The 232,500-nt window shown below is 43.7% G+C and overlaps 7 protein-coding genes, 1 non-coding gene and 2 pseudogenes across 18 annotated transcripts; 3 read left to right on the forward strand and 7 right to left on the reverse strand.

Annotated features, from left to right (window-relative positions):
* Positions 1–22,222: 22,222 nt before the first annotated feature.
* Positions 22,223–46,664, forward strand: LOC106610343 (calcium uniporter protein, mitochondrial). 2 transcript variants are annotated; one of them, XM_014209655.2, is made up of 8 exons: positions 22,223–22,563; positions 42,388–42,460; positions 42,766–42,936; positions 43,560–43,664; positions 44,247–44,413; positions 44,645–44,848; positions 46,060–46,176; positions 46,377–46,664. In XM_014209655.2, the coding sequence occupies exons 1-8, from the start codon at positions 22,453–22,455 to the stop codon at positions 46,452–46,454; spliced, it is 1,026 nt and encodes a 341-aa protein (XP_014065130.2). In that variant the 5' UTR covers positions 22,223–22,452; the 3' UTR covers positions 46,455–46,664. The 2 variants fall into 2 exon arrangements, with proteins under 2 accessions (XP_014065130.2, XP_045572443.1); XM_045716487.1 differs by lacking the exon at positions 22,223–22,563 and adding an exon at positions 41,597–41,623.
* A 169-nt stretch (positions 46,665–46,833) lies between these two features.
* On the reverse strand, positions 46,834–52,996 carry LOC106610344 (caspase-6). 3 transcript variants are annotated; one of them, XM_014209658.2, is made up of 8 exons: positions 52,747–52,996; positions 52,195–52,233; positions 51,395–51,437; positions 51,005–51,154; positions 50,799–50,875; positions 50,501–50,676; positions 50,064–50,214; positions 46,834–49,737 (listed from the first exon to the last, which is right to left on the reverse strand). In XM_014209658.2, the coding sequence occupies exons 1-8, from the start codon at positions 52,775–52,777 to the stop codon at positions 49,499–49,501; spliced, it is 906 nt and encodes a 301-aa protein (XP_014065133.1). In that variant the 5' UTR covers positions 52,778–52,996; the 3' UTR covers positions 46,834–49,498. The 3 variants fall into 3 exon arrangements, with proteins under 3 accessions (XP_014065133.1, XP_014065132.1, XP_045572444.1); XM_014209657.2 differs by having other exon boundaries at positions 51,005–51,157; positions 52,747–52,995; XM_045716488.1 differs by having other exon boundaries at positions 51,005–51,157; positions 52,166–52,233; positions 52,747–52,809.
* A 3,548-nt stretch (positions 52,997–56,544) lies between these two features.
* Positions 56,545–63,911, reverse strand: LOC123742418 (uncharacterized; annotated as a pseudogene).
* Positions 63,912–81,145: 17,234 nt separating this feature from the next.
* LOC106602299 (group XIIA secretory phospholipase A2) lies at positions 81,146–83,985 on the reverse strand. Its single transcript, XM_014194843.2, has 4 exons — positions 83,597–83,985; positions 83,223–83,299; positions 82,667–82,832; positions 81,146–81,805 (listed from the first exon to the last, which is right to left on the reverse strand). Exons 1-4 carry the CDS (start codon positions 83,817–83,819, stop codon positions 81,687–81,689), a joined length of 585 nt encoding a protein of 194 aa, XP_014050318.1. The 5' UTR covers positions 83,820–83,985; the 3' UTR covers positions 81,146–81,686.
* Positions 83,986–85,175: 1,190 nt separating this feature from the next.
* Positions 85,176–98,445, reverse strand: djb14 (DnaJ homolog subfamily B member 14). The gene is given in 8 exon segments (NM_001140540.1): positions 85,176–86,124; positions 86,453–86,625; positions 87,051–87,160; positions 87,624–87,709; positions 87,901–88,089; positions 89,072–89,217; positions 93,895–94,078; positions 98,287–98,445. Coding segments are annotated over 8 exon segments (1,146 nt in total). The 5' UTR covers positions 98,420–98,445; the 3' UTR covers positions 85,176–85,999.
* Positions 98,446–101,656: 3,211 nt separating this feature from the next.
* LOC106602306 (tetratricopeptide repeat protein 39B) lies at positions 101,657–115,295 on the reverse strand. 5 transcript variants are annotated; one of them, XM_045716492.1, is made up of 19 exons: positions 115,083–115,102; positions 114,866–114,883; positions 109,708–109,748; positions 108,997–109,101; positions 108,600–108,731; positions 108,086–108,162; positions 106,934–107,063; positions 106,191–106,296; positions 105,876–105,941; positions 105,445–105,568; positions 104,846–104,913; positions 104,705–104,764; positions 104,283–104,444; positions 103,495–103,586; positions 103,156–103,276; positions 102,958–103,069; positions 102,673–102,790; positions 102,410–102,526; positions 101,657–102,322 (listed from the first exon to the last, which is right to left on the reverse strand). In XM_045716492.1, exons 3-19 carry the CDS (start codon positions 109,746–109,748, stop codon positions 102,208–102,210), a joined length of 1,746 nt encoding a protein of 581 aa, XP_045572448.1. In that variant the 5' UTR covers positions 114,866–114,883; positions 115,083–115,102; the 3' UTR covers positions 101,657–102,207. The 5 variants fall into 5 exon arrangements, with proteins under 5 accessions (XP_045572448.1, XP_045572449.1, XP_045572447.1 ...); XM_045716493.1 differs by lacking the exons at positions 114,866–114,883; positions 115,083–115,102 and adding an exon at positions 115,155–115,295; XM_045716491.1 differs by lacking the exon at positions 115,083–115,102 and having other exon boundaries at positions 105,445–105,553; positions 114,866–115,076.
* Positions 115,296–115,733: 438 nt separating this feature from the next.
* LOC106602307 (snRNA-activating protein complex subunit 3) lies at positions 115,734–128,592 on the forward strand. Its single transcript, XM_014194856.2, has 9 exons — positions 115,734–116,094; positions 116,422–116,505; positions 116,640–116,721; positions 117,038–117,142; positions 117,557–117,706; positions 118,461–118,543; positions 119,742–119,900; positions 128,070–128,177; positions 128,345–128,592. The coding sequence occupies exons 1-9, from the start codon at positions 115,865–115,867 to the stop codon at positions 128,490–128,492; spliced, it is 1,149 nt and encodes a 382-aa protein (XP_014050331.2). The 5' UTR covers positions 115,734–115,864; the 3' UTR covers positions 128,493–128,592.
* An 856-nt stretch (positions 128,593–129,448) lies between these two features.
* Positions 129,449–148,277, reverse strand: psip1 (PC4 and SFRS1 interacting protein 1). Of its 4 annotated transcripts, none has more exons than XM_045716216.1 (17): positions 148,126–148,277; positions 147,363–147,456; positions 146,749–146,825; positions 146,434–146,572; positions 145,363–145,458; positions 144,818–144,901; positions 143,416–143,475; positions 142,966–143,029; positions 142,623–142,722; positions 141,985–142,183; positions 141,428–141,531; positions 140,580–140,635; positions 140,378–140,448; positions 136,957–137,058; positions 136,142–136,343; positions 130,621–130,716; positions 129,449–130,297 (listed from the first exon to the last, which is right to left on the reverse strand). In XM_045716216.1, the coding sequence occupies exons 2-17, from the start codon at positions 147,432–147,434 to the stop codon at positions 130,239–130,241; spliced, it is 1,581 nt and encodes a 526-aa protein (XP_045572172.1). In that variant the 5' UTR covers positions 147,435–147,456; positions 148,126–148,277; the 3' UTR covers positions 129,449–130,238.
* An 81,240-nt stretch (positions 148,278–229,517) lies between these two features.
* LOC123742551 (ecdysone-induced protein 74EF-like) overlaps positions 229,518–232,500 on the forward strand; it is a 4,758-nt pseudogene continuing 1,775 nt past the window's right edge.
* LOC123742604 (small nucleolar RNA SNORA76) lies at positions 232,319–232,449 on the reverse strand. Its single transcript, XR_006769757.1, has one exon. It is a non-coding gene; the product is annotated as a small nucleolar RNA SNORA76 (small nucleolar RNA).

Raw genomic sequence — 232,500 nt, forward strand, 5'->3', positions numbered from 1 at the left:
TATGTACGTATGTATGTATGTATGTTTTATGTATGTATGTATGTTTTATGTGTGTATGTGGGTTTTATGTATGTATATATGTATGTATGTATGTATGTATGTATGTATCTATGTATCTATGTATGGATGTATGTTTTATGTATGTATGTTTTATGTATGTATGTATGTATGTATATTTGTATGTTTTATGTATGTATGTATGTATGTATGTATGTATGTATGTATGTATGTATGTATGTATGTATGTATGTATGTATGTATTTATGTATGTTTTATGTATGTATGTATGTATGTATGTATGTATGTATGTATGTATGTATGTATGTATGTGTGTATGTATGTATGTATGTATGTATTATGTATGTATGTAGGTTTTACGTATGTATGTATGTATGTATGTATGTATGTATGTATGTATGTATGTATGTATGTATGTATGTATGTATGTTTTATGTGTGTATGTAGGTTTTATGTATGTATGTTTTATGTATGTATGTATGTATGTATGTATGTATGTATGTATGTATGTATGTTCTATGTATGTATGTATGGTTTATGTATGTATGTATGTATGTATGTATGTATGTATGTATGTATGTATGTATGTATGTATGTATGTATGTATGTATGTATGTATGTTTTATGTATGTATGTAGGTTTTATGTGTGTATGTAGGTTTTATGTGTGTATGTAGGTTTTATGTGTGTATGTAGGTTTCATGTGTGTATGTATGTTTTATGTACATATGTATGTATGTTTTTTTATGTATGTATGTTTTATGTGTGTATGTAGGTTTTATGTATGTATGTATGTATGTATGTATGTATGTATGTATGTATGTATGTATGTATGTATGTATGTATGTATGTATGTATGTATGTATGTATGTTTTATGTATGTATGTATGTATGTATGTATGTATGTATGTATGTATGTATGTATGTATGTATGTATGTATGTATGTATGTATGTATGTAGGTTTTATGTATGTATGTATGTTTTATGTGTGTATGTAGGTTTTATGTATGTATGTATGTTTTATGTATGTATGTTTTATGTATGTATGTAGGTTTTACGTATGTATGTATGTTTTATGTATGTATGTATGTTTTATGTGTGTATGTAGGTTTTATGTATGTATGTATGTATGTATGTATGTATGTATGTATGCATGCATGTATGTATGTTCTATGTATGTATGTATGGTTTATGTATGTATGTATGGTTTATGTATGTATGTATGTTTTATGTATGTATGTATGTTTTATGTGTGTATGTAGGTTTTATGTGTGTATGTAGGTTTCATGTATGTATGTATGTATGTTTTACGTATGTATTTTTATGTATGTATGTTTTATGTGTGTATGTAGGTTTTATGTATGTATGTTTTATGTATGTATGTATGTATGTATGTATGTATGTTTTATGTGTGTATGTAGGTTTTATGTATGTATGTTTTATGTACGTATGTATGTATGTATGTATGTTTTACGTATGTATGTTTTATGTATGTATGTTTTATGTGTGTATGTAGGTTTTATGTATGTATGTATGTATGTATGTATGTATGTATGTATGTTTGTATGTTTGTATGTATGTATGTATGTATGTATGTATGTATGTAGGTTTTATGTATGTATGTTTTTTATGTGTGTATGTAGGTTTTATGTATGTATGTATGTTTTATGTGTGTATGTAGGTTTTATGTATGTATGTATGTTTTATGTATGTATGTTTTATGTATGTATGTAGGTTTTACGTATGTATGTATGTTTTATGTGTGTATGTAGGTTTTATGTATGTATGTATGTATGTATGTATGTATGTATGTATGTATGTATGTATGTATGTATGTATGTATGTATGTATGTATGTATGTATGCATGCATGCATGTATGTATGTTCTATGTATGTATGTATGGTTTATGTATGTATGTATGGTTTATGTATGTATGTATGTTTTATGTATGTATGTATGTTTTGTGTGTGTATGTAGGTTTTATGTGTGTATGTAGGTTTCATGTATGTATGTATGTTTTACGTATGTATGTTTTATGTATGTATGTTTTATGTGTGTATGTAGGGTTTATGTATGTATGTTTTATGTATGTATGTATGTATGTATGTATGTATGTATGTATGTATGTATGTATGTATGTATGTATGTTTTATGTATGTTTTATTTATGTATGTATGTATGTACAGTGCCGTGAAAAAGTATTTGCCCCCTTTCTGATTTTCTCTAGTTTAGCATATTTTTGATACTGAATGTTATCAGATCTTCAACCAAAACCTAATATTAGATAAAGGGAACCTGAGTTAACAATTCCCCTGTGTGAAAAGCAATTGCCCCCTCAATAACTGGTTGTGCCACCTTCAGCTGCAATGACTGCAACCAAGTGCTTCCTGTATTTGTTGGTCAGTCTCCCACATCGCCGTGGAGGAATTTTGGTCCACTCTTGCATGCAGAACTGCTTTAACTCAGCAGCATTTGTGGGTTTTCAAACATGAACTGCTCGTTTCAAGTCGTACCACAACATCTTAATTGGGATTAGGTCTGGACTTTGACTAGGCCATTCCAAAACTTCAAATTTGTTGCTTTTTAGCCATTTTCATGTAGACTTGATTGTGTGTTTTCGATCATTGTCTTGCTGCATGACCCAGCTGCGCCCATGTGTGTATGTATGCGTGTGCTTAATGGTGGTGTGTGTGTGTGCGTGCCTGAGCGTAAGCACGCGTGTGTTTGCGCTTGTGGGGGCAGGTGTGTGTGTGTGTGTGTGTGGGGGGGGGGGGGCACCAGAGAGACCAGACCCCACCTGGACCCAGCCAGAACACGGAGGGGACTGACTGGGGACCAGAAACACAAAGGGCCAACGAGGCGAGACGCACGAACGCCATAACACCACCTCAGTCCCATTGTTCTGCCTCCGTTTCATCTCTCCCCGTTCTCTCCAAATATTTGGACGAATGCTCAGAATAACATGCTGGTACTGAGAATATTGCCCTCTGTATATTGTTGAAAGGAACCCGATGTTTTTCTTCAAAGATCTTTTTCTTTGTTTTGTTTTGAGGGTTGTGTTCTCCTGTACTTGAAATGCAGAACTATGATTTTGTGGATATCTTATTGTTCCAGGAGAGTTTGGTGTTTTTGGACAACGGAGCGCCCCATTGGCTCATTTATTTTCTAAAGATCATGCGATTCATTGTAATTCCAAGATGCTGGGAAGAACCTGAAATTATGCAAAAAATAAGAACTACCGTATTTATGTCCCAGATGGAACCCTATTCACCTCTTAGTGCACTACTTCTGTTCCCTATACTGGGAATATGGGGGCTGTTTGGGATGCATCCTATGTATCAGTTCCTTCCAAGAAGAGGTGCAAAAAACTCTGTGTAACGTTAGTGTTCCTTCATCACTCTAGATTCAGAATGAAGGTTCCCTGGTAATAGATTTCCAGAACGTTTACTACATACAGTGCCTCTCCATAGAAAAGTTAAAAGGAAGCCAATGATTATAAAATCAAAGAACCCTTTGTGAAGTTCAGAAACACCATTGAAGGGGGAGAAGACCGGAGGAGACTGACTGTAAACTATTAATCATGTGATCAATTGAAGAGCCGCTCTGAGCGTGTGTGGAGTGGAGAAACCTAACGGCCCGGCTGCACTGGGGTATGGGTAATGGGCGCCTTCTCTCCTGGTTAGGGCGTTTGATGGCCTGTTCCAGGGGATCCCTGCATTGATTGGGCCCTGAGGGCGCCCTGTGGCACTGCCCCTGTCGCCAGGGCGATGACTGACAACGCTAATGATGCCTGCTATCGCCGGGCAGAGTCAGGCGCCGCGCCAGAGCTGCTGCAGAAACTTCAATCGGCCTGCGTGACTTCCAAAGAGTTTTTGATTTCTCCTCTGGAGCGGCGGTGAGGAGAAGCAGTAAAAGGAAGACCCTAGTGGGAGACAGAAGGCAAGGCCCCTGCCCCAGCCCCAGCCCCATCCCCAGCCCCAGCCCCTGGATGCCTTTGAATATTTCTCAGTTTACCACACATCAGTTCTCAGTGTAGGAGACATAGAAGAGAGAGGGATGAGAGAGGGGGCTGTGGTGAATTTTTCATAAGCTACAGATGAGACGGATGGAGCCGAAAGGGACCTTACCCCCCGTGGGAATAGGTTTTAGACGCTGTCATCCAACCACAGTCATTGTACAGTAGCTGCCACTGAGCCAATTTGCAATGCAGTGTTTTCATGGGAAGCTTTCGGTGGAATCTTGGTGACTATTATGTTGAAATTATACATGAAGAACATGATGCTTTTCCACTTCACTTTTACAAAAAAATATTTGTCTTGTTTATGGAGGATGAATGAGGAAGTTGTGCTCCGTCTCTCTCTCTCTCTCTCTCTCTGCCTTCATCTCTCTCTCTCTTTATCAGTCTCTCTCTCTCTCAGATAGATGAAGATGCCTTGCTCTCTTCTCCTCCTCTCTCTCTCCCCCTTCCTCTTTCCCATAGATGGATGATGAAGAGCAGTGGAACCTCTGAAGGCTACGTCCTCATTTTGTTCTATTATTCACCATCTCTGGCTTCACAGCTCTCCAAGATCTCCATCTCTCTCTCTCTCTCTCTCTCTCTCTCTCTCTCTCTCCTCTCTGAAAGACTCTGCTCCACTCCCCATCGTGCTGGCTATGTTAACTCCCTGGCCTAGCCCCCCTGGCCCACTGGAGTATACAACCAGTCTCTTTTGCTTCCATGTTTCACAACGGAAGTTCCATCAAAAATAAATGTAAACTATCCATTGGCAGTTGTCATTTGTTAAAGGGGTGTTGTTCACTGAGACTTTGCTGACTGCTACTCCCATTGGCTGCATCACTCTCAGCAGCCGCAGCCTCCAAATGCACCCCAAACGCCTCGTCTCTCGTCTGAGTTTGACAATCCATCGAAGTCAATCGGTGTCTGTTTAAGACGACACCATTGGGGAACGAAACGAATAACGGTAGATTTTCGTCTGGAACAGTCTCACTCTAACCACCACCTCAACAATGTTCCCTGTCCTCCTTTTGTCCGACTGATCCCTTACATCTTCTCCTGCTCCGACACAATCTAGAAAGTTCCTCAGCGTGTTCATTTGCATAAAGAGTTATTTGAGCAATAAAAGCAAACATGTTTGTTTTTAGTTTTTTCTTCAGCTAAATCCCCAAAGGCATTTATGAGCACTTTGGTAATAAGTACCAGAGAAGGATGTAGCTGAAGACGGAGCCGAGAGGTGCTTTGATGTGCTCTTAGATGAAGTGAAGTCTACAGCGATGTCTACAAAAATACTGGATATACACTGAGCACAACTCAACCACTCCTCTGTGTTGGTCCTTCCTCTATGGTCCCAAACGTGTGAAGCATGAAAGACCGACTGGGCCGCCTGTGCGCTCCATGGTAGCTGGAGACTAGTACGGACCTTGTCGACTACTTCTGACAAACCAATCCCCAAAGAAAAGCCAAACCGAAGACAGTCTTGTGGAGAGATCTTTTTCTAATTTGTTTTCTCCCTGCAGAAATGCACCCCGACAAACAAGAAGTAAACTTTACAGTAAAAGATGGGCTCAGAGCGATACTTCTCATGTTGCTCTGCTTAAAAGAGATTTATCAACTAGCCAAAGCTCTGAGGAGAAACACTGCAAAGATGTCCTCTTACATTACCAATGTTTTGAGATCCAACCATTACCATCGACACTTACAGAACAGACCTGGGCCCCTAGTCACAGCTGCGTCTCAGAGTAGGAGGGCTGTTCTAGGACCAGTTGTGACTTAATGAATACAATTATATGGACAGATAGTAGATCATTACTCCTGCTCTGAGACACTTTTGTGGACACAGGCTCTGGTCTCAGTCTCCAGGGCGAATAGTTTTATTTAGGAGGATTTTTTTAATGTTTTATTATTCTTCATTTTCACCAGATTTACAAGGGAAGTCAGTTCTGTTCACCCTTTCCTACCTGAACAGGCCTCTAACGGTGCGTGTGTTTACCTGTCATGTAAAGTTTGATAACAAACAGGCTTGTGAGAGCACGATAGGCAGGACTAAACTATTTAGACTGGCTTGAGTAGGAAAAAAACACAGTAGTCTACACGATACTCTATCACATATCACAAGGCAGACATTTTCTGGTGGAAATGTAAGCCTACGCTGGCTGGCACAGACTGTTGCTGCTTTGATTCCCCCAATGCTGTGCATTTTGTATTTGTTTAGAGTGTTAATGAAAGGTTGCATTAATAATTCAACATAAACAAAGCATGTGATTCCAACATAAGCGTAGCAGCACGCACAACACAAGACAGACACCAAGAGAGAGGATAGACTCTGGTCTATTACTGACCTCTAGTGGAGGACTTAGATATAGTATGTCACTCTGCCGTACTCGGCAATAGCGAAGACCTGGGACAAATGAAACACCCTTTTGGATCTTTTTCTCTAACACTGATTGGATGAATTTGTTCCCCTGTCTGTGATTTGACTTGTCTTGACAGAGTGGTTCTTCCTATCAGAGTTGCCCCTCAGAATCCTGCTGAAGATCTCGATTTCATTCTCCCTTCCCTCCATGGAGAATGTCTGAATAGAAAGCAGTGCAGTTCAACCCAGGTCCTGAAGACACATTGGGTTTGCAGGCTTTAGTTCCAGCCCTAAAAAAATCTCTGAATCGCCTTCTAGAGGTCTTGATGAGAATGTGTTAAATGTGATGTGTTCGTGCTGAGCTAGAACAAAACTGTGGAAATCCGCAGGACCAGGATGGAAGAATGAACATTCCCATATACCTGCGGTGTTTACTTCAATGGTGGGCTGTGTTCTATTGGTACTGTAACTGCCTTTTCAACAATGACCCCTTTACAACAACAACAAAAAACGATAAAAAATAAGCCAAAAAACAATCCCAAATCCTTGGCTTCCCCCCACCACACTTCTTCTCTATATCTATCTAAGTTCATCATCTATCTACCCCAGCTCAATTAACAGTAGCTCTACATACCACACACAGACATTCCGCCTGCCTTTCCAGGGTGTGAATTATTTAGCTGTGAATTATTAATAAATAATAACAAAGGACTCGCGGGAGACGCGGACGGTCAATTAGTCGAGGAGCAGAGTGAGCGCGAGCAGCGGGGGGCGGAGGGGGGGGCACCGCGCATTAGGAGCAGAGCAAGGGGATCTTCAACACTGATCTGAACAGCTTCTCTGTGCGCCTCATCATTATCACCACTGCCCGTCAGACACAATTACCTCTGCCGCCCGCGCTCCATCTCAATGTCGCTTTCTCTCGACTTCAAACAACAGCCCGTCCCTCCATCTCGTAGCTCTGTCCTGACTGGCACTGACGCCTTGGCTTTGACATCCCTCCATTTTCTACTCCTCCTTCTTCTCACTCTCTCTCTCTTTTTCTGTGTGTCTCTTTTACTGTCGATTGATTCAGTGTTTGTGTCTTTCAGTTCTTTCTTGCTTTGGGTTGCTTCTCTCTCTCTCTCTCTCTCTCTCTCTCTCTCTCTCTCTCTCTCTCTCTCTCTCTCTCTCTCTCTCTCTCTCTCTCTCTCTCTCTCTCTACTCTCTCTCTCTCTCTCACTCTCTCTCTCTCTCTCTCTCTCTCTCTCCCCTTCTCTGTCTCTCTCTCTTGGACTAATTAATAAGAATTTGACTTATCATAGTTTGTCTGTGATGTTCCTCATACCTTTGATGTCTCCCACCTCAGTCAGTTTCTAGATATAATTAGACATTTCTGTGTTCACCCCTGTGTGTGTGTGTGTGTGCATTTTTTTGTGTGTGTGCATTTGTTTGTGTGTGTGTGTGTGTGTGTGTGTGTGTGTGTGTGTGTGTGTGTGTGTGTGTGTGTGTGTGTGTGTGTGTGTGTGTGTGTGTGTGTGTGTGTGTGCATGCGTCAGTGGGCATTTGTTTGTGTGCATGCGTTAGTGGGCATTGTGTGTGTGTGTGTGTGTGTGTGTGTGTGTGTGTGTGTGTGTGTGTGTGTGTGTGTGTGTGTGTGTGTGTGTGTGTGTGTGTGTGTGTGTGTGTGTGTGTGTGGGTGTGTGCATGCGTCAGTGGGCATTTGTTTGTGTGCATGCGTTAGTGGGCATTTGTGTGTGTGTGGTGTGTGTGTGTGTGTGTGTGTGTGTGTGTGTGTGTGTGTGTGTGTGTGTGTGTGTGTGTGTGTGTGTGTGTGTGTGTGGTGTGTGGTGTGTGTGTGTGTGTGTGTGTGTGTGTGTGTGTGTGTGTGTGTGTGTGTGTGTGTGTGTGTGTGTGTGTGTGTGTGTGTGTGTGTGTGTGTGTGTGTGTGCAGATAACTAATTTCAACCTTTCAAAATATGAACCGTGTCATTTTATTTTAATTGCATATTTGCTGTGAAGCCACAACATTAGTGATATTTCACTGCCACATTTACATCCATTAGAATGACGGAACATAGTTTATTCTTCAATTAATGTTGTCCTTTAATGTCTTGGCTCAAACATATCCAAACTAAGAGAATCGTCCCTCTATAATAGGACTTTAGCATACTTATCTACAGCGTTTTTCTGCTGAAAAGAAGGAGTATTTTATTTCCCACTATCACTCACTTAACTTGTTAGCTATAGTGCTAAGAAATAAGAACACATTGGACACTGATTTTCCACATTTCAGTTGATGCAGTATACATGCCACCTATGATTATGGCAGTGATGAGCTCTACAGCAGAGTCTCACAACTCAATCGCTGGTTGAAAACTGTTTTCTGCCCCTCCCAAAAGATAGAATTTGTAGATAATTGGCCCTCTTTCTGGGACTCACCCACAAACAGGACCAAGCCTGGCCTGCTGAGGAGTGACGGACTCCATCCTAGCTGGAGGGGTGCTCTCATCTTATCTACGAACATAGACAGGGCTCTAACTCCCCTAGCTCCACAATGAAATAGGGTGCAGGCCAGGCAGCAGGCTGTTAGCCAGCCTGCCAGCTTAGAGGAGTCTGCCACTAGTACAGTCAGTGTAGTCAGCTCAGCTATCCCCATTGAGACCGTGTCTGTGCCTCGACCTAGGTTGGGCAAAACTAAACATGGCGGTGTTCGCCTTAGCAATCTCACTAGAATAAAGACCTCCTCCATTCCTGCCATTATTGAAAGAGATCGTGATACCTCACATCTCAAAATAGGGCTACTTAATGTTAGATCCCTCGCTTAAAAGGCAGTTATAGTCAATGAACTAATCACTGATCATAATCTTGATGTGATTGGCCTGACTGAAACATGGCTTAAGCCTGATGAATTTACTGTGTTAAATGAGGCCTCACCTCCTGGTTACACTAGTGACCATATCCCCCGTGCATCCCGCAAAGGCGGAGGTGTTGCTAACATTTACGATAGCAAATTTAAATTTACAAAAAAAAAAATTATGTTTTCGTCTTTTGAGCTTCTAGTCATGAAATCTATGCAGCCTACTCAATCACTTTTTATAGCTACTGTTTACAGGCCTCCTGGGCCATATACAGCGTTACTCACTGAGTTCCCTGAATTCCTATCGGAGATTGTAGTCATAGCAGATAATATTCAAATTTTTGGTGACTTTAATATTCACATGGAAAAGTCCACAGACCCACTCCAAAAGGCTTTCGGAGCCATCATTGACTCAGTGGGTTTTGTCCAACATGTCTCTGGACCTACTCACTGCCACAGTCATACTCTGGACTTAGTTTTGTCCCGTGGAATAAATGTTGTGGATCTTAATGTTTTTCCTCATAATCCTGGACTATCGGACCACCATTTTATTACGTTTGCAGTCGCAACAAATAATCTGCTCAGACCCCAACCAAGGAGCATCAAAAGTCGTGCTATAAATTCTCAGACAACCCAAAGATTCCTTGATGCCCTTCCAGACTCCCTCTGCCTACCCAAGGACATCAGAGGACAAAAATCAGTTAACCACCTAACTGAGGAACTCAATTTAACTTTGCGCAATACCCTAGATGCAGTTGCACCCTTAAAAACTAAAAACATTTGTCATAAGAAACTAGCTCCCTGGTATACAGAAAATACACGAGCTCTGAAGCAAGCTTCCAGAAAATTGGAACGGAAATGGCACCACACCAAACTGGAAGTCTTCCAACTAGTTTGGAAAGACAGTACCGTGCTCGATCATCCTATTTTTTCAACTTAATTGAGGAAAATAAGAACAATCCGAAATGTATTTTTGATACTGTCGCAAAGCTAACTAAAAAGCAGCATTCCCCAAGAGAGGATGGCTTTCACTTCAGCAGTAATAAATTCATGAACTTCTTTGAGGAAAAGATCATGATCATTAGAAAGCAAATTACGGACTCCTCTTTAAATCTGCGTATTCTTCCAAAGCTCCGTTGTCCTGAGTCTGCACAACTCTGCCAGGACCTAGAATCAAGGGAGACACTAAAGTGTTTTAGTACTATATCTCTTGACACTGATGAAAATAATCATGGCCTCTAAACCTTCAAGCTGCATACTGGACCCTATTCCAACTAAACTACTGAAAGAGCTGCTTCCTGTGCTTGGCCCTCCTATGTTGAACATAATAAACGTCTCTCTATCCACCGGATGTGTACCAAACTCACTAAAATTGGCAGTAATAAAGCATCTCTTGAAAAAGCCAAATCTTGACCCAGAAAATATAAAAAACTATCGGCCTATATCGAATCTTCCATTCCTCTCAAAAAAAATTAAAAAGCTGTTGCGCAGCAACTCACTGCCTTCCTGAAGACAAACAATGTACACGAAACGCTTCAGTCTGGTTTTAGACCCCATCAAAGCACTGAGACTGCACTTGTGAAGGTGGTAAATGACCTTTTAATGGCATCAGACCGAGGCTCTGCATCTGTACTCGTGCTCCTAGATTTTAGTGCTGCTTTTGATACCATCGATCACCACATTCTTTTGGAGAGATTGGAAACCCAAATTGGTCTACACGGACAAGTTCTGGCCTGGTTTAGATCTTATCTGTCGGAAAGATATCAGTTTGTCTCTGTGAATGGTTTGTCCTCTGACAAATCAACTGTAAATTTCGGTGTTCCTCAAGGTTCTGTTTTAGGACCACTATTGTTTTCACTATATATTTTACCTCTTGGGGATGTCATTCGAAAACATAATGTTAAATTTCACTGCTATGCGGATGACACACAGCTGTACATTTCGTTGAAACATGGTGAAGCCCCAAAATTGCCCTCGCTAGAAGCCTGTGTTTCAGACATAAGGAAGTGGATGGCTGCAAACGTTCTACTTTTAAACTCGGACAAAACAGAGATGCTTGTTCTAGGTCCCAAGAAACAAAGAGATCTTCTGTTGAATCTGACAATTAATCTTGATTGTTGTACAGCCGTCTCAAATAAAACTGTGAAGGACCTCGGCGTTACTTTGGACCCTGATCTCTCTTTTGAAGAACATATCAAGACTGTTTCAAGGACAGCTTTTTTCCATCTACGTAACATTGCAAAAATCAGAAACTTTCTGTCCAAAAATTATGCTGAAAAATTCATCCATGCTTTTGTTACTTCTAGGTTGGACTACTGCAATGCTCTACTTTCCGGCTACCCGGATAAAGCACCAAATAAACTTCAGTTAGTGCTAAATATGGCTGCTAGAATCCTGACTAGAACCAAAAAATGTGATCATATTACTCCAGTGCTAGCCTCCCTACACTGGCTTCGTGTTAAGGCAAGGGCTGATTTCAAGGTTTTACTGCTAAGCTACAAAGCATTACATGGGCTTGCTCCTACCTATCTTTGCGATTTGCTCCTGCCGTACATACCTACACGTACGCTATGGTCACAAGGCGCAGGCCTCCTAATTGTCCCTAGAATTTCTAAGCAAACAGCTGGAGGCAGGGCTTTCTCCTATAGAGCTCAATTTTTATGGAATGGTCTGCCTACCCATGTGAGAGACGCAGACTCGGTCTCAACATTTAAGTCTTTACTGAAGACTCATCTCTTCAGTAGGTCCTATGATTGAGTGTAGTCTGGCCCAGGAGTGTGAAGGTGAACGGAAAGGCTCTGGAGCAACAAACCGCCCTTGCTGTCTCTGCCTAGCCGGTTCCCCTCTCTCCACTGGGATTCTCTGCCTCTAACCCTATTACAGGGGCTGAGTCACTGGCTTATTGGTGTTCTTCCATGCCGTCCCTAGGAGGGGTGCGCCACTTGAGTGGGTTGAGTCACTGACGTGGTCTTCCTGTCTGGGTTGGCACCCCCTTGGGTTGTACCGTGGCGGAGATCTTTGTGGGCTATACTCGGCCTTGTCTCAGGATGGTAAGTTGGTGTTTGAAGGTATCCCTCTAGTGGTGTGGGGGCTGTGCTTTGGCAAAGTGAGTGGGGTTATATCCTTCTTGTTTGGCCCTGTCCGGGGGTATCATCGGACAGGGCCACAGTGTCTCCTGACCCCTCCTGTCTCAGCCTCCAGTATTTATGCTGCAGTAGTTTATGTGTCGGGGGGCTAGGGTCAGTCTGTTATATCTGGAGTATTTCTCCTGTCTTAACCGGTGTCCTGTGTGAATTTAAGTATGCTCTCTCTAATTCTCTCTTCTCTCTCCCAGTCCACCTGGCCGTGCTGCTGCTCCAGTTTTCAACTGTTCGGCCTGCGGCTATGGAACCCTGACCTGTTCACCGGACGTGCTACCTGTCCCAGACCTGCTGTTTTCAATTCTCTAGAGACAGCAGGAGCGGTAGAGATACTCTCAATGATCGGCTATGAAAAGCCAACTGACATTTACTCTTGAGGTGCTGACTTGTTGCACCCTCGACAACTACTGTGATTATTATTATTTGACCATGCTGGTAATTTATGAACATTTGAACATCTTGGCCATGTGCTGTTATAATCTCCACCCGGCACAGCCAGAAGAGGACTGGCCACCCCTCATAGCCTGGTTCCTCTCTAGGTTTCTTCCTAGGTTTTGGCCTTTCTAGGGAGTTTTTCCTAGCCACCGTGCTTCTACACCTGCATTGCTTGCTGTTTGGGGTTTTAGGCTGGGTTTCTGTGCAGCACTTTGAGATATCAGCTGATGTAAGAAGGGCTATATAAATACATTTGATTTGAGTAAGGAGCAATGAGGAGAAGAAACCACTAGATGGAGCTAAATATACACGTGCAAGTAGGTTTATCAATGTAGATCCTACTTTTCTGGACCTCTCTTCCTGAAGCTTATGTGTTATTCTCTACTTTACGCACAGTCTCTGCTCTACTTGTAGAGAACCGGCTACTCAGTTCAATAAAGTTAGATCAAAGCTGAATCAATGTCTGCAAGATCACATAATGAGGACATTCTATATAGAACCGAATATAGCAGGGTAGTATAACGTTACTTTAAGACAAAAACACCACCTCATTTCTTAAGATTTTAGGAGGATTGTGAAAATGGTCGAATTTTTCTCAAATGTGGCCACAACTCATTAGCACTCGCCATCACACAAAATATGTGCTTTGATTGAAACTAAATACAGGTAGGCTATGCTACAGTTTATCATCGCTGTCTGCTCTAATGATACGTTCATAACCAATTGGGAAGGTGGTATTTACCACATAGGACTGGGCAAAATCCAGCTGGAGATGTCCTACTGGTTTGAAGGAAGCAAGACGGTGGATGCTGGTTGGAAGAGCGCACTTGTTTGAGATGGAAAAGCGTTGCGGTAGCTTTTGATGAAGAAGAACATCAAGACGAAGCAGCTGCTTTATAAGTGGGATGCGCTGTTGAGCGCTACATCCCGAGAGGATCGTGCTGATTGTATGGAGATTGTGACAGCCGGTTAAATGGCGCCCCTTGACAAAGCAAGAACAAGATGTACGTCAGGACAAGTGCAGTATTATCATGAGGAGACGTATACTTGGAATACGGTGGAGGAATGGAGGGGAAATGAGAGGGAGAGGAGGTCTAAGAGAGAGAGGGAAGAAGAGGGTGAGCTCGAGTCGGTTAAAAATGGCTGAAAAAGAGAGATGGTTTGTTAAAGAAGAATGGTAGAAAGTGTAAGCAGAGGGAGCTGAAGACAGGAGGAGAAATGGAAGTGAATGAGGTTGATGTATCAGAGGTGGTAGGTGTGGTGAAGTTCTCGGGGGCCGAGGCTTGTACCGAGGGTCAGGATAAAGATGAGTCTGTGCCTTTTGGCTGATCCATTTGTGGTTTCAGGGTGGGTGAAAACAGAGTTGGGTGCTGTGGAATCGGTGAGGGGAACCAGAAGTGGTCTTGAGATAATTGTTTGTGTTTCTGCTGGTCAGAGGGAGCAGGTGCTCTGTGTTAAATGAATGGGGGAAAGAGATGTGAATTGTTTCGCTCTCAAGAAAAGGGCACCATTGAAAGGAGTGATTACTGGGGTAGCAGTAAATGTAAAAATTGACCAACCGAAGGGGAAGATTCCAGGTGTTTGTGATGCTCGTCGTTTGGTGCAACGCAGACAGAGTGGCATGAGTGGTGAAACAGAAATCATTGTCCGTTCTTTGAGTTTTAATGTTGAGTCTTTGCCCGACAAAGTGATGTTAGGATATATAGGTTATCCTGTATGACCTTTTGTGTCAAATACAGTACATTGTTACAGGTGTCACAGTCTCATACATGGACACTCATATTGACAGTTGTGGCTGCTTCGCCTGATGTATTGTTGTCTCTACCTTCTTGCCCTTTGTGCTGTTGTCTGTGCCCAATAATGTTTGTAACATGATTTATGCTGCTACCATGTTGTTTTCTACCATGTTGTTGTCATGTTGTGTTGCTACCATGTTGTTGTCATGTTGTGTTGCTACCATGTTGTTGTCATGTTGTGTTGCTACCATGCTAAGTTGTTATCTTAGGTCTCTCTTTATGTAGTGTTGTCTCTCTTGTCGTGATGTGTGTTTTGTCCTATATATTTATTATATTTTTAATCCCAGCCCCCGTCCCCGCAGGAGGCCTTTTGCCTTTTGGTAGGCCGTCATTGTAAATAAGAATTTGTTCTTAACTGACTTGCCTAGTTAAATAAAGGTTAAAAAAAAAATTACAAAATAAAAAAAATGGACATGTGGCAGCAGTGTAGAAGGGAGGTCCCTAGGTGTGAGAAGCGTGCAGAAGGGCATGAGACAAAGGAATGTGTAGCATTGGGGAAAGTAGTGGTACGTGTTAATTGTAGGTGTTCCCATGGGGCTGGGGATCAGAAATGTCCCGTGCGAGAGAGGCAGGTTGAGGTTTCCAGGGTTAGAGTAGTGCAGAAGATGTCATATGCTGAGACAGTGAAGAAAGTAGAGGAAGATGGGTCAAGAGGGAGGGATCCTGAGAGGAGTGGTGTAGTAGTAGATCTGTACCAGTACAGAGGGAGGGATCCTGAGAGGAGTGGTGTAGTAGTAGATCTGTACCAGTACAGAGGGAGTGATCCTGAGAGGAGTGGTGTAGTAGTAGATCTGTACCAGTACAGAGGGAGTGATCCTGAGAGGAGTGGTGTAGTAGTAGATCTGTACCAGTACAGAGGGATGGGCTGTCAAGTGATATATGTTTCAGTAAGATTGGATTTATGCGTTTATAGCAATGGTTATCACCTGTACTGTAGGGGTGGAACTTAAGTCGCAGAAAATTGTGGTTGTGGTGGCAGCTGCAGAGAGGTATGTGGGTGTGTGAGACTTGACATCAGAAGAGTTACAGGGTGTGTTAAGTGGTGGTGTCCCATCCCTTCAGGTTGTTGGCCTGAGGGAGGACTAAATACATTTAAATAGTGGAGTAGGGTGGTGGTATTGATTTTATTTTTTGTAAGTGTAGTGTTAGATGGTAAGGTATTTGTTTATTTGATTATTTATTTTTCAAGCAAAGTATAAGGGAGTTGTACTCCAGTCTAGTAGGTGGCGGTAACATTTATTGGAGGCCAACTGCCGTTAAACCTCTTCGAAGAAGAAGAAAAATCCAGCTGAAGGGCCCTCTTACTGGTAATTACTAGTGGGGAACTCATCTAACATCCTTGATCTCCGACTTCTCCCACGTGCTGAACACTGACGTCATATATTAAGAAAATTACCTGGATAACGGGAGTTAAATGCAACAAAACATTATTATTAATATGGTTTTTGAACACTATCATTTGTTTGTGAGCATGATAGCTGTACTTTTAATTGATGGTTGACGCGGCTTGTCTGCCATTAGCCAATCGGCATTTTTCAATGAGTTCAAAGCACGTGAATGCGTCCAACTTGCATTTACGACTTCACAACTGGTAATTACCACCTTTTCCACTTTGTTATGAACGCAGCTTTAAAATTCGCCTAACGTCCATAATTCGAAACAACACTGTATAACACAAGAAGATCTAAATGCATATCCCCATGAAACTGATTGAGATCAAATGGTTGGTATGCAGATGAATTATCCTTCACGATTGACAGTGAGAAATATGAAGGGAGGGAGGGTGACGACAAAAATCTGGGTGTAAAGTCGAGGTAAAGAAACACGTGCACATAACGTGATTCAGATCTCTGGGGGGAAGGGATCCGGGGTCGAGACGAGGCGGGATGGTACAGTTACGCACGGATCCGCAGCCTCGGCCGTGTCAAGAATACATTCATTATATTGTCATGTTTATATGTGTCCACAGGGTGGCAGTGTAGACTTTGAATCTGTTTTAATAATGTTGGCGGGAGCTATCAATAATATATGAATTATACTGTAATGCTTATCTGTAGCCACAAGATGTCACTGTAGGCTTCGAACCGATTTTAATAATGGCGTGGAAGCTATACCACCGTTACTGAGCTACGTATGAGGTGTTCATTTGTTCAAGTCGATGACCAATTGGGCTATACTCATGGTGGCATTGTAATATAACTGTTAAAATGTGTATATGTATCGAATGCACTTTTCAACACTGAATACTGAATAGGCAATGAATTTGTGATTAGGATATTTACTGTAAACTCATTAAATAGAGCAATCTAGGGTATAGACATCTTCTCCTGAATTTGAGGCTCACAAATTGAGGTCACAATAATATCACCGTAAAGAAGAAACAGTTCATGGTCACTCCAGTTATCAAGTCTTTACAATTATCCCCCGGTCTCCTTTTCAAAACATATCCACCAACTGAATAGGAAACCTGATGCCATCTTTCTCTAATATGGAACCTACCAGACTCCTCACCTCAGAGTGCTGAGCATTAAAATAGTTTAAAGCCATGAACCTTTTATTGCAGTGGGCTAAATCAGGTATCAGATTCTTGGTTGTCTTAAACAAACCTACTTGGAAACAGAAGAATGCACTTCACACACATGGTTATGGGCTTAAAAAAGAAGACACCTGTACGGTGTCAGATATAGAGATGAAATGTTTTACATTCTGAGTTTGCGTCCCAATATTACACTTTATCACAGAAGGCTGAAATATAACAAAACGTTTTTGGCATTGAAACACTGTTGTTTTTTAATCTTCTTCATTAATGATGAAATTATGAAAGATATGAATAACATTCCACCCATGACGCAACTAGAGGGTGCTTTTGGTCATTGACTGCAGGAAAGGGCTAGTACAATGTGTTTGATATCAGTCTCGTAGTAAATAACTTCACTGTTTGCTGAGGCTGAGTACATTCTCCCTCTCCCCACTCTCAGCGCATCATGTAAATCTGGCCAGTGGAATAGCTGGCAGACAACGTACAGTAGGCGGCCACGGTGCTCTGGCCTCAATTTCATTACTTTCTGTCTGTGTCCCAAATGGCACCATACTCCCTATGTAAGTGAACTGTTTTTGACCAGGGCCCTGGAATAGTAGTGCACTATATAGAGGGAATGGGGTGCCATTTCAGATGTACTTCTCTCTCTCTCTCAAGGCAAAGTAATGAATGATGGTTTAGAGCTGAAGTGCCGTTAATATTGCCTGTGTATCCTGATACTCTTCCTTTCACTTTCTTCTTTCATCAGTGACCCCTGATTGCTGTTAACCCATCGTGTCAGTTCAGTTCAGTGATTGTAAAGGGATAGATTATAGATCAGGGGTCACTGATGAAATAAGTTAGTGAAAGGAAGAGTAATGTGATTTCTGTTAACCCATCGTGTCAGTTCAGTTCAGTGATTGTAAAGGGACAGATTATAGAGGGAGCTTCTTGTACTTTGTGTATGACATGTTTTCTTTTTGCCTCTTTTCTAAGCCTTTCTAGTTTACGATCTGGGAGAGTAGCCTATCTCCAGAGTTGTCTCTGGCCCTGTTAAGCTCGGGCACCACCCGACCTTCTCCATTTTTATAATAAGGTGATAGACTGAATGTCATTTGTCCTGCTGCTTGTCCCACTGCTCCCTCACTTACATACAATTCAATTCATTTAGCAGTCCCTTTCCATAGCATCAACTGCTGCTGGCCTTGAAGGTCAGTATCTGTCTGATAAATGACATCACAAAATACCCTGTATTAGGCCTACATTCTAGGGTATAGACATTCTAGGGTATAGACATTCTAGGGTATAGACATTCTAAGATATAGACATTCTTGGGTATAGACATTCTAAGATATAGACATTCTAGGATATAGACATTCTAAGATATAGACATTCTAGGATATAGACATTCTAGGATATAGACATTCTAGGATATAGACATTCTAGGGTATAGACATTCTAAGATGTAGACATTCTAGGGTATAGACATTCTAAGATATAGACATTCTAGGGTATAGACATTCTAAGATATAGACATTCTTGGGTATAGACATTCTAAGATATAGACATTCTAGGATATAGACATTCTAAGATATAGACATTCTAGGATATAGACATTCTAGGGTATAGACATTCTAAGATATAGACATTCTAGTGTATAGACATTCTAAGATATAGACATTCTTGGGTATAGACATTCTAAGATATAGACATTCTAGGCTATAGACATTCTAGGATATAGACATTCAAGGGTATAGACATTCTAGGGTATAGACATTCTAAGATATAGACATTCTTGGGTATAGACATTCTAGGATATAGACATTCTAGGGTATAGACATTCTAGGGTATAGACATTCTAGGGTATAGACATTCTAGGCTATAGACATTCTAGGATATAGACATTCTAAGATATAGACATTGTCATGACGTTGGCCTGTGGGTAAGGTTTATGACCCCCCCCCCCATAAATACCTTTTACCACTTCCCCTCCCTGAATCTACTGAAGGACTTGAATAGCCTGTGTTAAATATAGAGAGTCTGGGAACATCAAACAAATGGGGAAAGGTACCACATATTTTGTTAATAAAACCAGTTGGAAATATGCTTGGGAACGTAATGAGTATGTATGTCAGTTCGGTTGTCATCTGAGACATTATGACTGATGACATTACGACATAAACTGTATCTGAGAAAGTATACGCCCTCTAGTTATCAGAGTCACATGGAATTGTTATGCAATTGAAATGTTTGATATTGAAAATGTTTGTTAGGAGATGAAATGTAATTTTAGCTTCCGAATGAGAGATTTGGGTTTTCATAAGGAAAGTGCCCTGCTCGATCAGTGGCCCAACCCTGTGAAGAGACAGGGGTTATAAACGATGAAACACCTCCCTCCCCCTCTCCACTATATAATCCTTTGACGAAAAGATAACCAGGTTGGTTCCAGTACGGGAGGTCTGCAGCCTCTACGTTAGAAGGACACACATGTCAAGTACAGAACTAAGCCAACCTCGGCGTGAGCTCTGGTATGAACTGGTATGAACTTTGAGCTTATTCACTACAGAAGTGCTACTTCCTTTCCGTTGAGTTAGCAGCGGCCGCTGCTAACGTGGGTTTGGAAAGGACGGACGACGGATCCAGTCTAACAACCAGACGAAGATACCATCACGTATCCAATGGACCACCATTGACATTCTTCCGAAAACAGGGAGATCTGTTGGCCAACCCGGCCAGCATCTACGACCAATCTACCGAAGCGCAGCTCAGAGTAAATATTTATTGCATTTTCCTTTTCCAAATGGGCGGTAATTTAGAATGCATAAGATAATGTATTTACGATAGCATAGCTGCTGTTTCTGTGTTCCTAAATCTTCCCACTCTTTCATTCAAGCCCAACCCCCTTTCCTTTGTGTAACTAGCTTTCATACAGGTTCCGTCCACCAGGACGTTTTCTGTATGACATCATTGTATTCTGTGTATTTGTAATTCTGTGTGATTAGTTAGGTATTTAGTAAATAAATAATTAAACCCAATTTTGTATTGCTGATTCAACTTGTTAGCCAGGGTTCGTGAAGATAGCCAAGAATTTACAACTTTCATTATGAGACTGAAAATAAGACAAGGGTTAATATTGACTGCTATCGAGGTAAAATATTACAAAGTATTTTAAGAGTTTATTCGGAAGATAACAGCTCTATAAACGTTCTTCCGTGGTGCCCCGACTTTCTAGTTAATTACATTTACATGATTAGCTTAATCAGGTAATATTAATTACAGAGAAATCATTTTATAAGTTAGCATGTCATATCATTTAATCCGGCATAGCCAAAGACACGACAACATTCTAGGGTATAGACATTCTAGGATATAGACATTCTAGGGTATAGTCATTCTAACATATAGACATTCTAGGGTATAGACATTCTAGGATATAGACATTCTAGGATATAGACATTTTAGGATATAGACATTCTAAGATATAGACATTCTAGGGTATAGACATTCTAAGATATAGACATTCTAAGATATAGACATTCTAGGATATAGACATTCTAGGATATAGACATTCTAGGGTATAGACATTCTAGGATATAGACATTCTAGGATATAGACATTCTAGGGTATAGGCATTCTAGGATATAGACATTCTAGGATATAGACATTTTAGGGTATAGACATTCTAAGATATAGACATTCTAGGGTATAGACATTCTAAGATATAGACATTCTTGGGTATAGACATTCTAGGATATAGACATTCTAGGGTATAGACATTCTAAGATATAGACATTCTAGGGTATAGACATTCTAGGATATAGACATTCTAAGATATAGACATTCTAGGGTATAGACATTCTAAGATATAAACATTCTAGGGTATAGACATTCTAAGATATAAACATTCTAGGGTATAGACATTCTAAGATATAAACATTCTAGGGTATAGACATTCTAAGATATAGACATTCTAGGGTATAGACATTCTAAGATATAGACATTCTAGGATATAGACATTCTAGGATATAGACATTCTAGGATATAGACATTCTAGGGTATAGACATTCTTGGGTATAGACATTCTAGGGTATAGACATTCTAGGGTATAGACATTCTAGGGTATAGACATTCTAGGATATAGACATTCTAGGGTATAGAGATTGTACTAGCTACACACACACACACACACACACACACACACACGTACACACACGTACACACAATTACACTCTCTCTCACATACACACACACACACACACACACACACACACACACACACACACACACACACACACACACACACACACACACACACACACACACACACACACACATTACACTCTCTCTCTCCCTCTCTCTCTCTCTCTCTCTCTCTCTCTCTCTCTCTCTCTCTCTCTCTCTCTGTGATGTTAAAATATTAATGAAGCACATGCAGTGGCTGGATCAATAACGTGGGCAACTTTCCCAGTCTGTACAGGTTGGCTGTGCCACAGTAGATTGCCATTTTGTACCACCGACCAGATGGATGACGATATTAATAGTTCAAATAGCTGGGAATGAGGCCCTTGCAAATGACTCTGCTATTGACCACCACACACACACACACACACACAGAGACACACACACACACAGAGACACACACACACACAGACACACACACACACACACACACACAGAGACACACACACAGACACACACACACACACACAGAGACACACACACACACAGAGACACCTTTTTGTTGGGTAGTCTATATTATCCCAGCAGTGGGTTTGAAATATGATGTAATTTTATATGTCATTGTACTTCCTTAACCTCTAACAGAATAGATTGCTTTAATTAAACCTCTACTGGAAGCCCATTCTGTTGATTGAAAACTCTGATATTCTAAAAGGAATCCACTCTTCATGCTATATTATATAAGATACGGTATTATTAAAATCATGTGTGTGTAAAACGATAGGAATGAATGAAATTCATCCAATTTGACATTTATTCTTTTTAGTTTTTATGACATGTCCATGCATTGTATGTTGACATGCCGCCATGCTGCATGGCCCATTCATAACCGACCTCTGCCATTGTGACAGCCACCAAAGCGAAGAGAATAAAGTCTGTCACGCGGGCGCGCTCTGCTTGTCACCACTGACTGCTGCACACGGAGGAAACGGTACGTTGCTCTCTCTCTCGGGCTGTGCTCAGACCCTATCTCTTATCTCATCCGCCCTCGGTCTGTTTACACGCAAAACAGTCCGTTGTCGACTGGAATACGATACGAAGATCCTGCTTCTAGGCAGGTTTTCTACAAGGTTCTTCTGCTCAGTATGCCAGAACGCATGGACTAATTTAACGACGATGGCTTCGTTGCGAATGTTCGCCAAACTCCGGGCTGGAGTTGTCGGATGTACTGAACCGTTCCTCTACGCACTCAAAACAACCCGATCTCCGGTGAAATTACTGCATACGGTAAACTGAAACTACGGTGTGGGAGTAGTACGTTGTAGCAAGAGTTTATAGATGGGACCTCCGCGTCGTTATGTAAACATCCAAACTAGTCTTTTGTGTCTTCACAAGTTTTGAACAGTAGTCTGTTATTGTCGGCCTGCACCGTACATGCTCTGTTGGTTTGGGAAACCGGTTATAGAGTTCCAATGAACTGTCAAATAGTGAGATAGTTGAGCGAGGGTGTTATGCATGTCGTTGTTTCAAATATTTTAGTCGTCGTTTCCATCTTAAACTGCACTGCTTTGAAGTACACTAGATTGTAACAGAATTACGGATCCTTGAAGTAATCAATAGGCCTACCGTGAAAAGGATATAGGCAGTCTAGAGAATACAGTGATGCATTTCAATTAGCAAAGCATTGAATCGAGAGAGGGGTTTCACATCCATTCCGTCACGTCTTGACATGTTGTTAAATGAGGAAGAAATAGCTTTCCTCTCTCTGAATATAGTCATATAATGTAGTGAAACTGAATGCAGAAGACAGGTTGGCGATCACACACACACACACACACACACACACACACACACACACACACACCAACCCTTGAATTGAACGATTCTCTCTCCCTCTGTCTCTTTGTTCTCCTTTTCCCCTCTTGGCGTCACTCTCCTTAGCTTCAGATGACTGCACTAAAGTGTCACCTATCCCATGCATAATGAATAAGTAACTGTAAGAGCTCAGTGATTTCCTAACTAGAATGTCAACACCATGTCACCCAGAGTGTTGGCATGACGTGAATAATAATATGTAGTCCCCTGGGACTACTGGTACGAGACTCTAATGAGGTTCTTCTCCAAGTTCATGAAGATCGCAATGTGAGTTATGTGAGATTAATATAAACATCATGCAACACTGAACAAAGTGTGTGTGTGTGTGTGTGTGTGTGTCTGTGTGTCTGTGTGTGTCTGTGTGTCTGTGTGTGTGTGTGTGTCTGTGTGTCTGTGTGTCTGTGTGTGTGTGTGTGTGTGTGTGTGTGTGTGCGCGCTGTCTAGCCTCCTTAATGAACTGTTTCATTAGAATGGTGGCCGTCTGGCAGACACCTGTCAGCTAAGCACAAGAGTGTTGTTAGGTCTCTCCAAGGAAGGTGCAGCCAGCCCTGCCAATATCACATGGGCTGTCTTGGCCCAGGGCTGTACTTTGATCCCAGTAGACATGTCCCTGTACCACCCATGCCTTACTACTGTCGCTGTACTGTATCTCTGTCTCTCCCCCTGCAGTTGTTGCAAGACAGTTAGGTCATTCTGTGGGGAATTACATTTGTGCAACGTCATCACGTATGGTGAATAAACTAAGTGTACAAAACATTCCATGACACAGACTGAACAGGTGAAAGCTATGATCCCTTATTGATGTCACTTGTTTAATCCACTTCAATCAAGTGTAGACGAAGGGGAGGAGACAGGTTAAAGAAGGATTTTTAAGCCTTGAGACAATTGAGAATGTCTGCCATTCAGAGGGTGAATGGGCAAGACTAAAGATTAAAGTGAGTGGGGTATGGTAGTGGGTGTCATGCGCACTGGTTTCTGTCAAGAACCGCAACGCTGCTGTTTTTTTCACGCTGAACAGTTTCTTCTTTGTCTCAAGAATGGTCCACCACCCAAAAGACATCCAGCCAACTTTACACAACTGTGGGAAGCGTTGGAGTCAACATGGGCCAGCATCCCTGTGGAACATCTTTCGACACCTTGTAGCGTCCACGCCCCGACGAATTGAGACTGTTCTGAGGGCAAAAGGTGGGGGGGGGGTGTAACTGAATATTAGGAAGGTGTTCCTAATGTGGGGGTATACTCAGTGTACAATTACCCCACATTTTCTACACAGCACCACACATCACTGTCAGCCAGAATGGAAGGGGGAGTTTTCATAGTCACACGTCAATGACTATCACCACAGAACATCTGGGTAGATTGATACTCTTGTGAACGCGGCCGCGCTCCGGAGGGGGGGGGGGTCATCAAAGCAACAACATGACACTGATAGAGCATTGTCCCCCCCCCCTCCCAGACGCCGACAGACACACACACACACACACACACAGTGTTTATCTGCTCCTGACAGGCCCTCTTGTCTGATGAGTCAGTGTGTAATAGAGAGGCTTTCATCCATCTAGAGCCGTGATTGGAGGGAATTACAGGAGTCAGTCGTCCAATCACTAGACCCGACTGGCTGCCCATCTATCTGTTTGTCAGGGTCGTGTTCAGCAGGAAACCGTTTGTGTAATTAATGCTCGGATAAGCTTATTTACTATTAGGTATTGATTGATTTTTCCCTCTTTATGCGGTGCGAGCTGAACACAACACCGGAAGAATTATCACTGATTTATCATAGTGAATTATTTTAATGTTTATGTGTCAGTTAATCCCGTAAGGGATGGGATGCCAACTGGTGATTTGACAGGAAAATAAAATGTCACTCATTCATTCATACATGGTCTTCTCAATGGACAAGATGGGCAGTAGCTTATCCCCCGGTCTCCTGTTCAGAACATATCCACCACCAACTGAATAGGAAACCTGATGCCATCTTTCTCTAATATGGAACCTACCAGACTCCTCACCTCAGAGTGCTGAGCATTAAAATAGTTTAAAGCCCAGAAGTGCGTTATTAGCTACTGCAGTAAAAGGATGTTGTGTTTGGAGATGAAAACCCCTGGGGTTATTTTTAACTGTATGTGTTAGTCATTGTAGCTTGCATAATTCCAGACTGTCAGTGCCACTTCCCATCTCTATCTGCCTTTGTGAAACAAGAGCACTTTGGTTCGACCCAGATAAGCTAACATGAAAAATGCTGACTTGGGACGAGTTGGGGAGTAAAGGGGTATATGAATTTTAAACGTTTGAACCATGTATCAAATATGGGCTGTATGTCCTTCAATATGTCCTTACACATGTCCAGGGGGTATAAGCCAAACAGTAACAGCAGGAAGCTAGGAGCTCTCTCTATCTCTATCTCTGTCTCTCGTCTCTCTCTCTGTCCTTCTGTCTCTCTCTCTGTGTCTCTCTCTCTGTGTCTCTCTCTCTGTGTCTCTCTCTCTCTGTGTCTCTCTCTCTCTGTGTCTCTCTCTCTCTGTGTCTCTCTCTCTCTGTGTCTCTCTCTCTCTCTCTGTGTCTCTCTCTCTGTGTGTCTCTCTCTCTCTGTGTGTCTCTCTCTCTGTGTCTCTCTCTCTCTCTGTGTCTCTCTCTCTCTCTGTGTCTCTCTCTCTCTCTGTGTCTCTCTCTCTGTGTGTCTCTCTCTCTCTGTCTCTCTCTCTGTGTCTCTCTCTCTCAAATCAATGATGACGCAGATAGATGATGAGGATAATAATAGGAAAAATAATAATACTCAATGAGTAATAACAATGAACAGGACAAGACAGAAATAAAGGAATGAGGACAATTAAATAGTTAAGAAAGACAGTTAGCGATGTTATTATGGGTGTGGCAGGAGGTTACATATTTTGCAGGTAATATGGCACGAAAGGTCTCTCTCTCGCTCTCTCAGCACACCCCACACTGCAACAGTGTGTGGCGGCTTTAGCAACCCGGGTCATATTTCACTACAGTATGACAGTAATTGGAAGACTGGGGAGCCAGAGCACCATGGTATCCAACCACTCTAACCATCCATCGTTATTCTAGCCATCCATGCTGCCGTTTGCATGGCATTTGCCTGAGGGCTGAAGCTATAGTCACTCCTTTGTCAGATCTCAATTGGATAAAATCAGCTGTTGTATAGTGGGCTGTCATTTTAAAGGTTTATGGCTGCATATTGCTACCACTGCACTCCCATACTCCTGGTTTATAACCAGAGCCTATTGGGGATTTATCCTGATTTTAATGGGAAATGTGGGTTGCCAAATAATATCCTCCAAAAAGCCAGGAGAATGCAGTTGTAATTTCGCTCGCTGCTTAACTGTTGGCCCACACAACAACAAACTATGAGGATGTTAATGATGGATGTTCCTATTAATCTGTAGTGAGAGAGTGAGTGTTAGAGAGTGAGCGAGACCCCCCTCCCCCCAGGAGTGGACAGCTGCAGAGCAAGAACTAGCCAACTCACTGTCACTAACTCACCTCCAGCTAAACCAGACTTGTCAGAACCCATTAGTTGTTGCATCCAGCCTTATTCCACACTCAATGTAACCATCACTGCTTTCTTCAGTTCTACACAGCCTCCTAGTCAAGAGTCCATCCTGCTATTCCATTTGTGTAACCGTAATTGTTTTGCTCAGGTCTGCACCACTAGCTTCAATCACGTAGGCCTTTAAATGCCTTGCAGAACTTGGGCCATTGACAAACCGCTTTCAAACCAGCTAGTAACAAAAATATCCATTGTAGTCCGAGGCCAAATAGGAACTATTAGTCGGTTGAGTCATCACACCCTGGATTTTACAATGCCCAGGGAATCAATGTAATGAATGTGGTATCCGTTTAGAGACTCTTCATTAGTATTCCCATCCCCCAACGGGACCGCACCACTCTCTTTTATTATAGAGTGGGGATGTGTCCCAAATGGCACCCTATTACCTATTTAGTGCACTACTTTTGACCAGGCCCCAACAGTTGGGACCGCAGCCTAGCAGTCAGAAGATGGATGGTGGGACGCCGCTCAGGCAGAGAGGTTTACGTGTCTACTGTGCTCCCATTCTGTGTGTCAATACCATTCTCTGTGACTGCATCACAACTCGTGTTTGTGAGAGGAATTGACGTGTTGAACGCACCGAACTGTCTGTTCAAACAGCTAACACACAGCTCAGACACGTATACATGCCCCACAGGACATGCCACCAGGGGTCTCTTCACAGCCACCAAGTCCAGAATAGACTGGGAACCACACAGTATTACATAGAGCCATGACTACATGGAACTCTCTTCCACATCAAGTAACTCAGTCAAACAGTAAAATCAGATTTAAAAAGCACAACGCGCACTGTGAAGACACACACACACACACACACACACACACACACACACACACACTGTAATATTGTAGTATTGTGGATATTATATTGTAGTATTAGAGTAAGGATGTAATTATGTGTTATAACTGTTTCATCCTGTTTGGAACCTTGGCAGCAGCTGATGGGGAGCATAATGTTTAAATACTAAATGGACATGAATACCTACTATTTCATAAAGGGGTTGTGACAGAAAAACTGACTGTTGATATCCCCTGAGAGGCTATTTGTCGCCAGTTTCCATAGGATTTCAGGTCTGTGGTATCCAGTAGAGGCTCAGTTTCCTACGGATTTCAGTCCTGTGGTATCCAGTAGAGGCTCAGTTTCCTACGGATTTCAGGCCTGTGGTATCCAGTAGAGGCCCAGTTTCCATAGGATTTCAGGCCTGTGGTATCCAGTAGAGGCTCAGTTTCCATAGGATTTCAGTCCTGTGGTATCCAGTAGAGACTCAGTTTCCATAGGATTTCAGTCCTGTGGTATCCAGTAGAGGCCCAGTTTCCATAGGATTTCAGTCCTGTGGTATCCAGTAGAGGCCCAGTTTCCATAGGATTTCAGTCCTGTGGTATCCAGTAGAGGCCCAGTTTCCATAGGATTTCAGTCCTGTGGTATCCAGTAGAGGCTCAGTTTCCATAGGATTTCAGTCCTGTGGTATCCAGTAGAGGCCCAGTTTCCATAGGATTTCAGTCCTGTGGTATCCAGTAGAGGCTCAGTTTATTAGGCTCAGGTTATTCTGAAGTACCGACGGTATGCTTTTCAATACCGCCAATTAAAAACATTTCTATTGTATGTTTACAAATGGCACATAGAGCAAACGTGACAATTCACTGTTGAGCAGCACAAGAGGTGATTCACTACTAATGTTTGCCCACTAAATATCTCAACCCTAAGTTAACTATCTTATTTTCTCCAGCTCAGAGCTCCAGCTATACATTTGGTTTGCTAACTTGCTAGCTGTAGGTGGCTAGCTTGCAAGATCACCCTGTGTTATAGAAGTTCACAAACTCTCTCTTCAAAAGTTGTCTTAACTGTCACCCAACAGAGAAGAATGTCTTATTGCCTCAGTGTCAGATTGCTGTCTGGTTACTCTGTCTGTTGATTGGCTGGTTGGTTGGTTGATTGGCTGGTTGGTTGATTGGCTGGTTGGTTGATGCTCTCCACTGCATACCAGTGGAGGCTGCAGAGGGGAGGATGGCTCATAATAATGGCTGGAATGGTACCAAACGTGGTTGATACCATTCCATTGAATCCATTCCAGACATTACTATGAGCTGTCCTCCCCCCAGCAGCCTCCACTGGTATGCAGGTTGGCGGGTTTGTGGGGTCAACCTGCTATCATTGTTTAGGCCTATAACTAAGGAGTTAAAAAGACATAGCTGGTTCAGTTGCTCTATTAGAATGGAACCTTTTTCTGCCAAGCGTGATAGTGTAATTTGCGTATACATTTTGGAATGAATCTAAAATGTTTTATTGAAGATCTTGGAACGCAGGCAAGATTATGCGACAAGTATGCACACTGTTCTAAAATGGTTATTTATGCTCTCATATGCCATGCTACCAACTGACAGTCTGAATATACCTCCGATTACTCAAGGAAGGAAGCTGAATAGCCAGAAAAGTGCTTGTCATTTTCCGCCTGTAACTGTCATTGTAAGAGGCAAGCCACTGGCCATCCAATATGCAGTTACATATTTTAAGAGGAATCTCCTGAAACAATACCTATTTGTGAAAAACTAAAAGTTTTTTTCAATCTCTTTTGCGAAGCAAATCAAGTTTATTGGTCATATACACATTTAGCAGACGTTATTACAGATGTAGCGAAATGCTTGTGTTCCTAGTTCCAACAGTGCAGTAGTGTCTAACAATTCACAAATCTAAAAGTAAAAGAATGGAATTAAGAAATATATAAATAGCAGGATGAGCAATGTCGGAGTGGCATTGACTAAATACAGTAGAATATAATACTGTATTTACATATGAGATGAGTAACGCAGTATGTAAACATTATTAAAGTGGCCAGTGATTCCATTTCTCTGTATACAGGGCAGTAGCCTCTAAGGTGCAGGGTTGAGTACCCGGGTGGTAGCCAGCTAGCGATTGCTGATGAATATGTTTGTGTGGTTTTGGTAATAAAGGGTGAGTTGTTAGGAAACCCACTTATCTAGGCCTAGCTACCTGCCAGTTATCTAATACCCACTTACCCACTTCTATTCCTGACACACGCTTAATATATTGTTAATCTACTCTGCATTTCAACTAGGACTTGAATACAGCAGCTGACCCTTAGCTACTGCAGTCTGTTGTCTTAACAGTAACCTCCCTGTAAAGAGTCATTCAAAACAATGAACTGCTCCAAACAGTATAAAAACCGAATTCAGACCAATATGTAATATGTCTGTTGCAGTACGTAGAGGAATAAAAACTCAAGTTCCAGCTCTCTATCATTTTTGCTTTATCACCAGGACGTCCTATACTCATCCAACCTGGCTGACTTACATCCGCCTCTCACCAGCCTCTCTCTGCATGCTGCCTTTCCCTTTTTCCTTATGTTTTAGTCTTTCTGCTCTCTCCATGTTCTCACAGCTGCATTTCCAATCGTTGCCCCCTCCCCCCTCTCTCTCTCTCCCACTCTTTCGCTCACCCTCCCTCTTTTCCTCTCTAAGAGAACGTTTTCGAAAGGAAAGAGAGAAGATAAATGCCTTAACTCAAATCACTTTCATGGTACAGTGCAGCCTGAGCTCATGACAGCAGCCGGTAATTTGGTTTCTTCATCCCTCTGTTTTTCATCCCTGGCCCCTAGAACTGTTTATTACATGGGAACCATTCAGAAGGTCAAATAGGGGGTGCTTGTATTTGTCCTGTTTCACACGTGCAAATGTCTAACCTGTACAGTGTAATGAAATTGAAATGTTTTTTGTAAAAGTGCAATATGTGCCATGTAAAAAAGCTAACGTTTAAATTCCTTGCTTAGAACATATGAAAGCTGGTGGTCCAATATTCCCAGTAAAGAAATATTACGTTGCAGTTATTATAGGAATTATGACGCGTCGACTATTTCTCTCTAAACCATTTGTATTTCATATACCTTTGACTATTGGATGTTCTAATAGGCACTTTAGTATTGCCAGCCTAATCTCAGGAGTTGATAGGCTTGAAGTCATAAACAGCGCTGTGATCATGCATTGCTAAGAGCTGCTGGCAAACGGGAGTAAAGTTTGAATGAATGCTTACGAGCCTGCTGCTGCCTACCACCGCTCAGTCAGACTGCTCTATCAAATCAGACTTAATTATAATATAATAAACACAGAAATACGAGCTTTTGGTCATTAATATGGTCAAATCCGGAAACTATCATTTCGAAAACAAAATCTTTGTTCTTTCATTGAAATACGGAACCGTTCCGTATTTTATCTAACGGGTGGCATCCCTAAGTCTAAATATTGCTGTTACATTGCACAACCTTCAATGTTATGTCATAATTATGTCAAATTCTGGCAAATTAGTTTGCAACGAGCCAGGCGGCCCAAACTGTTGCATATACCCTGACTCTGCGTGAAATGAACGCTAGAGATGTGACACAAATTCACCTGGTTAATATTGCCTGTTAACATTCATTTATTTTAGCTAAATATGCAGGTTTAAAAATATATACTTCTGTGTATTGATTTTAAGAAAGGCATTGATGTTTATGGTTAGGTACATTCGTGCAACGATTGTGCTTTTTTTCGCGAATGTGCTTTTGTTAAATCATCACCCGTTTGGCGAAGTAGACTGTGATTCAATGATAAATTAACAGGCACCGCATTGATTATATGCAACACAGGGCAAGCTAGTTAACTACACATAGTTGATGATATTACTAGGTTAACTAGTGGTTATGTGAAGATTGTTTTTTTATAAGATAAGCTAGACACTTACCTTGGCTCCTTACTGCACTCGCGTAACAGGTGGTCAGCCTGCCACGCAGTTTCCTCGTGGAATGCAATGTAATCGGCCATAATCGGCATCCAAAAATGCAGATTACCGATTGTTATGAAAACTTGAAATCGGCCCTAATTAATCGGCCATGCTGATTAATCGGTCGACCTCTATTTGATATTGGTGGGAACTGAAACACGCTGTCGATCCAGACCATCCCAAACATGCTCAATGGGTGACATTTCTGGTGAGTATGCAGGCCATGGAAGAACTGGGACATTTTCAGCTTTCAAGATTTGTGTACAGGTCCTTGCATGCCGTGTATTAGCCTGCTGAAACATGAGGTGATGGCGACGGATGAATGGGACAACAATGGGCCTTATCTCTGCGTTCAAATTGCTTATCCCTGTCCATAACATAACCCCATCGCCACCATGGGGCACTCTATTCACAACGTTGACATCAGCAAACCGCTCGCCCACACGACGCCTTACACATGAGGCTCCCGAGTGGCACAGCGGTGTAAGGTACTGTATTTCGGTACAAGAGGCGTCACTACAGTCCCTGGTTCGAATCCAGGCTGAATCACATCCGGCCGTGATTGGGAGTCCCATCGGGCGGCACACAATTGGCCCAGCATTGTTCGGGTTTGGCCGGGGTAGGCCGTCATTGTAAATAAGATTTTTTTTTTCTTAACTGGCTTACCTAGTTAATTAAAGGTTAAAAAAATAACATGTAGTCTGCGGTTGTGAGGCCGGTTGGACGTACTGCCAAATTCTCTAAAATGACATTGGAGGTGGCTTATGGTAGAGAAATTAACATTAAATTCTCTGGCAACAACTCTGGTTGTTCCTGCAGTCAGCATGCCAATTGCTGCTGTACTGAACCTCAACTTGAGACGTCTGTGGCATTGTGTTGTGTGACAAAACTGCACATTTATTATCCCCAGCACAAGGTGCAGTTTAATCAGCTTCTTGATATGCCATACCTGTCAGGTGGATGGATTATCTTGGCAAAGGAGAAATGCTCACTAACAGAGAAGTAAACACATTTGTGCTCACAATTTGAGAGAAACCTTTCTATTATGCACGTAGCAACATGGTCTAGGAAAAGGCGGCAGTTAAACAGCGCACTATGAACCGTCAACAGCAACCCCTGTCTAACGGAGGAGAAAACGCATTTGTTAAAAAATAATATTTTTATTTGTGTTGCACAAATTGTTCTTAATATAACCATATACAATTTCAGTAGCACGTCTTAGTGATGGACTGCCTCCCCCACGGCCTCCACAATGGATCAGTCCACTCAGACAGGCGCCGATCATATTTTTTTTGTGTGTTACTCCTCTACTAAAGAAATCTTGTTCGACCAACAGCCTAACAACCAAACAATCGACCAGTCGTCCAAATGAGTTCAGCCCCAGAAATAGCAACCTTTTGGTTACTGGCCCAACGCTCTAACCGCTAGGCTACCTGCTGCAAGATAGTCTTTGTTTCCCGGGCCGTGTCCAGCTGCACCCAAAAGGATAACTCCTCCTCTTCTGGTCAGTCAGTCAGGGCTGGGTGGACCCAGGCTGGCCACGCCATTGGTTGGTGCTAAATTCCAGTCCAAATCGCCCCATAGCCCCTCGTACTGTACCACCTAGACACTCTTGTAAATGAGAGAGGATTTGTCAGAGCTGGGTGGGTGTGAGGTGGACCCAGACTGGCCACACTATTGGTCTGTTGGTGCTGAATTCCAACTCAAACACCAAGCCCCTAGTCCTTAGACACTCCTGTAGATCGGAAAGGATTTGATAGGTTTAAGCCAAATGCAATTGCTCAACCATTCCTTCTGATAGGTTGGTATGTTGCTTGCACCCATCAGAGACGTTCAGATCTACACGAAAAGTGGCGAAGAAACCAGGGGCGGAAATCCCGGGGGGGGATTTCCCATCCTGGGAAAAATATGATTTGTCCCCCCCAATATATCACTGAAACATAACATAACTATGTAATTTAAATAATATTAATAATACGCATTGAAAGCAATTGTGCTGATTATAGACACTTAATAGCGCGTTTTTAAGTTTCAAAAGATTGCAACCCCCCCCACGCTTTGCCTCACAATGGTTTGATCCACTGCCAGCTCCTTATCTTGCTAGGTAACAGAGAGGTCGTATCTACTGTCTGAAAGGCACTCAATGCACGTAACTGACGTGAGGTTAATCCAGTCAATCGCGCACACACACTAGCTGAATATGCAGAGCTAGCGCGCAAATATTAACTATTAAGCTAGCTAGTACCTATTCCATTTATGTGGCGTCGTCAAAGATGGAATCAGCATGCAGATGATGTAAGTTAGTGCTTCAAAGTCCCTGTGATAAGGTTAGCGATAAACTGAAATCCAAACTGAACATAACTACACTCTTCTACCATTGTCTTAAATATATTTAATGGTCTCGTTGCAAAAGCTAAATTGTCGCAAGTGAACTTTTATTTATTTATTTTATTTCACCTTTATTTAACCCGGGTAGCAAAGATTATAGAAAACACCACTGAAACTGAATTGGTGCTCGCTAGCTTTGCAAATTCAGCTATTGTTGGAAGCCAGCCAATATGAAACAAACTATTAAAATTACAAAAGGTTGCAGCATATGTTGTGTAAATGGTGAACTCATACAGCTGTCAACTCTTGTCATTTTAATCCGTTTCACATTTGCTAGCTACCTTTTAGATCGAAGCCCAAATAGAATGATTGAAGATGATAGAAGCCCATTTCCTACTGTAAATAACCTACACACTGTGTGTGTAGCCAGCCAACCAGCCAGGTAGAAAAATGGCAGAAAAATAAAAGACGGACATCAGAGTATTTTTCAATACACCAAAACGCATAGTAAGAACCCTAGTAGCCTAATATCTCAAAGACTAGTTGATAAAATGTTCATAAGAAAGAAATTAAATTCTAATGGAAATGTTTCACAATGATGTCATTAGGCAGAGCAGGCAACAGATGGCACACAGACAGCAGAGTTGGGGACAGATATGCAGGGACAGACTGGCAGAGACAGGGAGTCTCAGGTAAGTTTGTTGAGTCTTTGTTTGGCAACATTATGAAAGGTTCTCAATGTTTTTGACTTGTAAAATAGGAACATAATTGGAAAATGCCATGGATACCCCCACTCTCAACTTAAACTGGTGACTGAACTAAGATTTGTTAAAGGCAATGGTATTGCTGTTGTGATTAGTTGTGTAGTTTTGGGTACCGGTAGTTAGGAGTACGGCAAACACCTTATTTCTTTGGTTCCTCAATATACATTTACCATATTACAATGTAGGCTGTGTGTTACAGCACTACTTTTGGTGTCCCCCTCAGGAATTGCTCTTGAGAAAATGTAATGTAATTGTCCCCTCCAAAGTTGATATCAGATTTTCGCCCCTGGAAGAAACCATTCAGCATGAGATGGTGTTGGAACCCTGGGTCGTGGTACAGTGAGTGATGGGTACTGAAACAGGGCCCCCATGCAGGGCCCCCACGAGGGGCCATAGCTCAGCCTGTGACAGGAGCCATAATAACTGGGTCTGGTCCTGCCTGCCTGCCTGCCTGCCTGCCTGCCTGCCTGCCTGCCTGCCTGCCTGCCTGCCTGCCTGGGCTCTAGGCGGCCGGCCACTGGAGAAATTAACCAGCCAGCCTGTGACTGTCACCAATCAATCACCATGATGTCCCCCGATGAACACTACTGGCTATAGCTGCTCCACCTTACTAAGGAGGAAAGGACAGTTTATCACCAAGCTGCTGCTGTACTGACCCTCTGAAAACCAACTTTATTTCTGTCCTGGACTCCAAACTGATAGTGGGGAAACAGAGCATATCACTTTGAACTCCTGGTAACCGTATACAAGTGGAGGAGGAAAGGACAGTTTATCATGATGCCACTGTGCTGTGTCTGGCTCTGAGAACAAACCACTCAAAATGAATATAGTTCCTCTGGGGTGGAATCTGTTCCATCATGCAGTCTATTGTTTTGAGATATGGAAAATGACATTTGGAGATAAGACATGAGATGAAGGAACAGAAGTTGATTAATATCAGCTGTAGCTACTAGCCTCTGTTCCTTGAAGGAGTCACAAAATGTGTGAATGTCACCGAAGGGCCAGGGCGCTGTGGCGGCAGCAGTTACCTCAACACCGTGCATGTTGATTGGAGGGGAGGATGTGGGGAAGAGTGCACGTCTAATTGGAGGCCGCTGGTGATGCTGATGGAGTCGTCCCTCTTGTTTGAATTGCACTTGACTCGGCCCGTGTCTCGCTGAGGGCTACATGAGTGGCTCATCTAAACCCCCAGGTGCTTGGCTGGGAGGTAGGAAACGTGCAGGATTATTCATTCTATAGCTCTTAATGAAGGCCAATACATTCTGTCACCCCATTGATGTATGAAGGGAATACTGTATTATGGTATTCATACTGTAGCTCTTAATGAAGGCCAATACATTCTGTCACCCCATTGATGTATGAAGGGAATACTGTATTATGGTATTCATACTGTAGCTCTTAATGAAGGCCAATACATTCTGTCACCCCATTGATGTATGAAGGGAATACTGTATTATGGTATTCATACTGTAGCTCTTAATGAAGGCCAATACATTCTGTCACCCCATTGATGTATGAAGGGAATACTGTATTATGGTATTCATTCTATAGCTCTGAGTGTGTTCCTGTTTGACCATGAGTCATCTCCCATTTTATGTTTTGTATGATGGGAACGGTACAACATGGCATTGAACCTGACTGCCTACAGATTTCCCGGTGTTGAATTAGCTGTCGTCAGCGCTCTAACCACTACTCCCTATGCACGGCGCATCTTCACCCCAGAGATAAACTACCTCGGCCTCCGAGATTGACGCTCGGCTCCTTATCCGTGCACTTTTTCACATGTATAAAACACACACACAACAGACAAACGCACACATGCATACACACAAACGTAGACAAACAAATGCGCACACACAAACACAAACAAACGTCACAGTGCTCAAATGCCTCTCCTGTCCCCGTCACCACAAAAAGCATTTCACTAACGAGAGCGATAAGAGGGAGGGAATATTTTCCCCCTGAATTGCGGCTGTGGCCACTGTGCATTGTCAAGCACTAATCTGACTGAGTATTTTTAGAACACAATGCCCGCACTTACATTTACGTCATTCAGCAGACGCTCTTATCCAAAGCGACTTACAAATTGTTGCATTCACCTTATCATATCCAGTGGAACAACCACTTTACAATAGTACATCTATATCTTTTTTGGGGGGAGGGTGGGGGGGGGGGTTAGAAGGATTACTTTATCCTATCCCAGGTATTCCTTAAAGAGGTGGGGTTTCAGGGGTCTGGAATAAGTTATGTGCGCATTTACCTATATGCCAACAGATCACAATGGTGCCTAATTTATCATAACCATTACAGATCACTAATTGTTAAATTGCCCCATATACAGTATATTCAGTCATTTAAAAAAACAAGTGCCATTTAATATTAATTTATTCAATCTGTAATATCAACTGGTTATAGTTCATCGTGGAACACAATCTGTAATATCAACTGGTTATAGTTCATCGTGGAACACAATCTGTAATATCAACTGGTTATAGTTCATCGTGGAACACAATCTGTAATATCAACTGGTTATAGTTCATCGTGGAACACAATCTGTAATATCAACTGGTTATAGTTCATCGTGGAACACAATCTGTAATATCAACTGGTTATAGTGGAACACAGTGGAGCTTGCTTGTAGACACCTATGGCTGTGCAATAGCATAGCCTTGTTTTGTTCATTTAGCAGACAAGACGCTCTTATTTCTTGAGCCCTTCTTGAGTCAAGACACCTATTTTATAGTAAAAAAAGATTATGTAAGACAACAGAATAAAATGGAACAGAATATTTTTCCAAATAAAAGTAGTTGTCAGTGTGAATTAAACACATCTTGTGCCTGGTACAGTTATTCTCAGTGATCATTTAAAACGGGGCTCAATTTGGAGAGTTGAAATCTGTCTTTTCCATATACAGATGTTTAATTTAGTTTATTCTGCCTGGGTCTTTGGGATGTTCAAAATGGATGAACAATTCCACATTGAACACTGTGTGGTGATGAGTTACGGCCACAACATCTGTTTGGAGAGAAGGTACAGTGAAGGGAAAAAGTATGTGCTCCTAATCTCAGCTCGTTACCTGTATAAAAGACACCTGGCAGCCAGAAATCTTTCTGATTGAGAGGGGATCAAATATGTATTTCCCTCATTAAAATGCTAATCAATTTATAACATTTTTGACATGCATTCTTCTGGATATTTTTGTTGTTATTCTGTCTCTCACTGTTCAAATAAACCTAAAATTAAAATTATAGACTGATCCTTTCTTTATCAGTGGGCAAACGTACAAAATCAGCAGGGGATCAAAAAAAAAAAAAGTCCCCCACTGTATACGCTTACCCGGGTGTAGGGTGCAGTTTTTTTAGGAATGGGACGTTAAACGGGTGTCCTGAGTCTCTGAGGTCATTAAAGATACCATGGTACTTATCGTAAGAGTCGGGGTGTTAACCCTGGTGTCCTGGCTAAATTCCCAATCTGGTCCTCATACCATCATGGCCACCTAATCATCCCCTGCTTCCAATTGGCTCATTCATCTCCCCTGTAACTATTCTCCAGGTTGTTGCTGTAAATGAGAATGTGTTCTCAGTCAACTTACCTGGTAAAATAATGGTTAAATAAATAATGATTCTGAAGAAAGTATGCTCTTTTTTGTCTTTATCGAACAGTTTTTGTTTTGTGCATATTTTTAGTGTGGAACTAGGTTTAGGGGGTTTATAGCCCAGGCCAGGGATGGCAGCCCATTTTATATCTACCTTTTTACATTTTGGAACTCAGTCTGGGTCTCAATTTACTGTTGAGAGTTAGAATAATAGAATACAGAAGGTGCATTTTGAAATTTGGATGTGCATAAGCAGTCACTTAATTAGCCCATGTCAGCTGTATTTTTTTGGGGGTTTATTTTTTTAAGATTGGTAAATTAGTCTAGTGGCCAGCTATCTAAACTTGTAGTAAGCATATTGGAATTACCGACCGCGGTGGAGCCCATTTGATCATCAGTTGTCATATTAAAAACGGCAAGCATTTGCTTCCACCCTATGGCAGAATTTGTAGAATTGCAGGAAATTAGTTGTAAAATTGCTAGCTCTTCCGTTCAAGGACCCAATTACACATGCCCATCCCTAGACTCAAGATGATGAGTTTCAACTAACAGCCAGTGGAGTTCCTACTGAAACCATTGTTTATTGATTATGAATCCAATTATTGAATTGGATTAAATTACTAGTAGGGCTGGGACTATACCAGTATCGCGATACTCGTTAGTATCACGGCAAGGAAACCGAACACAAAGCGGATTTAACTTATTTAGGGAAAGAGCCCTAATGTTGGAAAGAAACATCACTATGTTGTCATCCAGAGTCACATTTATTTATCTTCAACCAAGCAATAGCACACACTATTTTACATACAGCAGGTTTTTAAAGGACCTTTGCGATATTGGTATCTTCCCGGGCCCTAGTAACGATAACGGGTTACATTTAGAAAGTAACCTACCCTGCTTATTGCTGGAGCCTGCCCCACTCGAGGAATGGATGTCTCTCGTCTCTTATCAGTTTTTCCTGCCTTCTTACTCTTAACCTTAACCACTGATGTGTAAGTCTATAGATCTCCCATCCAGTGGCGATTTTTAGCATGTAAGTCTTGGCTGGGCACACAAATTAAAAGTGGGATGCTCCCAGCAAAGCCACTTCACAACACTAAACAATACATGCGTTACACTATAAGGGTGACCAACAGCCCACAAACTGTTAGGGCCTACATAAAGCTGTCCCAACAGTAGAGTCCCAACAGCAGTCCCAACATCTTACCACTGCTACACCTGGCTATCAGCGGAGCCTTGTCTGGCAGTGAAACAGTTCATTCAGCCTCATTTACTGCCTTTAAAAAAACAAAACATAGCTGATATGGCTGACTTGCTTAAACAAATGTGGTTTCTAATGACAATTGAGATGTACAAACTATGGCATAAGGGGACGACAAGCGGATAAGAGGCAATCTGTAATTTCGATTAAGACATTAATGAGCGAGCTAGGACAGACGTAGTCAATATAACGATTTGTTCAGCACTTTTGAAATGTACAGCGATAGAATTCAGAACATGGGCCGTTCTTAGTGTTCTCCCTGTACACCAAGTCAGAACCATAGGATAAATAAAGGGGCATATAATCAAATAATGAAAGCTCTTAGAATATTCGATGATTACATTTCTGTAAAACAGGTTATAGGCTACATGTGCACCACCAAGTCAGAACAGTAGATGAAATTAAGAGGGGTAAATAGACCAAATGATTACGGTGAGGCACATGGGCTACTAACAGCTTACTAAACAACATTAAAAAGGAATGGCCAGTAGATTGTCGACGTGATTCATGATGATTACTCTTAGCTAAGACTTTGGAAGTATGATGTTGACATGATCAGTCCAATCAAAGCTACTGTACATATAACATGATTTGATGTCATTTTATCTGTAGCAAATGACCTTGAGCCTTCTTGGATGGGCACTTCTAATGTAACTCTATGGCAGCACCCAAGGGGCTAGAATTTTCTAGCTCTACCCTTTGACTTGGTGGTGACGTAGTGACCCCATGAGTGACAGAACACTGAGCCAATCACAGCGCAACGCTCCATATTTTCTGCTGGCTTACCCCACCACCACAGAAAGCGCTGAGCAAGGCTGAAATACCTGCATTGTGGAGCTGCATTACTCTAGAAAACAAAAAAGAGACCATGTTTGTATGGAGACTTTATTAACTCAATGATATATATATATATTGTTTGCAAACTGATATGGAACATGTATTAATGGCAAGCTCTAATGACGGGTCACCACTGCTCCCATCCCTCTGACCATATCCCCTGTCCTTTGTGCGGTGTCTTTGACCTGTAGCTATAGCAGTGTACGGATGGCTCCAGCACTCCGCTTCTTTAACTTGATATTGATTGGCTGACAGCCCAGGCTACAGACTGGAGGGTCGAAGAGGAGTGGCTGTCAGACACGCACGCACACCCACTCTGTCAGGTCCCTGGATGTCACTGCCGCTGGGACAGAGACTCACCGATTCATTCAACCACCCAGACTCCTTTTCTATTAAACTGTTATTCTACAGGAGAAGGAATCCATTTTGAAGAAATACATTTTTTCACTCTTAAGCTCCTAATACTGACCTTTACGTGGGGTCAGAAAGTAGTCTACATTTAGTTGAGTAGATATTGACATTTGATCACTTTTTAAAGTCACAATGTCACACATTAGGCTTCTAATGCCATCAGAAAGGAATGTTTTACATTTTGAATAGTCTTTTGGCATTTGATCACTTTAAAGTCACTCACTGCAGCCACGCGCTTTATAGGCTTCCAATACAAGGGGCCTGACTTGGTGTTGCTGGCCAGAAAGTAGTGTTTACATGTTCATTAGGCATCGTTGGCAAACCCCCCCCGAGTCCTCTTCTTACCAGGTGGAGTCATTTCCATTTTAATGGTGTGGATGGGGGTAATGTTCTGTAGCAAGCACATCATTAATTCAACAGTTATGACCATAAACCCTGATTCATTTCTCACATTTAACACGACCATGTATCTTTACCCACTGTGAGCATGTGTTTTAATAGTGGCAGAATGCATGCCTAAGGCATCACAATACTTATTGGGATTTGTGTTTGGTATAATTGTAGCACTATACAAAATCTCTTTACACACACAGGCGTGTGCGCACATACATATGAGATATATATACACACACACACACACACACACACACACACATTTTCACAGCTATCACTCTACGTTCTTATCTTACCAGCTCCTTTCATTACTTCCAGGTGCAGTGCCAGCAATGTATTCCCAACCATTAAACCTAATACTCCAAATCATTGTATTACTCAGCATGGGTTTAGAAGGGGATGAATCTGTAGTGGGGATGTTGATATGGAAACCTGGAGGCTTTCAGCACCATTTTCTGTCTATTTTCAGGTATTCAAGCATCAGCATTCAGTCTGGTTTAGCCAGGCTAAGTCTCTGTGGCTTCATGTCATGTGGAGATTGGTGAGAGCCAGCCTTTTACCATTTACCTCAGTGAAATTGGATAGTGATGGTTTTCCATCTTCCATCTAGGCCAAGAAGGTATTGAATACAAATGGAGAAATGTTGCATCAGCAGAAACTTTCACATGGTGTAGTCAGCAAAACAAATCTGTCGGCTGTAGGCTATATCTGGGGTTCATGGGGGGTGATGTAGCAAGATATGTTGCGGTAATATAATGATGATACAGTTTCTTGGAAATTAGATTCTGGAAATATTTCCTTATCTCAATGTTTATCACACAGTATCTCCGTAAAATGACTTTTGCAATGACTGGCTACATTTAAAATGTTAATCAAGACATGCCCTGGCAAAACAAAGATGCCACGTAGATTAGAAGCTGACTCTCATTTTTATCATGTAGAACTTCAAATGCTTGTCTTTCTGTCTTTGGCAGCATGACCGTTTGCCAAGGGAGGACTTCTGTTGATACTGATGATATTGAGCTGATAAGCCACTAAGACATTCTGTTTTTAGTTGCTTTGCCGCCCATGTATGGAAAAATCTACAGAGTTCCTTGTAACAGTATGTTCTGGTGCCTCTCAGGCTGTTCATAATGTTGATTGGAGACCTATTTGCTGATTTAATGTTATTTGTGTTTCTTAAATGTACAGTATTTGTGTTTTGTAAATTGTGTACGCATGGTTCCTTCTGAAAGAGACCTTGGTCTGAATGGGACTCCCTGTTTAAAATAAATCCATTCTGTAATGTGCTCTCTCTCATTTCAGATCCATCCCAGACAGCCACAGTGGAGATGTCCTCCCCAAGTGGTCTTCTGCAGTACTGTAGCACCCTCTAGTGGTATGATACTGGCATTACAGTGAACCTTTCTACAATTGAATGTATTACTCTGGCTGCCTTGACTTTACACACAGTGTAGTTCTTTATTCTAAAGTGCCAGCCTATGATGAATGGCTTTAGAATTGTATTCTTTGGTAGACAGTTCATATCACTATTAATAAACGCAGAGACCTGCGACAATCCATATATTGTTGCATGCAATGAGCTCAGTTATTTCAAACAGTGAGAATGAGCTGCACTGTATTTTAAACACAAGGCCATTAACTGCCCATTTAACCCTGTGTTTTTCTCTGTCTGCGGTCTAGATGTGGTGTTGCAGTATAAACATGGACGTCCGGTGCTGGCCGTGCTGCTACCCTCCAGGCAGGAGAGCTGTCTGTTCTTCCTCAGGCCCATGTTAATGACTGTAGGAGACCTCATCCATGACCTGCAGAGAGAAGACCCAGGAGTCACCTCTGTCTCTGTGCTCACCAAGGGTAGGACACACACACACACACAAATATGTTGTACACACACACACAAATATGTTGTGTACACACACACACACAAATATGTTGTGTACACACACACACACAAATATGTTGTATACACACACACAAATATGTTGTATACACACACACAAATATGTTGTACACACACACAAATGCAAACATTTTCCCGTATTCATAAAGCATTTTAGAGTAGGAGTGCCTATCTAGGAGCAGTTCAGCCTTTTAGATAATAATGAATATGATTTAATGGACAGGGCAGAACTGATCCTAGATCAGCACGCCTACTCTGAGATACTTTATGAATATGGGCCACTGTCTGTCGTGTACACAGACACTATATCCGTCTATTATCCTCCTGTCTCCTACAGATGGAGTGCGGGTGGCTAACACCACCCCTGTAGACACTATATCCATCTATTATCCTCCTGTCACCTACAGATGGGGCGCGGGTGGCTAACACCACCCCTGTAGACACCACCCCTGTAGACACTATATCCATCTGTTATCCTCCTGTCTCCTACAGATGGTGCGCGGGTAGCTAACACCACCCCTGTAGACACCACCCCTGTAGACACTATATCCATCTGTTATCCTCCTGTCTCCTACAGATGGTGCGCGGGTGGCTAACAGCACCTCTATAGACAGTCTCCTGAACAAAGACTTCCAGCTCCTCATCAATGATGGTGTATACAACATCCACTCCCCTGAAAGAGGTAAAGATGATGATATAATAATAAATGCCATTTAGCAGCCGCTTTTATTCTGAAACGACTTAGTCATGCATGTTTACATTTTAAGTATGGGTGGTTCCGAGAATCGAACCCACTATCCCTGGTGTAGCAAGCAACATGCTCTACCAACTGAGCTACAGAGGACCACAGTCACGCAGCTACAGAGGACCACAGTCACGCAGCTACAGAGGACCACAGTCACGCAGCTACAGAGGACCACAGTCACGCAGCTACAGAGGACCACAGTCACGCAGCTACAGAGGACCACAGTCACGCAGCTACAGAGGACCACAGTCACGCAGCTACAGAGGACCACAGTCACGCAGCTACAGAGGATGATGATGATGAGATATCAATTGATCTTTATCAGTAATTCTAAAAAGAAACACCATTAGTCACTTGAGTATCAGCATGATCCTCCTTCTCCTCATCCTCCTCCTCATCGTCATTACCAACCTCCAGTCTGGGGTGGAATTGGTGGAATAGTGATGCATGTTTCCAAAGTGTAATACTGAGTTCCAAGAGTGACTGTTGTAATGAATTCCACCCATGTTGTGTGTCCAGAGGCATCCAGTGTGTCCAGTGAGCATGTGGTGGACGTGGAGGACATGAAGCACATGGTGCAGCTGCTCCACACGGCCCTCCACCTGCCTGACCACCACCTGCTGAAGGAGAGACAGCTGCTGGAGAGACTGGATGGACTCAAACAGGACCTCTCACCTCTAGAACAGGTACTGGAGGGATCTCCTTCTGACTCCGTTTCTCTCTTCTCCTTTCTCTGTCCTTCTGTCAGTATCTCCTCTCTTTATTTCTCTCTCGTCTCTGTGTGACTCCTACTACCTATCCCTTTGGTCGACAACCATAAAGCTGTCGCGGTAAACCTTCAAAGATAAGATTGCATGAGTGTGAGAGTTTGTTTTAGCAATCACCAGTAATCTGTGACCCGACGATTCCCTGTACAGGTGAAGGCACAGCTAGCGCGCAGTGCGGAGTTCCACTCCTCCAGGACTCTGTGGACAGGTGTGGCCCTGCTGTCTGTGCAGGGCGGGGCCTTGGCCTGGCTCACCTGGTGGGTGTACTCCTGGGACGTCATGGAGCCCGTCACCTACTTCCTCACCTACTGCACCAGCATCGGAGTCTTCGCCTACTATGTCCTCACCAAGCAGGTACAGTACAGGACCCTAACCCTACTATGTCCTCACCAAGCAGGTACAGTACAGGACCCTAACCCTGCTATGTCCTCACCAAGCAGGTACAGTACAGGACCCTAACCCTGCTATGTCCTCACCAAGCAGGTACAGTACAGGACCCTAACCCTGCTATGTCCTCACCAAGCAGGTACAGTACAGGACCCTAACCCTGCTATGTCCTCACCAAGCAGGTACAGTACAGGACCCTAACCCTGCTATGTCCTCACCAAGCAGGTACAGTACAGGACCCTAACCCTGCTATGTCCTCACCAAGCAGGTACAGTACAGGACCCTAACCCTGCTATGTCCTCACCAAGCAGGTACAGTACAGGACCCTAACCCTGCTATGTCCTCACCAAGAAGGTACAGTACAGGACCCTAACCCTGCTATGTCCTCACCAAGCAGGTACAGTACAGGACCCTAACCCTGCTATGTCCTCACCAAGCAGGACAGGAGGACCCATGTCCAGCACGGTCTCAATACAAGTAGTCAAGACAGTGTCTCCCCCTTGTGTACACAAAGAGTACTGTCACTACAGGGCACTTGAACAAGAGGCTTTCATTTTCATTTGAGTCACACCTGGTCTCCTTTCAACAACTTGGAGCTGTTAGAGTAGTCAAGTTCCCATATGTGACCTACTCCTCCATTGCCATACGCTGTACAGTATGAAGACAGTAATTATCAGGGTTGAATTCTAACTTTAGATAATTGTGTGCAGCTCAAACTTCTGCATTGACATCAATGGTAGATGTAATCAAATGAATGTAACAGAGGAATCTCCACATATGTCTGCCCTCCTGTGGCTGCTATGTGTATAGCATGCACTGTATAGAAGAAGCTCCAGCTAGGTCTTGATGACACGACATGGTCTGACCGGTAAACCTTCCAGTTTGTCCCACAGCACCTGTGTCCTGCGTCCATGTTATTTTGTAAGTTCTATCTTATAAAAGTGCAGTATGAACTGTGTACATCCATGCCACAACAAGGAGGCTGATACATTCCTCTGTTACGCTTCTAGGTGCATCACCTGTATTCTGATCATATCTCCTAATGACATCAGTGCATGATTTACATAGAGGTTCACACAGTTATCTCAAATTAGAATTTAAACCCAGATAACTATGCTCAGAAGTGACACACGTAAGTTAGTCTGCACCAGATGAATCATGGTTGTTTTGGTCTGTAGGACTATGTCTATCCAGACGCCAAAGACAGGCAGTTCCTGTATTACTTCCACAAGGGTGCCAAGAAGGAGCGCTTCAACGTGCAGAAGTACAATGAGCTGAGAGAGGAGTTGGCTTCGGTATGTTGCTATACTTACTTATACAAGGCACTGCAGAATTTCTGCTCACTGCTTATTGGACTTTCCACTGATGTATTCAGTCTATAAGGGGCTTCTGTTGATCGTGTGTGTGTGTGTGTGTGTGTGTGTGTGTGTGTGTGTGTGTGTGTGTGTGTGTGTGTGTGTGTGTGTGTGTGTGTGTGTGTGTGTGTCATCATTAGGTGGAAGAAGATTTGAGACGTCTAAGGAATCCAACCCAACTTCAGCTCCCTGTAGAACAGATCCAGAGCCAGCCATGAAGAGTAACACCACACACACACACACACACACACACACCACGTCAAACTGAAGGACTACTGAGCAGCATTTCTTCCCATTTTATTTTGATAACGATGCCTTTTTCTTACTAACCCTGCAGATCATTTTAGAGTTTTGGTTTACACTGTTTACAATGTTGGAAGTCATTTGTGTTAATAGAAGTATAATAATAAATATCATATGAGAAAGCATCTTCTGAATTCTAATCATATTTTCTCTGCATTCCTGGCCGTTGCAGTAATTCAATATAGTAGCTAGTTTCATTTCTATAGAAGAGCAAAGTTCTGAATAGTGATGACGTGTATATAATGAGATGATCCATTCTGAATGTTTACAAAGATTAAGAGAACTGAGACATTACAATTTCGATATTTTATTGCACCTCAATTCAGACTTTTGTTTCAATCGTCAAAACCACAAACACATTTCAACAGTTTCACAACTTTCATTTTATAAATGAGAGATTCTAATTCTATAGGAGCCCTCCGCACCTCTCCAAATGCTAGTAGCACAAACCCAATCTCCCAAAAGGTCAGAGATAAATTTCCCTGGTGGACCACATAACAAGAAAAGTACATTACTCTTACTAAGCAATGGTTCCTTATATTCACCCATGGAGACTAAAATGGTCCTCATTTTCTTATACACTTCAGAAATAGAAACATGAATTGGTGTCCAGCACTCAGGTTCACATACAAATGAGTAATACCTCGTGCATTGTCATTGCTTTAGTAAATATCTCCACGTGACTAACAATGATTTATTTTTTTGAAACATGAGATGGTCGGTTGATTGGAACCCTGAGTTGTCTTATCTGAGCTATATAATGCACACTTGTGCATCTTTTCTGGCTGAAGAATATGGCTGTAGTCATGTGGTGTACAAAAATGCTATTTTAAAAAGATTGGTACTGATAAAGTTGTTGAATATTGGGGCGGCAGGTATCCTAGAAGTTAGAGATGCGAGCCAGCAACCAGAAGCTTTCGAATCCCGGCCCAGATGGGGGGGAATGTGTAATTGACCAATAAAGTGATCTTATCTTGTGATGAAAACAGTTGTCAAATCCCCTCAAAAAAGAATGGTAAAAAGCTGTTTTTTTAAATAGTTAATTAAAAGGCCATTGATTTGGATTACCAAACAAAGGCACTACCATAGTGGCGGTAAACAATGTATATGACTTTGGTTTTCCTGAGTCAGTAGTAGTACCGTAGATCATGTGACCAAACTTGCAGCGTTTACTTAACGTCTATTGAAACACTAGACACTTGACTCCGAGGTACTTTCCACATTGGAGTTGTTTGTTCACGTTTTAGCCTGCCGCTTTCAAAACATGGAAAACTACATTTGAGTTGTAAAGGCTAAGCACATCCAAGTACAAACAGAAATAACACAAATTCCCTTTTTGACAGAACAAGCGGGGAGGCAACATATTATGAGGCACATCATTGTCTGTCTTTTCATCTTGTCGACGACAGAGGACCAGATGGGGCAGTGGGTAAGGGGTTCGGTCCCTGCCTTCGAGGTTGTGGGTTCAATCCATACATCTTGTGCTTGATTGACAGTTTCTGTAACTGTGGATGTCTAACATACAAAGAGAAGCACTTCAAGTGTGAAGGATTTGGGGTTAAATCTCAGCCCTGCAACCAAGATGTTGTGGGTTCAAATCTCTACTCTTGTGATTTAGTGTATGTTTCCCCAATGTTGATGTCAATCATATGAATGTGTTTTGAAGTGTGAAGCAATCGGTGGCACAGATGTGGATGGAGGACTGATGAGGGTTAATACCTGGGGTTCACATCCCTGTAACCAGCAGTGGTTATGGAGAAAATCCCTGAAACAAGTAGATGCCTGTATTTCAAAAGAGATACTAAGTGTTGATTTTTTTCCCCCAGGGATTTCCCCATAACCAGTTCAGGAACTAACACTTATCTTGGTCATTTTGACATTTGCATAAATGTGCAGTAGACGATAACTGAACCCAAATCCTCTTGGCTGTAAGGCAGGGATTTAACCCCAGAGCCACAGCCTCCTACATATCTCTTCATATGTTTGACATATACAGTTTTGGAAACGTAGATGCACTAAGGTGAGGTTTGAACCGTAATCAACATGTGCAACACTGCCAAAGGTATCACATGGCTCTGGGACTGAGGGAGCGATTCATTAGTAGGGCAAAAGTATTGATGTGGTATGAATCCACATCCTCTTGGTTGCAAGGAAGGCATTCAACCTCAGAGCCACCCATTCTTTAACCCAATCGGCACGTTTCTTCCTATGTCGGACAACGACAGTTGCAGAAACTTGCACAAGAGATAAGGATCAAAGCCACACCTTTTGGATGCAAGGTAGGGATTTAACCCCAGTGCCACTGCCTCCTTCAAACAATGTGCACATTTCTTAGTATATTTGACACAGATAGTTGATGTAAACAAATCAAGCCCAGGGAACCACTACTCAATGCTAAGAATTAGCAGTATTCTCTCGAGAAAGGCCTAAAGGGACTGGTGATGCAAAATCCTTTACTGGCTGAGAATCCCCTCTTAACAAATAGCTATCCACAAACAGACTGAGAATAAAGTCATTTGAAATGTTAATGCTCAATTACCATTCTCATGTCACTCTTTTACCTGCCCTGCAGGTACATTCCATGACCTCAGTCAACACCAACAGGGAGAGCCTGAAGCCGAGCAGCCAAGCAGGTTTCACCAGTATAGTACATGCTTTGTTTTAGGTCAGGTTTGCCACCACAGAATGTGTGTTAAAATAACACAGCATCAACAATCGTCAGCAAATGACATGATCTCCGTTTAGTATCATAGGAAAGAAGATTAGAATAAAGGGAATATGCACAGCTTGATTTTGTGCATTTCATGGTCCTCAAGACAAACATCGAAATAATGTAGACAAATGTTTAACAAAAGTAACCACCAGATATAGTCAAGGACCACCTTTCTCCCAAGAAACATTCAAAACAACTACAGCAGGATTCAGGAATGACGTAGCAGCTGTCCGGTGGATGGAAACCTTACTGCTTCTTGGGTCGGAAGTAGAGCTTCCTGGTGAGCATGGAAGCGAAGCAGGGGACCTGTTTCTTCCCGATGGCGGTCCTGTCGTTACAATTCCCGACACTCCTCATGGACACCTTCCTGTTGACCAGGGTCAGGAGCTCCGTGAACTCCAGGGAATCCCCGAACTTCCGCATGGCCCCACACAGGTCCTGGATGTACCAGGAGCCGTTGATCGTCTCGCGGTGGGAATAGTAGCCTGCACGGGGAGACCGGGAACGAGTATGGCAGTTAGATCTGTATTCCATTAATCCAAGTGAGAAGCAAAGGATAATCAAGTCATCAAACACCATTACTCTAACACAGGGAAACAGTTATTTAGGATATTGTCTAAACAGCATAACTGTATACAAGTCACAGTAAGAAGGAGTTGGCTACAAAATAGTAACTGTGAGTGTTGATAAGGAATTAAAATAATGAATTAGTCTTTATTCTCCATGTATCACTGATCTATGCCTCGATCCTCATTTACGACCACTAGGTGTTTTCTGTAATGGACTACCAGCTGTGCCATGTCTTCCTCACCTTCAGCCACAGAGTAACACATGATGAAGTCAGCGCCAGCAGGGAGGGTGTAGACCACCCCAGCGTCCACCACCACCTCGTTGGTTTTCACTTCGCTGTCCACCACGTCCATGGGGGTCACTGGAACGTCATGCTTGTCCCCACGGCACGCCTGTCGGTGTCAATCAAATCATAAACCGAAAACAGTCAAAACGTCAATATGATGGTGGTGTTATATAGAAAAATATAGATATTTAGCAGTAAATGTTTGTGGTTATGTGGATCAAATGTTTACAAATAGAATTACAAATAATAGTATTGTGTCTGAGGAACATGTGGCTTCACCGGCCCCCAAACATCAGATATGGTCTATAGGTCTATGAGTCAACAGTACTGAATGTCAAAGGTTTCAGCTAAAATGGATCTAGTCAAAGGCATCTCATCATCTGACTGCTTACCTGTAGTATGAAGATCTTGGGCTTGCCCACCAGGCTCTTACACTTGTCTCCTTTGAACAGGGCAGTGATGTCCTGGATAGCGATCTTGTCGTCGTAAGCATAGACGTGGTCGTTCTCTCCGTGGCTCAGAAAGACGCACACGAAGCAGTCTGCATCAGCATGGTTGGCCTCAGCCGCTATAGAGTATCAGACATGAATCATGTATTATTCTGAAGTATAATACTGACTGTGACTGATACAGTATCTGTGTTAAGCGGATTATTTGAGGTGGTATCGAATGACTTGAAGTGCTGCTTACCCTGACTGATTTTATCCAGAACTTCCTCCACCTTCAGATTATCAAAGGCCTGCACTTCAAAGTTCAAGTCCTCAAATCTGAATCAGAAAAATCAAGTGTCAAACATGGTTAGGCATTACATTTTAAACAATTACATCAGCACTACAGTTGACTGAACCGGTCTATAGGGAGTTATGATGCACGGTCACATCTGATGCTATGTCTACCTTTTGACCAGGTTGTAGCGGTCAGCATTGGTCCCGTTGCGGGGGAGCATCCTCAGATGCCAGAAGAAGTGCTCCTGGTTGAAGATGAGAGCCAGGCCTCGCCGCTTGTGGTCCATCTTATACTCCTCCGCAGGGTCCATAGAGAAAGAACTGCTGAAAGAAAAACACATGCTCCCCTGTAAATACCAATACCTTGTTATCTCATAATGGGTGTTGCTGAACGAGAGACATTTGTTAAGAGAAAGTGTAGCTTTCTTATCTGTTACCACAAGAAATTAGAAACTATCTGTTCACTTCAACTGTCAACATACTTGAACGTATTTCAACCACATGTTCATTACATTCAAGTCATTTATAACAATGTAATGACTAATTATTACTAATAGTTACCTGCAGAAATACCCATCTGTCTCTGTAAGGTTCTCACTAGGACCTGATAAAGAGAAAGGAACATACAATCTGAACAGGTATGACAATCTTGCATGTATTTTTCTTTTATGACTTCTCAAAGCCCTTTAACTAATGTGGTTTTACAGCTTTCTGATATGTCAACACTTGGCAGGTTCGATGCAAATTGTCTCCAAAGCTTTTGGGATCAGATTTATTTTGGGGGGGGGGGGGTCTATTGTTAAGCTCTACAACCAGGTTTATGAATTAGTAGCCTAGGCTACAACTCCAGGGTCAAGCAGCCATTGCTCAATAAGCACGCAGTCCTGGTGGTTTTCAATAGGCTGGTTACAGGTGTTAAGACCAGTAGTAAAAAGTGACAACGCTATCTTACATGCTCTTTACTTGTGCTGCTGTTGCAGGTGTGGGGTGAAGCAGGATTTGGACAATTCTTCGAATTGAGGTCAGGGAAAAATGGGAAAAGTCTACTGTTCCATTTCCTCATGTTTCTTGTGTTAAGGGTTATTATTGAGAGCACAAGAGGAGGGTATAACTGCGTTTGATTCAGGTGACTGCTCTGTGCAAACGCCAAACGGAGAAATAAGTACAGGTTTGTGTTAATCATTACATAATTAGCGTGTACTTTGAGTCTCGTAAAAGGACATTTCATGAGAAAAGGTAGTTTCGTTATAACAGAACCTCAAACAGTCTTTCTGTTTTGGTTTTAAATGTACATTGCATCAGTCTCTACAAGCATTGAGCACCTAGACCTACCTAACCTGATATCGCCCGTACATACTCACCTGTCCTCTGTGATGTTTTGCTGTCTTTTTCCAAGCTTCCTGTGAATTGGAAGAGACGAAAATCCCACATGAGATAATACAGTAAGATTTCACAGACCTGTGAAACAAGTCTGTACACTGATACCATTGACTTAACACCTGATATAAAATCTGGGCTGTGCTTATCTGTTAGTAACCTAGTCCCCAGGCTATTGCATAGTGTCTCGGGACGCGATTCATCTGACAGTGAACAACAACCATGGCTACTGTAACAACAGTACAAAGAGACACATAATGCGGTACATACACCTTATAAACGTATTAGAACAGTTGAAGATAAGCGAGGTAAATGGAGGGGAAATTGTGAAATCCATGACATCATTCAGCAAGTGATTTATTATTCTTTTGTTTACTTTCCTTTCCCAGGGAGGGTCCGAAATGTCTTCTGAGAGTTCTTCTTTCATATTTGTCTTATATGATTTCCGTGACCACAACATTACATTCAACTTCAAGACTACTAATACCACTACATACTTTTGTATTGTATAACTTCAAAATATGATTTTTTCTTACCTTTAGTGTCTTTAATCCCTGGACACGACATGGTTGCTGAATACTCTCCTTTCAATGTGTACACCCAAGTGTAAAAAATATCGGCGTTACAAACACTGATAGAGAATGACACTTCCCGCCCCTTTAAGCTGATTGGCGGATCTACTCAAAAACTGGATACAATTGGCAACTGGGCATGGCAGTCAAGCGATGCTCGTTACAACTTCCGTATAATGCCACATTGTAGCCACTGAGAACCGTATAACAGAGTCAAATATATACGAAACAGAAATATAAACTCAACATGCAGCAATTTAAACGATTTTGCTGAGTTACAGTACATATAAGCAAATCAGTGAATTAAAATAAATAAATTAGGCCCTGATCTATGGATTTTATATGACTGGGCAGGGGCATTGAGACTGGGCAGAGCCATTGAGACTGACTTTTTCTCCACAAAAGGGCTTTATTATAGACAGAAATATTCCTCTTGTCCGGGTGGCTGGTCTCAGACGATCCCGCCAAATTCTCTAAAACGACGTTGGAGGTGATTTATGGTATCGACTTATATTTTTGTTCAGTATAATATAAAACATGTTTCAGGGTGTGAAATTATGCAGAGGGATACTGTAAAAACAAAATACATGTTTAAGTATGCCTGTGAATGAGGCAAGCTCAACAAACGTCAAATGTCAGCTACATGTGCACTGCAGGAGTCTCTGGCTGTCAATATAGGGTTTACACCTCATGCACATGACAGCATTAAACAGCGGGGTTGCAGTATTGTCACACTGAAAACACAAGCAGATCATGTTATACAGACACACAGAAAATGAATAGCAATTGAATGTTATTTGTCATGTATACAGTTTACAGCAGGTATTAAAGGTGCAGTGAAATGCTTGTGTGCTGGTGTAACAGTATAGCTTCCGTCCCTCTCCCCGTCCTGGGCTCGAACCAGGGACCCTCTGCACACATCAACAACAGCCACCCTCGAAGCATCATTACCCATCGCTCCACAAAAGCTGCGGCCCTTGTAGAGCAAGGGGAACAACTACTTTCAGAGCGAGTGAAGTCTCCCATTGAAACGCTATTAGCGCGCACCCCGCTATCCATTTCACATCGGTTACACTCACCCCCTTTTCCGCAGGAACCAGTGATCCGGGTCACGGCACCAATGTAACAGTATAGCTTCCGTCCCTCTCCTCGCCCCTTCCTGGGCTTGAACCAGGGACCCTCTGCATACAATGACAACAGCCACCTGCGAAGCATCGTTACCCATCGCTCCACAAAAGCCGCAGTCCTTGCAGAGCAACTACTTCAAGGTCTCAGAGCGAGTGACGTCACCGATTGAAACGCTATTAGTGCGCACCCTGTTAATAACTAGCTAGCCATTTCACGGTTACACTGGCTCCCTCGACATTGCAGTTCTATAATCAATCATAAATTATTTTTTTTTACCTTTACTAGGCAAGTCAGTTAAGAACAAATTCTTATTTTCAATGACGGCCTAGGAACAGTGGGTTAACTGCCTTGTTCAGGTGCAGAACGACAGACTTTTACCTTGTCAGCTCAACGCGCTAACCACTAGATTACCTGCTGCCCCGCCCCGCCCCAGCATCAATATCAACAATAAGAGTCAAATAAAAAAATGACAAGTAATAGAAGAGGTAATACACATAGTAATATGGATGAGTTGTATGATCTTCCCCACCAGCAAGATTGTTATCCTGGTTAAACCAGACTGAATGCTGAACTCACCAGTGAAGTGAAATAATTGACAATGGTGAGTGCAGCGTTCAGTGTGATTTAACAAGGCTACAAGATTGTGGACACATTATTGAATTAACTGTGAGGAATGCTTGACACTGGGAGCATGTCAATACATGAATCAGGGTTGTGTTCATTAGGCACCACACAGAAGAAAACAGACAAGCTACCTGGAGTTCTCCAATAAGATACACTCCTTTTTGTATTCCGTTGTAAAACGTTTTCTGTTGCATGCCCTAATGAACACAATCCAGGTGTCAGGTGTGCGTACTGGTAGCGGAGTCAGGTGCAGGAGAGCAGAGAGTTGTGAACAGGCGCACACTTTATTGAGGCAGGAGAAACCAACGCGCAAAACGCAAAACGCGCAAAACAGTCACAATAAATGTATGTTTAACAATAAACATCTTCGTGAACAACACGGTATAAGCAAACCAGTCTGGCGCGTCAACAATTAACACGTAACACAAACAATTTCACACAAAGACATGAGGGGGAACAGAGGAATAAATACATGCAGTGTGATTAGGGAATGAAAACCAGGTGTGCAGGGAACAAGACAAAACAAATGGATCAATGAAAAATGGAGCGGCGATGGCTAGAAAGCAGGTGACGTCGACCGCCGAACGCCGCCCGAACAAGGAGAGGTGCCGACTTCGGCGGAAGTCATGACACCAGGTGCCATTTTACCTTGGAAACTCTAGGCAAGTCCCAACATCTTCTGTAATCTCCTACAGAAATCTCTCTCCAGGCATTCCTGGAACTCATCGTCACAGTCATCTTTGTCACAGTTACAAGTGGCATAGCAACAGTTGTGCTGGTTACAGAACTTGGTCAAGGATGGGTTGTCGATGTCAACTTGTAGAGTAGACAAAGGAGATGGCCATTAGATCAATGCTCACAAATATTCAATGCAATATGTAATATGACAGGTGTAATCAAATCAAATCAAATTTTATTTCTCACATGCACCGAAAACAACAGGTGTTGTTAACTTACAAGCCCTTAACCAACAATGCAGTCTTAAGAAAATAGAGTTAAGAAAATATTTACTAAAGTAAAAAGAAAAAAAGAAGTAACACAATAAATAACAATAATGAGGCTATATACAAGGGTACTGAATCAATGTGTAGGGGTAAAGTGACTATGCATAGATAATAAACAGTGAGTACCAGCAGTGTAAAAACAAAGGGGGGGGGGGGTGTCAATGCAAATAGTCTGGGTGGCCATTTGATTAATTGTTCAGCAGTTTTATGGCTTAGGGGTAGAAGCTGTTAAGGAGAATTTTGGACCTAGACTTGGCGTACCGGTACTGCTTGCCGTGCGGTAGCAGAGAGAACAGTTTATTACTTGGGTGACTGGAGTCTTTGACAATTTTTAGGGCCTTCCTCTAACACCGCCTAGTACAGTATATAGTTCCTGGATGGCAGGAAGCTTGGCCCCAGTGATGTACTGGGCTGTACACACTACTCTCTGTAGCGCCTTATGGTCGGATGCCAAGCAGTTGCCATACCAGGCGGTGATGCAACCAGTCAGGATGCTCTCGATGGTGCAGCTGTAAAACTTTTTGAGGATCTGGGGACCCATGCCAACTCTTTTCAGTCTCCTGAGAGGGAAAAGGCGTTGTCGTGCCCTCTTCACAACTTTCTTGGTGTGTTTGGACCATGATAGTTTGTTGGTGATGTGGACACCAAGTAACTTGAAACTCTCGATCAGCTCCACTACAGCCCAGTCAATTTGAATGGGGGTGTGTTCGGCCCTCCTTTTCCTGTAGTCTATGATCATCTCCTTTGTCTTGCTCACATTGAGGGAGAAGTTGTGGTCCTGGCACCACACTGCCAGGTCTCTGACTTCCTCCCTATAGGCTGTCTCATCGTTGTCTGTGATCAGGCCTACCACCGTTGTGTCGTCAGCAAACTCAATGATGTTGTTGGATTCGTGCCTGGCCATGCAGTCATGGGTGAACAAGGAGTACAGGAGGGGACTAAGAACGCACCCCTGAGGGGCCCCCGTGTTGAGGATCAGCGAGGCAGATGTGTCGTTGCCTACCCTTACCACCTGGGGGCGGCCCATCAGGCAGTCCAGGATCCAGTTGAAGAGGGAGGTGTTTAGTCCCAGGGTCCCCAGATAACGTTCCAATAAAGAGTAGTCTTCATTCCCTCTTCAAGTAGCCTTCAAGTTGTAGACCTCACCAGACACCCCATCAGGGGGAGTTGTATGATCTTCCCCACCAGCAAGATTGTTAGACTGGTTAAACCAGACTGAATGCTGAACTCACCAGTGAAGTGAAATAATTGACAATGGTGAGCGCAGAATTCAGTATGATTTAACCAGGCTACAAGATGGTGGACACATTATTGAATTAACTGTGACGAATGCTTGAGTCAAGTCCTGCTCTGTGTTCAACACTGGGAGCATGTCAATACATGAATCAGGGTGGTGTTCATTAGGCATCACATGGAAGAAAACAGACTGAAACAGGCAGGAACAACAATAAGAAACACTCATTGTCGTGTTCTGTTGTAAAACGTTTTCTGTTGCATGCCCTAATAAACACAACCCAGGTGCCATCTTACCTTGGACACTCTGGGCCAGTCCCAACATCTTCTGTCATCTCCTACAGATGGTCTCCAGGCATTCCTGGAACTCATCGTCACAGTCGTGTTTATCACAGTTACAGGTGTCATAGAAACGGTGGTGCTGGTTACAGCACTTGGTCAAGGACGGGATGCCGATGTCAAACTGTAGAGTAGACAAAAGAGTTGGCCATTAGTTCAATGCTCACAAATATTCATTGCAATATATAATATGACAGGTCTTACAACATTCCTATAAATAGTAGTCTTCATTCTCTACGTTCTTGACCTCATCTGAATCTGGTAATGAATGGTGTGGCTGTTGAACAAGTAGAGGACACTAAATTACTTGGTGTTTGTCAAGACTTCCACCGAAGTCGGTTCCTCTCCTTGTTTGGGCGGCGTTCGGCAGTCGATGTCACCGGTCTTCTAGCCATCGCCGATCCACCTTTCATTTTCCATTTGTTTTGTCTTCTTTTCCCACACACCTGGTTTACATTCCCTCATTACTTGTCGTGTATTTAACCCTCTGTTCCCCCATGTCTGTGTGTGAAATTGTTTATTGTCAGGTTGGCACGCTTCCGGCTGGTGTGCGCCGGGTTTTGTTTTGTATCCGTGCTTTGTGGCAGCCGATACCCTTGTACTTGGTTGTGTGTACTTTGTGCTGCCTCCCTTGTTCTTTGGGCATTTGTTTTTGTGACGCGGTTGCGTTCTGGAGAAATATTGCCTCAGTAAAGTGCTTTGTCCACTCATCTCTGCTCTCCTGCGCCTGACATCCATGCACTAGCTACACCCACTGCTTGACAGAATTTCACACCAGAATATGGAGTCAGCAGGAGCAGGTGCCCCTGGTATAGGGGTCGAGGAGCGCGTCCTGGAGCACGCGGCGATGCTCCACCATCTCGGCGCCGCCATGGACCGCGTCGTCCAAACAGCGCCTCCACCAGCACAACAGGGGCCTCCACTACTTGCTCCCCCTGCACCCGGTTCCAGTGGGATTCGCCTCGCCCTCCCCGGGGAGTACGATGGGACGGCTGCCCGCTGCCAGGGTTTCCTGCTGCAGTTGGAGCTATACCTGGCGACCGTCCACCCGGCTCCTTCGGGCTGTGAGAGGGTGTCCGCCCTCGTCTCATGCCTCTCGGGGAAAGCCCTGGAGTGGGCCAACGCCGTGTGGGTGGAAGGAGATGCGGTGCTGGACCACTTCGAGGAGTACACCCGTCGTTTCCGGGCAGTCTTTGACCACCCGCCCGAGGTGGGTGAACGTCTCTTCCACCTGCGGCAGGGGACGAGGAGCGCCCAGGAGTTCGCTCTGGACATTCGGACCCTGGCCGCCGGAGCGGGATGGAACGACAGGGCCCTGATCGACCACTATCGCTGCAGTTTGCGCGAGGACGTCCGTCGGGAGTTGGCCTGCAGGGACACCACCCTCACCTTTGACCAGCTGGTGGACCTGTCCATTCGGCTGGATAGCCTGCTGGCTACCCGTGGACGTCCAGAGCGGGGTCTGTTGTTTCCATCCCCCAGCACCACTGCTCCAATGCCCATTGAGCTGGGAGGTGCTGCGCTCAGGGAGACCGGAGGAGGTTCCGTCACGTGCACCATCTGTGGCCGCAGAGGTCACACTGCCGGTCGGTGCCGGGTTGGTTCCTCTGGGGGTCGAGGCAGCAGGCAGGGCACTCTGGCGTCACCGCAGGTGAGCCGGCACCATTCTCACCCAGAGCCCTCTGTTGCACACATGTTTTTGTATGTTACGTTTCCTGAGTTTTCCCCGCCATAAGGCGCTCGTCAATTCAGGCGCAGCTGGGAATTTTATAGACAGATCATTCGCCCATAGTTTAGGGATCCCCATTGTTCCAGTGGCAATGCCCTTCCCAGTTCACGCCTTAGACAGTCGACCATTAGGGTCAGGGTTGATTAGGGAGGCCACCGCCCCTCTGGGCATGGTGACGCAGGGGGGTCACAAGGAGAGAATCAGTCTCTTCCTCATTGACTCTCCTGCGTTTCCCGTGGTGCTAGGTCTACCCTGGTTAGCTTGTCATGACCCCACTGTTTCATGGCAATGGAGGGCTCTCACGGGGTGGTCGCGAGAGTGCTCGGGGAGGTGTTTAGGGGTTTCCGTTGGTGCTACTACGGTGGAAAGTCCAGACCAGGTCTCCACCGTGCGCATTCCCCCCGAATATTCCGACTTGGCTCTCGCCTTCTCCAAAAAGAGGGCGACTCAATTACCACCTCATCGCCGGGGGGATTGTGCAATAAATCTCCTGGTAGACGCCACACTTCCCAGGAGTCACGTGTATCCCCTGTCACAGGCGGAGATGGCGGCTATGGAAACATATGTCTCCGAATCCCTGGGTCAGGGGTACATTCGGTCCTCTACTTCACCCACCTCCTCAAGTTTCTTTTTTGTGAAGAAGAAGGAGGGAGGCCTGCACCCGTGTATTGACTATCGAGGCCTAAACCAGATCACTGTGAGGTAGAGTTACCCGCTACATCTTATAGCCACTGCGATTGAGTCAATGCACGGGGCGCGCTTCTTTACCAAACTAGATCTCAGGAGCGCTTACAACCTGGTGTGTATCCAGGAGGAAGACGAGTGGAAGACGGCGTTTAGTACTACCTCAGGGCATTATGAGTACCTCGTCATGCCGTACGGGTTGATGAGTGCTCCATCAGTCTTCCAAGCCTTTGTAGACGAGATTTTCAGGGACCTGCACGAGCAGGGTGTAGTGGTGTATAATGATGACATTCTGATATACTCGGCTACACGCGACGAACATGTGTCCCTGGTGCGCAGGGTGCTTGGCCGACTGTTGGAGCATGACCTGTACGTCAAGGCTGAGAAATGCCTGTTCTTCCAACAGTCCGTCTCCTTCCTAGGGTAACGCATCTCCACCCCTGAGTGACCGCATTTCAGCCGTGCGTAATTGGCCGACTCCCACCACGGTAAAGGAGGTGCAGCGGTTTCTAGGGTTTGCCCATTACTACCGGAGGTTTGTCTGGGGTTTTGGTCAGGTAGCGGCTCCCATTACCTCACTGCTGAAGGGGGGACCGGTACGTTTGCAGTGGTCGGCTGAGGCGGACAAGGCTTTTGGTCACCTGAGGGCTCCATTTACCTCGGCTTCCGTGCTGGCCCATCCGGATCCCTCTTTGGCATTCATAGTGGAGGTGGACGCGTCCGAGGCTGGGATAGGAGCCGTGCTCTCTCAGCGCTCGGGTATGCCATCGAAGCTCCGCCCCTGTGCCTTCTTCTTGAGGAAGCTCGCCCGGCGGAGTGAAACTATGACGTGGGGGACCGGGAGCTGTTGGCTGTTGTCAAGGCTTTGAAGGCGTGGAGACATTGGCTTGAGGGGGCTAAACACCCTTTTCTCATCTGGACTGACCACTGCAATCTGGAGTACATCCGGGCAGCAAGGAGACTGAACCCTCGCCAGGCAAGGTGGGCCATGTTTTTCACCCGTTTTGTTTTCACCCTTTCTTACAGACCAGGTTCCCAGAATATGAAGGCAGACGCATTGCCCCAGCTGTATGACACAGAGGAGCGGCCCATGGATCCCACCCCCATACTCCCGTCCTCCTGCCTGGTGGCGCCGGTAGTGTGGGAGCTGGATGCGGACATTGAGCAGGTGCTACGTGCAGAGCCCACTCCCCTCCAGTGCCCCGCTGGGCGTCTGTACGTTCCGTCTGCTGTCCGTGACCGGCTGATCTATTGGGCCCACATGTCACCCTCCTCTGATCATCCAGGCATTGGTCGGATGGTGCGCTGTCTGAGTGGGAAGTACTGGTGGCCCACTTTGGCTAAGGATGTGAGGGTTTATGTTTCCTCCTGCTCGGTGTGCACCCAGTGTAAGGCTCCTAGGCACCTGCCCAGAGGTAAGCTACACCCCTTACCCGTTCCACAACGGCCTTGGTCGCACCTGTCGGTGGATTTCCTTACCGATCTTCCTCCCTCACAGGGTAACACCATGATCCTGGTCGTTGTGGACCGTTTATCTAAGTCCTGCCGTCTCCTCCCTCTGCCCGGTCTCCCTACGGCCCTACAGACTGTGGAGGCCTTGTTTACGCACGTCTTCCTACACTACGGGGTGCCTGAGGATATAGTGTCTGATCGGGGTCCCCACTTCACTTCGAGGGTCTGGAGGGCGTTCATGGAACATCTGGGGGTCTCGATCAGCCTTACCTCGGGTTTTCACCCCAAGAGTAACGGGCAGGTGGAGAGAGTGAACCAGGATGTGGGTAGGTTTCTGAGGTCTTATTGCCAGGACTGGCCGGGGGAGTGGGCGGCGTTCGTGCCCTGGGCAGAGATGGCCCAGAACTTGCTCCGCCACTCCTCCACTAACCTCTCCATATTCCAGAGTGTACTGGGGTACCAGCCGGTTCTGGCGCCTTGGCATCAGAGTCAGATCGATGCTCCTGTGGTGGACGACTGGTTCAGGCGCACGGAGGAGATATGGGACGCCGCTCATGTTCACCTTCAGCGGGTCGTGCTGCGCCAGAAAGCCAGCGCAGACCGTCACCGCAGTGAGGCCCCAGTGTTCGCACCGGGGGACCGGGTCTGGCTCTCGACCCGAAACCTGCCCCTCCACCTGCCCTGCCAGAAGCTGGGGCCGCAGTTTGTGGGGCCATTTAAAGTCCTGAGGAGACTGAATGAGGTTAGTTACAGGTTACAGCTCCCCCCGATTACCGTATTAACCCCTTGTTCCATGTGTCTCTCCTCAGGCCGGTGGTGGCTGGCCCGCTCCAGGAGTCTGAGGTGCGGGAGGTTCCTCCGCCCCCTCTGGACATCGAGGGGGCCTCGGCATATTCCGTTCACTCCATACTGGATTCGAGGTGTCGGGCGAGGGGCCTTTAGTACCTTGTGGAGTGGGAGGGGTACGGTCCGGAGGAGAGATGCTGGGTTCCGGTGGAGGACGTGTTGGACCCTTCAATGCTGCGGGAGTTCCACCGTCTCCGTCCGGATCGCCCTGCACCTCGCCCTCCGGGTCGTCCCCGAGGCCGGTGTCGGCGTGCTGCTGGAGCCGCACGTCAAAGGGGGTACTGTCACGACTTCCGCCGAAGTCGGTTCCTCTCCTTGTTTGGGCGGCGTTCGGCGGTCGACATCACCGGTCTTCTAGCCATCGCCGATCCACCTTTCATTTTCCATTTGTTTTGTCTTCTTTTCCCACACACCCTCTGTTCCCCCCATGTCTGTGTGTGAAATTGTTTATTGTCAGGTTGGCACGCTTCCGGCTGGTGTGCGCCGGGTTTTGTTTTGTATCCGTGCTTTGTGGCAGCCGGTACTTTGTACTTGGTTGTGTGTACTTTGTGCTGCCTCACTTGTTCTTTGGGCATTTGTTTTTGTGACACGGTTGCGTTCTGTAGAAATATTGCCTCAGTAAAGTGCTTTGTCCACTCATCTCTGCTCTCCTGCGCCTGACTCCCATGCACCAGCTACACCCACAGCTTGACAGTGTTACCTTAAATTGTAAACTGTCATGGTCAAAACATATAGATTCAATGGTTGTAAAGATGGGGAGAGGTCTGTCCGTAATAAAGAGATGCTCTGCTTTTTTGACACCACATTCCACAAAGCAAATCCTGCAGGCTCTAGTTTTATCTTATCTTGATTATTGTCCAGTCATATGGTCAAGTGCTGCAAAGAAAGACCTAGTTAAGCTGCAGCTGGCCCAGAACAGAGCAGCACGTCTTGCTCTTCATTGTAATCAGAGGGCTAATATTAATACTATGCATGCCAGTTTCTCTTGGCTAAGAATTGAGGAAAGACTGACTGCGTCTCTTCTTATTTTTTAGAAGAAACATTATTGTGTTGGAAATTCCAAATTGTTTGCATAATCAACTTACACACAGCACTGACACACACACACTTACCCCACCAGACATGCCACCAGGGGTCTTTTCACAGTCCCCAGGTCCAAAACAAATTCAAGAAAACGTACAATATTATACACAGCCATGAGTGCATGGAACTCCCTTCCATCTTATATAGTGCAAGTGAACAGAAAACCTGGTTTAAAAAAACATAATAAAGTAACACCTCACGGCACAACACCTCTCCCCCATGTAACCTACTTGTTGTGTGTATGTACTAACATGTATGTGTAACTGATAGATGCATACACACACACACACACACACACACACACACACACACACACACACACACACACACACACACACACACACACACACACACACAGCCTGAGGGAGAGACTTTACCATCACTGCATTCATAGTGACACATTCCATCATGTCCTCCAAGTAAGTCCAGAGCCACGTTGAGTTATTTTTTAATGTTATAGATGTATTGATGTATGTGTCAATGTTATGGATTCCATTGCGAATGGTTTTTAAAGTCATTCGCCAGTCCGGTGTTTCTGGTTCAGGTTTCTTACTACATGAATATACACAGCTCAGAAATCCACAGGAAAACAGTAAGCCCACGAGAAAAAACGAGATGCAACTATGAACGTGCACGAAGACTGTCCGTCCACCTGATGCAAGTGCTAGAAAATAGTTGCAATTGGTCGGCATGTGAATCCCAAAAGTTAAATTATCCTAACATGTAAACCGCTGTGATATATATTTTCAACAACCAAAAACAATGCATTTTCAACTGTTCGAAGTTGGTGTACCAAACCGATAGTAAAAGACGCTAAAACTACATATAAGAACAAGAAGCATAGAAATAGTGCACATAGAATATAGGCTACCGCTTCTTAGACTTGCCTTCAACGAGAATTACAGATATAGAACACATTTCTATGTGACTTTGATGTGGTTGCCCAAAAAGTTACGGGAGTACATTCCATATGTAAATTAAGTCACTTCCCTCAGTCCTTCTGCCACCATTATCTTTCATCCCTAATTCTTTGCTTGTTCACGCCCAATAACGCCCATCTCTGATTCATTTTTAGGTTATAATGGTGGCAGGACCCCCTTATGTTACACAAAAAGAAATGCATTGTATGTTCAGGTTTCAGCCCCTGTAGGTCCCCTTGCCACCATCCTCCTTTCTATGTCGTTCTGACATTGGAATGTCAGCTGTTGTATAGGTACTCATGGCCTTGGCTATTCCTGCTTGTTCGGTCTGCTTAATGTACACTTTGGCATGTTACCCTTTTCAGAATAGCAATGGCACTAGGTTTCATGTTCTATTCCTATGGCCAATGTACTTATGTCCTATCTACTTCAGCATAGCAACTATACCTATTTATATTACATTATCTCCCACAGTATCAGTGATTAGTGGTGGCGGAGTTGTCTGGTACGCGGTACCAGAACCTCAATTTTGGGGTTGAACTGCGTACCAGCTCCTATATAAAACAAGTAGAATATCGCCGGCCCAGATTCACACAGTGAGACAAAAAAAGGTTGATCAAAGCGGAATGAAAGGTAGGCATTTCTCGATTCTGCTATGTTCAAGTTTATTTGCCACTAGTCTGTGATTCTATGCGTGACAGTAGGCTAGCAGTGTTCGAGATTGTGCGGATTGAAAATGCATCAGCGTGAATGGCATGATGTGTTGTTCCAAATTGCCAAATTAGGGGTTGTAAGGTCATAAAAAGTCATGGAAATGTTTGTTAACATAGTTCATGAAGGCACACTTAAATATTATCAATCACTTAAAAATCGATATATCAGCCATCATTGGAATGACCCTTCAGTGCATGTCTATGTGTGCAGCGTATGTGCCAGTGGACCGTTGCCCGAGAAGAGAGAGCGCGACATTTTCAGCAGCGGATATAAAATAATAATTAGATAGCAATTCAAAACATAACTTGTAGCCGTTATCTCGCTAGTTAAGTATAGCTAACTATCATTCATGTTGTTTTTGCCTTTCCAAATGCACTGCAATTAACTTGCTGTGTGAATTGAGGCTATTCTGAGGGCAAAAATGTTTTTTACACTCAATGTATAGACATGTCTAATTAGATAGCTTTCTGAAGTTACCTTATCCATATTGTCCGGAGCTGGATGCTGGAGTGAGGAGCCGTGCTGTACTTCGCTCCGCGGGTAATATTACATTTATTACATTACAACGGAACGATTTGATTAGTGTAATGTTTACTTGTAATGTTAGCTAGCTACATAGTTGTCTTTGCATCAAAGATAGAGGTGTAGCTTTGAGAAACTAACAAAGTTAGCTAGCCAGCTGTACTCGTTCGCAGCGACGCCGTTTTACAAACAAAGCCAACACCACAGCCACTGCTAGCTAGCCAGCTTTACCAACTAGCAGTACAGTAGAAACTAAATACATCACAACGGAACGATTTGATTAGTGTAATGTTAGCTAGCTACATAGTTGTCTTTGTATCATAGATAAAGGTGTCGTACAAAGTAGTTATCGAGGTTAGCTAGCCAGCTACATTTTCAAACAAAGTCAACAACGCAGCCACTGCTAGCTAGCCAACTCTACCAGCGAGCAGTACTGTATCATTTTAGTCAACAAGATTTTTGCAACGTAAACTTAACTTTCTGAACATTCGAGATGTGTAGTCCACTTGTGTAGCTAGCAGGACTGACTTTGTGTTAGCTAGCCAACGTTTAATCACTTCTGCGTTATGAAAGGTACCAGACACGGACACGAATGATCCATTGGTAGTTTGTTGTAACCAAGAATTGGTGCTAACCGTGTGTTATTGGATGCTAGCATGCTAGTTAGCTACGGCGTCATAGGACACGGTGCACTGGAAGAAGCTGGAAGAATACTGTACCAAGTTATCTAGCTGAATAAACTAAGTTTGAGCCTATTCCTGGTAACATTGAACCACTGTAGTTTACATCAATTATAATTTCTAAAGTGGAAGTTGGAAAGTTATATTTGAGTGTTCATTCCAATCTCCTTTGCATTAGCGTAGCCTCTCCTGTAGCCTGTCAACCATGTGTCTGCCTATCCCTGTTCTCTCCTCTCTGCACAGGCCTAACAAACGCTTCACACCGCGTGGCCGCTGCCACTGTAACCTGGTGGTCCCAGTGCAGCACGACCCACGTGGAGTTCCGGGTCTCCGGCAGCCTCTGGAACTGCTGGTCTGCAGCCAACAAGGCAGAGTTCATCTCAGCCTATGCTACCCTCCAGTCCCTCGACTTCTTGGCGCTGACGGAAACATGGATTACCACAGAAAACACTGCTACTCCTACTGCTCTCTCCTCGTCTGACCACGTGTTCTCGCATACCCGAGAGCATCTGGTCAGCGGGGTGGTGGCACTGGAATCCTCATCTCTCCCAAGTGGACATTCTCTCTTCCTCCCCTGACCCATCTGTCTATCTCCTCATTTGAATTCCATGCTGTCACAGTCACTAGCCCATTCAAGCTTAACATCCTTATCATTTATCGCCCTCCCGGTTCCCTTGGAGAGTTCATCAATGAGCTTGACAAGTTCCTTTCCTGAGGATGGCTCACCCCTCACAGTTCTGGGTGACTTTAACCTCCCTACGTCTACCTTTGACTCATTTCTCTCTGCCTCCTTCTTTCCACTCCTCTTTTGACCTCACCCTCTCACCGTCCCCCTCTACTCACAAGGCAGGCAATACGCTTGACCCAGGGGCGGAAATCCCGGGGGGGACGGGGGGGACACGACCCCCCCATCCTGGGAAAAATATGATTTGTCCCCCCCAATATATCACTGAAACATAACTATGTAATTTAAATAATATTAATAATACGCAATGAAAGCAATTGTGCTGATTATAGACACTTAATAGCGCGTTTTTAAGTTTCAAAAGATTGCGACCCCCCCACCCTTTTCCTCACAATGGTTTGATCCACTGGCAAGGTAACAGAGGGGTCGTGTCTACTGTCTGAAAGGCACTCAATGAACGTAACTGACATAAAGTTAATCCAGTCAATCGCGCACACACACTAGCTGAATATGCAGAGCTAGCGTGCAAATATTAACTATTAAGCTAGCTAGTACCTATTCCATTTATGTGGCCTCGTCAAAGATGGAATCTTTGCTATCATCAATTTATTCCGAGATCAACATGCAGATGATGTAAGTTAGTGCTTCAAAGTCCCTGTGATAAGGTTAGCGATAAACTGAAGTCCAAACTGAACAGAACTACACTCTTCTTCTACCATTGTCTTAAATATATTTAATGGTCTCGTTGCAAAAGCTAAATTGTCGCAAGGGAACTTTTATTTATTTATTTTATTTAACCCGGGTAGCAAAGATTATAGCAAACACCACTGAAACGGAATTGGTGCTCGCTTGCTTTGCAAATTCAGCTATTGTTGGAAGCCAGCCAATATGAAACAAACTATTAAAATTACAAAAGGTTGCAGCATATGTTGTGTAAATGGTGAACTCATACAGCTGTCAACTCTTGTCATTTTAATCCGTTTCACATTTGCTAGCTACCTTTTAGATCGAAGCCCAAATAGAATGATAAAAGATAAGATGATAGAAGCCTATCTCCTACTGTAAATAACCTACACACTGTGTGTGTGTGTGTGTAGCCAGCCAGCCAGGTAGAAAAATGGCAGAAAAATAAAAGACGGACATCAGAGTATTTTTCAGTACACCAAAACGCAAAGTAAGAACCCTAGTAGCCTAATATCTCAAAGACTAGTTGATAAAATGTTCATAAGAAAGAAATGAAATTCTAATGGAAATGTTTCACAATGATGTCATTAGGCAGAGCAGGCAACAGATGGCACACAGACAGCAGAGTTGGGGACAGATATGCAGGGACAGACTGGCAGAGACGGAGTCTCAGGTAAGTTTGTTGAGTCTTTGTTTGGCAACATTATGAAAGGTTCTCAATTTTTTTTACTTGTAAAATAGGAACATAATTGGAAAATGCCATGGATACCCCCACTCTCAACTTAAACTGGTGACTGAACTAAGATTTGTTAAAGGCAATGGTATTGCTGTTGTGAGTAGTTGTGTAGTTTTGGGTACCGGTAGTTAGGAGTACGGCAAACACCTTATTTCTTTGGTTCCTCAATATACATTTACCATATTACAATGTAGGCTATGTGTTACAGCACTACTTTTGGTGTCCCCCTCAGGAATTGCTCTTGAGAAAATTTCATGTAATTGTCCCCCCCAAAGTTGATATCAGATTTTCGCCCCTGGCTTGACCTCATCTTTACTAGATGCTGTTCTTCTACTAATCTCACTGCAACTCCCATCCAAGTCTCCGACCACTACCTTGTATCCTTTTCCCTCTCGCTCTCCTCCAACACTACTCACTCTGCCCCTACTCAGATGGTATTGCAACCTTTGCTCTCTCTCTCCTGCTACTCTCTCCTCTTCCATCCTATCATCTCTTCCCTCTGCTCAAACCTTCTCCAACCAATCTCCTGATTCTGCCTCCTCAACCCTCCTCTCCTCCCTTTCTGCATCCTTTGACTCTCTATGTCCCCTATCCTCCCGGCCGGCTTGGTCCTCCCCTCCTGCTCTGTGGCTTCACGACTCATTGCGAGCTCACAGAACAGGGCTCCGGGCAGCCGAGCGGAAATGGAGGAAAACTAGCCTCCCTGCGGACCTGGCATCTTTTCACTCCCTCCTCTCTACATTGTCTTCCTCTGTTTCTGCTGCTAAAGCCACTTTCTACCACTCTAAATTCCAAGCATCTGCCTCTAACCATAGGAAGCTCTTTGCCACCTTCTCCTCCCTCCTGAATCCTCCTCCCCCTCCCCCCTCCTCCCTCTCTGCGGATGACTTCGTCAACCATTTTGAAAAGAAGGTTGACGACATTCGATCCTCGTTTGTTAAGTCAAACGACACTACTGGTCCTGCTCATGTTGCCCTACCCTATGCTTTGACCTCTTTCTCCCCTCTCTCTCCAGATGAAATCTTGCGACTTGTGATGGCCGGCCGCCCAACAACCTGCCCGCTTGACCCTATCCCCTCCTCTCTTCTCCAGACCATTTCCGGAGACCTTCTCCCCTACCTCACCTCGCTCATCAACTCATCCTTGACCGCCGGCTACGTCCCTTCCGTCTTCAAGAGAGCGAGAGTTGCACCCCTTCTCAAAAAACCTACACTCGATCCCTCCAATGTCAACAACTACAGACCAGTATCCCTTCTTTCTTTTCTCTCCAAAACTCTTGAGCGTGCCGTCCTTGGCCAGCTCTCTTGCTATCTCTCTCAGAATGACCTTCTTGATCCAAATCAGTCAGGTTTCAAGACTGGCCATTCAACTGAGAGCGCTCTTCTCTGTGTCACGGAGGCTCTCCGCACTGCTAAAGCTAACTCTCTCTCCTCTGCTCTCATCCTTCTAGACCTATCTGCTGCCTTTGATACTGTGAACCATCAGATCCTCCTCTCCACCCTCTCCAAGTTGGGCATCTCCGGCGCGGCTCACTCTTGGATTGCGTCCTGCCTGACAGGTCGCTCCTACCAGGTGGCGTGGCGAGAATCCATCTCCGCACCACGTTCTCTCACCACTGGTGTCCCCCAGGGCTCAGTTCTAGGCCCTCTCCTATTCTCGCTATACACCAAGTCACTTGGCTCTGTCATATCCTCACATGGTCTCTCCTATCATTGCTACGTAGACGACACACAATTAATCTTCTCCTTTCCCCCTTCTGATAACCAGGTGGTGAATCGCATCTCTGCATGTCTGGCAGACATATCAGTGTGGATGACGGATCACCACCTCAAGCTGAACCTCGGCAAGACGGAGCTGATCTTCCTCCCGGGGAAGGACTGCCCATTCCATGATCTCGCCATCACGGTTGACAACTCCATTGTGTCCTCCTCCCAGAGTGCTAAGAGCCTTGGCGTGACCCTGGACAATACCCTGTCGTTCTCAGCTAACATCAAGGCGGTGACCCGATCCTGTAGGTTCATGCTCTACAACATTCGCAGAGTACGACCCTGCCTTACACAGGAAGCGGCGCAGGTCCTAATCCAGGCACTTGTCATCTCCCGTCTGGATTACTGCAACTCGCTGCTGGCGGGGCTCCCTGCCTGTGCCATTAAACCCTTACAACTCATCCAGAACGCCGCAGCCCGTCTGGTGTTCAACCTTCCCAAGTTCTCGCACGTCACCCGCTCCTCCGCACACGCCACTGGCTTCCAGTTGAAGCTCGCATCTGCTACAAGACCATGGTGCTTGCCTACGGAGCTGTGAGGGGAACGGCACCTCTGTACCTTCAGGCTCTGATCAGTCCCTACACCCAAAGAAGGGCACTGCATTCATCCACCTCTGGCCTGCTCGCCTCCCTACCTCTGCGGTAGCACAGTTCCCGCTCAGCCCAGTCAAAGCTGTTCGCTGCTCTGGCACCCCAATGGTGGAACAAGCTCCCTCACGACGCCAGGACAGCGGAGTCAATCACCACCTTCCGGAGACACCTGAAACCCCACCTCTTTAAGGAATACCTGGGATAGGATAAAGTAATCCTTCTACCCCCCCCCCCCCCAAAAAAAAAGATATAGATGTACTATTGTAAAGTGGTTGTTCCACTGGATATCATAAGGTGAATGCACCAATTTGTAAGTCGCTCTGGATAAGAGCGTCTGCTAAATGACGTAAATGTAATGTAAAAATGAATCTCGCAAACGGAAACTCGGCCAAAACCCTCCCGCTAATTTCGCTGTGTCTATGTACTGACATGTATGTGTAACTGATAGATTCACTCACACACACACACACACTGCGTGTTAATATTTTTAACTGGATGTAAATTGTAAAGTATTTGGTCTGTAATGTCTTTTTCATTATGTCTTGGCCAAACCCCTCCCTCTGCTAATTTAGCTAGTGTTTATCATGGCCAAAAAGTATTCTTTTTTTTACAATACAAACCATTTAGATTTTGTGGTTGTTGAATCTAGTGGAAACCGTTTATCATCCACACAGGGGCTTGAAAACCACTGCACCAGTTAAAGCGGCAACCAGCAGTAGAAACAATAACAAATCATAGACAGAGCTATGGATGCAAGGACTGATCAGCCGCTATATCAACATGATCGTTTTAACCATGTTTTGAGGCTGCAGTAGGCTATTTGTTTAACATTTTCTCTGTTTACCAACATTGTAGTAAAACAAGCTTATAATTGGGGTTTTGATTTTGTATGCCAGTTGAACTAAGTTCATGATGCATTTATAAATCATAGCCTATTCTTCAAGAATCAATGGGTGCATATCATTAATTTATAAGTAAAAAAAATTGATGTAACTGCTGATTACCACTTTATACACCGCATTCGCCCAATCCTGATTCGTCCAAATAATCAACAACAACAAAACAAGACCAGAAACTACTGGGAGGATTGATTATATGTGTGTTCATCTACTAAACCCTTTTGTATTAACTCCCTCTTCATCTCTGGTGGTGAACCGCGGGGCATCGGTGTATGTCCATCGGTGTATGTCCATCGGTGTATGTCCATCGGTGTATGTCCTTTGATGTGAATTAGTGCAAAAGCACTAAGGGAGGAGTGCCTTTTCAAACCAAACAGTAATCTGTGCCGCTCTGTCATGTTGTCAACAAGGCATTATGGTGTATCATCCAGAAACATACATAGGCCTACATCTCTTTTCCATTCAAAATATGTTTGCATTTTCAAACTAGTTTTCATTGGGAAGGCAGATAATGCTTTTTTTTTGTTGTCAAAAGCAATCACTTTTGCATGTGAAAACACAGAACCGTACTCATTACTCCACGTGCTATTTTTTTTTGTCGATTTCTCTGTGGGCTTTGAGGCAGGCCGGTTCCAAAACAAACGCAATCAACTTTCACCCGGTAAAAAAAACGCCAAATCGGGCGCCCGGGCACATTAATTGAATCCCCTCAATGTTGGTCAAAAACACATAATGCTGCATGAGCATTGACAGATTCTCGCCGTTTCATCTGTCCACATGAATTAGTCCCGGAGAGATTATAGTCTGGTCTCAATGAAATAGAGTAGGCTGCCTATGCATGGGAGGAGAATCAAGTGCCAGTCGTCTTTTCAAGAAAATTACATTAAATTTGATTAGACTACAATTTACTACAGTGTCTGTAAATAAATAGGGTATTGATAATGGAAAGAAGTGGAGGACGCTCAACCAACGTTAGTCCAGGTGAAATAATAAAAATTATTGAAAAGCGCGGATAGGCTACCATGGTGAGCGAACCTTTAATTTTCTATAAATATTAATTGCCCATTTATTTGTCTCTGCATACAAATTGTCCTCCTAAAAGGTAGGCTAGTGTAGTAGAGTTAAAGTGGTTATTCCAGCAAACTTCAAATTATTAGAATAGTACACAACGCAGAACAGAACAATCAGGTTGAGGGTCAGTGGCCAAAGCCCACGAACAGGAATATTCCAAGTTCAGACAGAAGGGGGGAGTCAGATCGCTATGATCGCCAGGAACTTTACTTTTGGTTTCTAATTTTAATTGTTGCGCTACTGGTGATGCCTGTTGATGTTAGGTAGGCAGCTACAGTAGCTGAATGATGTTAACATCTTCGGGTTTTGTTTCATTAAATGTATTTTATTTTATCTGGGTGCTTACGTCACCTACTAACACCCTGGTACTACCCATAGCTCCCGCTCTCCTCAGTCTGAGAAAACACTGAGAGAGAAAGAACAACTTGTCAGGTGGTGCATTGGAGACTGATGTGTTCCTGTCCTGTCTTTTCACAATACTATTGCAGATCAACATAAAAGCCTAAAAGACAGCCGTGGGGTCGCTCTTCATTTCTTGGTTCTCCTGTGGTGCATAAGAGACCCGCTACAGATTGGTGCCGTGACCCGGATCAACAGATCAGCTGCAGCAGATCGCCGGGGTACCCCTACACAGAACTGGATCGACATCACACGTTTAAAACATTTGAGGGCAAGGTGAACTTTGGACAATATGTTGCGTAAACCTCAGTTGTATGAGATTACAGAACAGGAGAGAGAAGACATATCAGGTGTTGGTGATAACAATGTACATGTTACTCCGGTTGGTGTTACTGTGAGAGGTCCACAAGGTATTTATTGCCAGTGGGGTGGGGCGGGGGGCTCAGTTGGCCAGTATGGTGGAACATAGTGCTAGAGCGAGTCCTCTTAGATACCCAGCAGTCGACACTAGAGTGCCAAGTGTTAGTAGTAGCCAACCAGAGCATGTTAGCAGTAGCCAACCAGGCAACGGTGACAGTGAAGAGTCCCAGAAGGCCATAGGGGGTGAAAATGAAAACAGAACCCAATTGCAAGCCCTAGCAGAGTTAGTCAAACAACTGGGCAGTGAAATAGGAAATCAAGTTGCCGCTAGTCTAGCAGGGGCTGGTCCAAGCACCTCCCCTCCCCAACCAATAGTAGAAATACCTGATTGGTCAAATGTCAACCTAATTCTGAAGTCAGACGTCAGAGAACCACCCCTCTTCCGGGGTGATAGCACAGACCGGTGCACAGTGACTGAATGGCAAGAACTTATGCAAGCTTACTTGAAAAACAAGGGATGCAGTATATCAGAACAGGGGCAAGAGATACAGGACAGACTGATGGGGCGGGCTAAAGACATAGTCAGAATTGGGCTCCGTGGAAACCCTCTTGTTAACATAAGCAGAGATCCTGAAGCCATATACAATATCTTGAGGCAGCACTTTGGAGAGGCAATCTCATCCACAATCCCATTAGGATACTTCTATGAAACCTTACCAAGACAGTCAGAGAGCTGCTTGGATTATTGGGTTAGACTGAACAAAGCAATTGACCTTGCCAATGAGTGCTTGCAAAGACAAGGAAAAAGAGTGGATGATCCAGGTCACGAGGTGACCATGATGTTTGTTAAGCACTGCCCTGATCCAGCACTATATGCCGCTCTTAGGTGCAGGCCTATTGAAAATTGGACCGTTGGAGATTTGCAGGCAATGATTGACAGCCATCACCGAGACAAACAATCAGCCAGACACAGGGTGCAAAGTACTGCCAAGGTAGAAGTTGTGATGACCCCCGACACTTGGTGTATGACTCAACAACAAGCAGTCGGTCAAAATAATTCAGCCACACCCACTAACAGTGATCAGGCTCCATTGAGCAAAGTGATTTCTCTCCTGGAAAAGCTCCTGTCAACCCAGGAACAAAATCAAAGGAGAACTTCAGCCAGAACGCCACAAACTAATACTGCTGCTGGTCCCTGTAGAATTTGTAAGGCCTCAGACCATTCAACTCAGTCGCACTGCTTTAAGGAGGGGTTATGCTTCAAGTGTCACAGGACAGGCCACAGAGGCTTTGAATGTCCAGCAAGAAAACAAGTTGGAGAGGCAACTGCCGAGACTCCCCCTGGCCCCGCTTTAAACTAACATGCTCACGCCAAGAGGGGGGCAGTGTGGGCAAACATGCTACACCTCCACAGAACACTACAGATATAAGGACTGGAAACACAATGAAAACCGAGGTGATTTATCCGAAAATAGAGAGTAATGACAGTCTTTTCTATGTTCCAGTAATGGTGCAAGAAATTGTAGAACGTCAAGCTCTGATAGATAGTGGGTCTATGACCTGCACGTTAAGTGAGTCAGCTGAAGACACACTTCTGAGATGTAATGTGATAAAACCAGAGTCGAGAAAGCCAACTCAAGTAGTTCTTGTAGGCTGTGGGGGCAACCAGGCACAGCCTAAGTATGAATATGACTTGAACATTGATCTTTTAGATTGCAAGATGGCAGTGTCTGTTTTAGTTGTACCTGGACAGACAGATGACATGATAGTTGGATCGAACGCCATAAAACACATAATGCAACAGGTTAAGAAAACAAAGTGGTATTGGGACAGCCTCTCCAAACCTGCCAAAGGAGATTCACATGGACTTTTACTCAGCATGCTAGCCAACATGAACCGTTGGCATGGTGACAAAATACCAGACAAAGTGGGAACTGTAATGCTCAAACAGTGTGACTCTCATGCCTCAACATGAACATTTGGTCTGGGGAAAACTGAAAGAAAAGGTGCCGCTATCAGTCGGTAGTACTGTAGTCATAGAGGCCACTACAGCACGATCTGCACCAAGAAATGTCCTAGTAGGACGCACTGTATGTCCTTTGAGGGGTGACAAGTGGGTCCCCATGAAAGTGATCAACATGTTGGACCACCCTATTATTCTCCGCCGTAACACCAAGTTGGCCGATGTGCACCCATGCCTAGCCCTAGAAGACCTAGAGCTCTATGCCAGCCATGCTGAGAACCTCAGTAAGGTCCAGTCTGCCCTTCAGAATGTCACCCAAGCTGGGGAAGAATGTTCAGTTAGTGGAAAAAGGGCAAAGAAGGAGTATCTACAAAAGTTGGAAGAGTTGGGCTAAAAAGAAGTTGACATAGAGTCCTGTGAAGTGTCTGACATGTGGAAAGGAAAACTAGTGGACCTTATTGCTCAGTATGAAGGCATCTTCTCCAGGGACCGACTTGACTGTGGAGAAGCGAAGAATGTCATCCACCGTATCCGACTCAAAGATGAAAAGCCTTTCCGGCTGCCGTACAGGAGGGTCTCTCCATCCGACTACCAAAAACTGAGACAGACGTTGGAGGAAATGGAGGAGCGGGGCATCATCCGAAAGTCCAGTAGTGAGTGGGCCTCCCCCCTTGTCCTGGTTTGGGAGCCGTCAGGAGAGTTGAGAATTTGCACTGATTTCAGATGGTTGAACCAGAGGACAGAGAAAGATGCATACCCATTGCCCCATCAAGCCGATGCTCTCGCTGCTTTGGGGGGGAACTGCTTCTTCAGTACTATGGATTTGACTTCGGATTCTACAACATCCCCATACATGAAGATGACCGCAAGTACACAGCGTGCACAACACCCACGGGTTTATTTGAGTACAACAGAATGGCTCAGGGATTATGTAACAGCCCAGCAACATTCGCCAGAATGATGACCTCGATCTTCGGAGACCAGAACTACTTGTCCCTCCTGTGCTACTTGGATGATCTCCTGGTTTTCGGGAAGAATGAGCAGGAAGCCCTGGACCGTCTCGAAATGGTGTTCTCCCGCCTTAAGGAACACAACCTGAAGCTAGCGCAAAAAAAATGTTACCTCCTCAGAAAATCTGTCAAGTTTTTAGGCCATATCGTCACGGCAGAGGGCATTGCAACCGACCCAGGAAAAGTGTCTGCAATCAACGACATCACAGCAGCTGACCTGATGGAAAATGATGGGAAAACACCTTCACCCACCAAGGTCAGATCATTTCTTGGTATGGCAAACTATTATTCCCACTTCATTGTGAGTTTCTCAGGTTTAGCCAAACCACTGTTTCGTCTGATTGCAGGACAGAAAAGTAAGCGGAAAGGAGAAAAAGGAAAACCTCATGGCATGGCCTATAAACATCTGAAACCTGAAGACTGGACTTCTGAATGTGGGGAGGCGCTGGAGAAGCTAAAAGTTGCTGTCTCCCAAACAGCCGTGCTGGCTCACCCAGACTTTAACAGACCGTTTCTCCTATCAACAGATGCATCAATGGATGGCTTAGGTGCAGTACTTAGCCAGACATTTGAGGGTGAGAGTAGGCCCAGACCAGTAGCTTTTGCAAGCAAGACTCTGTCGAGGTCCCAGTCCCGTTACCCAGCACACAGATTAGAGTTCTTCGCTCTTAAGTGGGCTGTGTGTGATAAGTTCACCCATTGGCTGAAGGGGAATAGATTCACAGTCCTAACAGATAACAATCCCCTGACATATATAATGATGAAACCAAAGCTAGATGCCTGTGAGCAGCGGTGGGTCTCTAAACTGGCCCCCTTTGACTTTGACTTGAAGTACATCCCCGGGCCCCAGAATGTCCCAGCAGACCTGCTTAGTCGACAGCCGTTCATTGGAGCTAGGAAGGAAAGTGAGTTCCCAGAGTATGTGACTTCAGAGTCCATCCAGGACGCATTCAAACTGTCAGTCAATATCCAAGGTGGTGAGATCCTGGCTCAAGTCTCTTCTGAAGGAGCGAAAGCAGTTTTGGAATCCTGTCTGGAGTGGGATGCGAGTGTGCCAGTGCGCAAATTCCAATTAGCCCAGTATTCTGCCAGCATCCTTCAGCATGAAGGGGGAGTGGCTACTCTTCCAGTCCTTTCTCCTGATGTGATACGGAGAAAACAGAAGGCGGATCAGGTGCTGGCCCGAGTGGCGTACTTTGTTGAGAGGAGGAGGAGACCTTTGCGGAGAGAGAGGGCTCATGAGACTGCCCAAGTGTTGAGAATGCTGAAGCATTGGGATAAACTCGAAATCAAGGATGAGATCCTCTACCGAAGATCTAAGGACAGAGTTGTCAAGAAGAGGTACCAGCTGGTGGTGCCAGACTCCCTTAAAGCCATCGTTCTGAGGGGAACCCATGATGAAGCCGGCCACCAAGGCCAGACTAGAACACTCCGTTTGGTACGTCAAAGGTTCTTCTGGACTGGAATGGAAGGGGAAGTGAAGAAGTATGTCTCCTACTGTAAGCACTGTGTGGTTGGCAAGACAATGGAGCCAGAGGCTAGGGCACTGTTGGAATCTATTCAGACCAGCACAGCGTTGGAACTGGTGTGCATAGACTTTTGGTCAGCAGAAGGAAGGGATGGAGAGAGCGTTGATGTACTCGTCATCACAGATCATTTTACGAAGCTGGCACATGCGTTTCCTTGCCTGAACCAGACAGCAAAGGTGGTTGCCCAGAAGTTATGGAACCAGTTCTTCTGTGTCTATGGGTTTCCCCAGCGGAAACACTCTGACAAAGGAGCAAACTTTGAGAGTCACTTAATCGCAGAATTGCTACAAGTCTCAGGAGTCAAAATGTCCCATACCACTCCATATCATCCTATGGGCAACGGTCAGACGGAAAGATTCAACCGCATGCTCAGAAACATGGTCCGATCGTTGCCAGCGAGAGCAAAAGAAAGATGGCCCCAGATGATACAGACGCTCACCTTCTCGTACAACTGTACCACACACGAAACGACAGGATTCGCACCGTTCTTCCTGATGTTCGGCCGAATTCCACGGCTGCCAGTGGACATCATGTTTGGAAGTACCTTGAAAAACGAAGACGTGTTGACTCATGACGAGTATGTTGACTCGTTCCAAAAGGACCTGCGAGAGGCTGTCAGGATCGCTCAGGCCAACACCACTGAAGCTCAGAAAAAGCAAGCAAGGCAGTATAACAAGAGAGTGAATGGTACTGCCCTGGAGATTAGGGACCGAGTTCTCTTGGCAAACCGAAAGGAAAGAGGAAAAGGTAAACTTGCCGACTTGTGGGATTCAACGGTCTATGTGATCACATGGAAAGACCCGTCTGTGCACATCTACAGAGTCGAAGATCCTACTACCAAGAAGAGTAAAGTAGTTCATCGAAACTTCATACTGCCAGTGAACTTCCTGCCGGTGGGACAGACAGACGAGATGTCCACAGTAGCCTCTACTGCTTCAGAGGAGGACATAAACGCAGACAGCGGTGACGAAAGACCGGTATTCGATGTGGATGAGGATTCAGAGGATCGAAGGACTGCTGTCTGGATTCTCGAGGGCCAGAACCCTGAGGGGCCCACGGAAGCTGAAGGTCAAAAATCTTCAGGACTGGAAGATGGCGTGAACATGAGAGAAGCTGCTCCTCAAAGCCCAGCGAAGGACATGATCTCAGGACAAGCAGCTAAATCAAGCACAGGAAGCTCCTCAATGATGCCTGGTGATGATTCAAGTGATCCTTCTGAAGATGACACAAGTAGAAAAGCAACGTCAGTGAGCAGTCTAGATTGCATCAGCAGTAGAAGTTCATCAGTCAGCGGCTCTGCATGCATAAGATCTACTAAGAAGAGAATGAGTAACCAGAGAGAGGTAGAGCGCAGAAACAGCCAGACGTCTGAGCTCACTGATACAGTCCTGAGACCAAGTGAAGGCACTTTGAGAACTCGAACTGGAAGAGTTGTGAAGCCTGCCAGAAGACTTTTAGAGTCAATGAGTCAAGTGATTGCTGAGCCGGACAAAAGAGAGCATCTAGCTGCCCTGATTCAAGCCTTATCAACTTTTATTGAAGTGACAGTACCCCAGTGACACAGAAGCCAGAGGATAGATTAAGGAAATGAGAAATACTTTATTAGGGGGTCATAGGTTGTATGTATATGGGCATATTTCTACCTGGCAAAGTCTCTTTGCTGTCCTTCTGGACGACTCTTGGTCAAGGTTACCCCTGTGGAGGAAGAACTCTTACCTTATGTCTTAAAGTTTGCTGAAATCAAGAAGGGGTGAGTGTAGTAGAGTTAAAATGGTTATTCCAGCAAACTTCAAATTATTAGAATAGTACACAACGCAGAACAGAACAATCAGGTTGAGGGTCAGTGGCCAAAGCCCGCGAACAGGAATATTCCAAGTTCAGACAGAAGGGGGGAGTCAGATCGCTATGATCACCAGGAACTTTACTTTTGGTTTCTAATTTTAATTGTTGCGCTACTGGTGATGCCTGTTGATATTAGGTAGGCAGCTACAGTAGCTGAATGATGTTAACATCTTCGGGTTTTGTTTCATTAAATGTATTTTATTTTATCTGGGTGCTTACGTCACCTACTAACACCCTGGTACTACCCATAGCTCCCGCTCTCCTCAGTCTGAGAAAACACTGAGAGAGAAAGAACAACTTGTCAGGTGTTGCATTGGAGACTGATGTGTTCCTGTCCTGTCTTTTCACAATACTATTGCAGATCAACATAAAAGCCTAAAAGACAGCCGTGGTGTCGCTCTTCATTTCTTGGTTCTCCTGTGGTGCATAAGAGACCCGCTACACTATATCCTATATGCAAAACATAGTTCAAGAGAATGTACAAGTATCCGCTCTCATCGTTCTTGCTGCCTCATATTCAGTAGCCACACATGCGAAATAAAGTAGGCTATGTAGCCTATGCATGGGCGGAGAAGCACGGGGCAGTTATCTTTCCGAGACAATCAATGTAGGCTACTTCATAAATATGAGTTGGCTATAGTTTACTGCATATTGATTCAATTCAAATCAAGGGGCTTTATTGGCATGGGAAACATATTGTAATGACCTGACTAGATCATAAAGGAACAATTGTCCAGACAGTGAATTGAGTTTACGAATTGACGGTTTATTAACCCAACTTCACACAGGCTAGTGCTTGTCCGTAGCCCACGCCAAATAAATGAAGGACACCCTATAAAACAACCGTGACCTTCGCTTGTGAAGGTCAGACAGTAAGAGAGAGAACAATGGCTAAACCTGGTCTTAACTTCCAATGCTCCATCCCCCTGCCCAACCCCCCTCCACGCCACTCCGTCAACCATCAGGATGCCCGGCATCAGAACATTCCAGGCATTCCCGTGATTGGCAGATAGCAGGTTGATTGGCTTGTCGGACCCCGCGAACACTGGGTACTGGTAAATACAACACAACCAACTAACAGCATAACACAAAACACACAGCTGTCTGTGTGGGTTGCTACAATATGTTAACATTGCCAAAGCAAGTGAAGTAGATAATAAAAAAATAAAAAATTGTTTGTCACTTTCTGAAAATCGCCCCACAAAACCTAGGCTATAAAACGTAGCTCAAGAGAAAGTGCAAGTGTCCCAACTGCTCTATTCAAACTGCTTCTAGCCTATTGTTTGATATAGCGCAGTAATACCGATAGCCTAATATAATGGGCCATGTGAGAATCTCTTGTAATTTAAACTATTTCTTAGGTTAATTTTGATATTGCTTACATAGGGCGCATAATTCCTGTGACCATGGCTGGCAAATGAGATGCGTCACATTCGCCTAAAATAATATTGCTGGACTTCGGTTCGGTTCGGGATCGGTTCTTGCGGTAGCGGGTGAGAGTCGGATAGAAAGCCAGCGGACGTGGTATTAAAAGCTGCGGGTGCGAGCGGAAGCGGGCTGAATTAATCAGTACCACGCAGAACTCTTATTTCATTGGGCCAGTTATTTTTGCATGGCACGATGCCCCGGGCGGGTGAAGATTTCATTGAAGGACCAATGGAATGGTCTAAAAAAAAAAATTGCTCCGCTCACCCGGGGCACCGGCCCATGCAGAACGAACTCTCCCATTATCAATGCTGTATATACACACATCTTGGGACATTATACAGAGGGATACTGTAAAAACCAAATGCATGTTTCCGTATGCCTGTGAATGAGGCAAGCTCAACAAAGCTCAAACAACAAAACAAAAATAAAAGCATGGAACAGCGGGGTTTTCCAAACATTTTATTTAACTACAACATAACCACTGGGGCAACACTCCATCAACAGTAAACATGTTGTGTACATTAATTTATCAGCCTATTTACAAATGTAATATAAATAATTAAAAAGTAGCAAAAACAATACACTTACTGGGCAATATAATGTAGCCATTGCCCTCATCACTGTATCATTATGTGCTTGTAGTCATACATTTGTCTTTCCATGTCTTCTTACCTTTTATAAACATTCATATTCTCTCTTAATTGATACTTCATATACATGTGTGGCAGAACAAACAAATGACATACATGACAACAACCACCAAACAACCTTTGCATAGGAGAACAATTCTACAAAATTATCAAATAGCAATTTTAAATCTCAGATCACCCAACGTTCATTCATTGAGAGCACATCCAGCCCCCTTCACAAGGCTTAGCACATTGTTATCAATGGAAACCTCCACAGCTCTATCCCGAGATACACTATTTACTTCAATGTTTCTCTGGCGGCTTGACTATTCCAGAATCCCCTCTGGATGGCAGCTCATAGATCCCTCTTGACTTCAAATTTGCATATGCAGGAGTCTCTCTGGCTGTCCATGTAAGGTTTACACCCCATGTGCATGACAGCCTCAAACAGCAGGGTCACAGTATTCTCACACACTGTATAGAGAGAGACATGGAAACACGAGTTGATCATGTTATACAGACATATGAAACCCACAGAAAAATTAATCAATATCAAATGTTATGTCACGTGCACAGTTTACAGCAGGTATAAAAGGTTCAGTGAAATGCTTGTGCTAGCTACCTCAACATTGCGGTACTATAATTAAGCAATATGGCACGAGGGGGTGTGGTATATGGCAAATATACCATGGCTAAGGGCTGTTCTTATGCACAACACAACACAGAGTGTCTGGATGCAGCCTTTAGCCATGGTATATTGGCCATATACCACAAACCCCCAAGGTGACTTATTGCTATTATAAACTGGTTACCAACTTAATAGGTGCAGTAAAAAGACATGTTTTTTCATACCCGTTGTATACGGTATGATATACCACGGCTTTCAGCCAATCAGCATTCAGGACTTGAACCACCCGTTTTCTGTTGCATGCCCTAATATGGATGAGTTGTATGATCTTCCGCACCAACAAGATTGTTAGACTGGTTAAACCAGACTGAATGCTGAACTCACCAGTGAAGTGAAACAATTGACAATGGTGAGTGCAGGGTTCAGCATGATTTAACCAGGCTACAAGATGGTGGACACATTATTGAATTAACTGTGAGGAATGCTTGAGTCAAGTCCTGCTCTGTGTTCAACACTGGGAGCATGTCAATACATGAATCAGCATGGTGTTCAATAGGCAACACATGAAAGAAAACAGACTGAAACAGGATGGAAGAAAACAGACTGAAACAGGCAGGAACTAAAATAAGAAACACTCATTGTCGTGTCCCGTTGTAAAACGTTTTCTGTTGCATGCCCTAATGAACACAACCCAGTTGCCATCTTACCTTGGACACTCTGGGCCAGTCCCAACATCTTCTGTAATCTCCTACAGATGGTCTCCAGGCATTCCTGGAACTCATCGTCACAGTCGTGTTTATCACGGTTACAGGTGTCATAGCAACGGTCGTGCTGGTTACAGCACTTGGTCAAGGACGGGATGCCGATGTCAAACTGTAGAGTAGACAAAAGAGTTGGCCATTAGATCAATGCTCATAAATATTCAATGCAATATATAATATGACAGGTGTAATAACATTCCTATAAACAGTGGTCGCCGTACAGGGGAGCTGCACTACTATGGCTGACCCTGTAAAACAACACATTTCACTGCACATATCTGGGCATTTTGTGTGTGTGTGTGGGGGGGGGTCTTCATTTCTGGTCCTGTGTGCAGGCTTCACTGTCTGAAACACAGGTCTCTGCTAATCATAAAAACCCTGAGTTGCTAAATCAGGTGGGTTAGTGTTGGACTGGGACAACAGTCTGCACACACTGCACCCCCACAGGAATAATAGGGAAGACCACTGCTATAGATCAAAGTCATACATGAAACTAGCTCACCTGGAATCCAAACAGGGGTGACCCACATCCATTGGGTGGGGTTGGTTTGTAACCAGGCCGGGGTTCTGGTTTGTAACCTGCAAGGAAAGCACAAAGTTAGATGTGTTCAGAGTTCTTCTTTAATCTTGTTGAGAGAGACAACCTGTTCAGAGAGACTACAGAGTGGGTTGGGGGTGGCACTGTACCAGTTTAATGGTTTACAACTCAAGATAGCTACAGTGGTGCTTATCTGCTTTGTTTGTGGAACATAATCACTTTCAACTGAGCTTTTTAATATATGGCTTGTCTGCATAGTAAGCAAAGTAGTTATGGTCATGTTTTATTTCCATTACCATCAAGTATTGACTGTGTGTGTGGCCTGATAGAGACCTTACCATCACTGCATTCATAGTGACACAATCCATCTTGCCCTCCAAATAAGTCCAGAGCAACGTTGAGGTATTTGTCAATGTTATGGATCCCATTGCGAATGGTTTTTAAAGTCATTCGCCAGTCCGGTGTTTTAGGTTCCTTACTACATGAAGACACACAGCTCAGAAATACATAGAAAGATAGTAAGCCAACGAGAAAAAACGGGATGCAACTGTTATGATGCATGATGACAGAAAATAGTTGCAATTGGTCGGCATGTGAATCCAAAGTTAAATGACCGCACCAAACGTCGGTAGAAAATAATTTCACATTTTCCCAAATGTTACACTATAGGTCCTATTCGATGTCAACAAAACGCCTGTCATGCAAATCCCCTTCCGGGTTGTGGGATTAGTCACGTGACAGCAATAAGCCTATCAGTGACGATAGATACATTTGCACTTATAGTACACGTGGTCACTCAACGCCCACAAATGTTCAAAGTTCATTCATGCCACGAACAAATGTATATTCATGACTGATTTGATGATTTTTACTGAGAAATGGTCTTGCTTTCTGTTTTAAGGCAATATTATTCAGTGTAGTACTTTCAAGTATTTTTACTTAATTCGTTTTTTGGGGGGGGGGGGGTATCTGTACTTTACCATTTATATTTTTGCCAACATTTACTTTACATTTCTAAATAAAATAATGTACTTCTTACTCCATACATTTGTGACACCCAAAGGTACTTGTTACATTTTGACAGGAAAATGGTCCAATTCACACCCATCAAGAGAACATCCCTGGTCATCCCTACTGCTTCTGATCTGGCAGACTCACTAAACACAAATGCTTCCTTTGAAAATTGTCTGAGTGTGCCCAGGTTATCCGTCAATTAAAAAAAATTAAAAAATAAAGAAAATTGTGCTGTCTGGTTTGCTTAATATACAGCATTTGAAGTGGTTTATACTTTTACTACATTTTAGCAGTTCCATTTACTTTTGATACATTTAAAACTATTTACATTTAAAAACAAATACTTCGTAGTATTTTACTGGGTGACTTTTGTAATTTTCTATTAAGGCATCTTTACTTTTACTCAAGTATGACAATGGAGTACTTTTCCCACCACTGATATTAATCAATACAAGTGATAATCACTGTAGACCTATACACTATGTATTTTTCAGAAACACCACTACAATTCACATGGACTTCCAAGAAAAACAGCAAATTCAGCAAAGTAGACTTGTTCGGTTGCATTGCAGTTTTATGAATCACAGTACCGACCTGTTTGGGTACCAAGCTGGAGCATGAGGCCATACAAATCCACCTCAACACATCTTTTACAAGCCTCATAAATATGGTGAGGCCATACTAGGTTGAGAATAAGGCTTCCTGCAAAACCAAAGTGAGAGTGTATACAAATGAATAGAGTAATGGATCTGTATGCCAGGGAGAATATTATGTGGAGAGAATAGGCCTACAGTCTGAGTACTATGAACACATTTTAAAAGGGTGTTTAACCTGCCCTACCATGCCATCTGCTTCATACGCACAATTGCACATGCGCTTGAAACAAATCAATACTGCTTCTGGTAATAATTTATTGTTTATTCAAATGATTAAATCGAGCAATGACGAAAAACCTTGTTTTTCTACTTAAATAACTCCATACATTTTCAAACATTCAAAATGAAAAATGAACAACAATTGATGAAGATTATGGCTCCAACTTCACATTTTTTCCCCAGGCCAAAAAAAGTTCAAGCGAGACCGTGGTCATTTCTTCATCTGCGGAATGAACTTCAAGGTCCATGGAACTCCACACAAGGTTCCACTGTGGTAGCTAGGAAGCATTCTCTGGGTTCCTCACAATGCTAGCACTGCTAATGTATGGATTGGAAGGAGGGCAGCATCTCCAGATGAGCCTAAAAATCTTGTTTAAGTCAAGCAGGTGAAGTAGTCATCTAGAGTGAAGATTGTGATTTGCTTGTTACAGCAGAATGCTTGGCGCTTCAATACCCAAGAGGCACCACCACAATGCCTTCTGCTTTTAGAGTCAGTGTTCATTTCCAGAGTGGGTTCTTATTTCCAGAAACCACAAAAAGACAAGCAAAGATAGAAGAGAAAGAGGTTGTGGTTCTCAAGTGTTTTGGGAGGTTGGTCTATTCTTCAGTTAGTTCATTGAGATGCAGCAAGGCAGTTCCCAGGGAGGGGGTGGTGAGGAGGATGGAAAGATGGCTACTGGGGGAGGGATAGGGACAACTTACAACTTCAACGGTAAGGCTAATTATTTTTATATTTTTCCTCCTTTTAATCTCCATGGTTTTTCCTTTAAAAAAAAAAACATTTACATACATATATCTATTCATATATCTCTTCTAAAAGCGTCCTGTGGGAGCCTGCGGCGTCAGGCGGGCTCAGCCCCCCCTGAACAGGTCATTTAGTCTGTCCAGCTCCTTGCAGTTTTCCATGGTCATCAGCTCAGCCTTCTTACGCAGGCGGTCGTCCCTGTAGACCTTAGCAGCGTACAGCAAGTCCGTTTCTGAGAGAGAAGGGGGAGATGAACAGAAGAGTCAGTCACTATCAACCATGTCACACTAAGCTACTTCGAGGGAATGCTTTCGTCACAAAATAGAAGGAAATGAATGCATGTTTGTAGGGGTACTTGTATTGCTTCACATGGGGCTAATTTGATTGAAGTCCTCACTGTAATTATACCCTGCAGGGGCTGCGTGCTACGCCACTGCTTATAACTATAAGAAATCTGTGTGAAATAAATTATATCCAGCTCAGAGCGCCAGCTATGCATTTGGTTTTCTAATTTGCTAGCTACGGTATGAACAACTAAGAGAGACATGATGGACACCTACTCGTCTGCCTCTCCTTCCAGCAGTTGTTTCTGACATTAGACACGTAGTCCTCCTCCACGTTCTTCTCGATCTTCTGCAGATTGGAGCCCTTGTACTCTGTCTTGAAGTCTCTGTTGACGTAGTAATCTACATGCAGGTTCTCCGTCTGCCGTTTAACCGTCTGCCCCGTGGACCTGGAGAGGACGGAGGACAGGCATCAGGTTACATATGGCTGTTCTGAGAACAGCTCAATCTACAGCTCTTTTTATGCATCCTATCTTTATACCAGGTGAAGAGAGGAGGCAATGGGAATGATCAAACGCACACAATAAATGCTTCAGTAGTTTACTGGTAGGTGTGTCCGTTACATACACCTACCATGTCACCATTTGACAATATTTTTCCAACATCGAGCATGTGGAGCAGAGGTACAGAATAATAGGCCTGGGTCGTCTTCAGGTGGGAGAAAACGTTTTGAAACAGTAGTACCACCTAAATGCACGATGTGTCCAATAGGAACACAGATTTTCATTTTCTGTTGCAAAACCTTTAAGTGCCGTGCGCCATACTGAGCACGACCCCAGTGTGTGTGTGTGTGTGTGTGCGTGTGTACACGTACGGTCTGGAGTAGAGGCTGTAGGGGGGAGTAGACACCATCAGTTGGCTCAAGATGGACACCAGGATCAGTACAACGATGGGTATCAGCTGGATAAACATGGAGAATCCTCCCTGGACAACAGATTACAAAAATCACTAAACATACACTATTTTGTCCTGCAGCTCAGGTGGTAGAGCATAGCGCTTGCAACGGCAGGATAAGTCGTTTGATTCCCGGGACCACCCATAGGTAAAATATATGCACAAATGAATAAGCTGCTTGGGACAAAAGAGTCAGCTAAATGGCATATATTACTATTTAATATGTTAAGACATGTACTGTCCTGTTAGTGACTTTGCACTTTTCCTGCTTTACGATGCAGCACACCGAAATTAACTAGAGCTCATCCCAGTCAAGGCTGGAACAGCTGTGTCCTTCACTAAAAACAGAGCCTGCAATACACTGCCGAGACTCCCATAGCTCGTAGAGGGGGGTCTGCTAGGGAAGTTTGGCCTGAAGTTATCCCAGACTCACTAGGTATTATATTGACAGTCACAGTATACATCTGGCAGTGTAGATGCCAGACATGCATACCTCTCCCCTCTCCTCTGCTCTCTCCCGTCTTTGGTCCGTCTGCTGGCTGTATCGCGTCCTGCCGTTGGTGAACGTGTGGGCAGCCGCTGTGGAGAGGAGGTGCCCTGTTAGTGACTCGGCGAAGACTTGCAATACAACATTCCTTTAATAAACATTCATGTTTGAGCAAGACAATTGTATTTAATTGATGTAATGAATTAAGACTTGTTTATTAAACATTGAGAAACTCTGAAACCACTTGATGAAATTAACTTCAAAATGTATGCGTGTCTCTTACAAGAGGGGAATCCTCCTCCGAAGAACATGTTGAAGAGGTCCTCGGGAGTGATGTCGGCCTCGAAGCCCCGGTGGAAGTCAAACCCTTGGCTGTGGGCGTGGCCAGGGCTGGTAGGCTCCTCCGCCCCCGTGAGGTCATACTGCTTTCTCTTGTCTGGGTTGCTAAGCACGGCGTAGGCGTTGCCGATCTCTGTTAGGACCACAACACACTCGTGTCAATAAGTGTCACATTAAGTCAGCGAAAAAGGAGACATTGGCTCGGATCCAATGCCCATTTTACACTGATCTGCAAACTTCACGCCGGGGGGGGGGATTTTTTATTTATTTATTTTTCAAATTGCAGAGACACAGACGTAGATAATGGCAGGTCAAATTTATGCTGCTAACAATGCTGTAGGGACGAGGGGCTCACTTGTTCCAGACCCGGTCCGATCGGTGAGGGAAGCAGAAGGTCATTTTTTAAAGCTACTTTATTAACCAGAGCCGAGTGAGTGAGACCGTTCTAGCAGGCGGGGGAGGGAGGGAGGGACAGCAACCAACCAAGCTGACTGGCGCTATAGTAGACTAATAGCCGCCATAGCTCAGTTATTTATCATCAAATACGAGTACGTAGTGCCTGTCTAGACTGCATCAAACCGGGAGAAGCTAGGCTGAGGCTGCAGTGCATACGCTTCCTGATCTTACAGTTACAAACAATTGTATTCAGATAAGTAGCAGCCTGCCTACCTATTGGTTCTTGTAGCCTATTCTTCTCCTTTAATGCCGTTATTTTAATTCCATCTTCCAATGATTAGATATCTCCTAACTTTTGCCACACACGGAGCAAGGCTCTACGGCTGTAGCCCATTGCCACTGATGACTAATGATTGGCCAACAACCTACACTCGCGAAAACAAGAGCAGCAGCATAAATTATACAATTTCTCTCCCTCTACTGCAGCAGTCGCGTTTGGATTTGTACCTTCCGGACAAGTCGGTTAAAATTTCACATACCCGAGTCCTGCGTCAATCATATCAGATCCAACCCAGACCTATGACATTTAGAATTCTGGTTCCGGACTGGCCCGGGTCCCGAAATCAGGTACAGGTGGATCCGTGAAGACCTGTAGTCTACATTACAGCCAAATAAATGTGACTGGCACCGAACACAGAAACAATGCATGTGAAACTTACTTTTGAAGGCCTCTGTAGCTCCGGGGGCTTGGTTTTTGTCTGGGTGGAACTTGAGTGCTAGTTTCCTGTAGGCTTTCTTCAGCTCCTCTTCATTGGCCTCCTTACTGGTGCCCAGGACTTCATAGTAATCCTTACACCGCTTTATCCTGGAGGGAGAGTTTATTACAATGGTACTAGTAGTCCTTACACTGCTTTATCCTGGAGGGAGAGTTTATTACAATGGTACTAGTAGTCCTTACACCGCTTTATCCTGGAGGGAGAGTTTATTACAATGGTACTAGTAGTCCTTACACCGCTTTATCCTGGAGGGAGAGTTTATTACAATGGTACTAGTAGTCCTTACACTGCTTTATCCTGGAGGGAGAGTTTATTACAATGGTACTAGTAGCCCTTACACTGCTTTATCCTGGAGGGAGAGTTTATTACAATGGTACTAGTAGTCCTTACACCGCTTTATCCTGGAGGGAGAGTTTATTACAATGGTACTAGTAGCCCTTACACTGCTTTATCCTGGAGGGAGAGTTTATTACAATGGTACTAGTAGTCCTTACACTGCTTTATCCTGGAGGGAGAGTTTATTACAATGGTACTAGTAGTCCTTACACCGCTTTATCCTGGAGGGAGAGTTTATTACAATGGTACTAGTAGCCCTTACACCGCTTTATCCTTTAAGAAGAGAGATTACAGTGAGTGATTCATCAGGGCTATGTTACACATGACCAGGAAACAGATATAGACCTAGTTTATTACAATGCAGTAGATCTGATTCATCATGAGGGTTGTAGCACAGATCACATTTGGCCCAAAAGCCAGACAAAAAACCTCTAACGGATATTTTTTGCTTCAAGAACTAGTGTTTGGAAAGTATCTAGGTTGTGCCTTTAGATTTAGAGAAAATTAACATCCAAGTGAAGAATTTTCACTTCTGGTCTGTTGGTGTGTTTCGCAAGTGTTCCCAGAAGTCTCACAATGTTGCGCCTCTGGGTTTAGAAAACTGTGCTCCTGGAGTACCATTTCAAACCACAAGAGGGCAAATCAACATCGGTGGCAAAACAGAGCAGGAGAGTTCAAACGCAATACACAGAGTCGATTGCATGACCTGCAGAAGAGAGATTGCCTCCAGTCTCCAAGGAGAACCACCTGAGATACCTGCCAGACTGTTACATTAACATTCAATTAGAATAATCAAATATATGCTGATGTCACTGTGTACGTTTTAATTGAGGTTAAACCCTACGCTGCATGTAGGCCTGTTTTAACAAAAATGACAGGTTAGTCTCTAAACATATAAACACAGCATCTTAGAAAACAAACATACCGTCTTACGCTCTTCACAATGGGACTAGATGTTGGTCAGGCCTACCAAGCACTATGTGAGTGTTGCCATAACGAGATGTGTCACAGCTCTCTTTTGTCTCACCCCCTCTCCCTTCCCCTCTCTCACTGGCCTTATGGGCACCTTGCCGAGTCCGAGGTTCCCATAGCGATAGCATGGTGTGTAGAACACCGCAGTGTCCTCATTGAGCAGCTGATTAACGGTCCCCACACACCACCAATGGCGCAAAGCCGACCACAACAAGCCACCCACAACAAGCCACCCAAACAGCTCTGCCATGAAAGACTCGCATACAAATACACAGACAACCCGTCTGCTGTCATTAGCTCAGCAAACACTGCAAATATTCCGGAGGCTTCAACTTCAAAAAACCCAACTCCAAAATGTTGAGCTGAGTAAGTGTTTCAACAGCAGCCTTCCCTACATAAAAGTGTGTTGTTGGCTGGCTCATAGGGATTATGAGTGATCCTGTAGGTCAACTGCAGGGTTAATTAAGGAAACAAAGATGCTAGAGAAAACTTGGAGCCCAATAGAACCATCTAACTACCATCAGACGACCTCGCTAGGGGAAGGTGGTGGAGGCCTAGGCTACACTCTGCCCATTATTAGCAGCACTTCTGTTCACCAGGGACATCAGTCGCTCGGAGCTCCCAGTCACCTACCCTGGCCTATGGGGACAGCAGCGATGCAACAGTGACACAGAAAGGTGTTAAACAAAAACTCTCAAGGGAGATCATTCTAGAACCCCCCCACGGAATCCACCATGGTTGGTATGACTCAGGTTCCAACAACAATCAGTGGCCAAAGACCCATACTAGCTAACTACATACTATTTAGCACGTACCGTTCAGTAAAAAGTGTGCCGCTACCGATTGGCCGAGTGGGTGGGGCTGCATGCGGGTGGATTTCTCCAAATTCAACAGAAATGCATCACATTAACCAGCCTGATAATAGCTCATTTCCAATTTGATTCATTTCTCTAAATCAGGAATGGAGTTATAGTCTCTCTATAACCAGCCTCAGTAGGCCTATCACATTCAACCTATACCGCAGTAGACCATATAGCCCAGTGGTGTATAACTCATTCCATTTATAGCCTAGTGTCTGCTGGTTTTTGTTTTTTCTGTTGAATTAAGACCTGGACAACCAGGTGAGGGGATTTCCTTACTAATCAGTGACATTAATTAATCAAGTACAAGGGAGAAGCGAAAACCCCGTCACTCGACCCTCCATGGAATGAGTTTGACATATGATATAGCCATCTCTCATTTAAAAAGGACTGAAGACAGAAAGCGATCATTTGGTTCAATTTCTAAATATTTCAGTGAAATCAAAGTGCTGTAGCATATATAAATGAAATCAAATAACGTAGTACACACACAAGAAGTCAAAATGTTCAAACCAAAAGACTATTGAACAGAAGAAAAAAAAACATGCAGTCGGGTGTATCGCAAATTCAGAACCGCTGGACAGCAACATAAGCTAAAGCCCTGATCATCGGGAACAAGATCAGAATGACTTCTAAGGCTTGACCCAGAAATTAAATAGTTGTAGTTTTGTAGGCTAGGCTACCTATATGTTCAAATCAAAAGGCCTGATTAAGATGACATCAATAACGCAGCCACATCCCGAGTCCCTAGTGTAGACACACTGACAAATCGAAAGATGGTTAATTATTTCGTTTAAAAGCGCTGACGATGGCCAAGAGAACAAGGAACTGAGAAGACAGAAATAAGACAATATCTGCCAATTAATTTCCAGCAATATTGCCTGTGTGTCTGTGTGGTGCGTGCGTTTATCACTCCGTGTGTAGCCAGCTGATGTCATAACTGTCTTGTGGGTTGCCATGAATACTGTCCCCAAAACCTTCACTTAAATGTTAACGGCAAAGATCAGAATCTGCTAAGGCTTGATCCATAAATGAATGAGTTTTAGTTTTGTAGGCTAGGCTACCTATCTACATGTTCAAATCAAAAGTATATCATGAGTAAGTATATCATTTGTATCTATTATTTGTCATTTGCAAACTTTGCCATGAAATGAGCAGTAGCAGTACAGAACCATCGCTAGACCGGCACGTCATAGCATGGCATATTCCTCAATCACTTGATGCATAATTAAAGGGCCAGTCGCGCAATTACAATAATTGTTTTAATTGTCTTGCGATGTGATTTAAGCATTGACAAGGACTCAGAACATCCCATTCCGTTGGTTCTCTATGAACAACAGTAATTTTAAAAGAGAAAAATTTAACAGAACATAATTTGGGGAAAATGGTCCATTTATTTTGGGGGCGGAATCGCAGATTTTATAGAGTTGTTTATTAACCATTATAAACTGGGTGGTTTGAGCCCTGAATGCTGATTGACTGAAAGTCGTGGTATATCAGAAAGTATAGAAAAACATTTATTTTTACTGTTATAATTACATTAGTAACCAGTTTATAATAGCAATAAGGCACCTCGGGGGTTTGTGGTATATGGCCAATTTACCATGGCTAAGGGCTGTGTCCAGGCACTCCTCGATGCGTCGTGCTAAGAACAGCCCTTAGCCGTGGTATATTCGCCATATACCACACCTCCTCGGCCCTTATTGCTTAATTATTTTACCAGATATTTTGACAGAAAACATGGAAGACAACTTTCTCTAAGGACCTGGGAAGAGTTGCAGGGGAGAGAAGAATGTGCCCATTTGATAGCTAGAAAATAAAATGCACCTTGCGATGCTGATTTTTTTTTTAAGTAGCTCTCATACTATAAAAGGTCGGAGACTCCTGATCCACAGGCTTGTAAAAGGGTTTGAGAGGACATGGATTTCAGAGCCCAGGCATAAGGCATGTGGGTCTTACCATTGTAAAAGACTAGGGGATTAGGCTAGTAAGGGTTAGCTACTGTCAGAATGTCAAGCATAAAGCATTGACTAATGGTCCCTCGATTGAGACAGAACGACAGAATAAGTTTCACCTAAAATACATCTGATTTGTGTGAGAGCATGCTCACGTGACATGTGACAGATCCTTATCAATTTCCTGTTGTGGGAAGAACCACCATCAGGTTATAAAAAAATGTAACTTATGATCTATTTTACATACATGCAACAGGAAATTCAGGTGAGTAAGGGAATTTACAAGCCACCATTTCCTCATCTTAACAGGTAGCCAAACTAAAAAGAAAACCCACGTGTCAGTCTCCTAAATTCCCATTGATTACAAAACCTCAGGGTCGAGTGATACCCACAACCAGGCTGAAAGTGGCCCTCCCTCCCTAATCGCCACATGAGAATGCACCAGAGTGAAGCAACACAACTACACACACAGGCCTGCCTGCTGCACACATGAGAAGTGGGACAGAGGACCGTACCATACGGCCGTCAGGGAGGGCGGAGGGCAAGAGAGCGGAACAGAGATTTTACAAACAGATAGCCAGTCCCAAACAGATTACAGGAGTGAGCAATCAAGTGGAAAAGAAGACAAAAGCCTCCTGCTCACCTCTGCACTCCCTCCACCTGGTCCTTGGTGAAGCCCTTGGTGCTGGGCTCGCCTCCTCCGGCCTCCTGGTCCTGCCCACCAGCCCGGGCCTTGGTGCTCTCTGAGGAGCTGTCTGTCGTACGCTGTCTGCAGTGCGCGCCATTCCCCGCAGAGCTACCGTTCCTCGTCAAGGTGTCCAACAAGGCTAGGAGGGAAGAGAGAGATGAGAGGGAGAAGACAGAACAAAGCACATTCAGAAAGAGAGACAAAGCTAAGCACTTCAAAGAACTCATAGGGGCAAATTTCACAGAACCAGATTAAGACGGGTCCTCGACTAAAAAGCGTTCTCATTTTCAATCGAAAGTGTTTTTTTAGTCAAGGACTTGCCTTAATCTGGTTCCGGGAAACTGGCACTCAATCTTACAGGGCGAAACACTAGGTTCTTGAAAGTCAGACCACCATGCAAGGGAACATCAGCGGTTCACACACAGAAACTAAGGTTACATTGTTTCCAGCATCCAGTTGGCTTCCATAGACGAGCTGTAGTGGAGATCTGGTCATGCTTCCACGAGAGCCGCAGGCGATTATATCCAGCTCTGGTTGCTCAATGAGAATGTGCTAAGCTTTTCCAATGACACAAAGCAGCTCTCGGTGTCAGTCTACCCATGACCACTGCAGCAGCAGCCTAAGCAACAGCCTGAGTATACTGCCCAGTGCGTCGCTGTTCTCTCTGGCAGCACCCAGACTGTGCAATACAGCTCTGCAATTCACGTGAAGGTTTACACAGGTAACTGAACACTATGTTGGATAGAGACACCAGAGTGAGAACACCGACATGTCCGGAAAGATACTCATCTTAATGGCTGAAGTAGTAAATGTATTATTGCATGACACTGAACTGAAGAGTGTGGCTGTTTTTCTTCAATCAAGATGCAATCTTCTTGAATCCTCAGAATCCAACTATTCTTTCTTGATGCGATTTCATGAAATAAATAAAAACTGAAATGAAAAGGTGAATGATGATTTGGTTCTCCCTGGCCCACTGCCCTATCAGACCTTACCGTGGCCCCAGCTTAGCCCTGGCTAATGCGCTACCATTGTTCCCTCAGCTCTGGGTCAATCATTCAATTAAGGGATTGAGGTGGACAAGCCTGTTCATCTCGCTAACCTCATCCTGCAAGAGCCACGTTACCTCCTCTGCGCTCAATGGAATCCCTACAAACACCTTACCTCGTCCTGCACGAGCCATGTTACCTCCTCTGCGCTCAATGGAATCCCTACAAACACCTTACCTCGTCCTGCACGAGCCATGTTACCTCCTCTGCGCTCAATGGAATCCCTACAAACACCTTACCTCGTCCTGCACGAGCCATGTTACCTCCTCTGCGCTCAATGGAATCCCTACAAACACCTTACCTCGTCCTGCACGAGCCATGTTACCTCCTCTGCGCTCAATGGAATCCCTACAAACACCTTACCTCGTCCTGCAAGAGCCACATTACCTCCTTTTCCAAAAAAAAAAAAACTTCTGCTGAGAATGTGAGACAGCCACTTTTCTATTTCTTTCCATTTTTGATATTGAATAAGGCATTGGTGAGGAAGAGCTCGCAAGTAAGCATTTCACTGTACTGTTTGCACCTGCTGTATCCAATGGACATGACCAAATAAACGTTGATTTGAGGGAGGTGAATAAGCTGCTATAGCCATCTCCTTGGTGACCATTATAAATACCACAATTTAACCAAACCTTGAGTATTCACTACAACTAAAATGTGCCTAGTGAATGTAAATGGTCATGTTTAACTGCATGATGTGAGAGTTAAGCCAACATGAGGAATAATTTTTTATTTATTTCACCTTTATTTAACCAGGTAGGCAAGTTGAGAACAAGTTCTCATTTACAATTGCGACCTGGCCAAGATAAAGCAAAGCAGTTCGACACATATAACAGCACAGAGTTACACATGGAGTAAAACAAACATACAGTCAATAATATAGTAGAAAAATAAGTCTATATACAATGTGAGCAAATGAGGTGAGATAAGGGAGGTAAAGGCAATAAAGGCCATGGTAGGGAGGTAAATGCAATATAGCAAGTAAAACACTGGAATGGTAGATTTGCAGTGGAAGAAAGTGCAAAGTAGAAATAGAAATAATGGGGTGCAAAGGAGCAAAATAAATAAATAAACACAGTAGGGGAAGAGGTAGTTGTTTGGGCTAAATTATAGATGGGCTATGTACAGGTGCAGTAATAAGTGAGCTGCTCTGACAGCTGGTGCTTAAAGCTAGTGAGGGAGATAAGTGTTTCCAGTTTCAGAGATTTTTGTAGTTCGTTCTAGTCATTGGCAGCAGAGAACTGGAAGGAGAGGCGGCCAAAGGAGGAATTGGCTTTGGGGGTGACCAGAGAGATGCACCTGCTGGAGCGCGTGCTACAGGTGGGTGCTGCTATGGTGACCTGCGAGCTGAGATAAGGGGGAACTTTACCTAGCAGGGTCTTGTAGATGACCTGGAGCCAGTGGGTTTGGCGACGAGTATGAAGCGGGGGCCAGCCAACGAGAGCGTACAGGTCGCAGTGGTGGGTAGCATATGGGGCTTCGGTGACAAAATTGATGTCACTGTGATGGACTGCATCCAATTTATTGAGTAAGGTATTGGAGGCTATTTTGTAAATGACATCGCCGAAGTCGAAGATCGGTAGGATGGTCAGTTTTACGAAGGTATGTTTGGCAGCATCAGTGAAAGATGCTTTGTTGCGAAATAGGAAGCCAATTCTAGATTTAACTTTGGATTGGAGATGTTTGATGTGAGTCTGGAAGGAGAGTTTACAGTCTAACCAGACACCTAGGTATTTGTAGTCGTCCACATATTCTAAGTCAGAACCGTCCAGAGTAGTGATGCTGGACGGGCGGGCAGGTGCAGGCAGCGATCGGTTGAAGAGCATGCATTTAGTTTAACTTGTATTTAAGAACAGTTGGAGGCCACGGAAGGAGAGTTGTATGGCATTGAAGCTCGTCTGGAGGGTAGTTAAACACAGAGTCCAAAGAAGGGCCAGAAGTATACAGAATGGAGTCGTCTGCGTAGAGGTGGATCAGAGACTCACCAGCAGCAAGAGCGACATCATTGATGTATACAGAGGAAAGAGTCAGCCCAAGAATTTAACCCTGTGGCACCCCCATAGAGACTGCCAGAGGCCCGGACAACAGGCCCTCCGATTTGACACACTGAACTCTATCAGAGAAGTAGTTGGTGAACCAGGCAAGGCAATCATTTGAGAAACCAACCAATTGCGGTCAACTGTAACATAGCCAACTGTTCAGCTAATATAATGTGTTCTATTATATATGGCTGCTGTGGAAATTCCCATTTACCTTCATAACAAGGTAAATATGTCTCCTTCTGCCTGACATACTAGTATTGACAATTTCAGAAGCTTTTAAAATGTGCAGCCTGCCAGCTACCAATCACAATTGACCATAATGCAAGCAGCCTATTGCAAGCACAGGATTCACTCAAACGTAAGTGTTTGATTATAGACAAAAACACTTTTCAACAGACAAAGCAATGAATTACAAAACATCACGGCAGCTGAGAGCAATAAGCAGATCAATTGATTATGGCCCGAGGTAGCTGCGGGATCACCATCATACATCAATATAACCACAGCCAGGCATGGCTTGTGTCCGGCTGGTTAGCCAAGTCCCTTACTAAGCTAGTATCAGGCCTTCATTGATACCAATTTTAAAATTACACTTCTGTCATGAGGAAACTGGAGACAACCCCTAGCTGGCTAAATTACTGGTGCATAGGCATCACTTGCTTAGTCAGTTGACCTTGTTATTGCGAAAGAGAAAGACCATACATGTGGGGAGATAACATCCCAGACTGGGAAATTGGCTCCACTGACCACATAATTCAAAACTGAACTTGTTGGCAATCCAACATTGAGCTAGCTCATATAGGCTAGCTAAAGTTTGTAAATTATAGTTAGCAATAGCTTTGCCAATTGGCTAGTTAGCGTAGCCAGTGCACATTCGTCACTGAGCTAAAACAGAACTATAAAATGAAACATAGCTTGTCAAATGAGACATTTAACAGTGGATGATGTCAACCTTATCAAATCAACAAAATGGGCTAAGAAATGGTGAACGTCAACTAGTTAGCGACATAGTATACATACTGTTAGCGTGCTAGTTAGCAGTTTAAAGAAACGTCACTTCTTTTGCCCTGAGCAGTTTAAAGCGTTAATGACGTTACTTAACCATTTCATAATGTATTCGTTTACGTATTATCCGTGCACTGCAAGTGACAATATTCCAAGGCAAGTTGCCAAATCGTATTTTAAATCGGTGTTTAATGTGTAACGGGCTAGCTAACGTGGCTAATGAACTGAAATATGGTAACGTAGATTTTTACCTTTCGCTTTGTAGGTTGGATAGAGCTTCTCTGCTTTGTTTAAGAATTTCACCGCCTTGTCTTTGTCTCCTGCTTCAAGAGCTTTAGTGGCTATATTTATACATTTTTCTGCTTCGTCTCTGTTCCCTTCCATCTTTCTTCCTCCCCCCCGGCTCTCAGATGACAGTAGTGATGGGTAGTTCGCGAACGAACGGATCTTTTTGGTGAACGTCGGGAACCGAATCGCATCGGTGAAAGAGCCGTTTATTTGGCTCCCTGATTTAAATACTACTACTACAGCTTTTAAATTTTTTACATCAAGTTATTTAAATTCATAGTATTCATACAACACATTTAGATATTTGTTTTAACCCCCCCACCGGCAATCTGATAACATATCAAATAAATCATGAGATAAAAACAAGTAAAATGAATATTACATAGTAAAGCTACTGAACAATACATCATATAGCCTCAGAAAAAGTGACAAATTATTGATACTCTCATGAATGTAAAGGCGCGTTGGTTAAGAGTTCAGAAATGTCCGCTGCTGCTTTTTTCCATGTGAACACCTTGATCCTGGTGTTTCATCCTGGTGTTGCTACTGCTTTTGATCTCAAAAGTTTTTTTTGCAGATAAATTACTAAATAATTATCTGAAGAGGGTGAATCTTCCCTGCAGAAACAAAGCGAGCGTGTCAATTGGGTCCATGCAACAACAAAAAAATTCAGTGCCATCTAATAATCCAGCCAGGTAAACATTTATTTGGAGGTGCATTTCCTAATTTGACATAATGGTAGCCTACCTTTTGGGCTTAAATTGGAAATTTGCTATTTTTTCACTGGTTCTAGTTTTACATTTCTAAAATGTTCAACTTCATATTCATCATCTCCAGCACCACCCTAACATATGTGAAAACAGAGCGTTTATATGTTTTGCCGTCAAAAAGATTAGACAATTAGGAAGATGTGTTTCCGATTAGACATCAATGATGTCACTGGAAACACTTACCTTCCTCTCTTTATCCATTAAACATAGAAACGTGCTGCCATTTTCACATATGTTGAGGTGGTGCTGAAGATGAATCTGAAGTAAAAAATAAAATAAAAAAATACAAGAAAGTGAAATTTCCCTTCAAGCATTTTTAACAAAGAGCCGATTGTGGGCCAAATGAGCCGTCTCTTTTACGTGACGGAGCCAAATGAGTCGGCTCACCGAAAATACTCGAGAAGCGTCACCGCAAAACACATCTGAGCGTTCGGAGCAGCACTTTCGTCAGTGATCCTCGGACGCTGCAATTATTCTGAGCCCATATAGTGGGGTTGTTCTGCATTTCTCAATATTAGAGCATGAAATCCAACCCACTGAAATATACACATGACTAAAAGTATATGGAAACCTGCTCGTCAAACCTCTCATTACAAAATCATGGACATTAATATGGAGTTGGTCCCCCTTTGCAGCAATAACAGCCTCCACTCTTCTGGGAAGGCTTTCCCCTTGATGTTAGAACATTGCGGGGACTTGCTTCCATTCAGCCACAAGAGCATTAGTGAGGTCGGGCACTGATTTTGGGCGATTAGGCCTGGCTCGCAGTCTGCGTTCCAATTCATCCCGTAGGTGTTCGGTGGGATTGAGGTCAGTGCAGGCCAGTCCAGTTCTTCCACACCTATCTCAAACTATTTCATTATGGACCTCGCTTTGAGCACTGTCATGCTGAAACAGGAAAGGGCCTTCCCCAAACGGTTGCCACAAAGTTGGAAGCACAGAATCGTCTAGAATTTCATTGTATGCTGTAGCGTAAAGATTTCCCTTCACTGGAACTAAGGGGCCTTGCCCGAACCATGAAAAACAGGCCCAGACCATTATTCTACCACCAAACTTCAAGTAGCATTTTCCTTGTATCCGCCAAACCCAGATGGTTTAACGCAAGCTTTACACCACTCCAGCCGACACTTGGCATTGAACATTGTAATCTTAAACTTGTATGCGGCTGCTCAGCCATGGAAACCCAGTTCGTGAAGCTCCTGACGAACAGGTCTTGTGCTGACCTAGCTTCCAGAGGCATTTTGGAACTCTGTGGTGAGTGTTGCAACTGAGGACAGACGATTTGTACGCGCTACATGCTTCAGCTCTCGGCGTCCCGTTGTGTGAGCTTGTGTGCCCTACTACTTCACGGCTGAGCAGTTGTTGCTCCTAGACATTTCCACTTCACAATAACAGCACTTAGTTGACCGGGGCAACTCTAGTAGGGCAGAAATTTGACGAACTGACTTGCTGGAAAGGTGGCATCTGTTGATGATTAGTTATTTGAGAAGGAGACCAAGTCAAGACGTTGGACCGGGTGGATTCAGTTTATAGTAAGGCAGTTTATTATGAGACAAAGATATTTGGCAAAGCGTGCACGGACTCCTTCGTTTAGCTCATAGGGAACTAGCAGAAGAGAGCCCCGAAACATAGTGTACATCCAATTTATACAATGAAATAACAGTGTGTTGACGTTGAGTCTAGTAGGTCCGCTCTCCTGACTGGTCGATGAGTGGAGGGACGGTCCACTCTCCAGGTGGTGTCGACTTCCCATTGGCCCTTGGCAGTGTCCGTTGTCCTCGGAGTCCAACACACCTAAGTGTGTGTGTGTGTGTGTGTATTTCTGGTAATTCGTGTCTGGGTGCTTGCGATATTCATGGAATGTTGTTCTTTACACCAGTGGTCAGTTCGTGTGGCTAGGGTGCTTTCATGTCTTGACATTTTTGTGTGAGTGCTTAGTCCGCCATCAGTCTCTGGGTGTGGTCGTGATTGGTATCCGTTGGTTGCTCAATATGTCTCTGGAGTTTTGTTGTGTGCTGTTGTGAAACATGTTGTGCAAATGCCCTCCTTATATATATCATTAGGTAAAACGTTAGATTATCTTTATTACAAATCTATGACTGTGCCACGTTGAAAGTCACTGAGCTCTTCAGTAAGGCCATTCTACAGCCAATGTTTACGAATTGAGATTGCATGGGGGTGGGCTCGATTTTATACACCTGTCAGGAACGGGTGGCTGAACTAGCCGAATCCACTAATTTGAAGTTGTGTCCACATACTTTTGTTTGTTTGATATATATATATATATATATAACCACCTGAAACATGTCGGTTGGAGTTTGTACAGTAAACGCGCTATAACAGAACCTGATTTGGATACAGTACTGAATAGTAACAAAAAGCATCCTCTGAAAACTGACTGAACAGTTATAGTTTGCTGCTCAGACAACAGTAATGTGCAGTTTGTAGGTGTGATGCGTTTTGTTAAGATCTGATAGTGACAACAAAATGGTCTCATTGTAGGATCTAATTGTCAGTGAATGAATGGCAGACAATTCATGCAAAACACAAAATCTCAAATTCATCCATTCCAACAGTTTTATTTGTCAATCTTTTGAGTAATCACTTAGTACAACGACAACTAAAACTTTGCATTTCCAGTGAACCTTCATATCTGTGAATAATTAAGAACCATGTGTTGAAATGTAAATTAATTGGTTAAATTAGTAGAAAATGAAACCGTTAGAGCACAATGTATAACAGCATAATGTGTATAGAACATATGTCTAAGAGAAAAGACAAACCCGACTCAAATCAAAGGCTAAACCCAAAACATTTAGGCCATATCCTAACCTAAGATCCAAGTGTGTAGCTCACACGTTTCTTGTAAATCACGCATCGATTACAATAGAAGATTTGTGCTTAAAATGAGCGCTCAAATCTCTAGTCATGATTCGGCCCTACAGAAAAGGGTCAAGTTCTCATATTGCAACATTTAAATTTTAAGTGCAGGCTTTTTCTAAGTGTACTATAATCAAGGCTCTTCCAAGTCTGTACACATCCATATCAAGGTAGAATGGACCCAAGACATTCAGCAATTCCTCGTTGGCAGTGGCGCCTTTTACCGTCGCGTCCTCAAGCTGACGTGCGGTGGGGTGGAAGTTTGGCCACCGAGGTCCCCATTGTGTTAAGGGCAGCATGGATACGGAAGTGTAGCCTTGACTCCATGCTATAACCCTTGTAGTTCAGCCTGTAAACATCCAGATATGTCTTAATTATTCATCCTAGGCAGTAAAAAAATGCATCTAAAGTAGTGCTGGTTTCAATTGACACTTACTTGGCATTTTCTATGGTGGTGGTAGCCTTCCCCAAATCTCCTTGCTGCTTGTAGAGAAGACCCAGTTCATACATGCTGTATGGCACCAGGTAGCGGTCATGCTTGATCCCGTTTTCACTGTAAAAACACCACAACAGATTGTGAGAAAGCCAACAGATTTATTACATTTGGCTGCATCAATAGTCTTAACCCCTGGGCTGCCCCCTGAGGAGCCACACAAACCACATTCCTCAATGATCAGTGAATGGCGATAATAGCCTTACCTGGAGATGACCTGTGTGAAGCAGAGTTGGGCCTGGTCAAGACGGCCCAGGTGTCTCAGACACAGCCCCTTCAGCATCTGGACCATGCACTGGTCATCCACGTGGTACTCTGATGGATCTGGGAGAGGAAGGAAGAAAAAAAAAAACTTTATTATTCTGTATTAGACGGGGGCTGATGGACCAGAAATCAGCCCTGGTATTTCTAACCTCAGACCATTTTTTCCCCCTTGAGACCCCCACACCGTCCCATAGATTAGACCTAGAGCATTGTGAAGGTAAACGAACTTGGGTCACTCTTCAGTTGCTCCTCTGCTTTCTTGATAGTGACCAGAATGCTCTCTGTCAGTTCAGGCCTTTTGCCAACAATGGTGAAGCCATTCCAAACGTATATCATTTCCTGTCATGAGGGAAATGCATTTTAGACCTAAATACTACATTTTAAAAGTTCACATATTGCTTTGAATGAATAAAAAGTGTTCTCACCACTGCAGGAATCAACAGCTTCACTGGCGTTGCGGCGCTGTACCGCTGAGCCTTCTTCGCGGCGAACTTCTCCGTTGGGATAGACTTCCCTGCCATCCGCAGCCGCAGGCTCTCCACTTGCCTATAAGACACATGAAAGTAGCCAAAACTATAAACCTTAACCCACCTTCCCTGTGTAACAGTGCCTTCCGTTCAGTTTATGATTCATATAAATATTACATTTATGCCATCCTGAAAATATAGTGATCTTTTTTTTGATGTGGACCTACTTTCTTTTCAAGTTGCATAGTATCTTTGGGTGCCATACAAATAAAATGCGTCTTTATTGACAACACATACCTGAACAACTGTTCCACATTCTCCCCAGTTTTCTTCACCTCCTCCTCTGGCATCATGCTGAGGATGGAAGCTTTCTGGAACACGTACACAGCCTGCCAGGAGAGACCAAAATTCACAATGAATATGTCCCATCTGTACCCAGACCTCCACGGGATATACCAGTTTTAGAACATGGGGGAGCTGTAAAGAGCAAGGAGGAAAGACCGTAAGGGTTAAATAAAAAAAATAAGAAAAAGGAGAGGAGAGTTACTGGAAAACTGGATAAGGACCTTAATCTGTGACCGGGAAGTAAAATGGTTTTAGTTAGGCTGCTAGGGCAGCAGGTAGCCTAGCGGTTAGTGTTGGGCCTGTAACCGAAATGTCCCTGGTTCATATACCCAAGCCGACAAGGTGAAAAATCTATCGATGTCCACTTGATCCTAAACTGCACCAGGGGCATCGTACCACTATGGCAGACCCTGTAAAACAACACATTTCACTGCACCTTTCCAGTGTATGTGACAACAACAAAAAGTGTGTGTACTATACCTGGGAACTCCATCCTAAATGTTTTAGTCAGGCTGCTACAGGTGTACTATACCTGGGACCTCCATCCTAAATGTTTTAGTCAGGCTGCTACAGGTCTACTATACCTGGGACCTCCATCCTAAATGTTTTAGTCAGGCTGCTACAGGTGTACTATACCTAGGACCTCCATCCTAAATGTTTTAGTCAGGCTGCTACAGGTCTACTATACCTGGGACCTCCATCCTAAATGTTTTAGTCAGGCTGCTACAGGTCTACTATACCTGGGACCACTTGCTCTCTTTGCAGAGAAGGTCTGCATACTGGTAGGCCTCCAGCCAGTCCTGCTGGAAGGAGTAGGACCACATAAGCTCCCAGTAACACAGATGGTGGATCTGACGCCACTCCTGCTGCGCCGCTATGCACTCCAGGAACTTCTTCTGGGCCTGGCGGACAGATACACAAAACAATGAGATATGGTTCTTGTTAGACAGAGGAGTACATTTTATAACTTGTAACATAGCAGACAGGGTCATATTCATTAGGGCACAGCATAGCAAAATACTTTGCAACAGAACACAAGCGTTTCTCATTGGACAAGTTTAGGAAGTTGCTCCCAGTTATGTTTTCCTCCATTTGGTACCCTAATGAATACTACCCAGGAAAATGTATGAAGATGCCATTCTTAAAAAGGGAGATTACTCACAAATTCAAAGTTACCCTTGAGCACAGCAATCCTGGCCTGGTAGAAGAGAATGAGGGCCCCCTAGAGAACAACCACAGTCGATGTTAACGGAGGAGAGGTGGCAAGTGGGAAGACCTTGCAGGAGGGGGACTGTTCACTTACATTGGGGAACTTTTCAATGTAGGGCTCCAGAAGAACATCAGACTCTACCAGGTTCGCCTCACCAGTACCTATAGAGAAGGAAAGACAAGGCATCAATCAACCCTAATGGCTGTTGTAAATTAAAACCCATTATCTAAGGATAGAATTGGACTGCCTGTGTAAATGTATCTTTTTCAATAATTCGTCTTTTGTCCAATCAGATCAGTTCTGAAAAAGATTTGACGTGAAAAGACCTGATTAGTCAAAAGATAAGAGATCACAACTGGGCTGCCTGTGTAAACACAGCCTAATAGTCCATACAAATGGATTAAATGCTCTTCACATAAGAAACCAGCTGGAGACAAAGTGACTTTGTAAAGCATGACTGAGACAGTTGATGATCACAGTACTGTAGTAACAATGGAGCAGTTTAGCATTGTCACCACCAGAGGGCATCCTTTATCCTCAAAACTCCAGTGGCCTGTGTGGCATTTGAGGAGTAGGTCAATGTTGCCCCTAGACACAAGTCTTAGGTCCTTTTGGGGTTTTCCCCAATTTAGGGTTCCCAGGTTATGGTAAGGTTTTGGGGAGGGAAAGCTGATCCTAGATCTGTACCTTACCCAGTATGACACTGATGTAGAGGTGGTACATCAGGAGGCACAGAGTGCTGAGGATGGAGCGCAGGCTGTTGCTGGCTGCCCCCTCCCTCAGCTGGGACAGACCCACTTCCTGTACAACAAGCCTCTGTCAACAACATACACTTCATTGCATCGTCATTGGCTTAATTATGAGGCATAATGGGAAGTAAACTAAAGAAATGTATAATTTAAAACATTTACAGATGTATTATTTTTTGACTTATGCAAGCACTCAGTTTTTGGGGGACAATAATTACTTTGAAAATAAAAAATATATATTAAAAAAAATAAATTAAAAAAAAGACTCCCCACTCGTACTATCCAAGAGAAAAGGAATATTTTGCAAGGCGGCCGGTGTGTGATGCTGAATAGTCTCAGAGAGAGAAGTGGTGAGACTGCTCCTCGTCACCTACCCGGTCTCCAGAGAAACCCATCCACTCCAGTAGTCTGAGGACCTTGCTCGGCAAGAGAGACAAATACTGAAAGAGGAAAACCAAACGGTAAAGATAGTGACCTCAGCATCTGAGGATCACAAAACAAAACCCCCCCTTGCATGTCAAAAAAAAAAAAAAAAAAAGCCAATAGAAAATAAAAACATTCATAATTTGAGTTGAGAAAAAATATTTGTAATCTTACATTTGACCGCTTTAGCAACTCTTATTAATCTGCCTGTCCTACCATCTTCTACCTCACCCATACCGCTGAAGCTGAAACACCAATGCTCTTACCAAGTTAAATGAACCAATGCCCATGTTCACACCGCTCCTGAAGTGAGCTTGTGTGCTCATCTGGTCAGACTGGTTCTTTGCCATGGTTGACCAAACATCACATTCCCTATTAGAGAGGAGCCAAACAGGTATTTGGTTATTTTATAAGGATCCCCATTAGACATTGCAAATGAAGCAGCTACTCTTCCTGGGGTCCACACAAAACATGACATAATACAGAACATTAATAGACAACAGCAGCTCATGGATAGAATGACATATTGAACTATGAACTTGAGTACACTATCAACCATGCAAGATCTCCCAAAATACTTGACTCTCAAATGTGACCCTGCTAAAAACAATCACTGCTTGATAACATTTGATTCATTTCTTTCTAGTGCATCAATTCTGTGAACAGTCATTCTTATACTGGAAGCACAGGAGGCTGGTGAGAGGATGGTGGCAGCGGCTAATAATAAACTGGAATGGAGTGAATGGTATCAAACATATAGAAACCACATTTGATGTGCTTGATACCATTCCAGCCATTACTTTGAGCCCGTCCTCCCCAATTAAGGTGTCACCAGCCACCTGTGACTGGACCACAAAAACACGAAACATAATATCCTTTTCACATTATAACATAATATCCTTTTCACATTATATATATATCAACCAGTTCATGTGAAACCAGGCCAGCTCAGTACAGCTTGGTTTGGGTCAGTCGTGTGAAGAAAAAAACCAAAAAAAAAACTGCCCACTTGTAGATCAGAAAGCTGTTGCGGATCTTGATGCCTCCTTTGATGAAGCTGATCATGCTCTCGTCCAGAAAAGTGAGTGCACCCTTCTGCAATAGCGCCTCAGCATAGCACAACTCCGCATGCATCTCCTCTGCAGCAGGCAAGGAACAAACAAAGAGATGCCCTTCATTCAGTCAAAGTTTAGAATAGACCCACACATTTAAACCAATGTGGATGTAGTATATGTAAACAGTGCATTCGGAAAGTATTCAGGACCCCTTCCAATTTTCCACATTGTTATGTTGCCTTATTCTGAAATTGATTAAATACATTTGTCAATCTACACACACCATAACAGGTTTAGACATTTTTGCAGAACATAGAAATGTATTTACAAAAGTATTCAGACCCTTTGCTATTGACCCTTTGAAATTGAGCTCAGGTGCATCCTGTTTCCATTGATCATCCTTGAGATGTTTCTACAACTTGATTGGAGTCCACCTGTGGTAAATTCAATAGATTGGACATTATTTGGAAAGGCACGCACCTGTCTATATAAGGTCCCAACGTTGACAGTGCATGTCAGAGCAAAAACCAAGCCATGAGGTCAAAGGAATTGTCCGTAGAGCACCAAAACAGGATTGTGTTGAGGCACATACCCAAGAAGAATCAAGGCTGTAATCGCTGCCAAAGGTGCTTCAACAAAGTACTGAGTAAAGGGTCTGAATACTTATGTAAACGTGATAATTGTATTATAATTTTTGGGAAATTAGCTAACATTTCTAAACCTATTTTTACTTTGTCATTATGGGGTATTGTGTGTGTAGATTGAAAACAATTGAATACGTTTTAGAATAAGGCTGTAACTTAAAATGTGGAAAAAGTAATGGGGTCTGAACTTTCCGAATAAACTATACTGTGCATATTATAATTTTGCTACAGCAAATAGTATTTTAACCCCATGTGTGCTGGGCATCCTGACGCATGATAACCCAAACAATAAAATACATGAAATCAATGAAAAGGCCAGTCATGAAACATGTATATTTCAATATGGATGACTCATACTACATACTCATTTTCACATTGTCATGCATCATACTACATGTATGGATGTCCAGATATCATCCTTTATAACCTACAACCATCACGGAGATAGTATGCCCATCACACCTTCAGTTAAGTCGTCAGCTGGCTGCTTGTAAAACATTTCAGTGATGGCCTCCACCATGGTAGTCTTCTTCCGGAACCTGTGAGATAACGTACTGTGTTAAAGTTAGAATCCTTAGTTGCTACATCCACTTTTGGACAAAAATGTATAATATGTACACTACGATTGATTCTTGAAGACTATAACACAAATGCCTCATGAGCTTAGTTCAACTGTCATACCCAAATTTACATTTTGGGTTCTGATGGGGTAACTCCAATGTTTGCAAACTAACAGTCCTTGTATCATCCATAGTTGCATTACTCCAGGTCCATCCTTCAGCTTTTTACCAAAACAGAGGCGGGGTTTCCGCTTAGCTATTGTTTAGATTCCAGACTCTAGCTCTAAGTCCTGCCATTGCCCAACAATGTCTGAATCTGACGCGTGAGATAAAGCTTCAATGCATTGGCAATTGAAACTCTATAGAACTAGATGCCCTACATTCATGTCATTTCTATGAGAGAAGCAAAAGCATACATCTGGCACGTCTGCAGAGACTCCTTCAGAGCAGTCGTGGCCTTTTCAACATCATTGGGTTCAAAGGTCATGCCCGCCTGCATGACCAACATGCTGCTGTAGCCCACGGCGTGGTACATACTCTGGCTCCTCCTGAAAGAACATGACAAAACCCTTCAGAAACAGAAACTTGAAGCATTTTATTGAGAAATGGATCCAATGTGACCAACCAATGAATATACACAGAGAAAATGGACAGTTTCTGGTAGCCAATTAGGACAATTTGCGTTGGCAATATTGCAGTAGAATACACCTTATCGAACAGGTCACCATCAATCACCATTAGAGACAGACATGAGCAGTTCATCTTAAAGGATGTAAAGCCTCAAGGCAAGCTATGATGGTGAATGGGACATACCAGGGTCTGAGGAGATCCAAGGCGTCTGAGAACCGGTTGTTGAGGAAGAGGTCAAGGGCTTTGGCACTATCCTGCAAGGCAGTCTCTAAATCCATCTGGGATTTCCTGGGAAGGGAAACAGAAGTGCAGATCAGGTGTAGTATGTCTCCAGTAATGTTCTACACATGGATGTCATTGGCTGCTTTTGACAGGTCTCTAGCAAAGGGTTACTCAAGTACTATTTGAGAAGGTCGGGTAACACAAAATGTCAAAGGTAATTTATTGGCGTAATAAAATAAACTCACAACCCATGCGATTCCAAACTATTCAAACCCCTCTTGCTGGCGTTGAGAATTTAGCAATTTTAAAGCTAATTTCCTGTAATTCAACACTCTTCCATGTCTTGTGTGTGTTTATATGATACCAGGGGTTAAATCCCAACAGAGTTCCTAAAAAACTTGAGTCTGTATTGACCCCGTTCTGGGTCCGGATTGCAGTCCACCAGTTGAGTATTGGGGCTATAGCAATCACAGCATGCGGCAGACGGTATTAAATATCTATTTAGATACAACACAATGTTGAATCTGTCTGCATCGGCTGAGATTTGTGCAGTAGGCATTAATACTGTAACTATGGTTACATAGCTTATGGACTTCTGATAGCTCTTTTAAATAGAGGGAAGATCTAAATCAGTGTGTATCTTAGCATAGACTTGTGAAGTAGGAGACTTACGTCTTATCAGGTACCAGGAGAAAGGGATCCTCTGGGTCCATCTGAAAGTCAAGGAAATCAAGTTTATCAACTGCACAAGGAGCCATCATCAGTGCCGAGCCAAACTGCAAGCCATTTGGCTGTGTTTATACAGGCAGCCCAATTTTCATATTTTTCTCCACTAACTGGTCTTTTGACCAATCCCATTGGAGCTTTTCACATCAGCTCTTTTTCAGAGCTTATCTGATTGGTCAAAAGGCCAATTAGTGGAAAAATATAAGACACAGGATAAGTGTAAACGTATCCTCTGAGAATCAATCGAAATACCATCGCAGTGAATTTATTTTTCTTCTTTGGTATAGCAGTACATTTGTCACAGGATTCCCATTGGATAATTGAGAGTGCTGGGCATTGTTCAAATTCCTTAAGTGTATCCTTCCTTACCCTCTTCCTTGGTGTTTCTAATCAGTTATTACTTCAAAAGGAAGGCAATAACAAAGTCACTTACAGTGAGGGGTTTATTAATCCTTGGTCACACTGCAGGCCTTAACGCTCAAATCAGTTTTGCTTTTCAAATCCGCTTTGGCATACTGACTGTCCAAACCGCAAGTTACAAGTTACCAAATCGGATGTGTGTGTGTTCAGACTGCAGTCATTTGCTAACATGGCTACGCTAGTTGTCATTGTAATGACAGGTGTGTGCGCAGTGGTGTAGGCTGATTGGTGGTGGTGCTAGTGGTTCCTATCACTAGGAAGTTATGTAACAAGCTAAGGTGACAATGCCTGCCATGGACGTTTCCCAGGTGCTTTGAATACTCAATCATAGTGTATAAAAATGTTTAGAGCTTCAAAGTATAAGATGGTCCAACTTTCAAAACGAGTCCTTTTTGGCTAGCCACAGCAGTCAACTAGCTAGCTGTTTAGCTCTCTAGCACACAAACTAATTTGTCAACAATTAACAAGCTAGTTAGCTACCACATGTTCTTGTCAAACTGTCGTAGCTAGCAAGCAACAAGATATGCAGAACAGTCTAAAACCACTTCAGGGCAAATAAATCAGATTTGACCGTTAAGACAAGTCACAGCGCCAGGAATCAGATTTGTACCGGACTTCAAACCACCTACAAAGGGGGTTTGAAATGTGTATTGAAATATCTGATTCCATGTGCATTTTGGCTGTTCAGAATGCAGGAAAAATAAAGACTTATAACAGAAATGCAATTTTTTTTTTATTTGAGTCATTTCAAACTGCCAATGTGAACAAAGCTTTAATACCCCAGGCATGCCCCGGGAGAACCAGGTTACTGTTGATTGCATTCGTTTTGGAAGCGAGCTGCTTCCTAGGCGTGAGCCAGGTGCCATTTTGGCCGATGGCGAAGTGGTCTCAAAACAAAAGTGACGTACCCATATACCGGTTCAAAATAGCCAATTTTGATGAGTGTCACTGATAACTGAACTAAATGACTACCACCCCATAGCACTCACTTCTGTCATCATGAAGTGCTCAGAGACTACTCAAGGATCATGTCACCGCCACCTTACCGGCCACCCTAGACACTTCAGTTTGCATACCGCCCCAAAGGAATACCTATGTAAGAATGCTGTTCAGTGACTACAGCTCAGCATTTAACACCATAGTACCCTCCAAGCTCATCAAGCTAGAGGCCCTGGGTCTCAACCCCGCCCTGTACAATTGGGTCCTGGACTATGACGGGCCGCACACAGATGGTGACGGTAGGAAACAATATCTCCACTTGGCTGACCCTCAACAAGGGTGCGTGCTCAGCCCCCTCCTGTACTCCCTGTTCACCCACGACTGCGTGGCCATGCACGCCTCCAACTCAATCATTAAGTTTGCAGACAACAAAACAGTAGTGGCCTTGATTACCAACAACGAAGAGATAGCCTACAGGGAGAAGGTAAGGGCACTCGGAGTGTGGTGTCAGGAAAACAACGTCAACAAAACAAAAAGGAGATCATGGACTTCAGGAAACAGCAGAGGGCGCACCCCCCTATCCACATCGAAGGGACAGCAGTGGAGAAGGTGGAAAGTTTTAAGTTCCTGGACGTACACATCAGACACTGAAAAGGTCCACCCACACAGAGTTAGTTGAAGAATGATCAACAGCACCTCTTCAACCTCAGGAGGCTGAAGATATTTGGCTTGTCACCCAAAACCCTGACAAACTTTTACAGAAGCACAATTGAGAGCATCCTGTCGGGCTGCATAACAGCCTGGTACGGCAACTGCACCGCCCTCAACGGCAAGGCTCTCCAGAGGGTGGTGCGGTCTGCACAACGCATCACCAGGGGCAAACTACCTGCTCTCCATGACACCTACATCACCTAATGTCACAGGAAGGCCAAAAAGATCAAGGACAATAACCACCCGAGCCACTGGCTGTTCATACCGCTACCATCCAGAAGGCAAGGTCAGTACAGGTGCATCAAAGCTGGGACCGAGAGACTGAAAAACAGCTTCAAAAACAGCAATCACTAACTCAGAGGCTGCTGCCTACATTGAGACCCAATCACTGGCCACTTTAATTGATTGACAACTAGTCGCTTTAAACGATGCCACTTTAAATAATGCATACATATCTTACATTACTTATGTATGTACTGTATTTTATACCATCTACTGCACCTTGGCTATGCCGATCGGACATCGATATACTTACATGTACATATTCTCACTCACCCCTTTAGATTGTGTGTATTAGGTAGTTGTTGGGGAATTGTTAGATTACTCATTACTGCACTGTCGGAACTAGAAGCACAAGCATTTCGCTACACTCGCATTAACATCTGCTAACCATGTGTATGTGACCAATAAGATTTGATTTGACATTGGGACACAGGAGCTGTACAGAAACATGCTCATAGAATTAGAATATCAGATTGGCCATCAATCTTCTTATGATGGGATTAATGTCAGTCATTTTGGTCAGGGATTTGGTCAACCATGTTTGCCAGCGCTGTGATAATATACTGATTAAAAATATAAACGCAACATGTAAAGTGTTGGTCCCATGTTTCATGAGCTGAAATAAAAGATACCATTAATGTTCCATATGCACAAAAACCTTATTCATCTCAAAGTTTACACAAATGTGTTTACATCCCTGTTAGTGAGCATTTCTCCCATTTGCCAAGGTACATCGATCCACCTGACAGGTGTGGCATATCAAGAAGCTGATTAAAGAGCGTCATCACACAGGTGCACCTTGTGCTGGGGACAACAAAAGGCCACTCTAAAATGTGCATTTGTCACAACTCAATGCCACAGATGTCTTGAGGGAGTGTCCACCAGAGCCTTTGCCTGAGAATTTAATGTTCATTTCTCTACCATAAGCCGCCGCCAATGTCATTTTAGAGAATTTGGCAGTATGTCAAACTGGCCTCACAACCGCAGACCACGTGTAACCACGCCAGCCCAGGACCTCCACCTCCGCCTTCTTCACCTGCGGTATCGTCTGAGACCAGCCACCCGGACAGCTGATTAAACTGAGGAATATTTCTGTCTGTATTAAAGCCATTTTGTGGGGGGGAAAACTCATTCTGATTGGATGGGCATGGCTCCCAAGTGGATGGCCTGACACCCAAGTGGGTGGCACCTGCCCAGTCATGTGAAATCCGTAGATTATGGCCTAATGCATTCATTTCAATCTAACTAACTCAGTAAAATCGTTAATTGTTGCCTTTATATTTTTGTTCAGTATATTTGCACACCAAAATTAACATCTGCTTCTCTGAATTGCCTTGTGAAAGTCTAACACTAAGATCATATTTTGTAACTTAGCTAGACATGTTGGCAATAGAACACTTTCAAATGCCCACCTGATCAGATTGCAATTTAGAATGGACCTTTTTAGAATGCGTAAACAGTAGTTGGGTGACAGCGGGGATGCAGGGTTGTGTTCCATAGAAAACAACTAAGTCAGCTTGCTCTAGTAGTTCCTCAACAGCACAGCTAGGAGAGCCCTATTGGTATGAAAATAAACAACTGAACAACTTGCTATTTAGAGCATTTCCACAAAATGCATGTCTTGTTTTTGGCTTCAAAGTCAATAACAAATGTGCATTGTCACACAGTGAGAACGATAATTGAGAATCCAAATAATGAATGATTACCTAGTTGGGCTAACTTTTTTACTTCTTGCTGTAGGCCAACATCATCCTCTTCCTGCATCCCTACTTGTAGCCTACCTGACTCTGGTATAATGCACTTTCACCTCTCACTATCAGTCTTGCATGTGCATCTTCCTGAATTAATATTAGATATTTTAACAGATCAATCTCGCTGGCATAACGCAAAATGATTTAGCTATAGTGTGGATGTAGGGCTGTTTTTGTTATGAGTTTATGAATATTTAATATGTAGCCTATAAACTGCATGGTTCCCCGTTTTTCGGTGGGAGGACAACACACCATTCATCGCGTGACTCCAATTTTACGTGGATATGGTGTTTATTATATCAATATTTGCGCATAAAGCCCTTTCCAATGCCATCTCTCCCATAACGAATTTTACGACACAAAAATATCCTACCATGTCCAACGAACAAATTAGGCCCATCTGTCTGCATTCATAAAATTGTACCGAAACCCATTTCCATCACAGCTGTCTTTGTTGATTTGTTTAGAAGGTAGCCTATGACTTTAATAGCATAACAACTGGGGATGGAAACGTGGTTAGTAAGGCTGCCCACTTAATTGTTACCCAGAAATGATTTGATATTGAGATAAAAACGGCAGCATTGGACCTTTTTAAGAACAACAAAACAATGAAGCTATTAGACATCTTCGACCAAATTACACTTTCCAACTCTAAAGTAATGTGTATGATGCTATACAAAAATTATTGAACGCTTCTATTGAAAGTAGGATTAGGGAAAATAAAATGTTGGCCAGTCCCATGATAGCAGATTATTTTGGTGTACATACAAATTACCCCCCAAAAATGTTATCACAATTTTAACCATAGAAGGGTCCTTTGGAAGAAGGACTGTTGAAATATGACATTATTGAAAATTGTTATTGAAATGTAACCACTGTCAAATTCATGGACAGATCTACAAGGACTGATCATCAACATCACAGATTCCCCCTTTAAAAAAATGTAGGCCTATTGAACGTTCAAATAATTAAAATAATTAAAAAGGCTAAAAGCGTCTTACCTTTTGGATGTTCCCATTCTTCACGTGAGCCATGTTCGATAGGACAGGAATGATTGTCAAATAAATAAGAAACGTTTTTATAAATACAATGGGGGGGGGAAATAGGTCTAAAAGATACAAGTTGATAAAAGAAAGAAGATAGTTCTCTCTGAATTTAGACGAAAAAATAGCTATTGGGCTTTGGAGTTAATCTTTCACCAGAAGGAAGAGAACTTACCCATTTGACACCTTTATTAAATAGCCTACTAAATTATGCATGGTGGGGTTTCATAATCAAGGACACACCCACCTAAATTGCAGGGCTCCCGAGCGGCGCAGCCGTCTATGGCACTGCATCTCAGCGCAAGAGGCTTCACTATAGTACCTGATTCGAAACCAGGCTGTATCACATCCTGCCGTGAATGGGAGTCCTATAGGACGACGCACAATTGGCCCAGAATGTGTTCTTAACTGACTTGCCTAGTTAAATAAAGGTTAAATACAAATAAAAAATGCAAAACGCAGCCCCACAATTAGCCTGTATTAGAGAGGGGGTTCGATTAATCTCGCCCGGGCACCCGTTTAGGCGTGTTTTTGCCGGGTTGAAAGTTGATTACATTCGATTTGGAACCTGGCTGCCCCACTCTGTCTTATGGCGAAGTCGGCGCAATGCAAAAGTGACGTAATTAAGCACGTGTAGAAATTATTAGGATTCTGTGATTGCTTTGGATAAAAACACTATCTGCCCTCCCAATGAAAACTAGTCATGGAAAGAGATGTATGTTTCTGGACGGTGCACTATGTTGACAAAATGACCGAGCGGCGGAGATTACTCTTCCATTTGAGATGGGCACTCCTCCCTCCCCGCTTTCGCTGGATGACGTGCCGGGTTTCGCCCGATTCAACCCGGGCCAGTGTAAAATAACTCAATCAATCGATAGTTTCCCTTGTATTTTCCCATCTCGAGACACTTCATTACCCAGAGTTACCTGGGAATTTTGACGTCATTTAGATGAAAAAATGGCGGCGGGCAGCAGCTCAAACGTGAACGAAAATATTCCAGTTTTTGAGTATAAAGACATAAACACCAAACCATTCCACGTTGGCTCATTCAGAACAGCATGGCTTGAGAAATTGAAACCAATTTACTATTCCTACGAGGAAAAATACGAAGAGACTGAAGATGCCGACTTTGCAAAGGAGATGGGAATCGCACCAGAAACTTTGGACGAACTGAAAGCTATCTGCAGGTTTGTACAGTAAGGGGTAGTTATACATGTATTTGGTACTCTAGCTAGGTAGCTGAAAAGCCATTGTGTCTGTCTAGTTGACAAGCAGTAACTTCTCAATATGCTAGTTATCGTTTGTCAATAATACGATGTTTTGGTGTTGAACTTCAGCGTCTGTAGTAGTGGACTTGGGATATCACTCCCCTTTGCTTTTGTTTTATGACGCATTTTAGAGTCTTGGTCAACTAGTTGTGTCAGAGATGGTTTTTATAAAGTGAAGGTTCAGACCCTTTGCTGTCAAATGACCCATCTGTTCTGTGATCTTCACATTGTTGAATTTTTTTCCAGCGTTGACACTCTTCGCTGTCAAGCTGAAGACGAGCCTCTTGACACCAACGTTGTGCCACCTGACCCCACTCTTCAAACACTAATGTAAAACATTACAACGTTTTTACTATACAAATGATATCCTAGACCATTTATACATGATACATGCACCAGTTCCATGTTCTGCAGACAGTTACTCATTCACTGCGTTAAAAAGGTGTTGCCATGTTCATGTTCAGACAGAGGAAGAAGAAGCAGGACTACAAAGGCACCCTGAGGATCGATAAGATCAGCAGAGTTGACCACTACCAAGACGAACTGGTTAGTTATACCCTGTGAAAGTAACCGCCCCTTCCGCTTTACTCCCGTGGTCTTCATGATTATATTATTTAAGTATATATTTGTTATATTTGTTTGGGGATGAATTTAATTCTACCTGGTGTTTGCGTTGCAGACCATTGCACACATTTTTCCCCCCCCTTGAATACCATTTAAAAATGCCTACAAAAGTTCAAAAACTTTAAGGCCACTTCTTGGAAAACAATGCCTCACTTGCATAGAGTATAAGCTGTTGGTATGACCTTTAACCTGTAGCGTGACTGACACACACACTTGTGTGTGTTGTTTGATCTTCTAGGAGAGCCTGGCGGTGGGTAAAAGGCCTGAGGACCCTGTTGACTTGGTGCCAGAAGGGGAGATAATTTTGAGCATCAACGTTCTCTACCCAGCCATATTTGAGAGAGTATGTGCAGTTTCACTTCTTCGTTTCCAAGTCTTTGTGAGAATCACCAAAAGTTGAAAAGCCTAATTCCAACAATCTTCATCATTAGACACAACAATAGATGTGCTTTTGTAAGACATGTACATTTACATTTTAGTCATTTAGCAGACGCTCTTATCCAGAGCGACTTACAGTAGCGAATGCATACATTTAATATATATATATTTTTTTGTACTGGCCCCCCGTGGGAATCGAACCCACAACCCTGGCGTTGCACACACCATGCTCTACCAACTGAGCCACAGGGAAGACTCCACATTATCTTTGCCTATTAATATAAATTATACCATGGCATTGTAGAATACCCATTTCTGATTGGCTTAAAGGGCATTCTAGAGCTTGCATTATTTCCCTATAACGTACATTCTCTTCCAGTTTAAGTATGTGAGGCCCCACATGACCCTTCAGATGCTGGGCTCCCATAGTCTGGTGGACCTGAGGGACGCTATCTGCTGTATCAGCGACCTGCAGGTCTTTGGAGAGTTCAGCAACACACCCGACATGGCACCGGACTTCATCAGCAAGGTGACACACACAGAGACATACTCAAGCTCAAACCATACTATTGTAATGGTAGGTGGCTGCTTATATTTCCCTGTTTCACACATGTACAAGTGTGTATTATACACGTGTGAAATGTCTTTTTTGCATATCCCAACTCCCCCTGAGATGCCCTCAGAGATTGGGGTCACGGCCAGGGTCAGCCATTATCAGTGGCGACCCTGGAGCAATTAGTGTTAGTCTTTGCTCAAGGGCACATAGGCAGGTTTTTCACGTTGTCGGCTCGGGGATTCGAACTAGCAGCCGTTTTAGTTACTGACCCAACGCTCTAAACGCTAGGCTACCGTCGGAATGTGAATCCATATTCGGTCGACAGTTCGTCTTAAAAAGTCGTCCCTTACATCACCGAGCAGTGCACAACAAACGAATGAATCCAAATGTTAGACGCTACCACCCCACATCCAAAACCGAACATTCAGTAGATGCCAGTAGATTTCTTGTGCACGGCTCGGTGACGTAAAGGACGACTTCTCAAGAAGAACCGTCTAGCGATCATGGATATACAGTACATTCCAACGTGGAACACGTGCTGCTACACAGGTAGTCATTGATTGTGAGTCTTGGAACACGTTGACTATGGAACAGGATTAGTAATAAATGAGATGATAAGGATGTCTAAGTTAGGAGCTACTCAGCCACACACTCAGAGGATAAGCCTACATAATAGGACTTGATCATCATGTCGGTGTTGGGTGAACCTTATCACTGTCTGTTTCAGGATCACTTCAAATCCGCCTTCTTCTACTTTGAAGGGGTCTTCTACAATGACATGCGTCACCCTGAGTGTCAGGACATGAGTGAGTAAGTGGCTCTCTCTCGCTTTCTCTGACATCCAACTGTCATCTGGCTACGTCGACTGGACTGACTGAACACTTCAGACGAGGCTTACTTGAACTCTCACCTTAGCTCATCCTGATCCTGTGAGAGAACATCTGTGGAAATGGGCTTGTAGAAGTCAGGGAGTAACCCGAAAAAGACAAAAGCCAGGCCTGTATAGTGCAGAGACGATACTGTAGAGCGTGAGAGGTAGGTGCAGATCCACAAAGTATTAAGACAATACTTTTTTCAGCCATAGAACTCTATATTGGATCGGAGATGGAGATTTGAGGAGGTTTTAGGTGCAGAATATTGCATTCGGTTTGCCTAACTATGACCCAGACTCAACTATATGCCTGGGTTAACCTTGGGGATGTGTCAGCGGAATCAACAGATGTTAGATTGTAATGGGCCACAATCCAGTTCTTTAAAGTGTCAAACCAGGCCACAAGACCCATTGGAAATAGGAAAATACTTTCTACATGCGCCCCTCTCATCCACTTAGCCATTTGCTCAGTATCTGCTATATCTAATGGATATTCATGTGCATTTTATTGATGAACTGGAAACAACCTTTAAGCCCAAGTATAATCAAATAATTTTGCAGACACGGCTAGTAAGTATACTGAACAAAAAATATGAACCCAACATGTAAAGTGTTGGTCTCGTGTTTCGTGAGCGGAAATAAAAGATCCCAGAAATGTTTCATACACACAAAGCCGATTTCTCTAAAATGTTGTTTACATCCCTGTTAGTGAGCATTTCTCCCATTTGCCAAGATAATCCATCCACCTAACAGGTGTCATATCAAGAAGCTGATTAAACGACATAATCATTACACAGGTGCACCTTGTGCTGGCCAACAATAAAAGGACACTCTAAAATGTGCAGTTTTGTCACACAATACAATGCCACAGATATCTCAAGTTTTGAGGGAGCGTGCAATTGGCATGCTGACTGCAAGAATGTCCACCAGAGCTGTTTAGGGCCTAATTTATTAATTTCAATATGAACTGTAACTCAGTAAAATCTTAAATTGTTGCGCTTTTAGATTTTTGTTCTGTGTAAATTAAGATGAATTTCCATTGCGTATTTTCTGGGTGTTGGAGTTCATATCTCTTCCTCTACTTTCTACTGTACTTTTCAAATTGGACAATAAAGTTGCATTGTACTACATTTCCAGGACCACCATTGATTGGGCAAAGACCAGAGACTTCCCCACGTTCCACAAGGCCAAGATGGAGGACACCAGGTTCTACGACCTGAAGGTGAAGGTGGGCTACCCCTACCTCTTCTGTCACCAGGGAGACTGCGAGCATGTTGTCATCATCACCGATATCAGGTCAGAGGTCATATTTTGTCATCCATATTGATACCTGAATTTTGAGCTTTGACTTGGTGTGTCGTTTCCCCCTACAGTGAGCTCCAAAAGTATTGGGACAGTGACACGTTTGTTGTTTTGGCTCTGTACTCCAGCACTTTGGATTATAAATGATACAACTATGAGGTTAAAGTGCAGACTGTCAGCTTTAATTTGAGGGTATTTTTTATCCAAATTGGGTGAACCATTCAGAAATTACTGCACTTTTGTACATAGTCCCCCCCCCATTTTAGGGGACCTAAAGTATTGAGACAATTTCAAGTAAAATGTTTAGTATTTGGTCCCATGTTCATAGCACGCAATGACTATCAAACTTGTGACTCTACACATTTTTGGGATGCATTTGCTGTTTGTTTTGGTTGTTTCAGATTTATTTTGTGCCCAATAGAAACTCATGGTAAATAATGTGTTGTCATTTACAATAAAAGTGACTCCAAAATGACACACTACATTATTTATCATGGATTTCTATTGGGCACAAAATAATCTCAAACACAACCAAAACAAACAGCATATGCAAGAGCGAATATAGTAGACAGTTGCTGTCAAACTGATTGATGTGCTTTGCTGTGTCCTTTTGGTTGACCTCTTAATGACATCCTCTCTGGATGTTCTCACTATATTTAGTGTGTCATTAGGTAACTTGACAGGACACCTGTTTCTTTGAAGTAAAAAATGCGTTTGAAGTTTGAACTTGTTGATATCTAAGTGACATCCTCTCAGGTGATGTGTAGTGAACTTGTTGATCTCTAAGTGACATCCTCTCAGGTGATGTGTAGTGAACTTGTTGATCTCTAAGTGACATCCTCTCAGGTGATGTGTAGTGAACTTGTTGATCTCTAAGTGACATCCTCTCAGGTGATGTGTAGTGAACTTGTTGAACTTAAAGAAATGTGCTTTAAAATAAAAATATGTAAAAATAAACTTTTCGGGGAGGCTTGAGTTTGAACTTCTGATAGTTCAAACAGTTGGGAAGTTTTGTAGTGGAATTGTTGTGAGCGTGTGACCCCTTGTAGAATGAACATGAAAAAGCTATTTCAAATCACATTTGAAATGCTTGTGTTTCTAGTTCCGACAGTGCAGCAATATCTAACATGTAATCGAACAATTCCACAACAACTACCTAATACACACAAATCTAAGTAAAGGAATGGGATAAGAATATATACATATGAATATATGGCTGAGCAATGAGAGCGACCATAGGCAAGACGCAATAGATTATATAAAATACAGTTTATACTTATGAGCTGAGTAATGCAAGACATGTAAACATTATTAAAGTAACTAGTGATCCGTTTATTAAAGTGGCCAATGATTTCAAGTCTGTGTAGACGGCAGCCACTCTGTGTTAGTGATGGTTGTTTAGCAGTCTGATGGCCTTGAGATAGCTGGGACCGAGAGACAGCTGCTTTGATGCACCTGTACTGACCTCGCCTTCTGGATGATAGCTGGGTGAACAGGCAGTGGCTCGGGTGGTTGCGGTCCTTGATCTTTTTGGCCTTCCTGTGACATTAGGTGATGTAGGTGTCCTGGAGGGCAGGTAGTTTGCCCCTGGTGATGCGCTGTGCAGACCGCACCACCCTCTGGAGAGCCTTGCGGTTGAGGACGGTGCAGTTGCCGTACCAGGCTATGATTCAGCCCGACAGGATGCTCTCAAATGTGCAGCTGTAAAAGTTTGATGGTTTTAGGTGACCTGTTGTTGCACCTTCTTCACCACACTGTTTGTGTGGGTGGACCATTTCATTTTGTCCGTGATGTGTACGCCCAGGAACTTAAAACTTTCCACCTTCTCCACTGCTGTCCCTTCGATGTGGATAGGGGGGTGCTCCCTCTGCTGTTTCCTGAAGTCCACGATCATCTCCTTTGTTTTGTTGACGTTGAGTGAGAGGTTATTTTCCTGACACCACACTACGAGGGCCCTCACCTCCTCCCTGTAGGCCGTCTTGTTGTTGTTGGTAATCAAGGCCACTACTGTTGTGTCGTCTGCAAACTTGATGATTGAGTTGGGGTGAACAGAGTACCGAAGGAGGGTGAGCTTTCACCCTCCACGACTTGGGGCGAAGGTGAGGCCACTACCGGTTGTGTCCCAGTGCCTAACAAACTTGAATAAGTCGAGAGTCTATGGTGAGCCAGCTGTAGATGCAGCATAGTCCCTCTTCGGAGGATGCGTGGCCTCTATGAGCCGCTCAAAGCACCGGTGCGATAGTAATTTAGTTCAGTGCCTTTTGGGACAGGAACATTGGTGGATCTTGAAGCATATGAGGACGCAGGAAAATAGCAGTTGGTCGCGCATGCTCTGAGTAGCGGTGGCACTCAGGTTAACACGTTTAAATGTCTTACTCACGTCGGCCACGGAGAAGGAGAGCCCACAGTCCTTGGTAGCGGGCAGCATCGTTGTCGCTGTATTATCCTCAAAGTGGACAAAGAAGGTGTTTTAGTTTGTCTGGAAGCAAGACGTCCGTGAGGTGCCTGGTTTTCCTTTTGTAGCCTGTGATTTCCTGTAGACCCTGCCACGTATGTCTTGTGTCTGAGCCATTGAATTGCGACTCCACTTTGTCTCTATACTGACATTTCACTTGTTTGATTGCCTTGCGGAGGGAATAACTACACTGTTTGTATTCGGCCATATTCCCAGTCACCTTTCCATGGTTAAATGTGGTGGTTCACACTGTCAGTTTTGCGTGAATGCCGTCATCTATCCACAGTTTCCGGTTAGGTTAGGTTTTAATAGTCCCAGTAGCTACATCTCCTCTACACTTCCTTATAAGCTCATTCAGACTCAGCGTATACTTCAATATTATTCTCTGAGGCTACCCGGAACATGTCCCAGTCAGCGTGATCAAAACAATCTTGAAGTGCGGATTCCGATTGGTCAGACCAGCGTTGAATAGTCCTTAGCACGGGTACATCCTGTTTGAGTTTCTGCCTATAGGAAGGGAGGAGCAAAATGGAGTCGATCACATTTGCCGAAAGGAGGGTGGGGGAGGGCGTTGTATGCATCGCGGAAGTTAGAGTAGCAGTGACCCAGTGTTTTTCCAGCGCGATCAATATGCTAATAGAATTTAGGTAGCCTTGTTCTCAAATTTGCTTTGTTAAAATCCCCAGCTACAAAAAATGCAGCCTCCGGATATATGGTTTCCAGTTTGCATAAAGTCTAGTGAAGTTCCTTGAGGGCCGTCGTGGTATCGGCTTGAGGGGGGATAGACACAGCTGTGACGACAACCGAGGAGAATTCGGTCAGCATTTGATTGAGTCATTCTAGGTCGGGTGAGCAGAAGGACTTGAGTTCGTGTATGTTACAATTACACCATGAGTCGTTAATCATGAAACACAGCCCCTGCCCTTCTTCCTGGAGAGATGTTTATTCCTGTCGGCGTGACGCACAAAGAATCCAGGTGGCTGTACCGACTCCGACAGCAAATCCCGATAGAGCCATGTTTCCGTGAAAGTGTTAGAATCCTTGATGTCTCTCTGGAAAGCAACCCTTGCCCTAATTCCATCTACCTTGTTATCTAGAGACTGGACATTAGCAAGTAATATACTCGTAAGCGGTGGGTGGTGTGCGCGCCTCCCAAGTCTGACCTGAAGACCGCTCCATCTACCTCTTCTCCGGCGGCGTTGTTTTGGGTCAGCATCTGGAATCAGTTCAAATGGTTCGGACAAAGGATCCGCTTCGGGAAAGTCGTATTCCTGGTTGTAGTGCTGAAAAGTTGATGTCGCTCTGATACCCAATAGTTCTTCCTGGCTGTATGTATGATTTTCTGGGCTAACAATGTAAGGAATGATACATAAAAAACCAAAATACTGCAAAGTTTCCTAAGGCCTAGAAGCGAGGCAGCCCTCTCTGACGGCGCCATTTTGGTCAACCCGGGTAGGTCTGCCTGTGTATAAGTCAGTCTTAGGCTTGTCCTGTGAACACTGCTAGCGAGAAGAAACCTCGAGAGAGAGAAACAGAACTTTAAAGAGAAAAAAAACATGGAGTTGTTACTTTCTGACACGCACATGATGACCATAACATCGGAAGTAGGATGCAGGCTTCAACAGAAAAAGGGCGTAGTATAAATCAGCACTACAAAAATATGTTTTCTACATTTGTGCAGAACCCAAATACTACCCATAAAGGTGCTGGGAGATCAAGTGGTTATGTCTAATGGACAGCTATGGGGTTATGCGTTTGATTACCCAGCCTGTAGAGTGAAGCTCTATACCTTAGCCGAAGGAGAAGAATATACAGACCAAACCTTGAGTGGAATACAGGCTTGAGGACTGGGATGTGTTTCACAAGTTGGTGTGTCATGAGCTGAGAGTTAGCTCAAAGGGTTATTTATACCTTGTAGGAGGGTAAGGGTTATTTATGTATTGTACAAGGGGTAGGAGGGCAAGTGGGGGTGGTGTTCGGTTAGTCAGTCCCAGGTCAAAGACGGACATGCTCTTCTCTAAGAACAGTAATTAGAACAGTCTTTTAATATTGCATAGAAAACTAATAATTTGAATATGTATGCTTACATTTCTGTACTAAAGATCTAAGGGATTTAAACCCATCCCAATGGGTTCTTGGGATGTGTGTGTCAAATCAAAATCAAATTATATTTGTCACATGCGCCGAATACGAAAGGTGTAGTCCTTACTGTGAAATGCTTACTTAAAAACCCTTAACCCACAATGCAGTTAAGAAAAATAGGATTTAAGAAAATATTTCCTAAATCAACTAAATAAAATAAAAAATGTAACAATAACGAGGCTATATACAGGGGGTACCGGTGCGGGGGTGTCAGGTTACAAGCAGGGGTATTTACAAGCCGCGACGCGTCTGCAAGCTCGGAACTCTCGGCGTCTAACAGATAACGCCATAATGCGTTCAATATTATGAACTTAGGGTGACCCTAGGTTCACAACATGATTAATGACTTGGGCACCCACAATGTTTCTGCTTATGAAGCAATAAATGATCGACAGGCTTAAAACCACCTAAAAAATATAATTGTGCTCTTTAACGATGTGTTCTTTACTAATGACTTAAACAGATCATTTTACCCCCTTAATAACCTTTTACTGCAGTGGGCTAAATCAGGGTCACAGTGATTTCTTGGGAGTCTTAAACAAATCTACTTTGAAACAGAAGCATACATGAGACACACAGTTATGGGCTTGAAAAAAGAAGGCACCTGAACTATGTCAGATATAGAGTTTACATTTATTCAATTGAGTTTGCGTCTCAATATGACACACAAAATACATCACAGCAGACTGAAATGTAACAAAACGCCTAGTGTGTTTATTGAGCTGTACACTGATGCTCAGTTGGTCAATATTCCCCTTCAGTGATTCCCCAACATCTTGTCAACATGTGCTTTTCCACATTGTTACATTACAGCCTTATTCCAAAATTGCATTAAATAAAACATTTTCCTCATCAATCTACACACAATACCCCATAATGACATTAGTGAAAACAGGCATTTTAAAATATTAGCAAATGTATAAAAAATATAAAACAAGCGTACCTTATTTACTTAAGCATTTAGACCCTTTTGCTATGACTCAATTGAGCTCAGGTGTATCCTGTTTCCATTTATCATCCTTGAGATGTTTCTACAACTTGGGAGTCCACCTGTGGAAAATTCAATTGATTGGACATGATTTGGAAAGGCACACACCTGTCTATATAAGGTCCCACAGTTGACAGTGCATGTCAGAACAAAAACCATGCCATGAGGTTGACAGAGGAATTGTCCGTAGAGCTCCGAGAGAGGATTGTGTTGAGGCACAGATATGGGGAAAGCTACCATAAAATGTCTGCAGCATTGAAGGTCCCCAAGAACACAGTGGCCTCCATCATTCTTAAATGGAATACTTTGGAACCACCAAGACCCTTCCTAGAGCTGGCTGCCCGGCCAAACTGAGCAATCGGGGGAGAAGGGCCTTGTTCAGGGAGGTGACCAAGAACCTGATGGTTACTCTGACAGAGCTCACGGGTTCCTCTGTGGAGATGGGAGAACCTTCCAGAAGGACAACCATCTCTGCAGCACTCCATCAATCAGGTCTTTATTGTAGAGTGGCAAGACGGAAGCCACTCCTCAGTAAAAGGCACATGAGAGCCCGCTTGGAGTTTGCCAAAAGGCACCTGACCATAAAACAAGATTCTCTGGTCTGATGAAACCAAGATTGAACTCTTTGGCCTGAATTCCAAGTGTCATGTCTGGAGAAGCATGGTGGTGGCGGCATCATGCTGTGGGGATGTTTTTCAGCGGCAAGGACTGGGAGACTAGTCAGGATCGAGGGAAAGATGAATGGCGCAAAGTACAGAGAGCGATCCTTGATGAAAACCTGCTCAGGACCTCACACTGGGGGCGAAGGAAGGTTCACCTTCCAACAGGACAACGACCCTAAGCACACAGCCAAGACAACGCAGGAGTGACTTCAGGACATGTCCTTGAGTGGCCCAGCCAAAGCCTGGACTTGAACCCATCGACCATTTCTGGAGAGACCTGAAAATAGCTGTGCAGCGACGCTCCCCAGCCAACCTGAAGAGAAGAATGTGAGAAACTCCCTAAATACAAGTGTGCCACGCGTGTAGCGTCATACCCTAGAATAATTGACTTAATCGCTGCCAAAGGTGCTTCAACAAAGTACTGTGTAAAGGGTCTGAATACTTATGTAAATTTAATGTTACTTTTTTTGTATATATTTTGCAAACATTTCTACAAACCATTATGGGGTATTGTGTGTAGATTGAGTGGGGAAAAAAACATTATGTTACAGCCTTATTCTAAAATGTAACAAAATATGAAAAAAGTCAAGGGGTCTGAATACTTTCCGAATGTACAAAAAGTGTGTTCATTTGTAAACGGGTCACCTGATGTGGTTGAAAATAAGCTCAAATTTAAGCTGACAGTCTACACTTTAACCTCAGTCATTGTATCATTTAAAAACCAAAGTGCCGACTACAGAGCCAAAACATGTTGCTGTATCTATGAGAAATCAATGTGTCAGAAATCAGTTCACCTTACTCATCTCAGTACTGTGAAGAAGGCCAGATTTCTGGTAAGACAGCAGGTCAGGGGAAAGTGCTGCACTTTCTAGATGAATAGGATCAAGTAATTTCTTTGATAAATTCACTCACATGATAAAGAGCCTTGAGGCTTTCCAATTGATCTGTATTGTAGGTCAGCCTTTTCAGCTTTCTGAGACTGATTTGATTTTAAGTTTTAACATTCTTCTGACTGGTTTTCTTTGCTGGAGGCACTAACTATGCATGAAGGCTGGTTTTGTGGCATGACGTTTCCAAGAAGGCCTCAGTGCTGCCAGTAAAACCGTTACCAAACTGTGCTGGTTCAGATATTTTCCCATCACTTTGTCCTTTTCAACACAGTTTTTATTGACTTAACCTTTTATTTTGACAGGGAGTGAAGGCTGAGATCAAGGTCTCTTTTCCAGATGAGCCCTGTTTAATACAACACAGAATACATTCATTAAAAAAAAATTAGCATAGTGTTTTGCTTTTCATGTATTGTGTCGTTTTAAGACATTCTTCAGTAAAAAGATACCCTAGGAGCCATCACATGCCCTAGACCAGTGTTTTCCAAACCGGTCCTCTGGACCCCAACAGGTGCACGTTTTGGTTTTTGCCCTAGAACTACACAACTGATTCAAATAATCATCAACCTTTGATCATTTGAATCAGCTGTGTAGTGTTAGGGCAAAAAACAAAATGTGCCCCCCTTGGGGTCCAGAGGACTGAGTTTGGGGGAAAAAGTGCCCTAGGCCTACAGCGCAGGGGTCAAACTCATTCCACGGAGGACCGAGTGTTCGCTCCTCCCTTGTACTTGATTAATTAAGGTCAGCAAATAGTAAGGAACTCTCCTCACCTGGTTGTCCAGGTCTTCATTAAAAGGAAAAACAAAAACCAGCAGACACTTGGCCCTCCATGGAATGAGTTTGACACCCCTGCACTGAGGCACAAATTCATCATATTTTAAAGTGCATTGGAGATCATTCCACGCTAAAGGTGAAAGGTTCCAGCCACTATGGTGGATACTTAACAAGGCTAGCTCAGTACAGCTTGGTTTGGCTAGGTTTCATTAGTGTGGACATGTTTTTTATTTTATCTCTGTCCAATGTTTCCAGACTGGCTCATAAGGATGACTGCCTGGATAGGAAGCTGTACCCTCTCCTTACCCACAAGCACAGGGTCATGACCAGGAAGTGTGCCGTGTGTCACGTCTACATCGGCAGGTGTGTAGAGAAAATATGTCACCCACAATAAAAGATCATCTTTACTTGGGTTATGAGTTTTCCCCTTTTACATGACCTGGCCAAAGAAACATCCCTAATAACTGACTGTACATTAGTTTTAATTCATTACAAGTTGTCAGTGTACTAATTTGACGTTTTGTTTTCAGATGGTTAACCACAAATGATCCATTTGCCCCAAATGACCCGTGTCTTTTCTGTGAGCGGTGCTTCCGCATGCTTCACTACGACAAGAAAGGAAACAAACTAGGACAGTTCCTGGCCTACCCTTATGTGGACCCTGGGGCCTTCAACTGAGCTGGTCCCATGTTACTTACGTTTCTCCCTTCTACTGCTGTGCAGTATTGGCACATTGGGAATTTATTTCTATTGGCATTAAAGCACTTTATTTACAGTTCTATTTGTCTTGGGATTCATGATCACATGGAAATGTTAATTAATAAAGCATTTTTTTGCTGTAGTCATCTAGAATTGTAAAGCTCATATTGAGACTGTTCGTTTTGGATTAATGAACCTTCAGTGGTGAGCTGGTGATGTCACCAGCTCATGCTACTCATGATGAAAAGTTCACTTGAATGATTATAGCTTTGTAGCTCGTGCGAAGAATTGGTTTCACTAATTAAAGTGGAAATCAGTGGGACAACACCCTGCCGTGCCTCTGGATATCTCGCCCTGCAAAAGCTCTTGAGTGATGGTGACTTGGAAAGGCACTCTAGCAATGTCTTGATTCAAAACACTTCAATGGAATAATCTTAACCGATCTGTTAAGCTAATGATGGCCATTTTAGACCGGAAAGATCAAATCTGAGAAAAGATGTTAGGCAATAGTTTTCCATGTGACCTGTGAAAGGATAACCGTCGACTTGACACTACAGTACCGTTGATAGAAGCAATTTATTTGAATGGGTACAGATGATGTCAATTATATTGGCACCACTTGTACTTTGCAGTAGAGCAGAATATTCTGTTTCCTCTTACCCTGTAGGCACCTGCAACGTACTACTGGTGAGAAATGACTTAATGAGACTCATTGCCTCCAAATTAATGAATTTTGAATAAGCTAGTCTAGGCCATTTGACTTAAGTATTAATTTGGTCCTGTGAAGTGTAAACAAGTTTTTCATTTAAATGTATTTTTTGAAGAAAGTGAATCATGCAAAGGGTGCCAATATATTTGACCATCTAAAAATGAATAATTACTCATTTGTTTCAATAAACAAAATAATATTAATTTATGTAGTTACTGACAAAAGGTTATTGAACCAATGCTTTATTACAAAGGAGGCAAAACAGGCTTTCAGACAGGCACAAAAATACTCTTATTTACATAAATGTCAGCAAATTGGAGGACTTAAACAACACAGACATTTAAACTTGGGTGTGCGAGTGGAAAAAAACTTTGGCACACGAGTAGTATTTCCTTTCTGTGCAAGAACATAAAAATGTGCACCTACCCAGAGTAATATTGGTCAGTATTAAGTACATTTTACTAAACAACAAGTAATACAAAGTAACCAGTAACTACTGTATATTTAATGTATCTGCGAGAATTGAGTTGAACTGAAAGATCTTGTGATGTCAAACATTAAGTGATTTTAAAACAGACTATAAAGCTTCCTTGACCCACTCCATTTTTGCCATGACCTTCTCAAACATGATACTGTCAATATGTCACCACGTAGCAGAATAGTTCAAACAAAGTGAGGTCAGGGATGGGTTATATATGCAAGTACTAAACATATTTTCCTTGTGGAACCACTTTTTACTACCATCAGTTTAAAAACAGCCATAGTGGATGCGTTAATCATCAAAAATAAAAAATAATTAAATCTAAAATAGGACTTTGGAAGACACTGCTCTGTAGGGTTTAAGACGTGTTCAGACCAGAAAAGAGCCTGGATTTTGTACTACTTGAGGGACATGATGTCAAAGCAACAGGAGTTAACCTCTTATTGGTGGTGTTTGGACTAGTGTGTCCAGGTGGGATCAGAACAGATCAGTCAGGACTCAGGATCAGGTCAGCAGCACCAACATCCCCTTCAGTTTAGTCAGTCAGATGTTTCTTCATCAGGTGGATTCCTCTTGGGCCTTCACTACACTGCCGGTAAAGGGATTAGAAAATGGGACGGCAACTAGCACAGCGCTGTTAAGAACGTTTATAGAAGTTAAACACAAATGGGGATGTAACTAGCAAATTGACAAAATACGGATACTTTGAAAATGTATTTGGTTTAGGACTTCTTGTTCATGAAACCTACTCAGACCCAAAAGAGATACAGTGAACAGAGTGAGATGGAGGACATTCACCAACGGCTTATGCACATGCAGGGATTGGTTAAGTCTGAGCAAACACAGACCTCCAAACACTCAGAACCTATTGGCCCCTGTCGGTCTGTCCGTCCTACAGTCCATCTGTCTGTCTTACCTGCTGTTATCTCCTGTAGAGGCCTCTTCAGCAGGCTTCTCCTTGTCCGACTCCTGCTTCTTATCATCAGGACTGGAGTCACCATTCATATTGTTATCTAGAGCAAGCGTCACACACACACACACGTCAGGAACAGACGCACACGCAGACACACACACTTTCAGCCTGCATTAATAATCCAAACAAACAACCATCCTCTTGCCCAGACACACATTCTTCCAGCTCTCCTTTTACAAGCCCAACTCTGAAATCTCCTGGAGGAGTTAGGAGGGGGATGACATGTGATACGCTTATGCCTATATCTGGGCCAGGCGGAGACTAATCTGATTTTCCATCCATTGTAAATGCCTGTTTCATAGAGACACTTGTCTGAGGTATGGCTAAGTGGTACGGATGTGGTCCCGACTAGAACACAACCCTCCCGATCATGTTAATACTTACGGAGGCCATCATAAAAAAAGGGCATAATGCCTACAGACCGGTCATAGTCTGAAAAGTTATAGGATCACAGGAATTGAATTCTATGGTGGTGAGGCTTTTGCATACCTGATTAGAATCTGTTATTTTTCCTGCAGTCTGAACAACCAAAAATCACATGAATCCACCTTGGTATGTGGTTTGAAATCAGATTCAAATCTGTTCCCTGGCCATGTGAACAGTCAAATCTGATTTATTTCCTCTCAAGTGGTTTTTTAGACTGTTATTAGGGATATCTTGTTGCTTGCTGATACTCTTGACAAGAACACGTGGTAGCTAACTATTTTGTTAATTGTTTACAAACAAATTAGTGAACGTGCTAGAGAGCTAAACAGCTAGCTAGTTGACTGCTGTGGCTAGTCAAAAAGGACTCCTTTTCAAAGTTGGATCATATATACTGCTCAAAAAAATAAAGGGAACACTTAAACAACACATCCTAGATCTGAATGAAAGAAATAATCTTATAAATACTTTTTCTTTACATAGTTGAATGTGCTGGACAACAAAATCACAAAAAATAATCGTGGGAAATCCAATTTATCAACCCATGTGGAGGTCTGGATTTGGAGTCGCACTCAAAATTAAAGTGGAAAACCAAGCACTACAGGCTGATCCAACTTTGATGTAAGTCTTAAAACAAGTCAAAATGAGGCTCAGTAGTGTGTGGCCTCCACGTTCCTCCCCTCCTTGCTCTCCTGACTCCCCTGGACTAAAAGCATCTGCCGACTCCTGGACAGTCTGTGGTGCAACGTGGCGTTGGTGGATGGAGCGAGACATGATGTCCCAGATGTGCTCAATTGGATTCAGGTCTGGGGAACGGGCGGGCCCGGTCCATAGCATCAATGCTGCTGCGTTGACACACTCCAGCCACAGAGGGTCTAGCATTGTCTTTGCATTACGGAGGAACCCGGGGCCAACCGCACCCAGCATATTGTCTCGCAAAGGGGTCTGAAGATCTCATCTCGGTACCTAATGGCAGTCAGGCTACCTCCTCTGGCGAGCACACATGGAGTGCTGTGGAAAGGGCCCCCAAGAAATGCCATCCCACACCATGACTGACCCACCGCCAAACCGGTCATGCTGGAGGATGTTGCAGGCAGTAGAACTTTCTCCACAGCGTCTCCAGACTCCTTCACTTTGTCACGCCTGTCGTGCTCAAGTGTGAACCTGCTTTCATCTGTGAAGAGCACAGGGCGCCAGTGAATTGCCCAATCTTGGTGTTCTCTGGCAAATGCCAAACGTCCTGCACGGTGTTGGGCTGTAAGCACAACCCCCACCTATGGACGTTCGGGCCCTCATACCACCCCTCATGGAGTCTGTTTCTGACCGTTTGAGCAGACACATGGCTACTTTGTGGCCAGCTGGAGGTCATTTTGCAGGGGCTCTGTATCAGCTCCTCCCTGTCCTCCTTGCACAAAAGCAGGAGGTAGCGGTCCTGCTGCTGGGTTGTTGCCCTCCTACGGCCGCCTCCACGTCTCCCTGATGTACTGGCCTGTCTCCTGTTTCCTCCATGCTCCTGGACACTACGGCTGACAGACACAGCAAACCTTCTTGCCACAGCTCGCATTGATGTGCCATCCTGGATGAGCTGCCACTACCCTCAGCCACTTGTGTGGGTTGTAGACTCCGTCTCATGCTACCACTAGAGTGAAAGCACCTCAGCATTCCAAAAGTGACCAAAACATCAGCCAGGAAGCATAGGAACTGAGAAGTGGTCTGTGGTCCCCACCTGCAGAACCACTCCTTTATTGGGTGTCTTATTGCCTATAATTTCCAACTGTTTTCTATTCCATTTGCACAACAGCATGTGAAATTTATTGTCAATCAGTGTTGCTTCCTAAAGTGGACAGTTTGATTTCACAGAAGTGTTATTGACTTGGAGTTCATTGTGTTGTTTAAGTGTTCCCTTTATTTTTTTGAGCAGTGTTTTAAAAGGGTGTTTTTACTAGGGGTCACTCATATTACCGCCACACCAGCAGTCATGAGTCATGACTGCAGTAACATTTCACGTAACCATTCATGGTAACCTCCTTTTATGCACTCTGGACATGCTTGGTAGTACCCAACTTGCTAACTACCATCTGGTCCTAATGGCCTGCTACTCAGGGCTCTATTGTCGCTCTAACCACTCTGATGTCAATGCAAATACAATTGAAAATCACATCAACCACTAATCAAAACAGTAGGCCTATCTTACTTTTAAAACTCACCACACGGTGAGGATTCATTTGAATAGTGTAAAACATGGTTGGACAGCTCTTTCTAAGGTGATGATTCATTTGAACAGTGTAAAACATGGTTGGACAGCTCTTTCTAAGGTGATGATTCATTTGAACAGTGTAAAACATGGTTGGACAGCTCTTTCTAAGGTGATGATTCATTTGAACAGTGTAAAACATGGTTGGACAGCTCTTTCTAAGGTGATGATTCATTTGAACAGTGTAAAACATGGTTGGACAGCTCTTTCTAAGGTGATGATTCATTTGAACAGTGTAAAACATGGTTGGACAGCTCTTTCTAAGGTGATGATTCATTCAAAACTCCCATAAGCATATAGGAGCTGATGCATAGGCTTATGAGCCCAGACCCCCCCAAAAAGAAAATGAAATTAAGATGTTATAAAATACATAAGCCTACTGTATATTACACATGCTAGAAAAACAAAACTGATTTGAAGGTGTATTTGGTACATAATTGGTCTAGCCTATACAAATTCTAGTAATTGCTTTTTAGTGTGGACTGTATTATTATGCATACTGGATGGACTGGTTACCTTATGCTACGCTCCAAAATGTATACCATGAGTCTGGGAGAGAACGTACAGCCCTAGGCCATGCTGTTGGTTCATTGTGCAGCTCACAGTTAGCCTGCAATTAGTGAATTTGTATTTCATTTTGAATAGCCTAGTAATAGGGAATGTTCATAATTAATTGGGTGACATGCTTGGAATGAAATAAGTATTCTTAGATTTATTTCTCAGCTGCTCATATTAAAGCACATGCTGGCTATAAACCCCAAGTAGCTTACAAAACGGGCTGGTGGGAAAGTAGCTTACAAAACGGGCTGGTGGGAAAGTAGCTTACAAAAGGGGCTGGTGGGAAAGTAGCTTACAAAAGGGGCTGGTGGGAAAGTAGCTTACAAAAACGGGCTGGTGGGAAAGTAGCTTACAAAACGGGCTGGTGGGAAAGTAGCTTACAAAACGGGCTGGTGGGAAAGCGCAGCCTCCATTCGCTATTCCAGGGCAGACAGCCGTAATCTTTTTCCCCTGCCAATTTGATAATGGACCATTCTAAATCTAAACAAATGTTACATATTAGTAAAGACCAGATTAAATTGAGAATATTCTGATGTAAATTATCCTTATGGGACGCTGTGCAGCTGAGCATTACCTTTTTAAAAATACTTTTTCAAATCATCAATAGCCTATAGTCCATCATCACCCATATACGTTCTGATTTCTAAATATTCTAATGTTTTATCATTCACAACTAGTTCCCAATACTCTAAATCTAGTTATACTATTTTAAATGGTCCACTTTTATTCTCAATATACATACTTCATATCACACTCCACCTAATGAAAATATCCTTTCTATTTTATGCAGCTAAATTCAGTTCTATGATTTTATATAGAAATTCTATTTACTTCTTATTATCACTAAATAACAAATGGCATGGGCATACCAATAACCTGCCTGACTTGTTAGCTGGCTGTTCTTCTGAAATACATTTTCTTCATATCATGTTTCTTTAGACCTGACTAAAATAAATGGATTTATTGCGATGGTGTACATTAAATTGATTTAGACTTTTTTTTTTTAGCATTAGCTGTTCCAAAAGGACCGACTCAATGGCTTGTTGTGAGGAGCATGGAGATGCTAAGGTGTTTGTTAATTAACGGTCAATTAGCGTGAAACGGCTGATCTTTGCACTTGACAGCAACCTGCTAACCAGATTTCATACCTCCACAACCCTAGCTCAAAAGCAGTTTTTTAACATTGAAAGCAACCAGGAAATGTCCATGGCAGGCATTATCACCGTGGCTTGTTGCTCTTCTGGAGTGATAGGAAGCCCGTCCACGAACACCACCCGCCGTTACTATGACAACTAGCGTAGCCAAGTCAGAAAAATGCCATTTGGACAGTCAGAATTCAAAATCAATTTAAAAAACATAACATATTTGTGCATCAGGCCTGCAGTGTGAACAAGGCTTTATCTCGCGATAGCCTAACCGTCATAAGGGTGTGTTGGCGTACCATTTAAAGCCTATATGATCGTAGACAACACTCTTTTCATACAGGGATGAATGCACAATGTTATGCCATGATTTTCATTGAAATGAATCTCCATTGACAACATGGCGGTTTATGCAAAAGTTGCGTGTATTTCCAGTCTGGATCCGGCCCACCATAACTGATTAAATACAGTGTCAAATCATAATACGATATGTGGGCATAACTAGAATTTGAGCTAAATTCTCCACATGTTATTTCATCCACTATGTTCCCACAGTAATTGTTTATGTAAAAAATGTAATTACTAAATAACATTCTAATGATCTGTAATGGGGTGATAGTTGGCGCTCATCACATCTAGGATTTCTATCAGATTCCCAAGGAGGAATATGTAGAGCGTTGACCCTGACCACAGATACTGGGGAATATTTCTTCCTCTTTCTGAAGGATTCTGTAGGCTAATCTGATCTGAGACCAGTGCTTTTGGACAACTTCTAAACCCAGCTATTGTGAGTGATCAGGTATCAACCACGTGACTCCAAATTGCATTAGCCCACTGAGCTAAAGCCTTGGGTTTAGCTCTAGGTCCAGACATACAGTCAGTAGTGGGTCACCAAACCACCTCCCTTACATTCATCACTTATCTGCCACTCCAAAAGACCCCGGTCCCACTCCCATTGTTGTGTTGTTCTCCCTGTTCTCGCTCAGCCTTCTTCAAAGCACCACTCTTGGCTTTACTAAGTTGACTAGTGTGCAGTTTACCAGTGTGGATATAAGAACAGAGCCCCAGTCCCTCTCTCCTCACAGTACCTGTGTTGTTCTCCCTGGCCCTCTCAGCCTTCCTCTGGGCTCCCTTCCTGGCCTCCTCCTGCTGCTTCTGCTCTGCTATGGACTTGTTGAGCACCTGGCTGAGCAGCTGGTCCCCCTCCCCCAGCAGGAACATGCTCTTAAACTTGTTGTACAGCATGGTGGACTTGTCCATGATGTCCTGGCTGGCCTTGAACCTTCGGATCTGCCCACCCATGGAGAGCAGACAGTAAATACAGGAGATATAGCTGGTCCTCTGTAGATCAGTTGGTAGAGCATAGCGCTTGCAACGCCAGGATAGTAGGTTTGATTCCCGGGACCAACCATAAGTAAAATGTATGCACAAATGAGTAAGTTGCTTTGGATAAAAGAGTCTGCTAAAGGACATATATTATTATTAGAATATCAATAGCATTTCACTTATTACATCTCCAGATCTGGCAGCAAAGAGCAGCATGTACATGGGGTATAAAGTATGCACGAACGTACAAACATGCACCCACAGTTGCATACAATTAGCAGATGTTCTTATGTACTCTTATAATGTGATGACCTAAGCAGAATGAGAGGGCCAAGTGGCAGCAGGTGTGAGTCTATGTAGGGGAAGCTCTACCCTTAACCCCAACAGTCAGGGTCAGCACATTAATTCTGGGACACTTAGTGACAAACACACTTCAACATTAACTCAGGACACAGCAGCTGTGTGGAGAGACTAGCATAATGATTGGTCACTTGGTTTATGGTGAAACAAAAGGCATTGAGAACAGAGTGTGTGTGTGTGTGTGTGTGTGAGGGGGCAGCTCTGACAGAGACGTTACCTTTTTGAGTGTTGCAATGAGCTCTGAGTGTTTCTGCAGGTGCTGGGTGGTGACCTGCAGCATGCCCAGCTCATCCAAAGCCACCAGACACTTCTTCACATCCTACACACACACACACACACACACACACACACACACACACACACACGAGACAAGAGACAGACACGCAGAGAACAAACTATTTATCTTCTTCAACCAGGTGAGTAACAGCCTATTAAACAAAAATACAAAAGGTCTTACCCCCCTAAAAAATAATAACAGTATTGTGCAAGGCTGGGGTCAATTCCATTTCAATTCAGAAAGTTAACCGAAATTGGCCATAACCCTTGCTGGTATTGTCACCAATATAGCTGCTGGTTGTGCCACCAATAAAGCTGCTGGTTGTGCCACCAATAAAGCTGCTGGTTGTGCCACCAATAAAGCTGCTGGTTGTGCCACCAATATAGCTGCTGGTTGTGTCACCAATATAACTGCTGGTTGTGCCACCAATATAACTGCTGGTTGTGCCACCAATATAGCTGCTGGTTGTGTCACCAATATAGCTGCTGGTTGTGCCACCAATAAAGCTGCTGGTTGTGTCACCAATATAGCTGCTGGTTGTGCCACCAATAAAGCTGCTGGTTGTGCCACCAATAAAGCTGCTGGTTGTGCCACCAATAAAGCTGCTGGTTGTGCCACCAATATAGCTGCTGGTTGTGCCACCAATAAAGCTGCTGGTTGTGCCACCAATAAAGCTGCTGGTTGTGCCACCAATAAAGCTGCTGGTTGTGCCACCAATAAAGCTGCTGGTTGTGCCACCAATAAAGCTGCTGGTATTGTCACCAATATAGCTGCTGGTTGTGCCACCAATATAGCTGCTGGTATTGTCACCAATATAGCTGCTGGTTGTGCCACCAATAAAGCTGCTGGTTGTGCCACCAATAAAGCTTCTGGTTGTGCCACCAATAAAGCTGCTGGTTGTGCCACCAATAAAGCTGCTGGTTTTGCCACCAATATAGCTGCTGGTTGTGTCACCAATAAAGCTGCTGGTATTGCCACCAATAAAGCTGCTGGTATTGCCACCAATATAGCTGCTGGTATTGCCACCAATATAGCTGCTGGTTGTGTCACCAATAAAGCTGCTGGTATTGTCACCAATAAAGCTGCTGGTTTTGCCACCAATATAGCTGCTGGTTGTGTCACCAATAAAGCTGCTGGTATTGCCACCAATAAAGCTGCTGGTTGTGCCACCAATAAAGCTGCTGGTTGTGCCACCAATATAGCTGCTGGTTGTGCCACCAATAAAGCTTCTGGTTGTGCCACCAATAAAGCTGCTGGTTGTGCCACCAATAAAGCTGCTGGTTGTGCCACCAATAAAGCTGCTGGTTGTGCCACCAATAAAGCTGCTGGTTGTGCCACCAATATAGCTGCTGGTTGTGCCACCAATATAGCTGCTGGTTGTGCCACCAATAAAGCTGCTGGTTGTGCCACCAATAAAGCTGCTGGTTGTGCCACCAATAAAGCTGCTGGTTGTGCCACCAATATAGCTGCTGGTTGTGCCACCAATATAGCTGCTGGTTTGTGCCACCAATAAAGCTGCTGGTTGTGCCACCAATAAAGCTGCTGGTTGTGCCACCAATAAAGCTGCTGGTTGTGCCACCAATATAGCTGCTGGTTGTGCCACCAATAAAGCTGCTGGTTGTGCCACCAATATAGCTGCTGGTTGTGCCACCAATAAAGCTGCTGGTTGTGTCACCAATATAACTGCTGGTTGTGCCACCAATATAGCTGCTGGTTGTGTCACCAATATAGCTGCTGGTTGTGCCACCAATAAAGCTGCTGGTTGTGTCACCAATATAGCTGCTGGTTGTGCCACCAATAAAGCTGCTGGTTGTGCCACCAATAAAGCTGCTGGTTGTGTCACCAATATAGCTGCTGGTTGTGCCACCAATAAAGCTGCTGGTTGTGCCACCAATAAAGCTGCTGGTTGTGCCACCAATAAAGCTGCTGGTTGTGCCACCAATAAAGCTGCTGGTTGTGCCACCAATAAAGCTGCTGGTTGTGCCACCAATATAGCTGCTGGTATTGTCACCAATATAGCTGCTGGTTGTGCCACCAATAAAGCTGCTGGTTGTGCCACCAATAAAGCTTCTGGTTGTGCCACCAATAAAGCTGCTGGTTGTGCCACCAATAAAGCTGCTGGTTGTGCCACCAATAAAGCTGCTGGTTGTGCCACCAATAAAGCTGCTGGTTGTGCCACCAATATAGCTGCTGGTTGTGCCACCAATAAAGCTGCTGGTTGTGCCACCAATAAAGCTGCTGGTTGTGCCACCAATATAGCTGCTGGTTGTGCCAACAATAAAGCTGCTGGTTGTGCCACCAATATAGCTGCTGGTTGTGTCACCAATATAACTGCTGGTTGTGCCACCAATATAACTGCTGGTTGTGCCACCAATATAACTGCTGGTTGTGTCACCAATAAAGCTGCTGGTTGTGTCACCAATATAACTGCTGGTTGTGCCACCAATATAACTGCTGGTTGTGTCACCAATATAACTGCTGGTTGTGCCACCAATGTAGCCGTTTTGCCCATTTGAGAACGTGTGTTGACTGAAAATAATGGTCTATGTATGCACATAACTAAGTCACTCAGGACAAAAGCATCTGCTAAATGGCATATTATATGTCACCCAGAAAGACATCTGGTAACAGTCAGGAAGGTGCCAAGAGGTCAAGTGAACTCAATGACAACTAGTGTTCCCCTTGTCCACACTGGTACTCCTTGTATATAGCCTCGTTATTTCTTTTTATTGTGTTACCATTTTATTTTGCAAATATTGGTCTTACTTTTTAACTCTGCAGTGTTGGGAATGGGCTTGTAAGCATTTCACTGTTCGGTGCATGTGACCAATACAAAATGGGATTAGATGTTTCCCCTCCCATATATATGGTGTGGTTTGGGAAGGGGTGGGGTTGAAGGTTAAGAGTAGCAGCAGAGCCATCCGTTGCAATAGACGGACACACAAAACTCTCAACTTGAAATACCATTGCATAATAATTTCACCCTCGGTCTAACCAAAAAGAGCAGCTTATTTTTCTTTCAGCCTCATGTAAACCCAGACAGAAACCTGATGCTTTACTCAATGAACTTGTCTGCTCTGAAGACCTGAATCCATCACAGGTAGACTCTGGCGTCAGTCAAAGTGTGACAGCCACAAATGTCAAACAAAACCAAAAACACCCTTCAGCTTACAATGGCAAGGCTAGGAGGATCCATTAAACTGTCTCCCAACTAAAACCTACAGTGATTTGAAAGCTTCTGCTTCTGCATAAAGTGAGTGTGTAAAATGACCCTGGTGAAGTAAATAAGTGATTGTCTCTTGGGTAAGGGCTCTGTAGAAGGCAGGGTCTAGGTTTAGGGCAGTCTTTTAGGGCAACTTACTGGGTTGTCAATCTTGAGGGATATTTTGATTTCTCCGTGCAACCTCTGCAGCCTCGATTCTGTGGATATCTCTGCGATGAAGGAAACAAAAACCGACATCGGTCATGACTCGTTCATGAAAGCCAGAGTTGAGCTATCTCGACAGAGGACAAGTAGCAATGATCTTCATAATGTCCATGAGAAAACACCAACACACTGTCACCTTTCTTCTTGTCTCCTTTCCTTTCATCCACTTTGTTTCCATTGTCTTTGTTTTGCCTGAAACACAGAAGACATTTAACGCACCAAATCAACTCAGGTCATCTGTCCATTTCAATTTGAAGTTGACTTACCAAAAACCTCATATGTACACACACACACACACACACACACACACACACACACACACACACACACACACACACACACACACACACACACACACACACACACACACCCAAACTGCCAGTTGTTTTAAGAGTGGCACCACTGGAAATTCCATCATCAACATATCAACTGGAGATCATTTGAGATGGATGTACAGAACAGGGAACCCAATTCCCGCCCCATCCAGACCCCTACGGAGTGTTTTTAATGGACACTCTGCCCAGCGCCAGCCGGGCAGGGCCCTTGTGACCTGTGCACATGGAATGACCCTCACCTCTGACATCCAATTCTGTCACTCCCCTGTCCTCCCGCTGCGGCTGCCATTCGACAAAAACCCTGACCCTGCCATCTTGTCACAGTGACCTCTGACACATGGCATTCTACACACCCGACTGTCACGTCGGGAGCCATTTTTAGATGGAGCAGTAAAAAATAAAATCACTAGCCATTGAAAATGTATAGTCCCCGTGTGGGGTGATGTGGAGCCCCCGTGTGGGGTGATGTGGAGCCCCCGTGTGGGGTGATGTGGAGCCCCCGTGTGGGGTGATGTGGAGCCCCCGTGTGGGGTGATGTGGAGCCCCCGTGGGGGAATGCGGAGCCCCCGTGGGGTACTAAATAGAAAGGTAAATGTTGGGAGATAGATAAGATCGATAAGACGGATGGATAGACAGATGGTTGCCTTACTCTTTCTGCTCGTCTTGTTTGCGTCGTTGACGATCGTCTTTGTCCCCTGTCTCGGTCGGAGTGGGCTGCTGCCGCTTGCGGTCTCCCGCAGCCCCCTTGCTCTTCTAATGGTTACATTGGTTAACGGGGTGGAGAAAGAGATGCTGATTGGATGTACATACATGTAGACATGCTTTGCTGGCACCGTTTGTCATGACATGGTTTCACTGTGTAACTGTCTGCTCTACTAGGCTATTTAGGGCACACTCTGTTATAGTGGAAACAGTAACTAAATTAGAATAACTAGTTCACTACTTTTGACCAGAGCACCAGCACCCTAATCCCCATTTAGGGCACATAGGGAATAGGGTGCCATTTGGAATGCAACCCAGGTGTGATGAATTTAGCCAATCCCTGTTGGTGTGGTGATTGGTTGTTCACCCTCTTCAAGTCCCAAATGGCACCCTACTACCTGTTTAGTGCACTACTCCCTATGGGCCCTGGTCAATAGTAGTGCACCACATAGGGATTAGGGTTCCATTTGGGACACCTCCCCTGTCTGGTTGTGGAACACCCACCTCCTGGTCCTCTGAGTCAGAGGAGCTCTCCTCTTTGGTCTGTCTCCTCCGTTTAGCATCAGGGTCCTTCTTCCCCTCCAACTCTCTCCCTTTGTTGTCTTCCTTCTTTCTCCTCCCGTCCAGCCTCTTCTCCTCCTCTCCTCTCTTGGACTTGTCTTCCGGCGTCCTCTTTCTCTTTCTCTCCGACTCAGCAGTGTCCCTGAATGGAGAGAAACGTCTTTTAGGAGTTATTTTACCCAGGAATGTCAAAGCAATGTTGCTCAATGGTAGCTACAGTAGTGTTGAGCTGAGCCGCTGTTGTTTTTCTGACAATTTAACAGTCCGTTAATGATGGATTACTAGTGGATCCTTTAAAAATCAGCAGATGGGTCTCATATAGAGATTATATTAGATACATAGACCTGAAATTCTTAAAATTCACATTTATTGTTCTTGTAAATGCACATTTCCTCTTATTGTATGTATTTGTGTGTTTATCTGTCTGTATGTCTCTTGCTCTAGATGAGACTAATGGTGACTCCAGTCCTGATGATAAGAAGCAGGAGTCGGACAAGGAGAAGCCTGCTGAAGAGGCCTCTACAGGAGATAACAGCAGGTAAGACAGACAGATGAACCATAACCACATAATGCAACTGTACATGTCACTGCCTGAGCCCTGGGGGTCCTGCTGCTGGAGTAGGAGCATCTTCTCAGCTTTGGTCTTCCTGCCTCGCCGCTTAGGAGTGGGGCCCTCTCCACCTGGACACACACACAGGTCATAGAGTTTGTAGTTAGGAGTTGTCATCAGTTAGCATAATGAGGGGGGACACCACTGTCCCAATACAGAGGAGCGCTATGCAAGCTGTTTTCCATTACTTTTGTTGTTGTTTTACCCTTTGACAAAACAATAGAGTGCCTGGGGTAGGTCTGCTGTCTTGCACACACGCACCCAACACCTGCAACAGTGGGAAAGGTAGAGGGTTGCATTGACAGGAACTGTACCTTGAGGGCTGGATGTGGGACTGTTGGCAGCGTCCTCTTTCTCGGAGTCGGCCTCTACATCACTCTGACAAGAGACACAAGACACCGAGTTTAGTTTCAAAGTGATTGACAAGTTGTATTATGTCTAGATTAGGTGAATTAATGTTATACTTAAGCAATAAGGCCCGAGGGGGTGTGGTATATGATCAATATACCACGGCTATGGGTTGTTCTTATCCATGACGCAACACAGAGTGCCTGGATACAGCCCTTAGCTGTGGTATATTGGCCATATACCACAAAACCCAGAGGTGTCTTATTGCTATTATAAACTGGTTACCAACATAATTAGAGCAGTAAAAATGTAATATTTTGTCATACCCGTGGTATACAGTCTGATATACCACGGCTGTCAGCCAATCAGCATTCAGGGCTCGAACCACCCAGTTTATAAATGAGGATATGGGATACCTTTTTCTTCCTTCTTCTCTTGGGTTTGGGAGTGTCTGTAGATTCCTTTGGTGTGGGGTCCTAGAAAAAAACACACATACAGATGCAGTCAAATAGATTAGCACTTCACAATGCAGTGCAGTGGAGTAGAATGTTCTGCTTTTCTTTTCAATTGCTATTTGAAACTTAGCACAGGTGAGAAATTACACAGTAAACAAGAATCATTGGCTCCTAACAAATTAATTTGATCAATTTAATCCAAGCCATTATTTTACTTTTAAGTTAGAAATCTTAATGTATTCATTTTTTGTCAAGTACAGTTGTAAATCAAACAAATACACGTGTAAACACCAACATCTTTTTCAATTTTAACTTATTTTAGAATAAATAGTATATCATACAAAGGTGCCAATATAAACCATGCAAGGGTGCCAATATATTTGACTACATCTGCATTGTAATAATTCCCTCCCAACTGTCCTTGCCATAAAATAAGGGGAAGTTGTGTTTCAGCCACATCTAGTGGATTACTGTGGTATTACACCTACCAAGTCAGCAGGCAAGAGTCTAGTTCCCAAGTCCCAGAACAGTTCCTATCAAATGAAGGATCGGTCATTGGCGCAAGAGAGCAACTTACCTTTCTCCATAGCGACATAGAATGCCATGCAAAAATAAAACAAATACGTTACTTTAACTGATAAGAATTGCTGTAGTTCAGCCCACCAATTAAAAGCTTGATAAAAACACCACAAGGAGTGAGGGAACAACACGTGCCACTGATCAACAATCAGGCCTCGATGCCTGAATCAGTAAAACAGTCTAGTACATCAAACCTTTAGGAGGTGGGAAGGAAAGGGAGGGAACATGCATTGAGGTCATGCAAATTACATTTAACATACCACATCTAATTCACAAAAACATTTATTTACATTGTTATGGTGAATGACTACGTATACTCTCACTAAACACAATATTTGCGTGATCCCCCATAGTGAGAGCCCAGGTTTGTTCAAAATGAATGACAGTGGTTATTTTAAGGACACAATCACACCACTATCCATGGTATATTAAAGACAGGTAATGAAAACTCCTCTCTCTTTGCCCTGCCCTCTCACCATTCACTACAGTGAAATAACCCTGCATACCCCTATCCTCTCTGTAGTTCAGTGGTACAGTTGTAAAACACTCAAAATACTGTTGTTACCAACAGAAAAACCAGGCTAGCTAAGAAACAGAGGTAGGGTACGGCACCAAATCAACACCTTATGGCTTTGCAATAGTAGTCGTGCAAGCCAATGGTAACACAGTTGCCTAGCAATAGGAACAAAAAAACACAACCTATAAAATCAAAGTCACCAGGTGCCACATGCTTTCCCTAAGTGGGGTGGGAGGGTCACCTATCCCATCATGCAACAGTACGTACATCCTGGCCCTGGGGCTGTCCCTGTTCAGAGACCTGCATGCCCCCATCCTCCTCCTGTCCAGCCTCACTCTCAGCCCCCGACACCTGGGTAACCATACCAAACACACAGGGCCCAGGGTATGGGAGGTTAGTTATTTAGTGGGGCCAATTGACAGCTAGACAGAGAGAGAAGTTGGGCCCCGTCTCTCCCTTGACTTCAGTCCTTCGCTCCCAGACAATTTCATACGTAATTGGGATTCAGCTTGGACAAACAACTCTGGTCAAGTACTAGTAATATACCCCACAAATAACATTTACCAATTCATGATTTGCCTCCTGGGGTATTACGACACAACGCACGGTACCATTGGCAATAGGAGACAACATCAACAGCAGACAGACACATTGGTACAAGAGCGCACATCATTTAATGTTACGTAGGCATGGTGCTAGTCAAGAAAGTGAGGTTAGTCAGTATTCTATGGTGTTCACGTGAATAACACAGTAAAGTCCATATAAAAATAATGACCAATGAATTAAGGTAGATGGTAGAATGGTTAGCTTACTTTGGGTTTCTTCCTCTTCTCATAATCTCCCTCCTCGTCCCCTTCCGGGTTACTGTCAGAGTCCTTCTCCGTTACGTTATCCGACAGCATCATTTGCTAATCAAAGAAAACCAAACATGTTACCCAAAATGTTTTTTTTTTTTTTTTAAACATTCCTAAATCACCGACCTAGGAACAGACTACTTTAACCCCACAACCCAACCTTAAAGGGGAAATCCACATTTGAAACAATAACAAAAAGGGGTCACTTGTTTTGGTAAACAGCTGAGGGATGGGCCTTGAGAAATAGAATATTCCCGCTCTCGCATTCATAGGCAGAGCTATGGATGCAACGACTGACCATCCATGATATCCAAATGATAGATTTAACCACATATTTTGAAGCTATACAGTGTTTGTTTACATTGACTTTGTTTAAATTTTTTTTAAAACAATTGAGTTAAATAAGCTTATATTCTGGGTTCTGATAGGGTATGACATTTAAACTAAGCTCATGAGGCATTTATAAGTTATATTCTTCAAGAATCAATGGCTATATATCATTAATTTAACAGTCCAAAAACTGATGTAGCAATAGTAGACTGCCCCTTTAACCATTAGGGCAACCCCACCTACATAGAGAACTCCAGGGTCATGTTCATTAGGCACCAAATGGAAGTAAATTGATTAATGTACTGATTGTTGGGGGAGCTAGCACATAAGTATTTCATTGCACCGTTTATACCTGCTGTAAACTGTGTACGTGACAAATAAAATTAGATTTGATGGGCTAGCTAAAATGCTACAGTTGTCCCTGACCCGACTCTCAACGTGCAACCTAGACTGTCGCGGATTAGGCCCCCCATCCTCCCCGCTTTTGTTTCTGTCTGTATGATGCCTATTAACTAGACCATTAATAGGCATCATACAGTACGTCTTAGAGGTGCTTAGAAATACGTAAAGTACTTTTCATATGGCTCTGAGGCCAGGCTGAACGCTCATATTAATTTTCTGTTGCATAACGTCTTCCGTTGTGTGCCCTAATGAACACGAACCAGGGCAACATGACTAAAGAGAGGAGATAAAACAAACCGTCTCTCCATTCAGCTCCACCTTTGGGTTGTTCTCAACCTCCCACAGGCCTTCGTTGAAGCCCTTTCTCTTGTTAGGCTTGGCATACTTCTCTTTATTGGGCAGGTAGGGATATATATCTTTGGGGCCGAGGAATGCACTGCAATAGAGGAGGAAAGTCAATGCTTAGATGCTTTTCTGGTGCTCAAACTGATATTTGTATATTGTACACAATGCCAATATCAAGTACTGGTGTATTGTTCAGATAGAGGGTGTAGAGTATTGTAGTATAGTGTATGGGTGAGACAAAGGGAACTACTGTAGCTAACTTCTTACGTTTCATGGGTACCAAAGAAAAAGATGGGAAACTTCATGTTGGCCGGCTTCACAGCTCCATCAGAGTAGTCATTAATCTGGTAGAAAGGGAAAGAGCAGTGAATTGATTAGCCTTGTATGCGCATGTCATGTAATTGGCAGACAATTCAAAACACCCATCTTTAATAAATGTCCTATGTGACAAATTATCTGTGTAACAAGTGCTTTAAGTGTTCAAAATAAGTTTAGAATGGAAGTAACAACTCTATAATACCATGAAATTAGACAAAAATGACTATACGTTAGAGCTGGGATGATAAACCAAAAATAATCGACAGACCATACCCATCACTTATCGCAGAGAAATATGAAGTTTGAAATGAAATAATTGTGCTAATATGAGTGATTGTTAACGGGACAATTGATGGCTACAATCAGCAAACTAGTAGCAGTAGTTTAAAAGGATAATACTTTTTTTTTTTAATGTGGTGCACATTGTTATTATAAATGTATCGTTATTACATCATTTCAGGCAATTTATCACGATATGGATTTCTGTCGATCTCGCCCCGCTCTACATACGTCGTTATGGTAAATGGAAGTAACTTGTCTTGTGTGATTGTGTTTTGGCTTACCCTGGCAGGCCAGTGAGGGTAGCCCTTCATCTTCGCAAAGATCAGGTCACCAGGTTTGTAATCCCGAGCCATTCTTCTTTCGACGTACTGCACTCTGTTGACACATGTGACCAATCAAATTTGATGTGTTTTGATTTGACATAATAATACACAGATCATCTACACAGTGCGAACAGAATGCAACTTTAGCCTACATACACAGAAAGAGCAGCTAGACGAAATGCATCAAGTCCTACGAAAAAGCCAATTGGGAAAATGTTTACAGGACCATGCACCTACCTATTGCACACCTGAATTGAGTTTCAGATGTGGATCCATTCTACAAAGTGTCTGACTCGGAAGACATGCATGATTCGTGCATAACAGTGTGGGTATGTATGTAGCAAGGGCACTAACCCTTGCCCCCATGCATTAGCCCATCGGCTCGTGCACACAAACAGAAACGTGGACGAATCCAGTTTCATTCAAAATGCCGATTCTCCCGCAACCCATGAACAGGGTATTATATATGTTTACATGTAGATACTTTTTCATGCTTGTCAAAATGTAGCTACCTAGCGTTTAGATACAATGTTTCCTTTTCGCGACGTTCTAGTATTTTCTGGTGACAACATGAACATGCGGACTGTCTTTTTAGCTTTGACCTCAGTTCAAAACGAACTAATTCATACCGTTAAGAAAGGAATACTATTTTGTGTATGTTAGTATCATATTCACAAACATTCTGAATCGTGTTTACTAGAAGAAAATGTAAAATGCTTACCAAAGTAGTACTATATTCGTAGCTAGCTAAGCAGCCTACACAAGTTTTCCTGGTCCCGCGCAACACGGTAATGGATTTTACCATAATAGCTCTAAAATAGGGTGAGCTAAAATCCTAAAAACAAAAATTATAATCTTTGCAATGTGTATCGTGGTCTTTTTATGTGAAGAAAGTAATTGAAGTGACGTTATTTGTGCTTCTGGTGTGCACACAGTTGTATTTGTAGATGTAATCAATACAAGACAATTCAAGTGGATGAGGTACACCCCTCCTATAAGATGCAAGTTTAGGAGAACTGCACAAGTACATTTCCTTGGTACTGATGCTGCATTCTGTTATTATGGTTGTTATTATGGTTGACCAAGTCCGCATCTGATCATTTTGGCAGCTATTGCAGTTGACTTGAGGAACTATACTTTCCAACTTCCTCAACTTGCATCAAACTGAAATATGAGTTTGTCTAACACCCCAAAATTGGACTATGTTATCACATACTAATACATATCACTCATTTGCAGGTAAGAGCATTTGGTAAAGCGTTTGCCTGACTCCTGCGTGAAATAACTTTTTATTGAAATTGTTGGCTACTTTGGATGTCAACGTGGTCATTATAGCTGTCTTCATATCTTACAGAATGCTGACATGTAGTGGAGTATTCTAGTCTTGCACCAGTTCAGGAAATCACATTCCTTACTGCTTGCTATTCATTGCCCTCCAGTGGTGAAGATCTGTACTTAGCCCTACTAACATACCACTACAGGAACTGAGTATTGTTCCCTCACTTCTCTTTCATTGTATTATAGTATTTAGTTACATTCTCTTTTGCATCTTCTGAATGTCTCATTCATTGAGGAACATATATGTTTGGTTATGTGTATGTTGTAGTATAGGGATGTAGTGGTAAAAAGGGTATATAGACCCTATTCACACAATTAAAAAGGTTTTAGTTTGAGTTTATCTTCCACTACATCACCGAGTTGGAATTATCAGAGGTCTCGTCTAGAAAGGTGAATCTCTGTGCATTGACAACAGCAATGACATCCCATCAGTAATCCTAGGCCTGCGACTGCTTCCTCTGACACCACCAGAACCGTCACGACTACTTGAACCTTTCTACTGTTGAATGAACACATCAGGAAGGACTGAATGAAGGTGACCTAGGTGTGTGTGACCACCAAACACAGAACAGAACTGTGTGTGTGTGTGTGTGTGTGAGTGAGTGAGTAAGACAATAGGAGTAAAGGAGATACTGATGAATGTGAAGGACAGGCATGTCACCCCAGAGAGGGGGATTGGGGAGGAGAGAGAGGAGCAAAGCAGGTCGGGCAGGCCCCAGGAATAGCACAGAGGAGCAACCAGGAGGAGGAGGACCCCTGCCCAGCCTGTAGGGTGAGAGACCTTGGTGTTGGACCTGAGCCAGCTCAGTGGGGTTCAGACACCAGGCCTAGTGGGGATGGAGGTAGGTAGGGAAGGAAGGAAGGAGGGGGGATGGATAGATGGAGAGAGGGAGGGAGGGATGGACGGTGGTAGCGTGTCTATCTACCCTTCACCCTGGCAGATGAGGTGTTGGCACCACGTTCCATGCCTCTTTCTCTCTGGAGCCCCATGATGTCCTGCTATTCTCACTGCTGATGCTCCACATCACCTAGTGACATTCAGAGTGTATGTACATTTACTTGGTGAATAAAGGTGATTCTAACATACCCTTAACATAATAACATACCCTTAAAATTATGAATTTAACTATTCTCTGTATGTGTGTTCAGGTTTTGGCATATTTTAGGACGAGGTGTGCAAGGTTTAGGGTACTCCAGGCCTGTGTATGTAGTGTGTAGGGTACTCCAGGCCTGTGTGTGGGGTTTAGGGTACACCAGACGTGTGTAGGGTTTAAGGCATTCCAGGACTGAGTGTGTAGGGTTTAGGGTACTCCATGCCTGTGTATGTAGTGTGTAGGGTACTCCAGGCCTGTGTGTGTAGGGTTTAGTGTGTAGTGTTTAGGGTACTCCAGGACTGTGTCTGTAGGGTTTAATGTGTTGGGTTTAGGGTACTCCAGGACTGTGTGGCTTCTTCTGAAGGGCACCTTGCCAGAGTTCAGTGAACGATGGTGTCCTTGAGTGTGTGTGTGTGTGTGTGTGTGTGTGTGTGTGTGTGTGTGTGTGTGTGTGTCAGTCGTGCCCGTGGATTGGCATCCTTCCCCTCGCCGCTGCTGGCAACTCTTCAGCTCGTTGGGGGGTGGGCAGGGGTGCCGTTGGTGAATGATAAAGTAATCGCCAGGCAGGTCAGTATCTTCATTAACACCACAGCCATGTTCAGGGGGCATATTTTGGGTTTATGAAGTATTACTCAACCCGGTGATGAACTATGGAACTCTATTAAATGACCTAGTATGTAAGTAAAAGAACCAAACAAACTTCATATGATTCAGTAGGTATTTTTAATAGTGTTTTTAATTAATACTATAGGTGAGATGTCGTCCAAAAGAATGGATTTAATTACATGTCTTAAACAATATTTGGTACCGAGAGGCACAGGTCATGTCTTAGCAGTAATGCAAAATGGCTATTGTTCAAACACTGGATAGCTGGTGGAGACTAATCTGAAGTAGAATTAGTTTGTAAATGGATAGTGACGGCATTTATGTTTTTTACCCCCAAGTCCAAAAATGAATGTACCTTTCCCAGATTAAACAAGAACAAGAGATGGCAGAGTTTTTCTGGAGGAGGCGTAGGAGAGCTTCCTATCAGCTCTGCAGCGAGAAAGAGAGAGAGAGGGAGGGACGAGAGAGGGAGGAGAAAGCAAGAGAGAGGGAATGAGAGAGTCAGGCCCTCGGACAGCAGGTGAGTGTGTGAAGGCAGGGGATGACAGATGCTTCTGTCAGCGTTCCAACAGTCGCCAGTTAGTGGGAGCGCCACAGATGCCTCCTCCTCCTCCCTCCCTTCTTCCATCCCTCCATCCTCTACTCTCGACAGGCTGCGATGGGGGGATGACAAGACAGGATCAGTCCTCTCAGTGGTGGAGTGACCACACTGACACGCGGGCGGGGGCGTGGGCAGAGGAGGAGTAAGGTGATGGAACGGGCCAGAGCAGGGCCGGGGGCTCGGGTCTAGGGGGCATGTGTGGGGCTGCTGGCGGGGTTATAAATGCCGGGGTCAGCGAGCGAGGACAGGAGAAGGGCTCTCTTGCTGGGCTAGAGGAGCCAGCTGAGACTCAGGGTCCGCCGCGCTGGTCCACCCTGCGAGGGGAGCAGATGTTTTCGCTCAGGGGCGAGCCAAGTTCCGGAGCAACCTTCAGCTGCTTGGAGGTCAGGTCTTCAATAAGGGGAGCGGTGCACGGGACATTTCGGAGGCAAACGCTTCAACTTTGATACAACAACATATTAATTATGGTGCTAGACCCGGTGCCGAGGGTTATAGTGGAACATCCCACCCCACTGGGTTGAGCCTCGATCAGGTTGACATTAGCCAAGGTGGCTGGCAGTTCCCTCGCCGTCCCAGAGCTAGCCTACTTTTTTACCCAGAAACATAACACACACACACACACACACACAGCAGACCTCTATGGCCACATCTCTGTGGAAGAGTAGTTAAACCATGATAGATGGACCAGGATACATTTAGATAGCAGCACCTCTGTCATGAAGAATAAGAGTTTAGGACAACAGGTCAACTACTGAACTTTTCCCCCAGTGGTGTATGGAGTAGGTTTGCACATGTTTAAGGATATATCTGACCGACCATCTCTATTCAGTCTTATGTTGCAATTATTATTATTTTTTTTACATTTGATAAATATAGAGATTCAGAGCTACACAATTATATATCATACACTGAAGTTGAGGAACAATGGGAAAGTCATTCTGCATTGAATGTTGATAAGCTTGTAACCACAGAAAATGTCCCTTGAATGTTTTGGTACACCTACTGGAGAGCTCTTCTTTGTCTACACCTATTCAGCATTGTTCACACCCTCTTAAGCCTTAGCTCCACCCATCTCTATAAGGAGTCACATGTGAGGCCATGTGCTAAACAGAGTGAGTAAGGTAGTGTAGTAAACAACCCAAGACTAAAAGTGGTGACAGTAGTAGCCTACGATAATGAAAAACTCCAGGTAACTTTATATAGTCCTTGGCCTATATCCTAATCTGTCTTTGGTGTAGGTCATGTTGTTCTTCACATTACCGTATCTGGTAAACACACACTATATCAAATGAAATCAAAGTGTATTTGTCACATGCATAGAATACGGAAGGTGTAAACAGTACAGTGAAATGGTTACTTGCATAGTAGCAATATCAAAAATAGAAAGTGTCTGGATAAAAATATTGTATAAATATTTGATAATTATTAGATGATGCTTACCCAGACACACTTGTCTAAATTCATGGGCCATATGAAAGAAATGCTATAACCAACCCCAGCCACATCTAGCTAAGTGGATGGGTCACTATTGTCAAGTACACATGTTCGTGAAATACATTAGATGGCCGTAATCACATCCAGACACACACAACTTGAAGGGTCATATAATCATCTGGAGAAGTGGAGCCTTTTGTTCAGACATGTAGCTAGCTAGCTATGAACCATAATCCCAACCCATATAGTACTACTAGTAATACAAACGGATTGTCATAGCTAGCCACCATGCATGAAATGCTGTGGTATGAATCTGCAGGTAGCTAAAGCTAACTAATGAGGTTCAGTGTTAGCTAGCTAGCTAACATTAGGCTATAACTAGCAATGCAAATACATTTCTGAGATACAAATACAATTATTACACAGATCATACACGTATCGTTAGCTAGCAAGCCAACAAGCTAACATTCGATAGCTAGCTAACAGTACACTTTAACTTGCAATGAAAACGACTTTCTGACAAAATTAGAAACGTATAACATCTGAAAATGTAGCTTGACTCTTACCCGTATATATGGATGAACACCTTTAAGTAAGTAAGACGTCCTGTGTCATTTCCGTTTTGTTTGTACAGCTTGCACATGAAAGTTCACATGTTCCAGAAGGCATTTCTATCAAAAAACACATTTTGATAAAAATAGTTTTTTATGTACACTACCAGTCAAAAGTTTTAGAACACCTACTCAAGTGTTTTTCTTGATTTTGATTATTTTCTACATTGTGGAATAATACTGAAGACATTAAAACTATGAAATAACACATATGGAATTATGTAGTAACCAAAGAAGTGTTAAACAAATCAAAATATATTTTATATTTGAAATTGTTCAAATAGCCACCCTTTGCCTTGATGACAGCTTCGCACACTCTTGGCATTCTCTCAACCAGCTTCATAAGGTAGTCACCTGGAATGCATTTCAATTAACAGGTGTGCCTTCTTAAAAGTTAATTTGTGGAATTTCTTTCCTTCTTAATGTGTTTGAGCCAATCAGTTGTGTTGTGACAAGGTAGGGGGGTATTCAGAAGATAGCCCTATTTGGAAAAAGACCAAGTATATATTATGGCAAGAACAGCTCAAATAAGCAAAGAGAAACGACAGTCCATCATTACTTTAAGACATGAAGGTCAGTCAATACAGAAAATGTTGAGAACTTTAAAAGTTTCTTCAAATGCAGTCGCAAAAACCATCAAGTGCTATGATGAAACTGTCTCTCATGAGGACCGTCACAGGAATGGAAGACCGCTGCTGCAGAGGATAAGTTCATTAGAGTTACCAGCCTCAGAAATTGCAGCCCAAATAAATGCTTCACAGAGTTCAAGTAACGGACACATCTCAACATCAACTGTTCAGAGCAGATTGTGTGAATCAAGCCTTCCTGGTCGAATTGCTGCAAAGAAACCACTACTAAAGGACACCAATAAGAAGAAGAGACTTGCTTGGGCCAAGAAACACGAGCAATAGACATTAGACCGGTGGAAATTTGTCCTTTGGTCTGGAGTCCAAATTTTTGATTTTTGGTTCCAACCTCCGTGTCTTTGTGAGACGCGGATCTCTGCATGTGTATTTCCCACCATAAAGCATGGAGGAGGAGGTCTCATGGTGTGGAGGTGCTTTGCTGGTGACACTGTCTGTGATTTATTTAGAATTCAAGGCACACTTAACCAGCATGGCTACCACAGCATTCTGCAGCGATACGCCACCCCATCTGGTTTGTTTATCAACAGGACAATGACCCAACAGACCTCCAGGCTGTGTAAGGGCTTATTTACCAAGAAGGGGAGTGATGGAGTGCTGCATCAGATGACCTGGCCTCCACAATCCTCCAAGCTCAACCAAATTGAGATGGTTTGGGATGAGTCGGACCACAAAGTGAAGGAAAAACAGCATATGTGGGAACTCCTTCAAGACAGTTGGAAAAGCATTCCAGGTGAAGCTGGTTGAGAGAATGCCAAGAGTGTGCAAAGCTGTCATCAAGGCAAAGGGTGGCTATTTGCAGAAAAACAAATATAAAATATATTTTGATTTGTTTAACACTTTTTTGGTTACTACATGATTCCATAGCTGTTATTTCATAGTGTTGATGTCTTCACTATTATTCTACAATGTAGAAAATAGTAAAAATAAAGAAAAACCCTTGAATGAGTAGGTGTTCTAAAACATTTTACCGGTAGTGTATATGTTCAAATGACTCTCCTGTGAAGTAGTGACATGCGACATACACCTAGCTTCTTGAAACAGGTCACATATTGACACAATGTTGTTACCAAATGTACCATGTTGAAAGATGTGGGCAGTTAATTGCATCATGTAGACCAATGCCCATACTAACAAAAAAAGGGTGATCCCTTAAATTTTACCACTTTCCAACCCCAATGAGTGAATAATTTCAAGTTAACCTCCTCTCAACCTTTGCATTGATTTCTGAGAGAGAGTCAGAGCTGAGGATTACTTGGAGAGCAACAATGAAGACCTAGCTTATTGGCCCTTTTGAGTATTTGGCAAACGGGCTTGACAAAGATGGGCGAGACAAAATCTAGGGCTTACATCTACGGCACACTATCGAGGGGAACTTGAAACTTGAAAGCAGTGCTGGTGATGGGAAACTGGGAGAAAGGGGTTCCTCCTCGTTTAAGAGCTGTGAATTTGGACAGGGGCATGGTGATGGGGAAACACTCTTTAACTGAACTGCCGAGGCCCAACATCGTCAAGGAATTGAGACGTTTTAAACCGTTAACCGGGGACTGCCTGCATGCGATCAAAGGCGGCGCCGCGGCAGCGGATCCTCGCTCGGGAATGTGAATGGGGGAACAGAGGGAACAGAGGGGATTGTGGGGGATCACGGCGGGTTGAAAACCTAAAGTCAGCACATTAGCTTTATAAGTGCGTCAGAGAAGAAGATGATCAGGGGGGAATCATTGAACCCAGGGGGAGACTGACTGGAGGAAAAAGCCTAACTGTGTGTCGAGTAGAAACCAGGCTACTATAGCAGAGAACAGAGAGCACTGCAGCATCATCAAAGCAGCTATCTGATTAGAAACGATTCTGTATGTCTACTATTCTAAATGGAGTAGCTACACTACATATTTTTGGTCTTGTCTTGGTCCGACTTTTTCTTATGACACAGACGCAGAGTGTCAGATGAAAGGTCACATAAAGCGCCTACTGCGTGTGCAGTAGATTACAATAACTATTGGTGTTGTCACTACAGTCCTCCTATGAAGTCCTCATATGAGGTCCTCTTCCTTCCTGTAGTTTGGGGGATGGGGGGTCTCTCAGTCCCTACTAACCTATCCCTTCATCCCTTTCATCTGGCTAGATATCAGAGAGAGAGAGAGAGACCCTTCTTTCTTCCCATCTTTCAGACCTCGCTGACCCTTCTCTACTATGTTCCCCCTCTTCCTGTGATCTGATGCCTGATGCCCGCCAGGTGGATGGTTGAGAGAGACAGGGCCAGGTATGGACCTCACGTCTCTCGCCCTCTTTAAACCCACCTTAAACAGAGCACAAATTACCCACCATGTTGGGTTGGCTGGCCCCTCTCCTCTCCCAGTCGCACGCAGGTCTAGCTAATTCAGTAGAGCATTAGCCTTGGGTTAGCAGGAGCGCTGCGCTACTGAATTATAAATCAAAGAGCTGCTCACATGAAACCCTTTCGCTAATTACACTTTTTCGCTCCCTCGTTTCTTCCCCACTTTTTTTTACACTGCTGTGTCACTTTAAACTGCCTGTGAGCGCTGCAAAGTAATTGCAAGGTACAAAACCGCCGAAAATGGCTTTGGAGGATTCCTCCACCTTAACCGGAACTCTAGTGAAGATGATGCCAATTATTTTCCTGTCATTACCAGACTTTCAATTCATGTTAATGCCTACCACTTGTTCGCACTTTGGGGCCTGTCCTTGATGTGAGGACCAGTGGTCTCTTGCTAATTCAACCCCAGAATAGGGTTGTTATTTAAGGGGCCAGAATGGACAGAGACTGTAGCTGGAAGTGTACTTCTCCTGTCTCTCTCTCTGCTCTCTCTTTGAACTAGATATTTTTATCTGCTGCTGATTCCCTCACCTCCTTTAATGTTGTTTGTGACTTCTTCTTCTTCTTTGTGTTCTTCCCCCCTTCATGTCCTCTGCGTGTCATTCTACCCCCCTCCCTCCCTCCCCCTACCTCCAGCCTGCAAGGCGAACCAATTTATCACCGGCCAAAAGAGGGGCCTTCACTCTGTCCGGCTGCCTCCTGCCTCCTGCCTCCGTTAGCTGCTACTTTCCTAATGAAAGAAATAAAAGGGGGCCGCGTCCTGGACACTCCTGAGGGAGCTGGCGGGGGCAAGGAGACAAGTTCCAGACCCAACCAACCCGGGGAACTAATTACCTCCACTGCTGGGCCACGGAGAGGAGACAGCAACCCATCCCCCCCACCCCCGGCTGGGCCGGAGGAACTCACTAGACTACTGGACTTAACTTTATACATCGAGAGCACACAGCTCTGGATCTGCCATCACCATCACAATCATTAGGTAGTCACATGACCCTACGGGGCGGGGGATGGGTGTAATGGGGCTACCAGAGGGGGGCTGTCGGGGGGCTGGATGGGGGCGGCGTGGAGGGGTGGACTCAGCAGGCATTGGCCCGGGGAGCTGGCACTTGGCTGTAGTTCCAGGGAGCGGAGAGTGGAGGACGAGTGCCAGACACAGCGGAGCGGAGAGGAAGAGAGGGAATGGGGGATGGGGAAGGAGAGAGAGATGACAGGAAGAGGAATGGACTGTCCGACAGAGATAAATAACGAGGAATAGAGACGGCGCCAGGTGACCCGTGGCGGGGCACCCTCGTAGGGACAGTGGGTCCCACTGGTCCACCCACCAGTCACCTACATCTAGACTATCACCAGCCCCACCAACCACAGAGCAGATGGGTCAGAGGTGGATCTGTCCTGGCTGATGGACTGAACTGGACCGGAGGGAAGCAGAGAGGACATATAGTGGATGTTTATAATCTGGGCTGACCACAAGACTGGGCTGACCACAAGACTGGGCTGACCACAATTAGATTACTACTCTCTCTGCACTAGATCCTCCTCCTTCTTGGTCTGTATCAAACCAGACATGTTCACTCCAAATATAGTGGTCATGTGTGGCTCAGTTGTTAGAGCATGGTGCTTGCAACGCCAGGGTTGTGGGTTTGATTCCTGCTGGGACCACCCATACTTAAAATGTATGCAGGCATGACTGTAAGTTGCTTTGGATAAAAGCCTCTACTAAATAAGATATATTATTATTATTATTGACACAGAGTTCATCTGTTATTATGAAACATGTTCATGTCAAAGCAATTCATTCAGAAAATATTGTCATAATTAATTAGTTGGTTGACATGTTGAGCCTATATGTGAATCGGGATCTATTCAGATACATCCATATCAGTCATTGCTGACAGGTTTGGCATACAGTATCCAGATGAATCGTTTGGGAAACGCTGATCTACAGTATCCAGATGAATCGTTTGGGAAACGCTGATCTACAGTATCCAGATGAATTGTTTGGGAAACTCTGATCTACAGTATCCAGATGAATCGTTTGGGAAACGCTGATCTACAGTATCCAGATGAATCGTTTGGGAAACGCTGATCTACAGTATCCAGATGAATCGTTTGGGAAACGCTGATCTACAGTATCCAGATGAATCGTTTGGGAAACTCTGATCAACAGTATCTAGATGAATCGTTTGGGAAACGCTGATCTACAGTATCCAGATGAATCGTTTGGGAAATGCTGATCTTGATGAATCGTTTGGGAAACGCTGATCTACAGTATCCAGATGAATCATCTGCCATCACAGGGATGATGGTGATTTATAGACATTTCAATTGAACAATTTGATTCAATACAAGAGTCAAATCTGTAATTGATAGTGAGGCAGAATTGTAGTGTATTGGCCAGTCAACCAAGTCATAGACTGCTCTCTCTGCTATCGCACGGCAAGCGGTACTGAATCGCCAAGTCTTGGTCCAAAAGGTTCCTTAACAGCTTCTACCCCCAAGCTATAAGACTGCTGAATAATTAATCAAATGGCCACCCAGACTATTTACATTAACCCCCCTTTGTTTTTACACTGCTGCTACTCAACTGACCTGTAACCCCGCACATTAACTCAGTACTGGTACCCTCTGTATATAGCCTCATTATTGTTATTGTGTTACCTTTTAAAAAAACATTTTTTTACTTTAGTTTATTTAGTAAATATTTTCTTAACTCAATTTCTTGAACTGCGTTGTTGGTTAAGGGCTTAAGTAAGTAAGCATTTCACTGTAAGGTCTACTACACCTGTTGTATTCGGCGCATGTGACAAATGAAATAAAATGTGATTTGATTTGATTGATTTGGACCCTTGTTTAGAGCTGAGATCTGCTTACAAATGAGACAACTAGTGTACTGTAACTACCTGGAGAGCACAGGTTAACTTCATCTCAGTCACTACTGATCTAGATGGGGCTGCCTTTCTCTCTCAGTTAGATTCAGGCACCTGTGTCTATCTGAAATACACAGACCGAGTCGAACAAACTTAGGGATTCACAGCTAAACCCTTCAAAAAACTGTCTTCTTGGTTTTTTTTGTTATTATTTTCTCTGTGTTTTATCATGAATCAGCAGCTGGCCTTCCTAATGTAATATACCTGTGTGTGTGTGTGTGTGTGTGTGTGTGTGTGTGTGTGTGTGTGTGTGTGTGTGTGTGTGTGTGTGTGTGTGTGTGTGTGTGTGTGTGTGTGTGTGTGTGTGTGTGTGTGTGTGTGTGTGTGTGTGACGCTGCATGGAGTACCCATCACTCCCTCTGTATCTGCCTCAGGTCTTATCGATCTACTTCCTATGCCCATTCTAGCTCTCTCCACTCAACGAGATGTTGCTTCAGAATCTGCACTGCAGCACAACTCGCTCCCCCCTCAAGTCCTAATGACACCCTTCACTCACTGATGAATGATTAAATGCTCACCTATGCAGTACTGTCCATTATGGCTTATATTGGAGATGCGTTGTCCAAGTGTTGACCAAGCACTGATTGGTCAGAACAAATAATTGACAAGTGACTTATCTAATCATATTCGACTATCTCCCGCTTATTGAACATCATGATCCACCTCGTTTGACTGTGACGTTTGGTTGTGGTCTGGAGATTCGTCAAAAACAATGAATGACAAGTGGCTCATCCAATCATATTCAACCATTTCCCGCTCATTAAATATGACCCGGCCCGTTTGACTGGTTGTGGTCTGGGGAGTAGAAGGCTGTTCATGACCATCATCATCAGATTGTCTGGCTGGATCAGCATTCTAACTCCACAATCAGTCTGTTATTCCTTACCTGGAGACAGGATGCCACTTTTAATTTAGGGCTGTGTCCTACCTTTTGAAAACCCTTGTAAATATTTGATCACCTCGGAAGGGTTCTGACAGGCCCGTTTTGTAAAAAAGCCGGGCCTTGCAATTAAGCAATAGCGGAGAATGGACTAATTACACTTGATAGGCTGGAGTGAGTTAATCTGATTTCCCATTGGGTCGATGCAGAGAGGGGCTATGAGGGACACTGGGGAAATGTAGCTTGGGGTTTGGCAGGAATCCGTTGGCCAGTCCTTGTCTTGATTAGAAACTTGTTTTGTGGTCGGACTGGGTTGAGGGAACTCAATTTGTCCCTGCTGGTAAGACAAGAGGGCCCCATAGAGAGGTGTGTGTGTGTGTGTGTGGGTGGTTGTATACGTGTGTGTGTGGGTGGGTGTTTGTGTGTGTGTGTGTTCTTAGCCTCTACTCCCAACACAAGGCCGTCAGATGAACTCTATCCCATAGTACTCCAGGCTCTGCCCCTAAGAGAGGCAGGTGACAGCGGGCCAGAATCGGCATGGTGATGGCCCATGCAGAAAGTCGATACTCACAGAGAAGAGGGAAAAATAGGAAGGGAGGGAGGAAAGGAGGGGAGGGGTGGTTGAGGGAAGAGCCGATCAATGTTGCTGTTTGATCTCAGCCCGGTCTGAATAAATGTATATTTAAACGTGTCTCTCTCTCCCTCAGACCAAACATTGACATTCTCCTTGTTGATTTTGTGGATAAAGTAGTTTTTTTTTTCTTCTTTCCAACATCTTGAGGCTTGTTTTTGCTACAGTGGTTTTTCTGTGCCTCGCTGCCGCTGGGATGGGCTGGCTGGCTGGCTGGCTGGGAGGCAGGGCATGCTGAGACGCCGGGCCACCCTCCTTTTGGCCCGTGTGTCCAAAGCTCCACATTCAACCAGACAATAACCATTCCACTCACCCTCCTCTCTCCACACCATCACTACCCAGAAAAACTCACCCAGGAGTCCAGTCCCAGACAAACCCAAGGTCTCTCTGTCGTCCTTCTCCGTGAGCCTTTCATCTTTAAACTTAAGGACATAACCTCCCTCATGTCCCCTTCTCTAACTGCCAGCCATAACACAGAGTCAGACTGTAGACAAACTTAAGGACATAACCTCCCTCATGTCCCCTTCTCTAACTGCCAGCCATAACACAGAGTCAGAGTGTAGACAAACTTGCCTTTTATTTTTTGATTTGTGTCATTCTGATGCAACAAGAGCAGAGATAAAGACTCCAACGGGTTGGCAAGTGGCCAAATAATGCACCATAAACATGGTTGTTACTGTGGCATTGAGATCTGTTCAACTCCAGCTGTGTCATTATGTTCCTCAGTAAGACTGGGGGGTAGGGGGTATGTGTCTTGTGTTTATGGGGGTTGGGGGTTCATAGGGGCTTTGGCCCATTTACACTGAGTGGTGTCACTGCCCTGCCTCACCCCTCTCCCTCGTCTCACCCCTCACACACCCATCCTACGGCCACCCAAGTAACACCTTTCTACACCCCTCACACCCCCATACTACAGCCACCCAGGGTACCCACTTCTCTCCCTCAGGTTCCCCCTGTCCTTGATCTGGGTTTAAATAATGAGCACTGTAATTACGATTTCATCTGGTTTAAACATCACTGGATTACCGTGATACATTTTCAATGTTGGACAGATTGAGAAAAAAAATCTATAATTATACTGGCTGGACATACGTCTAAATAATTAATTGTCTGTGTGATGTTAAAGCTATGCTGTGATTAGCAATTTAAATGTCCAGGGGAGATGTTATTGCTTTCAGTATGTATGTGTAAAAAGAAGAGCGAGCAACCTGCTACTTGTCAGGGAGTACCTCTGTGGTGTGTGTGTGTGTGTGTGTGTGTGTGTGTGTTTGTGTGTTTGTTTATGTGTGTGTGTGTGTGTGTTTATGTGTGTGCAGCCAGGTCACCCGTGATACAAGTCAGTATTCAACATCCATCCATGTCTGAGGACGTCGGGAGATGACATGGAAATCGGCCACTAGGGGGCAACAGTGAGCCCTGACCTCCACGTAGGTACAACATCTACCTCTGGTGACAAGGGTTGTATGTTCGAATCCAGCGATAGAAAGTTGTTTTTGAGATTTTTCTTTTTAAGTCTATCCCAAACCTTACCCCTTAACCTTAACCATTCAGAGTTAATGCCTAACCTTAAGATTTCAGAGTTAATGCCTAAATGTCAGACTAGCCTTAAACACTTCCAAATGTAACATTACATTTACATTTTACATTTTAGTCATTTAGCAGACGCTCTTATCCAGAGCGACTTACAGTAGTGAATGCATACATTTCATTTCATACATTTTGTTTTTTCTGTGCTGGCCCCCCGTGGGAATCGAACCCACAACCCTGGCGTTGCAAACACCATGCTCTACCAAGTTAAAAATTCTACGTTTGAAAAACATGGATGAACGTCTAATTTTGACGTGAGAGCTTGTGTGTGTGTGTGTGTGTGTGTGTGTGTGTGTGTGTGTGCTAAAAATGCTTATTTATTCCGTCAACACCACAGATACATAAATAATGGACTCTACCTTTTTTATATCCTTTTAACTGCAAATAACTTCTTTAAGAGTAGTGTTTGAGGGATCAAATTACTTTTCAAGGAGTAAAAGAAAACTTGAAACCCCTAAAGTATTAGGATATTGTAGTTATATGCTGACATATTAGTTATGTGTCACCTATGGTGATGTATTGCCTCAAGAGTTCTTAAATGTCGGGACAATCGTTGTCCGGCAGGGAAACTTTATTTTTACAGTTTAAAAAAATATTGATTTGGTTTCGTTATTTGAGCTTAAAAATACATTTAGGGCAATTTTATAAGGGGAAAGATTTTCTTTTGGAATTGTCCAAATATTTTCAATATTATTCATTTCCTGATAGAAGGGTCATGTTTTTATTCATGTTTTATCTTTAGAGGCAAAAATATTTATGCGTTGGGTATTTGTTGTCAAGTCAATCAATGGCTTGTCAACTGGTTGATTGCTAAACCCCCTGAAGATCGATTTGTTTTTTTTATATTCAGAAAAAAACACTTTCATCAACGTTCTGCAACATGTGCTTAAACTATTAAAGTATTTACTGTTCTAGATCTAAGGGATAATGTTTGCTTTAAACATGTTGTTTTACGTTCTGAACCTAGAAAAACATGCCAAAATGCTAACGAAATTAGCCCTGCAGCATTTATTAAAATATACAAAATAAAACAAAAATACATTTGGAGATTTGTATCACAAATTTGAATAATCTAATGTTAGAATTAAACAGTCAAGGCCTTTAACAACTCTTGTCGGACAATACATGTACAAATGAAATGCCTTTACGGAGTCTGAAGGAGTTGACCTAAATCCAGTTAGTTGCATTTTATGAAAACATTTAAGAATTAGGTTGTTCCTTTACATGGTGTGATAGCTGGTACTTTGGTCTATCAAAATATGTATTTCAAATGTTGTTAATATTAAGAAGATTGTCCCATCTTTCAAGAATCCCTAACCTACAGTTAAGTTGGAAGTTTACACACACTTAGGTTGGAGTCATTAAAATTAGTTTTTCAACCACTCCACAAATTTCTTGTTAGCAAACTATAGTTTTGGCAAGTCGGTTAGGACATCTACTTTGTGCATGACACAATAGTTTTTCCAACAATTATTTACAGACAGATTTTTTCACTTACCATTCATTCACTGTATCACAATTCCAGTAGGTCAGAAGTTTACATACGCTAAGTTGACTGTGCCTTTAAACAGCTTGGAAAATGGCTTTAGAATCTTCTGATAAGCTAATTGACATAATATGAGTCAATTGGAGGTTTACCTGTGGATGTATTTCAAGGCCAACTTTCAAAGTCAGTCTTTACTTGCCATCATGGGAAAATCAAAAATAATCAGCCAAGACCTCAGAAACAAATTGTAGACCTCCACAAGTCTGGTTCATCCTTGGGAGCAATTTCCAAACGCCTGAAGGTACCACGTTCATCTGTACAAACAACAGTACTGTCACGTCCTGACGAGTAAAGGGGTTATTTGTTCTTGTAGTTTGGTCAGGACGTGGCAGGGGGTATTTGTTTTATGTGGTTCAGGGTGTGTTTGTGCATGTGTTCATGTCCAGGGGGTATTTGGTTTATATGGTTCGGGCTATGTATTTAGGTAGAAGGTTGGTTATTGTTCTATGTTAGTTTTTCTATGTTCTGTCTAGGTGTTTGTATTTCTATGTTTTGGTAATGGGGATTGGGGCCTTCAATTGGAGGCAGCTGTCTATCGTTGCCTCTGATTGAAGGTCCTATATTTAGGAGGGTGTTTGTCATGGGATTTTGTGGGAGATTGTTGCTGTGTATAGCTTTGTGCCTTACCGGCCTGTTCTTTGTCGTCGTGTTTTTGTATACGTTTTTGGTTTTCCTTCTTTGTCCTTAAATAAAAGAAGATGAGTATACATTTTCCCGCTGCGTTTTGGTCTAAACCCTACGACACCCGTGACAGTACGCAAGTATAAACACCATGGGACAACACAGCAGTCATACCGCTCAGGAAGGAGATGAACGTACTTTGGTGCGAAAGTGCAAATCAATCCCAGAACAACAGCAAAGGACCTTGTGAAGATGCTGGAGGCAACAGGTACAAAAGTATCTATATCCACAGTAAAACGAGTCCTATATTGACATAACCTGAAAGGCCGCTCAGCAAGGAAGAAGCCACTGCTCCAAAACCGCCATAAAAAAAGCCAGACTACGGTTTGCAACTGCACATGGGGACAAAGATCATACTTTCTGGAGAAATGTCCTCTGGACTGATGAAACAAAAATAGAACTGTTTGGCCATAATGACCATTGTTATGTTTGGAGGAAAAAGGGGGATGCTTGCAAGCCGAAGAACACCACCCCAACCGTGAAGCACGGGGATGGCAGCATCATGTTGTGGGGGTGCTTTGCTGCAGGAGGGACTGGTGCACTTCACAAAATAGATGGCATCATGAGGAGAGAAAATTATGTGAATATATTGAAGCAACATCTCAAGACATCAGTCAGGAAGTTAAAGCTTGGTCGCAAATGGGTCTTCCAAATGGACAATGACCAGAAGCATACTTGTGGCAAAATGGCTTAAGGACAATAAAGTCAAGGTATTGGAGTGGCCATCACAAAGCCCTTACCTCAATCCCATAGAACATTTGTGGGCAGAACTGAAAAACCGTGTGCGAGCAAGGAGGCCTACAAACCTGACTCAGTTACACCAGCTCTGTCAGGAGGAATGGGCCAAAATTCACCTAACTTATTGTGGGAAGCTTGTGGAAGGCTACCCAAAATGTTTGACCCAAGTTAAACAATTTAAAGGCAATGCTACCAAATACTAATTGAGTGTATGTACATTTCTGACCCACTGGGAATGTGATGAAAGAAATAAAAGTTGAAATAAATCATTCTCTCTACTATTATTCTGACATTTCACATTCTTAAACTAAAGTGGTGATCCTAACTGACCTAAGACAGGGAATTTATACTTGGATTAAATGTCAGGAATTGTGAAAAACTGAGTTTAAATGTGTTTGGCTAAGGTGTACGTAAACTTCCGACTTCAAGTGTATATGCCACTAGAATACAGTACCGTAACAAATCTGTTTGGCTTTGTCTCATCCTGTATTGCTTTAGATATTTCCTAAATTAGACATTTTTCAGTTAGGTTCTGAATCAGGTTTTGACTGGGTCAAATCCCTAAAATTTCAATGCAAAATGTGTGAATATGTTATGTTGCAATGTATTTCTTGCCGTATCAAATAAAATCAGCTCTATAAATTTCTAGTGGCCTATCCCGTTTTGATTTGACTTATAGCCTGAATTCCCTCGTGGAATTGCACTATAAATCAAGGCTATAAAACAGACCACACAAGAGAAGAATTTCTTACACAATGTGTATTGGTCTGGTGTGACTATGTATTACTATATCGGTCAGTATTTTGCATTGAATCCCACACACATATGTTTGAGTTCACATACTGAAGGCATACCTTCAGCTACTGTTTACCTTTGTGTGCACTGTCTAGCTGTCTGTCTGTCTGTTATGCATCTGTGTGTGTGTGTGTGTGTGTGTGTGTGTGTGTGTGTGTGTGTGTGTGTGTGTGTGTGTGTGTGTGTGTGTGTGTGTGTGTGTACATCTGAGGTGTGTGGGTGTGTATTTGTGTTTAAATCTGTGTCTACATCTCTCTCTCCCAGGACATCCTCCAGTCCTCCCAGACCTGTGTGATGTTGACCTGTACCAGCCTCTGGCAGCAGGCAGTGTCTTAATAACTCAGCCCCTGGTCCTGCTGCTCCTGCTGGGATAGCTGTGTGTCTGTGGCCCCTGCTCCACCAAACTCCACTGGGCTCCACGGTGCAGTGTTGACCTCTGACACTGACTATGGCTAATGAGCCAGGTAGGGCCGTGCTGGAGCGGAGCTGGGGCCCCGGCAGCTGCAGCTGAGCTTTATACCCCTGTTCCAGGTGATGTCATTCGTCCTCATCAGCGAAGGTGTGTGTGTGTGTGTGTGTGTGTGTGTGTGTGTGTGTGTGTGTGTGTGTGTGTGTGTGTGTGTGTGTGTGTGTGTGTGTGTGTGTGTGTGAAAAGAGACTTGTCCTGCAACAACTGAAGCACTGAGAAGGTATAGACACACGCACGCACACACATACACACACACACAATGAGGACTCATGCGCCATTAATAATTCACCAGCATTAATTATGACTTGTCTATATCTCAGTTTGATGCCATTGCTGAGGGCATGTTAATGCGACTGATGTCTGCAAGGAGCCTCTCTCTCTTTTTACCCTCTCTATCTCTTTCCCCCTCTCACTTTCGCTTTCTCTCTCTTTCAATCTCTCATTCTCTTTCTCTCTCTCTCTCTCTCTCTCTCTCTCTCTCTCTCTCTCTCTCACACACACACACACACACACACACACACACACACACACACACACACACACACACACACCTCCCTTGGTGTGAGCATGAAGTCACCGCTAGCAGCCAGGCCCAGCCACAGGGACCTAATTAACACAACATAAATTATGGGATGCTGATGAAGCAGTCACTGGAGCCATCTCAGGACATTGTCCAGACAACAGTGTGGGAGAGTGCCTTCAGTGTGTGTGTGTGTTTTCTAGCTGGGGGGGGTGGTGTGTGCCAATGCCAATGCCACCACACCAGGTGTGTAATTAACTGTAGCCTGGTGGAGCAGTGAGCCCATGCTAATTAGCCTAGCTGCTTCTCCGCCACTCCTCTTTCCTCTTCTCTGTCCACAGTTGACCCTTAAGTGCCCAGTGCAGTCAGGAACGTGAGTTTCCTGGGGTGGCAGGCAATGTGCAACTTCCGCACGTTTACTGTGAACACTGAGGCTGTACGCGCTTTAAGTTACAGTTTTAAGTGGCTATTTGACCATAATGTAGCATTACCAGAATGGCCAACCATCATAAACAATGGAAAAAATGCATCCCATAACATTTTAACATGGAAATAGCTGTTCTATCATTCAGCCTACAGTGGCAGCCAATGTGTGGTGTTCAATGTAGGCCTAAGGATCCTGAGTGGCGCAGTGCTAGAGACCTGGGTTTGATCCCGGGCTGTATCACAACTGGCCGTGATCGGGAGTCCCATAGGGCGGCACATCATTGACCCAGCGTCGTCCGGGTTAGGGGAGGGTTTGGCTGGGGTAGGCCGTCGTTGTAAATAAGAATTTGTTATTTTCCCAAGTTAAATAAAAACATTCCATGAGACTTTTGAAAAAAACCTTCAGGGCTTGACATTAACCTGTTAATCTACTTTTCCTACAGACAAGGAGGTGACTGAAAAAGTTGTTGTGTTGTTTGATGCAAGAAACCACTTTACAAAATAAAATGCATTATTATTCCCACACCATTATTACAGAGAATCAAACAAATTATGTTACCCTCTGCCTATTGGCTATTTAGCTTATTCAAGCATGTCTCAAAATACAACACTTCCCTTTTAAGAAAAAAAGCTCTTCACCTGACTCTCTTTTCAAAGATGTCTAGAAATGTACATGTTTTGTGCTCTTGTAGGAAGCAATCACTCCTCCATTGCTGTCTACAAATGATCTCTAACTGGGCTAATAACTTACTAACTGGCAAAGAATATGAACAAATGTGTGTGTGGCTGATGCAGCTCTCGCTTTGATCTCAAAACAAACTAATCTACTCAGGACCGCTCATGCTGTAAACAGCAGTTCAAAGTGAATGGCACAGATCCATATACGGCAATGGTGTATTTGCACATAGGCCTACTGCAGCTCTGATTGGTTATGGCGCACCAGTCTGTGTAGACTAAAGTATGGGCCTGAGTCGTGCCTGTCAATGCAATAGAATCCTACTCCGATGCGTTCTGCCTACAAAACAGTCTCCTGCATAGTTTGTTTTGCATACTAAGTTTGCATAGTTCATTTCGTTTCGGTATGTTGCATTGAAAGTGGCTAATATTGCATTGATTCGATCACAATTCCCACAGTAAAGGGAAACGTTGAGTGTTAACTAACGGGGAAAACTCTAGAAAGTTGAGTGAAGGGACTGATATTTCTTCTGAGGTTTAGTCACTTTTGAGGACACAAGCTCAAGTTCACAGTACAAATATGATGAAGATATGAAATATTTTATATGATGTATTTCCTATTCAACAAAACTGTATGAATAAGGCTTGAAATGACTTCTATGCTTTGTAAATATAGTATAATCAAATTATAAAATGACTAACTACAAGATGTTTAGGTAGAGAAAATGTTCATGTTTTCTAAAGGTCTCTCTTGGTCTTCTGTCTCACAGACCTCTAGCTTGGCATCCTGAACTCGTTAGGAACTTGCTTTACATCTCATATTATCTATGCATGGTGATGTCACCATGGAACGCCGAAACCCCCGCCCTTGCAAACCTGCTGTTTAGAAGGACCCGTGTAGATTATATTTTTCAACCAGCAACTATCAGGAAATAACACTGATGACATTTTTTCACACTTTTACAGTGTTAGTTTCATCAGCTGTACAATATGATACAAAACACTGGAAAAACTGAATTATGACTGCGCTGGGCCTTTAAAGGCTCGCAATAGAAGATTTTAAGTGGATAAAGGGTGTTGTAATTGTGAAATCATTATATTTTGATACACTCTTGATCCGGAGATCAGTCATTCAATGTAACAACTGACGGACATTTAAAAACTAAACGTAAACATGTTGTAGTGTTTATTTCAGTGAAGCTCCTCCGGTTCCAGGGGTAATACGTGGCGGAAGATGAAGAACGCCACTGATCTTTGGGTAAAGGAAAACAGCTGATGTAGTGTCTTATTAATGAGTTATTATTACCGTCTTCACTGAGAAAAAAAGGAGTGATTTCTGTCCTCTTTTTCTCTAGAGGCTTGTCCTCCATCAGGAGAGAGAGAGAGAGAGAGAGAGAGAGAGAGAGAGAGAAAGGGATCAGTTTTGGCAGAGAGGAGAGGAGTAACTGTATGTCGGAGGTACTGGCAATGGTATTAGACCGATACTGCTAATCCTTCTGTACACACACACACACACACACACACACACACACACACACACACACACACACACACACACACACACACACCTTCTCTGTTAACAGCCTTGAATAACACTCAGCAGATGTTTGACTGGTTATTTCATTAAACCATGGCATCAAGCTTCAGATTGGTGGTAGGCTGCATTGCACTTTGCAGACATTGCACACAAAGGCACGGTTCCCACTTGGTGTTGTTTGTAAGATTCCATCTTGTGTGTAAGGACAGCATTTGTATTAAATAGACACAAGCCAGGTAATATCTCAGGCAAATTGTCCCATATGGTTGTCAGGGGCTCACCAGCATCCTTACAGGGTCTCGTCAACTGTCATTTTGCAGCTTGACAGTCTAACAGTCTAACCTTTAATACAAAAGCCTATTCCACCCCGCAAAATGGATTAAATATTACATGCGGCAGCAAACAGAGAGGGGAATTGGAGTGAACTCCCTGAGAGAGTAGAGTGGACAACACAAACCCTACCCTGCACATTCCTTTAAATTGATGTTGAGGAGTTCAGGTCCAAGAGAAACATGTTACATTTCTGCAGGTCGGAATCCCCAGACGAGAGAGACAGAGAGAGAGACCGCGAGACAGCGAGAGAGAGAGAGAGATTCATTGACCGGTAAAACGACCAACGCCTCTAAAAAGTGATTTTTTTCCTTCCTAGGGACATAATGCTATGCTTCTGCTCGACTTGACCACATCAGAAGACCTATTAAACCCGTAAACATTTCATGTCTGTCGGGCCGGGGAAAATACAGTTTAGAATACGAGGGCCAGGGGATTGGCCAATGATGTATTGTCAAGTCGTGTTGAGAGCCGCACCTCCTGAGGACTACTCGACACAGAGGAGTTCTGTCTCTCTCTCTCTCTCTCTCTCTCTCTCTCTTTCTCTCTCTCCTTTCTTTCTCCCTTTCTCTCTCTCTTTTCTCTCTCACTCTCTTTTCTCTCTCTCTCTCTCTCTCTTTTCTCTCCCTCTCTCAGGGTGTCTGTGAAAGCTGATATTTGCCAGCTTACAAATACTCAGAAAAACAAGTCACTGCTCATGGAAGTGCAAAAACCCAGAGGAAAACAATGCTATATCAAACAGATCTACTGTATGAAAACACACCAGGAACAAACCCCCAAAATCATCCTTGAAAAGTGCCTTACCGTGTCTCTGTGTGTCTGATATCTGTACAGAGTAGCCTGAAGGTGTAAAAGGACTGCCCCTATTGTGACTGCCCACTCATGCTGCCGAACATACTCTCATAAAACTGACTATCCTGCTGATCCTTGACTTCGGCGATGCCATTTCCAAAATAGCCCCCAACACTCTACTCAGCAAACTGGATGCAGTCTATCACAGTGCCATCCGTTTTGTCACCAAAGCCTCATATACTACCCACCACTGTGACCTGTATGCTCTCGTTCACTACATATTCGTCGCCAAACCCACTGGCTCCAGGTCATCTATAAGTCTATGCTAGGTAAAGCCCTGCCTTATCTCAGCTCACTGGTCACCATAGCAACACCCGTAGCACGCGCTCCAGCAGGTATATTTCACTGGTCATCCCCAAAGCCAACACTTCCTTTGGCCGCCTTTCCTTCCAGTTCTCTGCTGCCAATGACTGGAACGAATTGCAAAAATCACTGAAGCTGGAGTCTTATCTCCCTCACTAACTTTAAGCATCAGCTGTCAGAGCAGCTTACTGATCACTGTACCTGTACATAGCCAATCTGTAAATAGCACACCCAACTACCTCATCCCCATATTGTTACTTATCGTCTTACTATTTTGCACCCCAGTATCTCTACTTGCACATCATCTGCACATCTATCACTCCAGTTTTAATGCTAAATTGTAATTATTTCGGCCTCCATGGCCTATTTATTGCCTTACCTCCCTACTCTTCTACATTTACACACACTGTACATAGATTTTTCTATTGTGTTATTGACTGTACGTTTGTTTATGTGTAACTCTGTGTTGTTGTTTTTGTCGCACTGCTTTTCTATATCTTGGCCAGGTCGCAGTTGTAAATGAGAACTTGTTCTCAACTGGCCTACCTGGTTAAATAAAGGTTTGATAAAATGTTAAAAAAAAAATGTAAATAGACCATTTTGGATACTTCCACCAGGAAATCATCTCAACATATCCTAGAAAAGTTTTCTTAGAAATAGTTTTAACCGGAAGATAGCATCAACCCAAAACAGGGGTGAATGTATGCTGTAAACAATGGCAAATTCACAAAATCATAATTTAAATGTACTGTGTATTCATTTCCCCCTGTATTAGTCCTGATTCTCTGCTAAAATACAGCACAGGGTCAGCCAGTGATGAGCTCTCTGATTGGTTCCCCGCTGTCACTGACAGGGAGCACGGAGAGGTCACCCCGGGCCTGACCGGGCTCAGAAGATTCTGGGACGGCTGCCCATAGCCCTAGATGGCCCACGGTCGCCATAGTGCCAACAGTCCATAATTCTACCACCTCTGAGTAGAATAGAAAGTGTTAATTGACTGGTGTTGAGCAATGGCCAAGTGTAAAAGGCTCTTTTGGCAACTAGAACAGTAATACATACATGGAATTCTAACAGCTTTGAGACACTTTTTATTTTATTTTATTTCACCTTTATTTAACTAGGCATTCTTATTTACAATGACGGCCAAACCCGGAAGACGCTAGGCCAATTGTGCGCCGCCCTATGGGACTCCCAATCACGGCTGGTTGTGATACAGCCTGGATGGTCTACAGACAATAGATGAGGAAGGTGCAAGAACAGGGAATAAAGAAAGTGAGTAGAGAGCCAGTCAGCGGTCGACAGTAAAACAAAGACAAGATGAGATTCCAGAACTATCACCATCCAGTCACTCTGGCCACTTGGGGAAACCATTCACAACCCAAGCTAATGTAGACATTTTGGGGACTTGCGCACACACTCACAGTGAGTGGAACCACAGAGGAGATATAGGAAGTCTAAGAGTAAAGTGGTTGAAAAAGTAATGAGCCATGAGCAGATGGAACCCAACAACAACAGCAGGCCAGCAGCTCCTGGCTCCAGAGGAGAAGCAGAAGAGTCAGCCGGTGCTCAGGTAGCCTTGTTCTCTGTTTATCCAGAGAACAGTAGAGATAGGCTGTGGTGAGGCGTGCTGCTGCTCTGCTCCAGGTGCATTGTGGGCCTGGTTTGCCCGTGGACACGGCCGTTTGATTCGCTCGCCGTTCGGGCTCGGCCTTGCTCTTGTGCTTGTCTGGCGGCCTCCTGACATGTGCACTGCACCATGAATAATTGAGGCTTCGCAGCCAGGGTCCAGTAAGCACAGGTCTACCCCTCTCTCTCTCTCTCTCTCTCTCTCTCTCTCTCTCTTTCTCCTTTCTCTCCGTCCGGCTGGACACCTCTAGTCCTTGACAATAAGAGAAGTCTGGGAGACGTGGCACCATCCGCTTTGGTGAAATGATCACTGAGTTGAGTTGGGCTGCCATCATCCCTCCTGTCTCTCCACAGCCCCCCTCCCTTTCCCTCCTTCTCCATCCTACACCCCTCTGCCAAAGAACTCCCCACCCCTCCACTCCTCGCCCTCATACTGTCCTGGGACTTGAGCGGAATATAATTCATAGCGTTTGTATTGATTAAAAAAAAGCCTAGACTCTCCTATTAAAAATGGATGGCGTTTTTTAAAATCAAAAACAAAAGGTTGAACCGTAGTGCGCCCCACCAAGACCCATAGCGGACATCAGGAGAGTAACTTTGGGGGCTGGACTTTAATTGAAATAAACAAACAAACAAACAAACGGTGATTACCTGGTAGTAAAACCCATCATGTCACCCAGAATAACTGTCTGCCTTGTCTTGGACAGAGAAAGCCCACCTTGATCACCAGGCTCTTGCCCAGCTAGCCTGGGGGGGTCTGAGGTTCCTGGGGAGTCCACCCTGGGTCCAATCTGGAGCTTGAGATAACAAGTGGCTGGAAAGGGTTGCCAATGAACTCTGGCTAAATCAATGAGGCAAACAGAGAGATTGAGTCCTAGTCTCTTTCTCTTTCTCTCTCTACTTCCCTCCCTCGGACTCGGACCAGTACAGTTATCAAGCCCAGCAGATAAACAAGACGTGTTGCCAGATATAACTCCAATATGTGAAACTTAATCATACCTCTGGAAACCAGGGGGAATAGTGATGGAGGCAGAGGAAAATGAAAGCTGCCATGCCCACAGGGCAAAACCCAAGGTCCCTTTTGGCAAGTGAAGCTCCCTTTCTCTCACCCCTCTTTCCTCCCTCTCTATTTATCCTAGAAAGTAAAAAAAAAAACATCACGAGCAGAGTAGTACTCAGACCATTTTTATATCCATTGCCGCCTTTCAAATTTTTTCATGAAGCTCAAACTGCAAGTAGTTTCTGAAGTACAGGGAGATGTATGCACTCTGTGTCATCTTTAAGGTTCAGGACAACTGATCGCTGTAGGGTAGTCGGCACTCAGAAGTCTTCTTCGCTCGGCAAGGAGCTAGGATCTCTGTGATTTCCACTTGTCAGCTAGGGCCAGCCATGCAGAGGGGAAGAGACTGGAGCATCAGAGAGAGAGAGAAAAAGACAGAGGGGTAGCTGACTTTGACTGGACTCAGTCAGGCTTTGACATTGACAGGCCTGAGAGGAGGAGAGGAGGACCAGCCACCCCAAAGGACTGGAGAGAGAGAAAGCGAGCGAGAGAGGGTAAGAGAGTGAGAGAGAACTGCCAGAGGCTCCTCTTGGCTTTGAAGCAGGGACTAGAAAGGGCTAGGGGCACCGTGAAGTCCATTGAAGTGGTTTCAGCACTTGTCACTCTTCCGGGCATGGCCTAGAGTCTAGAGATGTGGACGTGTCTTCCTTTTCAGGATGGTCCCACCGTGGTACTCTTCACAGGCTCTGGCGTCCACGCTACGCCTTGATGTCGTGACTTGGATCGATATTCGGACTAGGACCCAGTGGCACCGACATGCTATGATGTTAAAAACAGATGAAGTGTTTGTGTGAAGCAGTGAAGCTGGTGCACTGAGTTTACCTGAGGAAGAGGGCTTCTGTCAGAGAGCTTTTTCATATTTTATGTTAGAAGAATCTCTCAAACCACTACGGGTCGCTTTATACAGACCTTAACCCGTACTCTACCTCAAATAAGGGAGAGAAAACCCAAAACAGGAAATGGTTAGGATTCAATTAGTCAAATGCTCAATAGATGTGATATCTAATCTCACATTATATTATTTTCTGTGTGTGTTGATTGTGAGATAGGTATCTTATTTAAATGATAGTTAGCCTGTGATGCTTCGTTTTTCTACAGATTGTCATCTTTTGTGTGTCAGCCCTTCATTCTAGTATCTTTACTTTAGAAGCTCAGTTAGCTCAATAAATCACCTGAAATACTCCAAGTCTCAAAGTACCCACTAAGTACTATTAGTATTTACTGCCTGTGTTCGTCCAAGCTCCCCTCTCGGCCCCTCTCCTCTCCCAACAGATAGATTACTTACAAGGCAGCATATGACCGATGGATAGGGGGCATAAGGCCTAAGCCTTTGGAGAAATATGTGCTTATGAAATCATAAATTTGATCTCTAACGCTAATTAGCATAAGAGCAAACAGCTGATTTTATTTATCAACTTTAGCCACAATTAATAAACGCAGGTCCGTAGCCTTGAGAGAAGCCCCGGCCGAGCTGGGCGATAGGCATCACATGTTTGTGCCACGGCGTCAAGGCCATAAACCCATTACACACACACACACACACACACACACACACACACACACACACACACACACACACACACACACACACACACACACACACACACACACACACACACACACACACACAAACACTCTCTGATTGTGGCTGCCCCAGTGGGGAAATAAGTAATTGTGCCTGTAAAATTTTAATTGCTCTGAAACGCATTCTAAATTACAGTACCTTGTTTCTAGACATAAATGGTGTGGGTTGTTGCTAAACGACACCCTTAGACAATATACCCCCACCACCTCTGCCCCCTCCTGATGCCCAGACTGAGGCTTGACGTTGGGGCCAGAGATAACCTGGTGCTCTCCTATTTCCCTGCTCTCCCACATGTGAACTAACCCGCACATTTTATTCCGTGGATGGAGGGATGGCTGGATGGTTGGATGCACTGATGTACCACATACCCCAGCAGCCCTGGCAAGGCATGTGAACATGTCATAAACCATGGCAATCTTTTTTAGAATGACAGGAAATTAGCTGTAAAACTGCAATATTTTCTCTCAGCCTCATTGTAAAATTTGTAGAATAGCTTGAGATTAGTTATAAAACTGCACAGTTTTCTCTCTGCTCTATGGCGTTATGTGTAGAAATTCAGGAATTTTGCTTTAAAAATGTGGTTACGCCACTGGATGGATGAATGAATGGATGAGAGTAGTAGAGTAAATGAAAAGAAGGGCCGGGGGTTTAGCTATCCAGGGGAGCGCGTAGCTGAGAACTGCTAACGCTGCTAGGTCTCTGTGCTAATTAGGCCTCATTGTGCTTCCCAGCCAGTTTTCCTGTCTGTCTGTCTGTCTGTCGTGGCATTAGCGTGGGCAGCTCTCCAAAGCCTCCTTCCCCAGAGGGCCCCGGGCTAATAACACAGTGAAGGCGTCGCTGCGGAGGTCGCCGGGGTTGACTCGGCACTGTTTACCCCCTGTCGGTGTGGTTTTATAGACCCCCCCGCCCCAACCCCTGACAGAGTCCTTAAACAGGGACCTACGCTCTGCTTTTTATTTGGTTTGTTATTCAACCAGGAGAGTCAGGAACAAATTCTTACTTACAATGATGGCAAGTGTTGAGGGGCTTTAGAGTTGCAATGGTTAAAGAAACAACATTACTTACACACACAATTATCCCTCATGAGCCCCTGCCATTTGGTTGGCGCATGGGAAATGGTTGCTTGTTTGGGGGCTGGAGGCTGGAGGCTGGTTGGGGGTTTGTTGGGGGCTGGAGGCTGGTTGGGGATCTGTTGGGGGCTGGAGGCTGGTTGGGGATCTGTTGGGGGCTGGAGGTTGACGGTTGACTATGGACCAGATTCATCTTCCACCCAGACAGACGGGCCCAGGAGCGGTGGAAGCCGAGCCCCAGACCGGAGCCTCATCCCCGGTGAAGACACTCAGACCAGCCAGACCCCCCAGGGTGGATTGTGAATGGGCCTCTATCTCTCTCTCTCTTTTTTCCCTCTTTCTTTCTCTCTCTCTCTGTAGACTAGACAATCCCTCCTCTTGGTATTTGGTATGTTACTAGGATCCCCATTAGCTGTTGCAAAAGCAGCAGCTCCTCGTCCTCGGGTCCACACAGAACATGAAACATAATACAGAATGACAAAATACAGAACATCAACAGACAAGAACAGCTCAAAGACAGAACTACATACATTTTTTTTTAAAGGCACACGTAGCCTTGGAAGAGAGAAGTGATCACTGAGTAAAAGCAAACAGGCTTTGATAGTTCTTCACGTCAAGGGATGCACCAACCAAACTAAGATTTGTTATTCTTTGCCATCCATGACATGTAAGCTATTGTGTTGTATTACTGTCCATTCCAATACTGGCGCGCATGCTTTCTGTTTAATCCTCAACTCACAGTGGAGCACAGGGAGTGGTATCGGAGATTTGTGTGTTATTTCGCAGTGATCCCACAACCCTATGCTGACCACCCCTCTCACAGTTGCAATGGCTTGCATCACCTCCAAATAAATATCTGCAAGACAAATTCAAGAAGGGAAACCTATCAGACGGACGGAGATTGGACTGATGTGTGAGCAGGAAACAAGTAAACAAAATTAATGTTGCATTAATCGATAAAATGAAAAAGATGCAATCCTTGCTGTTTTTTTGGGCTATCAAGTGATTTACTATCAAGTTGAGATAAAAACACTTTTAAAATATTTGATTATCAATGGTCTTCCATCAAAGCGCCAATGATATAGATCATGACAGAACTATTCAATTGTGGCCTGAAGTACTGCTGTTTTTTGATGGATTCATGTGATTGATTGTCCAGAGAGTTCCCTCTCACCTGGTGTGTCCCAGATCTGAATCTGTCCTTATGACCAATCATGACATCCAGCAGTGCTGTGGCCATTCAGACCATTGCATTATAGCATCTGTCTTCACTTTGTCAATGACACCTTTAAAACCCCTAGCACTAACAGACTAACAGCGGTTAGCTGATACCTGCTTTTCTGTAGCACCCACCTCTCTGGTGTACCTTCACTTCTGAAGAATTACAACCCAGTCCAGTTGATCTTTGTGGCTTGGGGGAAAGAGACGAAAGGATGAGATATGGTTTGAAGGTAAGCCTATTCCTAGATGATACACTTTCTGTAGCAATCAAAAGTGTCCACATAGATATTCTTAATGGGCTTAAAGGGAATACATTATTAAATATCTCTGCTAATGCCTCTCTCTGGTCAAGATATTTCACTTCACGAATGGACGACCATGGCCGAGTGTAATCACTCACAGCGTTCTTTTACATTTTTGAATCCTTAATCACTTTTTTTCAGCTCAATCATCCCAGTGAATGTTCATCCAAATTAGATTTAAATTAATTGGACTGTTGAGAAATGAGGGAATAACAAAACACTGATATTCTCTGGCGTCACTAAACTGAAATTATGAGATAAAATCAACAACAAACAAATTCCCATGCTAGTAATGATAAACCAATGATATATTTGCCATCTCAAAATGTAAAAGGAAATTTGTCTTAACATTTCTTTCCACTGCAGGGATACAAATTAAATAGTTTTAGTCAATTCCCCAGTAAAATAATGCAATTTTGGACTTGCCATGATGCAACTGTAAAAAGTTGCCCTCAGATTCAAGAGTGTGAAGCTGTGTCTTCTCTCCACTGATGAGGGTCCATTTCGAATTCTCTTTATCACTTCAACATCACACACTTTCTCCGCTCATACTAACTTTGACTTTGCTAGCGACGCATTATTACGTCATTAATATTTCCGTCTCGCTGGCTAATTCAATTTGAAGCCGAGGGTTTCGGAATCGGTCGAGAATCGGTCTCCCCAATGACGCAACAAGCTCCCCTCCACCGCCGGGAGTTGTCAAATCGTCCAGATTATTTGACTTTTTTAAGATCCTGCCACATGCGGTCTTCTTTACTCGGCCGATAAAACGGAGCTTTACTGACGTTCTCCCTCTCTCTCTTTCTCTCTCTCTCGCTCTATGCTCGGTGGGGCACCTGCTTTGATTCCCGGGCAACACGGCTTACTGTGACAACGCGTGGCAGGGGGTCTCTGTGAGCCTAATCTCTAATAACGGATGAAACGGTTCTTGATGAGGCTTTAGAGCCAACCAGGTTGATCTTTAGCAGGGGAAAAAAACTCCCTTTTAAGATGGAGGAGCGTTGGAGTAAATAGTGGGTAGCCTAATGATAACGAGTACTTTTCACTTTGGATCTATGTGCTTCACTTTCTGATCCGAGGAGGTACTTGCTACCGTGGGGGGAATTACCCCACTGATGATCAACCTATGAGGGCTAGCTACTTCAACTATTTCCACACTCACTCATACTCCTTTTCAACTCTCTTTGAACACAATGACTCCGAGTTGAGATTCAAGAGATAGGCCTATGCCCAAACTCCTTGATCATCTTGGCTGTTGCTTAGCTGGAGTTGGAGCTAGAAACACACAGCCACGTTTACCATTGCAGACCAGGAGAATTTCGTCTCCTTGTGTTTTAAACACAAATAACAGAGAATTCTAGGCCTACCCATAGGGCTGGTTTTCACGGACAAAGATATTAAGCGTAGTGATGGACTAAATAGCTGTTTCAACATAGATTCTCTATTGAACATGCTTTTTAGTTCAGGACTAGGTTTAATCTGGCCCTTAGTGTATTGGTAGTGCTGACTTCCACTATAGCCTAAGCATGATCTATTGTCTGTATTCATTACAGAGCTTTGTGAATAGGAGACCAATGACCACTCAGTGCTTTAATGGTCACACCTTTGAGGTGATTACACATGTACTGGCATGCTACTAATTATGATTAATAACACAGTGTTTCTTCAATGAATCAGCTTTAGGGTTCAATTCACTAATAGGGGACAACCACAAGTTCACATCCATTGTCTTGAGATTCCCGCTCCTTCATTCACACCGCCAGGTAAAAATAAACCTTCCGTGTGATCTCACACTTTCCTTTTTGTCTCCTCTCTCCCACACTCACTAACAAGGACCAAATAGACAATAAACACAGTCGATGATCCCGCTGTCAAAGCCCTAGCAATTTCATAAGGGCCTGGATCAAATTATGAGAGACCTTGCAGTGCAACACCGGGGCTCTAGCACGGGATTAGGGGCAACTATCTCAAGGCTGTGTTTCTCAGATAACAGCACCTAAAGCAACCTTTTCTCCGAGACACAATTACCCGGCTGCTCGCTCCTCTCCTCTCCCCCCCCCTTTTGAATTTCATCAGGGTCTTAATTAGTATACAAATAAAACTTCCCCTTATCTCCCACTCGGCCTAATTGGCCTGTCTTTACTTATGCCGGTGGTATGTGTGAATATGTGTGTGTGTGTGTGCGTGTGTCTTTGAAAGAATGTGTGTGTGAGTGGCCTGTAATTAGAGTGACCGTGTTCACCTTTCCCTCTCAGACGCACCAACGCTTGGTGGGCCCCTGGGAGGCCTCGACGGGGCCCGGGAGCTCACGCTCCGGATTATTGCTCGGTAATCATTCCCGGGCAGTCCCACCGGCGTTCTCATGGACGCAGGAGGGCTTTAGGTGCTGCTGGTTCCCACTGTTACGGCAGGGGTATGATGAGGAAGGAGGGAGGGGCCGGCTCTTCTTCTTCTTCTTCATTCTCTCTCTTCCGTCTCCCCCCTCCCTCCTGAAAAGTAAAGTGTTTATCGATGATCTCGGCTCCCCGCTCTTCAACAACTTAATATCGCGTGACAGTGTGGAGAGCTTGGCCCGTAATTAGAGTTCAATGGTGGTGGGGATAGGGGTGGAGGAGGGAGTGGAGAGAGGGTGGGGGGGGACAATTAGAGCTCTTTGTTATTAAACTTGATTCATCCATCCCTGCTCTGCTCCTCTCTCTCCCCTGGACCCTTGCGGAGGGTAACGGGGCATCTCGCCTTCCCGAAATTGGCTAACCCGCAAGTGATCATGTTAGCAGTTACTACCTGTCTGGTATATAGCAGCCAACACATCTCCCAACCCACCCCCTCTCTCTTCCTTCCTTTGTTTTTAACAACATATCTCTGTTACTTTTCTCTTTCAGGAGTTACAGACATTTGTTTTGATTCATCTCTTGCTCAGTTGCTTCTTGTTTCCTTTTTGTTCAAAAAATATAATATCTTTATTCCATATTTAATAGGCTAGGCCTTTTTTGTTGGTGGTTATATTTCGCTAGTTGTTTGGGATCAAAAAGAGGTGATTAACATAGATACAATACAATAGATTACATCCCCCTCTCCTCCCAATGCCAATAACACACACTAATAACGATAAAGATCATCAGTCTGCTCCACTAAGGCTTCTGTAGGAGAGAGCTGGCTACTTCTTCCCCACATGGGCCACCTACACTGAACATACTGAACACGGGTTAACTATTTTGGGAGAAGGCATCTGCTAAATGACCCTCTTATGTCCAGAAGTACACTGTTTCACTGTACCCAGGGTTGGGGATGAACTGATTACATGTAATCTGATTAAAAACAAATGTAACTGTAATAAATTACGTTACCAGTTAAAATATTTTAATCCCATTACAGATACTTTTGAAAAACTTCATGATTACTTATTGGTTTTCTTTTGAATTCAGAAAGGAAGTTTGAATTACATTCAATTCAACATTGAAAAAAAGCACAAGTTTAAGTTTGTTCCCCCTGAGCGAAGACAGAGACCAGTATGACAACACTCCAAATGCATTTGATGGATTCTTTTCATCTTCTTCTAATGCCTCTTAAGGGGAAGTAATCTGAAAGTAACTGAAAGTAATCAGATTATGTTACTGAGTTTAGGTAATCCAAAAGTAAAATTACCGATTACAATAACTGTAACAGATTACATCTAGAAAGTAACCTACCCAAACCTGATAAAGTAAGCTAGCATATTTTACATCTTCAAAGAGTATCTTAAATAATCCCCCTCCTCACCTCAACCCCCCCTCAAAATAAATATATATATATATATATATATATATATATATATATATATATATATATATATAAGAAAACAATAAAAAATTAAGAAATAAATACAAACTTTCCTGAACCAACACTTGCACTGAACGACCCCCCCCCTTCTAACTCTGACTGCTGCTTTATTGAGGAAAAGTGTACTTTCTATGGCTGTGATACTGTATGTGGTTGTCCCACCTAGCTATCTTAAAATGAATGCACTAACTGTATTGTAACATTGCTCTGGATAAGAGCATCTGCTAATTAACTCAAATGTACATGTAAACAGGACCACGTTGTATTCTCAAGCACACAACTTGGCGCCTACCTGAGGTAAGCTAACATAGACAGCTCATTCCACTGCATGGCAAGGTGAGTGGTGTCAGCAGCAGCAGAGGGATCACCTTTTGAAGCGGGTAAACTGCACTGAGACGTTACCACCATATCTCCCTAAGTCTGGCAATACGACATGACATGATCCTGCTAATTATGCACTTTGGATGGCTTACAGCCCTGTCAACGGCGCCCTGCTGACACTCAGATATAGCTGTCACTTTAATATGTGCCCAAATACCTCCAACACACTACCCCCTGAGTATGTGGTTATACTAGCTTGTACTGTATTAGTGCAATACTCCAAAAGCTATTTTCTCACTTTTGCATCATTATGTTCATTTGAAAGGACATTTTATCACACTATTTTGGTTTGCAGGGTTGCAAATATAATCCAGCTACTGTGTGAGGAACTAAATGTAGAACCTCATATGTGACAAAGTCTTGCACCCTGCGCTCTGATGATACGTCAATACACAAATGTATATTCCTACCCCTACATTTTTTAAATAAATGAGCATTTTTTTATGAACTGTTGGTTTTAAGAAACACGTTTTCTGATTAACTAGCCTACATAATTCACTCAGAATTGGACGGGGGCCAGAATTAGGTTTTCACTTTTTTCAAGAATTCTTTTGGAGTTGCTATAGTATATTAGTTACTATAGCAACTAATATACCCTAGGCACACAATAAACTCTAAACAAGGTATGTTGGGGGAGAGAGGGCTACAGTACATGTCAGAGCTTGGCTTAGTGTACTTTTCTTTTAATCTACCCTGACAAATATGTTCCATGTCATTAATCATATGTAAAAATACGTGAGAGTGTTTGAATCAAAGACAAGAAACTCACACCAAAAGTAAGGAGAAACACAACAACAATAATAAGAGCGGATAGGAGGCTGCCCTAACGTTCACTCCAACTCTGCAACCCTCCAACATTATCTGGTGTTTAGAGGGGTTTTTCCCACCCTTCTCCTTGGTGGTTTCTGTTCCATCAGAAAATATTATGTTGATTCCAGTACAAATCCATAAAAAAAAAAGTTTTATCAGATGAATACAGTTTACTTGTGCTGTGTTTTCTGGCCTGGAGTGATGTCTTGATTTCTCTCTCTCTCTCTGTGTGTGTGTGTGTGTGTGTGTGTGTGTGTGTGTGTGTGTGTGTGTGTGTGTGTGTGTGTGTGTGTGTGTGTGTGTGTGTGTGTGTGTGTGTGTGTGTGTGTGCTCAAACATTTAGTGGGCTTCGGTAAAACATTCTCACTCCTACCAACATCTGGCCAGCACACTGTAGCTTGGAGTTTTTCTCCCGTAAGAAAAAATACATAGCTGGTATCCTTGCCCAGGCAAGAAAATGTCTGGGATTTGTTATTCACTGTGGGTAGGCATATCTTTTACAGAAACATACGACTCATTGGTTTTTACATTCTCAGTTCACCTCAATAAAATAACATTTGACATACCATTCTTAGTTCACTACAATAAAAGAGGTCAGAGGTTCACTCACAGTACTTGTTGGGAGAAGTAAAATATACTTTTTGGGTGGATTCAGGGAACGATTAAGACAGAGGTGCCAAGCCACTTGTATAAAGTGATGTTTAGGATTTCATAATAATCATCCTCTTGGATTGTCTGAATGTCACTCACATCTCTTGCAACCCAGTCTCATGAGCCTTGTGTTGCAACCCCTCTCCTGTCATTAACTTCCGTGTGTTCCGGAATCCTCACTCCGTGCCCACAGTACATTTCTAATTTGACACGCTAGGATAAGGGTTGACAATAGCCTCTCCTCTCTCCCCCGTCTCTGCTCTCCTCTCTCCTCTCTCTCCTCTCTCTCTCCTCCATCACTGCTCTCCTCCGGAGTCTCTGGGAGCGAGGGATGAGATGGAGCTTATGGGGAGACAGCGAGATCAGATCAATCCTTGTGTCAGGCGCTCAGCGCACATCTCTCCTCTCAGCAACGGCAGGACAAGTGTCAGCTGGAGGAGAGGTATCCGCCATGCAGAGACAGAGAGATGGAGGGATGGAGAGCGAGAGAGAGACAGATAGATGGAGGGATGGAGAGCGAGAGAGAGGGAGAGAGAGACAGAGAGAGAGGGATAGAAAACGAGAGAAAGGAAGAGGGAGTGAGAGAAAACGAGGGAGAGGGAGGGATGGAGAGAACAACAGAGAGGGAGGGAGACAGAGAGGAAGGAAGAGAGAGCTGGTCCGGCCCAGGGGAGTGCACCTCCAGCAGACAAAAGATCAATTCTCTCCATCTCTCTCCCAGCTCCTGATAACAAGCAAAAGTTCAGCAAGCCCAGGAGCTGTCTCGCATGTGAAACACACACACACTCACCAGCGGGTACACACACACACACACACTGCCTTTCTCTCACACACACTCACCAGCGGGTACACACACACACACTCCCTTTCTCTCACACACAGACACAGTCACACAGAGAGTGAAAAAATGGCTAAAGAAGAAGGGATTTTTAGATATGACAAACCTAAAACTGTACGTACTTTTTGTTTTTCAGAAGGTGGTAACCCACTGGGCAAAAACTGTTTGTATCAACGTTGTTTCCATGTCATTTCAACCTCGACAAATCTATGTGATGATGTTGAATCAACGTGGAAAACTGATTTGATTTGCAAAAAGTAATCAACCTAAGGGCATTTAGTCATTTAAAAAAATTACTTTTAACCTAAATCCAATGACCTTGTGACATTTCTTGTTGATTTCACGTTGAATTCACGGTTAGTTGACAACTCAACCAAATGCAAATCAAAACTAGACAGTGAACTAACGTCTGTGCCCAGTGGTAAATACGTAAGTGATGTAAATTGTTACAATTGTTTAAGTGGTGTTCGGGTCAATGGGCCTTCATACACCAGCACGCACGTCATCAGATATGGTAATGACTTGATTCACATGCCCTTTTTAGTCAACATAAAAAGATATGTAGACCTATATTTCACATTTGTCATTGCGCCAACTGTTTCCATGTGCATTTCCTTCCCTGCTAAAGTGAAAAAGCCTGTCTTTGGCTGAGGCTCATAACAAAGACGGTAAGAGAAAACAGAATGAGACAGGAAGCTGTAGCATTCGGTCAGAACCAAAACATAATTTGTGACAGACGACGGTGCCAAGGCAGTGCGGTTTGGATAGTGATTGCGGGTAACATTGTTATTGGCAAAGGCTACGGCAGTCAAACCTAAAACACACGTTGTGAAACGCGGCTACATTTAGTCTCTCCCTCAGACACAAGTGTTATTGATAACATACTCATTTGGGGAGAGTTTATGGAGTGTGTTGTTTCCTTCCTGTTTGCGCTCTGCGCTCGCGTCACAGCACTTGTTTTTGTTAAGTCCTAAAAATTCCCCCTCTCCCGAACCACATGTTTGAGCGTTAGCCTCATGTGTTCCTCGTTTGGCCTAATGTCTTTTCAAACCTCATGAATTATTGAAATAAAACCAGAATGAAATGTCACCGTCGATGGGGTATGTCTTTAATTTACATAGTTTCGACTGTGTTGTCCTGAAACCATACTTTTCGGAGACTCGTATTCGGAAATATTGAACCTTTTGCAGCGAATCCAACTCCCAAGAAACCTTACCTTTTAACCCAAGCGAAATAAAGAAAGAACCTATTGAAACATACTGTCAGAATTCCAATATTTTTCAAAGTGCACGTCCAAATTTCGAACAGACCGCAAAGTGGCCTCGAATCAAATGTTTACCTCAAATCACCGAACTTGGTATTCCTGAATGATTCCTGATAGTCTGTTTGGATCCTCCTGCACCCAGTGAAGTTCCAGACGTCTCCAGACTGCCTCTCCTGACATGTGGAGAAGCTGATAGTGTCTGACAGGTCCAGTGCTGGTTCTGTTTAAAAGAACCATGAACACAGAAAGGGCCTTTGGGGGGGGGTTAGAACCCAGAACCCTGCCACTCCTCATCAGAGAGAGACCCGGACCCAAAGGTCACTCTGACTGACTAAAGCATTCAGGACAGTTAGGTGATGGCTGGCCTGGTCCACACTACACTGTACTAGCTTGGACAGAGTTACTGTTGTATTGGTCTGGCGTTGGCCTCCATTTTATAATCACCCGAGACTGTTATCATTTCCAGGCCCCCTCGCGTGCAGTCATCCTCCACCCGGAGACCCAATGTCATAACAACGTCTCAGTAATGTACCCAATGATTAGGGCTTTCTTTGGGACCCCGTAACCATGGCCTCCAACAGATGGGCTGCACCTACTTGACTATGCAGATTTATGCCGCGCCGAATATTTACAGATATTGTCATTACATGGTCATTATGGTATATGGTCGTCCATATTTAATGGGCAGTAATTGAGGCAGAAGCTGTCATGCATTGAGCTTGATGGAGAGCGTTATTCTTGTCATGTTTTCTCTAGAAGGATACGACCAGAGAGGGACAGCTGAGCGCTCGCTGAACACAGTTGACCTCTTACATGATTTTCAATTACAGGCGGGAGGAGAGAACCGGAGAGGGGTCCCTGTAGTGCGTCTGTCTCTGTCTCCTTCTCTCTGACCCAACATCTGCCCGTCCAACGTGGCACGGCAGCTCACGAGGTTGCCTGCCCTGCCTGGGATGGGCAGGTGTGTGCCGTGGAGGGCCCCTCTGTCATTAAGCCACCAGCTGTGCCGTCACGTCTGGCAAGCGAACCGCTCTGTGTCATCCATGACCCTGTCTCAGCCCCCTCGGAGGGGAGCGTGGGGCAGAGACCTTGACAGGGCAACAGGGGGTAAAGCCGCGTACGGAATATCTATGAAGGACGGACGTGGTGCCGTGGCGGTGTGGTGTGTGGTGTCGTCCCACCTCACACCCGGCCAGGCACCACCTCAGCGGCTCAGCTCACTCTCCCCCCTCTCCTGCCAGAGACCTGGATGGGCTCTCTCATCAGCCATGTCAGTCAATAAAAGAATAACAGAACACGACTCACCTCCCGCTGTGTCTTTTCAAAGGAGAGGTGAATGCAGGTGGAAGGACGGCTCCTGCAAAAAGGACAATATTGAGAGCAAGGATACAGTTACTGTCCCTCATTGAAAGATCTGACATTGAAAACTCACATTATATCATTATATTACATGATCAACTATATAAATGTCAGTTAAAGAAAGTTCAAGTGTGAACAAAAAATATATGAATACATTAAACCATTTTATATAGAGAGGCATACACTGAAATACACAGCAATGCATAGAATCTATATATTTTCTAGATAGGTCTACAGTACTTCGGTCAGTGCTATCCGGGATCCTTGGTACGTCCCTACCCTAAACCCTAACCTTAACCCCTAACCTAATCATAACCATAACCCTTACCTAACCCTAATTTTAAAGCTAACCTTAACCATTTTAAATGTAAACTTCAAAGGGTTAAGGACGTACCAAGGATCCGAGATATTTTTTTCTCTCCATTGCAGCTAATTAGTCTTGATTAGCTCCACCTAGCTGCCAGTGACTGACAGTGGCACTGCTAATGCTGGTGATGGCACATGCAGCAGTTACCAGAAACAACTCCCTGGCAAGTAATGTCGAATTCCAGCCTCCCCTGGTGGAGTTAAGGTAACAGTGAACCGTATATTGTTGGTTGGTTGTTGTTTTTAGCCGCCGTTATTTAAACATGTTACAAAGTAGCATGTGGCCTCACATTGAAGCTAGCTAGCTAGCTAGCCAATACCTACTACCTCTATTGTACTTGCTCAGTCAATTAGCTAGCTATCTACGCTAGCTTGACAAAATATTATTTTAACTAACTAGGAGAGGTCATCATCTGTAGTTTGACTGGTCAGCCAGATACATGTAGCCTAGCTAGATAGTCCTAACATGTTACACATACTCAATGAAACGTTTTGATAAGTCTTACATTGTATTATAAAATGTTAGACATGATGGCTTAGCCATGAGTAGAATAATAATTTGCACATTGAATTTACTCTGACCTGCTCCAACCAGAGGAAATGTCATGAACAAAACATTGCATGCGTGAACCATATGATTCAGGAAGAAGGCTTGACTTGATTTTTCCCAGCATTGTTCATGTGTAGCCTTCTCTTCCACATCATCCTGTCCTGACCCACTCCAAACCTCTAGCCACTTCATATGATAGGTCATCCTTTTGTGAATCAACACCATATTTCATGTAGTTTGTCTTGCACTGTACAAATGTGCTGCTAACCAGAGAGGTGTTCAGTCAGTCTCTTCTGAACAGACTAGTATGACATGACCCAGGGTGCACTACACTACAACACACTACCACATTACGTGTCCTGGATCCACACACATAGCCTCTTTAATTCAACCCCTCTGTTCTCTCCAGACCTGCCATGGTGAACTGACAGTAAGAGAGGAGCTGAAAGAAACCAGCCAGCACTACTCTGCCCTGGGTGAGAGGTTTGATTTGGGCCGGGGGAATTGGTGGCCCAGCAGGTCTGCCTGGTCTGCTTGCCTGCCTGCGTATCCATCGATGGAAGTGTCTCTCACCTCTGGCCATCTAGCGGTTCCTCCTGCCTCCTCCTCCTTTTCGACCTACCGACCGTCAGTCCGCTGAATGGTAATTCCCCCTGATAACCTTGTGGGAGCTGGGAAGGTGGAGTAGGGAGAGAAAGAGAGAAGGGGGAGAGGGGAGGAAGAGCGAGAGAGGCTCCCGCTCCGTTGGTCTGAGCCCGGTGAGGGGATCGGTGTGTGGACAGGAGCCAGGCCAATCTAGCCATCAAGTGGGCCGTCAGCCGCCCAGCCAACGGGAGACACACTGCTAATGCACGGCATCGGTCACCACGCTGCTGAAACAGCCATTGGTTGTAATTATATCTCAGAGCAGTGGCCAGGGCAGGGGGCACAGACGGCAGTGCCAGGGAGCGAAGAGTGGAGAGGCCTTTGGACAGGGGTATTGGACTGGAAGGAGAGTCAGTGATTTTGCCTCTTTGCTGCCATTTTGGTCAATACAATCGCTAGAGCCTGAAAAATGAAATCCCCCACCAATATTTCTGTTTGTTTTTAAAAGCTAAATAAAGGTAAAATAATACAAAACACGAGATCAGTATTCCAGTTTTAAACAGTGTATTTTTATACACTATTTATCTAGGTTAATATTTCAAATATGAAAAGACACGTATTTGTCAGTGAGTAAAAAGGACAATGCAAAGAACATCTGAAGATGTTGAAACAAACAGCATGTCTGGAGTCCAGCGACTGAATTAGCCTTCTCTCTAATATTACTGGAAACAAATCTGGAGAGTTGGTTGTTGATTCATGAATATGGAATGGAAATCATTACATTTCATGGTCATTACAAAAGTATGTCAGAAGAGCAGTCATACAAATAAACAAACTTTGGACATTTTGTTTTGATGATTGTAACTAATTCCCAGGGCTCTAGGTTCATGCCCACCAGCCGCACACAACATTATTGTTGAAGAGGGAAACACTTAAGAGCCATTGTTTTCTTTGTGTTGGAGTTTCTGATGCCTGGCTGGTGAGGAATGTGTAGTGAAAGTAGCTTTTCTCCCTTCTGCTACACATCTCTAGTCATTAGGTTTAGAGTTTTCCGTAAACTTTAACTGTCAATTCACTATAATAGTAAATTAAAAGAGCTTTGTAATGTAAGAGGTTGTGTTGTTTTGAATTATTAATGTCTTATGATATTGAAAAAGTCTCAATTTCATAGAAATATGATAGAATACAGTCATATTTGTAAAATAACCGTAAATGTATACCGTAATATAAAGTAAAGCATTTTAAAAAGTCCAAAATATAATTGAATCAGTCGATCAGTCAAACGTGTCATTCTTGCTATAGAAGCGTCCAAAACCTACCTAATGAGTTCCTAGGAAACCTAACTCTTTCCTCCGGTGTATTTCAAACGTTAACCCCCGAGAGTCCTTTATTGCATCCAAGGTAGTACATGTACTTGATCTTCATTTGACCACACAACAAAGAGTCAAGTATGTGTTGCTGTGTGTTTGGTCAGTCATTCTCCCCGGGCCTCTCCCAGAGTATTGGCTTCCGTGGAGCTTTTGGCGTCAGTGGTGGGATCAGTTATTCCCAGTCTCACCTACAACACGGTGTGTACATTGTTGTCTGGCGGTTATTGGCAGCTCTGCCTTCATCCTCCGACACCGGCGGCCTCCCTGGTGGCCTTTGTCACAGAAGAAAGAGAATGATCAATATCCCAGTTAAACTCGACTTTCAAAGCTGATCGCATACGGGCTCGTTCAGGGGCCCCCTCCGCTTTAATGAATTTTCTTTCATTCCACGCGAGTTTTTAAAACATCAAATAATAAATCGGCCGGGGCACAGTAAAATATTTAGATCTATTGACTGTGGTTGAAAAATGGAGAGGGCAAAAACTCTGGTGGTTTGATGTTGATATAGTCTGAGCACTTTAATCCACCCGAGTGATTCCTTTTATCTGCCTGGGCTTCTCCAACAGAGAGAAAAGGAGCCTCAAGAATATTCTCAAACACGCAGCAACTCTTTTTAAACCCCCCTGCTTTACCTTTGCTGCTGCACATTCTCAAGCCGTCTTTCCGAGGAGAGTGTATTCTTCCGATTGTAAGGCAGTGGCAATGCCGAGGACAACAACTCCACACAGCAGCAGCGAACACGAGCGAGGTGATAAAAATTACATCACACGGGGAAGGGGGCTACAGAAGTTTGTTGGCCATAGGTATTGACAAAAATATCATTACACTGCCTGACACGAAACGTCCCAGAATGGAAAAGAATACAAGAAAGAAGACACAAGATTGTAAAGAGTGTTGGTGTGAGGTTATCAAAGAGACTCATATCTTTGAATATTGACTGCTTGTTTTTGAAAGAGGATGACACATGGTACAAGCAGAAGATGAAGAGGACTTTTCTCTTTGTGGTTACATTGTTGCTCGGATCAAGGCGTGTTTGTAATAATAAGCCCTTTGAATGGTTCTGCAGTCCAACCAAGACTTAGACAGACCGATACATGTTTGTTTTTAAGGGTAGCTGTGGTATCTCTTCTTTTCCTTTACCAGAAACTCTCTTATCTAGTGTGATATGATTTGAGTTAGTTTGGGCGTCCCCAGTCAAAGTCACATAGAGGTGAAGTGCCCAGGCCTAACCTGTCCCCTCGCGGAGCCACTCTCCCTATCGTAGTGGTAAATTGCGCTGCGTGTGTGTATACTGCTGCGTGGATGCTTGTGGCTTGGCCGTGTGTGTACAGTGTGTGTGTGTGTTTGGCTGGCGTGACAGCCTGGCCTTGACGTTAAACATCTGTTGGGTGATTCATTCGGCTCAGGATGCGGAGTGACACTGAGACACATCTGCCATCGCATGGCGCTCCCCTCTACTCCCTCCCTCCTCTCCCAACCTGCCCCTCATTAGCCCGGGATTGCTTCGCCATGCAAACCACTTTTCTGATGATGCCGTCATTTTCCCTTCTCTCCCTCGCGGTTAGTTCACCAAAGTGACATCCTGCTCCCCCCCCTCCTGCCCCAGATGCATAGCCTTGGGGAGATTTAGAGATGGCAAACACAATGAAACTCAAGAACCTGGCAACCAACACCTGGTCTCTCCCAGAACTAGGTTTATTTAGTCCTTCCTTCCCCCGACGCCTGGTCTCTCCCAGAACTAGGTTTATTTAGTCCTTCCTTCCCCCGACGCCTGGTCTCTCCCAGAACTAGGTTTATTTAGTCCTTCCTTCCCCCGACGCCTGGTCTCTCCCAGAACTAGGTTTATTTAGTCCTTCCTTCCCCCGACGCCTGGTCTCTCCCAGAACTAGGTTTATTTAGTCCTTCCTTCCCCCAACGCCTGGTCTCTCCCAGAACTAGGTTTATTTAGTCCTTCCTTCCGCCGACGCCTGGTCTCTCACAGAATTAGGTTTATTTAGTCTTTCCCCAATGCATGTTCAATTGCAGTAATTCAAAAAGACTTTTTCCGTGAAAAGATGATTTAAGTGTGCCCAATTCATAATACACGTTGTTTATGTTTGATCTGAAAGACTGTTTGAAAGATTATGTATTGCTTTAGTTGACACACAAGACAGATTAAACACAGTTCTGTAGTAAAAAAATGAATGTGTCATTCAATAAATATCTAGATTTAAGTGTGGTATGGAGCTATGAAATGATGACTTTATTTGTTATCTGTTAGGGAATTCTTTATGTAATACTGCAATAAAGGCCCATAGATAGGTATGTAGACTACATCTATATGGTTGGGAAATCATTTCAACCCCAGTGACAGATGCTCTTGCTCACCACTTTACAAGGCCCTGTAATCACTTGAGTGAATTGACTGATTAAGGTTTAGAGCATTTGTCCGACTTGTTCTACACAAACCCAGAGTACATGTCAGATCATAATTTGATCACCCTGCAATGCAGGATATTTTAAAATGTGTAGTGTATTTGAGGATTAAAAAGGATTCTTAAGTTTTTAATTTCCACGTTGAAATTTCAGACTTGATTTTCCCTTACGGAAAATGTATCGACCCCCTACAAAAATGTCCATTAATTATAATCCACAAAATCATTCAAATTTTCTTTTGCTACACGTTTCTTTTCCTGCTGTAGCAAACTGGCTCAAATTAAGATCCTACATCTGTAATATGTTGTGTAGTACTGTGGCCCACATTGTAACAGTACAGAAGAACATCGGCTTGCTATTTGGTGGGATTTGACAATTGGATTTGACAGTTGGAAAGTGCTGGTGAGGACAACACTCAGTATGTGGTGTTGCCGTATTATCAGTATCTAAGCATTTTACTGTGTTGGCTACAGCAACGTTTCGGCATAACCGTGTGTATTTCTCAGATGAAAACTTGTCATTATTTCATCTTCTGTCACTTTTCCTTCATTTGTAAGCTGTCTGTACGTTGTAATTGCATCCGCCATAAATTTGGCAGCATTCGTTTTTCTTTTCGGATCCTTGCAGCCATTTTGTGTCAGGATTAAAGGAGAATAAATAGGCCCATGTCAAACCTCTGGCCGCTCTGTACAGCACAGTGTGTCCCCTATCAACCCCACACTAAGGGAACCTGTCCTCAAGTGTTGGAATGTTGAACTCAACTCATGGTTTGACCAGTATGGTGTATATCAGCACCACTTCAACCCAGCTGCTGCAACATCACTAAACAGTCTGACGACCAATATGAACAAATGGCGATCCAAAAAAACAAGACATCGATGACCAGCAAACTAGCATGTAGTCGATGATGACATACTTGTAAGTTGGATAGGAAAACACTGCAGCTGCTTGTTGAGGGGAATGATGTCACCGTGTTCGGTACAGTCAGACCCGGGGAGGAACGCTAGATTCTAGAAGCCCTTTGATCCTGTCTCCATGGCGCCCCCAGATGTTCTGAAGCTTGTCGGGGCATTGTGATGTGGAAGCCTGTTTATTTACAGAGGTAATGTCCAGTCATTATATGCACAACTCATCCATCAAACACAGAGGAACGATCAGGGAGATTTCTTTCTTTGCACTTGATGATGAGAGTATACCCACATGTATTACTCCCATGGGTGCGTCCACAACTTAGTTTACCTACGGTGAAGATATATTTCCGCTGTAAATTAGTATAGTAGTCTCCTGCAATTCAAAGTGTTTTACCAGCTATTTATGATAAGCACAGTTGTTGTATCCTAATGTTATTAGGCATTCTGTACTGTAGGTAGTTATTTCCTTCAATTTCTAAATTCCAAATAGCCCTTTTTCTCCTGTTGTTCTGCCTTGTCACCAACAGGTGGCAGTATGATACCTGAATCTGGCAGTATTGCAGCTCAACTCCATGAGTCCTACAGTCTTAGAAGAAGCAGTCTCTTTGATTTGGTGATTGCCGAGTATATACCACTGCAAAGTACAAACTCACCATCAGAATGCCTAATTGGGTAAAAATGAAGATCATAATAAAATGTGAGGATATATTTTCATTCACACATGCGCCATCTCTTTATGTGTCCTGTCTTTGTTTAGTGTAGTAATTTACGTTCAGAACATCAATCCATGTTTGAAAGTTTATTTGTAGGTCTTGGAAGAAGGCTGGAACAGGTATTATGTTCTGCTAGTTTTATAGCACTACACAAAGCCTCATATTTGAATTTCTTCTCAATATAAGGCTTGGGTACTACATATGTAGACAGTATGTCACGCTGAGGTGCTGCAATGATGTCCAAAGTTGATTTACTGTACACTTGTATTCTTCTGATATTGGTCAGCTGTCTTCAGAAATGAGTATTATTTTCTGGGACTCCAGTTGTCAGTTGTGTGCTGCATTTCAACAACCATTTGAATGTTTTTTTTTTGTTTTGTTGAGGTAATATGAAATCACAGGTGAGAGAGTATTTGAGACATGGGATTTTTGTTTGCCAAAGTAATTTTCAGGAAAAAATATTGCTCTCTCTCAATCAATCGCTTCTTTATCAAGTCGAAATATACTATTTCTAAAGACTCTGAACATTATTTAAAAAACAATTCTCTCTCTTTGGTGGCAGAATGTACAACCGTACACTCAAGAGCTTTTGGATCTTTTTAAAATGTTTTTCTCTTCCAATATTGACAATATCACTCCTCCAACTCACGGGTGCAAGGGGATGGATGCAGATGTGTCACCATTTTCTCTCTAACCATCAGGCTACTCCAATCCCCATTGAAAGCAATTAAAAGGTAGCTGAATCCTAAGACCACAATGGGTTAATTTCTGGGGTTGTTGCCACGGCAGCCCGATACAATGAATTCTCTTTGTTTACTTGGCAACAGAAGCTCAAGGTGGACTTTCTATTGACTCTTGTCAAGTCTCAATATGATAAAATGACTAGCTCTAGTAAAAATAAACTGTTCTAGGGGGCTGGCCATTGGGCCACTACTATTCAGAATTTCGTAGGATTTATTGTTGTTTGTACATTGTTTGTATTTCCCTCTTAATTTTAAGTAAAGAAAAGGCAGTTTTCCCATCTTTCACATTCATCGCTTCCACTCAGAGAATTGGTAGATTTATTTTCTGTTGAGAAAAAAAAAAAAATGAGAAAAATCAATTAGTGCTAAATTTATTCATAGATTTCTGGAGTCTGGGCGATCAATGCGAGTCCACTCAGAGGGGCTCGGTGGGACCCGGTTCATCCCAGTTAATGTGTTTGAAGGGGAATTACCATTGATGTTGTTTTGCCTTCCTTGCAGGTCAAAGAGCGCGTCGAGCTGTCAGGCCCCAGCGCCACCAGGGAGAGGCTCTCCTCGCCCACCTGGCCTAGCTCGCCTAGCTGGCCGTTACCCACAAGGCACCTGGACAGAAGAGGGACCCGCAGGCAGTAGGGCCAGAGGGGTAAGAGTGAAGGAGTGTCAGCTTGACTGTAAGTCATTATCCACAAACACCACCCACCCACGGACTCTCAGGGATTCACTGTGCTGGGGCTAATTGTGAATCCCATCATCCATTGCAATACGGCACATTGATTTATCTCACTAAACACACAAAGAAACAAATACACTTGACTCTGAGGTAGCCTACTGGTATTTCAGTGGGGACTAATGTGTTTGTGTACGCTATCATAAATGACATGTATAGTATGTACACAGTACTGAACACTAAATAGGCAACTCGAGTAGCAGTAGGTAACTGCCTGTCTGATTGGTGGGGGAAAAGGTATCGCAATTCATTCAACACAAGCAATTGAGACTTCTCCAGTCCTCCATTATGAGAGGTAGTTATAGGCTTCTTCATCATCAGGTCCACAGTGACTTAATGATATGTTGTGCTTCCTGTATGATCCTCTTCCTTTGAGCAGCAACACTACTTTTTCTTCAGAAAAAAAGCGCATTAACACACTCGCTATCGATTTCAAACAGTTCCAGCACACAGGCCATAGTCCAGGTCAATTAGAGATATTTGGACATTTGCAAATAATTTTTTCCCCTTCAGATCCTGAGGCTCTTAAAATGCACTTTTGCCCCTCACAGCACTGAGAAGATTCTCTGTGGAGCCTGACATCTTGATCCGCAACAGAGACTAAATGATAACCGTTTCCTTGTAAATACTCTACCCTGCGGGGGAAGAGTTTAAATAGACCAACTAGTTTTCTCTCTCTCTCTCTCTCTCTCTCTCTCTCTCTCTCTCTCTCTCTCTCTCTCTCTCTCTCTCTCTCTCTCTCTTTGTCTCTCTCTCTCATTTATCTACAGTACTTGCTGAACATCCATATTATTAACTTTACTGTACATTAACAACATACTGTATGCACTTTGGCCTAGTCTTCTCCATCACACATTTTTACTGTAGATGGAGTAGAGATCAAAACCACACAAGCATAGTGTTTGTACAATACAAACAGGATAAGCATTCAGTCAAATGTGCAGTGGTCTCAATGTAATGCAACCAATTCCCAGCTGAATGGTGAATTAGTCGCAGTACTAGGAGTTTAGGGCGTTTCTAAATGTAAAGGAAATATAATTCCGTCATTATTCTTAACTGTCTCTCTTAGTTTTTTTTTCTTTCTTTTAAAGATAATATTCTTTAAAGGCTCCTCTATTTCAGTCAGAGAGAACAAGCTCCTCTCCGTTTCAGACTGTTTGGTCTCTCAGCATCTGTGATCACTCTCATTAGTCTCTCACAGAGCAACTCACTTCACTACACAGACAAGCGCGCAACGCAATGCCACCACACACACACACACACACACACACACACACACACACACACACACACACACACACACACACACACACACACACCCCCAGATCAACTCTCTTCAGTCCATTTATTTTAATTTCAAACATATCATTGACCGCTGTCTGAGTGCACAGCAGCTTCAACCCAGATCTAAGAGAAAGTGTTTATTTTAAAGTAACTAATGCCCTCACTCTTCTACTACAGAAATATACATGGGGAGAATCGATTAGCTGCAAAGCCAGTATTAGTATATATATATTTTTTTTTTAATTGTTGAAGAAATAACAATTTGTAAATAATTCCCTTTACTAACAAGTGTGCAGCCTCTGTACTGCTGAAAACATACAAACCTATATTTGTTGATTTATTTATTTTTTACAGAAAACGGCAATGTGAAAGAGTGACGCTAGCATTATCATTCTGCGTCCCCGTGCTTCCTGAAACCTTCTTGTTTATAGTAGATGACAACGTCCTCCCACTAACATGTCCACAGTGAACTACTGTTGCAAACACAAACACAAGACTGACATAAACACCATTTGATTGAGGTTCAAATATTTTCACAACACATATTCAGCATTTAATAATCCCGAAGGGGATAATGTGTCCGTGAAGAAGAAAAAAGAAATGCATAAATACAAAAGAAAAGGCCAATATAAAATGTTACATGGTACTCTGTTCATAAAATAGTATAAATGACTTACTATAAACATCTTTACAGTTCAATACCAGTGGCTGATATGATACACTATATTCTAATGTGATATATTTGAATGTGATATATTCTAATGTAATGTGATATGTTCTGGGGAGATATTGGCCCCATGTCACATCCTTATCAAACAGGTGTTTTGTCCCCTTCAATGCAGAGTTATTATTTCCGTATGACTGCCTGTGATCTATTACTTGTAAATGTATAGATCTTTTCTCTCTGCAAGCGCCCCCCCCCACTCCCCTCTCTCTGAGCATGCTGCTAGAAGATCAATTGTGTTTGTACTGTATGTATGTGTATGAAGGAGTCCCCACAGTCAGTTCCTCCACTTATACGGTAATGTACTGACATAGGAGATTCCACGGGGAATGCACACACAGAATAGTGAGCTACGTCGGCACCAGCGTGCTTGTAATGTATTGTTGGTACTGTAGAGGGTTGGAGCAGCAGAGCGACGCACTGACGTGTGTACAGTGCCTTCAGAAAGTATTCATACCCTTGACTTATTCCATATTTTGTTGTTACAGCCTCAATTCAAAATGAATGTAAAAAAATCTCACCCATCTACACACAATACACCATAATGACAAAGCGAAAAAATGTTTTTTTAAATTGTTGCTAATTTATTGAAAATAAAATACAGAAATATCTCATTGACATAAGTATTCACATCCTTGAGTCAATACTTTGTAGAAGCACCTTTGGCAGGGATTACAGCTTTGAGTTTTTATGGGTAAGTCTCTAAGACCTTTCCACACCTGGATTGTGCAACATTTGCCCATTTTATTATTTTGAAAATTCTTCAAGTTCTGTCAAATTGGTTGTTGGTCATTGCTAGACAACTGTTTTCAAGTAGATTTTAAGTCAAAACTGTAACTCGGCCACACAGGAACATTCGCTGTAAGCATCTCCGGTGTTGATCTGGTCTAGTGTTTTAGGTTATTGTCCCGATGAAAGGTGAATTTGTCTCAGTGTCTGGTGGTATAAAGCACACTGAACCAGGCTTTCCTCTAGGATTTTCCCTGTGTTTAGCTCCATCCGTTTTCTTTTTTTATCCTGAAAAACTCCCCAGTCGTTAACGATTACAAGCATACCATAACATGATGCAGCCACCACTATGCTTGGAAAATATGGAGAGTGGTACTCAGTATTGTGTTGTATTGGATTTGCCTCAAACATAACACTTTGTATTCAGGTCAAAAAGTGAACTGCTTTGCCACTTTTTTTGCAGTTTTACTTTTTTCTTTTTTATTTGATTTATTTCACCTTTATTTAACCAGGTAGGCAAGTTGAGAACAAGTTGTCATTTACAATTGCGACCTGGCCAAGATAAAGCAAAGCAGTTCGACAACATACAACAACACAGAGTTACACATGGAGTAAAACAAATATACAGTCAATAATACAGTAGAAAAATAAGTCTATGTACGATGTGAGCAAATGAGGTGAGATAAGGGAGGTAAAGGCAAAAAAGTCCATGGTGGCAAAGTAAATACAATATAGCAAGTAAAACACTGGAATGTTTTACTTTTGTAGTAGAAGAAAGTGCAAAGTAGAAATAGAGATAATGGGGTGCAAAGGAGCAAAATAAAATAATACTTTAGTGCCTTGTTGCAAACAAGATGCATGTTTTTGAATATTTTAATTCTGTACTGGCTTCCTTCTTTTCACTCCGTGAATTAGGTTAGTATTGTGGAGTAACTACAATGTTGTTGATCCATCCTCAGTTTTCTCCTATCACAGCCATTAAACGGTTTTATAGTCACCATTGGCCTCATGGTGAAATCCCTGAGCCGTTTCCTTCCTCTCCAGCAACTGAAGGACGCCTGTATTTAATTTATTTAACTAGGCAAGTCAGTTAAGAACAAATTCTTATTTACAATGACGGCCTAGGAACAGTGTTACTAGACCAACGTTACTAGACCAACGCTCTAACCACTAGGCTACCTGCCACCCCTGTAACTTTGTAGTGACTGGATGTATTGATACACCATCCAAAGTGTCTTTAATAACTTTACCATGCTCAAATGGATATTTAATGTCTGTTTTTATTTTATTTTTTACCCACCTACCAATAGGTGCCCTTCTTTGCGAGGCATTGGAAAACCTCTCTGGTCTTTGTGGTTGAATATGTGTTTGAAATTCACTGCTCGACTGAGGGACCTTACAGATAATTGTATGTGTGGGGTACAGAGATGAGGTAGTCATTTCAAAATCCATGCAACTTATTGAGTCCATGCGATTTGTTAAGCACATTTTTACTACTGAACGTATTTAGGCTTACCGTAGCAAAGAGGTTGAATACTTATTGACTCAAGACATTTCAGCATTTCATTTTGGATTCAATTTATTTCTATATTTTTTATATTCCACTTTTTTTTCTCATTATGGAGTATTGTGTGTAGGCCAGTGACACAACATGTACATTTAATACATATTCAATTCAGGCTGTAACACTATTTTTTGGGGGGAAAAGTCAAGGGGCGGGAATACTTTCTGAAGGCAGTGAATGCATGCGCACACACACACACACACACACACACACACACACACACACACACACACACACACACACACACACACACCACCTTACAGCGGCCCTCGCAGTGTCTAAACCCACCACTGTACTGTATGCATGTTGAGGTTACGACCTTCCTGTACGTATTGGCCTTGCTGATTAATCAATCACTGAGCTCCTGTTCTGTTTCACTGAGCTACAGGGGGATACAGGCTCAATGAGAACTTTCATCACAGCAAAATACTTCTAGCTGTTTTATTAATCCTTCAGACTGACCCAACTACCTGTCCACAGCAAAAGGGAATTATTCCCATGCATTTCAATATTATATCGACCTTATAACTACCCAAGTTTAAGTCCTAAATCCATACTGGCTCTCTGTCTGAGAAGCTATAGGGCTCCCTCCTCCCCCGCCTGTCTCTTCCCTTTTACAACTGAGGTGGGAGGCAGGTCACACGCTAGGCTGTGGGGGTTTGATGTATTTAACCCAGCCAAAGTCAGGAAGTGAGAAGATGTGTACGCCGGTCTGTGTGTGTGCGTACATTTCCTTGTGCTTGTGTGTGTTCGTTGCTCCCACCCAGCGACAGAGGCTCTCCCAGAAGGTGACGGTGACCTCTGAGTCAGTGGTTTATCATGTCCCGTTGATTCACCGGGAGCGGTGGGGCCGACTCCATCTGCCGTCAGTTCAGGCTCTCCGTTATGTCAGTTGGGCTGTGTTAAGTCTGAGGCAGAGAGCGTTTCGCCGCGGTGCTGACGGCGTCCTGAGCGCTAGGCAGGCAGGGTCGGAGACGGCAATCACAGTGACAAGCCCTCAAAACAGGCAGGCCATGAATATGCACGATAGCTTCCTCCATACTACATCAGAACAAAGGAAAACAGGTTGATGTTGCTGAAAGGTAAAATAAGCAATTTTGCCATCTTAGGTTTGTGGTGTTGACAATTTTAGCATATTTCTTTTTTGACTCTCAGGTCGTTTCATTTTTATTTCAACAGTTTTAGGATGATCCAGTAGAAAAGGAAAAGTTCCTTGTCGGTTACATCACTAGATATTAAATCAGTACAGCTTTGTAAGAATGCGTTAAAAACCATCAAATTGGACTGACTCCTTTTCATCTAGGTAGTATGTATGGTCTAATATTTGAACATTTCTAAATTATATCATACTTTTTTTTTACATTGCGTCAATATTTTGATTGAGCTTGATAGGGACTTGGTTTCAGACTTGGTTTCAGACTTGGTTTCAGTCTGTGGCAACTGCCCTCCCTATAATGCAAATTAACAAACACATGTCTTTGATATTGAAATTAGCCCAATCACTTTAGTACACAGTACAAAGCTCAGTGCACTTTGAATCTAATTCAATTACAGTGAGGTCTTTTACCGTTAGAAATGGATTGGGATTTGTTGTGACTTAAGTCAACACTTGTCTTTTTGTATGTTTTTTGTTCTTTTGAGAAAAGCTTAAGTTACAATGACAAAGCTGTGTTCCCCCCCAGAATGAACCTTCATTCTGTCTTTGCCATTGAACACCCCTGTAGATACAGTAGATCTAGGCCTGTGTCGAACTTCTGAATTGTTTGTAGGTTCCTCAGTGTGTGATGAGGTCTGAGAGGACCTGGGTGGACTGACAGGCACTGGACCATGCAAAGCAAACAGAGATGGCTCTCTAACTGGGTGGGTGTGCGTGTGGTGTGTGGGTAAAGCTTTGTGTGCTCTCTGTAGTCTAGTGAGATACATAGCCCTATATGCAGTCAGTCAGTAACAGCCTGTTTTTCCCAGACAAAGACACCATGTTGGTGGTCTTCAGAGATCAGCTAACACTCTCGCCCACTAAAGGAAGTGATAACAGGACAGTGTGTGTGTGTGTGTGTGTGTGTGTGTGTGTGTGTGTGTGTGTGTGTGTGTGTGTGTGTGTGTGTGTGTGTGTGTGTGTGTGTGTGTGTGTGTGTGTGTGTGTGTGTGTTCTACTACTGACAACAGAAACTTCCACATCAAGAGACAACGGAGCTCCCAACCCAACCTGATGACCCGGCCGTTCTTATTCTCCTAGAGCAACAACACCCAGTAACTGAAACACTAATGAGATGTAGAGATGAGGACCAGGCCGTTCTTATTCTCCTAGAGCAACAACACCCAGTAACTGAAACACTAACGAGATGTAGAGATGAGGACCAGGCCGTTCTTATTCTCCTAGAGCAACAACACCCAGTAACTGAAACACTAACGAGATGTAGAGATGAGGACCAGGCCGTTCTTATTCTCCTAGAGCAACAACACCCAGTAACTGAAACACTAACGAGATGTAGAGATGAGGACCAGGCCGTTCTTATTCTCCTAGAGCAACAACACCCAGTAACTGAAACACTAACGAGATGTAGAGATGAGGACCAGGCCGTTCTTATTCTCCTAGAGCAACAACACCCAGTAACTGAAACACTAACGAGATGTAGAGATGAGGACCAGGCCGTTCTTATTCTCCTAGAGCAACAACACCCAGTAACTGAAACACTAATGAGATGTAGAGATGAGGACCAGGGAGACACTGCGACAGCACTATACTCAATATGACGTCTGAAATGTCTCTATTCTTTTGACTGTAATGTTCACTATTCATTTCTCATTGTTTATTTCACTTTTGTTAATTATCTATTTAACTTGAGAGCGAGATTGGCCTCCTACCCAGAAGTGTCTAATTCCTGTGTTATTGTGTTGCCTTGTGCTTCAGTACAACCTCTCAGATAGCAAAGCATTACCATTAGTAATGAGGTGATAGCTAGTATTATTTCCATATGTGGCTGGCTGGCCTCACACTGCTGTTGCTGCCTTGTGTTTAATCCAGTGGAAATAAGATCAGATTCTCTCTGGCTGCGTTTACACAGGCAGCCCAATTCTGATCTTTTTTCCCACTAATTGGTCTTTTGACCAATCACATCAGATCTTTTCACATCAGATCTTTTCTGATTAGTGAAAGGGGAAAAAAAGATCAGAATTGGTGCTGCCTGTCGAAATGCAGCCTCTGTGTGTACATGGACTGATTTCGGATCAGATTGGCTTAGATTCCCTTTTCTTCTGTCCGCCGTCACCCTGTACTGTACAAGAGGAAAAGGGTAGTGGCGCTATTAACTGTACAGGTTTCCTGTTTGGTGGAAGGGGTCTCGCATTCCAGAGTGCACACACACACACACTCTGTCTTTCTCTGAAACACTTCGAATGCCGTGTACACCTCTCTCTTTCTCTCTGCCTCTGTCTTTATGGGAATGCCACTCTGACTGGCCCGTTATGCAACGAGAGGGGAGCTCACCCCTTCCACCAGAGTTGCTGCTGGACTTCTCTGAGCTTCCTAAAAGCTTTTAGCTTTAACACAGCGCCCGGGACACACACAGGCCCGTTTCTCCCTCCTCTCTCTCTGCCAGGGGAGGAGTGTATTGCCTTGTGAGGACCTGATTGCCTTGAATCAGCCGTCAATTATTCAAACGATGGCAGATAGCATCCACCTATAGCGACGCGCGGCAAAGGGGCTTTCAGGAGGAAGTGGAGAGAGTGAGACCAACTCGGCCTAGACCTCAGTAATCAATATGGGGGGTGGTAACTTGCTCTCTGTCCCACTCTCTCTCTCTCTCTCTCGGTCCCATGTTCTCCCTCTCTTACTCTCTTCCTCTCGCTCTCTCACTCTCTCTTTGTGTGGGACTGTGACAGCCATGTGAGCCCTGTGGAGAGGCATACTGCCGTGTCTGTGGAGGCCACCGTGTAGGCCCGGCCGAGGTTTGGAAACATGCCCGTACACGTCCCAGTCCCAGCTCCGCTTATTCAAAATTGAAACCCGCCCTCTCTGTTTGTCTCTCTCTTTCTCCAGCGGGCCCCGTCGGTCGTCTGAGCCGAGCTGATGAGCTGTAAGTGAGCTTGATGAATGTCCCCGTTCACCCGTGACACCTGGTTCCCCCAAAACACAGGGGCTGAAGGAACCTCAGGGATACAGGGGGGGAAGAAAAAGGACTGGCTCTTTCTTGGACGGGTCCGACAGTTTTAGGGACCACCCAGGATTTGTGTGCAAGAGGTATTCTCTACTTCTTGGCATTTTTTTCTGAACATGGTCTCCATGAAGAGGCCTCTGGCACACCTTTTCCTCCTGTACTTTAGTCACTGTCACTGCCTCACAAAGACCTGAACACTGTCTGACGTCACCACCCACACAGGCTGACCTTCCAGGCTTCCAGACCCGGAAACATTTCCTCTCCTCTCAGTCTGTTTGCTAATAGAATATCGGCTAACCCATGGAGCCGGCGCTGGCCGTTCCACTCCCCCAAAAAGACAACAGCCCAGGTTTTAAAGAGCCGTTTATCCTGATGAAGTGTAAATCACACCTGCTCCGGCTGAAGAGGGGCCGTTTTGTCTCTTCTTCTCATCCTCGTCTTCGACGTGTGAACGTTCCACCAGGTTTCCTCTCTGCCTTTCCTGTCTGTAGCGGAGACGTAGACAAACTCAAAGAACATTTGTCGGGGAGGGGAAGGAGAGGAGGGTGACTGGGTGGGAAGAGTTGGATAACAATGGCTGCCGTCCAAGGTTGGCTAATAGTATCTGACACACTGTGCAGTTTTGAGGCTTATCTCAACATTGTTTTTACAGCTGTAATTAAGCCACCTAATCAGAAGCACATTGGTCAGGACAGTCTGGGGCTGTGAGGGAGCACACACACACACACACACACACACACACACACACACACACACACACACACACACACACACACACACACACACACACACACAGTGAGCTCTGTTCAGCCCCGCGGCGCAGCAGCAGCACTGGGACGGAGGCCAGCTGGGAACTGTGGGTGGGAGAGCATCCTGACACACACACATACACACACACAGTATCTGTGAACTAGGGCCACACTAAAACAGCACAGATGCTGAGAAGAAGCAGGTCTTGTGTGTGTGTTCTTGTGGTAACACTGAGTGTCTATGCAATTATGTATGAGATATTGTGTGTCTTTGCCGTATTAGTGTGCATTGCATGTGTGTGTGTTTATAAAGTGAGCAATCATGCATTGGGCTTATGTGTGCACAAGTGTATTTCCATGTGTGTCCGCACATATCCTTTTGCATGGACACAATGCTCGTGTGTGTGTGTGTGTGTGTGTGTGTGTGTGTGTGTGTGTGTGGTTGCTTTGGGGCCCTTAGAGGTGGGGCCCCGCCCTTGTCAGGGCCCGGTGCCGTGTCCCCCACTCAAATGGCAGCTGCAGCACAGCCCCAGTGCAGCGAGACGGAGGAAGGCCAGGGCCAATGTCAACAGATGAGCTGGTCTGGACCGGCTGTCTTGCTGTGTGTTCTGATTGTAAATTGCGCTGGTGATGATTAGAGAACTCCAACACAGGATGTAGACTCTTAAAACTGTCCAGAGAAAATAATTTTCAACTATGTTCAGGAAAACCCCTCCTCTCCAACCCCGGCCCTCTTTAATTTAAACATCATGGGTTGTGTGAAGAGGTGGAAGAAGTTGGTGTGTAAATGATTTTAAGGCCTCCTGAGTAAGGGGCCAGACAATGGGCTCTGTTCAGTTGTTTCATCGTATCTCCTCCTACTTTCTCACACACTCACAGGCACTTACATGGACAGGTCAAGTACTGTCTGTCACCGGCACTAAGGAGGGAAATAGTTTGGTGTGTGTGCTTGTTTGAACTGTACAGTATGTGTGTGTACAGTATGTTTGTTCGGAAGAGCTTTTGTTAGTTTGTATTGGCTTTACATGTTGGATGTATGCCTAAGTGTATGTATGCCTCTGCTAAATGACTTAAATGTAAATGTAAATGTAAGTGTGTGTGTGTGTGTGTGCGTGTTCAGTGTGTGTGTGTGTGTGTGTGTGTGTGTGTGCACGTACGTATGTGTTTTTCGTGTACGTTCCTACGCGCTCATGTGTGTTAATGCTATTATTCAGTTGTTTATTCCTGAACACGGCTGTGTGTGTCTCTCTCTGTCAGTTAGTGGGTTAGGAAGATCAATGGGCTCTGTAATAACAACTGCAGAGCTGCGAGGTTGACGGGGATGAATTCATATTGTTCTGCTCTTCTCCTCTACCGCCTCCTACTCACTGTGTCACAGGGTGCAGCCCAAATTGCACCCTATTCCCTATGTAGTCCACTACTTTTGACCAGAGCTTTATGGGACCTGGTTAAAAGTAGTGGCCCTGTGTAGGGAATAGGGTGCCAATTGGGATGCTCACATGATGTCATCATCGTGGGACTCTGGCTCCAAATGGAGTGCAGGCCTCGGTCGGTCGGTACGTACAGTACGTTGCTGTTTCCCTAACGTCCCCGCAAACTAACCACCGCCGCTGCTGCCGCATGCGGCTCCCACCGCCACAGCCCTGATCTCTCCCTCTCTGAATCATCACTTCCCTCGAAGCATTGTGCTGATCTGGAAGTTACGGATGGATGTTAACTAAATGTTATGAGTGGGGAAGCCTGCTGCAGGAGCTAGACTTGATTTTCATATTGCATCCATGGATGGTATTTGGGGTTTTAGGTTTTTAAAAACCATCTGTATAGTGGTTTATATTCATCACAAGTACACTTCCACTTTCTACGATGGTGTTGTCATTTTAGCCTAAAACGTTTGAGGCATTGACGTGACGTTGTTGTCAATTTAGCTTATAGCTGCAATATGTCACTTTTTGGGCGACCTGACAAAATTCACATAGAAATGCGCGTTATAGATCTGTCACTCTCATTGAAAGCAAGTCTAAGAAGCGGTAGATCTGTTCTATGTGCACTATTTCTTTGCTTCCCAGTTTTAAGTTTTGTTTTTGTCTTTTACTTTCGGTTTTGTACACCAGCTTCGAACAGCTGTAAATACAATATTTTTGGTTATAGAAAATATATTTCACAGCGGTTTAGATGGTACAATGATTCTCTACACTATACTCTCTTGTTTTGTCACATAAAATGAAATTAAGCGAAATATATACATTTTAACAATCAGGAAATGGCGAAGCCATTTCTGGATAGTACATCTTTAACCCATAATGTTAATTTATTTCTCTGGTTCATTTCTCTGGGCTGGGTGCATACATTTGTCAGTAAAACAGATTTGTTAGCGTGTCCAAACACCGTGGCTACCTGTAGTCAGCTGGTGGATGGCGTTTCACATTCCCTGACCCCTGCATCGCCACGGTGGTGTTATGTGACCATGAACGTGTTAACAGGGCCAGAATCCTCTCAGCATGTCCTTAGGCCTAATTTAGATTTGTGTGTTTTTCTCCACCACTGTGCCTCCTTCCTCTCTGCTCCCCTCCCCTCCACCTTCCCTTCCTCACAGCTCCACAGATATTTATTTCCCCCCCCCCAAAAAAAAAGTTTTTTCTAGGAGTGGAGAGGAGGGAGGCAGGCAGGGGGAACATAAGTTTGTGTGACTTGACTGGAACAGTGTGTCGCTGCTTCAACGTTTGGCAGTGAGTCCCTTCCCTCCCTCCTTCCTCCCCCCGCCCACCTCCACAGAAATGTCCAGCATGATTTAATCAGGAGGGGAAGGGATTTTTTTTTTACTGGGCTTGGGACCAAAGTGGCAACAGCGTGGGGACAGGTCTGACCCTGCCTGCAACTGGGGCGGCCGGGGACGCTAGACAACAAAGAGGGAGAGTGAGCTCAGGAGGCGGACTGGGTGAGAGGAAAGGAGAGGGGGGTGAGAGGGTGTGGGGGGGTTGTGGAGGACTGGAGTTGAACAGAAGATGTTAATATGTCCCTTAGGTGGCGTGGTGAGAGCAGAGTTGCAAACAGGCCGGGCTTTGACATGAAGGAGGGAAAGTATTTCCTCCCACGGTGGCTAAACCCTCCCACCCCGCTGAGCCAGTTCAGACTTTAGAGCCAACATTAAATTCCTGTCGACAAGCTCCGGGTGGGAAACAGAGGCCATGTTCCCTGTCGCCATGAGCTTCAGGAGAACTCCTGTACTCCCCCCTCTCTCTCCTCCTTCCTTCTCTCTCTCTCTCTCGTCTTCCCTCAGACCCGGGTGTTTCTCGGCTGTTTATACAAAACGGACGGTTACTGCTTAGCTCGCCGGCGTGCGATTCACTGACAAAAACAAACAAAACTAGCAAGTCCACACACACACGTTCATTTACACACATACACACACACACACTAGCACACACAGAATAATTAGATGAAAAATGGAGAGAAAATGTAAGCCGTGTGAAGAGAAAGTAAATGAAAAACAAATCATGGTGTGGTTTGGAATGCAGTGTGTGAGTGGAGGCCTAAACAATGGCAGAGTGATTCCCTGACTGTGGCACGGTCGTCCATGTATTAACTAGTGTTCGAAACAAGATCACACAGTAATCTTAGTCCTCTACAGTTCACCTTTCTGCAAATTACTCCAGCTTTCAGAGTAGGTAAAAGACTCATTACCTCTCCTCCTAGTTACATTTCTCATGGAGGTTACCTTTTGGACTTGTAACAGAAAGGTTACAAGATCAAGTCACTGAGCTGACAAGGTAAAAATCTGTCGTTCTGCCCCTGAACAAGTCAGTTAAGAACAAATTCTTATTTTCAATGACGGGCTAGGAACACTGCCTGGTTCAGAGGCAGAACAACAGATTTTTACCTTGTCAGCTCGGGGATTCGATCAGGCAACCTTTTGGTTACAAGTCCAACGCTCTGACCACTAGGCTACCTGCCCCATACACATGGGCCCCATATACACCTCCATGGGGCGGCACCTCCATGCTTGGCAAAGCGTCGCAACCTTACTCATGGAGAATAACCTTACTCATGGAGTTTACCTTACTCATGGAGCTCACCTTACTCATGGAGAATAACCTTACCCATGGAGGATAACCTTACTCATGGAGAATAACCTTACCCATGGAGAATAACCTTACTCGTGGAGAATAACCTTACTCGTGGAGAATAACCTTACTCGTGGAGAATAACCTTACCCATGGAGAATAACCTTACTCATGGAGAATAACCTTACCCATGGAGAATAACCTTACTCATGGAGAATAACCTTACCCATGGAGAATAACCTTACTCATGGAGAATAACCTTACCCATGGAGAATAACCTTACTCATGGAGAATAACCTTACTCGTGGACAATAATCTTACTCGTGGAGAATAACCTTACTCGTGGAGAATAACCTTACTCGTGGAGAATAACCTTACTCGTGGAGAATAACCTTACTCGTGGAGAATAACCTTACTCGTGGAGAATAACCTTACTCATGGAGAATAACCTTACTCGTGGAGAATAACCTTACTCGTGGAGAATAACCTTACTCGTGGAGAATAACCTTACTCGTGGAGAATAACCTTACTCGTGGAGAATAACCTTTCTCATGGAGGTTAGGTTGCCTTACTCATGGAGGTTGCCTTTCTCATGGACAATTCCCTTGTAACGAGACTATGTGACGTAGCTCGACCTCCGTTCTCCCTGAGTGAAAGAGGTGCGCACTGTGACACACTCCAACACTGAGTCAGAGGTTTAGGTACTTTGACAAATTTCCCAAATGTGCTGCTGTTCCCCTTTAATGTAACAAAGTGAATTCCATGTTGTTAACTTCTATGGGCTAGGTGGGACGTTTGCGTCCCACCCTAGTCAACAGCCAGTGGAATCGCGTGGCGCGAAATACAAATACCTAAAAAATGCTATAACTTCAATTTCTCAAACATATGACTATTTTACACCATTTTAAAGACAAGACTCTCGTTAATCTAACCACATTGTCCGATTTCAAAAAGGCTTTACAGCGAAAGCAAAACATTATATTATGTCAGGAGAGTACCCTGCCAAAAATAATCACACAGCCATTTTCAAAGCAAGCATATATGTCACAAAAACCAAAACCACAGCTAAATGCAGCACTAACCTTTTGATGATCTTCATCAGATGACACTCCTAGGACATTATGTTATACAATACATGCATGTTTTGTTCAATCAAGTTCATATTTATATCAGAAACCAGCTTTTTACATTAGCATGTGATGTTCAGAACTAGCATACCCACCGAAAATCTCCGGTGAATTTACTAAATTACTCATGATAAACGTTGACAAAATACATAACAATTTTTTAAAGAATTATAGATATAGAACTCCTTTATGCAATTGCGGTGTCAGATTTTAAAATAGCTTTTCGGTGAAAGCACATTTTGCAATATTCTGAGTACATAGCTCGGCCATCACGGCCAGCTATTTTAACACCCACCAAGTTTGGGGCTCACTAAACTCAGAATTACTATTAGAAAAATTGGATTACCTTTGCTGTTCTTCGTCAGAATGCACTCCCAGGACTTCTACTTCAACAACAAATGTTGTTTTGGTTCCAAATAATTCATAGTTATATTCAAATAGCTCCGTTTTGTTTGTGCGTTCAGGTCACTATCTGAAGGGTGATGCGCGAGCGCATTTCGTGACAAGAAAATTCAAAATATTCCATTACCGTACTTAGAAGCATGTCAAACGCTGTTTAAAATCAATTTTTATGCTATTTTTCTCGTAAAATAGCGATAATATTCCAACCGGGCAATGTTGTATTCATTCAAAGGCTGAAAGAAAAAAATGGAGTACGCTCGTGAACGCGCATCTCAGTCTCACTGTCCCCAGGCTGACCACTCACAAACTCTGCTGCTGTTCTTTGCCCAGAGACAGCAGACACCCCATTCCACTTTCTGGCGGCTTTAGAGAGCCAATGGAAGCCTTAGAAAGTGTCACGTTACAGCAGAGATGCTGTATTTTTGATAGAGATGCAACAGAAGGACAACAAATTGTCAGACAGGGCACTTCCTGTATGGAATCTTCTCAGGTTTTGGCCTGCCATATGAGTTATGTTATACTCACAGACACCATTCAAACAGTTTTAGAAACTTTAGAGTGTTTTCTATCCAAATCTACTAATTATATGCTGGGCAAGAGTAGTAACCAGTTTAAATCGGGTACGTTTTTTATCCGGACGTGCAAATACTGCCCCCTAGCCCCAACAGGTTTTAATGTAGCTCGGCAAAGCGGTAACACGATAGCACAGCCGAGCTCTGACACCTAGCCTAGCAGCCTGGACAGCCTTTGTTATCCTTATCCTATTACAACCATAGCGCTTAAAGTTTAGACTAGCCTAAGCTAGTTTAGACTAGCCTAAGCTAATTTAGACTATGCCTAAGCTAATTTAGACTAGCCTAGGCTAATTTAGACTAACCCTGGCTAATTTAGACAAGGGCCTAGCCCTGTCTGCTGTCTGGTGATGTCCTACTACACTGTAACTCTTTAGTAATTTAGACTAGCCCTAGCTAATTTAGACAAGGGCCTAGCCCTGTCTGCTGTCCCTGGTGTGTGTTACAGTGTACTGTACTCGTTGGCCCCTGGTCCTGGGGAGCCGTGGTCTGGGAAGGGTTCAGAGCTGGGGACTTGGACAGGAACCCAACAGATTTATACGTGTTTCAGTTGGAATAACCCAGGGATATGTCCCAGGGTTGTCTGGTTGTTTCAGCGAGGGGGGATTTTCTAAAAGTCGTCTCCTGTTTCTACCGGGTCAGCGTTTTGTCCTACTGAGGACATCACGTGGTGACGAGGCATTAAAATACACATTTCTACTTTTTTTTCTTCTTTCTCTCCGTTCTCTTAACCTAATTCCTTTTCCACGACTGCCGTGCTGTTGCTTTCCTGTCTGCCGGTGGCTCTGAACAGTCTACGCCAAATGCATATGACTTTAACTGTATTTATCCTTTTTTAAATGTTTTATCTGTTACGCAACTGTACTGTTATTGTTAAGTCTATTCGGCGTACGCCTTTACCTGGGCGGACATGACATTTTGCTTTAATGGACGAACCAGAGCAATTTATAAGGATCTTGAAAGATGTTTTAAAATGTGAGACTTTGGACCACACACACATGAACTCCACTTTACTTTTCGTTAACCATAACTCAACCACAACCTCCTCAGATGAATAACAAGTCTTTTCCTTGTCTGTCTCTGGGGCTAGATCTACCATTACAACTAAGGCTTGACTTCAAAATACATTTTTTCCTTTAAGCAAAATACTCATCTCTTTCTAATGGCGCTTCTGAGAATGGACATTTTACTGTAAAGAAAACAAGCCAAGGCAAAGAATTGACCCTGAAATATGAAACTGCGATATATTTGAGAGGACAAAGAGAAACCTAACATTTGTCTTCATAGTCACATTTATTAATATTCAGCACAGTTTAAAGAGGATGCACATGCTCATATTTCAGGTTTGAGAGTCACGAAACGAGACAAAGCTGGTTGAGCGTCTTTCATATTTCTGTGTGTGTGTGTGTGGGTGTGTGCACGCTCTGATGATGCCTGTACTGATACTCAGCCAGTGCCTAACCTGATTCATTACTCTGGTTACTGTTTCCACAGACCCATAAAGAAATCATTTGGGTTAAAGGAAATGATTAAGTGTTATTAATATTTTGTCAGTATTTTTCCTGTTTCTGGAGCTGATGTTATAATGAACTGTTAGAACCTAAATGGCTCCTTTCTGTGGACAACTAGCTGTGAAACCGCATGAGTGTCCTTGGGGCGGGCTGGCTGGTGTGTGTGTGTGTCTGCGTGTGTACCAGGCCCTGCTGGCTTCAGCTTGGGAAACCACTGGGACGTCTTCCAAAAGGACTGACTGTCGACTGGTTTGTTGACTCAATAATGGTTAGAGGGGCAAGTGTAGCCATCTTAGAACAGAGCTGCAGAGAGAAAGTGAGAGAGAGAGAAAAAATCAACTGGTTCTTTTGGAAGTCTGCAATGTGTAGCTGGAGGGCAGTAGATTTTTAAAGAGCTCTCACCTCACGGTATAATTTCCTACAATTTGAATGACAAACTGCCCTGGACTGGCAGCCATTAGCCATTACCACTCCACACATACACAGGCCAAAACAGGGCCCTGACTGGTCCCCAGACCAGACCAGTCCAGGACCACCAGCACACTCACTCCCTACTGCTGCTCCAAAACACAGGGTGGAGTGGGTATAGTCTCCCCCCTCCATCCACCTCTCCTGGGCATACTGCCCCCCCCCCCATGCATAATTATTATTATTATTATTATTATAATAATGATAATAAAAGACAGAAGGCCTCGCCAGCAGCAGGTCAGCTCTAACGTGGGCTTTCTTTCACACCCTTTCAGTGTGGTTGTACTGTCGATCCAATGGGAGGCTGCCGCTTTCACTCGGTCATTGCTGTTTGTAATGAAATATACTGGAGGTTTCACCAAATGTGTTTGTTTTTACTGGACAATTAAATTGTGTTTTGAAAGAGCTTTGATGCTTTGTGTAACCGCCATGTACTGTAGATAAATAAAATAATAATAGTTTTCATACGGTATATGTACTTTGATCAATAACACGTAATATTTTGATATTTTGGAATATAAATGCATTTATTTTGCAGCATTTCTTCCGGCGATGACTGAATCATTCAATTAGACGTCATGTTTTCACGTGTTCAGTGACTCATATGATCAAACACATGCGTGTCGTTTATTCTGCCATTCATTTTACTGTATCGTCGTTATTGCTGACGGAAGTTACTGCCATACCGTGTGCACAGTTTAATCAACTTACACTCAACACTAGATTTCACCGTTTGCCTTCTGACTTACCCATCTAAATCATTGGCGAGGCCCTTGTTTAATCAGAGGGGGAGATGTTATTTCTCCACAGCGCACTACTACTATAGCTTATGAAGTTGCAAGCTGCGTCTGGCGAATGGTCAATACCCTCCCAGATCAATAATGTTCCCGTTTTGGCCGCCACAGGCACCGGCAGCTACGGATTTGATTATTCTTTTGTCGGAGTGAAGAACGGCTGTAGTGTGATGGGAGAATGTATTGTCTTGCGGGAACTTATTTAGACCTCCTGTTTATTTATTTCTGTATTTTCTAGTTTGAGTTTGGGGAAGAGGTATTTGGTGGGGGTCAAACCACACTCCAGGTAGGGAAAAATACTGAACACTAGCTACAACATTGCTGCAGTTAGGACCGTGATCTATAGGTTACAGAATAGAGAATCCACAGCGTTGGCTTGTTCATCACAATGAAGGCATAGATCATATTGAGATATTTCTGTAATAATTCAGCTTGTCTCAGTGATCCCCACGTAATTCTATTATATTTAATTCTATTCCATCCACGCCTGCCGTAATTGGTCAACAAGATAATTAGCAGCGTGGTTCTTGTCAGTCAAGCCACTGGACTACCAACACTGTGTTCTCTGAGCTGAAATCAAGCAGGCAGACCAGGGAGAAAAGACTGTATGTAGTGAGACTGAGAGCGGCTCAATCGATCAGGAGAATGTGCTTGGTGATGGAATAGGAAGCATTACCAGTGTAGCCTATACTAGGTGTTCGTTTGGAGACTTTCTGTCGGAGCTGGGCTGGGTTGACACCTCGGATCACAGTTTGATCGATGGAAGAGCAGCCTCTCGCCGACCCAGTCCTATTAAGGTGGATGTTTTCAAAGTTTGGGCCGGGCACTGGGGAAAAAATAGGAAACGACATGGAGAGGAAGTGGAGCCTGAGAGGCTGACACGCTTCATAGACACTCCTCCCTGGCTGCCCGCCGCGCTGTCGGGGGTCAAGTAGCTATCTCTCCTCTCCTCGGCTGTGGGCAGTGTTTGTCTCCAACTTACTGAATCTCTAACAGAGAGAGGGATTGCCTTAAACACACACAGGCGCACACATGTTCTCACAAAGACACAGATTCACACCACACACACCTTTATATACACACACACACACACACACACACACACACACACACACACACACACACACACACACACACAAAAACACAGGTTTAGGTTAGGCGAATGATAGTGGGGAGGTTCAGTCCTGTGCAATGAACAGTTTACAGAGTTACTGTATTGCACATAGGTTCCATATAAGGGATGTTTGTGCCCCAGCATATCCACTGTGTGGATCAATGCTCTCCTGCTGTCACAGGGCAGTCAGCTGGCTGAGGCAGCCAAGGGAGCCCTGCCAGACCCACGGAGGGAGGGGGAGGGAGGGGGGGAGGGATGTTTGCTGTATTTTTTGTTATTTATTTCACTTTTGTTTGTAATCTAATTCACTTGCTTTGGCAATATAAACATATGTTTCCCATGCCAATAAAGCCCCTTAAATTGAGAGAGGGAGGGAGAGGGAAGGCATTGAGAGAGGGGGAGAGTGAGAGGGGGGGAGAGTGAAGGCATTGAGAGAGGGGGAGAGTGAGGGGGGGAGAGTGAAGGCATTGAGAGAGGGGGAGAGAGAAAGGGGGGGAGAGTGAAGATATTGAGAGAGGGGGAGAGAAAGAGGGGGGGAGAGTGAAGGCATTGAGAGAGGGGGAGAGAGAAGGAGAGGGGGGGAAGAGGGAAGGCATTGAGAGAGAGAGAGAGAGAGAGAGAGAGAGAGAGAGCGAGAGAGAGAGAGAGAGCGTTAAGTCTCTGTGTGTAGAGGAGATGGAGGATAGTAGTCAGTCGGGGCGAGCCGCGAGACACGCTGCACCTTGACCACCTATTATGAAGCTCTTTGCCACGATGTCAAGTGAAAGCAAGTTAATTGGGTGGTGCTGTAGAGCATGTTAGGGCCGTGGTTGAGGCCTGCCGGCTTGACAGTTGAGTGTCAGCAGGACCCAGTGGAGTGTGACTGAGAGACAGAACGCTGTCACTAGGACTGCCGTAGGGCCGCCAGGGCTGTTAGTGAGAGAGAGCCCCCCCACGCCACATACAAACACATTCCCTTTCCGTCAGCCCCAGAGTCTGACGCACGGCTAGAGATTGCCCCCCCCCCCGCAAAATGAAATGCAGCATTCCCCATCACACTCGGAGAGGAAAATCACCTATGCTTAACGGAAGGGGAAAAACAACAGCGTATACCTCCTACACTTGGGTTTTAAAGGTGTTGTTTTCAAAAATGGTGTATGGACAGTTGTTGATAAATTACTGGCATTTGTTTACTTACGCTGATTCATAGTTATTTAGTGAAGTGTTGAGTTTAATCAAATAACTCCATAATGTTGTTATATACACCTAGATTTGGTGCGTCATTTTCTGTGCTGCTTTACATACAGACAAATTATAGAGGAATTATAAAAATCGGAATAGAAAAAATAAGGGTATCAACAACGCTTCAAGAATACCCATTAACAATGTAGAAATGTGTTCCAAAAGGATTTGGCTAGATTTAGTTAGCCTTCAAATAATCCTATTTCAACATATTCCACCCTGTAATGCTATATTCCTAACACATACGGACATACCCAAATAGGACTTATTCAATGTAAATAGAACCCAAATGTTCCCTCTAAGTGACAGATTCCCCAGGGTGGAGGGATACTGTGCCTTCACAGATAGTGTGTGAGTGCTCCGCCCGGCGGGACGCTGCCCATTTATCTTCCTAAACCTCACATCCAATCTGCCTCACCGCTGACAGAGGAAAATGAGACCATCGCTTTTGTACCATTCAGAGGAAGAAGTGATATTGTGAGGAAGTGATATTCAGCAGCTCCCTCATCCTCGTCTCAAACGACAAAATAGACCCTAATCAGATAGGATTGAATGATAGATGAGAAGTGAAGAAGTGGGACCCGTCCAGGACAGTAGATCATTGTGTTTTACACCACATTTGTCTGACTGGGGTTGTGATATGATATTTGTACGGAAGCGGTTGGTTGGGATAGATGGACCCAGGCAGCAGTCCCATATCCCCCCCGTTAGAACGGGCGTCTCAACACACTCAACTGGACCATAATGGAGGCCTTATGAAACTGATGGACCAGAGCATGGTCTCTATTCTGCGTCGCACAAAGCGTTTGACAAGGCTGTTAGGACCTTGCCAACGCTCCGCTCGCCGAATAGGCTAATTCCTTTGATTGGGGAGGCTGGTACTGCTGAGAAGAAGTGTAGGCAACCGCATTGAATTGAGCTTTAGTTGGCTTTAATTTTTTACTAGAGAGATTAAGTCAGGGCTATTCATTCATTAAGGGACAAATTGGGCTGAAAATGACAGGATGCATGATGTATTTTGTCCTCGATTTGAGGTGGCTGATATAAGTATGAGGATTTGTCTGATTAAAAACCAGCCCTGCAGCGAGACACAGGCCCTTTGACACTGAATTAAGCACTGGCCTTGGGCAATGTTGAGATATAATTATATTAATATGATTATCTCTGCAAACAATGCAATATTTACCAAGCAAACGCATCTCATTTAATCAAACTGTTCTTTTAAAAAAAAGTTCCAGCGATACCCATGAAAATGTCATTTTAAAGAAGATTGCTCGTTGTATGTGCTGTATGTAGCCTACTGCTAAGGCAGTCGACGGGAGTCTTTAGACACCTACAGTACAGTGAGTTCCACTATGAACCATATCAGTATTTCATAAAGTTTTTATACTCACATTCATCTCCTTCTCTTAAGTTAATCCAATCACCTAAAGCTGTGGAAATCAAATTCCTGCAGCATTTCTCTCATTGTCAGGATCCTTCCTGTCTGCTCCTCCACTTGGACCGATCCTCCTGTTCTGGGAGTAGGTCTCTAAACTGCTTATAGGCCCATTACCACACACCTTGAACCATAATGGTTACACCTAAAACACTATCAGCACATGTTTTCAGAGGAGGAAATCCGCAACTTGAAAAGACCTGGAAAAATGAAATACTCTTTAAATAAACATTTATGGAATAGGGTACCGTTTGAAAGCCTTGTACGTTATATTATTTAAGCAATCGTCAAAATAATTGATCAGAAAGTGCAACCCAGGCCTATAGTTATGTACTGCAGAATCCATGACTTATTGTATTAAAGGCCTTTAGTTACAGTGCCTAACCTGTTGGTTGTACTGGATGATTGAATGGGAGATATTCTTATTTTACTCATTCATTTACAGTTCAAAGACCAATAATAAACACATCTGCTGATTTTATGTAAAAAAATAAAACATTTTTTACATTTCCCGTAATTCTAAAAAGACACTGATACGTTTGGGGGCGGTTGTAATTTCCCCCAAAGTTCTTAACAAAGAAAAGGGAAGAAGAAGTGGGTAAGAAAAATCAATAAGCCATTTTAGTCTCTATCTATCAAAGCGGATTCCTCCCTGTCTGTTTTAAAGCGGGGACGTGGCACTTTAATAGGGTAGCGCCAGGCTGGTTGAAATGTATGCCAATGATTCCTGTCATTTCCTGGCAGGCCCGGCCATGGTTCACTGAGCTCCCCACTTCTCCCTTGTCAGCTCCACTGAAGACAAGCATTTAGTTGCAAACTTTGAGCAGGTTGCCACCCGCGCAAACCAGAAATGATGTGACTGCTGCTTCTTTCACCTCCCTGACAACCCCTCCCTTAGCTACACCACCGCACCGCCCAATGTCACTCGCGGTCAAATCGGGGGTCTGGTCTGCCCCCCCTCACTCTTAACAGGGGGAACATGCTGATTTTAGAGGAAGAAGGGCCAAAATAAATAAGGGAAGGGGCTGGATAGGTGTGGGGAAGCTCAGATAAATAGGAAAGAGAATGATACCAAAAAAGAGAAGAGTTCCCTCTTGGTTCTCAGGAGACAAGTTGATATTGTATGAAGAACATGTTGACCTTAGAATCTGAGAACTACAGTACAGGTTCAATGTTATAAATATCAGTAATGATAAGTAGCATTTTATCAGTTGACCTGAACCAATGTCCGCAACAGTCCGTCCCATTTTATCTGTTTATTTCAACTTGTCTACCAAACCGTAAAGGTTGTTTTCAGCATGCCTATACATGGTATACAGTGCCCTCTGCATTTTGTATTATTTTGACTGTATACTTCAAAAGTTTGGAATTGAACTCAAACCATGACTATTAAAGTGCAGACTCAGCTTTAATTTGAGGGTATTTTCATCCATATCGGGTGAACCGTTTAGAAATTACAGCACTTTTTGTACATATAGTTGAAGTCAGAAGTTTACATACAATTAGGTTGGAGTCATTAAAACTCGTTTTTCAACCACTCCACAAATTTCTTGTTAACATACTATAGTTTTGGCAAGTCGGTTAGGACATCTACTTTGTGCATGACACAAGTCATTTTTCCAACAATTGTTTACAGACAGATTATTTCACTTATAATTCACTGTATCACAATTCCAGTGGGTCAGAAGTTTACATACACTAAGTTGACTGTGCCATTAAACAGCTTGGAAAATTCCAGAAATGATGTCATGGCTTTAGAAGCTTCTGATAGGCTTATTGACATAATTTGAGTCAATTGGAGGTGTACCTGTGGATGTATTTCAAGGCCTACCTTCAAACTCAGTGCCTCTTTGCTTGACATCATGAGAAAATCTAAAGAAATCAGCCAAGACCTCAGAAAAAAAATTGTAGAGCTCCACAAGTCTGGTTCATCCTTGGGAGCAATTTCCAAATGCCTGAAGGTACCACGTTCATCTGTACAAACAATAGTACGCAAGTATAAACAATATGGGACCACGTAGCCGTCCTACCGCTCAGGAAGGAGACGCGTTCTGTCTCCTAGAGATGAACGTACTTTGGTGCGAAAAGTGCAAATCAATCCCAGAACAACAGCAAAGGACCTTGTGAAGATGCTGGAGGAAACAGGTACAAAAGTATCTATATCAAAACGTGTCCTATATCGACATAACCTGAAAGGCCGCTCAGCAAGGAAGAAGCCACTGCTCCAAAACCGCCATAAAAAAGCCAGACTACAGTTTGCAACTGCACATGGGGACAAAGATCTTACTTTTTGGAGAAATGTCCTCTGGACTGATGAAACAAAAATAGAACTGTTTGGCCATAATGACCATTGTTATGTTTGGAGGAAAAAGGGGAAGCTTGCAAGCCGAAGAACACCACACCAACTGTGAAGCACGGGGATGGCAGCATCATGTTGTGGGGGTGCTTTGCTGCAGGAGGGACTGGTGCACTTCACAAACTAGATGGCATCATGAGGAAAGAAAATTATGTGAATATATTGAAGCAACATCTCAAGACATCAGTCAGGAAGTTAAAGCTTGGTCGCAAATGGGTCTTCCAAATGGACAATGACCCCAAGCATACTTCCAAAGTTGTGGCAAATGGCTTAAGGACAACAAAGTCAAGGTATTGGAGTGGCCATCACAAATCCCTGACCTCAATCCCATAGAAAATGTGTGGGCAGAACTGAAAAAGCTTGTGCGAGCAAGGAGGCCTACAAACTTGACTCCGTTACACCAGCTCTGTCAGGAGGAATGGGCCAAAATTCACCCAACTTATTGTGGGAAGCTTGTGGAAAGCTACCTGAAACGTTTGACCCAAGTTAAGAAATGTAAAGGCAATGCTACCAAATACTTATTGAGTGTATGTAAACTTCTGACCCACTGGGAATGTGATGAAAGAAGTAAAAGCTGAAATAAATCATTCTCTCTACTATTATTCTGACATTTCACATTAAAATAAAGTAGTGATCCTAACTGACCTAAACATGGAATTTTTACGAGGATTAAATGTCAGGAATTGTGAAAAACTGAGTTTTTAAATGAATTTGGCTAAGGTGTATGTAAACTTCTGACTTCAACTGTAGGAGACCAAAAGTATTGGGGCAAATTCACTTTATCTGTATTAAAGTAGTAAAAAGTGTAGTATTTGGTCCTATATTCCTAGCACGCAATGACTATGTAAAGCTCGAGACTGTACAAACTTGTTGGATACATTTGCTGTTTGTTTTGGTTGTGTTTTAGATTATTTGGTGCCCAATAAAAATGAATGGTAAATAATGTATTGTGTCATTTTGGTGTTACTTTTATTGTAAATAGGAATAGAATATGTTTCTAAACACTTCTACATTAATGTGGATGCTACAATGATTACGGATAATCCTGAATGAATCATGAATAATGATGAGTGAGAAGGTTAGTATGTCTTGGGGGTATGATATTTCTGCGTCTAGCTTTCTCACTCATCGTTATTCAGGATGATCTGTAATCCTGAATGGGCACTGTATACGTACGTTGGTATCCATATCAGCATCTTATCAATGATCCCACCACGTAGCCTATCTGTCTGTGTTGTGGCTCATCCTAACTGAATATAATGATCAGTCACTGTGACTTAGCACTGGGACTTCTGCCCCAGTCCAGCCATCTCTTTCTTTGTCTGCAGAAACTCAGTAATGTGACTACCGCATCTGACAGTCTGGTGTGCGCCTCACGTCAAGGCCATGGCCTTGTATTTTCTGCCTTGTAGCACACAGAAGTAAAAATCGCTTGTCAGGCCGAGGTGTCTGAGAGCTGACAAGATGCCCCAGTGACATTTCAGCTCGAAAGAGCAAGTGTCTTGCAACCCGACTGGTCAAATATCAAAGGTCAAGCAGGGCGAAGCTGGAGCTGAGAGCTGCTTTCCGGAAGGGAAGGCAGTCTCCGACTCAGGCTACGGCCCGGCAAGGCAACCTCCCCCCCCCCCTTCCGCTTGGCTTTGACAAGCGGGGCGGGCGGGCCGAGGCGGCCGTGCGACTGAACAAAGTGATTTTCTGTTGGGCATGGCCAGACAGTCTAGTTCCTTTTTATTGGCTTCAAAAGGGAAAGGGGAGCAGACGTTGACATTGATTAATCTTCTAAACCGCTAGAACATGGTGGGGTGGGGGGTTGGAGGGGTGAAAAGGGGGCTTGGCAGCCCCATAAGGAGGGTCACTCCAGTGGTTTGTGCAGGGGCGGAAGCACGGCCCTCTGAAATGTATTCTGACATTCATTAGAATATCTTTGACACCCATCATTGGGGGTCGTCACTTGTCAGAGTCGTTGGGTGGTGGGGATGTGTCTCCTCTCTCCGGTGATCCTGATTGGCCCCAAATCAAACTGCTGAGTGACCCTAGTTTTATGTAGATGGCAGTAATGGGATCGCGCGCTCTTTTTTTTTTAATGGCATGGATGGGGGAACAGCATAGGGCTCGACACTGCTCCTGCTTTAGGCTAAATGTATGAATGAGATTCAGCAGTCCCTAACTACATCTGTGCTGACACACATAGAACCTACTGTACATCATATAGGAATACGTCAATCTCCCAACTCCTCTAGCACTGCACCTGCTTGTTGTCAGAAATAAAACCAGCCTTTTTGCTCTCCTTTGAATTTCTATTGCATTTTAATGGTGAGCATTGGGGGAGAGAGGGAGAGAGAGGAGTCAAGATCATCTGACAGCCATCAAGGCAGCAGCGGCACGGCAGTCAGAGCTGACATAAATATTTAACACGGAGGGGCCAACCTACAGCATGTCATGTCACGTCCGTGATTAGGGCGCACGGTGACCCCCTCTCATGTAACACAGGTTCACCCTCGCCATGTCAGCGCCTCATAGATTCTCTATCAGAGGACGTTCCCGGCGCTCCGGTTAACCCCCATTTCCATAAACCCATTCCTATGGAACAGTACAGAGTTCCTTCCCTCCCCTCCACCCCTACGGAATATCACTCCTCCATGTGATGAGAGCCCCAGAGAGGGAGGAGGAACTCAGGCCTGTTAAGTGTGCGGAGTGTGTCGTCTCTCTTGACACCTGGCCTCTGTAGAGTAGACTGTCTCTAGCTCTGCGTTTAGGGAAAACTTTGTTTCCCCGATCCTTTGACTTCATTTGGTTGTTCTACGGTATCGATCGGCTGAAGCGTTTCCCCAACGTAATGTCATTGTTTGCGACCTGTCAGGCGTGATACCCCGTGAATAATTGCCCCGTCCCTAATTAGCGTGAGATCTATAAAAGAAACCTCACCTCCATACGTTATTTCCACACGGACCGTGAAGAAACAATTAAAAGCGTATAGAGGGGTAATCCATGGTAGAACATCGCTGCTGCTGTGAAATAAATGAACAAATGAAACTAAATGAAACCAATATGGCTCTGTCATAACGTTTACTGGGGAGTTTTATTTCCTGAGAAATACTGAGTAGAAGGGCAATAAACGAGGAGTTAAAATAGTGCCGAGGACAAGAGAGCGGTTAAATGAAACTTCTTACTAAAATAATATGTGCATACATTTAGACTGTACCTCATCAATGGTGTGCATTGAGCCTCCGCTTATAAATCATCATTCGACTTTTTATACTTTTGAAAAACTTTTACTCGGCCCTTTGCCCTTCCAGATTTTATAATATGTTACTGATCAAGGACGTGTGGGCACAGCAAGCATTTTTTTTAATACTTTATTGAAATTTTAAGAATAGTAATAAAAACCTAATCAAAATATATGACACACACACACACACAGGTTCATAATGAGCTAGCTCTCCACTGGAATCTCTCCGTTGCAGCAGGCCACAGCTGCATAATACAGGAATTTATTCGAGGTTTATTGGGGTCAGGCTTTCCTGCTGTAACTCAACGTGGTTTTCATGCCAATATATTAACCTCTCCAATCGATTTGTGGCACTCGCTGGTCCAGAAGGAAATCATAGCAAATATGAAAGTTGTTGACAAGAACAACAACAAGTGTTTGGAGGGTAATTATCAGAGGATCCCAAAAAACAAACCCCCAAAAAAACAGATGGGCTGGATATTTTATTATTTTAGTAATATAAACACAGGTCTTTCTGCAGTATGTAGAGATGTACCACCCAGACCTAATACTCATTTGAAACCCTCTGAGGCCTGAATTGCACCTTATTCCCTATTTAGTGCACTACTTTTGACCAGAGCCCTAGGGCCCGGGTCAAAAGTAGTGCACTATTTAGGGAAAGGGGTGCCACTTGGGACGTAACCCTAGTTTGCTGTATCGTCACACGCCGTGGCCCTCAGATCCCAGCTGGCATTGATGTTCATTTGAATCGATGTCGTCTAAGATGCCGTATTGCAGCTGATGTAGTCTTGTGGTGGGAGAGGCAGTAAAGTGAATAAGCTCACCAATAAATAACTGTCACACCACACATTTTCTCCCTTGGAGACGTCAGGGAAGAGGTGGCTTTGAGCAGTGGTAGTGCATTTCATGGGTTCCATTGATACTGTATGAATGAACGCATGTATATCACATGCATGATTGAGGGGTAACTGATTGCATGTAATCAGATTACAAAAAAACTAACTGTAATCAGTTACTTTATCAGCAGAAATATTGTAATCAGATTACAGATACTTTTGAAAAAATGTATAACTTTTTTGATTACTTTAAAATTCAGAGGCAATTCTTTTATTCGGACAAGACTTTATCAGCAAGCACATGAAAGCTTTGCCGACCGGACGCAAAAACATTATTTGCCCCCACCAGCCACAGTCGAGAGACAAAAGCACTTCCGGACACTTCTAAACACACCACCAGTGCTCAGGGCGCTTTGCCTTTTCCAGTATGATAACTTTGGGCTGGTGGTGATGGCTCTGCCGGTAAAGAACATATTACACCACCTCTGTGGTCTTTGCCCAGACTCTTCTCTCCTTTCTCTCCTGTTCTTTGTTCAGTCACAAATCATTCTGAGGGCTGACTGAGCTCCCTGAAGTGCATCTGTGTGTTAAGTGCCCCATCCTGGGGTCTTGCGGTGTTAATCCAATTTGCCCTGAACATTTTCCAGCCAGTTCCCTGTGCAGTCCTGTGGAAGGTTGGAAGCGACACACCTGGGGAAAGAGGAAGGACTCTCCGAAGAATGAGATCTGGGAAATGAATGAAGGAAGGAACTAAAGGAATAACAAAGGAGGGGATGGAGGGATGGGAGATGGGTTCTGAGTGCTGCTGGCTACTTGTCCCTGTAGTCGTTTAACACGCACACCGTCACACATGGAGAGAGGCGAGAGAGACAAAGTCACTGATCAAATTTTCATGGGGAAGCCTTTTTAGGCCCAGCCCTATTGTCTTGCCCATTAGAGTCTCTGGGATATTGGGGGACGGTGACAATGGACCCCCCTCCCGCCTCCCCCTCTCACAGGGAGACTGAAGTGGGATGGTATTACTATTTCATGGGCCTCAGAAGAGACCACTGCTCTACTTTAGGGGTGGGTCTGTCACAGCGGAGCAGCATCCTGCTCTGAGTGCACCGACACACCATTGTTCCACTTCAGGTCGAGTCGTGTGCTCGCGATCGTGCCCCAGAGTGGAAGAGACCCATTGTTGTTGTGTAAAGTCTTGTTTCTCCTAGAGGTGTAACAAGAAAAGCATTTAGTAATCTGGAACAGGTCAGAGGTCAGCGTCATGGGAAATGAACAAGCGAAATGTTTCCTGTCCTCATTGAAGACATCAAAGACCTCTTCTCAAATAGTAAAATAATACGGCAGTTAGGCTACCTCAAACGAACCTCTTAGGCTACCTCTTGACTTGACAGCAGCATGGTCAAATTGAGCAATTTTAGATGCATTGTTTGAGGATGCTATTCATGCCATGGTCACAAATTAGTACAGATTGGCAAAATAATTGATCCTCTTTCCATTTAGCTAGTGAGAACTTGAGACCTTGTGAGACCACAACCTTCTCTCTGGGGGGAGGAGTGTGTTACAGCAGTGTCCACCCAGACTGCATCCTGGAGACATTTTGAGGGTATAATTAATGAAAAATAGACTGGGTGTGACCTTTGAGCCAGGTGATTGACACAGACAGACAGTTACAATCCCTTAACCTTCCCAAATGTCAGGATGTTCCTAAACTGAAGGAGTACGGCTGACTAGTACCCCTCCTCTCCTGCCTCTATATGCCACTACTGCCTGCGTCAGTCCTTCCTCCCACCGTTCATTCTGCATCACCATATTGATTTGTTTGTGAGGAGACTGTGGCCACCTATTAAATATTCACCCGTTGTTTTTTTTTCATTCTCACCAACACTTTGTCCTAAAAGCAATTTGTCTCCTAAACTCTTTACGTAAGAGTGCTCCTTTCTGCTCACAAGTTGGAGGAACACGAAAGACAAATCCTTTCCTTTTGACCGTTCATTTTTAAATCTCTGGTTCTTTAGAATCTCTACATCCTCTATATCTCTTTTGGCTGTTAGAGATCATTTAGTGAAGTGCGTCGCTTGAAATAATGATGTGTGGTCTATAGGGCCTCTCTCGTCTCCACCACTTCTGATAACTGTCTCTGTGTGATTCTCTACCCTGAGTTGAGGCAGTTCAGCGGTTCATAGGAGTACTATTACTCCTACCCTTGTAAATGATCCATATAGGATCATTCTATTCTATTCTATTTTTTTTTATACAGTGAAGATATCGCACAGCCAGTCAGTCGACATCATCCCCACTTTTTCGGAACAATCTCAAACTTCTCCCGTTCTGTCGTATCGATTCGCGAAGGTGGCAAAACTTCTCTCGCTCTCTTTGCCAGTTTTGTCTTTGTTTTGTTTCAGCATTGTTCATTGTTAAAAAAAAAAACGGGTGAGAAGTAGCTGAGGCAGATGAAAGACTTTTCCCTCCTTTCCCACTTAATGCCCTAACTTCGGTCCCAGTAGAGCGGAGACACTGAACTCTTTTCCGCCGTCAGAGTGATTGGGTGTGGCTGCTGTGTGGAGGCCAACTTCCATCCCCTTCCCTAATTCCATGTGAGTAGCTGAAAGGATACATTTGCGTTTATTTGCGCCTTTTATGTCTGAAAACTTCAAAGACTCCCCGTCTCCTCTTCACCTATCACCGATGACAGATACCGCACCTTCGTGAAACGACGGGGGGAAACGTTAACCGTTATTTATTTTAGAAACATTATAAAATATGCCACTTTTTTTTCCCATCCCAAAATAAAAAATAACTAAACAGGGAATTGATAGTGAGAGGAGTGAATGTGAGGGAGCTGCTGTTAATATATTAATTTAATCCTCCTGTTCGGTGTCTTCAATCCCCTCAAGATGGGCAGTAATCAGTTTGTTCCTGTCTGCTAGGTTTCCAGGAGGGGAGGGCCCTGCTAATCAGAAGTGGCGTAGCTACTCGGAGACACTGAGGAAAGGGGAGGGGAGAGAGATGACACCTCACAGATTTATTACCTCGGAATCTTCCAGGCCGAGCCGCTCCCCGCAAGCCGCCAACGAAGCCCCAAACCGCCAGAAAACAGGCAAAATAAATAAGACTACCCAACAATCTAAAACAAACATGGCAAATGTATGGAATGCCAGCCCGACACGCACTGTGCCAAGTGACACCTCTTTAAATTGACATTAACATTAGTTTGCCTTTGTTCTGAATTTCTGTGTAGATTAGAGATGATTCTTTTGTATAACTTTTCTTTTCAAAACTAGAAAGTAGGGAATTTGGGCTTTTACATATGAATGTTTATTAAACATTTTCCTTTTAGGAAAATATTGCAAGTGACATAAATGTGCAGTATAAAATATACCTTGCTCTCAATCTAGCATGAATAATTAGGGCCAACATATTCAAATGAATCACTAGAAAACTAGAATTTTAGTAGTAATTTTAGTATATTACAAATATTTACTGTTAACAAAAAATTCTGATAAATTCACCTGATTCCATCCAATTGTTCTAAATATATTATACATAAGTATTTTGTTACTCAAAGATCAAACCACAATTATAAAAACATGTACTTATGCATATTGAATCACTAGCCAAATTCTTACCATTTGTTTCTGATCTTCCTGACACAAAGCAAGTGACAGATCCATGAATGTATTGGTTTACTGTGTGTCTAGTTGGGTTGTTAGGCCGTGCCCCTAATAAGTCAGATAATTGAGCCTCACAAGATGGCTTTGACCTTTTAGGTGTAACTAAATTGACCTTTCACCCCAGACGAACACCTCTGACCCCTGTCATTTTCAGCCGTGTGAGTACCGGTTATGTATTTAGTATTGATTGTGTTTTGGTTTTGAATAAGGCCAGTTAAACAGCCCTGTTCAACTCTCCACAACTGTGATTGAGTAGACTACATGACGACATTTTGTTGTGATAGGCTGTGAAATGTTCATTTGTATAAAGACTGTTAGCTGAGCATCTAGGTATGATAGTGTTTAATCTCATTTACAAACCTTTATTAATTATTTAAGCCAGCTAACTGTTAATTATGCACCTCTCTTCCTACTTATGAATTGATAATGATGTTGTAAATGATCATGTGAGGGGCTACCTGATGTGTAGGACTAGTTCAACCTATTCCGGGTTGAAGATCATTATTTGCACTGTGCCACAGTAGCTACTGGGTGTTTTGTTGTTAGCCATATTAGCTTTAATTGTCTTGTGTGTCTCTACTTATGTCTGTTGGTACCAATAGCTAAGTGCTGTGGATCATCGTCAAACATGCTTGGAAAAAAGCAGGGTGTCCTTTTCCCCCTTTGGATGGCGTATAGGGATTGGTCTCTCTCTTTCTCTCTCTCTCTCTCTCTCTCTCTCTCTCTCTCTCTCTCTCTCCTCTGTGATGAACTGTGTGGCGGAGGAGGGAGACATTTCGAGGGGGGTGACCAGGGCTGTAAAGATCATGAGTGAGTCTTGGAGTGACAGGAAACAATGAACTTTCCCTGTGTCCAGTAAATTAACCCATGTCATCAGCCGTGCACATTCCCACTGATCAATACTGAACACTTTGCTTTCGGAAAATGAGGGTCATCCTCCTCTCCTCTCTCTCCTCCCCGGAGCAGAGCTGTTCCCAGGGGGACGGACAGATACGCTGATAAAACAATCACCATAAAGAGGTTCCACATTCAGTGGAAGACTCCTCTCCTCGTCCCCTCCACCCTCCCTGACAGGGGCGCGGTCGATAAAGTGGATTTGAGGATATAAATGTTTCCCCGAGCCCTCTCCATCACTGGGATACTCTGCAGTGACACACTCACAGGGGGCACTATTCCACCGTCTTTCTCTGTTCCGACCAACTCTGTTAGAGAGCTTGTTTCCTATGCTCTGTCGTCGTCCTACTGTTTTTAGAATTCAGCTGGCTGCGTGAGGGGCGCTACAAGTACTCCTCACTCGTTATCTGGGACTGCTCGGTACTTTACTTTTATCTCCCTCCTCAAATATCTCCCAATGCCATTGAATGGTGAGTTTTAAAATCCCCTCATGGGCAATATGTTTTGGAGCCACAGGAGCCAGATAAAATGTCTGGAAAACCCAGAATACACAGTCTCCCCTGTGGGGCAACAGTTACTATCAGTATCCCCCTTTTTCTATTTAATTCTCCCTCCCTCCTTCCATCTCTCTGTAGTTTAGTTTAGCGTTCACAACACTACCTTTATCACTTCCACCAAATGGGGGGCCAGGATCAATAGAATGTTCTGCTGCCTCCAAATCTCTCTCTGCTGTAGCTCCGTCTGTCTGCCTGTCCAGCCGGCCTGACCTCAGCACGGCGCGGTCGCCGTCCGCTGCCCAGGAGGATATTAAAGGCTTAGATAAAGAAAATAGAGAACCCATTCGGACTCGCCCATCGGCCCAGAGAAAGTGCTTGAAGCAGCAGATAGTGTGTGTGTGTGAAAAAAACCTTTTTCCATTATAAGCCATTTCCAGGTTGCAACCCCTTGGCGGTGACAAAGTGCTCTCCTCCACATCTTCATTTTGTGCTGATCTGTAAGAGGGGGGGACGACTGTCATCTGTCACCACACTAACCCCGCGCGGCTGCACCTCTAATTGCAGCCAACTGTCGACGCGTTCATTTAGACCTTTTTACATTATTTATCGGGGGGAAAATATTGTATTGATTTTGGATGCCTGGTCGGGATGGCGACGAGGCAGGACGGGTATAAGTGATGTGGCTAAAGAGCTGATAGGACACTCTATAAACTTTTACATCACCGTGTCAAAGCTGCACTTTGCCGACATAAAATGAACACAGTCGTGGAGTATTAGTTAGAGTGGGAGATGACTGTGCAGGCGGTGAATCGTAAAGCCGAGAGCGCCGGCTCTGGTGATTACGCAAGATAGTGGCACAAGTGCAGGTAGGAGAGGACCGACGCTGTGTTATTATAGTCCACTGTGACTGAATATGTGTCAATACATTTATTAATATATTACGGGGATCTACTCCTGCCTCCATTTTGGGTCGTTAGAGTCCCCTTTTCAATCAACATCTACTTGTTATATTGCTTGCTTCCTGTTAGTGCCTGTAGGCACAGTGTGGTTGTTTATTTGTAGTGGTATACAGATGTAGGATCTTAATTTGGGCCAGTTTTCTACAGCAGGGAAATAATCCTGTAGCAACAGGCAATGTGAATTATAATAAATTGACATTTTTGAAGAGGTTGATACTTTTCAAAGTGGAAGTTACAAACTTTAGAAGACTTTTTAAAACTCAAATACACCAAGTTTCTCAGCAAGAAAAGAGTGATCAAATTAAGACCCTACATCTGTAGATGCAGTGTGACTAAGATACAGAGCCTTGTGTTGTTGGCACTACCTGAAGATAGCCACTGCAGGATACTAGAGCTGTGAACAATACGACCAGGAATGTCTGAGGCTGATCTACCAGGACCAGGCCTGGTCCCATAATGAAGCACATACATGGCAGGGGACTGACACATGTAATACAGCCTAATCTCTTCAGACTGTTTCACAAGTCTGACATGCCACATAAAATCAAAGTCAGGAACCCTCCATAAAACAAGGCATCTGGTAGTTAGCACAGCTCTGAAAAACAGAAACCCGGATTATTACTGTACACGAAAACTGGTTGCCAGAATGCCACTTTCTTTTGTTTTTACAACGGCATAAATGAAACAAACCTAGCTTTTTCTCAGGGGAGGGGCACACAAGGGCTCCACACCCCCCACCCACCCTCCCCTCCATCCCTCCCTCATCCCCCTTTCAATAAAGACACTGCACATAGCATACCTGCAATGTTTGATTCCCATATAATTGAAACAAGGCGTGAGAGAGTCCTTGCCAGAACATGGCCTTGCCATTTAAGGTAATGTTTGCACTGCTAAAGCAGCTTAATGAATCCAAGTCCTCGGTGCTGGCACGGTGACTCCTTAGCCGGGGCCTGCAACTGCCTCAGGACACTGTCCCCTTCCACACACAGCTGTGAAAAGTTTAAAAACTTTCGGCCTCCATAACATGAAACGGTGAGGGCGAATACAAGCGCAATTAAAAAGGGGGGGGAAATATTGCTTTGGCATCCCCAGGTCATTATCTCAGGTTTACTACTCTTCGTACAGTGCTTTTATTTTCTTTATACGAGAACGGACTGGCTTTTAAACGCTCGCATTACTTGTTTTTCCCTTTTAGTGTTTTAATTTCTCAAAATGCTTGTATGCGTCAAGGGGGGAAAACTGGTCGGTCGTACCTTGGTTGACCCTCAGTTTCTCCAACAGATCAACGCAGGGCCCGTCTCCAAAGTTCCCCCCCATGGGTTTTTCACTCACAGAGTCTTAGGACAAAATAATATCAGACTTTTGGAAAATCCTTTCAGATTCACCGCTCATTACTAGTGCTAGCTGCATAATGATAGTTTTGAATCTTTCTCCCCGAGGTCTAGAGCCTTTATGTGGGGCTCATTTTTCAAACCTGTAACTGAAAAGGAGTGTTCTCGTCCTACAAATTCATAGTTTGAGTCCAATGTATTTAATCCTTGGAACCCCACAAAAAATGCATGTTTATTTCTCAACAAAGGCCACAGATAAGATGAATCGTGTCAGCCGTGACATTAATCACATGAGCTATTTTGTTTAGGATCTGAAGTGATATGGCTGGCTAACAATAACAAATCATTTGATACAGAGACATGAGTGTGTATCTGGTGGTGTGTGTGGGACAATTAATGAGATGTGCCATATACTGTACAAGAACAGACCACGCTCAGCCAACGGTACAACAATTACATCTGTCCAAGAATTAGGAACACATTGAGACCACAGACCACAGGTCAGATATAGGAAAAGTCTATGCGCGAGAACCCCACTAGAAAAGGCCACCAGATTACAAAAGACACAGGTTGTATCTCAACTGGCACCATTTTCCCTATGTAGTGCACTACTTTTAAACAGAGCCCTATGGGTCCTGGTCAAAAGTAGTGCACTATCAAGGGAATAGGGTGCCATTTGAGACACACATACTGTACTGTATTGGTACATAGTGTACTGGTACATACTGTACTGTATTGGTTAGGTCTCCGTTGTTGTGTCTATGGTAAGCCCCACTAAAATGACTTGTTAATCCAGTAACTGGACTGGAGAGACACCTAACCTGACTAATACAGGCACTCTCTCTGGACCAAGGTTCTGATCAGTGGAGATGGAGGGTATCTAGTGTAATGCAGCTCCACTGGGCCTAGTAGCAGCAGTAGTAGTAGTAGTAGTAGCAGCAGTAGTAGTAGCAGCAGTAGCAGTAGCAGTAGCAGTAGCAGCAGCAGTAGTAGCAGTAGTAGTAGTAGCAGCAGTAGTAGTAGCAGCAGTAGCAGTAGTAGTAGCAGCAGTAGCAGTAGCAGCAGCAGCGGCTGCTGCTGCTGCTGCCGTAGCAGCAGCAGCAGCAGCAGCAGCAGCAAACAGCAGCAGCAGCAGCAGCAGCAGCAGCAGCCGCAACAGCAGCAGCAGCAGCAGCAGCAGCAGCAACAGCAGCAGCAGCAGCCAGCAGCACGTTGCAGTAGCAGCAGCAGCAGCAGCTGCTAGCAGTAGCAGCGGCAGCAGCGCAGCGCGCTGTGCTGCAGCTAAGCAGCAGCAGCAGCCTTGTGCTGCTCTGCTAGCAGCAGCGGCTGCAGCAGCAGCAGCAGCAGCAGCACAGCAGCAGCAGTAGTGCTGCTGCTGCTGCTCTGCCGCAGCAGCAGCAGCAGCAGCAGCAGCAGCAGCAACAGCAGCAGCAGCAGCAGCAGCAGCAGCAGCAGCAGCAGCAGCAGCAGCAGCAGCAGCAG

The sequence above is a fragment of the Salmo salar genome, chromosome ssa04 (genome assembly GCF_905237065.1).
Source record: "Salmo salar chromosome ssa04, Ssal_v3.1, whole genome shotgun sequence".
NCBI classification, from domain to species: Eukaryota; Metazoa; Chordata; class Actinopteri; order Salmoniformes; family Salmonidae; genus Salmo; species Salmo salar.

Bases quoted from the DNA above. Each gene is read 5' to 3' on its own strand.
- LOC106602307 (XM_014194856.2), top strand. From the start codon at position 115,865: ATGGCGGCGGGCAGCAGCTCAAACGTGAACGAAAATATTCCAGTTTTT. The intron at 117,707-118,460 runs GTGACACACACA...TGTCTGTTTCAG, and splicing joins CACCGGACTTCATCAGCAAG to GATCACTTCAAATCCGCCTT. The intron at 128,178-128,344 runs GTGTGTAGAGAA...TTTTGTTTTCAG, and splicing joins TGTCACGTCTACATCGGCAG to ATGGTTAACCACAAATGATC.
- LOC106610344 (XM_014209657.2), bottom strand. From the start codon at position 52,777: ATGTCGTGTCCAGGGATTAAAGACACTAAAG. The intron at 51,438-52,194 runs GTGAGTATGTAC...TCTCTTTATCAG, and splicing joins CAAAACATCACAGAGGACAG to GTCCTAGTGAGAACCTTACA. The intron at 50,215-50,500 runs GTAAGCAGTCAG...TGACACCGACAG, and splicing joins CCAAGATCTTCATACTACAG to GCGTGCCGTGGGGACAAGCA.
- LOC106602299 (XM_014194843.2), bottom strand. From the start codon at position 83,819: ATGCATCATAACAGTTGCATCCCGTTTTTTCTCGTTGGCTTACTATCT. The intron at 82,833-83,222 runs GTGAGCTAGTTT...TCTACTCTACAG, and splicing joins CACCCCTGTTTGGATTCCAG to TTTGACATCGGCATCCCGTC. The intron at 81,806-82,666 runs GTAAGATGGCAA...CTCTCTATACAG, and splicing joins ACTGGCCCAGAGTGTCCAAG to TGTGTGAGAATACTGTGACC.
- psip1 (XM_045716216.1), bottom strand. From the start codon at position 147,434: ATGGCTCGGGATTACAAACCTGGTGACCTGATCTTTGCGAAGATGAAG. The intron at 142,184-142,622 runs GTACAGTTGCAT...CTCTCCATTCAG, and splicing joins CAGGGCTCAGGCAGTGACAT to GGACACTGCTGAGTCGGAGA. The intron at 130,717-136,141 runs GTACTGTGAGGA...CGCTTGCTCTAG, and splicing joins GGCCAGGGAGAACAACACAG to ATAACAATATGAATGGTGAC.
- LOC106602306 (XM_045716489.1), bottom strand. From the start codon at position 114,898: ATGGCTCACGTGAAGAATGGGAACATCCAAAAG. The intron at 104,914-105,444 runs GTAAGGTACAGA...CCTTCTCTATAG, and splicing joins CTACATCAGTGTCATACTGG to GTACTGGTGAGGCGAACCTG. The intron at 103,070-103,155 runs GTGAGAACACTT...CCCTCATGACAG, and splicing joins AGCTGTTGATTCCTGCAGTG to GAAATGATATACGTTTGGAA.
- LOC106610343 (XM_014209655.2), top strand. From the start codon at position 22,453: ATGGCTTCGTTGCGAATGTTCGCCAAACTCCGGGCTGGAGTTGTCGGA. The intron at 22,564-42,387 runs GTAAACTGAAAC...CTCTCATTTCAG, and splicing joins CGGTGAAATTACTGCATACG to ATCCATCCCAGACAGCCACA. The intron at 42,937-43,559 runs GTAGGACACACA...TGTCTCCTACAG, and splicing joins TGTCTCTGTGCTCACCAAGG to ATGGTGCGCGGGTGGCTAAC.